The following is a 278,331-nucleotide window of genomic DNA, read 5'->3' on the forward strand; positions in this document are numbered from 1 at the left end:
TCAGAACATGCTCGGAGGCATTTCAGATCCACACGTCACCAACTAATTATATATGAAAATAAGCTGTATCGGGCCTGGTCATGTCTATATGGAGACCAACTGCGCCTCACAAACAGACGGAGGTGGCAGCTCATGAGCCAAATGGAGAACATGTTTGTCAGATTGTGCGCACATTTTGCGCACCATGCATGCATGATCATGAAAAGATGAAGTTTTTGCAGAAACGCACATGTGATGCACAATGATGGCATGTCCTAAATCATATCATGGTACCAATATATATATATATTCTGTATATATATATATATATATATATATATATATATATATATATATATATATCTGATTAATTATGCACTTTTATGTTCATCACCGTGCACGTCACAGATGCAGACAAAATTAAAAGGCCCTTAAAAATGACATAAGATGCACGAGGTACCACTGTGAGCGTTGTCAGGATGGTGATCTTGGAATAGGGGAATTAATGGTCATATCTCTCTCCCTCTCTCCTCTCTCTCTCCCTCTCTCTCTCTCTCTCTCTCTCTCGCTCTCCCTCTCTGGTCCCAAACTCCACGAAGAAAAAAATGAGTAAAACTGAAACGAATCTCATGTGAGTTTTCCACTGACATGAGCGCCGCTGCCTGAGATCCGCGGAGCGCGTTTCAAACCCAAAGCGCGCTGCCGAGAGGAGAAGAGGAGCGGGGACGTTATGGGCCGCGCGGACACAAACACACGCGCTGTTCTGCACAACAATGAGCCCTTGTGTCCTCGCCATGCGACACACTGGCACCCGATCCAGAAATCGCCACTTTGTTTTCCATTATCAGTTCATGTTGCCGGCGATAAGGGACCGTGAGTGCGCCTCCTTGTCCGGTTCCTCCTCTGCCCTCCTGTCCACGCGCCCTTTGTTTTATCTCAGGTAAATTGTATAATCATGTGATCAAAACCAGCACACCCTTGCCCCTTAAATGAAAAAAAAGAAGAAGTGGGGAACAAAAAGAAGTTTTGTGCATGTGAAAAAAAAGAAAAGAAGAGAAGGGAATAGTTTGTGTCTTCCCTTCTTCCGCCACTCTTTGTCCGCGTCTCAGCAAACTGACATATAGTGAGAGAGAAATCGCGCGCACATCAGCCCCCGGGCGAGCTGTTGGGACCGTCCGGCTCCTGGAGCTCGAGACCGGGGATCTTCAGACAAACACTCCGGGGATATTTCTCCCACTGGGCAGCGGAGGACTTGCGGCCCGGCCTCGGTCTGACGTGAGTGCTTGTTTTGGCGCGCGCGCGTGTGTGCGTGTACGTGTTTGTGTGTGCGTGTGTGTGTGTGTGTGTGTGTGTGTGTGTGTGTGTGTGTGTGTGTGTGTGTGTGTGTGTGTGTATGTGTATGTGTGTGCACAAATGATGAAGATGTAAAGAAGTAAGCAGGCCCGACATACGTTGCGGTTGGTACTACACATGTAAACGATGCTCTGTCCTCATGCTACGCGTGGCCACAGGGTGCTGTGGATGCGTCATGGCCCGGGTCGATTGGAAACGCTTCAGAAATAGCTGAAGTTCTCTAACGAACCTCTTGTTATTTGACAGATTTATCAGTGAGAAACCTCAATCAGTTACAGGCCTGAGAAAAGAGAAGAAGCATTTATTTTTTTAATGATAATTAAATAACCTCGTTCCGAGAAATGATGGATGACTTGGCAGTCTGCTGATCCATTTAATGAAACAAATACAGATTGATGAAACGTTTAGAAAAAAAGTGTAATGTGTTTTATGATGGTGAAAATGCAAAAGTGATACAAATATGTGTTTTACTTCTTCTTCTTTTTTAATTCCGCCTTAGAAGCCTTGGGAAATTCTCTTGAGCCAAACCATTATTAACGCGTCTCTTATTTAAGGTTTATTATTCTGCCATTAGGGGAACAATGTCTTCAGTATAAAAGCCTTGTTTAAATCCATATTTAAAAAGTGCATTTCATGTATAATTATAATACAATTTTAATGATTTTTTTAATCATAGAAAACTAACTTTCAAAATATTAAAATACAAAATGTTAAATGACACAAAACCTAAAAGAAGTTTGTCTCATCAAATGAAACAAGGCCACCTGAAGGATTAAAAGGCAGTTATTTTTTTAACAATAGTTCCATCTTTTAGATTATTGACATGAATAAACGTATTAGGTTGATGAAGTGATAAAAAAATATAAAAAATCATGAAATACACAGAACATTAAAGCTCTGATTCTTCTGCATTTGGTTTCACTTCCACCTCATGAGACTCGCTCTCCACATTTAAAAAGAGTTTTTTTGTTTTTCAAAGTAAATGTTCGGCTGCATCAAAGAAACGAGAAGGTAATTATTATCGACTGAATAATTTTGCAACAACATCATCAAAGAAGAGAAGAAAGTGCATGTCAGGCAGTGCTAATGATACGGACTCAAGCTGTCATGTGACAGAGGTGATGGAGTTTGTTGTGAGGCACACACACATATACACACACAGACATGGAGGGTGACAGTTAAAGGTCAGCAGGCTGTGGGTCGGCACCGTCAAAGCAGGGGCCTGACACAGGCCACGCAGCCCTTTGACCTATGACCTGGGGGCCAGAATCACCTCAGATACACACACTCTCTCACACACACACACACACACACACACACACACACACACACACACACACACACACACACACACAACCTGACTTTACATAGTCCGACTTTAAAACAATTTTAATATATTGGAGCTCTAAATTGTAATCCAAACCCGTGTGAGTCATATTGGCTGATCTCTTGGTGCCGTGACGTCACTCTCTATTACAGTAAACACAAATATGCAATTAATTTAGACATTTTCCAGAATTTAACAAACTGGCACATACTGGAATTGGAGCATAAATTCCTAAGTTTCAGCCAAATAAAAATACAAAAAGGTTATACATTTTTTATTTATTTGTGAGTTTTAATAATATGAAGCCGCCACATCAAAAGGATGAAATCGAATGTGTTTCAACACCTTTTCTTACGTATGTTACTTGTTTCCTTTGAACTATGTTCCTGGAAGAGTTTTATTTATGTATGTATTTCTTTATTTATTTATTTGTTTTATATTTATTTATTTTTTAAGGCTGAACTGATACGATGAACGTGGTTTTGTGTTTCCCTGCATATGGAGCAATAAACAAACTTTAAAAACCTTTGAACTATAGAACGTTGTTTTTTTATATTGTACCTATAGTTATGATGCTGGTATGATGTTTTAAGTTAAGAAGAAAGTAAATATTGTTCTCACTGCACGGAATCTGGAATCCAAACCCAGAATGTGTGTGTAGAGTTGGGGTTGTAAAAAGTCTGAATATCTTTTTACCTGCATGCTTCCCTCTCTTGCTCGCAAACATAGTGCACCTCCATTCCTCTGAGACTCTCTCTCTCTCTCTCTCTCCCTCGCCCCCTGCATGCACCTGTGCAGGGCAGAGCAGGTGTGTCTGAAATGTGCTCATTGAAGTGAGTCAGTCAAGCGTGCCGAGGGATCCGGTGGGCTGCAAGTTATTAAGTTATTACAAACCAGTGTCAACTCTGTCTTATAGGTTGAAATAAAAGCAGCATTCAAGCTCCAGTTCCTCCAGAATAATGGCAGTAATAACGAGACACTGACAGATTACCATTTATTTTCCTGCCAGGGAGGACGGAGGTCAGGGTCGATCAGAGAACGACACAGCTGGAGCTGGTCGGGATTCAGAGTCTTCTTCGGACCATCTCTCCATTTCAGAGGCCTTCCAAAAATGAAAGGCGTCGACTGAAAGTAACTGAGCTTCGATCATTTATAGATTATTCTCTAATAGTCATAAATATTAGTTACATCCCCAACTAAAATGTCACAGATCCTTCAAACGGGTGCTAAAAAAAAAGATCCTCCCCTTCACAAGACCTTCCTGAGCTCGTGGCTCTGTCCATCTGTCTTAATAAATTCATGCAGCTGTGTTACTTTTAAATAGGTCCCCCTTTCGAACGTCTGTGAATCCGGCCTTTGTGCTCATGCCACCAAAGTTCCTATTATATTGTGTCCGCCTGGTCTTTTACTGAGGAAGGAGGAGGGGTAGAAACTGTGTGTGTGTGTGTGTGTGTGTGTGTGTCTGTGTCTGTGTGAGTGTGTGTGTGAGTGTGTGTGTGTGTGAGTGTGAGGGATTGGCATGAACTTGGAAGAGCATTCACTGCAGCTGGGGAGTGAGGTGGATGTTGTGTGTGTGTGTGTGTGCGTGTGTGTGTGTTTGTGTTCTTTATGTGTATGTGAATGTATTTGCATGCATGGGCTTTTGTGAGATTGTGTATGTGTGTGTGTGTGTGTGTGCTCTATATATGTGTGTATGTGAATGTATTTGCATGGGCTTTTGTGATATTGTGTATGTGTGTGTGAGTGTGTGTGTGTGTGTGTGTGCTATATGTGTGTATATGTGAATGTATTTGCATGAGCTTTTGTGAGATTGTGTGTGTGTGTGTGTGTGGGAGGGGTGTCTGTGTGTGAGTGCTATATGTGTGTATGTGAATGTATTTGCATGAGCTTTTGTGAGTTTGTGTGTGTGTGTGCGTGTGTGTGTTGTTGTATATCTCCCTGTATGCATGCATGTATGTTACAGAGGGACATGGTTGGTAAATATGTGTGATGCACGCTGCTGGTGCTGGTCGGGTGGGGATGAATGGGGGACATGTGTGTGTGTGTGTGTGTGTGTGTGTGTGTTGCTACCTTAATGAATAGCCCATTGTGCGTTCTGCTCCATATCTCCACTGGCCAGCCAAAGGAAATACTCTAGTTACTTCAATTGTGCGAGGGGGAACATCTAAAGGAAATTGATATATGGGGGTTGAGGTGGGGTGTGTGGGGAAGGGTGGTGGTGGGTGGAGGGGCAGGGGTATTGGGGTAAGGGTCCCAGGTGAGACGTAGAGGGAGAGTTGAGTTACCTGTTGCTGATCTCTGCCGGTATTCTCTAATCATCCCTCTACTTCCCAGCAGGCAGTTGTTGTTGTGCTCGTGTTCTTCACACTGTGTGAAGAGTTGCATGTTTTATTACTTCAGGAGATTTGCAGAAAGGTACATTTGAACCGAATATACCATAATGTATAGACGTGTGTTGTACTGCTTTCTGGGAGTAATGCAGTATTCAATTATTATTATTTATTTATTATTGCAGTCATTCAATATATTGCTGCATGGTGGTTCTCCACCACTCTGGTCCAGACTAAAATATCTCTTTTGTCAGATGTAATGCCCTTAGAACTATCGTGGTCCCCAGAGTATTACTCTTAATCCCCTTGGTGTACCTTTCGCCCCACCATGGTTGACATTGGATTATTTTAATAAAATATATCAACAATTATTGGAGGGATTGCCATGCATTTTGGTACAAATATCCATGGTGCTCAGAGGATGCAATTTGCCCAATTATTATGACTAAACACCTGTAAAACTTGACGTTCCCGTCAGCCTCAGCTGGACCACGCTAACACGCTATAACAGCGGTTCTCAAACTTGTTCTGTCACGCCTCATTTCGGAGGAAGAACGATTTTCGTGCCACACCACCACAACAAAACTTTAATTAATGTCTGTGTACTTTGTAATATCTGAAGAACTCAATAAAGGTCTTGAAATTAATTAATCTGCATTTCCCCTTACACCCCACCTGTAATGCCTTGGCGCCCCACTAGAGGGACGCGCCCCACAGTTTGAAAACCACTTTCTGTGCTCATTCTGACTCACTTGTTGATGCTGGTGTTTGGTTTGAAACACTTTGTTGCATTTTGGTTTTATTTGTAAGTGGCTCTCAAACGATTGCACAGTGTGTCCCCCATTATGATCTTAATCGCAGTAAGTTGAAGTTCAAGCATCGCAAAATGGCCGTGATAGAACAGCCGCGCTGCTGCTGAGACTCGCATTAGAGGGTTTAAATCACTGTCGGTCGGCGTTGCATAACAACCGACACATTGGTCACTTAAGTTTGGTAAAAAGGACGACGTGAATGACACGTTTTGACTTTTTAATCATTGCCCGCGCAGCTGCTGACGCTCCGTGGAGACACGTGGCCTTTTGACCTTCACAGCCATCAATCCAGGTTTACATTGCCAACTCTTTAAGACACACACACACACACTTAGACACAGATGCACTGAGCAGCCATTAACACACTGATAAGCATCACACCCCTAAAGCTGTGCGGTCGCGGCGCCCTGCTGCAGCTGTGACGGCAACAAGAGGGTAAAGAGAAAAAAGGGTCCGATTCAGGAAGAGAACCCTCACTGTGGCCCCTGTGCGCCTCACAACTGCCTCCTGTCTCCAACCAGTCACGTGATATATAAGAGAGGTAGTCCACCTCTCTTCCTGTGTCGGCGACTTAGTGTCTGTAAAAGGCCATCACACATCCCGACACATGTAAGCAGATTTCACGGCCCCATAAAAAAACGACCATTCTCTGTAGGACAAAGGGGACATGCTTGAAAAATGATAATTGGGCGGACTGAGAGGCGAGGGACGTGGAGATTGAGTCGTTTGCAGGAAAATGCAGAAAATGATGTTGAAGAATTCAGCCGGGAACAAGGCGTCCTTTGTTGGGATGTCTCTGCTGCACGTCAGTCGGAGCGGTTGCTGTTTGGGAGAGCATCGCACAGCGCTGATGTGCCTCGCTAAAAATGTCCGATTTGAATCAATCTCTCCCCCCCGGGACACAAAACAGAATTCTCATTAAATATCTAATTTAGCTTGACGTCCTGCGAGCTGAGAACCAGAATATGCATTTCAGATCAAGTACATTCACTGCAGTGCTGTAGGTTTCGTGCTTCACTCTTGCTTCTTTAAATTTCTGCGTATTAATTACGATTAGGAGGGAATTGTTGCGCTTTGAACTCGCTTCGCTTGGAACGATCATAAAAACATAAAGTGCTCTTGTTATTAATGTTATTTATTTATTGCATGGGTTTTTCTTTTCCTTTGTTTTTCACTGAGTATGTCAGCGCACACAGACACCGCCTAAATTGACTCTCTGAATGTTGTTCAATTATCTATTGCAGCCATAGCCCCAAAACATATTTGTAAAAAAAAACAAAAACTGTTTTGATTGAACTTTTTTAATAATAAATTTTTTGACCTCCCTGGACAGAAAATAAATGGGAATCCACCAGTGACTCGTTATAACTGCCATTATTCTGGAGGAACTGGAGCTTAAAGGCTGCTGTTAACATTGTTTGTGTGTGTTGAGTTAACTGTTCTTTGTGTATAGGTCAGGTTTTTGAGGTGGTAGACGCAGATGACCACCCCTTGGCATCAGATGGCGAGCTACCCACAAGTTTGATCAACATGGATGACGGCCCACTTTAATCAAGTTTATTTTTCTTTATAAATATATGTGCGTGTTACTTGATTTATGTTGAAATATCAGTAAAAACCTTTCAAACTGAACTATTTGATTTGGTGACAAGTCCATAGACTTTGGTTAAAATGATTAAAATAGAGCCACAGGTTACAAATGCATGCACGAGTGATACTAATAACGCTATATGATGTACCACTCACAGGAGCATCTTTAGTCCCAATACCTTAGTGAACACTTCTTGAAGTTGTAATGGCACACATCTGTGGTGTGGTATTATTTTTAGTTCTTTTCACCAACAAGTTCAACCAGAGGTCAAATATCTAACTGTTGCAGATGGAGATCAGCTCAGTTCTACTCAAATAAGATAAATTGTTTTAACATTGTTGTCAGTCCACCTTCATTTCAATCAGTAGAGTGGACAAATGAAGAATTATTAGCCTACACAATGACCTTAAAGTCAAATAATGACCTCTATTAAACTGCTTCAACAAGTAAAACAAGTAGTGCAGGACTGTTGCGTGCATCTACATTCATTTAAGCTAGCTGTACCTAATAAAGTGGCGTGGAGTGAAAATATTTAAATAACTTTAAAAAATGGCTCCCGTTAGACTATCTGACTGTATTGATTATTGGTAGTTTTGCATCAGACAGATTGTGCAATGAAGTTGCTCCAGTATGTGCTGAGTGGTGTAAGACAGTAGTGTTGTGTATTTACCATATAGGCCTATATGACGACGTGTGTTTTGTCTGTTTATTGTCGTTATAATCTTTGTTGTTTTAAAGCTCTGATGATGCAAGTGGAGAAACACACAGGCGGCTTCACTCTTCAGTTAACGTAGCACTGAAGGAGCTACAGGAGGTCAGTGATGTCATTGTGCAGATGAAGAGCTGCTCTGAGTCTTCTCCGTCCCTCAATGGATAAACTGTTGATCCTGAGCACCACGAAACGTAACGTAGCGTCACCTTCATGCCAGTAATGTAACGCTCTAACATCTTAATTGCACCAATCATCGAATGCTTCACTGTGTCGTTCATCTCTGAGAGCGGATTGACCTGGGCTTCCCTTCCTTTGTGTTTACAGGACAGAAGCTGTTTTGATGTGTGTGTGTGTGGGGGGGGGGGGGGGGGGGGTGATGCGCCTTCTTCGGAGGAGATATGGAAAAAGGAGGAGGGGTAACAGAGTCACTTTACAATCATGAGTTTTTCTCGGCACATTGAATTAAGCAGCGTGAACGGGTGGGGGCCTCGAGGGTCCGGGGGCGGCTGGCCGCAAAGACGCCCGAATGAAAGAGTTCGTTGTTCGGCGCTGGGAGAGGGAGATGAAAGGGAAGAGGGAGATGGCGAGTTTGTCGGACATCAGTCCCCTCTTCCCTTTGCCTTCTCACCCTGCGGCCTTCCCTCGCTCTGCCCATGTGAGCTAGAGTTCAAACACAGGGCCCACACACACACACACACACACACACACACACAGACACACACTGACACATCACTACAATATACAGGCAGACGTGCAAACTACTTGCAGAAATGCATCTGTGTACAGGCAAATACGCACGCACACACACACACAAGAAGACAGTCACATGTGCATGGGGTGCCTTTCGGTGCACAGTGGACAAACAAAAGTCGTCCACACACAGATAGATCTAGTATAATGTGGGCAACAAATCAAAAGACGACGCTAGACAATTAAATAAGTGTATTGCCCATTAAAGCTGACAATTATGAGCATAGATTAGTACACAATGTGAGGATTGTTGACCTGGTTAAAATAGAGTACTTGGAATAACCATGACAAATCCCCTAATTTACACGGATACATTCAAAATGTTCCACTGCAGCACAATGTGAACTAATGCTGTTTTACGTTCATGATACACAGCAAATACATACATAAACACATATGTTAATGAACTTCCCTGCTTGAGCAAAGGACTCTTTCTTCTATCCTCAGCACCTGCAACCCAGTTACTCACATTAAGTCTAAACGAGCATCTCCATCAGAAACAACATCAGTGTGAGGGTTCAAGCCGGCAGACAAAGACGCCCTTGTTGTGGTCAGTGAGAGACGCTCGTAGCTGATCAGTGTTGTGTCTGTTCAAGTGGATTTCATTCTGATCGGCTACAATAATTCTATTTTAACGACATCAAGTGACATCAGAGCCCGTTGATTGGTTCGGTTGACACATTAACCCACATGGACGCCGACGGTGTGAGGGGGATGTGGCTCTCCGGTCTTAGCTCCGTGGTCTCTAACGGTGTTCGAGCACGTTGGGTGTGTTTGTTGTTCATATTAAAATGCAAGAGACAGATTAAAATACAAGTCAGTGATGGATTCAGGTTGAGTCGACGTCTGGATGACGACAGACGCAGAGTGATGTGCTCTGTGGAATGTTGTTGGAACAAAAGTAGTTATTTGTGAATCCAAATTTGAGATAATTAATGTATTCTGGCATGAATTCATCTTTGCATATTTTACTTGTATTGCAAGAATGCAGCATAAAGGCTGAACATGACCTTTATATTCTGTGTGTGTGCGTGTGTGTGCGTGTGTGTGTGCGTGTGTTTGTGTGTGTGTGTATGTTATTGGATAGCTTCTCATCTCCGCTTTAGTTCTTTGGCCAAAAAAGAGAGAAAAACACTTTATTTATAACACAATGTTGCAGAGAAATGTTGCATGAACGGTGCTATTTCCGATTACTTTTAGTTCATAAGAGAACATGTCAGTTGAGCCGCTTATTTTTTCTTTCAACTGCATAAGATCTCTAATCGACTGCATACGAGTCTGAAGCTGCTGAGTTAGCCTGCGGTTTGGATAAAGACAAGCAGAGGCTCCGAGCAGCTTCCAATGATGAGAATATTACTGAAGACACCGAAACGGTGGCTGCAGGAGTTCATACTTTACAAGCTGTTCTAATACATCTTATGTGTATCTGCCGGGTTGATGACTCCAAAAATGAAATAATCCTGGTTTTATCAAACATAAAGTTTAGTTCTACGCGATATCAGTCCCAGCTGTGGAGACATTGGTACAGCTGTTTATCTATAAGGCATTCATAGGTCTATGTATTTTACTTTAAAAAAAAAAAAATCATGTTTTGTATTATCTGGACCTTAAATATGTAAATATCTGTAAATGTCTCAGAAACAGGAGTCCAATAAAGACAAATTATGTTATCTTAATATCGAGACATAATAGATGCACAATGTATGCACAGTGCTACCCGGCTACCATTTAAGACCTGGACACAATAAGATAAACACCTGTGTAATATAATGCAGAAACACCCTCCACTATTTACTTTATATTCATTTTGAACTGTTTTCACGTCGTTGTGTCCAACGCTTGCAAAGCCTCCTTCCTTCTCTTCGAGGAAGGCTCTCTTTGGCCCAAAAATATTTTAGGAATCTGTAATCGTACACCCCTGAAGCAACGACGGGGAGATAGGTGAGAACGTAGCACAGATGGCCGAAAAAAAGGTTCGCAGGAGAAGTTATCATTTCTGAAAGAGGGGCATGTCTGAAATGGGGTTTTTCCACAGCTAGATGTGAGGATAGTGTCCCACGCTGACTGTGAGAGGGGCTTGTTTAAATGTCGGAGCGAGAGCAAAGCGGATTCAAGCGTAGCAGAATCAGAGGCAGCTGATTAATAAAAAAATCTAAAAAAATAATACATAAAACACTGGGAGCACACAGATTTAGAAATAGAAGACAGAAGAAAGTGGAAACAAAAGGACCATGCTTGAAAAGGGGCTGAAACAGAAACACAGAGATCAGTGGTGCACTCATGCCTCAGGGGGGGGGGGGAAGATAGGAAAGATACATGGGAAGAGGAACTGGAGGAGTTTAAATCCCAGGAGGGAGACGGAGGGATGGAAAGGTCGTGAAGATGATGGACACACACTCTCACACACGCACACACACACACACACACACACATCCCATAATTAGCATGCTAACAGGCAGTTAAATGCCCCGCACAAAGGCTCACTGTTGAGCCTCGGTTGCTCACTTCGGAGACAATGCACAATGGGAGTCAGTGGGAGCCCCCAAATCACCCTAATAGCCGACGTGGCCCAGCATGGCTTCTCCCATTTGACCATTCCACCGATCACAGTCCTTCACTCACTCACTTACCGGCTAATGAAAAGCCGATAGCCTCCAGGCCTGCGGTCACTGAGCAGCTTGCCCCTTCCTTCTCATTTCCCTCTTTTCATCTTCTCCTCCACCGACAGAAATGCCTCTCCAGTTCTCCCGAGGTTCAGAGGTCCGATGTGTGGGCATGAGAACGCCGACGAGCTGACACGACGGGGATGGAGGATGTGTAATTAAAGGGAGATCAAGACGGGACAACTTGGAAGGAGGGGAAGTCTCTTGTTAGGCCGACGCAGGGTGAATTTAACTTGATTTAAAATCTGGACAGAAATGATTTAATTCTGGGGGGAAATGGAGACACTTTATTCATCTCAGGAAAGTACCCCTGCGAAAGCAGCTGTAGATGCCTTTTGTGGAAACACAGTGCTGATGTCAGAGGTCAGGACCTGCAGTGAGCTGCTCCAAAGCACATTTCACATAAGCTGCATCGAGGTGAAGCCTCGCTGAACCCTCGAATTCCCTTGAATTCCTCAGGAGTCTTTATTTCAGGCAGCACCTGATATTTGCAGTGGAATTACTGCACACCAGCCAAATTCCCCTGATAGATACTTCTGATCCACCTGTCAACACGTCTGATGTTCGGAGGTTTGGCGTCCTCAGTGTCTCGCTCAAATTCTCCCCCTTGGTCTTTTGCTTTCTTCTGCTCAAAGTAACTAAAGCTCAAAAACGGAGCGAGACTCTGTCGGCAGCTGAAGCATGCAGATACAGCTACGATGTCCACGGCTCATGAAACAAGATGTACACCAACCATAACTCAGAAATATTCTCCTCAGACAATTCTCTCTGACTTAAAACACACAAAACATTTGTATTTCATGGCCAGATGCTGCATGTAGTTTGCTTGTGTGCTAGTAGATGTTCTGCTATTTTAAATAATTAAAGAATAATAGTTTTTGAATACTCCTATAAAACTATTAACTGATAATGTTTCCACATCTGGGCACAGCTGGAGATTCTTTGGTTTCTTCGTTGTATCCAGTTCGTCTTGAAACTCGGGCCTAAGGTCAACAGATCAAGATCAGATTTAAACTTCTGAGCGTATTACTGAAAGCGGCCAGCAGGGGGGTCAGAGTCCTTTTGCAGATCATGGTCATCGCAGTGCTGACCAGTTAGTCATAACGTTTTGAATCCTCGAAGACGAGAGTCTAGATGAGGCGTCTTGCATGTCCGACGCACGGATCGTTTACATTGTTTTTGTACCTCAGTACCTCGGAGGCCTTTACAGAGCAGCGTTATTAGTGACGGCGTCACTCTCAACCTGGACAGGCATGGACCGTTTTGTGCATGTGTGTAAGGAACTGTGTTGCAGAAAATCAGTAAACAAAATGCTCCATTAATCGAATTTGAGTAGAAATGTAGTTTGTGCACAAAATGGCTTCTTCCAGGGACGTGGAGCATAGAATTAATTTGTGTATGACCAGAGGAAAGGCAGCACAAGTGTTCTTCTCTATACACTGATTGGCTAATTGGCCCCCAGCGTGGCATTCTAATAAATTCGAAGCCACTTTTAGAAATATGAGTCACTGCCATCCGCAGTGTTTATTGAGAATTCATCAGGGCACCATTACGCGGTGTCTTGTGAGACGCCGCAGCCACTGCGATGCCCCCGAGTGCGAGCGGCCCTCCCTCCTCCTTCACAAGCTGCTTTCGCTTTTCATACTAACACACACACAACTGCAGGCGAAAACTAATTCAACTTGTATTCTATGGAATATTGGTTATCATCTTAATGTGTTTTAAAAATAAAAATCATTCTTGAGTTTAGACTTCATGCTGCAGGTTTGAAATCCTGTGCTACTTCCGAGGTCCGCCGCTAGGGGGCACACGTGGTTCAGTGAGTTCTGCTGAACTTCTCTACAATACAAATGGCTGCAGAGGCATCTAGTGGCTGTGGAGCTTCAGCACTAATACTGCATCAGAAAAGAGTATTTATTTGAAGCATTGCATGCATTGTATGTATCTTTTACCAGATTTACAAAAAAGAAAACAACCAGAAGTATATAGATATTTATTTACAACATCAAAAGGTATACAAGGAAGAATAAAGTGCTTTGTACTTGAGGGTTTTTCTCCTTCTCGTCTTATTTCAGTTAGGGCAATATCACTTAGTGTGTTTTTATCACTAGAGTTAAACAAAGCAGAAAGCAAAGATAACTAAAAATAAGTTTTGTTTCCCGAAATGGTAAATGGGAGTTTTCCTGCACGACAGATCGCATCCCTTCTGTAGCCGAGGTCAAATATGAAGGACTAATACAACCCAAAACAACATTACAGTCAACATTATTTATTCATTCAGAAAATATTTGAAGGTAATTTCATTATGAATAACCTCAAATTAGAAAATAAAAGTATAAGAGAGACAGTTAGCTGTAGTGCACCCTTTTATAGGGGGGGGGGGTACAGTCAATTAAACATAGTGCTCTGTGTATTTGTTGCTTTTAATTCTGAAGCTGTCGACGTACGTTTCCACAGCTGGGTCTATTAAAGGCCTAATTAGGATGTGAGCCATCGGTCCCAGGCCCAGCAGAAATTGCACAGGTGGAACTAATGACCTTAACGATGGCTCTAAAACGTGGAGCAGTGAGCCGGTACCGACGCACGGAGCACGCAGATGTCTAATGCTTAAGATTAAAAACCACGCTTCTGGGAGCTTGAACAAATAAACCTGAAAACAAGTTTGGAGCACACAGTAAAACGAATGTGATTGTAGAGTTAAACATTTATAAACTTACTAAATACTTAGAAATACATGTTTATTCATACAGTATGCTGTCTGACACTAGTGCCTCCTTAGAGTTATCTATATTACTTTAAAATACTAGCAGTTATTTATATCACATTTATAAATACATTGCATTTAAATGTGATATGCTCATTTCCTTTTGCCTGGCATTGTATGTTATACTCAGTGTGTTCCTATATATTTAGCAAATATCACAATGAAAACTTCTTCCTCCAGTCTCTCACGGACATGTATTGATTACTTTCCCCACTAATCTCCCCCAATTCATTGTCACTGTTGTTTGTATATTGTACATACATGTTGCTATTCTGTTGTCTTTAACATCTTTTTTATATTTATCCTGTGATTTGTAAATTTATAAATTACATGTAAGTGTAACCAGCGTCAGATTTCATGTATGTGCACACATACATGGCCAATAAAGCCGATTCAGATTCACTTAAAGCAATAAAACTAGAAAACAACAACAATAAAAGTCAAGAATAAGAGTTTTTAGTGCGATCCGGTGCAGCAGGTCGACTATTCTGACCGCGGCACGACTCCATCTAAAGGCGAGAGTACTTTATAACTTACGGTCTCACGGGAGTTAAATGTTTGTTGGTTTCAGTTCAGTTTGAACTCTACAAGATGGGAGAAAGTGTGAACTTTGATGATACCGTCAGTAAAATTATGTTAAATTATACCGTCTGCTTCTCCTTGGATGCTGACATGGTTTGTTGCTCCCGCAAAAACGGAGGGCAACTATTTTTAAATGTCTACTGTTTGCTTCACTGCAATTTACCTGACGTATACTTGACTTCATCCCACCGCACTACTCAGCCTTCGTCTCTTTGTTTCCTGTTGCGCTTCACAGAGGCTTCACACCTTTCTGCCATCGCATGCACCTTTTCCATGTGATGAACTACTTTGCTCCTCCTACCAAAAAGTGAACAAAGGGTCTAAAGTTAGTTCCTTTAGCCAGTCTGCTTTTTCAGTGGAAGCAGGACATCTCTGGACGGCCTCTTCATATACACACGAGCAGAACATATCACTCCTTTAAACACGGCTTTTTAGCCATCAGATGTGTGAGCATGAATCGTGACTCCCTCCTGAATGATTGGGTGTATATTTATTGCTTTTTATGATGTTTTATTTATTTATTTTAATGATTTTATTATGAGGCCTATATTTGATCGTAACCAGTATGTTTATTGATTTTTATGATGTTCTTGTGATAACCATTTTCTCCATTAGTGATGGCTTGTAATATCTGGCCGCAGGGACTACGGTTGAAATTTAGCCTTAGATTGACACATTTACCGCTGGGTTGATTGATGTGTACGGTCCCTGTTCAAATAAATAAATACATTTAAATAAATAAATTTAAATAATATGAGTTATACTCTTCTTAAGATCGTTGAACTATAAAGGGAGGATTTTTTTTAATGAATTACCAAAAATGATTTAACCAGCAGGCAGTCTCACAAATGTGCAAAAAGCAGACTTTGTAGTGAACTAACTATTGCAAGCATGAATAATCTGGAGATTATCAAGCATACATTTAAACAGTGCATCTTAGAAATTCACCATTTTAGTCTTTAGCTCAGTCCTCTTCGAAAAAAACTGACTGCTATTTGCTTTAATAAAATACATCCAATATATCAACAAAAAAAAGTAGTAATAAAGTAGTTTCTTTAAATATACAAATATACAAACAGACCAAAACACGACTAAAGTTTCTCATACTGCCATTGTGCTTTCCTTTGTTTATGAAATCTTATAAAAGCCTGAGATCCTTTGTCCTCCTGCAGATGGCTCTTCAACATGGGACAAAAGTTATGTCGGGATTGTGTGCTCCGTTTCTTGATTTCTAATCTCATTGAGAGGAAAAACCAAACAAATATAAATGTAAAACAATACAGACAAGGCAAAGGGGGGTTTTCATTTCTGGACCAATCATACCCTACTCAGGTCCAACGGACTGTCGAAGAAGTCGAAAGGATTTGCGTGTGGAATCAAAACCATCTCTAAATGTCTTGCTCACTCTTGTAAGACACTGGATCAAGAGGGATGGCAGTCTGGAGGATGTCAAACTCCATCTGGTTGTTGTCCATGTCCAGCACACACATGACGCTGTGACTGCCTGATGTCGTGGTCGCTGTGTCCTGGAACATGTTTTGGAAGTCTACAGCCGCTGAAGTCCTCCTCTCTTCTGCCCTCTCCTTCCCCACGACCTGGGCGTCGAAGATGTCATCCTCGTCCTCCCCGCAGCTCAGCGCCACCTCGTTCTCGTAACAGAAGGCGCTCAGCGATCTGGGAATCAAGTCTCGGGTGGATCTGTAGGCCGGGACGGCGGAAGCGGCGGAGGAGGCCCGGCTGGCGACCTCTTCGAGCTCTCTAGCGCTGACGTGGGGCGTTGAGGGCACCTCGTAGGTCTTGTGGAAGCGAGCGTAGTCTATCTTGTAGCGGTCCTGGTCCTCATAGGTCACCGGCTCAAACCTGTGGCCCCAGAAGACCTCTCTGGCAATGTAGGAGCTACGGCACTGGGTGGTCATGGCCGTGGCCTCCACCATCCCCTCCAAGATCACGACAATCTCAAAGTCATCCGCCTCCAGATCGGCTCGGCTTAAAGTGTACAAGGGGCTGTCTTTGTCTATCTCGTGGATTATGACCAGCGGGGATACGAGAAACAATCTGTCCGTGCCCTCGTCGTAGCCCACGTTGAGGTCCATCTGCTCCAAGGGGATGAACTCTCCCTCCGCCGTGACGTATGAGCGTATGAGCTGGGCGCGGACGTGAGCCTCCACGATGTGGCTCTTCCGCAAGTTGCCGACCCTCCACATGAGGCACAGCTTGCCGTCGCGCAGGGCGATGACGGCGTTCTTGGAGAACACGAGTGTCTGGTTCCTCTTCTTTGGCCGCGCCATCTTGGCCATGATGGTGCCAATCATGAAAGAGTCGATGATGCAGCCCGCAATGGACTGGACCGCCACCGTCATCACCGTGACGGGACACTCCTCGGTAACGCAGCGCCAGCCGTAACCAATGGTGGTCTGGGTCTCCATGGAGAAGAGGAGCGCCCCGACGAAGCCGTGGACGTGGAGTATGCAGGGCATCCTTTGCGTGGGCCCTCCAGACGAGTGGCCGGAGTCGAGCCCGTGCAGCCCCGCCGCCGCCCCGCCGCCCTTCACCGTCGGTTGCTCCTCAAAGTCCCCGTGCACCAGGGAGACGCCGAAGAAGATGACGCCGAAGAAAAGCCACGAGACCAGAAAGCTGCCGCAGAATATAAGCAGCAGGTATCTCCAGCGGATGTCCACGCAGGTGGTGAAGATGTCGGCGAGGTAGCGCCGCCTCTTCTCGTCCATGTCGGTGAGCAGAACGTTGCATTGCCCGTTCTTCTTTACGAACCGGCTCCGCGCTTGGCTGGAGCCCCTCGTCAGGATCTTCCCGTTGTAGTTATTCATCCCTCCTTGGCCTCTTGCGCTCGGCGCGGCAGCAGAGGCTCCCGAGCTCTGACGACTGTCTTCCGTCTCGGCGTGGAGTGGCGAGCGCGGTCGGTAGTTGAGGGAACTGTGGCCGTTACGGAGTCCTGAGCTGGCGATCTTCTGGCGTGCCTCCTCCGATAAAATGTCTGACAATGCCGTACCTGTCGGGACGACAGAGATTGGAAGATTCAAAAAGTTGGTATCTGTATCATTCGAATTTATAGAGCCAGTAAGCTCATTGATCCCTGTGTTCTTACTCGTGTACCATTTAAAGCACACAAAGACACAATGCACCTTCTCATCGGCAGCGACCAGAAGATAATCGCTGACTCATCAGAGATACGAGGGTTGGCAGCAGTATCAAATAGGAAACCACCTCACGTAAAACACAGTAATAGAATATATATATTTTAATTCCAATCCCAATCAAATTGACCAAACTCCCGGTCACCTGAGTGTATCGATCGACCTGACCCGTCGGAGGATTACCGAGTACAGTTTATCTACGTGAGAAGGGATCATCACAGATTACAGGATTATATCTGAGTCAGCGTCACTCTGACAACCAACATGTTATAACTGTTATATAGAGATGAATGTCAACGTCCTCATTTAATCATGTGTTAGCTCACTACACGAGATCAGATGTTTGAAGATGTTTGAGAGCCTCTGTCATACATTTTCTACATGAAGCCAGTTTTTATTGTTCCATGAAGGGAACATTTTACGTGGGCTTTAAACCACCACACAAAGAAAGAAGACAAGAAGACAGTTGGAACAGCTTCCCTAAACTATCAAACAAAAAGAAACCCAAACTATGAGACATCCAAACCCTGACAACGGAGATGGTATAAAATGAATATATGATGTTAATGTGGCAGGCTAATAACATGCATACGATTCAATCTTCAGCGTATTGATGAGCATTAGTACGACAACCTTCAGCCTCCTTGTTCTCTTATCGGGCGATCTGTTGCAGCTGCCTGATCAGGACAGTGAAGGACGGCCTCGGCCTTCCTAGGATGTGCTTGCTGTACGTATCCCTGACTCACCCCGACTAGATCACCAAACTAGCCCATTGTTACAGCAAAAGGAACAAATAGTTTCTGTTGTGACGCCCTTTGACACTGTGCCTCCCGCACAAATTAAATTAGATTAATACATTCAATTAAATCAATATATTAAATGTAATTAATATATTACATTAAATTAATGTATTACATTACATTAATATATTACATTAAATTAATATATTACATGTAATTAAAATATTAAATGTAATTAATATATTAAATAAATATATTATATATTATTAATATATGTGATAAAATAAAGGCGTCATGTCCAATCGGAGCCACCGTTTAAAACATCAGCAGTTTCCAGGATCATTCTCATCGATTGAGCAGTAACACTAAACATAAGATCCACGCTCTGCTGTGAATTGGCACTTTTCCGCCCACTTTTCTCCTTTCTTTGACCTCAGGGGTCGAGGTGGCAAAGGAATAGTAACGCACACATGGAACGCTGACAATCAAGAGCAGATTCACAACTAAATTAAGTATTAATAGCACGGTGGTCAGCTGAGGAGTAAAAGGTTCACCTGTCGAACCGACTCGTTCCCGTGGTCTCTGGTGCGGGGCCTTGGTGGGAGGCCGGACTCGGTCCCAGACGTCAGGTCACCACCATGGAGGAGGTGCTGGTGCCACTGAGGAGAGAGACAGAGAGGAACAGAGCCAGTCCGTACCGGGTCATGTTTTTGTTGTGTATTTTATTCAGTTAATCATTGTAATACAATACAATATTATTATATATAATATACGACTGAGAAGGTATAGGTAGAAGCAAAAAATGCTTATATATTCCTGTCCTAAATTATTATTATCTAATAAATCAGATAATTAATATAACATAAAGAAAAAGAATAAAGAAAAGAAGAAACAAAATATATATATATATATATATATATTTACTAGTGCTGTGAAAAATAACGCGTTAACTCAGTTAATTAAATTACAGGTTTAACTTCGTTATTTTTTTTAACGTTTTTAACGCATGCGCAGAATGAGCTTCCAATCCGTCTGTTGTTGGTCGTCTCTAACCAGCAGCATGTCATTCTGTCTCTACGTGTCACGTTAACACGACTCCGATCCTCGTCTCGCCGGATGCCGGCGTGTGTGCGCACATCGGGACGAAAAAAAGTCACTTGCACCAATGTTTTAATGCAGGGGTGCTCAATATGTCGATCGCGGTTGCCGCAGAGTTCAGATGCCGGTCTTCGCGCATGAAAAGTCACTAGCACCCCCCTAACTGTTACTCATAAAATGTAGTCAAACAAAAACGGAGCAAATCACCGTGTTCATGGCCCGGGCAAAGACAGCGCGGTCTCCTGGCTTCAACACGTTACTGTCAGGGAAGACACAGCGCACCAAAATTTTTTGTACAACTTTTTACCTTTTCTGATTCCGCTAGCTCTTTGCTAACTTCCGCTAGTACTTCCGCTAATACCTCCGCTAATACATCTACTTAGAAAGTGTATTCTGTACGTTTTCTCCGTCGAAATGTTGCAAGACCCGACTTGCTGCATTGATCGCGACTTTAGACATTGTGTGTTAGGGCTCCTCTTGTGAAAAATTATTACGAAATAAAAGAAAATGTATATGTTCTTTGCAAAGATGAGGATATGTTGAATGCTGGGATACCAAACATGCCCATGTTTATTGACGTGGTCTGCGTGAGCAAGCCGTTTAAAGGGAAGGGGAGGGTCTTAAGGACGCCGGCGTCCTCAGTGGAGTGGAAGAGGTTAACCCTCCTGTTACCTTTACATTTACTAACATATTTTACCCTCGGGGTCAATTTGACCCCAGCAATTAAAACCTACAGAAAATTATTAGAATTAATATTGCTTCCCAAGTTTAAGTGTGAGGTACTTTATGTTTGTTTGTTGACTACCTAAATAGCCCTTTAAATATATAAAAAAGTTGATATTTCTTATAAGTTTGACACAGTGAAAAACAGCCTGGGGTCAAATTGACCCCAAAGAACACCGACATTAAACATTGAATGGGGTCAAATTGACCCGAAAGGTAACAGGAGGGTTAAACATTCTGTTTAGGATGAAGATGTATTAATGTTCCATATGGAAGAAAACTGCTAAATAACTGCTGAGTTGCAGCACCATTGTATAGAAGAATGTATAAATGTATATATCCGTCTTTTGTCATAAATCTCTATGTTCTCACAAAATATACCGAGAATATCGGTAATATGTGATTAATCATGATTAATCCACAGAAACCTGTGATTAACCCGATTAAAAATTTTAATCGTTTCACAGCCCTAATATTTACATACATCTTCCTTATACATACTACTTTAGACACGATGTGTTTGTGCTTCTAGTCTGCTGAAGATGATTATCTTCGAACGGAGCTGTAACGTGTCTGTGGGTGTAAGTGGCTGTTTTACATTTCATCTTCACGGTGGACACGTAATTATAGATTCACCAAAGTGTTTTGCTTTGGTTTCACCGGAAGGAAAAACCCCTCAACAGTCTGTTATGCTTCAACCTCAAGATTCAGCATAATGAACGCTCACTCACTCTCACACACGAAGAAACCAATAAACGATACACTCCACGGTGAAATAATGTGTTGAAATGCTCTCTCTCTCTCTTTTCTCTCTCTCTCTCTCTCTTTCCACCTATAAACAATCTAGTTTAACCCTCCTGTTAACTTTACATTTACTAACATATTTTACCCTCGGGGTCAATTTGACCCCAGCAATTAAAACCTCCAGAAAAATATTAGAATTAATATTGTTTCCCAAGTTTAAGTGTGAGGTACTTTATGTTTGTTTGTTGACTACCTAAATAGCCCTTTAAATATATAAAAAAGTTGATATTTTTTATGTTTGACACAGTGAAAAACAGCCTGGGTCAAATTGACCCCAAGGAACACCGACATTAAACATTGAATGGGGTCAAATTGACCCGAAAGGTAACAGGAGGGTTAAAGAGTCAGAATAAGCATCACATTCAAACTCTTTCAGACGCTGTTCACATGTGATTTTATTATAAATCTGGTACATTATATGAAACGATTGAAATACTCTCAATTCGGAAGCCTGTGCATTCTGGAAATCAAATTGACTTGGAATAATATTGTTTTGTGTGAACAGCACGTTATTGATCACTGACCGTCTGAGTTTGAGTACCATGCTTATCACCTGTCACCTATCAATACATGTGATCATTTATTCACGTGAGCTTCTATATGGAAAGACAACTTTTGATGACATCCATGAGTTCACTTGTGATTCTGAGACAACAAATATTCTAAGATTTGAGCAAAAGTTTTGTTTGTCAAGAAGATTCACCGGCATTTAAAGCCACAGATGGATTTGTGTTTTTTTTAAATGAACTGATGGAGAATATTGTCTTATGTTTACATTTATGGAAAACATTACAACCGTATGTCAATCGGGTTCTTTGTGATTCCGTAGGCCCAAAAATAAACATGTTCAGATGTCATTTCATTTATGAACAGCAAATAAAATGCTTTTCTGTGACTACCGTCTCCAGGAAATACTTACATCTGAAACATCATGAGCAGCTTTAGTGTTTTTTTCGGACTACAAAAGCCGTCAGTCTAGAATTACAAAGAAAATCCTGTCACATAATCGTTCCTTAAATAAAAGCTGTTACGTAAAGCAGATAGTAAATCCAAGCAGAGTCCCGCAGTGGTACGCATTAAATGCAATTTAAGGTTATGAATAAGCTGAATGTATATTTACCGAATAAGATGAATATATATTTGCTGAATGTATATTTACTGAACGCCATGAAGAGAGGAGAATCTGTATCTTTTTTTCTTTGCAATGACAAATCCATATCTGTATTTTTGAGGATTATATTTAATTTTTTGATTTGTGTACTGTCTCTATTAAAAGAAATTGCAACCAGCTCACCATCCATTGTCTTCCTCTCGGTGCAAAGACGATATAACCTGTAATGAGGCCTGGAGAGGCAGAGCGCAGGGATACAACACATACCATACACACTGTCACGTCACGGCTGTCCCTAGTGCCATCTAGGGTGGGGCAGTGCAAGGGAGAAATAAAAACTGGCAAAAGTGCAATGTTTAAAATGAACAGGAAGGTTTATTCATTCCAACAAAAATAAGAAAAAGTCCATAGTCCAACAAAAAACATCCCGGGGGAGAAAAAGGTTCTTTAAACAAAAACTTATCTTCAAACAAAGTCCACTTAACAAAACCCTCCTCTGGGTTGTTCTCTTGGGCTTGGGTTCGTACTGGAGGCCCTTCCACTCCTGGCTTGTCCAGCTCCTTCCCTCCTTGTTCTCTGCCCTCTGTCTCCTCTTAAGCTTCCCAGCCCTGCCTCAATTAGATGTCCTAAGCACCTGCAGCTGGGTGAGTGGTGAGGCAGGCTGGGAGCTGTAGTTTCCAACTGAGCGGCCATTTTGTCAGGTGGCCGCTGTAATCGAGTGGGAACATAGCGTCCCTCCAGTACCTGTCCCCTTGTGATGCCACAACACACAATACAAACCAGTTAACAGTCACCAAGCAGGTGAAACTGTGAACTCTCAGTGAAGCCGTTTCCAGAGGAACACGTCTCTTTTGGCATTTGGGGGACGGAGAGCAGTGAAACAGTGAAGCGCCGTGTTAAGTGCTCTGATGACATGAGTCAGGGAGGAGAGACGGTGCATCAAGATGTAGATGCTGCATCAACGCAACATCTACATCCAGGAGATGCTGCATGAGGGCAGGAGGGGCCTCTTAGTGGAGACTTTCTTGACCCATACTGAGGATAAAAGACTTGGGTCAGAAACACATTCTCTCAAAGCTTTTATGTTTTCCTCTTTCACATTATTATCTTCCTCATGATTTTCACCAAGGACACAGTGGGCACGAGGAGTTCATCAATTACAGAACTGAATGCTTCTTTTACCCTGTGTACATCTCTGTAATCACTACTTTAGGTTATCAATCTAGTTCAGATTGAGATTATGTTTACGATATTATTTCTGTTTCGGGGTTTGGGAATAAAGAGAGTGGTGGAAATGAATAGAAGGATACAGTACGTTGAGATGGAGCAGATGTAGAAGAGTGTGTTCTGATATGATTAGTGGATTGATATATCGATAAGAAAATATCGATTCTGAGAGTTTAATGGCTTTCTTCCCAAAGTCAAATTTGTTGCTCAAACCAAAAAGTTTAAAAAAACATTCTCACACTTTCTGTTATTTTATAAACTAAACAATGTTTCTCATGTTCGCCACCACACTGTGCATCCATCAGTGTCTACACGTGTACACGTGTGTCCTGACGCCACTAACTCCCCCCTAGTCTCAGAAATTCACAGATTAATAGTCATAATCTGTCGCACTGGGATAAGAACGGTGGAGTCACTTCCAGGAGATTTCACGACTGTTAATCCCAAAAGAGATGGAAGACAAAGGAAAGAAGGTTGGGTGGGGAAGCAGCATCCACTTCCTCTAAAGCCTCTGGTAATCCCAGGAGACGCAATGTTACATCATAGATATGGTGTGCCTATGCAAAGTGGACTGAGTCATTGTGCGTGACGTGCTGGACGTGAGCCGTCATGGAAAAGAGAAGAAGAAACAACCTGTCTCTGAAAGGTTTGGATCTACCTGATGCATTCAAAGGGGAATTATGTAACCGTAACTTTTTTTTTTTTTCCCCATCTAAATCAGATTTTCAAGATGTTTGTTGACAACTACTGGCAGAATAATCTTGTTGTATAAATTCAATGGAAGCACAAACATTCGCGGTACAATTGACCGAGGTGGAGGACCTGCTGAGTCCGTCTCTGAGGGTACTCAGGCCTTTGTGTTGGGACGCTGGGGCCTTATTCCCTCTTGGAGAACTAGTTTTTGTGACCGCTGAGCGATACATAATCCTGGTTTCACCTCTGCCTGTCACGAGCCAACAGCCCGTGTTTTTAATCTTTGAGAAACATATTGTATTTCCCGTAGTTCATGTGATCAGGTACAATATGTACAGTGGTAAAGGATCCATGTGAAAAGGAAAATATATGACATTCAAGCAAAGTTAATGAGCATTAACATGTATTTGCATTTAATTGGAGGGTGAAAGTCTTTCGTTCCCAGGTGTGTCAGCCCCTGAATGACCCTGAATGACCCTGAATGAGTGTTTCTGGACACACAGATGGAGAAAGGCCACAACAATTACAGCGAATCATCAGCAGCATTCACAGCTGGCCAGCCACCTGCTATTTATTCATTTTAACAGTCCCGCTCGATGCCGTTTCCATGAGGTCATCTAAATATAAGACACGTTAAGGTCAGAGCCGTGTGATTAATGCAAGATAGGTTGTGCTACTTCTCAACCATCTTTATTCAAACTAGAAATAACACTTTATTCCCTGTGGTAGACGTGTGTACGAGATGTTTTGCTTTTGTCTGTGAATTAAAGGTATTATTACGGTTTTCATTGGGAAGTTGATATTTTTATGTTTGACACAGTGAAAAACAGCCTGGGTCAAATTGACCCCAAGGAACACCGACATTAAACATTGAATGGGGTCAAATTGACCCGAAAGGTAACAGGAGGGTTAAAGAGTCAGAATAAGCATCACATTCAAACTCTTTCAGACGCTGTTCACATGTGATTTTATTATAAATCTGGTACATTATATGAAACGATTGAAATACTCTCAATTCGGAAGCCTGTGCATTCTGGAAATCAAATTGACTTGGAATAATATTGTTTTGTGTGAACAGCACGTTATTGATCACTGACCGTCTGAGTTTGAGTACCATGCTTATCACCTGTCACCTATCAATACATGTGATCATTTATTCACGTGAGCTTCTATATGGAAAGACAACTTTTGATGACATCCATGAGTTCACTTGTGATTCTGAGAAAACAAATATTCTAAGATTTGAGCAAAAGTTTTGTTTGTCAAGAAGATTCACCGGCATTTAAAGCCACAGATGGATTTGTGTTTTTTTTTAATGAACTGATGGAGAATATTGTCTTATGTTTACATTTATGGAAAACATTACAACCGTATGTCAATCGGGTTCTTTGTGATTCCGTAGGCCCAAAAATAAACATGTTCAGATGTCATTTCATTTCCTTTATGAACAGCAAATAAAATGCTTTTCTGTGACTACCGTCTCCAGGAAATACTTACATCTGAAACATCATGAGCAGCTTTAGTGTTTTTTTCGGACTACAAAAGCCGTCAGTCTAGAATTACAAAGAAAATCCTGTCACATAATCGTTCCTTAAATAAAAGCTGTTACGTAAAGCAGATAGTAAATCCAAGCAGAGTCCCGCAGTGGTACGCATTAAATGCAATTTAAGGTTATGAATAAGCTGAATGTATATTTACCGAATAAGATGAATATATATTTATTGAATAAGCTGAATATATATTTGCTGAATGTATATTTACTGAACGCCATGAAGAGAGGAGAATCTGTATCTTTTTTTCTTTGCAATGACAAATCCATATCTGTATTTTTGAGGATTATATTTAATTTTTTGATTTGTGTACTGTCTCTATTAAAAGAAATTGCAACCAGCTCACCATCCATTGTCTTCCTCTCGGTGCAAAGACGATATAACCTGTAATGAGGCCTGGAGAGGCAGAGCGCAGGGATACAACACATACCATACACACTGTCACGTCACGGCTGTCCCTAGTGCCATCTAGGGTGGGGCAGTGCAAGGGAGAAATAAAAACTGGCAAAAGTGCAATGTTTAAAATGAACAGGAAGGTTTATTCATTCCAACAAAAATAAGAAAAAGTCCATAGTCCAACAAAAAACATCCCTGGGGAGAAAAAGGTTCTTTAAACAAAAACGTATCTTCAAACAAAGTCCACTTAACAAAATCCTCCTCTGGGTTGTTCTCTTGGGCTTGGGTTCGTACTGGAGGCCCTTCCACTCCTGGCTTGTCCAGCTCCTTCCCTCCTTGTTCTCTGCCCTCTGTCTCCTCTTAAGCTTCCCAGCCCTGCCTCAATTAGATGTCCTAAGCACCTGCAGCTGGGTGAGTGGTGAGGCAGGCTGGGAGCTGTAGTTTCCAACTGAGCGGCCATTTTGTCAGGTGGCCGCTGTAATCGAGTGGGAACATAGCGTCCCTCCAGTACCTGTCCCCTTGTGATGCCACAACACACAATACAAACCAGTTAACAGTCACCAAGCAGGTGAAAGTGTGAACTCTCAGTGAAGCCGTTTCCATAGGAACACGTCTCTTTTGGCATTTGGGGGACGGAGAGCAGTGAAACAGTGAAGCGCCGTGTTAAGTGCTCTGATGACATGAGTCAGGGAGGAGAGACGGTGCATCAAGATGTAGATGCTGCATCAACGCAACATCTACATCCAGGAGATGCTGCATGAGGGCAGGAGGGGCCTCTTAGTGGAGACTTTCTTGACCCATACTGAGGATAAAAGACTTGGGTCAGAAACACATTCTCTCAAAGCTTTTATGTTTTCCTCTTTCACATTATTATCTTCCTAATGATTTTCACCAAGGACACAGTGGGCACGAGGAGTTCATCAATTACAGAACTGAATGCTTCTTTTACCCTGTGTACATCTCTGTAATCACTACTTTAGGTTATCAATCTAGTTCAGATTGAGATTATGTTTACGATATTATTTCTGTTTCGGGGTTTGGGAATAAAGAGAGTGGTGGAAATGAATAGAAGGATACAGTACGTTGAGATGGAGCAGATGTAGAAGAGTGTGTTCTGATATGATTAGTGGATTGATATATCGATAAGAAAATATCGATTCTGAGAGTTTAATGGCTTTCTTCCCAAAGTCAAATTTGTTGCTCAAACCAAAAAGTTTAAAAAAACATTCTCACACTTTCTGTTATTTTATAAACTAAACAATGTTTCTCATGTTCGCCACCACACTGTGCATCCATCAGTGTCTACACGTGTACACGTGTGTCCTGACGTCACTAACTCCCCCCTAGTCTCAGAAATTCACAGATTAATAGTCATAATCTGTCGCACTGGGATAAGAACGGTGGAGTCACTTCCAGGAGATTTCACGACTGTTAATCCCAAAAGAGATGGAAGACAAAGGAAAGAAGGTTGGGTGGGGAAGCAGCATCCACTTCCTCTAAAGCCTCTGGTAATCCCCCCCCCCCCCCCCCCCCAGGAGACGCAATGTTACATCATAGATATGGTGTGCCTATGCAAAGTGGACTGAGTCATTGTGCGTGACGTGCTGGACGTGAGCCGTCATGGAAAAGAGAAGAAGAAACAACCTGTCTCTGAAAGGTTTGGATCTACCTGATGCATTCAAAGGGGAATTATGTAACCGTAACTTTTTTTTTTTTTCCCCATCTAAATCAGATTTTCAAGATGTTTGTTGACAACTACTGGCAGAATAATCTTGTTGTATAAATTCAATGGAAGCACAAACATTCGCGGTACAATTGACCGAGGTGGAGGACCTGCTGAGTCCGTCTCTGAGGGTACTCAGGCCTTTGTGTTGGGACGCTGAGCCTTATTCCTCTTGGAGAACTAGTTTTTGTGACCGCTGAGCGATACATAATCCTGGTTTCACCTCTGCCTGTCACGAGCCAACAGCCCGTGTTTTTAATCTTTGAGAAACATATTGTATTTCCGTAGTTCATGTGATCAGGTACAATATGTACAGTGGTAAAGGATCCATGTGAAAAGGAAAATATATGACATTCAAGCAAAGTTAATGAGCATTAACATGTATTTGCATTTAATTGGAGGGTGAAAGTCTTTCGTTCCCAGGTGTGTCAGCCCCTGAATGACCCTGAATGACCCTGAATGAGTGTTTCTGGACACACAGATGGAGAAAGGCCACAACAATTACAGCGAATCATCAGCAGCATTCACAGCTGGCCAGCCACCTGCTATTTATTCATTTTAACAGTCCCGCTCGATGCCGTTTCCATGAGGTCATCTAAATATAAGACACGTTAAGGTCAGAGCCGTGTGATTAATGCAAGATAGGTTATTACTTACTTCTCAACCATCTTTATTCAAACTAGAAATAACACTTTATTCCCCTGTGGTAGACGTGTGTACGAGATGTTTTGCTTTTTGTCTGTGAATTAAAGGTATTGTTACGGTTTTTCATTGGGATTTCCTTTTTTGTTTTTTAATTGATCCAAGCCCCAAGCTGACCATGTACACTACCTGTGTTCCCTCTCTCCCTTTCCTCATGTGTGAGGCCTTTGCTTTCCTTTCTTAAGCATCTATATTTATTTTCAATTTGACTTTAAGATGCACGAAAAGAAGAGAGAAAAAACCACACAAAAAACAACATATGAAGTTGATCAACAGGTGCACACCATTTCCTCGAGGTATGGAGATATGAGGATGGAGAAGAGTGACCTTTCACTTGACCCCCCCCCCCCACACACACACACACACAGACACTGTCAACGGTTTGAAGGTCAAACTAGAACTGCTTTCTGTCATCTGTAGTGCAAAGTTGTGACGAATAAAACAAACTTAACCTAGCAAGTTGTTGTTGTTGTTGTTGTTGTTACGATTGGAACATGATTGACACTCACCCTGCGAGTTAGTCGTTGTCTTCTGTCACTCGGCTGCACTTTACTTCCCAAGAATCCCACGTTCACTGTCCGGGGCACAAAGGTCCCACATCCTTAGATTCACGGTCGGTGAGATCCTCTCTCCTTTCTTCACTCTTTCTCTCTTTTAGTTCCCTCTTCATCGCTCGTTCGCCCCTCTCATCCCTGTTGTTTCCCTCCTTGAATCCATTATTGTCCTCTGCTGCCTGTAATCCTGCCTCCTCTCTGTGTGCTCACCCCGGGCTGAAAACGCTGTGTCAATCTCCTTTGGAGGGGAGGGAGGGAGGGATGAAGGAGGAGAGGAAAAAAGAGGAGCAATAGAGAGGAGACCACAGGGGGGCTGCCACTTTGTCTGGCAAGCGGAGGTGTCGAATAATGCCTGCTGTGCCCAGACGAGAGCTCGTTTGAGTCATGATTCCCAGGCTGACTCTCCTCCAGGAAACAACGGAGATGGTCCAGTAAAGGTGAGAGACCAAAGACATGGGGGGGGGGGGGGGGGGGGCTCAGTAAATAAAGCAGTGAATCACCAAAGCAAATGATGACAACGGCCTGTTGTGGGTTCCCTCTCACATGCTGTGGGTGTTCCACGATGGATGAAACGTGGGCCGGTCAGACCTCGTTTACCCTGTGACCTGCACGGTGTCCATGTGACCCGGGACTGGGCAGACCTTCTGGACGGGGAACCAGGTTTGAGCGCCGGTTTGAGCGTCTTTGAGTCCACCTCGTGGCTTCAGCTCCTGATGGAGACGGAGTCTGGAGGCTATAACTGCATGTGATGCTGCAGGCGGAGTGGTTGTTGAATATGTTATGCCTTTAAAAATGACAGGAAACGAGGGAGAGTCAGGGAGAGCGTCTGCTAAATGACATGTAATGTAATGAGTCAGAAAGATGGGAGTGACATGAAACTGCGGTACCGGGCCGTGTGCAAAGCGTAGAGGTTAAGGGACACCTGGACAACCCATCAACTGTAAATCCATAACTCAATACTGTACTTAAAAGACAGTATGTGTCAGGGAGAGATAGGACACAAATGCCAACAACATTTCCACAGAAGATTTCATCCTTTACAGAAAACAGGTCACACACAGACATGAACTAAACCATACAAATCCACACTGCATGGAGAATGAGACAAACAGGGTTTAAATACACAGGGAGCTGCAGGTGATTGGACACCGGGGAACGAGACACAGGTGGACACAATGAGGGCGGGGCTAGCAATCACACAGGAGGAAACAATCAGGACCAGGGCAGACGATCACAGGGACAGAAAATGCAGGGAAACAGAAGACATGAGAGACAAGAAATAAGACACAAAACAAGACACAAAAACTCCAGATCATGACAGTATGGGAGTAAATTGAGGTGTTTTGCCTCTGAAACTAACACATATGACTTATTGTTCTTTCTTTTACCATCAGAGGTTTTTTTTTGAAACCCCCTCAACAATCTCAGAGTGACTTCTGGTACTCTCGCGCCCGATCTGGAGATTGGCACAGTCTCCCTGTTTTCAATAGAGAGACCCCGAGAGGCCTTTCCTAGTTTGCTCTAGGATTCCTTCATCCTTCATCCACATGACTATTATGAAATATGAATCGAGCAAAACAGTTTCTATGGAAACCGTCTCCCATCCCCTCCGGCCCTCACCCACAGCTCCCCTGATGCCCCTCGATGCTCCCTCCCTCATGCACTCCTCCCGTCCCTGTGTAAATGATAGAGCAGAGGGGGTACCTCTTTTTAAAATCTCTCTCTTTAAAAAGGGATGTGGGTGTGCATCTGCCCGTGTGACTATTTCACAGAGGAGGAAACCACTCTGGGTAGGTCTGTTGACGAGAAACATGACAGGAAATGACATGACTGGAGGCTGTTTCAGGAGAGTTTCACCTCTCACACACATAATGGGAGCGAGTGAAGCAATATGACTGTGACCTCACTTCAGGTCAGACATTACAGAAATGGCGTGTACAGCAGGTTAGTACGCAGCAGCCAATAGGAACAGAACACGTTATTGAGCACTTCTCCATATTGTGTAAAGTTGTGGAAAAAAGAGAAAATGTTACATTATCATTTTTGTATTATCCTGCTACCTGTTGAATAAAGATAATTTGTCACTTTGAAAAAAAAATATTTGGAATGTAAAGTCAAACCATGTAAGAGTCTAAAAGAGATCTTTTAAAGCCTTAAATATGATTTAGATTGAAGAGAAAATGCTTAGAAAATTGGGTTAATGCTCCAGCTTTACAAGAAGACTCCAGGTAATTAAGTTAAATGACGATAAAAATAGTTATACCATGATAATAATTAACCTCATTTTAATGATAATCGCTGCAGGCAGTGTCAGCGCTCACAGCTGAGGGGAGCCTTCGCTAAAGACACTAAATGACTGTAACATAACAATATTAAAAAGTTGGGCTGTGCATGATGGGAGGAGAGGAGCAGGTCGAGGGTTGATCAGACTGATCAGACACTCACATCAGCATCTGAGGAGGAGATGACAGGCACACTGGACTGGGTGGATGTATAAATAGCGACTAATCAGCCCTGGGTGTCAGATTAGTTCCCGTAACCTTTTGCTCAGCGTATGTTTGGGTCAGCTCGGTCCAGAGGATTTCCTCTTCGGGACATTTGTCTGGATTAAATCAATCATAGGGGACTAATAAAGCATCTCTTTATTGCGTATTTTGTATCAAATGGTCTGTTTCTTCTTCTTGCGCCCAGCTTCACTGCTCATTTAATCAGATTTCACATAACAGGAACAGAGAGCGGGACCAGGATGCTTCAGGGGTGCGTATATCTCAGTTACCCTCACGTCTGTGCACCACCACGGATGCAGTCTATGTCGGCTGAGAGTATTTCCTCTGGTGTCCGGTGCTGGTTTCACTGCATCAAACATAAGAGTGAGGATGTAGGGGAGCAGGATGTGTGCGATGCAGGAATCCAGCTGCAATTTGGGGATTAAGAGGGAGGATGGAGGAGGCGGTGGAGACGGTGGCATTTGATCTGGAGGCAGACAGATGGTGGTTTGAGGTTTTGACTGTGACTCAGATTATTAGAATTATAGGAGGAAAGGGAGGCCGGGGGAGACAGAGAGCGAGAGGAGTATTTTAAAACAGTGAAAATAATTAGTACAATGCTACAAGTCCTCACTGGGTAAACGAAAGATCTTGAGAGACGGTATTCTATTGCATAAAACAGAAACTTTATCTAAAGACTCAATTTAAATAAGAATAACACGAATAGAAACAGCTCGTCACACAGCAGGAGAAGACTCAAAACACTCTTCCCTATGTGGGATGGAATATTTTGGAATTACAATCTGCCACAAATAATGATTCCGTTCAATGACCAGTTCAATATGATCTGATAAAGACATTTTCAAGTTATTAGACTCAACTGAACGTGGTAACATCTCAATCTGAAGTGAGTAAATATTGGTGTATGATCCATGTTGATTCAGGAAGAAGGTGGAAAAGTTCAATTAAAAGTGTTCCACATTATATTTGTTTTTATTAAACCCCCCATTAAAAAACATTAATACACAAATAAAAAGGATAGCAACAATTGAAACATGAAAGATAAAAAGTGGAAAATGGACAATAATGGATGTTCAGACAGAGAGATCTACAGGTAGACCACTCCTTAGCTCCTGGGGTGAAATGCCGACCATGAACTCCTCGTCCATCCACTAGTGTGATCTGATAAAGACATAGATCCCCCCAAAATCACAATAATAGATGTGAGTAGTTTTAGACCAAGATTGGTTTCCGTATTGCCTGCACTCTACAAAGCCCAACTTCACATTTGTTGTCCGAACACATTTTTTAAAGTTGAGTCAACAAATGCCTTTGAAAAAATTTATTTATTTAATTTAACAGACTATGAAGATTGAAATACTATAATACTAATGTGTAGGAGGTGACTCTTGTATGAAAGTGGTATATTTTAGTTTTTAAAATCTGCATAAAAATGTCTTTTGACTTTTAAATTGTATTGTTACAGAATGGGAAGAAAAAAAATGAAAATTTAAAAGCGGCGGTGAATATTTATTATAGTCTCTGTATGCTTGTTTTTGTGTAGAATACAGACCCGGAGGAATCTTACGTGAAAGGAGTTGAACTGGGAATACTGCAGAGTGGGTGGAGCGGGGGTGTGGTTCAGGGAACGGTGTCTGATTGTCATCAGCTGGACGGCGCCTCGGTGTCTTGGTGCGCGATTCTTGCACCTTCCGCCAAAGAAAGTTCCTCGTTTGTTTGTGAAAACATTCTTGGCAATAAACCTGTTTCTGATTCTGATTCTGATTCTGACAGACAGGAGAGGAGCGTGGAGAGCAGAGACACAGTCTGCTGTCGGAATAAACCTTATTACCGAATATCCCTCTGGCTACTTGTTGCTTATTGGTGCTTTAGGGGGGGGGACCTACTCGTGACGGCTACACACGTGTCACAACCATGTTCCAAAGCTTGTTTCAAGGCCTTGATTTTGGATTCACAAAACATAATTTTTTCTTTTTTTTTCTTTATGCAGCCATTTTGATTTTTAAGGATGTTGACCCTCTGCTGTCTATGTTCAAGTGTTGACACCTGGAATTCATATAGTTATGCAAACAAATGTTTAGTTATTGTTAATAAACATTTTGTGCTTGAAGAAGTTTGTTTTCTTTAACTGTTGACTTTTCCAAAGAAAACGGTGTACATTTTTAATTAATTTAAATGAAGGCAACGTTGCAAAGAATGTTGAGTGTACTCAAATAATGTGCAGTGAAATTTAGTAACAAAACATTTTAAGTTAAAAGTAAGTTCTCAACAAAACATTTTTAGTTAAAAGTAAGTTCTCTCAACAAAACATTTCTCAACAAAAAATGTTAAGTGCTGTTGATGTATGTTTTTAATCTACAAGAACACACAATTTAAAGTTTCTCCAATTTAATATTTTAAGTGTTCTGAACTTAAGTACATGAGTAGATGTAACTATCAAATGCAATATTTTAAGTAGTGTTAACTTAAATACATAAGTACGTCTGAATAGTAATGTTACGTTTGACAAACTTAAGATATCACTTTGAGTGAACTTCTTATCATAAGTTGACACAACACATTAGCCCTTAGTTGAGTGAACTCAAAAAGGCTTTGCAGCTGGTTGCCTCACTTATTTAAGTTGACTCAACTTTTTTTTTTTTTAGTGTGCAGCCTGCCACCATCTGCTGCTGAATCCGCCTCTACTTCCTGAGCATGGCTCGTACGCCAGTCAAACTATATGGGGTCAAACTATATGGCCCTTTCTCAATATGCATTGTTGTCTGCACTTCTCATAAGTTAGTTAGTATTTCAAGCATCACATCTGTAGTCTGTTTGGGACTTTTGGGGACTTTTTGAAAGCATCCGATGTCTCCGTAGCGGTTAAACAGGAGATATAATTCGGTTTGGAGGATCTAACGAGCAGTTTTTGGTCTCAGAGTTTATTATTTGTTCACAGGTAACGTTAAATCAGTTTGACTGATGGTGAAGATTCATAACTTAATATTAAAATATATCCTAGATGTTGAACTACAGCAGGGTCTTTTTACCTTTGGTTGCAAATGGTTTGCAAGTATGTCTATCTATCTATATACAGCTCTCTCTCTCTCTTTATATATATATACATATATATATATATATATTAAAAGCATATATATATATATATATATATTGTTCACAAAATGTAAGTTGCTATAGTATATTTCTCAGTAATCTTACAATTAATTTCAGTACCAATGGAAGTTATTTTTACAGTAATAATCCCAGGACTGTCAGAAAATACTGTAGTTGTCATAACAGTAAGAGGGTACTGTATTTTTGTAAAAAAAAAATTATTTCAGCCTGGGTGCAAGTTTCCTGCAACACAAAATAAACAGAAAACACTATTAGAAATCTAATAGCACCATATTTGTGCAGAGAAACTTAAGTGTTCCCAGTCAAAAGAAGGTGTATTTAGCGGGAAGTGAGAAGGCCTGGTTTAGAACCAAACATTCCTACGTGGAAGAATTGACCACAATTATTTAAAAAAAGATTCACAACAAATGCTGATGATACGGTAACATTGATTTATTTATTATCTGTAACTTTTCATACTAATTCCGAATCACGAATTCAGTTTATTTGAGCTCTTTAGATAAATAAAATATTTATCAACCAACTTTTTTTTTTTTAAGGTTGTTTTTATACACCACACCAAATTACCATGCAACGTCTCCAAAGACTAGTATTTTACAGATCCTAGTAATTGGGTTGTGGGAGGAAACTGTGCGACACAAGGAAACACGGTTAGCGCTGCATGTGTGGCCACAGAAAGCAGCCTGATTTATTTACAAATATATATGTATGTATATATATATACACATTTTTATATATAAACTATATATTTATAAACAGAATATATTTATATATATATAGTTATATTACACATGTAATTGCAAACAATTTGGTCAAAAGTAAAAAAGACACAATATATATATAATTATATGTGTATGATATATATTTTTGTTTTATATATATATATATATATATATATACAGGACTGTCTCAGAAAATTAGAATATTGTGATAAAGTTCTTTATTTTCTGTAATGCAATTAAAAAAACAAAAATGTCATGCATTCTGGATTCATTACAAATCAACTGAAATATTGCAAGCCTTTTATTCTTTTAATATTGCTGATTATGGCTTACAGCTTAAGAAAACTCTAAAATCCTATCTCATAAAATTTGAATATTTCCTCAGACCAAGTAAAAAAAAATTTATAACAGCTGAGTGTTTGTCAAGGCTCAGGAAACCCTTGCAGGTGTTTCGAGTTAATTAGACAATTCAAGTGATTTGTTTAATACCCTACTAGTATACTTTTTCATGATATTCTAATATTTAGAGATAGGATATTTGAGTTTTCTTAAGCTGTAAGCCATAATCAGCAATAAATCAGAATAAAAGGCTTGCAATATTTCAGTTGATTTGTAATGAATCCAGAATGCATGACATTTTTGTTTTTTTAATTGCATTACAGAAAATAAAGAACTTCATCACAATATTCTAATTTTCTGAGACAGTCCTGTATATACACATCCACAGACACAATTCGAAATAAATAATTATATTTAAACTATAGTGAACAAAGCAGGGTTGTCATATTTTGTTTGACTGTGAAAAACGATTTACAGTGAATAATTTGAGTAAAATCATGAGCAAGAACAGCTGATGAGGTGTGTATATATCCCAGAATGCATTTCGCACCAGGGAACAACGGCAGAGGAGAGAAACCGGAAATTGACTTTGACTAAATACTACTGTTGTTGAGACACGGAATGTATTTTGAGGAGAGCAGACTGATCTTGGCTCTGATGTCTCCGTATGGTATTGATAAACGGGCTATTTGTATCACGTCCCCATCAAGCAATACCGGACAATATGGGCTTGTTTTCCCGGTAACACCTTTGTATTTTAAAGCGTTTACGAATGTCGGCTTTACTTTGAAAACATCCGAACCGGAAGAGGATACATGTGTTTGTTCGCCGGCTAGCTTAACGTGGGATCCTGCAGCCTGAACTGTCAGCCACGTCACCGCCTCTGAAACAACTTTTCTCCGAGGCGACAACTCATACCTCCGACTTCATGACGGGTCTATCTGTCCGTCTGCGTGCGTTCAGATAACAAGCCCACGAGCCGCTGCGAGCCGCTGCGAGCTTCTCCTTTTCTTTCTACTGTTCGCTCGTCACTTTGTGCACTTTCGCGGCGGAACATCTCCCCGGAGGACGTAAGGCCCGCGAGGAGCAGTGCTGACTGCTGAGCCTTACTTGTTTTAACAGAAACAACAATGAATATCTTCCGTCTGGCGGGAGACGTGTCACATCTGTTGGCCATCATCATCCTGCTGCTGAAGATATGGAAGTCCAAGTCCTGTTCTGGTAAGTAGGCGAACACCGCGGTAGAACACAGCGAACACTGCGGACATATATCACTGCGCGTGAGCTCGTGCAGCCTAACTAACTATAACGGTTACCCATCAGTAGCTCTCAAATACACCGTGGGTTGTTGTTGTTGTTGTTGTTGTTGTTGTTTATGTGCTCCGTTCACCGTGGAGGGGCTTGTGCGTAATGCTCGGTGGGAGCGACGTGGCATGGTGACAGCCTGCTCCACCTCTTCTCGAGCGGCCTGTGTCTTTAGGAACAAAGCAAGCGTCAGCATAGCGGTCTTAAATCATTATTATGATATATTATCATAATTATTGATGCACGCTATTTCTATTCCACGTTGGACCGCGTTTCAACTTCTTCCTGTGTCTCTCGCTGTCCCTGAAGGCATCTCCGGGAAGTCTCAGGTGCTGTTCGCGCTGGTCTTCACCACCAGGTACCTCGACCTGTTCACGGTGTTCATCTCTCCGTACAACACGGTCATGAAGGTGAGGCGCACGGCGGACCCCGTGAAAACACCTCGTATTGTTGTTGTTGTTGTTGTTGTTGTCAAAGGTCAAGTTGGGTTAATTCATTCTCTCCTCAGTTACTGGGAACATTCATGTCTAAAGTTTCCAAATGTTACCTAGGACACACACACATACACAATGCCGCTATAATAATAGGGTTTCACAGTGTTTACATGGACTTTCATGGCTGATTATTTATATATATTACATTTTTATATTATATTTATTTATTTAAATATATATACATTTATTTATATAGATATATTTCTATATATATATAATACAACACTATAATTAATATATATATATATACAATTATATATATATATATATTACATTTGTATATATATATACTACATTTATATAATTAATGTTTATATAAATAATATAATAATTATATAATGTATATATATACATAAATATATATACATTTATTTATTCATTATTCTCCTCTGCTCTCAGGTGGTGTTCCTGGGTCTGGCCTACGCCACCGTGTACCTGATCTACATGCGCTTCAGGACCACGTACAACTCTGAGAACGACACGTTCCGCGTGGAGTTCCTGTTGGTGCCGGTTGTCGGGCTGTCCTTCCTGGAGAACTACGCCTTCACCCCTCTGGAGGTACGGCAGCGCTCTGTCCGTGTTCCATACATTTGGGTTCAGCTGTAGAAATGTTTAGATCACTCCATGCCGCTTGAGGGATTTACGCTCAGTCTTTTATTATTAATGTCCCAGGATCGCCCAGATGATACACTCCTAGTACTTTTAACACCTCCGGTTTAAGAGTCAACCTGTCGTCTCCCTCCCTCTGATCATGTCCAGATCCTGTGGACCTTCTCCATCTTCTTGGAGGCGGTGGCCATAATGCCGCAGCTCTTCATGATCACAAAGACCGGCGAGGCCGAGTCCATCACCACTCACTACCTGTTCTTCCTCGGCCTCTACCGAGCCCTCTACATAGCCAACTGGGTGTGGCGCTACCACACCGAGGGCTTCTTCGACCAGATCGCCGTGGTGTCCGGCGTCGTGCAGACCATTTTCTACTGCGACTTCTTCTACCTTTACGTCACGCGGGGTGAGTGGAGACGACGATTTAGTACACTGACACGATTTCAGCTCTAATCGCTTTAGAGTTTGACTTTTCTCAACAACAGAATTTTTTTTCCACTCACATAAACGGAGGGAATCTAAATTGTAGCTCTGTGAAGAACACATGTTTGGTATGTTTCCTTGATAAATGACATAGAAAGAGTACTCACTATTCCCACTATTAAATGTGTGTGCACCCATTATAGAGCGTAAATATTGTATAAACATTATATATGTAATCTTATGTTTTTATGTTTGTTTTATGACATCTGCCTCTCGGGACTACAGATGAAAAATAGCCTCTTGACTAATATCTCTGGCACATTTACAGAAATGTTTTTATTAATGTGCGTTATCAAATAAACCAAAGAACAACAAAGTTAATTGGCAATTAAATCTAAAGTAAATGTAGTCCGACAACTAGAATTTAATTATATTCTGTCACTTACATTCTGTTCTGTTAATGATATTGTCTGCTGCTGTGTTGGTTGTTATTCTTGCTGTTCCAGTTGAGGAGGATCAGTCTCCTCCTGCTTGTGTGTTTCTGTTGTTGGCTCACCTGGTGAACAGCGGCGGTGGGAGGAGTTTCACTTTGAGGTTTCCAAAAAGCCAAAAGTCCCTCCTCAAGCCTGCTCTGTTCTTCCTCTTCCCATCTGCAGTGCTCCGAGGCCGAGGGAAGATGGGCCTGCCGATGCCCATTTAAAGCCAACCCCCCCCCCCCCTCATCATTATGGAGGCCAACGTGTGTGTGCACTCGATCTCTGTGCTGTGATTGGTGCTCGCTGCGTGAGTCTGTATGCATACATGCGCTGTTGTGGTCAGAGACCTATATTTGTTTTTTTCCATAAGATACAAATGTCCCTGATGTGCACGTGGAACTTTAAAGTGAGGCGAGTGATTAACACGATATATAAACTGTGTATCTGTCTTTACTTTGGGACCGTTGCGATGTTGATCCAGGTAATTGTACTTCAGGTAGATCGTATGTTTGCAGAGTTAAAGCTGGAAAAGGTCCCAGAGTTTCATCCAATCACAGACATGTTCCTCTGATTTACAATGGAGACAAATATTATAGTTTTTTTCTATTTTTTTTCTCCTTCTTTTAAATATGTACTCTCCAAGTCAAGTTAATTTTATTTATGTATCACAAATCACACATTTTGCTCTCGGGGCTTCACAATCTGTACATCCTAAAAGTGTCTTCCTCTGGGCTTGTGTACCGGTAGACGCTCCCTGAATAGTTAACGGCATTATATGCAGACGATGTCTTTCCCCATTGACAAATATGATATTTTTTGTATTTCCCTCTTAATCGTCTTATTTGCATTTCAATGTATTTCTTCGTGGGAGGAAAAAGGGCTAAACACTGTCGTGTCTTAAATGAAGCCAAATAAGGAACTGATAACTCAGCTTCAGTCACGCTGTTGTCTTTCCCGGATTGTTCCTTTGTGTCAGGGGTATATAAAAATGGGAAAAGAAATGTGGGCGGGGGGGTAAAGCAGTAGTGTGTTGAACTTGTGTCAAAGATAAATCTCTTTTTTTACACTTGCAAATGTTTTAGTGCAGTAAATTGAATGGCTCACCATTTATATGACATGACCTTTATTACAACATGTGAATTCAAAGGTGTGGCTTTGTTCTTTGTTACCGGTCTCCGCATCACACCAGGATGTGTACCTTTCTGCTGGGCGCGCACACACACACACACACACACACATTCAACAGTCTGGCGCGTTGTGCTGCTCTAAAACAGAGATACCATTCGATGTAAAAAAAAAAAGACTTTCAAGCATCGCGTCCCTACACTGATCAAAGTGCAACGAGGGATACTTGACTTTGTTCAGCGAGGTGTTCTCAGGAACGTTTTCCTGTGCTTGTATATCACCTTGCTCCCTTCCCTCACAGCTCCTCCCACCGCTTTGGCGGCTGAAGTGATGGAGAGCGGCGACGCTGCCAGAGCCACCGCCCTCTCCACCACCTTCACCTTCTTCACGGCCTTCCCGTCGTCGTCTTTCCCCATGATCCCGGCCCCCTCCGCAGCGCCTTTCCCCACCGCAGTCACCAACTCGCACCAGAAGAGCCTCTCCGCCCGTTTCCTTGCCTCCTCTTCCTCCCTCCTCCTCCTCCTCTCGTCTTCCTCCCTCCTCCTCCCCAACTCGGGTATCTGCTCCTCTTTGTTTCGAGCCACCTTCTTCGGGGACTCCGCCTCGGGTCCTCTCTCTCCCAGAATCCTCTTTCGCGCCTCCCCGACGGCCCTCTCGGCCTCCTCGAACATCTCATTGCTATAGCAACCGCCTCCGTTGCTCGCCACGGTCCCGTCTAGCTTCTCCAGGAGGCGTCCGACCTGTTGGCGGCACTCCGTTGTCATTCCTCGCTCGCTGTTATCAAGACGTGAAACCCTCCGGCAGCCGCCGACAAACTCCGAGCTCGCCGCTCTCCCGCAGGAAGTCCTCGATGCGTTTCCCCGCAGCTGGTCTCCCCAGGTGAACAGCACCGTGGTGAACCGGGTGGCTCCGGGTCCGAGCGTAGCCTTGATCCACTCTGGCGTCCCTCTCCTCCTGGGTGAACCTGCCGGGCTGCAGGGTCACCAAGAAGGCGTGGGGTCCCGGAGAGGACAGGGCGACACTCTGTCCCACCCCTGCCATGACGTCCTCAGGGGACAGGCGCGTGTGAGAGAAACCCGGAGTGTCAATCACAGAGATGCTCCGCCTGGACCAACCCGGTCTGCCTCTTGCACTCTGCGGTGACGGAACCAGGCGAGACGCTGACCCAGAAGGCGGATCTGCCCAGGATGGTGTTACCTGAGGAGCTCCTGCCCGATCCCGTCCTCCCCAGCAGAACAATCCTCAGGGGTTCAGCCTCTGATGCAGCAGTGACGCCTCACAGACTGTGGCAAAACGACACATCATAGTCCATGTATGTTGTTATTTATAATAGTCATTCTATTTAAAAGCAGATATTTAAAGAAAACATTGTACTAAGAGGACGTCAGACCATATTTGTGCCTTTTATTATGAATTAGTTTATTTGATTGATATAAACACTTCATGATTATTATTATTAATAGCCTTTAGTGCATATATAAACAGTGCTGCTCTGACCAGTGACGTGTGTAAGAATAACTCATCGACATACCTTCATGTGACGCAGCAATTTCAGATGACATCTTGGCTTGGCGGCTTTTTGTTTGTTTTGGTGACGGAAAATACAGAAAACGGATTCCGTTTGTTACCGAGACGTTTTCTTGCTTTTAACTCGTGATTTAAGTCATTCAATGAGCCGCAGAGAGCATCAGCGCAGCTGCAGTCCGGAGGAGCAGAGAGGCGCTGCAGCCCAGGTGTGATGACGTCACCACACAGGACTAGTTAGAGCTGTGATTAAACCCGCTCTTTACTATTACAGCGACCAACAGTGCTGACATCACTGCTGTCATTGCGGTAATCACTCAACCATGAGTTGCACTGATTGACAACGATGTAGTTTGTTTTATGACATCTGCCTCTGGGACTACAGATGAAAAATAGCCTCTTGACTAATATCTCTGGCACATTTACAGAAATGTTTTATTAATGTGTATCAAATAAACCAAAGAAAACAAAGTTAATTGGCAATTAAATCTAAAGTAAATGTAGTCCAACAACTAGAATTTAATTATATTCTGTCACTTACATTCTGTTCTGTTAATGATATTGTCTGCTGCTGTGTTGGTTGTTATTCTTGTGTTCCAGTTGAGGAGGATCAGTCTCCTCCTGCTTGTGTGTTTCTGTTGTTGGCTCACCTGGTGAACAGGGGGGTGGGAGGAGTTTCACTTTGAGGTTTCCAAAACCCAAAAAGTCCCTCCTCAAGCCTGTTTTTCTTCCTCTTCCCATCTGCAGTGCTCCGAGGCCGAAGGAAGATCGGCCTGCCGATGCCCATTTAAAACCAAACCCCCCTCATCATTATGGAGGCCAACGTGGGGCACTCGATCTCTGTGCTGTGATTGGTGCTCGGGGGAGTCTGTATGCATACATGCGCTGTTGTGGTCAGAGACCTATATTTGTTTTTTTCCATAAGATACAAATGTCCCTGATGTGCACGTGGAACTTTAAAGTGAGCCGAGTGATTAACACGATATATAAACTGTGTATCTGTCTTTACTTTGGGACCGTTGCGATGTTGATCCAGGTAATTGTACTTCAGGTAGATCGTATGTTTGCAGAGTTAAAGCTGGAAAAGGTCCCAGAGTTTCATCCAATCACAGACATGTTCCTCTGATTTACAATGGAGACAAATATTATAGTTTTTTTTCTATTTTTTTTCTCCTTTTAAATATGTACTCTTCAAGTCAAGTTAATTTTATTTATGTATCACAAATCACACGTTTTGCTCTCGGGGCTTCACAATCTGTACATCCTAAAAGTGTCTTCCTCTGGGCTTGTGTACCGGTAGACGCTCCCTGAATAGTTAACGGCATTATATGCAGACGATGTCTTTCCCCATTGACAAATATGATATTTTTGTATTTCCTCTTAATCGCCTTATTTGCATTTCAATGTTTTTCCCGTGGGAAGGAAAAAGGGCTAAACACTGTCGTGTCTTAAATGAAGCCAAATAAGGAACTGATAACTCAGCTTCAGTCACGCTGTTGTCTTTCCCGGATTGTTCCTTTGTGTCAGGGGTGTATAAAAATGGGAAAAGAAATGTGGGCGGGGGGGTAAAGCAGTAGTGTGTTGAACTTGTGTCAAAGATAAATCTCTTTTTTTACACTTGCAAATGTTTTAGTGCAGTAAATTGAATGGCTCACCATTTATATGACATGACCTTTATTACAACATGTGAATTCAAAGGTGTGGCTTTGTTCTTTGTTACCGGTCTCCGCATCACACCAGGATGTGTACCTTTCTGCTGGGCGCGCACACACACACACACACACACATTCAACAGTCTGGCGTTGTTGCTCTAAAACAGAGATACCATTCGATGTAAAAAAAAGACTTTCAAGCATCGCGCCCCTACACTGATCAAAGTGCAACGAGGATACTTGACTTTGTTCAGCGAGGTGTTCTCAGGAACGTTTTCCTTTTTTATATCCCCTTTGCTCCCTTCCCTCACAGCTCCTCCCACCGCTTTGGCGGCTGAAGTGATGGAGAGCGGCGCGCTGCCAGAGCCACCGCCCTCCACCACCTTCACCTTCTTCCGGCCTTTCCCCCTGATCCCCGGGCCCCCCCGCAGCGCCTTTCCCCACCGCAGTCACCAACTCGCACCAGAAGAGCCTCCCCCGTTCCTTGCCTCCTCTTCCTCCCTCCTCCTCCTCCTCTCGTCTTCCTCCCTCCTCCTCCCCAACTCGGGTATCTGCTCCTCTTTGTTTCGAGCCACCTTCTTCGGGGACTCCGCCTCGGGTCCTCTCTCCCAGAATCCTCTTCCCCCCCCGACGGCCCTCTCGGCCTCCTCGAACATCTCATTGCTATAGCAACCGCCTCCGTTGCTCGCCACGGTCCCGTCTAGCTTCTCCAGGAGGCGTCCGACCTGTTGGCGGCACTGTTTTCATTCCTCGCTCGCTGTTATCAAGACGTGAAAACCCCCCGCGGCCGCCGACAAACTCCGAGCTCGCCCCTCTCCCCCAGGAAGTCCTCGATCGTTTCCGCAGCTGGTCTCCCCGGTGAACAGCACCCTGGTGAACCGGGTGGCTCCCGGGGCCAACGTAGCCTTGATCCACTCTGCCCCCCTTTCCCCCTGGGTGAACCTGCCGGGCTGCAGGGTCACCAAGAAGGCGTGGGGTCCCGGAGAGGACAGGGCGACACTCTGTCCCACCCTGCCATGACGTCCTCAGGGGACAGGCGCGTGAGAGAAACCCGGAGTGTCAAACACAGAGATGCTCCGCCCCTGGACCAACCCGGTCTGCCTCTTGCACTCTGCGGTGACGGAACCAGGCGAGGCGCTGACCCAGAAGGCGGATCTGCCCAGGATGGTGTTACCTGAGGAGCTCCTGCCCGATCCCGTCCTCCCCAGCAGAACAATCCTCAGGGGTTCAGCCTCTGATGCAGCGAGTGACGCCTCACAGACTGTGGCAAAACGACACATCATAGTCCATGTATGTTGTTATTTATAATAGTCATTCTATTTAAAAGCAGATATTTAAAGAAAACATTATACTAAGAGGACGTCAGACCATATTTGTGCCTTTTATTATGAATTAGTTTATTTGATTGATATAAACACTTCATGATTATTATTATTAATAGCCTTTAGTGCATATATAAACAGTGCTGCTCTGACCAGTGACGTGTGTAAGAATAACTCATCGACATACCTTCATGTGACGCAGCAATTTCAGATGACATCTTGGCTTGGCGGCTTTTTTTTTGTTTTGGTGACGGAAAATACAGAAAACGGATTCCGTTTGTTACCGAGACGTTTTCTTGCTTTTTAACTCGTGATTTTAAAGCGTTTATGAATGTCGGCTTTACTTTGAAAACATCCGAACCGGAAGAGGATACATGTGTTTGTTCGCCGGCTAGCTTAACGTGGGATCCTGCAGCCTGAACTGTCAGCCACGTCACCGCCTCTGAAACAACTTTTCTCCGAGGCGACAACTCATACCTCCGACTTCATGACGGGTCTATCTGTCCGTCTGCGTGCGTTCAGATAACGAGCCCACGAGCCGCTGCGAGCCGCTGCGAGCTTCTCCTTTTCTTTCTACTGTTCGCTCGTCACTTTGTGCACTTTCGCGGCGGAACATCTCCCCGGAGGACGTAAGGCCCGCGAGGAGTAGTGCTGACTGCTGAGCCTTATTTGTTTTAACAGAAACAACAATGAATATCTTCCGTCTGGCGGGAGACGTGTCACATCTGTTGGCCATCATCATCCTGCTGCTGAAGATATGGAAGTCCAAGTCCTGTTCTGGTAAGTAGGCGAACACCGCGGTAGAACACAGCGAACACCGCGGACATATATCACTGCGCGTGAGCTCGTGCAGCCTAACTAACTATAACGGTTACCCATCAGTAGCTCTCAAATACACCGTGGGTTGTTGTTGTTGTTGTTGTTGTTGTTGTTTATGTGCTCCGTTCACCGTGGAGGGCTTGTGCGTAATGCTCGGTGGGAGCGACGTGGCATGGTGACAGCCTGCTCCACCTCTTCTCGAGCGGCCTGTGTCTTTAGGAACAAAGCAAGCGTCAGCATAGCGGTCTTAAATCATTATTATGATATATTATCATAATTATTGATGCACGCTATTTCTATTCCACGTTGGACCGCGTTTCAACTTCTTCCTGTGTCTCTCGCTGTCCCTGAAGGCATCTCCGGGAAGTCTCAGGTGCTGTTCGCGCTGGTCTTCACCACCAGGTACCTCGACCTGTTCACGGTGTTCATCTCTCCGTACAACACGGTCATGAAGGTGAGGCGCACGGCGGACCCCGTGAAAACACCTCGTATTGTTGTTGTTGTTGTTGTTGTTGTCAAAGGTCAAGTTGGGTTAATTCATTCTCTCCTCAGTTACTGGGAACATTCATGTCTAAAGTTTCCAAATGTTACCTAGGACACACACACATACACAATGCCGCTATAATAATAGGGTTTCACAGTGTTTACATGGACTTTCATGGCTGATTATTTATATATATTACATTTTTATATTATATTTATTTATTTAAATATATATACATTTATTTATATAGATATATTTCTATATATATATAATACAACACTATAATTAATATATATATATATACAATTATATATATATATTTATATATATATTACATTTGTATATATATATACTACATTTATATAATTAATGTTTATATAAATAATATAATAATTATATAATGTATATATATACATAAATATATATACATTTATTTATTCATTATTCTCCTCTGCTCTCAGGTGGTGTTCCTGGGTCTGGCCTACGCCACCGTGTACCTGATCTACATGCGCTTCAGGACCACGTACAACTCTGAGAACGACACGTTCCGCGTGGAGTTCCTGTTGGTGCCGGTTGTCGGGCTGTCCTTCCTGGAGAACTACGCCTTCACCCCTCTGGAGGTACGGCAGCGCTCTGTCCGTGTTCCATACATTTGGGTTCAGCTGTAGAAATGTTTAGATCACTCCATGCCGCTTGAGGGATTTACGCTCAGTCTTTTATTATTAATGTCCCAGGATCGCCCAGATGATACACTCCTAGTACTTTTAACACCTCCGGTTTAAGAGTCAACCTGTGCGTCTCCCTCCCTCTGATCATGTCCAGATCCTGTGGACCTTCTCCATCTTCTTGGAGGCGGTGGCCATAATGCCGCAGCTCTTCATGATCACAAAGACCGGCGAGGCCGAGTCCATCACCACTCACTACCTGTTCTTCCTCGGCCTCTACCGAGCCCTCTACATAGCCAACTGGGTGTGGCGCTACCACACCGAGGGCTTCTTCGACCAGATCGCCGTGGTGTCCGGCGTCGTGCAGACCATTTTCTACTGCGACTTCTTCTACCTTTACGTCACGCGGGGTGAGTGGAGACGACGATTTAGTACACGGACACGATTTCAGCTCTAATCGCTTTAGAGTTTGGCTTTTCTCAACAACAGAATTTTTTATCCACTCACATAAACGGAGGGAATCTAAATTGTAGCTCTGTGAAGAACACATGTTTGGTATGTTTCCTTGATAAATGACATAGAAAGAGTACTCACTATTCCCACTATTAAATGTGTGTGCACCCATTATAGAGCGTAAATATTGTATAAACATTATATATGTAATCTTATGTTTTTATGTTTGTTTTATGACATCTGCCTCTCGGGACTACAGATGAAAAATAGCCTCTTGACTAATATCTCTGGCACATTTACAGAAATGTTTTTATTAATGTGCGTTATCAAATAAACCAAAGAATAACAAAGTTAATTGGCAATTAAATCTAAAGTAAATGTAGTCCAACAACTAGAATTTAATTATATTCTGTCACTTACATTCTGTTCTGTTAATGATATTGTCTGCTGCTGTGTTGGTTGTTATTCTTGCTGTTCCAGTTGAGGAGGATCAGTCTCCTCCTGCTTGTGTGTTTCTGTTGTTGGCTCACCTGGTGAACAGCGGCGGTGGGAGGAGTTTCACTTTGAGGTTTCCAAAAAGCCAAAAGTCCCTCCTCAAGCCTGCTCTGTTCTTCCTCTTCCCATCTGCAGTGCTCCGAGGCCGAGGGAAGATGGGCCTGCCGATGCCCATTTAAAGCCAACCCCCCCCCCCCCCTCATCATTATGGAGGCCAACGTGTGTGTGCACTCGATCTCTGTGCTGTGATTGGTGCTCGCTGCGTGAGTCTGTATGCATACATGCGCTGTTGTGGTCAGAGACCTATATTTGTTTTTTTCCATAAGATACAAATGTCCCTGATGTGCACGTGGAACTTTAAAGTGAGGCGAGTGATTAACACGATATATAAACTGTGTATCTGTCTTTACTTTGGGACCGTTGCGATGTTGATCCAGGTAATTGTACTTCAGGTAGATCGTATGTTTGCAGAGTTAAAGCTGGAAAAGGTCCCAGAGTTTCATCCAATCACAGACATGTTCCTCTGATTTACAATGGAGACAAATATTATAGTTTTTTTCTATTTTTTTTCTCCTTCTTTTAAATATGTACTCTCCAAGTCAAGTTAATTTTATTTATGTATCACAAATCACACATTTTGCTCTCGGGGCTTCACAATCTGTACATCCTAAAAGTGTCTTCCTCTGGGCTTGTGTACCGGTAGACGCTCCCTGAATAGTTAACGGCATTATATGCAGACGATGTCTTTCCCCATTGACAAATATGATATTTTTTGTATTTCCCTCTTAATCGTCTTATTTGCATTTCAATGTATTTCTTCGTGGGAGGAAAAAGGGCTAAACACTGTCGTGTCTTAAATGAAGCCAAATAAGGAACTGATAACTCAGCTTCAGTCACGCTGTTGTCTTTCCCGGATTGTTCCTTTGTGTCAGGGGTATATAAAAATGGGAAAAGAAATGTGGGCGGGGGGGTAAAGCAGTAGAGTGTGTTGAACTTGTGTCAAAGATAAATCTCTTTTTTTACACTTGCAAATGTTTTAGTGCAGTAAATTGAATGGCTCACCATTTATATGACATGACCTTTATTACAACATGTGAATTCAAAGGTGTGGCTTTGTTCTTTGTTACCGGTCTCCGCATCACACCAGGATGTGTACCTTTCTGCTGGGCGCGCACACACACACACACACACACACATTCAACAGTCTGGCGCGTTGTGCTGCTCTAAAACAGAGATACCATTCGATGTAAAAAAAATAAGACTTTCAAGCATCGCGTCCCTACACTGATCAAAGTGCAACGAGGGATACTTGACTTTGTTCAGCGAGGTGTTCTCAGGAACGTTTTCCTGTGCTTGTATATCACCTTGCTCCCTTCCCTCACAGCTCCTCCCACCGCTTTGGCGGCTGAAGTGATGGAGAGCGGCGACGCTGCCAGAGCCACCGCCCTCTCCACCACCTTCACCTTCTTCACGGCCTTCCCGTCGTCGTCTTTCCCCATGATCCCGGCCCCCTCCGCAGCGCCTTTCCCCACCGCAGTCACCAACTCGCACCAGAAGAGCCTCTCCGCCCGTTTCCTTGCCTCCTCTTCCTCCCTCCTCCTCCTCCTCTCGTCTTCCTCCCTCCTCCTCCCCAACTCGGGTATCTGCTCCTCTTTGTTTCGAGCCACCTTCTTCGGGGACTCCGCCTCGGGTCCTCTCTCTCCCAGAATCCTCTTTCGCGCCTCCCCGACGGCCCTCTCGGCCTCCTCGAACATCTCATTGCTATAGCAACCGCCTCCGTTGCTCGCCACGGTCCCGTCTAGCTTCTCCAGGAGGCGTCCGACCTGTTGGCGGCACTCCGTTGTCATTCCTCGTTCGCTGTTATCGAAGACGTGAAACCCTCCGCGGCAGCCGCCGACAAACTCCGAGAGCTCGTCGCTCTCCCGCAGGAAGTCCTCGATGCGTTTCCCCCGCAGCTGGTCTCCCCAGGTGAACAGCACCGTGGTGAACCGGGTGGCTCCGGGTCCGAACGTAGCCTTGATCCACTCTAAGGCGTCCCTCTCCTCCTGGGTGAACCTGCCGGGCTGCAGGGTCACCAAGAAGGCGTGGGGTCCCGGAGAGGACAGGGCGACACTCTGTCCCACCCCTGCCATGACGTCCTCAGGGGACAGGCGCGTGTGAGAGAAACCCGGAGTGTCAATCACAGAGATGCTCCGCCCCTGGACCAACCCGGTCTGCCTCTTGCACTCTGCGGTGACGGAACCAGGCGAGACGCTGACCCAGAAGGCGGATCTGCCCAGGATGGTGTTACCTGAGGAGCTCCTGCCCGATCCCGTCCTCCCCAGCAGAACAATCCTCAGGGGTTCAGCCTCTGATGCAGCGAGTGACGCCTCACAGACTGTGGCAAAACGACACATCATAGTCCATGTATGTTGTTATTTATAATAGTCATTCTATTTAAAAGCAGATATTTAAAGAAAACATTATACTAAGAGGACGTCAGACCATATTTGTGCCTTTTATTATGAATTAGTTTATTTGATTGATATAAACACTTCATGATTATTATTATTAATAGCCTTTAGTGCATATATAAACAGTGCTGCTCTGACCAGTGACGTGTGTAAGAATAACTCATCGACATACCTTCATGTGACGCAGCAATTTCAGATGACATCTTGGCTTGGCGGCTTTTTGTTTGTTTTGGTGACGGAAAATACAGAAAACGGATTCCGTTTGTTACCGAGACGTTTTCTTGCTTTTTAACTCGTGATTTAAGTCATTCAATGAGCCGCAGAGAGCATCGGCGCAGCTGCAGTCCGGAGGAGCAGAGAGGCGCTGCAGCCCAGGTGTGATGACGTCACCACACAGGACTAGTTAGAGCTGTGATTAAACCCGCTCTTTACTATTACAGCGACCAACAGTGCTGACATCACTGCTGTCATTGCGGTAATCACTCAACCATGAGTTGCACTGATTGACAACGATGTAGTGTTGCAGTTCCACACCGTGACCACTGGAGGGCGGTAAACACTCGCCGCTGACTCCACGGAGCGTCGACTAATATATTCGGTGAAAACTATTAAAAGAGACAGCTGTGTTTCTAATATCGACCTGCATTGAATCACACCAGGCACGAGAAGAAACCCCTTGACACTAGTAATAACGATGAGTGATAATAAAAAAACGATTTTAGATGGAGAAAAAATTTATCTACCGCTTCGAGCTTCTAATCGATTACTCTCTGATGTTGGGAAGTTAATTAGAAAATGTAAAATATCACATAAACGCTAATACAAAGTATATCTACTTGGGTTATAACAATAATTACGAGCACAACAGGGAGAAGACCCTCCACAGATTGTTTAGCTAGATACAACAATGATAATAATAATTCTCTAAAATAGATGAACAAATATACTATATTAAAAAATATACTATTTGTTGTTGTTTTATGTTGTAAGGTCTGTCAGGGGACTACAGATGCAAATTGGGCTGAAGCTACAATCTAGTACAGTGCATTGAATGATGACATTTATGTGTTAACTGTACATGGTCCCTTTTAAATAAAGATAATAATAATAAAAATGTCCCCATGATTTCGCTTCACCGCGAGGACGAGATGTGAAAGACGTGACAATTACTGCACACGCTATGGTGGATTTATATGTGGTCGTCAAAGTACCCTGAAGAGTGAGATGTCTGGCCAAGAGTGCAACTGGAGAGTGATCAAACACATGGACACGCCCACAGGAAGAAGAGCGCTAATTAGGCAGCACAAGTGAAAGCACCTGTTGAAGTGCAGCAGGCCCTTAACACGTGACACTGAGAAGGTTTTACACCGGACTTGGAAGAGGTTTAGCAAATGAAACATGGGACGCTGAAGCAGTTCATGGTCACAGGACATGTTTAATAGGGTTTATAACAACAGTTGTATACCTATATGACCATTCATCATGTATTTATCTTATTCCTGCCAATAATACATTTAAAAAAAGACACTGAGCTGCAAGTAAAAGGTCTTCCCAATCTTTCCCAAACGTTCAGTCTCCTTGGCCGTAGCTCAATCTCTGGTTGACTGGATGCAAGACGGGGTAAAGATCCAGTAAATAAAGATGCAAACATCGTCAGGCAAAATATCCGTGGCAAAAGAAGAACTGACATGAATGTGTGAATTTGAATGTTGTGCACTTTCCCTGACCAACTGAGAGCCAGGAAACAATACGTATGCTACATAGAAGGCAAATAACGGGAATGACGGATGTGAATAGGCTTTTGTAGTCGAGGACCATTTGTGTGAAAGACGGAAGAAGAGATCTCTTCCATGTCTGAATTGCACGTTTTCTCTCTAGATATCAATCTAGACATCAGAACTGGCAAACTAACAGTTCACGTCAAATATACAGAATTATAAATCAGGCTACAGTTTTGTGATGCCAGAAGCTCACACAAGTAAACCAAAAGGAAACAATTTAACGACATATTCAGTACAACACAGCTATTTATAGACGGCACTTCCATTGTACTGAAGTGTGTGCTATAATTAGTTTATGAGCTCCATCAAGCTGCGATGTTGCTTCATGCTGTAGTGAGGGATGGAGTTTACTACCATACTTTCGTTTCTCCACACAAAAAGACAAACTTCAGGAACTGGAAATGTGCAAATATCATAAAACGTGTGAAAGATTCAGTCGTATCTAGATGTCACTTGAATTGTCCTCATTAAAGTCAAACTAGGATTCTCTGTCCGTAAATGAACTGTGCTGCGACCCACTGATTTGGTTTTTAATTGATACTGGCTCGAAGAAATGCTGGTGCTTGATTTGATATCAGTCAGCTGGTCTGTCCCACTCCACCTGGTTTCTTAACGGAAAGCTCGCTCCCTTGCGGGGAACCTGCAGAGTTTCTGTATCCCCTGGATTGAAATCCAAGCTCAAAACCGGCACGTCACCACCCGTGGCATCCGCTGTGTCATATGAGGCAGGCGTGTCGGTACCCTCGCAGTGAGTCTCTGACGCTCCACCGGCTGAGTTCTCAAAGTCAAAGAAGGTTTCTTTTTCGCCGACCCCCAGTCCAAAGCTCTCCAGCATATCCAGTACCGACGGTGTGGACGGGCCACTGGGGGTCTCCTCCTCAATGAGACTCAGCGTAGGCAAGATGTCCACCAACTCCGCCATCTCCATTGGCCGGATTACCTCAGTGATGCTCGAAGGGAAGTCCTGCTCTTCGCTGTAGGACTCCTGTGTTTCCAGAACGGCGTACCCCACTTCGAGCTGCACGACAGCACCGGGGTCTAGTCCAGATTCGATTAAGGCGCTGGCACATCCTAATTCTGACGGGTCGAGGCCTGTAAAGTCCACAGTTGATTGGGCGGTGATGTCTACAGGGTATCCTCCCTTTGCAACGCCCTCCATTAACAGCGTGGCCTCTTCGGGGACAACCATGATTCCTGAGTGAGCGGAGACCTCGGCAGATACGACGTTTGATGGAGTCCCGGCAACTAAAGACTCTGGAAGGGAAATGGGGAGAGTAAAATAAACAAATCTAGATCTTTAAATTACAGAAGCGTTTAATCTGAAGCAAACTACAGAAATTCATAATGCAGCTCACATGCTAAACATTAAATAAGACACATTAAACATTACATTGTCACGCCCTGTTCTGTGTGTCCCCTGTGTGTCTTGATTGTTCATTCCCTTCACCTGCCATCAGCCTCCCTGATTACTAATGCCCTACACCTGTGTTTTCCCCCCTATCTATCCTCTCAGTCCTTCCCTTGTCCCCTGTTGATTTGTTGTCTCTACTACTGTCTCTCTTTCCATGATAAATTCCCAGTCTTTGTTCGTGTTGTTGTTTCCTCGTGTTTTTTTTGTTACTCGTGTAAAGTTTCTTTTTCGAGGCAGAGTTTTAATGTTGAACCTTTTCCTTAAGTAAAGGGTCTTTGTTTCACTTAAACCTGGAGTATTACCTGCTTCCTCCGCACCTCTTCTCTAACCCTGCGACACAAGCTAAACATCAACATTAACTTTACTATAAATGTAGTTATATCTCACTTGTATATAGTATCTCTCATACATTATTTTGTTTTTAGTGTCCAGTCTCTCCCTGTGATGCGCCATGACATATTTAATATCTGTGGAAATGTTGAAGGAGTGTGTATTTACACTATATAAACCCGCACTGGTGTCGTTGAATATGTTTAAATGTGGTAACCGCACCTACTCTATGTGTTATATACACTACCGGTCAAAAGTTTTAGAACACCCACATTTTTCCACTTTCTATTGAAATGTAAGCAGTTCAAGTCCAGTGAATAACATGAAACTGCCAGAGGGTCTTTTTCAGGGAACAAATAATGGGTTAACAACTCGCAGCTGTTGCACAATTTCTGGAAGTAAATGAAGCCTTGAAAGTTGATGCCAACAATTCCTCCAGGTGTCTCAACTTGTGTTGATTACTCTGTCTGTATAGAAGCAGCGTGGGAACAGACGGTGTTACTACTCTTAAGCATTATTATGACAGTATTGTACTGCAGGAAGTCGTATATTGCTCTAATAATGAAGACCCTTAAAAGTGTAGTGTAACTATAATAATAACCTTGTTCGTTATTTCCTTGTCTCAATCCTGAAAGTGGAACTAGAATATCCTTTAATGCTCGCTTGACACATGTCATCACCAGTGTACCTTTGATGGCTCTCTGTGCCTGTATGCGATGGGGCCACGTCAGTCTGGCCGTCAAGCTCTCCTCCTCGTCCTCGCCATCAGGACATGGCGGCGGGTCTCCTCCCATCACCAGGCCGAGAGGCACCGCGCCGACCCACTGCTTGGACCGAACACACTGCAGACAGTCCATAATCCAGCGGGCGTCCCTCCACACCACATCCAGACGCTGAATGCATGGGTAAACAATGTGCAATAAAGAAACCGGAACAGTGGGATTAGCTACAGTATAACCAACATTACAATTAGTCATCCTTTGTGTAGTCAACTGACACATTTCCTCCTGGTGATTCAGTAACATTATTAAAATATAGTATATTTGGGCTCCTAATTAATAAAAAGCATTGATGTTTGTTTGAGTAAGAACCTTAATTAATAAACCAGACGATACATACACTCCTGTTCAAAAGTTTGGGGTCACTTAGAAATGTCCTTATTTTTCAAAGTAAAGAACAGGTTTTTTTCAATGAAGATACGATTAAATTGATCAGAAATACAATTTATACATTGTTAATGTGGTAAATGACTCTTCTAGATGGAAACGTCTGGTTTTTAATGAAATCTCTACAGAGGTGTATCGAGGCCCATCTCCAGTGTTCTGATGGTACATTGTATTATCGCCTTAGAAGACTAATAGAGGGTTAGAAAACGCTTTTTATGTTAGCACAGCTGAAAACAGTTATGCTGGTGAGAGAAGCTGTAAAACTGGCATTCCTTTGAGGTAGAAGTTTGAAGAAAAAAAAATATATTATTATATTACACTACCGTTCAAATGTTTGGGATCACCCAGACAATTTCGTGTTTTCCATGAAAACTCACACTTTTATTTATCAAATGAGTTGCAAAATGTATAGAAAATATAGTCAAGACATTGACAAGGTTAGAAATAATGATTTGTATTTGAAGTATTAATTTTTTTCTTCAAACTTTGCTTTCGTCAAAGAATGCTCCTTTTGCAGCAATTACAGCATTGCAGACCTTTGGCATTCTAGCTGTTAATTTGTTGAGGTAATCTGTTGAAATGTCACCCCACGCTTCCTGAAGCACCTGCCACAAATTGGATTGGCTTGATGGGCACTTCTTGCGGACCATACGGTCAAGCTGCTCCCACAACAGCTCAATGGGGTTGAGATCTGGTGACTGTGCTGGCCACTCCATTACAGACAGCATACCAGCTGCCTGCTTCTTCCCTAAATAGTTCTTGCACAATGTGGAGGTGTGCTTTGGGTCATTGTCCTGTTGGAGGAGGAAATTGGCTCCAATCAAGCGCTGCCCACAGGGTATGGCATGGCGTTGCAAAATGGAGTGATAGCCTTCCTTATTTAAAATCCCTTTTACCTGGTACAAATCTCCCACTTTACCAGCACCAAAGCAGCCCCAGACCATCACATGACCTCCACCATGCTTGACAGATGGTGTCAGGCACTCTTCCAGCATCTTTTCACCTGTTCTGCGTCTCACAAATGTTCTTCTGTGTGATCCAAACACCTCAAACTTGGATTCATTTGTCCATAACACCTTTTTCCAATCTTCCTCTGTCCAATGCCTGTGTTCTTTTGCCCATACCAATCTTTTCTTTTTATTGGCCAGTCTCAGATATAGCTTTTTCTTTGCCACTCTGCCTAGAAGGCCAGCATCCCGGAGTCGCCTCTTCACTGTCGACGTTGACACTGGCGTTTTGCGGGTACCATTTAAAGAAGCTGCCAGTTGAGGACCTGTGAGGCGTCTATTTCTCAAACTAGAGACTCTAATGTACTTGTCTTCTTGCTGAGTTGTGCACGGGGCCTCCCACTTCTCTTTCTGCTCTGGTTAGAGCCCGTTTGTGCTGTTCTCTGAAGGGAGTAGTACACACCGCTGTAGGAAATTTTCAGTTTCTTTGCAATTTCTCGCATGGAATAGCCTTCATTACTAAGAACAAGAATAGACTGGCGAATTTCACATGAAAGTTCTTTTTCTGGCCATTTTGAGAGTCTTATCGAACCCACAAATGTGATGCTCCAGATAATCAACTAGCTCAAAGGAAGGCCAGTTTTATAGCTTCTCTCATCAGCAAAACAGTTTTCAGCTGTGCTAACATAATTGCACAAGGGTTTTCAAGGGTTTTCTAATCATCCATTAGTCTTCTAAGGCGATTAGCAAACACAATGTACCATTAGAACACTGGAGTGATAGTTGATGGAAATGGGCCTCTATACACCTATGGAGATATTTCATTAGAAACCAGACGTTTCCACCTAGAATAGTCATTTACCACATTAACAATGTATAGAGTGTATTTCTGATTGATTTAATGTTATCTTCATTGAAAAAAACAATGATTTTCTTTGAAAAATAAGGACATTTCTAAGTGATCCCAAACTTTTGAACGGTAGTGTATATATATATCATATCATAATTTCTAACCATGCCAATGTCTTCTTGACTATATTTTCTATTCATTTGATAAATAAAAGTGTGAGTTTTCATGGAAAAAAACCAAATTGTCTGGGTGACCCCAAACTTTTGAGCGGGAATGTATTTGTTGAGCTCTGTTGGTGGATCAGCGCGTTTCACGTGGACGACCTTACGTGGGAAAGCTCCGTGATGTGGTTCAGGCGCTCTCGGGCCACCTGCACCTCATTGTTGTCCAGCGCCTCCCGCAGAGCCTGCTGGGCCAGATGAGAGTCCAGCTCCAGCTTCACCCAGGCCTGGCAGTACTGGGAAAGGAAGTCGCGTTCGTAGGTCCAGAAGTGAACTGGTGATGAGTTGAGAGGAGAAAAAAACAACAACAAATGACATCAGAGAGAGAAAAAAAGCTTCAGAACTAATTAGTGCTCTTTATCAAACCTTTAGCGTGGGAATTTTCAAAAAGGGTCGACAGGAAATTACAGACGAAATAAACTCAAGTATGGATCAAAAGACTAACTAGATGAGGAGAAAACAAAGAAGCGACTCATCTTCAAAAGACAAACAGGCATATTGTACTTTCTATTCAAACTGGCAATGGTTGAAGTGCATTTCATGAGTTATTTTGGGAGTTTATCTCAAATTATTTACTTTAGTTCCATATATCTCTGCTACTATTGAGAGAGAGAGAGAAATCCCGTATACATGGACGGCCATGTTGCTCCACCCACCCAGCTCAAAGATCTGCAGGGGCATGGTGAGCCCCGGCTCCTTGGTTCCCACCAGAGGCCAGTAGTTGGAGCTGAAGTCCTCACTGGGGGGCAGCAGCAGCAGCATGGACAGCTTGTCTCCAAACTGCAGCAGTTCCCGGGTGTAGACTCCGTACTGATACGCCTGTTTCACTCACACACACACACACACACATGACCGAATGTTCATGTTGAACTGAACTTCATTACGCCTGCATTTACCTAGAAGGCAATCTGGTGGAGAACAAAGTACTGTATATACACACCAAAGGAGTCCAGAATCACCTTCCCCTTTCTAAATAATGAATCCCATCATGTTTTCAATAACATTCGCAAGCTTTTGTCTTTACCCTGTAGAGGGGGATGTTGAGCTTTGCCAGGAGGTGTGCGATGGCCGCTCTCAGGGACACGATGAACTCCGCCAGCCCGGTGCTCTCCATCGCGCTCTCCTCCTCGCCGCTCAACAGGTTGGGCACGCTGCCATTGGCTGTGGTGTAAACATGACTCTGGAGCCACGCCCACTCCTCTCTGTCACACGGCGAGGATGCAGTTAGAAGGTGTGGTAAGGAGGCAGGATTGTTGTGGGCCATTAACTACTAATTGCATTTGCTTTCTGTTCAGGCACAGCATTTCCCAAGGCATCAGCTCACATTTCTGGATGGATATATATATATGATATTGTGATGCTGTCAGGGACTTACAGGGAAAGGAATTACCACAATGAGAATTGTGTATTTCTTTTTTTAAAGCAGCATCTGTGGCCAGTCGGTGTGCTTTGGAAAATGCCCAACAAAGACAACGTGTGGTTTGTTGTGAGAGGTCACAGTCGGTCACATGTTCAGACGGCATTACCTGGAGACGTGGGCGTTGTGCCGGACCCGTGTGTGGCAGAGCACGTTGGGCAGCCTCTGGGGCACCAGGACCCGGATCTGTTCCACCGAGCTGCAGAGTTTCAGGATGCCAACGTACAGACCCGGCTTGGCGCACTGAATGCTGTGCCGGTGGAGGGACAGTTTCTCCTGGACAACAGAGGTGTTAACAGGATGGAGAGTTCAGATGTGGTTTAGTTGGCCTATCTTATTTTGTTTTTAGTTTCGGGCTTGCTAAGTTCATTCCGTTGCATTTTGTGACACAAGAGAGAAAACCTTGACTCGGTGATCCAATCAATGCACTCAGTGCTCGCTCCACTCTGTTACGCATAGCCACTGCTCCATGAGGTGAGACCTTTTCTCCCCGCGTGCCTCTCTTTCACACCAGCTCACCTTCAGCTGCTCGTAGAGCATGTCCATGGCGGTGGGCTCCGGCAGCCGAGGGGTTCTGCTGCGGTTCTTCTCCAGACGGGCCAGGGGCATCCAGTGGAGCCGAGGGTCTGGAGGGCTTTGAGAGGTGGACACGACAACGGGTTCAAATGAAATGCCACCACGTGGAAACACCAAGGGAAGAAAAGAGGATGGACAGCAGAGTGATTGAAAAAGCTTTGTTTCATCGGGTTAAGACACCGACTCACCCGGGAGGGTTGGGGAACTCCTTCAGAGTCACCAGGAGGACGTTGCCCTGCCGGTCTTTCAGAGGTTCGTAGTACAGCTGGCCCAGGTGCATTGTCCCCAGGGAAGACTGGGAGAGAGAGAGAGAGAGAGCGATAGATATTTAATTCATCTACAGGGGGAAGTTTCTTTGTAGCAGCAGCAAACAAGGTTACAATTTATACAATACACTCAAATAAAATACAATATGTACAATGCACTAAAAGCAGGATGTATTACATTTAAGATGGTTAAATTATAATAAAGAAAAATTAAAAAAACAGGAACATGCAGATGAATTCAATTCAGTTTATTTTGTATAGTCCAAAATCACAAATTACAAATAAATACACAAATAAATGTAACCCAGATCTCAGCTACAGCCTGAGGTAGGGACGAGGAGCAATATTAAGAGGCTATTTAAATATCAATGAACCCATTCTGGTGCCTCTCATCGGGGCTTAACTTCCTACCTGCAGCTGGGAAACGGCTCTTAGAATGTTGTGCCTGTTCTGAAGGAGGGATGAGGAAGACGAGTGAGCTGAGGTAAGGGCCTGCTGGAGCCAGGGCACTTGTTGCCACGCACAGGACAACTGCAAGAAGAAGAACACATGTCATCTCTTGTCTGAGAATTCACACGGAGAATTCCGCGGGCCTCCGGTCTCAATAATTACATCTGTAGAATCGATAAATGAGACGATGAATGAGACGTGTATTAAACATGTATGTGACGGTGTACCTTGGCAAACCAAAGGAAGTCTTGGGTGATGGAGGTGGAGCAGCACTGGATCTCCACCAGTGGGATCTGATCTTCGGCTGTCACCAGGATGTTTTCCTTGTGGTAGAACACAGTCGCCAGGTACACGCCCCTAAAACAACCAATGCGAGACGGGCCAAATGAAGGGAGGAAACAAGTTCTTTCTAAATGCATCCCTGTGAACTGTGACGCTTCACCTCCTGGCAGATGTTTGTGTCTTTCCTTCAAACATTTCCCTCTCGCCCTGTTCATCCACTGGTTCCTAACGTAGTGAATGCAGTCGGCTCTGATCCAACACCGCTTCATTCATCTTGTGACTACTGTTCTTCTTCATGACCGTAAGTGAACCAAAGGACAACATTAATACAGGGCCCACTGCCTTTCCTCCATTATTTATTTACACTTAGTTTTTCCTTCTCCATCCATGTCTTGTTGACATGTCCGTGACTCCACACAGGAAACGGAGGCGTCAGGCAGTCAATGTATCTTCTATTTTTTTTACGTCAGTCGTGCTGCTGGCTTTGCCGTCATATCTGCACACATCGTGACATTGTGATGTAACCCGTTACTCCCCCTGCCCTCACAGGTGAGACGCTGTACCTCTGGAGCAGACGGACAAACTTGGTGGCGGACTGGAACAGTTGTTTGATGCCTTGAGACACAGAGAGCCGCTTGCTGGGACTCTGGGGCTTGGAGCTCTCTGCGGAGCGGAGCAGAGGGGATGAGTCACGATGAGAAGCACTCTGTGTCACGACATGTGTGGACGGGCAGTGAGACGATACCCTCTGGAATGACAAGAGTTCTCTCTCACACACATTTGTACAGCGGAAAACAAGGTCAAACTACCACGGAAGAAGTTCTCATTGCTCTCAGGCTGGGAACGTTCATCATGGGAGGAGAGAGGTTGTTGTTGTTGTACATGATAACATGACCTCCAAATAGATAGATAGATAGATAGATAGATAGATGGATGGATGGATGGATGGATGGATGGATAGATAGATAGATAGACAGATAGATAGATAGATAGATAGATGGATGGATGGATGGATGGATAGATAGATAGATAGACAGATAGATTGGTTCCCTCTTGCATTGTCTTTCCCAAAGAGGCTGCTCCAGCTGCTCCTGAACGCATCATCTCACTCTTCCGGTAAGCTTTGGTTGCCAGCTCAACAGCGAGCATGACTTCTTCTTCTCTCCCTCCCGCTCCCTCTTGCTCAGTGTGTCTCATGTATAGTTATCCCCCTGCCTCCCTTAATGATAACGATACATGCAACAAGTGTAGTTTATTTGCTAGGTTGGAGGCAGGTCTAAGTGGGTTAGATGCGGCTCCGGCTATCGAGCTCAGACAGCTATGCCCTCTCCCGTGCTGTTCCCGGTGGTCCCCGAGCAGCCGGGATCGTTTCCTGCTCAGCGACACAGCTCTATAGTCAGGGGAGTCTTGTTTGAAGCTGCTGGCTAAGGATAAGCGGAGATACAGTCAGATTGTAATACACCGGTGGTGTCACTAAAATTAATGTGGAATCGGTGTGTGCTTATGCCAAGGCGTTGTCGGACACCGTAATGTTCTCTCGCCCTCTCCCAAATTTGCAGACAGACGCTTTCAACCGCTGGCTGTCGGTGGTGCCCAGCGAATAATGTGGGCTCGTAGACAACTGGAAGACTTTCTGGGAAAACCTGATCTGATGAGGAGGCGGCATTCATCCCACGTTGTCATTTCTGCGAATATGACCAAGTTGATCACGGACTTAATCTATGACAACCCAGGGTTCAGATCAGGAACCGGGAGCAGAGTTGTAGTTTAACACCCTTCTCTGCTCTTCCATTCGAGCAGTTACCCACCCTTGACTTTAGAGTAGAGACTGTGTCTGTCCACGGCCACTTCAATTAAATAAATCAAAAGTAAGCAGAAGAGGTCGTACACAATAACCTTATACAAGTTAACACAATTATTTCAGCAGTGCAACAAAATAGGTCTATTAAATGTGGTCTCCTAAATATTCGATCTCTGTCATCTAAAGCTGTGTTACTGAATGATTTAATATCAGATAATCACATTGATTTATGTTGCCTAACTGAAACCTGGCTGAGCCATGAAGAATATGTCTGCCTGAATGAATCGACTCCTCCAAGTCATATTAATACTCACATTCCTCGAGGCACCGGTCGAGGAGGTGGAGTAGCAACCATCTTTGAATCAAGCCTATTAATTAATCCTCAACCAAAATTACACTACACCTCATTTGAAAGCCTTGTTCTTAGTCTTTCACATCCAACCTGGAAAACACTACAGCCAATTCGATTTGTGATTCTGTACGGGCCACCAGGTCCATATTCAGAGTTTATATCTGAATTCTCAAATTTATATCAAGTTTGGTTCTTAAAACCGATAAAGTTATTATTGTTGGAGATTTTAATATCCATGTGGATGTTGATAATGATTGCCTTAGTGCTGCATTCATCTCCTTGTTGGACTCGATTGGCTTCTGTCAGAGTACAGAAACCCACTCACAGCTTTGGCCGATCTTGTTCTTACTTATGGCGTTGACATTGAGCATTTGAGCGTCTTCCCACAGAATCCTCTTCTGTCAGACCACAACCTCATAACTTTTGAATTTATACTACGGGTGTACTCCGTTAGTCAAAAGTTTCTACACTAGATGTCTAACTGATAGTGCTGTAGCTAAATTTAAAGCGATTCCTTCTGTATTTGATTCGATACCACGTCTCAATATAACAGAGGACTCCTGGTCTAACTTTAGTCCGTCCCAGATTGATCATCTTGTTGACAGTGCCATAGGCTCTCTGAGAATGACACTGGACTCGATAGCCCTCTGAAGAAGAAGACAGTGAGGAAGGAGGTTTGCTCCTGGTATAACCCTCAGACCCGGAAGCAAGCGTCGCTTGAGCATATGGCGTTCAACTAATCTCGAAGAATCCCGCTTAGTTTGGCGAGATAGTCTTAAAACATATAAGAAGGCCCTCCGTAATGCCAGAGCAGCCTATTACTCATCAATAATAGAAAAAATCAGGTTTCTCTTCAGCACTGTAGCCAGGCTGACAGTCACAGCTCTGTGGAGCCGAGCATTCCTATAAACCTTAGTGGTAATGACTTTATGAACTTCTTTAATGAAAAGATTTTAACTATTAGGGACAAGATTAATAATCTCTTGCCCATAACCAGTGCCAATCTGTCCTCAAGTGGAATGGCCTTGGAAACCGCTGTATGCCCTGGTGTATATTTGGAGGATTTTCTCCTATCAACCGTGACCAATTATTTTCAACGGTTTCTACTTGAACACGTCTACCTGTCTCTTGGACCCCATCCCGCGAGGCTGCTTAAAGACGTTTTGCCTTTAATTGGTGGCTCTCTATTAGATATTATCAATGTGTCTCTGCTAACAGGCCACGTACCACACTCCTTCAAGGTGGCTGTTATTAAACCTCTCCTGAAGAAGCCCACTCTGGATCCAGAGGTATTGGCTAACTACAGACCGATCTCTAACCTCGCTTCCTCTCCAAGATCCTTGAGAAAGTGGTCGCAAATCAGTTGTGCGACTTTCTACATCATAATAGTTTATTTGAGAAATTTCAATCAGGATTTAGAAAACACCACAGCACCGAGACGGCACTGGTGAAAATTACAAATGACCTCTTAATGGCAGCAGATAAAGGCCTCCTCTCTGTCCTGGTCTTGTTAGACCTTAGTGCTGCATTCGACACCATTGACCATGACATCCTGTTACAGAGACTGGAGCAGTCGATTGGCATTTCAGGCACGGCACTAATTTGGTTTAAATCCTATTTATCAGATCGATCTCAGTTTGTATTTGTGCCTCGATAACCACCAACGTTAATCACGGAGTTCCACAAGGTTCTGTGCTTGGACCAATTTTATTTACCTTATACATGCTTCCTTTGGGCAATATTATCAGGAAACACTCCATAAACTTTCATTGTTATGCAGATGACACTCAACTATATTTATCGATAAAACCAGAGAGCAACCAACTCTGTAAAATTCAAGCATGTCTTAAAGACATAAAAACATGGATGACCTGCAACTTCTTGATGTTAAACTCAGACAAAACCATCAATTATCTGGTGATGTGGATTCTGCATTGCCCTGGCATCCAACACCACTGTAAAGAATCTTGGCGTTATCTTTGATCGGGACTTGTCCTTTAACTAGCAAATCTCAAGGACTGCATTCTTTCATCAAAATCAGGCACATCTTGTCTCAAAAGATGCAGAAAAATTGGTTCAGTTACTTGAGACTGGATTACTGCAACTCCTTATTATCAGGCTGCTCTAATAAATCTCTTAGGTCCCTCCAGTTGATCCAGAATGCTGCAGCTCGTGTTCTCACTAAAACTAAGGAAGAGATCACATCACTCCTGCACTAGCTGCTCTGCACTGGCTCCCAGTAAAATCAAGAATCACTTTTAAAATTCTTCTCTTAACCTACAAAGCCTTGATTGGTGATGCTCCATCATATCTTAAGGCATATTGCCCCACTAGAGCTACGCTCACTAAATGCGGGACTACTTGTAGTTCCTAGAGTCTTAAAAAGTAGAATGGGAGCCAGAGCCTTTAGTTATCAAGCTCCTCTTTTATGGAACCAGCTTCCAATTTCAGTCCGGGAGGCAGACACAGTCACCTCGTTTAGAGTAGACTTAAGACCTTCCTCTTTGACAGAGCTTATAGTTAGGGCTGAATCAGGTTCACCTGGTCCAGCCCTTGATATCTGCTATAGGCTTATAGCTGCGGGGGACGTTTTAGGGTGCACTGAGTACCTATCTCCTCTTTTTGACTCTCCTTAAGGATGAATTTTCATCTCGCAATCACACGTTACTAACTCTGCTTTCTCCCGGAAGTCCTTTTGACTTTCGTCTCATGGGGTCATCGGACCTCTATCTGCCTGATGGATCGTCTGGGTCGTGAATTCCTGCTCATGACTACGCCACTGTCCTGTTGAGACTCCGCTCCTCCTCCCCACCGCCATCTGCCTGATGGATCGTGGAAGTCTCCATCGTGGAATATGCCTACTATGAACTATTCATACACTCTGTCATATTCATTGAATGTATTTTAACTCTAAATCTGTCCTTCTGGTCACATGACATCTATTGCATCTGTCCATCCTAGGAGAGGGATCCTCCTCTGTTGCTCTCCTCCAGGTTTCTTCCCTTTTTTCCCCTGAAGGGTTATTTGGGAGTTTTTCCTGGTCCGATGTGAGGTTTTGGGGCAGGGATGTCTATGTGTACAGATTGTAAAGCACTCCGAGACAAATTTGTAATTTGTGAAATTGGGCTATACAAATAAACTGAATTGAATTGAATTGAATAGATATATAGATAGATAGACAGATAGATAGATAGATGGATAGACAGATAGATAGATAGACAGATGGATAGATAGATGGATAGACAGATAGATAGATAGATAGATAGATAGATGGATGGATGGATGGATGGATGGATGGATAGATAGATAGATAGATGGATGGATGGATGGATGATAGATAGATAGACAGATAGATAGATAGATAGATGGATAGACAGATAGATAGATAGACAGATGGATGGATAGATAGATATATAGATAGATAAATAGATAGATAGACAGGCAGATAGATAGATAGACAGACAGATAGACAGACAGATAGATAGATAGACAGGCAGACAGACACACAGATAGACAGACAGACAGATAGATACTTTATTCATCCCCAAGGGGGAACTTTGTTTGCAGCAAAGTTACAGGAGTTAAAAGTGAAATGTACTAAATGTGTATAAATTAGGACATGAACATTGGCCAACAAGGTGTTTATGTTTTTTCTTCTTCTTTTCATTGTGACAGAAATACATTTAATACGTCTAGTTTCCCGTACGGACTCGTATACGCTTCACAGCAGCTGCATGTGTTGCATCCCCAGAGGCCCGGGGGTTACCTTTGCAGAACCCTCTGTAATGTGGTTCTCTGGCGTCCTGCAGCAGTTTCCTCACAAGGCCCTCGTGATTCCTGAACTCTGACACGGCGACGCACTCTCTCCAACCTGCACGGGAGGAAACAGACGATTAGGGGGAGAAATCATTCAAGACATCAAGAACTCATCTGCAGGAGAACCCTGAGTGCTGCTTTGTGTCTCCTCAAAGTGAGACTACTACTACTACTTTGGTCGTACTCTGACTTATATTTGGATTTGCGTCAGTATTTTCCTCTTTATTCACCATTTCAAAAACATTTCAGAGAGAGAGAGAAATTACAAGGACTCACAGTAGAAGTACAAGGCCCATACTGACATCTTTACTTCCACGATTAAATATGTCATTAATCTTCGAGGCATGAGTGGAATACACGTGTTCACATCAAGATTGATGTCAGCCAACTAATTCCATTACTCAAGGACGGAGAGAAAAGAGAACGGAGCCCTTTCGAGGCGTTAAATCCTCTTTTCTTTTTTTTCATCACAGTTCTCAGTTCAGGGTACTCACTGGAGGGGGCAGCGCTGACCGGACTGGAGCACTGAGGCGGGCCCCATCCCTTCACGTTGTAGCAGCTCACTCTCACAAAGTAATGCGTTCCCTGCATTTGAAAAGAAGCACCAGAGCAGCCAGATTATCACCATGCATTAAACCTTATGAAATCATTCATTCCCGGACAAAGGAATCGCACGCTGCCGCCATTATTAATTCATCTGGTTTGCGGGATAAGTGCTCTCTTATGGGAAGTGGTTCAGGGCAGTCCATGGGGATCGGGGGGGGGGGGGTGCAGGTCCAGAGCGAATGTGTGTGGCTGGTCTCGCATGTGTGTGTGCAGAGTGCGCCGTGTGCCTTACTGTTGTGAGTCCCTTGATGCTGTAGGATGGGTTCTTGGTCTCTGAGACCTGGGCTGTGCCGAGGATGCGCTTGAAGCTGTCTGAGGTGCTCCACTCCACTGTGAACACACAACAATCTCACTGGTGATGATTCTCTGGCTTTACGCAAAGCCCACATAGCGGAGAACTAAGGATTTGAGTGTTTACCGTTTGGGGAATTTAGGCCTACTCATAGCTGAGCTTAATCTGCCCTAGGCTGCAAAGTTAGAAAAACCAAGTAGCAGAAATAGAGAAGGCAAGTGAGGTCCATGACTATGAGGCCTAAATGATGTGTGAGACCTTGATTATATTTATAAAACCATCTCTTCATCTTTTTTCTATAAATATCTTGTTCCACGTACCTCTGTGGCGGGTGATGAGCCCGATGGCAGGACCTTCTGGCTCTTTGATTGACACAAACAGAGAGGACGTGCTGGTCACCAGTATGGACACGTGACTGGGAGGCCCCGGGAGCTCTGGTGCGACACAATGAGACAGACCACGGTTCAAAACGAGCACTCTCGGGCTAAATCATACAGAACAACCACAGAGAATACACATCGTAAGTATTACATATAGGCTGTGCTATTCGAATATTTGTTTTTCAATAATCTATCTTTTTCATTTCTTGATAATAAAAGTAATAAATGTTGTTTTATGAACATAGTTCGGGAACGAAGGCCACGCCCTTTACTCAGCCAATCATCCGAGCCCTCGGTACTTCAACGCGTCAAACCTGTTCACTCCCTCTTCGTCTCAGCTCCGACATCCCTCCATCCCTCCCGACCCCGTTCTCGTCTTCCCATTTTCTCTCCTACAGGACGACAGGAACAACGGGGGACCACCGCCAGAGACGGCCCCCACCCACGGGTCTTCACCCCCGCCGGTCCCTCTAACCACCAGATGCCAGCAGTCTCCAATCAGACCCCTCCAACCCGCTCTTCACCACCCTTCTACCCTTCTCGTTCCGGAAGATAATCATCCCTTCATTCATTTATTCCCAATAAACTGTAAACTCATGTCACTGTCGGCGTGGTCTTTGTTAGTGAATAACACATTTGGCTCCTGCCGTGTGTCGTCTGTGTTAACAGTGAGCAGCTCAACAGCTAACTGGACAACCACAGATTATAATATATCTCTGAGTCCGTCCTCAACCTAACGACCAGCTCATGCAGCGTGCAGCTTCTGCTCTGGCAGCTGTGCGTGGCCCCGAGGCGCTGCGTGTCCACCGGCTCTGTGGGAGCTGAGCCTGCACTCTGACCCGCTCGCCTATGAATAGAGCCACTGGGAGTTTTTCCATACAGGAATCAGCAAACTTTCACAATGTCACAATAACAAGCGTAACCACGGCACCAGCCCAGTTACACATGAGACTCCTGCAGCGTGATCACATGTGACTGGAACACATTTATACTTTTAAAGCATGGAGCTGACACTCTCATCCAGAGAGTGTTATGAATGTCGGCGCACCGAAGGATACAAGTCGACGTACAATCGCACTGTGATCATAAAACAGCCTGAGAGGAGAACTAAACGTGTTTGAAGGATAAACGAAATGAGAGCTGAGGAGAGACATTTATAGAAAGTCATTTAAGTCGGTGCAGAGGTGATATTATCACATTTAGTTCTAAAAAAAAACCACGAGAGTTTGAAGCGACGGCGAGCCAGGAAGAAGACGACTTGAACCTCTTGGCGAAGGGAAGGAAAGACGAGGAAAAGAAGGTGTGGATTTCTACGCACGTATCCACCAGCATCAAGGTTTTAATTTTTGATACGAGCAGCCGGTGGACAGAGTGTAGGGAGAAAAGAAAAGGTTGATGACAGGGCAGTCTGTTGAATTTTGGATTATTTGAGAGGGGCTGGAGTGACTTTCAAGAGGCCAGCTACAGGAGTCACTAGGGTGCAGACGGGAAGTCAGTCCTGAATACCTGATCACTGTGGTGTTGTCAGCTAGAAGGGATGAGAGGCGTATATAGAGGAGAGTGGGAAATAAATCAGTTCTACATGGTTGAGATTGCGTTTGAAGAGGGCAGGGGGGGGGGGGGGAGAATAGCAGTATTTCTAGAGGAGACTGAAATAAGTCCTGTGACCTAGTTTGTGTCCAAAGCAGTACTCCATGAAATGTCACAAGCTGACCCAAGACCACTGACCCGTGTTTTGGAAGTTCTGCCTCATGCGGCAGTACAGTTGCAGCCTGAGGCTCCAGAGGCGGATGTGTCTGTGGGCGTCGGCCTGTGCCTGAGGCCCCGCCCCGCCCTTCTTCGACAGCTCGTTCTTCCTCTCCTCCACCTGTTTGCCCGCCAGAGTCACCAGAGCATCCAGCTTAAGGGTCCACTCTACTGGTCTGCACACTGAGAGAGATAGAGGGAGGGAGAGAGAGAGAGAGAGAGAATGAGAATAGGATTTGCATTGAGTTAAACCTGTCCACTTCCAACTGAATGTTCATGTTGTGTAAAAAAACGCAAGACTTACAAACGGGGTTATGTCTGGACCCCGCCTTTGTCAACACATGGAGCAGAGGTGAATTGTGGGTAAGGGCAGCTACGTCCAGCGGGACCAGGCCCTGTTCGCTCACCCTGTTCACCCCTTTCTCCTTCTCCCTATCACAGTCCTTCTCTTTCTTCTCCCCTCGTTCCCTTGTGCAGCTTCCCCCTCCTCCTCCTCCTCCTCCTCTTCCTCCTCCTCCTCTTCCTCCTCCTCTTCCTACTCCACAGTTGGTGTGGTCTCTGGACAGCAGGCTTTGCACAGCCAAAGTGTCCTCATTTTCCACGGCCTCCCACAAGGTCTGGTACTGATGAAGACAGCGGTGAGAGGGAGAGAGACAGAAGAAGAGAATTCATATCGAACGTGAGATTTATTAAACCGAGAGAGAGGGAAGGGAGTTGCTGAGCAAAGAAAGAGGCAAAGGGACCATGCGGTAACAGAGGGCGAACAAATCAAATCATAAATCAGAGCAGCAGTCTCTCCTGGGGTAAAGTATTCATAGTTACACAGTCAGCATGTAATGTCAAAAATAAGACCTCAGAATTCTTAAATAAAGATAATGTGGCATTTCAGTCAAAGCGACCAGAACCTCCTCTTTAAAAAAATAAATAATGCCATAAATATCATATCTTACAGCATCTGCAGACTTGCGCTGGTGTTTGTACACGTCCATCGCCGTGGCAACAGATGACTCTCTGCCCCTGAGTCTGACGGACAGGTTCCTGTAGATGCGCTTCGGCGAGACGGGGCCGAGAGAGCGCCGGCGCTGGAGTGGGTTGCTCACGGACACCGACATGACAGGAGAGAGGAGAGGGACGACGGGCGGACCGGAGACAGCTGGGGAGAAGGATGAGGAGGTGAGATTAGGACCCCGTCCACCAGCCCCACCGAAGAGCCATGGGATGAGGAAAAAGTGGCATTTGAAACAAGAAAAATATAAATAAATTACAACATGGGGGGGAAAGAGGAGACTGAGAGAAAAGGCGATAGTCATCATAAACCTGGAGGGGATGGCATGGCGGGAATGAATGAGGACAAAATAATAGAATCAGGCTCACACACATTCCTACAGCTGTAGTGGTGGTAGTGATGCTGTCACGGAGGTGGACGAATGGATATCAGCTACAATGCCTGTACAGTCGATGAAAAAAGAAATGCCTTGCAGCATTTATTTTTGTGCCTCTGACTCTTCCCCATATATATTTCTGTTCTTCAGTTACTCACTATTATGCGACGCGGGTTGCATTGGCTCTGAATGGAGTCTCTCAGGCCACAGAGCGACTAACCCATAATGCAATTCACTGAAGAAAAGCAATCTCGTGCGGAGGAGCCAAAATCCTCTTCCCTCGTAATAAATGGATGAATCTCCTCGTATCGTCGTCTTGAAGATACAAATCCATCATCAGCACCACCGAAGTAGTAATGATGGCCCATTATCAATTCCATCGCGCTTTCATCATTACAATCAATCATGTTTGAGCCTCCCCTCCAACACGTGGAGCAAATGCAGTCTGCCCCCCCCCCTCTTCAATCCTCACGTCGTACATTTGTTACCGTCTTTTCTTCTCATCTGCTCCCTCTCATCTCTCTTTTTACAGTTTGGCGGGCCTCGAGCGCCGGTTCAGTTCACGTCAGATCTGAGGAGCATCTTCATTCAAACTTCATCCTTTCTCCTTTCTGTCGTCGCTCATCACCACTTTCCCATCCAAGAGAAAGCATCACATTTCAGATTTGTTTTTTGTTTTTACTTTTTTTGTTTAACCTCTGTCAAGTCAAGCCCTGGTGTACTGAGCAGTCCACTGTCCTGGTGTGAAAGCCAATACTCCCCTGGTTGGTGCCATCGCAGGACAGAATATGAGGGCTCGGGCCACAATGACCATTGGAGCTGCGGTACCTCCCTGTGTGGCTCGCTGCATGCTGTGTACAGTACCTGCACTGCCTGTGTGTGGACGCTGGCGTATTGTATTTGGCTAATAGCCATTGTTATTGGTCCCGTCTCCCTCTGTTTGTTTGTTATGTCTTAGTCAGTTGTGGAAAGTGCTGATGCAGTTGAGAGAGGAGATTAGGTTTGGTGTTTGCCTTTGTTTTGTTTTTTCGAGGCGGCACAAAGATAAGACAAAGCACCTGAGGGGAAGACAAATGCGTATAACTTAAAGCGAACATATAATGAGCTGTGAACAAACACACATACACAGACACAGACACACACAATAGATGCATTGTGGCTTTGTTAGTATCTCAAGGTTGTGGTGATGTTGGTTTAAAAGAAACAGTTGTATATCTCACATGCTGAGGGTGAAGTATGCTGTGTGTTTGCAAATAGGCTTTCAGCTTCTTTCAAGTTGTGCATGGAAACATCTGATGACAAATATTTATAATCCCACAGGAAGTAATGCAGCACATTCATTTGTGCAAATAAACCCGCAGATGTCCCACAGAGGACATCAACCTTCAAGACCAGACAGTATCTATAACTTTGTTTTGTGTAAATTATTAAATGATGTGTTTTATAGATTATTCAGGGGCATACATTGTGATAGGCAAAATGAAGTCAACATAAGAAGCCAGTTCTAGATTATGGTAGGAATAATGAAAATAACAGCACAGCAGTATGCAATGAATGTTTCATCATACCAGATCAATAGACTGGCTAAACAATCATAAAAAGTCACTATAAAACACCAAGCAGCGTTTATAAACGTGATCTTTTTAACATATTATAATAATTGTAATTCTGCATGCTAGAGGAGGAACATCATACAGATGCAGTATTATCGGTACTTCTTGTCATAAAAAGCCACGTGGAAAAACACCATAAATTAATAAATTTAAACAGATTCCAGTCGAGTTTTCATTTCTTACCGTAAGTCGTTCCTCTCTCTCTTATTGGCCTGTTCTCCGGTGCTGCACGGTGCCTCTACATGTTTTAATTTCTTAATAATAAAATAACTCTCAGAAATAATCCATCGCACCGACTTTAGGAGTTGTTCACCTCTGAGGGCGAAGCGCACCTGAAAGTTGCACCCGAGTGAGTGTCTGCCGCTTCTCTTCCACACACACACACACACGCGCGCGCGCCCGCCCGCCCGCGTCTGGTTGGTCCCGCCCTCTTCCTTCTTTCTCTCATTCACTTCTCAGAAGTCAGAGTCAAACTTACTTTTAACTATCTTAAACAGTGCTCCCTGTGGTATGTACTGACTATTTGGGTTCATTAAATCAACAAGTGTTTTTAGTGGTATATGGTTTACATATATGGTATCAAAATACTGTAATGGTAAAATAAGTGAATCAAGACTATATATATATATATATATATATATATATATATATATATATATATATATATACACTACCGTTCAAAAGTTTGGGGTCACTTAGAAATGTCTTTATTTTTCAAAGAAAAGCACTGTTTTTTCAATAAAGATAACATTAATCAAAAATACACACTATACATTGTTAATGTGGTAAATGACTATTCTAGGTGGAAACGTCTGGTTTCGAATGAAATATCTCCATAAGTGTATAGAGGCCCATTTCCATCAACTATCACTCCAGTGTTCTAATGGTACATTGTGTTATCGCCTTAGAAGACTAATATCTGATTCGAAAACCCTTGTGCAATTATGTTAGCACAGCTGAAAACAGTTATGCTGGTGATATAAGCTATACAACTGGCCTTCCTTTGAGCTTGAAGTTTGAAGAACAAAATTAATACTTCAAATATTAATCATTATTTCTAACCTTGTCAATGTCTTGACTATATTTTCTATTCAATTTTCAATTCATTTGATAAATAAAAGTGAGTTTTCATGGAAGACACAAACAGACTTGGACAGAAGCTTAATCAATTTGTGCTTTATAGGCCACCCAAAGAATTATTCACGAGAAAAAGTTGAATAAAGTTGACGGATATATTGGCTCTCACCTGGATAGTAAGAGGAGCTCTTTGTCTCTTTCTTTGTTGTTGTTTTTATTCTCCCTCAGGGGCCAATAAGACTCTGAAACTGATGGATTTAGCTCCTGTCCAGGCACATATGGGGAGTTTGGAAACAAATATTTTCCACCTGCAGCTTGTCAGAGGTCTGCTGCTCTTTTCAGTCAGCCAAACAAGGCTTTGATCACTTCCTGCACATATATATTGCAGACTGAGACACTTTGAGAGATTGCTTTGAGACACTTTGAGAGAGTGTGTGAGTGTGTGTGCAGAAACACACACTCTCGCTCATGAGTCAGAGCTGAGCTGGCTTCCCTTTATGGCATGCATTACTTTGATGAGCAGGGAACTCTGCTTAAGGAGAAGTAGAGAGAGATTATAAATTGACATGTGTGGATGATACTCGCCCCACACTCCCATCATCAGATAGTTGCCGAGAGGCTTTTGAGGCCTTCACTGCTAAATGATACTGCAAAACCGTCTCATCCCACTATGTGTATACAGCATATTATTCAGCAATGACATTTCTTTGAGGATAAATTTATGCTGATGCATCATTTTGAAGCCAGCGTTTGCCTTTTGTTCAAGATATGAGACTTCTGATACATTTTTGATAGAGCTACTGTATAAACAGTGATGGACCATGGAGAAAAAATGTGGGACATAAGTTCATGCAATTCAGGTTAAAAAAATACAAAATGTGATAAAATAGCAAATTAATGGCCTAATTACTAAGATTACTCCTCTCTGAATCAATCTAGTGTGATTAATGGAGAGCCAATACATTTAACCGATAGAAATATTCATGAAATGTCATAGATTACATTTAAATACATGCAGTGTGCCTCATGTTATTCTAACTTGTATACTGTAAGTCCTTATTGCCTGGAAATAATGGCATAATAGCTTGGAATAATGATCCACAATTGCTCACCACTATTTCACTATTTCAGTATCATTCTATAAGAATCAGGAAAGTTGTGTTGTTGATTCATATTTGGGTCTAACCTTTCTTGCCCTTACAAACAACAAAAAGCAAACGCAGTAGGAAAAAAAGTTTCTTTGAAACTAATTTGGGGAAATCCGAATTTCTTGTACATCTATATAGGCTAATTATTTGCAATTGTTATACTACAATTCATTTGGTTGAATACTTTCATAACATTAGGCGTTTTCTTTTTATCAGTTACATTACTAGTGTATTCGTTGCCATTGTATTTAGTTTAATAACGCGTTGTAAAACCTAAATTGCATTTACGTCGATCTCAAAATCAGATTTATTAATAACTGTGTTATTAGCTGGTTATGGTAAACAATATTTGAAATTCTGTTATTAGCTCGTTATGGTAAACAATATTTGAAATTATGAAATCTTCAGACGTTTAAGTGGGAAAAATCCGACGTCCGAGGTGACATTGAACGCACCATACGCACGCGACCTGCCCGCGAACTGATTAAACAACGCCGCCGTGAATTCCCGTCGGATCCGCAACATCAGATTTGAGTTTAGTTAGCGGTTAGTTTACCGAATTACACAAATACAACTGTCGTAGCAGCGTTGTCAATACTTAAGCTAATTTTTCTTTTTTTTAAGTCTCTTTTAAAAATACCGACGGTTGGTTTTTAATGAACGTGATGGAAGTTTCTAAATCGCAACCGTTAGCTTGACGTCACAGTTCACTATAATTAGTCACGCTGTGTTTAGCGAGGGCGACGAGCCATTTATTCACCTGCAACACGATTTGAGACGCCATAGTTTGCGTTTTTTTCTGTTTCAACAGGTGGGATGAGTGCAATGACAACAGAGGATATTGTTTGTGACAAGTTCCACTTCCGGCATGACCCCAAATGGAGCGGCCGCCTGGGGCCTGCCGATGGTAGCGGGCCGCTGCTCTGTGTGGCCTGTGTCGTTGAAATGATTGACAGTGACGACATAGCGGTGAGGAGTATTCACTTGATTTATCTTCTTTAAAAATGCGTCATTTCATTATTTGGCTGGATTGGGTGAGGACATAAAACTAATAACGGTACCATAATCTGTGTGTGTGTGTTATCCTCCAGCCTTTATGGTCTTCTTAGGTGTTTTTTTAGGATTGATCACACCATATTTACGGAAACTATATATTATCCTGCTGGTTTCCCTTGTAATGACCCTCCCATATCTCTCTTACTGCCCTCTGTTTCTGCTGCAGTCAGTGAGGAAGTGTTTTGCCCTGTCCGGCATCAGTGGGGTGCTGAGGGGTTCTCCGGGGGCCTTGAGAGAGCTGCTCCGACAGGACGACAGGGTCCATCTGCAATTTATAGCTTCTCTACTGGGTGAGAAATAGTGGATCATACACAGTAAGATGTGAAGGAAAGACTACAAAGAATGACCGTGAAGATCTAGGGCCTAGGCTTTCATCTCTCACCTGTTCTGCTGTTGGAAATATTACGCTGAAAAGTCATAATTTGGGTTTGTGTTTGGGAAGGACGTTTAACGAGAAGCATCAACAGTGAGTTTGACTGGGCATCGCACAGATCCTCCATTTGATATTACCCATCACAAACCAGCACTTAACTAATCTCCACAGGGTCAGTCCACAGTTGTTGCTACTGTTGCAGTCACAACACTGCGTGTCTGCTTGGTTAGACCAAACAAACAAGACAATAAGCTTATCACAATACCTATGCTATCTGAGTAATCTACAATATTATGAAATTACATTTCAAAATAGATTCAATAGAGTTGACCAACTGCTTTTCATCCATGTTGTATACATAATCAAAGTGCACACTCGCCACCTGTGGATCAAACCCATACATACATCACATTTACTGATGATGAACCGAGCAGATCTTTGGCCCTTCATGAAATACCCGCGATATACCTTCTGTTCCTCTTTCATGACAGCTAGATTAAATCAAATATGAAGTTGTCTGGTACAATTACAAAGTTTAATTTAAACTTCTTGTTTCTGACCATCTAAATAATGTCTAAATATTCTCTGCATGACCAATTTTAATGTAAAGTATAAAACTGCTTTCCGATGCAATGATTACTTTGTTGTATTAGATGTTTATAAAATCATCAATATTATGACAACCACCGAGTGAAGACAGTTACCCTCCGGGGTCCTGCTTGCCTACAGGGAGAGTAGCTTTTCTATCCCTGGATTGTGGTCAATTCTGTTCTGCCAGGACAAGTTTATTATCCCCACCACTATTAACAACTAAGGCTTCTAGAGGACATGCTATAAGGGTGTCAGGTTAAAAGCACAATTTATAATATTCTAACCGCCACAGTGGTTTTTATATTATCTCCTCATTTGATGAATTTCACCAAGTTATTACATCGTAAAGTATTATCCCACTTGAGCTTTAATCAAATTATGGCAATAATGGGGCAAAATGGGAAGTCTGTAAAAGCTACGGTCTATATGACAGTAAAAGCCATTACGGTGCTTGTGTGGCTAAACTGAGATCCCACCATTGGTCATCGAGAGCATGATCCAATTTAAAATATGCTTCCAGGGTAGTATTCACAGATGCAGTTCTAGTATTTCTCACACACTTGCTTCATGACATTGTTTTTTAGTTTTTTTTGCTGTCTAGTGTTTTGGAAATCCTGCAAAGCTAACGCCGGGTGCAGTAGATTAGACACACACAGTTCCATTTGGCTACACACTTTACAGTTTGATCAATTTGACCTCAAGCCTCAATAACATGAATCTCCTTCTACTTTGTGTCTTCTATTTGGTCACGCTCCCATTTCTTAACCTCGTTAATTAATTTCTCGTGTATCCATTACACCTTTAGTAGACCTCTTAAAACCGCTATGGGTTTTGAAGTGTGCTCTTTAAGTCCACCGTGTCCTTTCTGTTCTGTCCCCAGGGATGCTTCACACAGTGGAGGACCAAGCCACCCTGGAGAAGGTTGACCAAGGTGAAGTAACGTCTCTTTTTGGTTCAGATAATCTGTATGTGTGCGTTAGTATGCTTCCATACACCCTGCTCACAAACATAGACAAATACTTTTTTTTGATGTAGTTGTTACAATGCAGACAGTCTGAGAGTGCACACACACACACACACACACACACACACAGGCTGTACGTCTCTCTTTATCTCAAAGACACTTTGTGTGGCTGTGATAGTGATCTCTACCGGTTACTACGGTAATCTTACATTGACTTCACTCAGCAGTTTCTGAATGTAATGCTTTGACCTCATTTTATTGATATTCTTTCACTGCTACACTTTGCACTCCCTTGTCTCTTTGTATTGAAAGATCAGTTTAGGCTGCTATATGCAGATTATGTTGTAATGTTGGACTCACAGTGAACTAGCTGTCTTTAGCGCACAGATTTGTCTCACTGCAGCAAAGTCGTCCACAATGCAAAAGATCTTATGGTGTTGGGAGATATTATGGTAGCTTTCTCAAAATGCCTCCGGGGGACCACTTTGCTGTCACAGTTAAATAGACTGCTTAACATCTGACACTGGTTTTGCTCTTTGCACAGAACATTTGTGAAACTCATTTGAGCCTTATATATAATTTAGTCATAGTGTTTGTTTGAGAGGAAAGAAAGCCAGGAATCTTCCAGAACCTTTCAAACATAAGCGAACATGTGAAGCAGCCATTGTAATATGAGCTTTGGTTTGAGCTGAGAATGATACCTGCATGTTGCCTTTGTGGAACTAAGAGTCTCCAGCAGGTATCTGGAGAGTCAGTCAAAGAGCAACAACGTTATCATTGATCCCAAAAGAAATGAGCAAAACATGTCAAGGCACAACATCTAAAGTTAAACATTTGCCGGCTGACGATTGGGAATTTAACCCCCATATCAATTGAGATTGAGAATGTACACCGCAAGGGAACATTTAAAGATCAGGATAATCATTTCAGGTCAATCGTGATGAAGCGGCTCCGATTCAAAGATAAAGCGGGAATTCTAAAAAAATGTTCAGACAATGTGAGACGGAAAGGAATGTAGCTGAGGGCTGAAGTGAAGGAAGCATGTGACAAGGAACATTTTGTACACGCTATGATCAACCTATTGTTCATCAAACAAGCTCTTCATCTGTGATTTGATAACACGTCCATATGTTATCTTGGTAACGGTGTCAGTATCGATTCTGTATTATTATTACAAATCAAGAACAACATTTCAAACAAGATATATTCCCAAAAGATCTCCTCTGCATGCAGTCAGATTTCAGTATATTAATCAGTTTTTTGCAAAAGTGGTTACCACTCGAAATCAACACATCACTTTCCAAATGCAGTCGAGTGGGTTACTTGGTCCTGACCCTTCATTTTTATTGGTCTTGATAATACTAATAACATTTATGTAATACATGTCAAAACACTTGGTCAAAGATTATACTCCTACGCTCTAGACATTCACAACATAAGTTCTAGTTATAATGAAAATTAACCTGATATGTCTCTCTGTGTTTGTGTGTGTGTGTGTGTGTGTGTGTGTGTGCCAGTGCTGGTTCAGCTGCTCCTGGAGCTCCAGAGCGAGCTGTCATACCGCTTTGTTTTGGATGAGATACACAAACAGGTGAGACCAGCACACTTCCAACACACCTGCTCCTCCACACGTGCAGGCACAGAACATGCATCAGCGTCATAAACTATTTAACCGTGCTTGTGAAACGCAGAACACATCCTCCCAGGGTCGTTTAGTAAACACAGCGGGCTCGTCTCCCTCTTGCCGCTGTGGTTGTCGCCTCACGGGGAGGCAGCCGTGAAAAAGACTCAATTGAGCAGCCGCTGCTGCAGCTGGGTGATAGTAAAGCTGCGTGTCCTGATGATGACAGAGCGGTGCAGCACCAGGCAGAGCTGCAGACAGGTCTCATGAATCAGTTCAGGTTACAACTAAGAGTTCAGAAAAAAACAAAAATTACAGGGATTTGTTTGAGATTAATATGGATCACATGGATAAGGATCGGGAGCATCAATTGTGGGGTTGTATGTGATGTAAAATGAAAATCATAGATATGATTATGGAAGTATATTTTTTTCATGCCGGCTGTTCTGCTTAAATAATACCTATAAAAGTAAAATGCTAAAAAGATTTCCATCCTATAAATGTGCCTGTGCCATGTTCCTTCGTCGTGTATCTATCGCTATTGATTTTTTATTTTGTGCATTCCCCGTCCAGCTGAGTGACCAGATCAGTGTGAAGGGTTTCCTGCCCACCTTCAACTTCTTGGGGAACCTTGTGGAAGCAGCTCCCAATGTTGCCTCTAATCTGGTGACTAAGTATGGTGAGACACACCCAGTGACAGCTCAGTTATATATACTGGCACTGTGACCAACAGCTGTGTGTTTACATGGGCATTGTCATGTTTGATGTTTCTGACTGGCAGTAACAGTTTTACTGTTTTGAAGCATAACATTACTTCGAAAGAGGGCAGGTGATACTTGGAAATGTTGTCAGCAGTTCGTAGCGTTCTGCCCACATTTCTTGATGCTGGACAAAAGGGGGATGAATTTACTTAATTTGTTAATGAGAGATTGACATTCACACAGTTGCACAATCATTTGGGGAAGAACAGATAATCCGATAAAAACTGTTTTGGGTCCGTTTCAAAACTGCAAATGAGTTTGCATCAGATTTGAGATGGCTCTTCATGCCCGTCTATCTTTGTGCCGTCTGAAATAATTGGATTCATAAAAATAATGCGACACTGGGGCAGTTCACCTTGAAAGCTGAGATCGAGAAATATATTCAACTTGAATGGAAGAAAATAAAATGTTCAGCATCCCCTGTTTTCTCGGCAGCGTGATATCCACAATTCAATCACGGCAGTCTATTTTGACCTTTTCAATTACATCCCTAATGCATAGAAATAGTTGTACTGTGTCCACTTTTGAAATGGTCTTGGGGAAAAAGTAATAAAACTGTATTTTTCATATTGTTTCCCCGACTTTTTCACAATCTCTAACCGCTATGACCTTTGCAATTACGCTGCAGCTGCTTGGTCAGTGCCAGGCCAGCTCTTTCCCCTGAGAATCACATATATACGGATATATATATATATATATATATATATACAGGACTGTCTCAGAAAATTAGAATATTGTGATAAAGTTCTTTATTTTCTGTAATGCAATTAAAAAAAGAAAAATGTCATGCATTCTGGATTCATTACAAATCAACTGAAATATTGCAAGCCTTTTATTCTTTTAATATTGCTGATTATGGCTTACAGCTTAAGAAAACTCAAATATCCTATCTCTAAATATTAGAATATCATGAAAAAGTATACTAGTAGGGTATTAAACAAATCACTTGAATCGTCTAATTAACTCGAAACACCTGGAAACACATTTTCAAATGTTTGATTTTGTTTTGCTGTTATAAATCTTTTTTTTACTTGGTCTGAGGAAATATTCAAATTTTATGAGATAGGATTTTAGAGTTTTCTTAAGCTGTAAGCCATAATCAGCAATATTAAAAGAATAAAAGGCTTGCAATATTTCAGTTGATTTGTAATGAATCCAGAATGCATGACATTTTTGTTTTTTAATTGCATTACAGAAAATAAAGAACTTTATCACAATATTCTAATTTTCTGAGACAGTCCTGTATATATATATATATATATATATCATGTGTTTGTATGTGTGTGTGTGTGTATAAAATCCTCCATTGTAGTGAGGCAGAATCCATTTAACTCTCTGCCACAATCATCTGTATGATGGCCGTCTACTTCCTGAACCATTACCTCACTCTGTTTAATGAGCATTGGTAATCAACCGCAAGCCTGTGTGTGTGTGTGTGTGTGTGTTGTTGCTGTATGTTTGTGTCATGCTTGAACACATGTTTTTACAGGCAAGAGTGACTGTGAGCTTTGTGCCAAGTAAAGCAGGCAGCGTGGTTCTCTCACTGTGCAACATGTGTGTCCACCTTCATGTGTTTTAATGAGCTTCCCCAGCTCCCCTGAACAGCCTCAGGTAGCGGCGGCTTGTTGTGATGTGGATGCGACATGCGGGCTGCCACTATTGACTGTGTGCGCCTGTCTGTGGCCTGTCACTTAACGGGTCTCTGTGGGGCTGTTTGGACTAATGACAACGGCACAGCAATGTCAACACGGGCCCAGAGCCCTGACACCTCTCCCTCTCCCTCTCTGACTCCATGTCCGCCTGCTCGTCTAACTGATTAACCCCTGTGTTTTTCTCCGCCTGAACCTGTTATGTATTTATCTCTCTCTCTCTCTCATTTCTACATTGCCGGTGTCTTCCTCCCATAGGTCCTCACTGAGGAGTGGATAGAGACAAATGAGTGAGCAGGGAGGGAAGATGAAGCGTTAATGAGATGAGGAAAGGGGAAGGCAGACGAAGATAACGAGGAAGATGAGGGAGGGAAGGGACAACGGCTAACAGGTTGAGATGATCACAGCTCCTTCATGACATAATATCTCCATTAAGATGTCAAATGAATGCACCTACCTACAGCTGTGCTTTGACTCAGACATTTGAAAGAAATACATAGAGAACAATATTTCTGGCTTTGGGGGGTGTCCTGTATATATTTGAATGGACCAAACGAACCCATGTTGTTTTGAGAAAACAGTGGAAGCTGAAAGTAAAACACCACAGAAAGGCAAAGCCAAGCCAGCTGATGCAACCAGTGCAAAAACAACAGAGCAACGCTGCAGAAAGCAGATCACAGAGAGCGGTAGTTCAGGGCGTCTCAGTGGGACAGAGCAACGGTAAAGAAGACAAAACGGAAATGTTTAATCTTTTTCTGATTCAGCTCTTTGTGCGTCTCTCTCTTGCGTGTAGACGTCATACAACAACGTGGTGTTCAACAACAATGAGGCTTTTGGTGTTACTACTCTTACATCGTGTTCTTGCATTTAGCAGGTCTCTCTCTCTCTCTCTCTCTCTCTCTCTCTCTCTCCCCGCCTCTACCCTCTTTGCTCTCTCTGAGCCCGGCTCTCATCTTGGCCGCCTCATATGTTTTGGTTTAATCAGCCGTGCCTGGAGGCCTGTCCGGCCTCACATGGGGCTTCATCTGCTCCACAGACCAGCTGGGTTTGGGCTCTGTGGCTCTGTCGTCTCTCTTCTCACTTATTCTTTGTTCTTCTCCTTCTACCTCCAGATGATCAAACATCATTCATCCTCTGTTCTCAAAGACTCTCTTTCTTCTCGAAAGCCATTTTCGGTCTGACCTTTAAAAATGTTCTCTGATTATTTGATTATATCCACAACAACAGGTATTACAGCTGCCACGTAAACGATCAAGGTGACCTCGCTGGCATTAAGAAACCTGATTGACGGAGCTCGTACCAGGCAATTAATTCCGTTATGTGATTACAGTGTGTTGCCGTCAGTCATTTGACCTGATCTGTATTTCGGGGATGTGGTCATTTGCTCTCTGAGCTATAAGAGAGGGATGGTTTTAGAGAATCAGCCTTTCAGTTCACACACACACAAACATACGCACACACACACACACACACACACACACACAGTTGTGCTCCCGTCTTCGTTCAATATGTAGTTTATGATACCAGGGCAGTGTCCCGTCCGGTGGCCCGGCGGCTTGTAGCGCGCCGCGGGGACGGCTGCTTGCATCGAGAACCACACACCGGAGGTGAAGAAGAGTTTGGTTGTATCGTTGTTGTAATATCCATCATTAAGTCTGCAGAGCCCTGAATCTATTGCCACACCACATTGTTGACTATTGCACAGTGATTTGAATGATTTTCATGTTTGATGTCATTTATTTATGTTAACAGAACAATGCATTAAGGCCCTCTTTATTTCCAAAATAACTTTCTTTTTTTATTATTACTCTTAAGACTCAATTTAAACTGTCTGAGTTATTTTTCTGATGTTTGTTGCCTAAATACGTTTTTAGCTAATGTCACTTCTTTGAGTTGTATCTTGAAGATGTTAAAGATAATTATGTTATGCAAAAACATTAAAAAATATTTATATATATATATATAGAATATGTATCTATAATTTTTTCGTGCTTAAGTCCCTCAGTCTCTCTCTATTTATCTCTTTTTTCTGACTCTTGTAGATGTCTCTCCCTCCACACGTCTGTCTTATACTCGCTCACCCTCTGGCTTTCTCTCTTTCTTATGCTCAGCCTTTTCTACCTCCACCCGCTCTTCTTATCTTTCTCTTTTGCACCGTCACCGCCTCTTCGAAAGTGTCTCTCTACCCTCTGTCTTTCTCTGATTTTCCATTCTTCAGATTCTGAATTATTCTCTGTCTTTGTCAGTGAGCCAACCTGTGAGTCGAAGAGAGGAGACACTTTTAATCTCTCAGTTTCACCCTCCTCCTCCTGCCGTGTTACTGTGCTCTCCTCAATAGCCTGACGTCAATCCTTTCAGCTTCACGGCAACTTTCCCCTCCGTTTGGGCTCTGGCATTGTCTGTCACCGCTTACCAAGTCGTTCAGGTGAAACTCACCAACAGACTTTGTTCCCAGTGTTTGCTTCATTTCCACGCCTCATTGTGCTGGTAATCTGTGCTCCTCTTGCACTATATTATCTGTTACTCTCCTCTGGGTTTCTTTGTCTTCTGGACCCTATTTCTCTCACTACTGGGGACGCCACTTTTTTAATGCCAACCCAGTATTGAGGGAGAACTCGGCAGCCTCTAAACGGATTATAATGTAATCGATCGAGGCAATTACTCGCCGTCGGTGTACCAGTAAATGTGCTTGTTTAGGCTGCTGACCGTGTCCGATAACATTTTGGAAAAGACTGCAGGGAAATAAAACTAATACATTTGGATTTTGTGCCTCGTTATGAAATCTCGTGGCCTCATCCACATAATCAGCAAAATATTAAATCTCATATATGACACTGAGATAACACTCCACTATGTTTTCTGTACGCTTTCTGTACTTTACTTGATTTGTTGTATTTATATACAAAGTATGTTTTTGTTGTAGTTGCACCGACCCGGTTTCCCCACATGATTGTGTATCCTCTTCTTCTGTCCTCCAGTGCCTCTGCTGGAGCGCCTGTGCTCGGCCTTGTTTTACCCGGATGAGGCGCTGAAGGCTTCGGTCCTGCATGTGTGGCTCAAACTGTTCGGCACAGCCGGGGGCTTGGCGGCTCAGTCTTTGCCCACCGCCATCAGGGACAGAGTGTGTATCCTGTTGCTGCAGACCTTGGCCAATGCCAACTCCCCCCAACTCATCAAAAACTGTGTTGGTGAGAGAAAAACACCTCTTATTTCATTCAGCCGTCTTGGGCAAAGCCAGGATATATTCTATTTCATAATATTCTTTTTTAAGTGAACATTTTCATGACGTGTGTTAGAAACCTCCTTTTTTTTCAAAATAAGTGTGTTCAAGCATCTTTGAGAGCATCATTAGCTGCCTGGATGAAAAATAATTGGCCTCATTTCTTTTTCTGAGGCACTATTTAGTCTAAGTGAGATTGAATCGCTTTCTTCTTCAGGTTTAAAGTTGTCGAGATCTTAGGCAAGCATGAAGAATACCATTATCGAGCCAAGATGATGGGAGGATGTTATCACAAATAGATGGAAATTGTAACGGCACAACAGCAGGTAGTGTGTTGACAGAGTCGGGGAATGGCTTTTATGAATCTGTCATGTAGGACAACACAATCTCACTCCCAGCTGCTCGGGATAGAATTAGGATTGGGACTAACGGGATGTGGATTTAACACCGGAGTAAACGTTATTATCGCACTGGTGGCAATTATGTGCATTTTAAAGAAATGTATCAGAACTGCCGTGAACTCACGAGCTGCTCCCTCATCATAGATCCCCACTAGTTTGGAGGGATTATTAATAATAGAGATGTTTTTTCTTTTTTTAGAAAATCTAAAAGGCAATAATGGTGCGACTGTGGATCAGTGGTTAGGAGGTCCATCTTTCAATCAGGGGGTTGGCGGTTCAATCCCCGCCTTAGTCGATGTGTCCTTGAGCAAGACACTTATCCCTGAATTGCTCCGTCTAGCCGTGTCTACGGTGTATGAATGTAACATGATTGTAAGTCGCTTTGGATAAAAGCGTCAGCTGAATGACATGTAATCTAATAAAATAACACGTTCATCATCATATTTCTCAGTGAATCTACTTCAGAGTGAGGCTAGATGGAGATGAAAGAGTGTTGCTATCTCGTAGGAGTTTTCATTAAATTACATTTTATTAAGGATAATAAGCTCTCCAGCGTGTGCAGTGGGTGATAACCAGGATATAGTTATTTAAAAGGAAAGTCAATGTATTAACTTTGGAGAGGTGGGATGCACTGTGGGCCTGGAGTAGAGGTACACGGCTGGTTTGTTTCAGCTTTTAGAGGACTGTGGAGTTCGGATTTAGCTGTTTGTGTAATTTTAAATAGATTGAATAGGTTTACCTTCCCAGCTCTGGTGAGAACAGCAACATAGAGGAATTAAACAGGATTGTTGTTTTTACATTTTTTATTTAGCGCTGTATTATCTACACAGTGTTCAAGAGTTTTCCATAAAAAGGAAATAATATGCTTCTTATGATCTCTTGCGTTTTTGTACTTGTGGCTGGAAAGGAACACATTTAATTGCTCATAACTGTTTATTGCATTGTGTGTTTGAGTTCTGCTTTGTGCACAGTATGAATTCATTATAATATCCTTTTGTGGATCCTTTCCCCAGGCTTGACTTTTATCATTGCAAGAGTTATGCCTGTCATCATGAATGTATCTTGTCCAACATCTTGCTATTGATGTGTTTTGAGTAATGGCTGGGTTCAGAGCGCTGTGCTTTGTCATCAGTATCTGCATTGTGTCTTTCATCTGTCAGGCTTGCTGTTGTTGCTGTTGCAGCTGAGAGGGGCGGTGACAGTTCTGATGAGCAGCAATACCGATCAGATCATGTGCCATGAGAACCAGAACATCCAGGCCGACCAGTGCCAGGTCCTCAGCCAAGACCAAGAGCAACACTGCTCTCTGCCTCTCATGCTGAAAAAGGTCTCTGTCCAAACATCCTGCTCCCCCCCAAGACCCCCATATTGACACTGACGATGATCATAACAAGAAGTTCTAATCCCGGATTAATGTCCCTTTGAAAAGGGGTTCAGGGAAGGGAGGGTTTACCCTCGACAAATATGTGCGCTTCATGTCTGGGAAATCAATGTGTAGATGACATCTAGCTAGATGTTCTCACTTATGACTCTCATTACGCCACAACTTGAGCATTTTCTTTTTGTAAACAATCATTGTGTGTTGAGTTGATATAAATATTCAAACCCTAATCATGTGTTGGCACCAAACGGGAAGCAAATTTCCACTTTGCGTTACTCACGTGAGTTTACTTTACTATTTGTGGTTATTTGCGGCGGAGAGAAGGAGTGGCTCATCTCATTGAAACAGGTGTCATTTACGTCTTCCACCACAGAAGAAGTAACCACTACTTCTACTGTGGACCCACAAACGCCCTCGTGTTTGGGTTCATAATATTATCCGTAGCCGCATGCAGGTCTGTGAATTTCACCGGCTTCTTCAGTCAGCGATGACAGGCGGAGCATCTCAAAGCTGATTGGCTTTCGGGAAACAGCTTCACGCAAATTATTGAAACATTTCGCGATTTTGCACCCATTTGTGACGCCTGCTACAAATTTGCGTTACTTTTGTCTATTTGCGTCTTTGCACTGACTTTGTATGTCATCTACTTGCGCGGTTATTTTTTTTGCCATTACACAACCCTGAAAACTCCAGAGAACTTGGGAGGTAAACATAAACATATAAAATGTATTACAGTTGCAAAGACAAACAACCGTAACAGGGCTTCACAAAAACATAACAAGAAAATGAATCATGCACACTTGCTCACTTACTTGGTCGCTACAAATAAGATCATTTACTTTTCTTAGATTTTTCATTTAATTGTGTAGTTGCTGTTAGTGGTACATTATGTCATATACAGCACACCGAGTCTGCCTCATGTTTGATGGAAAGTGTTTATAAGTAACAAAGTTATCCTTGTTTACCTCAGGGGTCACTTTCATTACCTTCGCATTCTGAGAATGCTGAAGGTTATGTTTTGATCGCTGTGTATTTATTTATTTGTATGTGTGTGTGTTATTCGCATAACTCAAAAAGTATTAAACCGAATCGCATGGAATTTGGTGGGATGATTGGTTATTATCCGGGGACCATTTGATTATATTTTGGGATCGATCGGGTCAAAGGTCAAGGTCAAGGTCATGAAAAGGTACCAAAAAAGTGCCTGCGGCGAAGGTATATGCTCTACCGAGTGCCCGTTCTAGTTTGTATTGTTATATTATGAATTTGAAGTACAATATTGCTATTATTGCATCACCCAATGCTGAACTGATATTTTTAAAAGGTTTATGCTTTAGAAATCATGGAAATCTGACAAATGTACAAAAACGAATATTTTCACGCCTGTGCAAGCTGCCATGTTTCGTCATGGTACTGATATCTGACAGCCTTTGACAAATTCATAAACTAAGAAGATCTGAGAGTATCGACACTGTACTGTAGACTCAGACATGTCGCGTATGTCTCCACACTGGAAGCTCTGAACACTGTTTTCAATGATAGCTGGATTCTAATAAAGCCCCCAAAATGTTTTTTTCTCCCAGTTGCTGATGAGCGGTGATGAGATGTTGCAGGTGACCAGTGCGAGGTGTATTGCAGCTGTGCTGGTTCACTCCCAGTGCAGTGCTCCCTTCATCCAGGCTGACGTACCTGGTGAGACGCACACACACACACGGATATGCTAGTTATGCAAGCTGTTGCCCTCGCTGCTTTGTCTTCTACAAATAATTTACTCTGCTTGCCTCGACGTTCCATTTCGACTCGCTTTCTTAGTCTTTTTTTATTATTCCTCTGGCTGTGCCTCAGTGTATCTCACTTTCTTCTTGTTTGCCACTGTTGCTTTCTGCTCTGCGTTTGCACGTCTCCCCTCAGCACTGTACAGGAGTTTATTTGTAACATTTGTAAATAGGATGAGGCTTTAAAATTTTTTTTGTATAAACGTCCTGTTTCTGTTTATCATTTGGACGAAAAACATGACCCCCTGTTTTGGGCGTGGTGTGGTGATACTGCACAACAGTATTGTAGTGAACACTGTACCCATCATCGCTCTTTTCCCTCTTAGAGTTTCTGTTCGACCGTCTGGCCGGGAGTCAGAGTGAGACGCTGCTGTGGTCGGTCTACAGCTGTCTGATCTTACTGACTGAGGACCCGCTCTTCTTCTCCCAGTGTCACTCGGTCTACGGTGAGAGAACTGAGACGGCTCGCCGTTCTGTATGAGCCGGCGTCACGACCGCAGTGAGGAATCTCTATGTGAAAGCTTCGTGGTATATCGGTTAACATCTGAAAATGTAGGTCATGTGACAGTTTACACACAAAAGTCTGAACTATGAATAATTCCCAATCCCTGGTGTGTGTGTGTGTGTGTGTGTTTAATATATCTATTAGTGATTGCCATTACAGTAGGTGATGAAAAATAGTTTGAAAAGCACTTGCAATACAAACTTCATTTACCAGCACACAGGATATCTGGTGTAAGCATTCCTTGTGCTATTACGTTTCCAGTTTGGCTTAATATCAACATGAGATCTTTACAGCAGATTATGTGTCGCCATAAATTAGAAAGATGTACGTGCCACTGTTTGATTGACATGCAGGATGTTGTGTTTGTCTTTTGTGTGATGATGGTTTTGCACCTGTGTTCCATTCATGAGCATGCCACTCTCATTTGAATGCAGGACATCATTGTCTGAAGATGAGACGGATGTGTTGTTGTCGGCCAGGTCGAGTGTTTCTCAGTCACAATGGGTTTGTGTGTTAGGTATTGACTCCATTGTGCGCAGCCTGAAGGAGGCTCTGCAGCTGACCAACCTCGAAGTGCCGAAACAAGGTCTTCTGCTCCTCACTGAGATACTGGAAAGGTGTGTGACATGAGTGAACTTTGTTCACGGCTGTTCCTCAATAACAGAAATATATTAAAACTGCAGGTAGGAAATGTAAGCAGCAACAACAGCGGGGGGACTTTTATTGTGAAGAATTTAAAATAAATTAAATGCATCCACTGTTTTACAGCCACTCGCTCCTTAAACAACAAAATATCGTCCATCGCTAGTGAAAAGACTCGCGTGACCACGAGTGTCACGTCGCAGGTAGACACAGCTGCAACTCATCGCACTTTCTTCGTGCTGACATTTTCATCTCAAGATTCCTTTTCGGTATTTTGCAATGGAAAGAATTGTTAAGCCTATTTTTGTGAAAGGTCAGTTCAGCTGAACACAACAAAAAACAGTTGAGATTCTTACTTAGTTAGATTTTGAGATATCTGCTGCCGAGACTCCTGCCGCACTGAGAAGGATTGAAAAATGTCAGAAACCGTGTCCTGGTCGATCAGGATGATCCACAGACAGCAAACAGCTTTCATTGGGAATTATTTTAAACTGGAGAGATTTGTAGTTTATTCACGTTATGCCATAGTCCACTGAACTCTGAAGAAAGATGTGATATTGAGTTGACATAATTATCATGCAATGAGATGGCGTTTGATGACTTAAGCATCGGCTGGGATCTATTTCACTTTGTAAAACTTGTCAGTTGATCATATTTTGTGATATAATTACATTATGGTTATGATTGATGTCATTGTCTTTCTTTGTTTTTTTAACTTTCTAACCAAAGTTATAATGAATGTAGTTGTGATGCTTTTGTGTGTTAATATCACCAGAAGACCCCTATGCTAATGACATTTGTACATAAACTGAACCTGTCATGCGGTGTCACGGATGTCGCAGCGAGAGAGGACCCAAATGCCAACATAACTGCAAACAAAATTATTTAATTTCAAACTACTAACAGGACAACAAAAACGCAGACCAAACGGAACGAAGCCACACTGTGAATGAGACGAACAGGGTTTACATACACAGGCAAGGTGAAGGTGATTGGACAACGGGGAACGAGACACAGGTGGACACAATGAGGGCGGGGCCAGCAATCACACAGAAGGAAACAATCAGGGCCAGGGCAGACAATCACAGGGAGACACAAACTCACAGGGAGACACAAACTCCAGATCATGACAGAACCACTTCAGCGACATCAAAAACGTGTTAAATACGGTGCACCGGAAAGGTTTAATTATATTTGAATTAAGTGTCTACTGGCTCGCAGATGAAAATACATCACGAGTCAGTAAAACGTTGTCATATTTCTGCAAGGTTGACACAATTTTAATGAAATGTTCTTCCCTTCCCATGGCAATGATACAGAGGATAAGAGATTTGAAATGGCAAGGGAAATGTGTCATTTACGCTGAGTGGAACAGTAAAACAAGCCAGAGCAGAGCTCTTAAAAGCTGAACAAGCTGAAGTGTGTGTGTGTGTGTGTGTGTGTGTGTGTGTGTGTGTGTGTGTGTGTGTGTGTGTGTGTGTGTGTGTGTGTGTGTGTGTGTGTGTGTGTGTGTGTGTGTGTGTGTGTGTGTGACAGCCATTGTGTATAAGTGAGTGCTTCTTCGTTTGTGGCTGTTTTTGTTTGTGTTTTTATCTATAGATAAGCACCAGTTTGTGTGCACCTTTGTGTGTATTGATGTGTTATTTAGGTTCTGTGTGACTACTGTTGTGGCAACAGGGAGCCAGTCCACAGCTGTTGTGGCGCTCCGTCATAGACCAGAGACGTACTTTGGTGATCTTTGTAACGGCGATAGTTCAGCACTATTTGTTTATTATGTGCCCTGAAGGAGAGAGAACCAGTGTCTTTGTGGGCGTTAGTGAGGGACGGCGAGTTCTTTGTGACAGTCACTGCTGTTATTGGCACAGCAAGCCAAAGAATGACAGACAGATCAGGAAAAAGAACAGACGGTCGGGGCCAAAATGTCAAAAAACATTTCGGCAAAACATTCTAAAAGGACCTTTGGCATCGGTTCACCGGCTAATTTAGGATCCACACAGTTCCATCCCATTTGGTAGTTTACAACAGTGATTCCTGTATAATTTATCGTAGATGCTACAGCGCTGCATCTTATTAAAAAAAGCTGACATGGTACATTTTCTTTTTCTGATATTTATATTGAGATAAGGAGGCATTTTCACCCTAAATTGTGCATGTGAAAAGCAGTGGTCTGATGCACTGAGAGCAACATTTAAGAGGCTGGATCTCCAACATCGCAATGTCAATGAAGAAATAACATATCGTGCAGCCCAGAGGTCAGCTTGTCCATGGCCCATTTCCCTGCATAGTGCAGCAACTGTTCCTCTCGCTTCAAGGCGGCATTTAACAACGCCACTTATTTATCTGTGGACAGGCAGCCCCCGAGCAAGCGCCTGTTCCCCAGCGGTTCGGGTTTCGAGGCAGTTTCAGAGGCTCTGTTAGGTGGAGTCTCCTGCTCCTGCCTGCTGGTCGCCACACAGGCTGCCAACGCTGCAGCAGCCCTGTTCAGGTACACACACACACACACACATCCTGTGGACACATGAAGGAGTCGCACACTGTCAAGCACACTTTGTCTTGAGGGTGACAAAGTTATGATTGTTAGTTGATACATTTTGTTTGTCTAAGAAATTGTCCTTCCTAACATTTTTGATGTTGGACTTACAAACAGGTGCGAGTTGGACACACACAAACACACACACACACACACACACACACACACCTCACTCACAGGTTAACAGTAAACACACACACATTCAGAGACGGAAAGGCTTCCTCGTAGGTATATTGCTGGAGCTGTTTTTATTCACACACTTGTAATATTTGCCCATACCGACGCACACAGACACACTTACCCAGAAAGGCCTTCCTCCCCCCTCCCCTCCTACTTAACCCTCCTTTGTATAAACTGCTGTCACTCTGAATCCTCTAGACTGAACCACCAGTCCAGACCAGTCCAGTATGGGAAGATAGAGGGATTGATTGAGGCTATCACCAGCAGGTACTCAGAGCTGCCCCTTCCCTCTGCTGCCCGTCATCGAAGCTCCGTGAGTTAGTTGTTCTTTATGGCTGATCCACGAATATAAAATAACACACAATTCAAGAACTGGAAGACAAGGGAAGAGTCTGTTCCGTCTGTCTAAGATTGTGTCTATATGTTTATCACAACAGCTGTTGATGCTGTCTAGCAACGTGTCAACCAGTACATCTGTGATGACAGGTTCGATGAAGAGGAATTTAATTCTTCTCTGAAGGACTGAATGTCTTTTACTGTTTGTTTTTTTGTTTTTTTCCTGCTGTTACTCGATGCCGCAGACTGTGGAGCATTATTTACAGGTGTAACAGACAGTGATGCAACTGTTAGTAAGATATGTCTGGATGGCATGTGTTCATGTCCCAACTTAAAGCTTACATTTATTAATGAATGTATATAATTAAGGATGCCTATCAGTCTTTTTTATTATTATTGTATCGGCTATATTGAGCACGAACGACCCTTTACTTTACACCAGCTGTCACACAGGTGACGCAAATGTAAAATTGGAAAAGAAAAATAGTCCAAGAGCCACTTGTAATGTCTGCAATGCAAGCGTGGTAACACAGTAATGGAGCTGCATTCAATATATAAAGAAAAATAACCACCTAAAGGAATACAGTGAGTTACTCAGGCAAAGGCTGCGCCCAAGCAGCTAACACGAGAGGACACCTCTAAAGGGCTACAGAGAGGGTAATGGTGCGTCCCTTTCGATGACCAGCCCATCGCTCATGGAGCTTTAGAGCCACGTGAGCCGTCCCAAAGCTTAACAACAAGGTTTCTGAACACATATGTGTTATTTTTCTTTTTTTTATCAGACTATTATTGGCTTTACCACAGACATTTGGAGTTCTGACGCTTGCCCCGTGTCATTGCTTAGCCCCACTGCACACTGGATTCACTCCAATGTTGATTTAAAGCAGGAGGTACAGCAGAGCACAACAACAGAGCATACAAATGTGTATTTTTATAAGGCAGTGGATCATATGGGGTTACCAAGCAATGGCTGCATGGTGCACATGCTTCAGCTGGTTGTACTCATCACAGACACAATGACTCAAAGATGTGGGATACTTAACCCTTGTGTTGCCTTCGGGTCAATATGACCCGATTCAATGTTTCACCCTCCTGTTACCTTTATATTTACTAACATATTTTACCCTTGAGGTCAATATGACCCCAGCTATTAAAATCTCCAGAAAATTATTAGAATTAATATTGTTTTCCAAGTTTAAGTGTGAGGTACTTTATGTTTGTTTGTTGACTCCCGAAAGAACACCGACATTAAACATTGAATCGGGTCAAATTGACCCGAAGGCGACAGGAGGGTTAAAGCATTCATCACAGGCACATCTGGAAGATATCCAGATTGGTATGCTGAGGATACTCTCATTCAAGAGCTAAAGTAGAAGGAGGTAAGGAGGGCTTCCAGTGAAAGGCAAAGCCCCACACACAGCAAGCAGCAGCCGCGGCAGTGTCTCTAATGACATCTTAGAAGAGATTGAGGATGGGGTCTGTGAGCACCTCATCAGTAGTTGTTCAGGAGAAAACCTTCCCAAGGTCAGACAACCCACTCCAGCAGTAGAGGGCAAGTGCTACACACTCCTGCCTCACTGGTCCCTCTGTGCCCCCTGTGGAAGGCAAGAGACTCTTTCGTGCAGTCTCACATGTGGCTGATGAGAAGAGGAACTGGCTGAACGCTAACAGATGCTGATTTTCCTGAAGAGGAATCTTTGGCGAGAGAATAACTGAATGAGAGAGAGAGAAAAAGCTCACGCAGCAGCTCAAATAAAAGATCTTTAAGAACTTCCTTGATTTCAAACGAGTGCCTGGAGATGTTGTTATTTTGCTGTTTAGGTTTTACTGCAATGCTGCTACTTTTCTTTTCACTGTTTTCATGTTAAGCTACAACACGACTTTGAAGTGTCCTTAAGATTTCTATTGTTTATTTTTAGCATACTGGTTTTACTATAATCCTGCATTAAGCATTTTGTTTTGTCAGGAGGCATTTAAATCATATTGTAGCTTACTTTGTTTCTTTAAGAAAACACTAAGGAACAGCCTGGGTGCAGACATGTTTTAACCCATTGTCAAGCACATTGGATTGAATTCAATAATTTAAATATACTTGAATTGTGCATTGTACAACTGTATTATCTATTAATATATAAGTATCAGACTGTTAGATTAAATTACTCGGATCAGGACATCCGAAAGAAGGACTTCAAGTTTTATTTATTTTAAACACCAACTGTCGTGATTCTCTTGAGGAAATCTGTTTGGATGATGAATCTTCTTTGTGATCTGGCAGGATTTGATCAAATTGACTTGCTCTCTCCTCTCATCATGTTTCTTGTTTCCCCCCCCCCCCCCCCCCCATCTTTCTCTGGTGTCCTCCAGAGGAGTCTGAAGAAGCCAGACCCCAACAGCCCGGCTTCCAGGTCCGAAGGGTTCCTGCTCCAGTCCCTGGTCTGTTTCCAGGCAGCCTGCAGGTCAGCACGGAGGGTTACATGTCGTCACTGAAGGGGGACAGTGAATAAACCTGTTGAAAGATTAGTCGTTATTGTTACTTAAGGACTTGATTTGAGCATAGTATTGAATAAAGTGCTACTTTATCACATTCCGGATGTGAATACTGTTAAATATATGGGTGACTCAGCTAAATTAAAGTTTCAGCTAAAACTGCAACATGTTTAAATGTAGATGATGGAATTTAGTGAAATCCTTAGTATGCATCTTTACCAGTATGTATTATGTTGTTGTGTTATTTTGTTATGTATGTGAGTGGCAGTGTTTGCATTAAAATGTGTGTGTGTGTGTGTGTGTGTGTCTGTCCAAGGTTGGCCGAGGAGTGTGCATCAGAGCCGGTTCTGAAGGAGAACACGTTCACAGCTCCATCGAAACACAGCCACGCTCAGGACTCACTGAAGTCTCTCTGTCGGTGTCTGCTGCACTGCTGCGACTCCGTCTGGATACCCACCGTCATTGTGAGATCTGAAAGCACACACACACACACACACACACACAGGTGCACACGTTTGATTCACTTTTCTTCCATCTTAACCTTTTATATATCTCTCTCACAAACTTGATCTTGCAATTTGCCACGTCTTTTTTCTGAGAAATAGGTGACAATGATTACCTTTTTTTTCTATCTGTTTCTCGAAATAACTCTATTACATAATAAGAGCAGCCACACTCTGTCTGCATTACATTAGTGCAAACAAACCGTTGTGCTAGTAATTGTTCTATTATGTTGTGTTTTTCTAAAGTTGGTTCTATTCCGGCTACAAATCATCGAGCAGACGAGAAGAAATTGTTCATTGTTTGTATTGAGGTCATTTGCGAGTGATTTCCTCTGTGTGCGTGTGCGTGTGTGTGTGTGTGTGTAGGGGATGTGCGAGCATGCACCCAACGCTCAGATACTGCAGTACTTCTACTCCATCCTCTCCTCCCAGTTCACCCTGCTTCCATCTTTAAGGCCTCTCTTTGCAAATAAGCTCGGTGAGTCGCTGAACACTTTATAATCTTAAATCAACGTCACACGAGCGTCCCAGGATTGGATTTGATTCGTATCGCACATTCTGTCTTCTCAGGGCTGCAAACTTGCTGGGTGTCAACCCGTATGTCGGTTTCTACCATCTTATGATTATTCTGGATAAAAGGAATACAAATCTCCTAGTCGTAAAATCAGATTCTTGTAATATTATATAGGATTGTGTGTGAGAAAAAAGATTATGAACTCATTCCTACAACAGAACTAATTTCATGTTGGATAAAGATAAATGCAATACTGACAGCAGAGAAATACTCATTTGTTTTGGACATTATGGGAAAACCGCACAGGACTTTAAATTATAAAGTCAACTGTTTCATGAGTTGCTTTTCTTTTCATTCAGTCCGATAGAATAATATAACAAATCTTCCATTGCCTTCATTCAAAATATATCCGTCATAATCAATGTCACACTGAATCTGGTAAATACTTAATAAGAAGAGGACTTTATGGACCGTACTGTAAGATGATGGACAGCGTCTCTCTTTCAATGTCTTTATCTGGTGGTTGTCGGTAGTGGACTGAAAATGTAAAGCTTCATTAGTGCTAAACTACCAGAAGAAGATTTATGATCTCAGGACCTGAGACGGCTGCTGCAGGGTGAGCCCACAGCTCATGTTTTTAAATTAGCCCCATCTTTTATTGATGTCTTGTTTCTGCTGGCGACATGTAGCACCGCCCCATACCGAGAGCGGGGTCGTCCTTCAATCAGAGGATCGGGGGTCCGATCCCCGCACCGCTAGCCCATGTCGATGTGTCCGTGGGCAAGGCACTTAACCCAGAAAATGTGAATGTTAGTTAGTCCTGATGGGCAGGCGGCTCCTCGTCAGTGTATGATGTCACAAAGTTTAGCTTTGAGTGGTCAGAAGGACATTTACCACTTAAAACATATTTTTAAACATGCCTGCTGCTTTAATGCAGATTTGCAAATTAAATACCTTACAAAGAGTTACAAACCATACATTTATTTATGTATTATTTCATTTAACACATCAAATATTCAGCTTCGATTCATTTTTATTTCTGCTTTGCAGTGAAAACAGCATTTTCAAAAAACCATTTGCACATAAAGGGAGGCCACGCCTGTCTTAAGGGGGCGGTCTCGCAGCACCAACAGTGACATTAATATAACCATGTCACAAAAACTATATTTATTTTTTCACCGTATCAGTTTAAAACCTCGATAGCAGCTCTTCCTATAAAAGCCTCGCTAACAGTTGATTCTGCTCTCATCAGAGGTGGGACTAATGGCCTTACTGTTCGCCGGATGGCATTTCATATCACTGTAGGGCAAAACAAAGCAATCTGTCCAAAGCTGGCAGTGCCCACGATGAGCCTCAACTATTGACAGGAAGCGCGTCGCCTCGGGCATCGTTTTGAGCCAGTGTGAAGCATGAAACAGAAATGTAAGCTTTATATTCACGTTCAGAGCAGCTAACAAAGCAAAGCGGACATTTTCTGCTGATATGGCTCAGCAGCACCTTGGCGCAGGTCCAGGAGAAAGTGAGTTAGGAGCTTTGTGAAATAAAATGCTCTCTGATAAGTGAGGAGTCGTCTCGCTCCCTCACTGCAGCACGGACACAGCCAAGGCATTAAGCACAGCTTTATGGTTTAGCTTCTTTTCTCCAATCACAATTAAAACAGGCCTGCTGTCTCATTACCTCCAACGTGGCCAAATGATGAGCTCTACCCCCTGACCGTCTGAGTTTTTAAAATAATATAGTGGGGGTTTAGCTTTAAAACCAACGTTAAATTAAAATGTCACCGTTTGGGAACAATATTGACAGTTGTCTGTCCTGTTAGCGATGACTTTTGTTTTGAAAAAGTGTTGTATAAATAGTGTTTTTATTACCATGCGTCTCCCTTTCCTCATTTCTTACCGTCTCATCCTTTATTCTGCTCGACACCTCCTCCTCCCTCCAGCGTCCTCTGGTTTCTACCGGCTGCCTCTGGAGCACAAAGGGCTGCTGTGTGCGGGAAACAGGTAGAGTGTAACAGGATAACCTGAGGACACACACACACAAACTCACATACCCACACACCAATTACAACGTGTGTGTGTGTGTGTTAAACCACGGCGGCTCATAAAGCTGAGTTGTTATTATCATTCCCTGTTGGTGCTCATTGAACTGTGAGACAGATCATTTGACTGAGGCATCCGTCACTCTGTCTCCTTTTCCCCAACAAGCCGGTCCTCAGCAGTGCAGACACAGGTCTGCGGCTTCACAGCCTGCTGTGTGTGTGTGTGTGTGTGTGTGTGTGTGTGTGTTTGGATTGCGTATGTAAGCATATGGGCTTTTGTGTGTGTCAGGGTGGTCATAAACGTGGCTGACTCGAGGCCCCCCCGCTCTGAGCTGTAATGAAACTGAAAAGACGAAGTCGAGGCACATCCCGTGTCTCACAGTTCCCTCTCCACGGTTTTGACGTTTGTTAGATTAGTTGCTCGGTTTATCCCGGGTGCCCTCACTCTCCCCTTATTGCCGCCGTGTTTTCCTGTTCTCTCTTTTTTTCCTCTCTATCTTTGTGTATTTTCTCTCATTCTGTGTTTCTCCCTCTTTCCAATTCGTTCAGGCACCCGTACCTGAACACGTCTTGCTGTGGTTTTCTACAGAAACTCAGCATAACTTTGCTTCATCAGTCCGACCCTGCTTCTGCCTCCAGTCTGCATGGTATGCAAATACACACACACACACACACACACACACACTAACAGAGCGACATGAATTGCCAGTTTAACCCTTCTTCCTGTTTCCAAGGAATGTTGTCTGTGTCCGGTTTTCTACGACTGTTGAACACTAAGATTCGTTTGTTGTGTAAAGGAGGTGAAGTGTGGTCGGTTGGCAAAAACATTCATTTTCTTTCACTAAAATATGACGTTTTGTCTTAATTTTGATTGTCAAATAAAAAAGTGCCAATCCCAGTGGACTCCTATCGAAACCTGCGGAAATACATTTAAAATGGATGACATCATTTAGAGATCCTACAGGGACGTTTTCACTGGTCTGAAACAGACTGAACTCAACACTGACTTACCAACATAAGCGTGTGACGGTAGATATTCTGAATGCCTCATCGGCTCAAGATTTACGGCATGCAGGTTCTGCTCCACGGGGCAGACCGTCGGACCTCGCTACCAACAAATTGAAGTTTTTTTTGAAAGGATTCTGGCGGCTGCAGATCGTGACAATATTCTTTATAATTGCCACTCGTTGCTCGTAATAGTTTCGGTGTGACGGCCTGAACTCCCCGACCAGACCGTGGGAGGTGAAGTCAGGAAGGTGTTTACCACAGCAAGCGAGCGCGCCGATGAATGCACTGCCACTCTGGGGATTTGTGTGTTGACGTACGGTCTCACTTAACTTTAAATGTGTCACCCGGCACTATTAAATGCACAAGAGGTGTTAAACAAACGAAATCAAGCGGACTATGCAGCGTTTATTTAATAAAGAAAACAAAATTAAGAGCTTAACGAGAACATTTGTTTTCATCTGTCTAGAATCACTGGCGTGTACTTAGAAAATGATGTGACACTAAAATGCAAATGGAATTACATTCTAGTTTAAGCATGCTCGCTCTCCCTCTCTCTCTGCCGCTCTCACTCTCTGTATATATATATATTTATATATATAAATATATATATTATAACATCAATCAAATCAAACAATATTCTCCTCCCTAATAAAGATGCCTTTTCTCTTCACTCTCTCTCTCTTTCTCTTGCCTGCTCATGCTCACTCCCTCTCGTTTTCTCTTTCTCTCTCCCTCTCTCTCTGTCGCTCTCCCTCTCTCTCTATATTTATATTGATATATATATATATATATTATATGTGTTTTGACTTTAAACATCAATCAAATCAAACAATATTCTCCTCCCTAATAAAGATGCCTTTTCTCTTCACTCTCTCTCTCTTGCCTGCTCATGCTCACTCCCTCTCTTTTTCTCTTTCTCTCTCCCTCTCTCTCTCTATATTTGTATATATATATATATATATATTATACGTGTGTTGACTTTAAACATCAATCAAATCAAACAATATTCTCCTCCCTAATAAAGATGCCTTTTCTCTTCACTCTCTCTCTCTTTCTCTTGCCTGCTCATGCTCACTCCCTCTCTTTTTCTCTTTCTCTCTCCCTCTCTCTCTGTCGCTCTCCCTCTCTCTCTATATTTATATTGATATATTATACGTGTTTTGACTTTAAACATCAATCAAATCAAACAATATTCTCCTCCCTAATAAAGATGCCTTTTCTCTTCACTCTCTCTCTCTCTTGCCTGCTCATGCTCACTCCCTCTCTTTTTCTCTTTCTCTCTCCCTCTCTCTCTATATTTGTATATATACAGGACTGTCTCAGAAAATTAGAATATTGTGATGAAGTTCTTTATTTTCTGTAATGCAATTAAAAAAACAAAAATGTCATGCATTCTGGATTCATTACAAATCAACTGAAATATTGCAAGCCTTTTATTCTGATTTATTGCTGATTATGGTTTACAGCTTAAGAAAACTCAAATATCCTATCTCTAAATATTAGAATATCATGAAAAAGTATACTAGTAGGGTATTAAACAAATCACTTGAATTGTCTAATTAACTCGAAACACCTGCAAGGGTTTCCTGAGCCTTGACAAACACTCAGCTGTTATAAATCTTTTTTTTTACTTGGTCTGAGGAAATATTAAAATTTTATGAGATAGGATTTTAGAGTTTTCTTAAGCTGTAAGCCATAATCAGCAATATTAAAAGAATAAAAGGCTTGCAATATTTCAGTTGATTTGTAATGAATCCAGAATGCATGACATTTTTGTTTTTTTAATTGCATTACAGAAAATAAAGAACTTTATCACAATATTCTAATTTTCTGAGACAGTCCTGTATATATATATTATACGTGTGTTGACTTTAAACATCAATCAAATCAAACAATATTCTCCTCCCTAATAAAGATGCCTTTTCTCTTTAAGTTTGTAATAATTACTCATTTAATTACACAATGAAGGCCATTTTAGAAACATGTTGTCGTAGACACTACAGATGAGCTCCAGGAAGCCGTGTTGACTGTAAACATGTAGAATGTGTGAAACGGCCTTGGCCTGAACACTGGACCCCGTCTGCTTGCCGGTTCTGAGTTGCTGTGCGAGACAGCGGATGACTCGTCTCTTAATCACCTCCATGGGCCCCTGACTGTGTTCGACTGAAGTAAATGACATTAGTGGAAGGTAACTTGAGGTGAAGTGACGCGCTAAGTGAGGAAAAACAAAAGCTAAACTCTGTGCTGCTCGCCTTCTAATCCCTTTCACCGTAGCATCCCCGAAAATGAAATATAAGACACGTTTTATTGGGAACTGCCGTTGTTCCCCGGAGACGTGATGTGACATTGAAACCTGAGTTGAGTCAAATATGTCTTTGAGGTAATGAGATGTAAGAGTTGTTTGAGCGAGTGTGAAGCTGTGTGTGTTTGTTTGTGCTTGTGGCTTTGGATAATGGCTTCTGCAGAGCTAGACTCCTGTTTGTTCCCTTTTTCTATCCGTCTTCCTCCCTCTCGTCTCCCTTATCGGTTTGTTCTATTTCCAGCCTCTCATATTTCTTAATAAACAGATTGGACCATATTTTTGCCGTCTCTCCTCTCCATCTTGTTCTGCACTGTAATATCTGTCAGCGTTCAGATTGGTTGTTTTTTTGATTGAATAACTGTGATGTAATTGTGATTTGTACGTGTCTGACACTTGTATAATTGCTCAAATGCTTCATCTCTTCTCCGTCCTCCTATGTTCTCGCTGCAGTCTGCTTTATTGGACCGTTTGTTGTCTTCCATCTGTTGTTTCCCTCCTCATCCTCTTCATCCGTCTGTCATTTGCTGTGTTCCCCCGTCTCCCCCAGTCCTCCCTTGGAGACATCGGCCTCTTCTTCTCTCCCCAGTCCCCTGGAGCTGATGGCTTCATTAGTGCCCGGTGCCCCTTTTTCCTCATATGTTTCATTCTTTTTAAACAATGCCGATTTATTGAGTGCTCCTCCCTCACAGCGGTCCCTCCCGACCACACTGCTCTCTGTCTGGGTTTGCAGCCTTGGCCGCCTACCCCTTCGGTTCCTCTTCATATTGAGCTCTCCTTCTCTTCCTGTATTTCATCAACCCTTGTTCCCTCCTTCACTTTGTCTTCCTCTCTGGCTGATTGGTAGTCTCTCTCTCCCCGCAGACCTCGGCGTGGCTTTATAGCCTCTGTGTGGTGATGCATCATTGACCTCTAGGTCATGCATCACTGACCCCTATCCCTGTCTGACATCTCCCCTTTTGTCATTCTTTTCTTTGCTCTTGCTCTCTTGCAATTCCCTCATGTACTGAATTTGGTGTTTTTGCCTCCCTCACTCCTCGATTAAAGGTTAAAATGACCTTGTTTTGCCCTTCTCTCCAGACCCTTAAGAAGATGAAATGCACAGAAGTATTTTTTCTGTGCCATATTTCAATTGTCCTGTTTTCCGTTTCCACTTTTCCTTCTGCATTGTTCTCTTTCTCCTCTTTGTATGCTGCATCTAATTTTCCTATTTTTCTATCCCGATCCTTCTTTCCCTCGCCCCTCTCTCTCTCTCTCCAGCTCCCTAAAGACCACCCCGTGATGGAGGCGATGTCTCGCTGCAGATAGTCCTACTCTTATAGCTGTTTCATAAAAAGATGTGAATTCCCTGCTGGGCTTTACCTTCCCTTTGGTCTCTTTTCTCTCTCATACCATTTAATGCAGTATTATTTATTTTTAAGTATCATTTTCTTGTGTCCCGGTGTTTTAATGAAGAGGTGGGAAGCCCTCCTCAGCATCATCTCACCTGCAGCTGTACTGTTCTTCTTGGTACCACCCCCCACCCCCGTCTTCCTGTCCTTTAGGGACCGCATTTATGGATATTAACATTCTTTTACTTTGCTGTATTACATGATGTGGCCCTTCAGAGAATGTTGTAATAACATATTTTTTAGCATGCATGACATCCATAGCTTGTTTTTTTAACAATAGAGAATTGGAAATGTGTGAAATCATAGTGACTTCACTCATTTTCACTCCCAGATAATTTATTCAGAAACAGCGTTGGCTTTGTTGTAGTCGTAAACACAACATGTTTGAGTAACGATCCTTCATAAATGAGGCCTCAGGGTCTCTCCTGATGTGTTTTACTTTGTACCATCCATCTCTTTCCCTCACCCGTATCCTTTCCTCTTTCCTCTTCTCTAGTCTCTCTTTCTCTAATGTTCTCCTGTTCTTGTTTCAAGCATCGACTGTTAATCCCTGATCCTGTGTGTTTCTCTTCTTTTGCCCCCAGATGTTGAGGAGGTGGAGAATCTTCTGCTGTACAACCTTCCCTCTCTGTGTTGCCGTCTGTCTAACTGGCCCACTCTGCTGTGTGAATCTCCGGGCCTCCAGCTGTGTGAATACAAAGGACCCAGGGCCACCCAGTACTGTCTGGTGATAATGTTACACCTGGCCCTGCAGCAGGGAGACAGGTAATGCAGTACACGGTGTGCTCTGCCCACAGGGACACACAGGACATCACGAGCAAGAGAAAACATAAACTCAAATCACTCTGGGGATTCATAATTTAACACGATTTGAAAAAGAAGAGTAACATTTGGTTTTGCAAGCACTCTGCCTATTATAAAGTCATTCTTTGTTCAATTTAAAACTTGAGGACCAAAAAGAAAATAATGAATTTGGAGTTGAAATGGAAAGAACCAATTAATAATCCAGCATCAGTAAAAAAAAAAAAAGAAGCACTTTGGTATTACAACTTGTAAGTGCAGCTGTAGAGTGGTTGTGTTGCTTCAGTGTGCCTTAAGAATCTATATAAAGAGTAAGATGTCACCAGACCTTCTTCTGCTCCCTTTTCTGTGTGTAAACCTTTGTGGCCTGACGATATGCGGCGCATATCTGTCGGTGCGTTCAGAGATATTTGATGCATAAAGTAATCTTGAAAAGGATATCGATTTTGTAAATATTTATTTTATTTCATTTATTGAAGTCCAAGTTTATTAACTGCGGAGAAATTCTGAAAAGCAGGCATCGTGAGCAGAAAAGACCACATACGAGCTCCGTCTCAGTTTTGGAATCGTTGAAATACAAGGCTATAAGATATCTCTTATATCAGGATATTACTCAGCCTCATCTGGAAAACAGTAGGTTTGGCATGTAGCTCTCTCCCCGTCCCACGAGGGTGTTCTGAAGTACATGTTTTATGACCTCAGCGATGTGTCTTCCTCTTCGGGAAGTTTAATCTGTCCCTCTGTGGAGCCTCGGCTGTGCATTAGCCCCCCAGGGAAAAGGGGATGAAAGCCTCTCCCCACCGCTGTGTGGTCCCATCTAGATTAATGGGAGCTGTGGCCAGAGATTTACATAGCGTGGGAGGGCTGAGTGTGTGTACTCGGGGGGAGGATCTGTGTGAATGCGGGTGCGTGCGGTTGCACGTGCGCTGGTATACATTCTAACTGTCAGTGTTTGTCTATGTGCGTATTTCTGTGAGAATGAGAGATGCCAAGTTTGGGACATCAACAGCACGTAGTCTGCTTTGCACACAGCTCGTGTGTTTGTCCTCTCAATGACCCTCACACTGACCGTGTCTGCTGAGGTGTGTTTGACATTCACGCACGTGTGTGTCTGTGTGTTTGTATACATCCAAATGCAAATGTTTATCCACATATACTTGTTACCGTCCTCATTATTGTGCGTGCGCAATGCAGACTCCTCCCAGACCAGACGGTGTTCTCCAGTGTGATGTGGCTGTTGCACTCCGTGCAGTCGCAGGGCAGCGGCGCCCTCCCTCGCTCAGCGCTGCGCTCTGCCCTCTACCTGCTGGCAAGGACGCAGGACAAGAGCCCTGACCTCGACGGGGTAGCTATGATCGGCGTACAGAAACACACTCTGTCACTCACAGAAGTAGAACAGTAGACAAACAGTGTCGAGGTATCGTTAAAGTAAAGTTTAGACTGTATTTGAGACTTTTTCAGTACATTCCTGGGAGAACTGTTCAGTATTTATTTTTTAGAAGAATATTTTAAATGTTGGCGGAAAGTAGTCTGCCTCAATTTTCTATTATTCAATTTAATGTTCCGTCCAGTGAGTCATCCTCACAACACAAAGTGAAATCCTGGAGACGGATTGGGCTCCATTAAGGTGTTCAAAGTGTTGTTTTTCCTGTGCACAGGTAACCAGAACAGCGCGTACTGGAGCGCGAGTTCTGCTCGGTTTAATATGGACACCGTGAATGTGAAGGACACGCTTTACTCGGAATCACAGCCTGACAGCTCATATTCATCTTTTGATCCGTGATTCAGCAGCAACTAATATTAATTTTAGCTTTCAAATGCTACAAGACAAGACCTTTTTTTAAAAATAACTTATATTTAGTTCAAAGTACATTACATAATTCTTAATAGCAGTGTGTGAAATACTGGATTGAAAGACTCAGCAAAAGTTTTGTGGGGGGTCTCTCAAATATAAAATAAATAATAAGAATGATGTATTACTTGCAATTGTCACTAAAATGTCTATTAAAAGCTAAGTCTATGACATCCAGCTGCATTCATTATTCAAATTTAAAACAAATATTTGTGGATCTAAACTGACCCCATTTGGACAAATTTGAACCAATGTTGTTGTTAACTTAGATTAAAGCAGGATATTGAAGAGGCAGAGCTACTGTGTGTGTGTGTGTGTGTGTGTGTGTGTGTGTGTGTGTGTGTGTGTGTGTGTGTGTGTGTGTGTGTGTGTGTGTGTGTGTGTGTGTGTGTGTGTGTGTGTGTGTGTGTGTGTGTGTGTGTGTGTGTGTGTGTGTGTGTGTGTGTGTGTGTGTGTGTGTGTGTGACTTCAGCATAACCCTTTGGGGACCTGCCTATTGCCAACGGGTATTTCTCACACTGCAGAAGAGTATATATTAAATGAAAATAACATATATAAGCACCAGATTACAGGCGACTTCCTGCTGTGACTGAGGGCTCCGCCTCAGTGGGGTTTTAAAAGCATTCACATTTAGATTTTTGAAATGTTGAATTTAAAGTGCAAGTGTTACTACGCTCATCACAAAGAAAGTGCTGTAGCTTAACCATATCTTTCTTATCTTCCAACCCACTCAAGGCTTCTTTAAACTGCATCAGCAAGGCCCTCAGCCCCCGCCAAAGCTTCCCCTCCCTCTACATCCACCATCCTGCACTTCTCCACTTCATCTGGCGATATCCAGATCTAGCAGAGAAATATGGGACTCTTGTCCTGGAACTTTGGTTGCAAGCTCAGCACAGAGATGCAGAGCAGAACGTGGTACGTTGACACAGTTGTTTCTCTTCTATCTCGGACTCCCACGTATTCTCATCCGACCCACCACATGGTTACACATCTGAGAAGTCAGCATTGGAAACTGTTTTGAAAAGGGAAACATCAGTCAATCCAACTCATACCGCAGTGAGACAAGGGAAGAGCAAAAACATCTGTTCCTTTTTTTAGAAAAACCTTTCTTTAAATCAAGAAATACTCTCCACTTCAACTGATGCTACGGCTCGTGAGAAAAAGGCTCTCGAAAGTTATTCTGGTGACTGTGGGGCGAAAGAATCGGTTATAATCTGTGTCCACGTTCACTTCTCTCATTGGAGTTAATAGACTCAGGACCTGCCGCCAGTCTCCTAAAGGGGCGGGGCAGTGGTGAAACCCATGTGGCACAGAAACAGGAAACTGACTCAGCGTGCTGTGTTTTATGTAATGTATTTTAGAATGAGTTCTTGTTGTATTTGTAGAAATTCTGTTAAAAATCACAACAACAATTAATAAATCCAATGCTCTGCCTCATTGCACGTCCCCAGACTCCATCACAAGCTGCTGGCTTGACAGCTGTTATAGCAAAAAAATAGTGTTATGTTCATCGAGATAATTTTGGGGGATCTGCTTTGGAGGGAGGCCTTGAAGGGCTCGGCTGCCAGCCTACAGCACTAGGCAAGGTTGTTTTAGTTCGCTAATTTAAAACAAAATTGCTTAATCTCGCTTGTTTCTACCAATTTCATCCATCCTAGCTTTATTTTCACTGTAACAGAGTAACTGTTGGAGTTGCTTTATAGTATGTGTTATTCACAAATGAGCATTAATGAGAAGTGATTGGATTTCATCACTCGGTCCATGCGGCCATACAGGAGAAGGGAGAAAGCAACGCAGACGAGAGACAAGAGCAGGAGCCAGACAAGGAAACGATGGAGCTGCTGACTCTGACTGAGAAGTACCCAGCGGTCATATTGAGCCTCCTGGTGAGAGTCTTTAAGTTAGCCACTATAAAGTCAAGACACTTTTCTAATGCTGCCTCCTGTGTAGCAATATGAAGCAGTCATAAGCTCTGGGTCTCGTAGTTTGTGGAGAACACACAGTTGTCTTTAACCAGTATTAGGACAACACTCACTCTGGTACTGTCTGTCTGACTACAGGACATGGTGTGCACCAGGGAGGCCACACTGGCAGGGCGAGCCCTGGCCGTGCTGGAAGTTTTTATCCGTGGTCAAAGAGACTATGAGGCTGACCTGTGTGCCGATCTTATGCCAGCCCTGCTGCAGGCAATACAGAGGCTCAGCGTGGGGAACATGGGCCTCGGGCTTGGAAAGGAACCCACTGCACAGGGTAAGAGACATAAACACAGAATATATATATATCTCTTTAGAAGTATTGGAGAAAAACCTGTTGCATCCCTAGAGAAAACATATTTTGAAGTAAAAGCCGAGTTCAATGCAACTATCCCGTAGCTCAAGTTTATTGGAATGAATGAAATCAGATTTACCGTAATGGAAGATACTAGAAATGATGGAACACTGGAGTGAATAGATTTTTAGAGTTTGGACCTCTTGCTTGGCCGTAAGTACGAGACACATTGCTGGCAAGAGACTGGAAGAATCTTTTGGATGTCTCCACTTCGCCGTAGAAATGCTGGTGATAAACATAATATAAGTGACAGAAGGGTTGTAAAGTGCCACTAAAACAGTATTGGAATTTAACTATCGCTTTTTGGCTGGTGAGTGAAGAAAATCTAACAGCCACTGGCATATTTTTCATATACTTCTATTTCCAAAGGCAGATCAAAAACATGTAAATTGCATTAAGCAGATTTGTAAAAATTAGTAATTAATGTACTGAAATGTGAATGTGTTGGTCTGTTTCACGCTTTAAATTTCTCATTTTATACTTAGAAATCAAGATTATCGGAGATAATTTGAGATTTTATCCTCCAATTACCATATTAAAATGTATTAATGCTCAACTTCACAAACTTAATCTGAGTAAACCAACAAATGATAGACGGAAATTAAATAATTATATGAAAATAGCAATTACCAGACACAGCAGTAAAACATCTATAAAGTCATGGATTGATATGTCCATTGCATCGTAATGGAAAGCTCTTAGTGTAATTATTCCCACGGTGTATCATTTAAAGAATAACCGTGTTGATGTTTTTTGGGTCATTCTCCATGCCAACATGTTCTCTCTTTCAACTGTTCAACTTACAATTAATTAATAAAGACATAATTAAAAGGTGGGCTCATGATGTACACACAAACATATCTGTTCACCCTCCTACCCAAAGACAATGTTCAGAGTTGTTGTTGGACTGAATTTGTAGTTGTACAGTTCATCGATCACCAAGTAGGAATGTTTTCCACGTCCCGTATTACGACTACATGCCATGCACCGGCGTTTATCGGGAGCAAAGGTGGCGCATGCTGGTGTTATTTCTTTGAGCCGTTTAGCCAGGCAAACTGGCTTTAACCTAAGTGTAATCACAAAGTGTCCCGTAGATCTTGGTTGTTTTTAAATTGGATTTAAATGGAAAAACAGGTCCCAGAACACCTGTCGCTTCTGATTAATGTTGGGAGGGAGGAACCATTAATCCTCCGTTGAGACGAATCCTCCCAGCATCCTTTGTCAGTACAGATGGTGGGAAATGAGAGACTTGTTTATCTAGCCGACTCCCCGGCATTAAAGTGCATTTTATTGATTTAGTTTGAACAGATGGAAGTATCTGTTTGAATACAAAACCATACACTGGTTTTGTATTCAAATGTATATTTGAGAAGGAAACCGTGTCCAGCTTGGTTTCAATAGCGTTAATCTTATATTTCAGTATTCAGATAGTTTGAAGTGAGCAGGCGAACGGCACATTTTGAAAGACATTGGTTATTAGATGATATCAACATATTGTGTTTTAGTAATAGCTAGCAATGTGCAGTATTTGTTAGATCATGTCATAAAATAGACAGTGTACATGTTAACAATCTGTTTACAATCTGTTTACAATCTGTTTACATGTTTACAATCTGTGTACATGTTTACAATCTGTTTACAATCTGTGTACATGTTTACAATCTGTTTACATGTTTACAATCTGTGTACATGTTTACAATCTGTTTACATGTTTACAATCTGTTTACATGTTTACAATGTGTTTACATGTTTACAATCTGTTTACAATCTGTTTACATATTACAATCTGTTTACATGTTTACGATCTGTTTACATGTTTACGATCTGTTTACATGTTTACGATCTGTTTACATATTTACGATCTGTTTACATATTTACAATCTGTTTACATATTTACAATCTGTTTACATGCTTACAATCTGTTTACATGTTTACAATCTGTTTACATATTTACAATCTGTTTACATGTTTGTCAAGCATCAGAAAAATGGTATTACAGCGATGATCATGACATCACAACACAAGCTACCCTGAAACTAATAAGGAGATTTAAAAAATATACTTTCTTAAAAAGTTGAAAAAACAAAGTGACGCTGCTCTAAATACTGAAATATCATGTACCGTATTTTCCGCACTATAGGGCGCACTGGATTATAAGGCGCACCGTCAATGAATGGTCTATTTTCCATCTTTTTTCATGTATATAGCGCACCGGACTATAAGGCGCATTAAGTGAAACAAAACAGTCAGCCAGTCAAATTTTATGAAACGGTTCACAATAACTCTCAACATTGTTCAGTTATAACACGTAAAATACAACACAATACACTCACAACCGCAAGCGAGAACTACAGTGAAGGGTGACATCGTTCTGGTCCCTGTTTCCTCCACGGTGCGGTTCACGGGGGTATCAGAGATGAGGGGAACTGTGTCCATGTTGGTGACGTGCTCTGACCGGATCTTCTTTTCAGTGATCTGGTTTTTGCAGTATTACTCCGCGACGCTCCTAACTGCGGTAGCCGTGATGCTGCAAGCGGTGCGGCTTTGGAGTTTACCGAAGTCGTACTAAAACATGTTGACAGCGCGCCGTGAACCACACAAAATCGCTTCGAGGTCAGTAAGCACAAACAGAATTAATCCATATACAAGGCGCTCCGGATTATAAGGCGAACTGTCGTTTTTTAAGAAAATTAAAGGCTTTTTAGTGCGGAAAATACGGTATTTGACCATTGTTGGTGTTCAGTGTTTAATTCTTATTTAAAAGGACGTCTTGTCCAAATAGTCAGGTTTGAACGCTCCCGTTGGAGTTCTATTCCCATTGGTGCGTTTCCGTTGCTTCTGGCCGAGGTGTGAGCAGCTGGTGTTATGATGTCTGTTGACCTCGGCCATGTTAGTGAGCGCAGCTGAAGGGCACAGCACCGGGCGGCCAGCTGGGGATTCACAAACTGTTGCTGTGGTTAGCCTGCGCCGGCTTTCCGCTCATCGCAGGCGCCGCAGGGGATTACAGGCCGCTATCCGTGCATGCGCTCCAGTTCAGCCCGCTGTCATTTGCATTAATATATACTTTAAGCGAGGCTCTAATGCAGCGACATTCCAAGGGGAGACATTTTAATGTGCCGCTCTACGGCGGTGAAAGAAATGCCTCATCTGCCTACTTGTCATTAGTCCTCCTGCTCTCTGTCTCCTGTCTTCACCATCCAGCTCTCCTTTTGCTCCGTTTATACTCCCTCAACCCGTTCTGGATTCAGTCCCAGAATATTGTTATTGCTATTTAAAATGTGCACGCTATTTTGTTATATTTCTGGGAAAGATGTGCTTACTTCCTCTTGACTCTTCTTGATGCGACACCTTGTTCATAGCGCTCTCATCCTCGTCTCTCTCTCACACACACACACTGTTGACTCTTCATTCCCCTCACCGTTCCTGTTAAGTCGCCTGCTCTCTCGCTCGCAGCACTACCACAAACCTTTTACTTTCATGTCCATGTGATCTGTCTCTGCCTCTCTCTGATCTCCGTCCCGTTTGTGCCGACTGTCGTCCTCTGTTACTTTCTCTCTGTGTTTTGCAGTGAACTCACTCCCTCTGGTGCTGAAGCTGCTTTGTGTGCTGCAGGCCAGTGACCCGCCTTCATCTTCCACTGACAGTAAGATGGATGGAGTGCACTTCAAGCTGCTCTATCACGGTGAGATCAAAAGGTGCTGCTGGCCGGTCACACCGAGGGAAACTCCCCGCAGACCTCATGTGTTCGCAAACACAAACACACGTGTTTACATGTAAGGCACGCACCCGACGTTCAGGGCGGAAGATGTCTGCTGCATCACAGCCGGACACACACAAAGACGTTGTCACGCAAAGACACTCGCTAACAACACACGCAATGCATTTAGCTCCCTGCTGTCGTGAGACTTCTTAAACACTTCAGTATGTCTCCCACTCGCACTTAGCTGCTACGCTACAGACACACAATCATCTGGTAACCGCACTAAGACAGGGTTTCGCTGCCGAGTTCATCTCACCTATATTCCTTTCTGAGCGGAGGCATCACTCATTCTTTATTTAATATCCCCATCAGCGGGGGAGTGCTCGCTGCTGATCTGAAAATGAAAATGCTATTCAGAATTTATGAGACATTTCGTCTGGCAATTTTTTAACTCTATTATGATTAGAATCACATTTGCGTTTATTTTTGCCCCGGTGTCAACACAGCTTCGTTCCTCTGTGACTTGTGTTTTTACTGCATCAGTGGAACTCATTTTGTATGCGTAGTTACATTTTCCAGCTTCCCATTTGCACTGGCAGATCAGATTAATTCAGTATTTACCGTCCGTCAGGACACGTGATGTGACATGTTTGTCTCTTTTGTGTCCGTCCCATCGTGTCTCGGTGTCTCTTGTCTTTTTGAGAGCATTGCAGATAAAATACCAAGTGAGGCGTCAGACTTTTTTAATTCAATTCAGTTTATTTTATATAGCCCAATATCACAAATTACGAATTTGCCTTTAGAGGGCTTTACAATCTGTACACATAGACATCCCTGACCTTTGACCTCACATCGGATCAGGAGAAACTCCCAAGAAATAGAAAAAACTCTTTCAGGGGGAAAAAAGGGAAAGAAACCTTCAGGAGAGCAAGAGAGGAGCATCCCTCTCCAGGATGGACAGAAGAACAGATGTCATGTGACCAGAAGGAATCATTACAGAGTTACATAGACACTTGAATTGAGTGTGTGTGCGTGTGTGTGTGTGTGTGCGTGTGTGTTCCAGTGAGTAATCTAGCCGGGACGTTGAAGCCTACAGACACAGGGAGCCTGCTACCTGCCCTCAGCTACCTGTACTGCTGCCTGAGTCTGTCCCCGCCACACTGCACCGACAGAGGTTAGATACACTATTCTTCTCGTCTCTGTATGTCCTCATTTGTTTTTTAACCCCCCCTCCCTTTTTCTTTCCCTCCCTCTTTGTTCCAACGTATCCCTTCTTTTGCCCTGTTTTATCAGAAGCAAGAGGATGACCTTGACAAGTATGCAGCATTTAAACACAGAGGAGGGGATAAGCAAACAGCTGCTCTCTATCTTTGTGTGGTGGCACACACTCCTGCACATTGTCTTGTACGCTTACACCATCAAGTCAGAGAGCGTTTCACACATCATCACAAGATCCCGACAAGAGCTTGGTGTTGTGTGAATACGTGAATCGCATAGACCACACATTATACAACAACAACAAATCACTCCCGCTGAATCGTACAAACCGGATGCAAAATTAGACCCAACCAGCCAAAATACGGAAGAAATAACTCCGCAGTGTGAGGTAATAACGATGATGGAACAATTTACAGTGAGCTGCAATCAACAGGAGGAATCAAGACGTGTTAAACCTCCTCTCAAAGACATCAACTATTCGATGCCATTGATTTTATTAAAAGCTAAATACTGAAGAAAATGCAGGCTGAGGTCAGCAGCAATGAGCTGGTTTGAAGTTAATAAGGCGAGGCCAATGGCCTGAGAGCGAGCACGCCTTTGGGAAGCAAAGCTAATTATGCCCAAAGCTTTGCCTTACCGCTTCTGCTGTTTACCTGCACTCACAATCTGCTTCTTCATCACCGCTGCTGAGTTTACAGATGCACGTTACTTCAGCCTCAGGCTAGAGGTTCTTTCAACTGCTGGTTGCATATTAAGTTAAACCAAAAGACGTGCGAGTGAGTGGGTTAATGTGCTTGAGAAGTCGAACAGGGGCCCGTGTGATTGTGCCCGAGTGCGGTTTAAATGTAACAAGTTTATTATTTGTAACGTTTCACAAAAGAAGTGTCTGTGTGTGAGCGAGCGAGCGGTTGCCTGCATCTCTCTCTCTCTCTCTCTCTCTGATGACATAGTGCTTTGTCCTCCTCAGCTGTCTCCGTGCTGCTCTCCAACACTGGACTGATGGACCAGCTGCAGACAGTCTGCTCCTCCTCCTCCTCCGCTCCATCCCTCTCTCCATCCGCCTGTCCTCCTTCAGCCCTGCTGTGCTGCTGCCATCTACTCCTGTCCTCCCTCATTACCTTGCAGCGCGTTCACTCTGCTCAGGTACACACTGCGGCTCGGCGCTTAGCACAACTTCACGAAGGAAACTTATTACGGTCAAGGCCAGATATAGACAACATGCAGCAAATGGAGGATAGACTCAGACGTGAACTCAGAATACAAAACTCTATTTGGATCCGGTTAGTACACATCACAGTTGGGATGCACGTTCTTCTCTCCTGGCACTGCAGAGTTAACACATTCTAATGGGCATTGATGGGTTTTAATTTTTTATTCTTTTGATCCTCCCCTCTCTCTCTCTTGTTCTTTCTCCATTATTTAAGGTCCAAAAGAGCGTCAGCTGGAGTCTGGACACGGCTGTGCACCGACTCCTTTTTCAGAAAAGAAACACAGACAATCTCTTGCTGGGTAACAAACTCTGAATTCTATTTGATGATTGTTTTTAAAGACTGACATGCTGTAAGGATCACAGGTACTTGAACCAAAAAGCACAACTCGGAAACAGAAATACAAGTGAAGTTCTTTCCTCGTGATCCGTCAAAGAGGCAAAGCGATCCAAACGGGGGCGGGCAGGAACAACGTTAGGATACGCTGGAGAGCGTGGCAATAAGGCACAAGACAATCTGACAGGAAACGAGTGCAAGTGAGGGACTGATGAGGGATGAGAACAGGTGAGAAGGACGTGAGGACCAGGTGAAGGGAAGGAGAGATGATCTGTGAATTACATTACATCACACGACAGTTAGCAGACATTTCTATCCAAAGTGACTTACAATAAGTGAATCAACCACGAATATCAACGAGAACAACAAGAATCAAGAAAGTAGCATTTCTTCAAGACAGCCAAACTACAATAATACCATAAGTAATACCAGAAGAAATATCATAAGTAACACCATAAGTAATACTATAAGCAATATCAGAAGTAATATCAGAAGTAATATGAGAAGTAATATCAGAAGTAATATCAGAAGTAATACCATAAGTAATACTATAAGTAATACTATAAGCAATATCAGAAGTAATATCAGAAGTAAGTGCCACTGAAGTGCTAATCTGTTTTTATTCAGTATATAGTCGTAACAGATGTGTTTTTTAGCAATGTCAGTAAATTAAACATGCAGGATGAAAAAAACTAAGAAGAATTTGTGACACATTCGGCAAGGCAAGTGCGATGCGTAAAGCAAGTGTGTGTGACCTGAGCACTGATGGAATGATGTGCTCAGTTCCTGTCTCCCCCCCCCCCCCCCCCATTTAGTTTTCTGCATTCTCCTCATCTCTTCTCAGCTTCATCCCTTCTGTATTGTTGTTCTTCTCCATTTTACACTGTCCAGCACAACTGCAGACCTCAGAGTGTTTGTGAAACCAAGACGCCTCAATACACGTCAATAGAGTTTGGATTTGGAGCTTGTTGGACATCCCACGATAATTCCAGCTCCTGTCCATATGCTGTGTTCAGCTTCAGGGTTGACTAATGAGCTTCACATCCACATAGCCCTCCAGCACAGGTAGAGGGTCTATTTGTTCATGCTTCATCCTCCGTGGAGTTAACCAAACGCTGACCATGAATTTCACACACTTTAATTATATTAAGTGGGCCACATCTCGCTGCGCCACTCGGAGACAGATCATCTCTGCTGCTCCTGTGTCTGTGCCTGTCAGCCGGATAAGTGGCCTGTCAGGGTTTGCTGTGATGTATTGGCTCCCTCTCTCTTTCCCCCTCCCTCTCCTCGCTCACTCAGCCTCCAACCGTCCCTCTCTCCGTCCCCCTCTCTCTCTCTTTCTCTAGCTCAGTGCTGTGTGTCTCCTCCCTCTCTTCTTCTGCCACTAATTGAGTCCTCGCTCCCTCGGAGAGCTCTAATCTCAGTGTACATGGCATTAGTGCAACTCAGATGGCTGGCAGCCCTCAGTCTGGATAACTCTGGCCGCATCTCTCTTATCTGGTGCGTCAGTCTTTCTAACCTTCCTCAACTTCTCCCTCTCTCTCTGTCACATCAGTTCAAAATTGTCCCTCAACTGTAAACTCTGCTTCTCGTATATATTCCCTCTGCTACTTGCTTTGAACATCTTTTTTTCATTTCAAACTTTCACTTCCCGACTCTGTGCGCTCGCTCCCTCCTTTCGGTTCTACAATGCACCCGTTTCTCTTGTGGCCTTGCTCTTCTCGCTTCTCATCTTCCTCTTGCTCTCTCCCGTGTGTTTTAGGCATTTCATCTCCTCCCCCCCCTTAGTTTTCGAGACATTTACCAGTCTTCCTTTCTTCCCAATCTCTCTTTCCAGTCAGCTACCTGAGGTTGCTGCAATCTCTCCTTGATGCTGACCTGGCATCAGCAGTGGTGCGCCTGAGTACCGGTCCTGGCCTGGTCGGGTCCAGACCTCTGGGGGTTGAAGATGGTGCTTTGTACCCGCTGGGCTCCAGAGGAGCTCAGTGCCTCTCGACTGCTCTCAGTGGACTTCTGTTGCAGGTTGTACTACTTCAGACCTTAATGTACTCGGTTGGGGTATTGATCTTTGTGTTGGCGCATGTGTGTGTCTGAGGCTACGTGTGGGGCATACTTATGTGTGGAAAGGAAACTGAGGAGGAGATTTAGGGCAAAATAGATTATTGGAGACAGGAGAGATGGCACATTAAAGGGGATATATATACTTTAGGTTGATTTTGTTCTCATTTATAGACTGGCACGTTAAATATAGTCAAAGTTACAACACTTGAGGTAACGCATGAATAAAGGCTCCCTGCAAGACAAAAGCCAGTGTGCACTACATCTGTCCTCAAACATAAATTCCTAACACTGTGCTCACACAGCAGTCTGAAACGCTGACATGACGATGCCTCCCGTCTCTCGCCTTAATTCCTCTCCACCTTTCATTCTGCAGCAGAGATAACATGGAGGCGGGCTTTGAGAGCTCAACCCGCCTTTCACGAACACGGTTCTGCAGAAGATGAGGTTCCCGTTTGTTTCGTAGTTAGCGAAATGGAATTGTGTGTTACATAAGAGGCTGAATGGTGTCTCAACAGCAGTCGTTTAACAATTAACGGGTAAAGCACTTCTCCTGGGCTTCAGAGCAAGAGACAGAATGGATCCAAATGTCAGCCACCCAGTGCACGCCATAAGGCACTAGGTAAACCCTTTGAAAGAAGTGTGTCCATTAACTACATATGTTAATGCTTACACAGCTTTGATATCACAGTCACCCAACCCAGTGATCCTTTATGATCAAAGCACTGCTGCCGCATCACAAGACAAGGAGGCACTCCTGTACATAGAGATGAAGCACTTAGGTGCTCCATCACTCAGTCAAAGTGTATTGACTGCTACCTTTACTGGCGTCACTTAACGGCCAGGTCTCAACAGTCGCACAGTAAATGGGGATTGTTTCTGTATTACTGAATCTAATAGACGGGGAGCCGATGAATCACAGGGCCCGGCAGGACTTATGAGCAGCTCCAGTACGAGTGAGGTGATGCGCTTTTACCGTGTCCATAAGATGTCAGGAAGGGTACTTCTGTAATACGGCTCACTTCTCACACTCATTGTGCATTAAATGGAAATGGGCTCAACTTATCTTCAAGACCCGTACAGACAGTAGCAGGTCATGAGAAGATTGGGTTACAAGTTGGACTGGGCGGTACAGAGACAATCAAATATCGAGGACGGTTGGACCAAATGCCTCGATGTCAACTTTTAAACGGTATCGTAGGTTTAAACCACCGAACCCTTATCATCATTAATGTGTGAGTGGGTAAATGCAAATTATAGAACATCTAGAACAGTCTGGTAAGTTCATAAAGTGACATCACTGTAATGCAGAACTTATAACCAGGGACAGACCACACTTAGTCTCACATTACGATATCAATCATCCATATCTTGCCCATCCTTATATATAACACAAGCTCCCTTGGCTACATATACTGCTCCTCACAATGACTTAGTCTTTAGTCGTGTGGGGTCTTGTTCAAGATGAAGTATTCCTACACGTACTAAAACTGCCCAAAGTGTTTCTTTAGTGCCGTGTCCCTTTGACGGACGAGGATGAGCCACTTGAAAGGGGTTGGGAGTGGAGGCTGAACATTCTCACCAGCATTCACGCATTCAGAGTTCAGATCGAAAAGGAATTCTGGACTCGACAGACCCTCATCGAGAGAGACGTGATTTATAGCCGAATGATTTGTTTTGCAGCGGCAGCTCATTAACATTTTACAGCTGTCACAAAATGTGTTAAAACCATCAGCGCGCTGCCGCCGGTGAGAGGTCGTCAAAAAGATCTCTGAACCGGAGAGACGGTGTCAGAGTTGTCGAGGCAGCGTGGAAGCCTGCGCTGTATTTGAAAGGGTAATCAAATAAGTTGGGTTCAGGCTCCCGCTAATGAAGTGCAATACCCCCGGGCTCATGTTGATGCTCATTTGCATGCGAAAGGCAACGGTGTTGTGAAACCCAGCTCCTCCAGCACACTGGCGCACGCGGCACCATGTGGTTATAATAATTACACCGCAGATTGAAAGCAATGCAGATACCAGCGCTAGAGGCTCCAATTGGGACAAAGACATCAGCAAAGAGGTTATTCATAATATGTATGTGTTTGAGTGTGGCAATCCTCAGTGTGGATGAAATATGGGACCTGTGGGGTCATCAGCTGGTCTGCCTGTTTCTCTCCAGAGCCTCTGTTGCAGCATGGCTGCCTCTGGTTCCACTTCAGTGGCGTTTCTCCGTGTAAAAGACTTCCGCTCTGTGGTTCAGTGCTCTGGAGTCTGAGCTGCTGAGAGGAGCAACAGTTGTTTTGCTCTCTGTGGCCTCTTGATGCTCTGGAGGAACCACTGCAGCTCCTCCCCTCGACTTTCTGGACTGCTTTTCTTTTCTCCTCCCTTTCTGACCTTCCTTTCTCTCCTTAATTCCTTTTCTTTCATCTTTGTCTCCTCACTCTGCCCTCTTACCTTTTACCATTTGCCCTCCTTTCCTCTCCTCTCTCCTCCTCTGGATCAGGGTGCAACTCTCCACTGTGGCCTACCTCATTATCAAAGTGCTCACTGCAAGTGGAGAGACATGCGTTATCACATCCCTCACTCAGTCGCTCTCTCCGGTGTTCCCGTGTTCTACCTTTTTATTTCTTGGTGAAACTCTGCTGACCACCTGTGTGTGTCCATCGTGGCTACATCACCTTCCCGTGTGCTCCTAAGACTCGCGATGATCTTTTTGAGCCGGAGGATGTTCTTTCCTTCTTTTCTTGTTATCGTACACTTGGCTCTCATCTCGTGTCTCAACCTTCCGGCTCTCTTTCTCCTCAGAAGCACGAGCTGCTGCTGAGAGCCTCCGTCAACTGTCTGAGCTCCCTGCTGCGCTTCCTGCAGAGGAAGAGTCCCGCGACAGGTACCACACCGGGAGACAGTTTGGGGAGTGTGGGTTTATCTGAGCATGTGAGAGATGAAATAAGATGTGTGTGTGTGTGCAAGAATCCTCAGGTATTATTCTATCTACTATCAGCTCTGTCTTCAGCGATGTAACGTGCACTTTCGTATCCCTTTGTCTTTGTACATGCCTGCTGTAACCATGCACCATTTCCAATAATCGCACCAACAGAATTGATCTGAGTGAGGCGTCGTATAACTTGTCCTGTTTTCTCGCCCTGGTTGTGTTTTCTGTGCATGCGTCGGCGTGTTAGAAACCTACGTGGCATGTAAGCCGTGGAGTAGATTCCTCGTCTACTGCCTGCTCAGCTCAGGGGAGAGCACCCGTCTGCACCCAGCCACGCTCAGGCTCATCACAATTGTGAGAGGTTTCTCACACACACACACACACACACACAACTCAAATCAAGTATAATTTATTAGGCATGGTTCATAAAAGGTTAATGAAAAGATAATAGTGGTAGTGTATTTGGATCGCATGAGTAATGAGAGTGAATATAATACAGTTCTATGCAGGCGGACATACAAAACAAAATATTACCATATGTTCTGTTATGAAATGTCATTTATTCAATCAAATCAGGGGAGGAACTACTGATGAGCCGTAACCCAGTGACCCATCACAGCCCAATGAGCAGAAACACATATTTGTACACACACACACACACACACACACACACCCACCCACTCTGTCAAGCTGTCAGCGACCATGGAACAAACACTGTCACTACTGCACTCCCTGAATAGATGTGATCTAATTTGTGGGGAAATGGAAAAGCTCTTTCAGAGTGAAGCCGACGGAAAGCTCCACAAAATGTGTTTGAAGAATCCAGAATGTCAAACTGGCTCGCAGAGAAAAACGTTAAAACGATTAAGATGGACGCTTTGGCCGACAGAGCGTAAAGGTGAACCACCACATCGCCTGGCGATCGGGACCAAAGACGATGAAATTAAGGAACAATGCTGTCCCTGTAAAGTCCGTTTGTTACAATCATTATAAAGCGGTGTGTGTATACGTTCAGTTTACCTGACACTCGCTAATGATGTACACCGTTTTTTAACGTAGAGACATTCAGAAACGTGTATATATTCTTCCAACCTCTCCGGGTAGCGAGTTATCACTATAGAACATTTAACCAAAATCCACAAAACCAAATCTGACTGCATGCAGTTTATAGAGCAGAGCCGGTTAGTCGTATGATCCTGGTCAGCGCTGCACTGTGATTGGTCAGTCTGCATTCAAGGGCGGGACTTAGCAAAGGGTCAATCTGTAACGGTAAGACGGGTTGCTTCGGGTGCCAGTTAGGTCTGCGCCTCGTCCTCCACATATCACACCACTTCAAAAGGAAAACATGGTTCTTGTCAGCGTGATTCTTATACGCTTACCTCTGTCTTCCTTCTTCTCCCCCTCTTCCTCTTCTCCTCTTTTCCCGCGTCCTCGGCAGCTCCTGAAGCACGGCAGCACTTCAGTGCTGTGGGAGCCTGACCTGCTTCAGCTGATGGAGACGGTGGAGACGAGGGGGCGGGAGGGGCTCGGTGAGGAAGCAGCACTGGCCCTGAGGCTGCTCCTCTCACAGGTAACACACTCGGACCACCCTGGTACCCATAGATACCACATTGAATAAATAGATTGTGAAATAGTCTCAATCAGGTTCACGCAGGGTTTGAAACACCTTGTGTCTTTCTCATTAGTCTCATTAGTCATGTGGGCTCTAAGGACGCTACATAACTAGAGCCTGGATTTTAAATCTTCATTTACTGGACCAACCACTGCACCCTAATACTGCTGTGCTCCTGGGAAACCATGAGCGGGTGGAGAAATACTTAAAAACATTAGCTTTAAACTTGGTATATTTGACTCAGGGGGGCATGTGATTATTGATTAAGAATTTACACAAGGTATACAAAATAGAATAAATCACCACTCCTAGTGGCGAGCTAAATGTTTAAGAAAAACAAAACAAGCTCTCCTGAATAATCTGTCATTGTATTATTTGTTTTATTTCGATGCTGACACGGCCTCAGCTTGTCTCTTAGTGTTCGTTCTTACTCTCTTTTCTTCCTTTCATTTTATTGGTATTATTTTAAACCGGGTAGTTTGAGGAATAGATCCTGAGTGTGACCAGGACTTTGGGCCCCAGCAGCCGGTTAGCGTTGATGTATTCAAGGAATAAATACATAACTGCAATCTCACCCGGGAGACATCTTTCTCGCCGCGGGCCATTTGTTTGAAGATGATTTCACTCGATCTCAGCCGCTCACCGCCGACGCTGGAGGTGAACTCTGCTACCCACAGATGTTAAAAAGGTTGTCAGTCTCCACCGGTTGGTGAATTATTCATTTAAACAGTTTTTTAGAGGTAGAACAAATTAATCAAACTTAATGTAGGACATCATACAAAAAAAGGGCAATTTAATAAATGTCCCTCTATCAAATTTTGGCTCAGTCATTAGTTTCACTCGTTAAATCCCACAGATCATTGCCAGGAGAAACACAGGATTGTATGAACCGGCTTTAAATAAGCAAGTATTCCCAGTATTTGGTTGCAGCATGAGTTGAACATGAGCTGTGTCCTTGTCGCTGCCCTCGTTAGCTTTGAGGCGGATGCATGACGTCCATCTGGGTTTGTTCGAGACGTTATGAAACACGGAGGAAACGGCCACGTCAGGTTATCGCTCACATTGGGTCCAGAAGCACATTTAGTATTCTGAGCGGAGCTCAGAATCAGAGGAGTGACATACTGATGGCACAACCTGCAGCTCCGGGGCAGCGAGCGCCAGGGAATCACAAAACTGTGTGTGTGTGTCTGTTCACACTTGTAAGTGTGTGTGTGTCTGTTCACGCATACTATGTGTGTGTCTGTGTGTGTGTCGATGCGGTTTAGATGGGGCAGACTCCTCTTCACAGTCGCTAGACAGCTAGAGTTTACTTCCCCAACATGCCCTCTGCTCCAGTCTGACACACACACACACACACACACAGTGAACTTTGTCCGTGAGCTCCTCTGATCTGCCTGTGGACTTCAATCTCAGGTCAGGAGGAAGCTCTGGTGTCATATCACTATCTCGCTTTCCTCCCGATGAGTTGGAACATGACTGTCAACCGTGTGTGTGTGTGTGTGGCTGTGTGCGTGTGTGTGGCTGTGTGGCTGTGTGTGTGTTGAGTTACACAGGAGCTGGTCTTCGGTCCCTTTTTCATCATCTGTAATACTTCTCATAACTTCCCCCAGACCAGAGGGACTCTTTGTTACCCACAACTCTTTCTCTCTTTCATTCTCACGTACACAGCCTGACCTTTCACTTGCTCGCCCATTCGGTTTCTCCACCTATTGCTTTGCCTCCTCTCTCTTCTTTTGCTCTCGAAATTGTTCTCACCTTTTCTATTCACCTCAATTTCCCCCTTTTGCCCTTTCCTGCACCACCTGTTCCACAAAATATCCTCTCGAGTCACTTGATGGGAACTGCTGATCCATCAGGTCTCTCTCTCTCTCTATATATATATAGATATATATATATATATGATATGGACTTTAAAACATCGATACAATGAAACAAGATCCTCCTGTCTTTTTTCCTCCATCTCCAGTGATGCAGAGAATGATGAAATACGAAGATGAGGATGATGATGATGAGGATGATAGTTCGGTGACATCAGGGATGTTGGTGCTTTAATAACAACACTCCGCTGCTTTAGCTCCACAACATTCTGTTAGTTGTGTTTCTGCTGTATCGCCCGTGACAACAGGAATAGTTTTGTTTCCGTGGTAGAAGCTTTCTGTCGCGCTTATTCATTTAGCACTCTGCAAATCCCAGGTGTGTGTGTGTGTGTGTCTCCCTCTGAAGATGTGCCTTTTGTCAGCCTTGCCTTTGTGTTCATTTATTTCTAAGTTGGAGCTTTAATATAGTGGTGAGCAGCTGTTTGCTGTCTCCCTGAGCTGAGAATGAAGTCACCTCTTCTCGCTTCCGGCGTGGCCGCAGAGCCGTCGGTCGCCACGCTCTCATACGACGGTCACAGCTGATAACGGCGTCCCGACCCACTGGTCATTGCAGGGAGCGTAGTACCCACGCTCAGGTAAACACGCCATCGGCACTGTTGCTGTCGTTTACAGTTGAGAGAGCTGAACATCAGCCACGCGGGGTCAAAGGGTGTTGTTCCTCTCATGTAGATGTTCAACTTGCTCCTCCTGCTTCAGCGTTGAGCTCATATCTTCTCATCTCACTGCAGGTTGACCTTTTAGTCCCAATATCATCATTATGTCTTGTGCTCTTTTCTTTTTAATTTCTCTCTTCTCCTTTATGTTCCTTCCTTACAGTGTCTCTCTCTCGCGCAATCAAATGATCTCTCTCTCTCTCTCTCTCTCTCTCTCATCTTTTTGCTCATCCAGATCCTGAACGGTGCTCTGCATGCGCAACTCACCAGGGAGCACGAGCGGAGAGTGAGGCGTCTGATCGAGACCCTCGGCCCACCGGCGCCCAGCCCCAGTCCGCCCAGCAGCGTCTTGTATCCCACCTGAAGTGAAACAAGCACGCAGACACATGTGCACACGCACACACTGACACCGTCACAACAATGCCACCGCCTGAAACACGCACCTGTGTGTTTCTGATCAGCTGCATGAGAGACACCATGCTGGGCTTTACACGGCAGCAGAGTCGCTACGGTGTTTCAGTCTGAGTCGGTACTTAAAGGCTCGGTACATCTGTCACACACACACACACACACACGCCTCCTCTCACACACCCACACACTCAATCTCGGTCTGCTTTATTGGCGACCGTCTTACTAAAACAAAGGTGTCACATCTCACTAAATGTACAAACATAAATGAAGCAGTGGCTTGATACAAAGAACACTCAGTATTATTTTAGGCTCTTATAGTAAACACAAAGCACATATTTTATCTCTCCCAAGCTCCTTAACGATTGTCCTCAGGCGTGTTGGAGATCTGTCCATCTGTCTGTCGGACTTCACAGCGTAAGCAGGCGGACGTTCCGGCTAACTGAGATTATAACGGCTCATATCGTTGGTTTCATTGTTACACACAGAGCGCTCGTGTGTTCTTCTGTTCCGCTCTTAAAGCAGCACGCCGTACATTCACCACTCGTCTCAGGGAATTATTTTTACTGCGTGTATTGTGTTTACAAGCCGTGATATTTATTCATTAAAGATTTAATATATATATATATATTTCTTTATTATAGGCCTACATCTGTGAGTGTGCTACTTTTTAATATGATATGGTGCCATGGCGCTAATACACTTAGCCGCCGGCAGAACAGACACAGAGACACAGAGAGACAGAGAGAGAGAGAGAGAGAGAGAGAGCATTTTTGTAGTGTCTCCGTTTATTATTTGTATGTATTCTTTTTTACTGCAACACAAAGGTGAGAGGAGGACACATTTGACTTAAATGACTCACCTGATCCACAGTAACCTGATCGTAACACCCACTGCCTTCATCCCTCACCTCAAGCCACTCCTCTACTGGGCCTTGTCCCAGTTGTAATCTAGAATGGGCACTCGGTAGAGCGCATACCTTCGCATATCACAAGATTGGGGATTGAATTATGAACATTTTGGCATTAGTTGCATGCCAATTGGATACAAATTGACCGTACTATGGTAAAAAGAAGATCTTGACCTTTGACCCGATCGATCCCATAATCTAATCAAATGGTCCCCGGATAATAACCAATCATCCCAACAAATTTCATGCGATTCGGTTTTAAACTTTTTTTGTTATGCAAATAACACGCATACAAATAAATAAATAAATACACGGCGATCAAAACATTACCTTCGCATTTTCAATGCGAAGGTAATGAGCCAGGACTGTCACCCATCAGCACCTTCACACAGCGTGGCACCCTCAGGCCACTGGGTGGGTTCGGTGGTGATGTGTGGAGAAAATCGTTGATGTAATTTTCTGTAGACGATCTTTAACTATCACGTCCACTGTGATCTCTGGATTGTGTTTCTGGCATTCCAGGGATACAAGAAATGTGGTTGTTGGTACTAAAAGTAAAAAATCCTAATTATTTGGTAGTGGTGGTTCAGTCAGACAGGACACGTGTTTATTAAATTCAAAGACAAATCGAATAAGAAGTTCCTTCTATAACATGTATACTGACCAAAGAAATGCATTGTTTTTTCTTTTTTTTCCCATTTCAATGGAAATATGATCAAAACTCTCGCAAAAAAATATCAGCACGTCACACGAGCCAAGCGGAACGCCGGTTGGCGTCCCTCTCTAAATCCTCCGGGCGGAAACGACAACTCCCCCCCCTCCTCCTCCTCGTCCTCGGTGAGCGCCCGCTAGCTGTCATTCGTCCTAGCCGAGCCAGCCGCTGCGTGTCGCTGGCGGAGTGGAGCAGCGAGAGCCGCGTGTACATGACCGCCTCCGCCGGCACGGTGACGGCGCTTTCGTCTGCGAGCTGACCGTTAACACCTCGAGTGGAGATAAGAGATAAAACAAAATAAAAAGGTTTAGCAGCACTACTTTGGAGCCAGCGCCATTCTCCGCCGCCGCCGCCGCCGCCGCAGCAGCAGTAGCAGTTCGCCACTACACGGTGAGTTTGAGCAGCCGAGTAATTTTTTGTGAAGGAGCGACTTCTAATACTTGTTCGATTCCCCCAAAAAGCAGCGCCCCCCCCCCCCTCGAGGGGAACCTTGTCTGAGTGTCGATGGAGACCCCTCATAGACGAGCGCCTTATTGTTGCTTAGAATGAAGTCATTATTGTTCGCAATCAGCCACCATCTGTAATTGATGCTCCACGTGACAACTTGTATCCAGGCTCTGCCATCATCATCAGTATTACGCATGTGTGTGACAGTGCATGGGTGATAACAGGGAGCCTCGCGGACGCAGAGGGGGAGATGGTGTGTCAGTCCTTGAACCTCCAGCCTCCCTCTGCAGGCAGCCGGAGGGTCTGCTCCCTCCGGCTGCGCATCCAGCTGCTGACGAGCATCTGTCCCCTCAGAAGTCTCTCCGCCTGAGGGCTGTACAGTTGTGGCTCTTGAAGTTCACGTCAGAGTTGTCTGCTGAACAGTTCTGAGTGCTTTTTATTGGAAGATTATTCTCAGATGATTTCCTTCGCAGGCATTGCGCTGCATATTGATGCATGTGTTCACACGGCGGGTGTTCAGAGTGGAGCTGTGTGTGTGTGTGTGGTGATTATCTGATGATGCTGGAGCCCTGGGTCTCCCACACAGGAAATCAAACGTCAGCATCTCTGCCACAGTGGGTTGTTATTGTTGGCAGAGTAGGGGGGGGGATATCTCTTCAAGCCAAGAGATACGTGGGTTTACAGATCTGCCTCCAGATCTACCTGCAAGCAGATCTGGAGGCAGAGGCTCCTCCCACCTTGGATGCCGGTCAGCTGGAGGGGTAATCAATCCTGAGCCCAATAGAGGTGTGATTGGTGTTCTGACCTCAGCCAGAACTAATGTTGTGTCTGTGTCAAGCTGCTCAGTATAAGATTTAAGGAGCTCTTCGTGTCTCCATCACTGTGTCGCAGCCAGGTGTAACCAGAGTGCTTTACCTGAGAGGTTTTCCTATAACTTGGATTCCCCCCCCCCCTAAACGGTCCCGTTACATACAATCAGAGATGCCTGCTTGAAGTCAGTGGCGGCATTCGGACCCTCGTTTCCTGTGCCACCATTAGAGATGATTGATCGAGCCGCCCTTTCCCCGGCTGTTATCTTGAAAGATGGAGGCGCTCCGCCCGCGCTAAAGGATATTTAGTGTCGCATTTCTCCGAAGGCTGCAGCTAGACCCACAAGATGTTCTCCAAACGCACACATTGGCCTTAATCTCACATCGCGCTCACTCAGCCGCCTGCGGGAACACTTGAACACAGAGCTGTTTTTGTTTTGTGTGTGGGTGGGGTGGTTGGTTGTGTGGAAATTAACAACTTCACCCGAGACGTTTGTTCACTTCCATCTGGTCCTCAGGCTCTGAGATCTCAGTTCCCTGCTAATGTTTCCTTAACAATATGGCATCATCACATTTTAATTTGCAGTATTTATCTTCTCGCTCACCTCCCTCTCAAATGTATAAAAAGCCTCTTGAGAGAAAAGTTGCATATGGTTGGATACGACCACGGCTTTAAAAAGAGGGAGAGAGAGAGAGAGAGGGAGATGCAAGTCATCAGATGTGTTTCTTTTTAAGAGGAGCATAAGGAGCTCCTCTTTCAGCTCCCCTCTTGTTCCTCAGTGACCGCTTGTCCCCAGCCTGTCTCTCTCTCCCCCCCCCCCCCTCTCCCCCTCCCCTATTCCACATCACAGAGTAACCAGGGAGACGAGGACATCCTAGCAGCTTCGAAAGAAGAAGAAGAAACAGCCACATGGATGAGAGAACTGTTCTCAAACCAATGTGAAATCTCAAAAGAAGTCTGCTTTTTATTGCTCTGGAGACTTGAACGGATTTCAAATCATGATCTCTAGTGTGTGTGTGTGTGTTACATCTTATGGCTCGTCATCTTTTTCTTCTCTTCCAGGAGAGCGCCTGGACATCCTCCCTGCTGACCATGTGGCGTGCGTGTGCACTGGTCCTGGCGCTCGCCGCCGCCCTCGCCTCGGCGGACTCTGACACGCACAGACACGACTCCAACCTGGACCTCTGTATCCTTCTCCGTGTTTGTGACCGAGTGTGTGTGTGTGCATGAGTGTTGATGTGAGTTGCGCCCGTGTGTAGAGCGTGCGTCTCCTGAACGCCTCACTAGACAAGCGTCTGTTCGAGACCAAGAGGAAAGACCAGCTGAACGCGCTGAAGAACCTGGTGGAGCTGAACGACATCAACCAGCAGTACAAGATCATCGACATCATGCTCAAAGGACTCTTCAAGGTGTGTGTGTGTGTGTGTGTTTTTTTTGTGGAAAATGCATTATTCACGCACACAAATTTAGAGAACAGATGTATCCAGCAGATTAAGAGCTGCTTTTTTATTGTTACTCCAGAGCCTGTGTTCATTGTAATGGGGGAACACGTCCTTCACTGCAACAGCGTGGCGCTTTGATGGTTCCAGAAACGACTGAATGAATATAACTGTAATCTCACATTTAAAAGAGTTAAACAACCCTAATAATTCATACATGACAGTTGTACTGCGGTAAAAGTGCCATGTAACATATCACGATGGGAATACATCTTTCCTCTAAGCTCTTACTGACTCACGACAGCTCATAGTGTGAAGTCAATAATCCTTTTGTTTTTTAATTCCTAAGGTGTTGGAGGACTCTAAACTCATCCTGGTTGCGGCCAACATGCAGCCCGACGACCCGTTCCCCATGGACGATAAGATCAAAGAAGGTCCGACTGACTTTTACACCTCATTTCATTTTTTTGTCCCGATGTCTTTCGCTCTACTTCTATAAGACACGTCAGTCAGCGGCCTCTCTCGCGTGTCTTTCACACCTCCGACTGGTTCCTGACCCGTTTCCAAAAGTTCCACTCTTGTGTCGTGTCTCTTTTCTTTTCATCCTTATCGCCCTTTGGAGTCAATCATATTCAATTCAATTCAGTTTATTTCTATAGCCCAATTTCACAAATTACAAATTTGTCTCGGAGTGCTTTACAATCTGTTCACATAGACATCCCTGCCCCAAAACCTTCACATCGGATCAGGAAAAACTCCCAAATAACCCTTCAGGGGGAAAAAAGGGAAGAAACCTTCAGGAGAGCAACAGAGGAGGATCCCTCTCCAGGATGGACAGAAGAATAGATGTAATGTGTACAGAAGGACAGATTTAGAGTTTAAATACATTCAATGTAGAGATGCACCGATCAGGTTTTTTGTGCCGATCACTGAAATCAGTATCTGCCGATCTGATATCACCGATCACGGTGTCGATTGAAGCATTCTATTTATTGTGTAGCATTATTGCCTAGGACTATGAGGAAATACATATATAAAGCACCTCAAACATTATAGAAATTACAGATTTCTTTAAACATTTAGGACTTTTACTTTGAAAAATGTCCTAATTGATACATTAAAATTGTTTGATTGCTATTGTAGGGGATTTCAGATATGTATGGAACACATCTGCATCATTCATTTCCTGGAACTCTTGGGAAATCTATATACAGGACTTTTTAACATACAAAGTCTGACTTATTTTATAAACTTTCCTTGGTACAGTAAAAATGTTTAATGTTAGCAGAATTTAAGCTAAATCTCAGATCTATAAAAATAAAAAAAAAAAATGTGTGTTTTTTTTACTTATATATGCTATGATATGTTGACACTTTATTTGAAAAACGGATGTTGTTTTTGTTGTTCTTTCTTGCTTCTTTTGAAACCGTCAAACGATGTGTTCACTTTTTCCCTTCTTTTTACAAAACCTCTCGCTCAGATGATGATGTTTGTTTTCGTGAGCAGCATCAGTCTGGGGGCAGTGTCGGGTGTCGTCGGAGTCGACCGGGATTCAACTCGGGGGGGGGGGGGCCGGTGGTGTGTGGTCTCCTGGACCCACCTCTGACCTCTGTCGGCCCGCCGCCCGGCTATTGTCTCCGTTGCGATGCGCCTTGCTTAAAACGTCTCTGTTTTCTGTCCTTGGTTTGACAGTAAAAATGTTTTAATGTTAGCAGAATTCCGATCGGTGCATCCCTAATTCAATGAATATGACAGAGTGTATGAATAGTTCGTAGTAGGCATATTCCACGCTGGAGACCTCCACGCTCCATCAGGCAGATGGAGGTAAAGAGGAGGAGTGGGCGGAGTCTCAACAGGGCCATGGTGTAGTTGGTAGTAGACATATTCCACGACCCAGACCTCGATGATCCATCAGGCAGATAGGATCTATGCCGTCTCATAGGGTTTGATGACCCCATGAGACGTGAAGTCAAAAGGACTCCGGGGAGAAAGCAGAGTTAGTAACGTGTGATGGAGAGATGAAAATTCATCCCTAAGGAGGGAAAAAAGAGGAGAGAGGTGCTCAGTGCATCTTAAAATTTCCCCCAGCAGCTATAAGCCTATAGCAGCATATCAAGGGGCTGGACCAGGTGAACCTGATTCAGCCCTAACTATAAGCTCTGTCAAAGAGGAAGGTCTTAAGTCGACTCTTAAACGAGGTGACTGTGTCTGCCTCCCGGACTGAAGGTGGAAGCTGGTTTCATAAAAGAGGAGCTTGATAACTAAAGGCTCTGGCTCCCATCATACTTTTTAAGACTCTAGAAACTACAAGTAGTCCTGCATTTAGTGAGCGCAGCTCTCTAGTGGGGCAATATGGTACTACAAGCTCCTTAAGATATGATGGAGCATCACCAATCAAGGCTTTGTACGTTAAGAGAAGAATTATAAAAGTGATTCTTGATTTTACGGGGAGCCAGTCCAGAGCAGCTAGTGGCTCTAAACATCCCTCTGAATGCCACCAGATCATCTCCCCTGTTTTTCAGGTTTGATAACGACTCCACCTGTGTGACCCGGATCAGCCGCGGCTGCAGCTCCACCTGTGGGTTTTGTATCGCGTCAAAAATGTCGTTGACCTCGCGGTTTGCCTCCTCCTCCGCGTCTCCGCAGCGTATTCCCACGTGGTGGAGAACACGGCGTTCTTCGGCGACGTGGCGCTGCGCTTCCCCCGCATCGTCCACCACTACTTCGACCGCAACGCCGACTGGGACGGCCTGCTGCGCTGGGGCCTGAACTTCTGCAACCAGACGGGCGTCTTCACAGGAGGAGCCCACCAGCATGTCCTCACCCTGGTAAGGCTGCACCACTCAGACGTGTTCACACTGTCTTCTGCAGCGAGGAAGTGATAGAACGTATCTGTAGAGCTAAACAGAAAGAACCCAGACCACGTTGAAGGCCTCGGACATATGACAATAAGTCCCGCGGTGTAACTGACCTGACGCGTCCTCGGTGCTAACGCCGCTAACTGTCACTCGTCCCGATGGATTGTGGCGTTTGATTGAGGCGGTGTTCTCCGTGTGGGTTAATGAGCTAAACTCTGGCGGGATTAATCTGTGCAATGTGCCAAAAGGATTATATTGTGGATTAATGCTGAGGCTGGAAACAGCAGGGAAAGCGTGCCTCTCTAAGCCGACTCTCTGGTTTAGTTGCCTCTGATCCCCGACAACAGGGATACTCACCTGGCCAGTTAATGAAGATTTATTTTTTAGGATTTTCTGGATGCATTCTGGCTCCTGATGTACATTAACATTAAAAAACAATTCCCAATGTGTATCAATTCATTTTTATTGTAAATTAGAAAATGGTCGCAGGTCAAAGTTCAGTTGCCCTAGACCAGACATGGGCAAACTACGGCCCGCGGGCCACATCCGGCCCATTAGGCTTTTTAATCCGGCCCGCCGAACTTGTCCAAATCGCAGGTTTGTTTACTTCCGGTGTGCGTTGGCGCAGAAAGAACTCGTCACACGAAACCCTTCACCGTGATTTGTCAATCCGTTTGTCTGTCAACAGTTTGCGAAAACAACAACCAATGAGCACTCAGTAAATCACAAGGGACCCGCCCACCACACAGGTAAAGCTCATTTAGAAACAGCCGCAGTGATTTTGGCGAGCAGCACGGAGCTGTAGAGCCACGAGGAGGAACACGCAGCCAGAAGAGAGCCACTTGGACCGGGTAAGAGTCTTTACTACACGTTACGTGTCACGGTGTCCGTCCCGGTGTCCGTAACTTGTGCGCGGTGCTGACTAGTCTTGTATTTTACAGAGAGGATTCACCAGCGCCTGCAGCTCAACCTGCAGCTCAACCTGCAGCTCCACCTGCAGCTCCACCTGCCCAGCCAGCAGAGAGGTCTCGTGCCCCGGAGGACCACCAGCATGACACGATGACATGATGTTATTATAGTGAAGCCATATTGTAAATAGTCTGTGCCAATAGTTGTGTTCTGTTTTCTATTTCTCAACATGTATATAATGTAGTTTTATTTATTTATTTATGTACAATACATATTTATTTGAAGAAAAGAAAATGTAATGGTCATTTTTTATTTGCACACACACCATGAAGATTTATCTGCAATATGAAGTCATTTCTCAGTCCCATCTTTATCATTTTGGTGAATGTGTGACTGACCACATAATTTTTACTCAAAACGATAACAAATTTAGTTTTCCACATTTATTTACATGTATCTAGCATTGTAATCAGATATTTCACTGCTTTTGTGAACCTATGACCTTTGGTAAACCAATTTCAAACACCAAAACAGTTCGTCCACATGATTAAAGGTGTGTTTTCAGAAGAGATATGAAGAATTTTTAAAAATCGAACTTCAATTTTCAGCTTTAGGGCCATATTTTCTCTTTCCACTTCTACCTGAGGAAAATTGCGCCTCATTATATAGAGAGCTGAGACAATCCGTCCATTATTTTGTGGGATTTAAAACAATTAGAAATTATTGAGCTTGATTATTTTGTTGGGTAAAAATATGTTTTGAATGTTGAAAGTGCTTCCATTGATCTTTTTCCAGTAAATGTCAATTTCTTTAACTTTGCACCTTCAATTGAAATGTATAAAAATCAGATGCAATCTCCAGGTTTAATAAATTACATTGCGTGTCCAAATGCTCCTGGCCCGACCCCTCTGTCAAATTTTAGAACCGATTGTGGCCCGCAAGTCAAAAAGTTTGCCCACCCCTGGTCTAGACTCTAGTTCCTGTAGCTCATAGGGTCTAAAGCTGAATTGATACAAATACAAGGTGAGCTGTACTCCGAAGAAACATCCCGGGACGGGACCGTCTCCTTATCTCCTCTGGATAAATACTAACGTGCCTTTTCCTCCTCTGCTCATCTCTCAGATGTCACAGGAGCTGGGAATAATGGAGAAGTCCTCTGACTTCATAAACCCGTACCGCACGGAGAGAGACGACGTGAGTATGACGCTCACACGTGTCGGTTCCCCGCCCTGCCTCTCTTCACGGAGAGTCACCGAACTAACGACCCGTCTGCTTTCAGGTGCTTCACACCGCCGAGGCTTTCCAGAAGATCCTGAGGGAGGAGGAGAAGAGGCGGAGGAAAGAAGAGAAGAGGAAAGAAATCCGGAAAGGCCCTCGCATCTCCCGCTCTCGCACCGAGCTATAGCGCGGCACCGGCGGCGCTGGTGGAGAGCCGAGAAGAGGAGGAGGAAGAGGAGGAGGAGGAGGGAGTGTACGTCCACAAGGGGGGACGCGGCGGGGCGACAGTGGAGGAAATAAAAAGCTGTCGTCACTCGTCACAAGCCCGATGCCGCTCTGGTGAGAAGGAGAGAGGAACCCTCGAGGCCGAAGTAAAGTGATGTGGGCGTGTCCGTGGCAACGGTCTGACCCGCTGGACATCTGCAGTGATACATAATTGGAAAATGTAATAGAGTATAAGAGGTAAAGACGTCTCTGGAGTTGATAAGGGGAGCTCATTTTTTATAATTTATGGAGTATAATAAATTACAGTAAAATCAAAAAACCTGCAAACCCCCCCCCCCACACTGTATTATATCTGGTTAGATGTAAAGTGTCTACATGTGCTTTGAAATACGTGTTTGTTATAACTACATTTGGTTGGGCTTGAATTGATGATGGAATACAGTTTATTTGTTGATCCTTGTTCCTCCAACTGAGATGTGTGAGATATTACTAGAGGGTTGTTTATAAGTTGGAAGATTTCTGTCTTATTATTGCTGCTCAAAGGTTTTAAGGACGTATTTTATTTTTCGTTTGCCCGATGGACAGTATTCTTTCATTTGTTTTGTTGATTTGATCTTCAAATCACAAGTGAATTAGAGTTTTCATATTTTGCTTTTTGGGGGGTTTTCTTACACACATTCCGTAGTTCTTCAGTTTAGCGATCTTTAGTTAATAATAATGTTATCCTGTTGGAAATATCTGTCGGACAGAATTACAGTATGAACCTGTTTGGTGCTTTCTCTTTTGTTTTGTTTTCTGTTTATCATGGCTGAAAAATAACATTTTAATGGTTTAGATTTATGGAATTAAGATTTGTCATTTTGAACTTGTATGAAGACTGTTGGATAAAAACTATATGTATATTCACAGAAAGAATATCACTGCTGCAGAACGAACAAGCCATTTTGTTATCGCATTGAATTAAATAAAGTGACTGATGTGCCGGCAGAGGGCAGGCCTTCACCAAGCCGACTGCTCCTGAATCCAGTGTTTGGGTTTTAACAGCAAAACGTGCAGCTAACTGGAGCTAACTGAAGCTAACTGCCGCTGCGCGAGAGAAAACGAGTCGAAACTTGAATGGAGAGAAGAAACGGACTTCTGTTGATGAAACCGAGAAGCGACGAGTACCGTGGACTCCGGTAAGATGACGCTCGTAACGTGGACTTTGGTGTGATGACGTTTAACTCGCGACAGTCGCTGTTTTCTTCCTGAATTAGCAACGTGCTAATGCTAGCTTGTTAATGAAGTTTTGTTTGTCGGTGTTTTTTTAAGCTGGCGAGCGTCGGCTGGATAATGACCAAGAAGGAGTTGCAGCGGTACCTTTCGATCTTTGCATTCGACGTGTGACTTTAGTTTCAAGGTGTGTTATTACGTGTTAATTAAGTTATAAATAGTATAGCTGCTGTTAGCTAGCGAGCTGTAATATAGGTTAGTAACAGTAGTAGCCATTAGCCGACCTATTGAGGAGAAACGTCCTGACAAACACCGACTCTTCTGGAAGGCTGCATTGTCTGCTTCCGCTCATGTTGCAGTGAACCCATCACAATGAAATGCATGTTTAACACACACGTGTATGTTGTGCAGGGTACCAGGAAGAGAAGAGGCAACCAGTTGACATGGACGCTGAGAAGGAAGCAGAGGACTCTGACACCAGAGGTGGGGAAGAACTCAGACTGGTCCTCATCGGGAAGACCGGATCTGGCAAAAGCGCGTCTGGGAACACCATTCTGGGCCGGAGGCAGTTCCTGTCGCAGATCAGCGCGAGCTCCGTCACCAGGACGTGCCAACTCGGGAGCACCGAGCTTGCCGAGGAAGAGGATGCTGAGGAGGGTGCTGTTGCACAGAGGAGGACGGGGAGAGTCACAGTGGTGGACATGCCAGGGTTCGGGGACACTCACCTGAGCGAGGAGCAGATCCACGCGGAGGTAGCCAAATGTGTGTGTCTCTCTGCCCCCGGGCCACACGCTTTCCTCCTGGTGGTGCCGATAGGACGATACACAGATGACGAGAACCAGGCTGCCTGTGAGTTGACCAAGATATTTGGGGAGGATGCAGTACGGCACCACACGGTGGTTCTTTTCACCAGAGGTGATGATCTAGAGGGCGTAAGGATTGAGGATTTTCTGCGAGAGACTGCACCTGCTGGGCTTGAGGCTTTGATTGACAGGTGTGGCGGCAGGTACCATGTGCTTAACAACAAAGACCCCAGCAACTCATCGCAGGTTAAAGAACTCCTACTGAAGGTGGACAAGATGGCGAAGCAGACTCGAGAAGGGTTTTACACCAATGCCATGTTTTTAGAAGCAGAGGCCGCAATCCGGGAGGAGCAGAAAGGGATGTTGAGGGAGCGAGGGCCAGCAGACGGGGGAGAGGCGAAGGGAGACGACGACGGCATGGAGGAGCAAGCTCAACTTGCAAAAAGAAGAAAGTGCGACTTGGCGTTTGCCGGAGCAGATAGAGGGTCAGAAAGGGTCAGGAGGAGGGAGCTGGAGAGAGGAAAGGAAGAGGATTTTAGGGTGGAGAGGTGGACAGAGGAGAGCAGAGGCAACGCCTTCAGCTTCCTGAGAGACCAGTTCAGAGGCCGGCGCCCGTCTGTCCGTTCATCCTCGAGTCGCACGAGGAGGGAGGCTGCTCTGTCTGCGGAGGTGCTGGAGAGAGTTAAGATCCTGGTGGCGGCCGGAGCCACGGGCTTGGTGGTGGGGGCCATGTTTGGGGCAGCTACCCCTTTGGCGGCCGCGGCCGCGGCGTCCTTCATGGGGAACTCGGTTGGTTTCGCGGCGAGTCAGTTCGCCGGGATGTCCGTCGCGGGAGGCACAGGTGTGGGGAAAGCTGTCGGGGCCATAGTGGCGGCAGCCTCGGGGAAAACCGCCTTGGCTCTGGGGGCGGCCACGGGGGGAGCCTTGGGTGGTTCTGTCGGAGCCATTGTTGGCACGGAAGCCGCCAGTCCTCGGGAGGGGGCTCTGGATGCCCTGGAGCAGGTTAGTGTCCTAGGGGCCTCTGCAGTGGGAGTGGCAGCAGGTGTGGGAGGCGCCATGGGAGTCGGGGCCGCTTTAAGCGCGGCCCTAGAGGGAGTGGCTGTGACCACGGCGGCCGTCGGGGCAGCAGGAGCGGCCAACGCCTCTGCAGCTCAGGCCAGTTTGGCCTCGGCAGCAGGGCAGCACGCAGTGGCCGCTGGAGGAAGTGCAGCTGCAGGTACTGGGACTGCTCAGTGTGCCTTAGCTCAGGAGATGGTTGTGAACGTCCCGCTGGCTGCTGGGTCCCCCGGGGTGGTGTTGGGCCTCGCGGGGCCCGGCGCGGTATCGCCGGCCAGCGGGGTCGCATCGGATCCCTGGGGCGCCGTGGCGGTATCGACACGCATCCTGACTGCAGTGGCTGAGATCGGCAAGGCCGCAGCAGGCGTGGCCTTGGCTGGTGGTCTGGTCGTGAAGGTGGTAAAGGAAAAAATAAGATCTGGCACAGGGACAACAGAAGCCAGTTTCTCGGAGAAGAAGTCGTACGAGGTGTACTGGAACAAATAAATACAAGTTCAAGACTGGAGATGCTATTCATGTGTGTTAGCTGGCCTTCTGGGAAAGTGCTCGACACGCCACACACAGGAGCAGTGAGAGATACTCGCCACAGAATGTCAAACCACCTTAAAGATTCAATCACAAATTACAATTGATAAAAGAGCAGAATTTGTAATTCACGAAGAATATCGGTTGGAACTTTTTGAGGCTGGTGAATGAGTTCAGTGGCATTTGCAATGTTGCGTGGGCGTGACTAATAAAGACAATCACATTTCTATCAATCAATTTTCATGGTTGTTATTCATGTCACAGCTGGTTGCCTATTAACCTAATGTCACATCATAGAAATAAAGAGACGATTACTGATGAAATTCTCCCAGATTTAATGTGAGCTCAGTTGACTTTTCCCCTTTAAAAATAAATATCTCTGAAAATAAGATTTTTGCCAAGTGAAAAAAAATGTGTTAATGTAATTAATCTTAAACATGACAGTAATGTGTTGTAAATTAACTAAAGATCTAAGTATTGTATTTATATCCTGAAGTGTGTTCTGGCAGATGACAATGGATGGTTGTGTTGCAGTGTTTCACATCTTGTAACATGTAACCAGACATGAGACTTATTATGTTAAGTATTAACACTAGTTTTAAACAACCTGATTTCAAGATGTACTATAAAGTATAAACAGCTCAGTGTTCACTTTGTTGCAGTGAAATAAACACAAAGGTCTGTATACTTTCAGTGAATACATTGTCCTCCTGTTGTCTTTTCTGCTGTTCCCTAACTGTCATTTGAGTCATTTTGCGCCTGAGTATATTTTGTGAGACTTTTTAAAGCCACTATATCTTAGAGCTGTTGGTTGAATTGCGTGCACACATTAATAATTTAACAATATTTGCATTTATTTTTGATGCTACATAATCGTTAAAAAAAGCTAATGTTAATTTATTTTCACAATACTTAAAACACCTGACGAAGTATCCTTCTTGTCTTCAAGAAAGTAGTAAACAAATCATTAAAGCGGTTGAAACTGTCAATCTGCAAGTGATAAAACATTGTTGGGTATTATATAATAGGAGGACCGTGTTTATCAGTTGAGTCAACATGTCTCCAGTGTTTATTTTATGTGATACGTTCATGTTTTTTAACATCGCTTCCACGGCGCTGTGTCTCACCAGCTTCTTGTCACAAAGATAAGGGGCGCGGTTTATTCAAATGACACCGAGGCTTCTGATGTTTGACGTACTATCAGACCACGGCGAATGCGACCTTGTGATTGGTCGGCGATGACTGGTCTCATGACAACAACAGCCCGGCGTCGACCAATCGGCGCCCGCTATGAGCCACCAAGTCTGTTTGTGAATGACGTAATGAGCGTAAAACAAGATGGCGACGACTTAAACCGTATATCGGCGTGAACTAGTTTATCGACGTCGTCGTCCGCCTCTCGTGAGGCTCCGGTGTTGTTTCGCGGTTCTTCGGAACCAGACCAATCCTCCCAGGTGGATACAGGTGCTGTGGGCGGTACCGGACAGTCTGCGGCTCTTGTTTCTTTCTCCCCCCCCCTCCCGACCGCCCGCGACCCTCCGGTGACAGCGAGGTGCGAACGGACGCTATGGACACCGGAGAGTTCATCTCCACCATGGAGAACATGGACCCGACTTTGGCCGAGTTGGGGGACGAGTTCACCCTGGGAGACATCGACGGTGAGTCGGCGCGCAACCGCGGCTCAAGTTCGCGGCGGCCCGTTTCCGCCGCGTGCGAGATGCTCGTCCCGCGAGGAGCTCTGAGTATGACGTAACGAGCTACATGAGCCTGTACGAGGCGGTTAGTGTTATAAGTACTCAACGGGAAGTACAGCATTCTTTAGCCTCACAGTTCATATACTTTAGTAAACATATAGAATGGTTGCACTTGTGTAGTTCAGTAAAGTTAGAAAGATATTCACAGATTCGGACTTCCCGGCTCAATAGCTCTCTCACGAAACGGAGTTAAAACACAAAAAACACCTCTCTGTGACCGTAGTGATGTCGACAACAAGCTACAACCTTAATTTTAACAAAAAAAGCCAGTCTTCGAGATCGATAAATAACGTTGGTCTCAATGTGCGATCAGCTGTGAAACCTAAGCCCAGGGACCGTCTGCAAAAAGCAATCCAGGAAAAACATATTCCAAAAATATTCAATAGCTCCACTGAAAGATTGTGTAGGCTGACAGAACTGATACCGTACGTCAAATGGCCACCCTGTGTTGTACTACAGCTGTTATTTTGGAGAGAAAAAATCATCTTAAATAATTATTATGAATTATATTTCATAATTTATGGAAACAATCTTCAATAGCGTCACTGTTATCAAGTGTAGAGTGAAATCATTCAATATCTACGTCAATGGGCTCCACATGAGTGGACTACACCTCTTACTTTGAAGAAAAAAAGATTTGGAATAATTTTTATGAATATTTTGTCATTTATGGAAACTATCTTCAATAGCATCACTGTTATCAAGTCTAGAGTGAAATCATTCAACATCTACATCAATGGGCTCCACATGAGTGGACTACACCTCATTTTGAAGAAAAATGTTTTTGAATAAATATTATGAATATTTTGTCAGAATTTATGGAAACAATCTTCAATAGCGTCACTGATATCAAGTGTAGGATGAAACTATTAATTTCCTACATCAATGGGCTCCACATGAGTGTGCTACACCTGGCTGGCTATACCTCATGAATCATTATACCATGGGTTTAATCTTGTACGGCATGAGAGAGCAAATGGCCAGGCAAGGGTTAAAAAAGGTGAGTAATTATATTATTATTATAAATCTTAACATCAAGTTGTTTTGAAACAATCCATTTGAAAAAGCAGCTTTAGATTTTTGGTTGTTCCGTTGGAGGAAAAATACATAATGCATACTGGGTACATTCTATTTGAGTTTTGCAGCAAAATACAATTATTTTTCCATTTTTACGCATGTTGTCAGGTCACATTTGATGACTATGATGGAGCCATTGGATTTGTCAACATAAATGTGCACTGGAAGTTTGTGGTGAGTATGCAGCTGGTCATGTGGTACAATGTGCCTTTACAGCATTCATGTATGGCTCATTGTTGTGAGTGTATTTTAAGGTTATCTTAAAATTGCTTTAAATATTTATAACAACCTACAATCAAGTCAATATAACTAAATTTAATTTCAATGTTAAATACAAGTTTTATTACAAGTTAATGTAATATTTCATAAATTGTCATTAATAAATGAAGAGACAATGAGATTGTATATTTGTATCTAATGTAGCTGCATTGTGTACATGCACATCTGTAGCATGTGGATTGATTTTAAGACTGTTCTTTTAGTTTTAAATGTCTTCATGGTCGTCATCCCTATCTTAATAAAAAATATATCTATGATTATTGTCCAATCAAAGCACTTGAATCATCCAACAGGATCCCGTTGGTAGTCCCCACTGCTACTCTAACAATTTGAGTTTTCTTTGATTGAGTATGACCCCATATTGTGGAACTTATTTTCAGACTAATATTCAGTACTTTCAAGTAAAATGTTAAAATATGCCTATTTAATGTGGTTTGTTTCTTTATTTACTCACAGTTGTGATTATCTTGTGTACAATAAATATACTTCCAATGTTGCTCATTCATTTAGGTTTTACATAAATAAAATGTATTATGTTATTATTGTTGCTGTTGTTGGTACGTTTAAAATATGGCATGCTTTAACACTATATTACTTTTTAAAACGGTATCTCCATGCCCTTTCAAACCGCATATTTGTGGTTGATCCTCTGCAAGGGTCAAATGAAGTTGACGACTCCAGAAAGGCTGGCCAAAAATGTGGGTAATATTAATTAGATTATGGGAAATATATAATGTTATACACATCTTTAGTAAGGCTATAGAATAAGTGCAAATGTAAACCAAAATTATTTTCCTTTCATCCTGCAGACAGTATTTCAAAATGCGCCGGAACAGACTTGGAAAGGAGGACTGGGTGAACATCAAGTGGCAGCCGGGCCAGATGAGCCACAGCTGCCAGAAAGATGGCAGCAGTTGTGGGATCTTTGTCATGCAGGTTATTTAATGCAACCTTTTGTCTTTCTGATAGATTAAACAATATGCTGTTTTACTATGTAAATTCAGACAAGGTGTGTTGTTTTGCCATTTGACAGATGGCCAAGATGACGGTGATGGAACTTCCAAAGATTCCGCAGCATTTTCGCATCAACTCATCTAAACAATCTATTGAAAAGCTAAGAAGAAACATGGCTGAAGACATTCTGAAACAATCCGGTTTTGTTCAAAATATGTAATCAATATTTGTTTGACTTAATACATAATTGACACTAATATACATGTCTTTATTTCTAGTTTCAAAGGATGAGCTCTGTTCCTTCTGTGGAATTGAGGACCTGCCCAAAACTGATGTTGATGCTGTTTGGGTGAGACTTGTTTTTAGACAATCTGAGTTGTGGATAATCTGTAGATAACCTGGAGTGAGTTTCAAGGAATAACATTAGTAATCAAGTATTGTTAACTTGTATGCATAACATGTTTCCTAAAGTTTCCATTTTTTAAATATGTTTAATTTATTTATCCCCATGTAGATTCAGTGTGGAACTTGCTCAAGATGGTTTCACACGCAGTGCCTTGGGATGACAGCAGCACAAATACCAAACAACATTGGTATTGTGTGTTGTGTAACTGAACACTTAGGAATGTGTATGTCTGACTTTGTCGGATAAACTTGTTGATGGCACTTATTGTGGTGCTTTTGTGGTTCGACTGAGTTGAGGAAGTGTTGCTTCCTGTGTTCTTGTTGTTCTTGATTTATACTCTAGGTTGAAATGCACTTATTGGAAGTCGCTTTGGATAAAAGCGTCTGCTAAATGACATGTAATGTTGACTTCAAGTTTATCCAGTTAAATGTTGTTCAAGCCGAACCAGTCATGTACAGTGCATCCGGAAAGTATTCACAGCGCTTCACTTTTTCCACATGTTGTTATGTTACAGCCTTATTCCAAAATGGATTAAATTCATAATTTTCCTCAACATTCTACACACAACAACATATAAAGACAAAGTGAAAACTGTTTTTTGCAAATTTTTTCACATTTATTAAAAATAAAGAACGAAAAAATAACATGTACATAAGTATTCACAGCCTTTGCCATGACACTCAAAATTTAGCTCGGGTGCATCCTGTTTTCACTGATCATCCTTGAGATTTTTGATTGGAGTCCACCTGTGCTAAATTCAGTTGATTGGACATGATTGAGAAAGGCACACACACCTGTCTATATAAGGTATCACAGTTGACAGTGCATATCAGAGCATAAACCAAGCCATTAACTTCAAGGAATTATCTATAGACCTCGGAGACAGAATTGTATCGAGGCACAGATCTGGCGAAGGGTACAGAAAGATTTCTGCGGCATTGAAAGTCCCAATGAGCACAGTGGCCTCCATCATCCGGACATGGAAGAAGTTTGTAACCACCAGGACTCTTCCTAGAGTCGCCCAGCCAGACTGAGCGATCGGGGGAGAAGGGCCTTAGTCAGGGAGGTGACCAGGAACCCGATGGTCACTCTGACAGAGCTCCAGCGTTGTTCTATGAAGAGAGGAGAACCTTCCAGAAGGACAACCATCTCTGCAGCACTCCACAAATCAGGCCCGTTTGGTAGAGTGGCCAGACGGAAGCCACTCCTTAGTTAATGTGTAGAATGTTGAGGAAAATAATGAATTTAATCCCTTTTGGTATACGGCTGTAACATAACAAAATGTGGAAAAAATCAAGCGCTGTGAATACTTTCCGGATGCACTGTATATATTGGTATCTGATCATTCATAAAGAATAAATGTGGGAACTACTTGACTACTATGATGGCTCTTATTATAATGTGTGTGGTACTATTTTTTAATTCAAGACGTATAAAGTACGAAGAATAGGTTTACAATTGCACTAATTTGACCAAATCACTGATATTACCAGACTTTAAGTAATGACCACTGGGTTACATGTTTTCTCAGAAGAAGCAATTAGTTAATATAAGATATATTGTTTGTTTGAGTATAATAAATCATGAAAGTGCTCCTTAACCAATATGCTGGTTTCTGGAAAGCAAATGGGACACCGTTTTACATTGTATCAATGCTAAACACATTTCGGTTCAAAATAATCCAAATTGAACAAACAATCTTAAATACACATTGGTTTTTCATAATCAATAGATATCCTGGTGACTGACGAGAAAATGGTGCCACTACACTTTGTCCTAAAAATGAAACTGAGATGATTAAAAGAGATCTTCTGAAGAAAGTATTGTAGTTTTACCAACACAGGATTGGTGGTTAAACATCATTTTATTTAAAATTATGCAAAAGCACATCATCAATATAGCTGATCTAGTACAACAAAGGATTGACGTAGGAAATGTTGTCAGCCAACACTTTACTACATTGGGTATATTGAATATTGTCTCCATAAAATATTTAAAATTATTCATAATCATATTTCTTCCAAAATAACAGGTGTAGTCCACTCATGTGGAGCCCATTGATGTAGATGTTGAATGATTTCACTCTACACTTGATAACAGTGATGCTATTGAAGATTGTTTCCATAAATTATGACAAAATATTCATAAAATGTATTCCAAATCTGTTTTCTTCAAAGTAAGAGGTGTAGTCCACTCATGTGGAGCCCATTGATGTAGATATTGAATGATTTAACTCTAGACTTGATAACAGTGATGCTATTGAAGATTGTTTCCATAAATATGACAAAATATTCATAATTATTCAAAAACACATTTCTCCAAAGTAAGAGGTGTAGTCCACTAATGTGGAGCCCATTGATGTAGATGTTGAATGATTTCACTCTACACTTGATAATAGTGAAGCTATTGAAGATTGTTTCCATAAATTATGACAAAATATTCATAATAACTATTCTAAATCTTTTTTCTTCAAAATCATAGGTGTAGTCCACTCATGTGGAGCCCATTGACGTAGATGTTGAATGATTTCACTCTACACTTTATAACAGTGATGCTATTGAAGATTGTTTCCATAAATATGACAAAATATTCATAATAATTATTCAAAAACACATTTCTCCAAAGTAAGAGGTGTAGTCCACTCATGTGGAGCCCATTGATGTAGATACCGAATGATTTCACTCTACACTTGATAACAGTGATGCTATTGAAGATTGTTTCCATAAATATGACAAAATATTCATAATAATTATTCAAAAACACATTTCTCCAAAGTAAGAGGTGTAGTCCACTCATGTGGAGCCCATTGATGTAGATACAGAATGATTTCACTCTACACTTGATAACAGTGATGCTATTGAAGATTGTTTCCATAAATATGACAAAATATTCATAATTATTATTCAAAAACACATTTCTCCAAAGTAAGAGGTGTAGTCCACTCATGTGGAGCCCATTGATGTAGATATTGAATTATTTCACTCTGGACTTGATAACAGTGACGCTATTGAAGATTGTTTCCATAAATTATGACAAAATATTCATAATAATTATTCCAAATCTTTTTTCTTCAAAGTAAGAGGTGTAGTCCACTCATGTGGAGCCCATTGACGTAGATATTGAATGATTTCACTCTACACTTGATAATAGTGATGCTATTGAAGATTGATTCCATAAATTATGACAAAATATTCATAATAATTATTCAAAATCTTTTTTCTTTAAAGTAAGAGGTGTAGTCCACTCATGTGGAGCTCATTGATGTAGATGTTGAATGATTTCACTCTACACTTGATAACAGTGACGCTATTGAAGATTGTTTCCATAAATGATATCAAAATATTCATAAAAATTATTCAAAATCTTTTTTCTTCAAAATGAGAGGTGTAGTCCACTCATGTGGAGCCCATTGACGTAGATATTGAATGATTTCACTCTACACTTGATAACAGTGACGCTATTGAAGATTGTTTCCATAAATTATGAAATATAATTCATAATAATTAATTAAGATGAGTTTTTTTCCAAAATAACAGCTGTAGTACAACACAGGGTGGCCATTTGACGTACGGTATCAGTTCTGTCAGCCTACACAATCTTTCAGTGGAGCTATTGAATATTTTTGGAATATGTTTTTCCTGGATTGCTTTTTGCAGACGGTCCCTGGGCTTAGGTCTCACAGCTGATCGCACATTGAGACCAACATTATTTATCGATCTCGGAGACCGGCTTTTTTTGGTAAAATGAAGGTTGTAGCTTGTTGTCGACATCACTACGATCACAGAGAGGTGTTTTTTGTGCTTTAACTCCGTTTCGTCAGAGAGCTATTGAGCCGGGAAGTCCGAATCTGTGAATATCTTTCTAACTTTACTGAACTCACTTGTGTCTCACATTGCAAATATAAACATCATCTTTTGCAAATCAATGGAAGAGTATAAATAAGTGAGGTTGTGTTCAGTGTTTCTTTCCATGAGGCAGAAGGTGAGAGGTGGCATTCATCAGGAAGCTGTGTGTGTGGGCAGCTATTGGAGGCTCAAGAATAACTTGCTCGTCAAGCTTTATTATTTTTTTCTTCCTAGAATGAATTAAAGACTTTTCTTCAGAACATTTTTCAGGCATATTCTGCAGAATTATTGCGCTGAGTTTGTGTGCGCGTGTGTGCGTGTGTGTGTGTGTGCGCGCGTGTCCACGTGGCTGGAAGAACAGCTCAGGCAAGTGTTGTTTTTTGTCTGAAACGATGTCCGACACTCGACCAGTGCTGTTTGAAAAGGAGGATTATGCTTAATTTCATATCGGTGATGTTCAGAAGTACTTTCACTGTTCATGACCCTCTGGCATCGTCTCACAGTCACTCGTAACATCAGAGTGACCACAGCCCTCGTGCAGTTAGTGCTTTCATGACCATCAAATCATTATTTGATGGTCATGAAATCGTATAACAACTAAAAAAAAAGATGGATATGTATGCAGCTAAGAACACCTTTTACACTGTAATGCAACACGGGATGTCAGACAGTCAGGTGACACACAGATGAGTCTTTTATTTGCTAACAGTGTCAACCTTTCCATCTACTCTGGTGTCCTCGCCCTTGAGTGTTTGTAGTCTAATCGATCTCAGACTATTAGGACTGGCCCCGTCGGTGACTTCGTGTCCCTCTGAAACGATCCGTAAACATGTTTTGCTGAACAGTGAGACTTAAAGTTCAAGGCTGAGAACTCTGCTCGTTGACTCCACCGGCGGATCCCCGGAGCGCTATCGGTGATCCAGATCAGTCACGGCAGCTTCCACCATATGGAACCTGGAAACGTGTCCAACATCTGGAAGTACCAAAGTCCAGAGGGACTGTGAACAGCTGTTGTGTCCACAGTAATGGACAGGCTGGTGCTTTTTGGCATTGAAGAGACATTTACACCAAATTAAATAAATGATCATAGTGCACAGTTTTATACTGTGATGGAGATACATTTCATTATTTGTTTTATGGTTTGGGGAATTCCCATATACTCTTCAATTTTATTAAAATAAACAGAGAAAAATGCTTAGTGTTTCATCATAATTAGTGAAAAAGAATCCACCTTGTTTACATCAACGGAGGTAGACTACATATTAACGGTTGCTTTTTGTTTTCTTCGAGACGAAGTACAATTCACAGCCGCTTGAGGGCTGAAAAACATATTTAATGCATTTCCTTCTTCATGCAACATGTGCAAAAACTTAACATTAACGAGGAAATGATGTGTTGCTGCTTTGCAATGTGAGCCCAACCGAGTGTATATTATTATATTATCATATTGCAGATGTTTAACATCCAACATGTGCATTGCTCTTGCCATCAAAGCAAATGAAATATAAGTGACATTTATCAAAAGTACTTTGATAAAGAATACAAAGATTTTAAAAAGTACTTTTCTTGGTCTACTGGCTGCCTTGGTCTTTTGGGGAGATTACTCAACACACCTTTTGAACGTTCTCCGTGTGAAGGCCTTTCCTCTGGTTTATGGCCACAACAGTCACTTCTCTCAGTGCGGTCAAGGCCGGTCCAGTAAAGTCTCCGGGCTCTCCCGTCTTATCTGCTCACACATCTGTGCCAGGTCTGCAGCGGGCCAGCCTTACCACCTTGTGTTCAATCGGTTCTTTTCAAGGTCACAAGGTGATTCTGTAGATTATTATCTTCTTGGTACTGTAGTATTGTGTGTAGCTAAGACCTAAAGTTAAAGGTAGTAAAGTAATTGTCAGTCATGGGATTTTAGCTAATCTTACAATACGCTGACATTAAATTAATCAATTATTCAGTGTTATTTAAACATTTTAAACCACATCATTGTTAAGATGTCGACTATATACCCTGTATTGTTTTATATCATTGAACAAAAGTAATTCTTCCTTTTCTAAATCCAACCCGGGTAGTTTTGTAACGTCCATTGTGTTCCTCCGTCTCCTCAGAGATGCTGCAGTTTGTCAGTAACCAGGTGGGCGACTTCCCCGACCTGTTTGAGGATCAGATGGCCTCAGCGGGCTCGGTGCCGAGCGCCGCCGCCGCTCCGCGCCCGGCCGTTCAGACCCCTCCGGCCCCCAAGACGCCAGCCCCCGCCGTGTACCAGAGCGCCGCCGTCAGCCTCGTCGTCCCGCAGACGCTGTCTCCCCGGTCGATGCCCCTCACCCCTCCCCTCACGCCCACACAGACCTACTCCCCAGCGGCCGTAACCACGGTGCAGCAGCAGGTTGCTCCTCCTCCTCCTCCACCTCCTCCTCCGCAGCACCGCAGCCCGCCGCTCCTCCAGCCACGGCCTCAGGTGGTGCAGCCCATCCAGCCTCAGCCACAACACACGGCCCAGCCCGCCATCCAGGTGCCAGCTGTCCCCACTCTCACACCTTGTGATGAGTAATGCCTCCCACTGGACTCGTTGTTACTACTAACACTGTTCATGGCGTAGAAGTGCTGCTGTAGTTTTGAGTCGTCTGCCTCACCTGTTCACATTTATTGACTGTTTTAGAGTCTGTGGATTCATTTTCTGTTATTGTGTCATCCATAGGGAGAAAAAATAGTAAATTCTACTGACGGGAGAAAAAAAGTTCATTGTACATAGATTATTTTAAAAAATTTAACTTAAATATTTTATTTGCTTAGACATATTAACATAAAAGATATACAAAAATGTCAGACACATATATATATATATCAATACAGAAGAAGAAAAACAATATATTTAGATATATACTGTACATACACATGCACACACAAAACAGGACACAATGATATATATATATATAATACACATACATACATACCCCATAAAAACAAAAACAAAACAGAAAAAGAAAAGCAACCCTGGCACCTCCTTAATTATCTTTTACTTGTAAATGTGTACACACCACCCTGCAGCTATATTTGCAGAGATTATATTTGATTATATTTTACAATATATTATCCAGCTCAGCATCCCTATAAGTAGCAAGGCACTTGTTTCTGGTACATCTAAGGAAGAATATGAACTGTCTTCTGTCTCTTTGAGCTTTAGTAAAACGAATGGATCCAGTTTTCATCTCAACATTCACTCTTTCCTCAGATGCACACCCAGGGCATCGCCATGCAGACCCAAAGCTTCCGGTCCACACGCTGGTTCAGACCCACAGCCAGACGGGCATACCCATCCAGACCCAAGCGGGCCAAACTGTGATGATCGCCTCCAACGGCGGACAGTCCCATTTCATCCAGAGCCCCGTCATCTGCCACCAGAGCCCCGGCTCCGGTTTCCAAGGTGACTAAAAGAGAGGGATAGGAGGATGACCTGTTGAGCGATTGAGATAAAGTTTTCATGAAGTACTCGATATTGTGGGTGAATACAGATTTAAATCATCGTACAGTGTCTCCTAATGGGGACATGTTGTTGTTGTTGTTGTACTAATGTGGTTTTTTTTCCAGTGTTTTGAATTTGTCAGTCAAACCAACCCTCCTCTTGTCTTCCGTTCCCAGTCCTCCAGCCTCAGATGCAGAGCATCATGACGTCACAGCAGCTCCAGCCGATGACCATCCAGCACCAGCGTGTTCTGACCCCGACCTGCCAGACCATCCAGACCCTCTCGGCGCCCACCACAGTCCACGCTATGCAGCAAGTTCCTGTGAGTACGCCGGCAGTGCTTTCGTGTCACAGTGTGTGGTGTCCAAGCGGAGCGAGTGGCGGGGTAGAGGCCCTGCAGATCTGTCCTGATCTTTTAAACAAACAAACGCTTTGCATTGACCCTTTTTAGGCATCTTTCCATCAGGTCCTTGTCCAGCAGCCTCAGATCCTGAAGACCGATTCGCTGGTTCTCGCAACGCTGAAACCCGACGGCACGCAGGTGCTGTCCACCATGCAGAGCCCCAACGGGATCACCACCCTGACGACGCCCATCCAGAACACAGCCCTGCAAGTTCCGGTATTCAGCGAGCCTAGAAGATTCCGTGTAACCACTTGGTTGTTAATAATGATCATGTCTTTTTGTCCCCACACTGACAGCTACCGTACTGCGACCGATTTCCATCCCCAGACGCTGATGAGCAGCAACATCCTGACCACCCTGCCCATGATGCTGGGCGGAGGAGACAAACTGCCCATCAAGCAGCTGCAGCCAGGCTCTCACTGCACGAACGTGGCCAGGTCGAGCATGGATCAGTGCCAGATGATGGGGGGGATAATAGGCCCGGGAGGAGTGGTGAAGGAGGGCGAGAGGAAGACGACGCACAACATCATCGAGAAGCGGTATCGCTCCTCCATCAACGACAAGATCGTGCAGCTCAGAGACCTGGTCATGGGCAACGACGCCAAGGTCAGTCGTTTAAATGAGGAAATAAAACCCCCCGAGTTCACTCGTGCATTCTTGGTAGTTGGATGCTCAACTTTCCTCCGTCACGTCTTCACAGATACACAAGTCGGGGGTGCTGAAGAAGGCCATTGACTACATCAAATACCTGCAGCAAGTCAACAATAAACTGCGGCAGGAGAACATGGCCCTGAAGATGGGCAACCAGAAGAACAGTGAGTGTTCAGCATGATTTAATGCTGAATCTGAAACTCTGGATTCATTGAGTCCCCCCCCCCCTCTCTGTTTCAGAGCCGGTGATCCTGTCTGAAGACGTGGAGCTGAAAGAGGAAGTAGTGATGATGTCTCCTCCGGCCTCGGACTCTGGGTCTAGTTCCCCTGCCCAGTTCTCTCCGTACTGCGTGGACTCGGAGCCGGGCAGCCCCTTGCTGGACCACGAGCAGGTACCACGCCGTGGTCTTTTAGAACAGTCGTAGCTCACCCTATGGATTGGCTCTCACACTTCATCGCTAAAGCTTTCCACCGGTGTTTTTTATTGCATAATAATTTAGAAGACGTTATGTTGACATTCATTTCATCGCTACAGGCAGAGACCGTTTGTTTCTGATCATATGAATTTGAAGGAGCGTTTAAAAAGATTGTTTTCTCACAAACCTTCTGATATCTCTCTAATTAAGATTACAATTCTAAATTACTTGGAGAGTGAGTCCATAATTATATCCCCGTCATTAAAATACAGCGTTGCCGAAGCCTTCTTCATCTCCACGGTTAATTAGCCACCATGATTGTACATTCTTCCACAGACATGCACAGGTATTGATTTGTGTCACCCTGTTCTCTCCCGTCGTCCGACAGATGAAGATCGAGCCGGATTCTCCGTCCTCGGTCGGCGTGATGGATCGCTCCCGGCTGCTCCTCTGCGCCCTGACCTTCTTCTGCCTGTCCTTGAACCCGCTGCCGTCGTTGTTGGGCTCCGAGTCGCCGGGGAGCCCGAGCCTGGCCGCGGGCCACGGCCCGTCGAGGACGCTCGCCTGGTTCCCAATTCACACGCAGGACTTTGGTGAGCGGGGCGGAGTCGTGGTCGGTCCAGTCACACGGGGGGGACACTTGTTGTTGTTGTTGTTGTTGTTGTTGATGAAGTCTTCTAAAATGTTCCCCATGTGTCGTCTCTCCTCGGGCTCTGCAGCTTCCTGGCTGCGATGCCTGTTGCCGTGGGTGATGGTGTGGGTGCTGAGCGGGGTGGGGGCGGTGTGGGGCTGCGTCAGGGTGCTCTACCTGTGGGAGCCCGTCACGGCGCTTCACTCACCAAAGTCTGTGTCGTTCTGGAGGCATCGGAAACAAGCCGACCTGCAGCTCAACAGGGTGAGTGCAGACGAGCCCCGGGTCTTAAAGGAGCCGAGTAAAACCAATCAGGAAGGCAATTACGATTTATTTTTCCTCATACAAGGTTTTTCCTCTCAAAAGAGTTGAGGAAGCATTTCCAAAGACTGGGAGACACGATCACACGACTCACACTTCACGTGTGAGAAGTGGATCTGGTGTTGGATCTGCTGATGAATTATACGGGATGAATTAGTTCACTGAAGATAACCTCGCCCAGTGTGATTGGCTTTGATTGGCTCGCTGAATTCGCTCAGTTTCGCCTGCCTGTACACACACACACACACACACACACACACTTCACTGAACACTGACTAGCTAACCATTTCCCCTGTCTCCTCTCTCCTGCAGGGTGATTACACGGCGGCGATGGCCAGTCTAGAGACCTGCCTGTCCGTCTTGACGCGACTGCTTCCCTCCACCACTCTGGACCTCGTCTGCTCGCTGTCCTGGAATCTCATTCGCTACATCCTTCACCGGCCAACTCCTCTGGGTTGGCTGGTTCATCAGGTCCGGGGACAGCACGAGGGGGAGGAGGCCCGGACGAGCGCCAAGGACGCGGCGCTGGTTTACCACCGGCTGAGCCAGCTGCAGCTCACAGGTGAGGACAAAGAGGGCCGACGCTGTGCAACACATCCCTCCGCACTATATCGGTTTACATGCAGCAGATCGATATCGGAGCTTACTTTCACTCCGGTGTGAAGATTCAAACGCGATGATCCGGTTTCTGTTCCCTCTCTGTAGGAAAGCTGCCTCAGCGTAGCAGCCTGTGGGCTTTATCCGTGTCTCTGAGCGCCGTCAACCTCAGCCAGAGCGCCCAAGGCAAGATGGCCCCCGCCCAGTTTACGCAGATCTACGTCACTGCGGCGATGGCCCTGCGCACCGTGCTGGGCCACCACCTCTCCTGTCTGCCCGTGAGTCTTTTTACATGCTCCGTCTTCTGTCTGTTACTATTTCACTGGCGTTTACTTTTGTTTTGAGTTTTTTTTTATTTCCATCATCAGCATCTTTTCTTCCTCCGCGTGCGTCTCCCAGGGTTACCTGTTGAGCTGCGCAGAGAGTGTGGCCAACCAATCGGAGACCAAGCCCATCCCCGACTGCCTGCGCTGGCTCTTCACCCCGCTGGGCAGGCAGTTCTTCCTGAGCTGTGATTGGTCGGTGAAGTCGGAGAGCAGCGACGGGGTGTACACGTCACAGAGAGACCCGAGTATGACATCGATATTTACTCTAAATGACCCTTTGTGTATTTGTGACATTCTTCCGTTCTTTCACTTTGTCAGTTTTTATTTTAACCCGGTTATTTCTTTTATAACACCGAATAAACTCAAGTTGTCATTATTTTTATGGTAATTATATTCAATTATATGGCCAGAGGAACTTTATGTAAAAGGAAATCTCATATTTTTAAATGGAAAGGCTTAATTGCATCTTCAATTGTGAGTATTAGTCCGGATATTTACTCCCAGCTATGATACAATAATCTGAGCCGAGCCCCTAGTAACATGAGAAAAAGATGGATGGATGTTGTCTGGGTTGGCTTACAGGTGTTTGTTGTATTGTGGTGAGCTTCCTGTACCTTGAGTGAATATTGTGTTTCTAAAATGCAGGATGCTCTGATTTCACTGTTCACCCCCCCCCCCCCCCCCCCAGCTGACCCCATTGCCCAGCTGCACCGCTGTTTCTGCAGGAAGCTTCTCGAGCGAGCCGTCCACACCCTCATCCAGCCTCAGAGCGGCTCCGAAGCGGGCAAACGCCACGGCGACTCCGGGTAAGCCGATCCGCTCCAGCGACGCTGTTCCCCCAATTTGCCGTGAATCAAAGGTTCCTCCCGGATCTGACCCCGTCGCTCCGCTCTGTCTCTCCTTCAGGGAGTACTCCAGCGCCCTGGAGTTCCTCCAGTTGTTAAACAGCTGCACAGAGGAGTCTCCATCCCCTCCTCCTCCCTTCTCGACTCCTCCAAATCACACCACCACTCCAGGTACGAATAGCATGAGGAGAACCGCCCTGTCCAATCGCGGTGAAGCGTGAATCACATCGGATGTTGTTTGCGTGGGGGAGGGGAGGGGAGAGATTTCAGTTTTCATTCCTGCGCATTACCCAGATAGCCATCAGAGTTATGACTGTCGGCATGAATGGATTTCCTGTAACACACACTGACGAGCATTTTGGCCTTGGAGATTAGCTTCTTATCGGATTATCACAGATAATACTTGCAGTCATTGATTTATGGTAATTAATGACTTGGAATGGGTATCAACACATTGACAATCTGTTGAGCGGATGTGAATTAGCAGTAACATTAATCGTTTTTTTTCACACTGAGACTGTCTCTCCCCACAAAGCATGTTGTATCACCTCACAAACAGCTTTTGATCCCACTAGAGACGCCGAGCGAAGCCTCAAAGAAGCGGGTCTTAGCCACCATGTCGTCTCACAGCAGCTTGAAAAGAAAAAAGCTTTTTATAGCCACATGAAAAGTGCTTTGATGCTCTTGGACTCGAGCCAGTTTCTCCCTCTTGTTTTTAATTGGACATCTTGTGCCTCTCTTCTTCCTGCCAGTGGGAGACCCGGTGAGTCGCTGGTGGGCTTTGGTGCTGAAGGCCACCGTGCATTGGCTGCAGGGCGACGACGTCGCCGTGAGGTCGCTGTTGGCGGAGGCGGAGCGCATGCCGAGGGCGCTCCACATGCTCGAGTGAGTGAAGTAGAAACTGGTTTCAGTCGGTCTTGACGTGACGACACACGAGCTGCAACTCCACAGTACAGAAATACAAGATAGGATGAGATGGATTCACAGACATGGAAGTCAGAACCAGATCCTCTTTGAACCTTCTCGAACAATCCAGGGCTGTAATGAAGTCAACTAAACATTCTCCTCTTTTGGACACACCAACTGTCCTCTTGCTTCCCCGTTTCAGCCACCCTCTGCCCAAGGCCGTGCTGCTGCTCTGCAAGGCGGTCCAGATGAGCCTGCCCCCTCTGAAGGGGGAGGGGGAGATGGCCTACCTGTCCCACTGCGACCGAGCCAGCGGCTACCTGCGCTCCAGCATCTCGGTGCCCGTCGCCCAGACTGGGAACTGGCTGAACAAGGTAACGCACTGTTCCAGTTATGTCATCGCGTCTGCCGCCTTGCACGCAAACATGTGCAGACACGGAAAAACCTGTCTGACTGATGCATGCACACACACACACACACTCACTCGTCGTGGGGCTGTGTGTGAGTGTGTATGGGTGGCAGGAGGTGGCTGTGGTGCATTGTAGTTGCATTGCATGATCCTTAAAGCCGTGTGCAATGTGCCTACAGTGCGGTACAGAGGCCTCCCCAATCTGCTCGCACCCGCCACACACACACACACACACACACACCACCACCACTTCACATTAGACGGCACTGAATATCACGGTGTGACATTTAATTTTAAGCAATTGCACACCGAGGAGAAGATTATGATGGTGATTACATGCAGAGAGGAGGCACTTTTGACTTTTTATTTTCTTCCCTTTTTCAAGGGGGTGGAGCTCCTGATCTGTGACCTTCTGCTGACCTTGAGGACCAGTTTGTGGCAGCGGGGAGGCAGCAGCAACGGAGAGCCCGGCCCGGCCCCTGGGCCCCAGTTAGCTGGTTTCCAGAGGGACCTCAGCGCGCTCCGAAAGCTCACGCAGTGCTACAGACAGGCGCAACACAAGGTACACGGAATAGATCACGCCCTCTATGTTCAGGGCTCAGCAAGAGATAACAGTCATGGAAAAATATGGACAAATGCCAAAAACAAGATATTAGATTAGTTATTAAATTAGATTTCACAGTCTATCTTTCATCCAGAGAAAACAATGATGTCTATATAATTGTTATCGCACTGACAAGCAGGCAACTCTCCTCGGTAATAAGACCCTCAATGTGTCGCTGGTAGTCGAGACAACAACAACGCTGCACTGATTGTAAGCCCAGAAATCAGCAGAGCTGATCATCTTGTTTGGGATAACATCTCATTTACCGCTTCAGTCTTGAATACCGAGTTCTCTCCAGCGCTCGCCAGCTGCAGAAATCTCATCTATGTGTATATATATATATATAATGACAATGTATCATCAATCACACTTGTACGGCTTACTGTAGCCAGAGGGTCTTTAGTAACGCTCTCACAGCGGCCGCTGCTCATTTGTTTTCCGTCTTGACTTGTGCGAGACGCTCGGGACCGACTTCCTCCTCACGAGGTTCTGTTGTGAGGAAGACGAGAACGGCAGAGTGCTTCCTCTTGATAGCCCGAGTAGTTTGCTGCTCCAACATCACTCAAACACCTGTAAATACTGGATGAAGACCATTGCAGCTCTGATGTGTGTTTCTTCTTCTGCAGGTGTTCCTCCATGAGACCACAGTGAGGCTGATGGCTGGAGCCAGCCCCACGAGGACACACCAGCTGTTGGAGCACAACCTCCGACGCAGGACGCACAACTCCTTCACGGCTGGTAAGGGAGACGCCAGAGTATTTTTGTCTCTTGGTTTTTAAAGTACAGACTTCGTCGTCATGGTTACAGCGAAGGTTCACCTTGACCGCCGGCTCAGGATCATTTCCCCTGTGGTCGGTCTAGATTTTAACTATTAATGGCAAAATGACTCAAACCATCCTAGAGGGCAACACAACCCTGTGTTTACACACACACACACACACACACACATACATACACCTAACCTCTACTTTTCTTCCTCCTCTTCGTTTCCTCCCGCCTGCTGCGGTCAGAAGGCGAGTGTGTCCTGGGTGAGAGGGAGAGGGCTCACGCCATCCTGCTGGCCTGCCGCCACCTGCCCATGCCCCTGCTAACCCCGCCCGGGCATCGCGCCCGCCTGCTGGCCGAGGCCAAGCGCACCCTGGAGCGGGTGGGAGACCGTCGTTCCCTACAAGACTATCAGCAGATCCTGCTGCGCATCAGCGGGGGCACAACCATCGCTGCCTCCTGAACACACACACACACACACATTAGGGCTACTCACAATTCAACAAACTCCGTAATTTGCTATCGTACACACAAAGATATAAACCGGGCTTCTCATCCAACAACATGTCAGACTTTTCTCACCCAGACTTCAAGCTGTCTCTGTATCCACACTGCAGGCTCAACCTTAGCTCCTCTTTGATGCTTAGTCTCATTGTCGCAGCACAATCACGCCACCTTGTGGTCATCGCGGGTACCATGCTGGCTGGCTTCCTGCCTCCTTTTTAACACACAAGGAAAAATCAGGTTTAATAGGCCCCAAAGGAAAAAAGGGACCGTTATGTAGCAGCTGTTCAAAGTAATGCGACGCAGCAGCGCTTAGATCAGCTGTAGGAAACCGAGCTGTACAATCATTACTGCACACGGCGATGTGAGTGCTGCAATAACTGTAACGTCTCATTGAGCTCCCGCGCATCAACCGATGGGCGACGGAGAGTCTGAGAGGAGGCCGCCGAGGTCTGTTGAGCGCTGTAGGATGCAGACGGAGAGACAAGCTCGCTGGTCAACACGCAGCGCTCAGTCTCTTCTCATCTACCTCACACACGGTGCGATGCCAGCATTCAACGGTGGAGCGAAATTCGGCTGCTTGTCCTGCTTCGTACTGTCAAACGAGAAAGAGGTCGGATTAGCAGACACACACACAGATGCTTCTACTTATTATTCCATATTAAATGAATTGCATTCAAGCTCACAATATGATTGTATATAGGCTGTACATAGGCAGACAGAAGTAGATTAAACAAGAAGTCCTGATTTATGCTTGAGAGGACACACACATATACATACATTGAAGAAACAGCCGTATCGTGTCACAGTCGTAACGGTTTCCTTTCGGAAGCTTTCACCAGGAGAGCAACATCAGCAGCATCGCACTCTCTAAGTGATACTCCAACCAAATAGAAAAGCATCCGAACATCCATAAACATCGTACCAGCCGCCCTCGGAGCCCAGAGGCAGCGGGTGTCGACCTCCAGATGTCGGCTGGCGTATCACTCGGGGAAACATCGGCGTGGAAAAGGGGGGCTGAACACGGAAGATTGGTATTTCTTAGAAGTGACGTCCACCTGTGATGTAACGCTCTAAAGCAAAATGGCCTTGAGGTGATGTAAAGAATTATTTTATTATTTTTCTTCACATGCGGTTAGATGGAGGAGGAGTTGTGTCTTTGTGAGTTCTTTGTCCAGGTCGCTTTTTTTATTTGTAATTGCACTTCTGTCATTCCTGTTGTCTGTGCTCTGGTTTTCTTATTTAAAGGTTATGCAATATTAATACAAACGCTTTAGCGACAGCTCCGTCATTGTTTTATATTGATAAAAACATCCTGGGATCAGAAACGGAATCTCTAAAAGGAAGATTTATTTTGTTGTTGACTGCATTTAAACAATTAGCCTGAGATTTTGGACTCCCTCTTTCTTTGCTGTTTTTTTTAGAATACAGGCAAACGCACACGACTGCTCTTAGAAGTCTGTCTTCCAGGTCAACCCGAGGTGTAAATTAGCAGCCTAGTCCTGAATAAACTGTTTTCAGTGTAGATTATTTTTCCTGACTGGCGAAAGTGTGCAAATAGGAAAGCAGTGCTTGCACAGGAGTTTTTGCTATCGTTATAATTGTTACAATCGTTTACATTAGTTTTTTGGTCTTTCCCCTTTGATGTGTTTTTATTGTCTGTGTTTAATTGTGATGTTTGTTTTGTAATAAAACAACACGTGACAGTGTGTGTGATCTTTCGGTGTCCCATGCTGGTCTTGGATGTGAAGCATAAATACGAGCAGAGCAGTGAAACGGGAACAGAAACGAGAGAGCATGTTTCATCTGAACACAGGTGTTGGCCGAGTGTGAACGCCAGTGTCGATCTGAGAACGATGGTTCATCGGTGTCCTCTTTCACATATTCCCTTGTGCGATGGGCACTGGAGACCTCGGTGTAAATGAAACACTTCAAGCGAGCGAGACCCTGCCACTTGGAGGGATTGGGGACGAGTACCGAATATAGGAATAGCAAATGCCTGGGTGAAGGTTTGAAGACGTTTAATCACATCATGATGAACAGAAATGCAGACTGTTACCTGATTTGAAATGGCATCATATTAATTTTCATTCACATCTCAAGACAAGGTGACCTGATACCGACTACATTAATGATATCAACAGATCATGCAGTTTAAATAAAAACCGCAGCATAAACTCTATAAACTATGGTATTTATTTGAAGCGACATCTGATGACACCAAGTGTCTGAACCACCCAAATCATTTGTCCTCTGTTTACTGCGGGCGGAACCTTTCAAGCGAGTTTCTAGTCGGACATATTTGAACGACGAGCTCCTCGACACCAGAAGCCGGAAGTAGAGCAGGGTAAACTCACGTGCACGACATGAAAAATACAAAGAAAACAAAGAAAACAAAGAATGAGTCTAAAAACGGTAAATTTAAGCCCGGCTCCAAGAGAAGAGAAAAAAAATACATCGTGACGTTTGACGACAAAGGCCGAGAGTAAGTGTTTCTACCGATAACCGTGATGTATTATGCAGCTAGCAACTTAGCATTAGCCCCAACGTCGGTAACCACTAGTTAGCTTTCTACAAAGTATACAAACCAAGCAAGTGCAGATGTTTTAACAATAATAGCTTAAGTACATGATGGCTCACAATACGTCTAGGTTATTGAGAGCTCAGTACCGTGAAGTTAGTCACATTATTTAACTCCAGCCCTAACAGCATTGTGATGTTTTGAGCCATCATATTATTGTCCACGTTTAATTTAGTAACTGTAACATAAACGTTATTGTTACGATGTTATTTGTGAATTGTAATTACACAATGCAATTCCAAGAAAATGCACCAAGCCAAGTTGTATTCTCTTATTATCGTTGGTTATACTTATATGTCTTTTATGCTCCACAAACCGGTAGAGAACGTCTGATTCTGAAGTGTCTTCCTCTTCTGCCCTGCCAGGGAGTATTTAACGGGGTTCCACAAAAGAAAGGTTGAAAGGAGGAAGGTGGCGGTGTCAGAAATTCGAAAGAAAATCAAGGAAGAGCAGATCAGAGTCCGAGAAGAAGTAAGTGTGAAGTAAATTAGCCTCTTGGTGGGAGCGGGTGAGGAAACAATCCACTGATGACGTTTCTGTCTGCCTGCTTTCAGAGGCATACGGAATACATTCGGGTGCTGAAGGAGCGGACAGATGCTCTCGGTGAGTTTAAAGCTAAACTCTTATTAATGTTTGTTTTACTTCCCTGTAACACTTGAGAATATGTGCCTGTTGTTGTGGTTTTTCCTCACTTTATTTCATTTCTTAGAGGAGGCTGAAGATGAACTGGAAGATGTGATAACCGGTCAAACGGAGTCTGTGCAGTTCGATCACCCCAACCACACCGTCACCGTGACAACCATTACTGAACTTGACCTGACGGGGGCTCACCTGCTTGGACCGGTGGCAAATCAGGTGAGCAGTAAACCCTCGACACATCTTGACGGCAGTCACGTGTGTTTGATCGGGACGAAGGAGGCTGATGCCGATTAAATGTCATTAACAAAGAGGATCTTTGCTTTCAAGGTTGATGAAGACGGCAATGATGAAGAAACGGGGAAAGAAAGAGGGGAGGTAACAAGAGCGATGCCGAGAAAAGCTGGAAATCCAATCATGAACAAAAAGTAAGTCGGTTATCATGCAGGATTCTTCATATGAGCATCAATTAAGTGTCGCCAGTTCTTTCCTGTGACTTGAATACTTTGGTCAGACATCAACGAATCGGTTGATCAACTGATCACTTCATGATTGCACAGGTCGTCCGACTGTTATATTCTGGGCTATACCCCACAACAATACAGTGGTGACATAACGGCGGTCTTCAGTTGTCTGGCTGTCTTCCTCCAGCCACGCTCAATCCAGCTGCATTTCTCTCCCCCCCCCCCCCCCCTCCTGCTGCTACAGGATCCGCTCCCTGAACTCGTCGCTCAGCTCTTTCACCACCAAGGGGAGAGCGAAGGGGAAGGGGAAGGGGAAAGGGAAGCAGGAAGGCCGAGGTGGACGAGGCCAGCAGACAGACAAGAAACAGAACGCCGCCGAGACTAAAAAGAAATCCGGGAGGACCAGCAAGGGACAGAGACGCCGACTGACCGGGAAAAAGGTGCATCATCGGGTGTGAAAGAGTGTGTGGGGGGGCTCTGAAGTAGGGTTGGAACTGTGCAACAGAATGGACTTTTGCGTATGTACCCTCCTGTGTTGGAAGTGCTGAGAACGGTGTCAAATGAGCACCAGCTGGTGTGGATGCTCTGTTGGAACGTGTATTGTGATATTTCAGGATATTTCCAGTGTACCTGCCTCATTAAAATATTGTGCTCAAACTGTTTATCGCTTAATCGTGTACAAACTGAAGTGTATTTGGTTAAAATGTAATTCAATAAAAGATCCATCTTGACCGTGTGGTGCAGCCACATCTCACAAACTGTCGGTGTGCTCTGTGTGGAATTATTTGGTCTTGCTATTGTTTAATCGGAAAGCTGACGCTGTCAACATCCTCTCTGGAGCATCAGGAAATCACTCTGTGTCTCGGCCTAGCTCAGGAACCCTTGTGTGGGTTTTGAAGGAGAACCAACCACTGTGTCTCTTACTGTGTACCTATTCCAGAACCCTAGACCACACAGCCAGTGGTTTGAACCTATGTTAAACCTACACCCCGCCGGTGTTTATTTATTTACGTTAACCTGAGCCAGCGTGTGCCAGCTGTCACGAGCATGAGTTTCATTTCGCTTTCTAAAGCCCATGATATTTAATACAACCGCTCGATGGAGACACCGGCCGGCCGCTGGCTCCGTGGTGGCTCCAGGGTCCGCCTGTGCTTCGGGGCCTCCGCTGTGTTAACCGAGAGCCAGCATGGATGTCACGGTTGCTTCAGTTTCACTCATTGTCACAGCAGCCAATCGGATGGATTGGAGGGTTTGGCCGCTCTGGAGGAGAGAGAGCATGGGGGAAGAGGAGGCATGTGGCTGATGGGGGTCTGCAGGGCAGCTAATCCTCAGCCTCTCGATGACGTACTCCAAGTGGAGCTGACAGCGGGAGCCTCACGTCAGGTAATGCTCATCGATTCTTATGATTCCTACGTCAAAAGTTACTAGTTTTATTTATCGACTTTATATGGTCTTAATTGGTTGATTTAATAATAATAATGTCCACTTTATTGATCTCAGTGGGAAATTATTCTCTGCATTTGACCCATACTTAGTTATTCAGGAGCAGGGGGCTGCAGTGAAGCAACGGGGGGTTCAGTGTCTTCGTAGAGAAGCTGTGCAGCTTGTAAATTTAAGGTAGATTACAGTGCATGTGCTTCGTGGCAGTGAGGCTAATCTTAGGGGACAGTGTCTGTTTGGATTGTGTTTCATTATCTTAAGTGTGATGAGTCATCAGAGCTGCTGCTCTGTGTTTACACGTGTCTCGAATGTAGCGTCACCAGGCTCAGCGGCACACAGACTTGTTTATTCCCAGAAATGTCAGTCTTTTTTCTTCTTTCTGATTTCATGTCAAATTATTGGTGTGGAGGATGATCTGAAAATATATAATTCTTATAATCCTATGTATTTTTTAAGCCGTACATAACACTGCTTTACTTTTCAAGGTGATTTAATAGGTGCAACACATTTCTAACGTTTAGAAGTCTTAAATATAAACTCCTAGTGGCTGTTTGTTTTATATCTAGGGGCTATCAAACGAAATGTCGTCGTATAACAACAATGACAATACAAATCTCTTTGTCTTTATCTTATCTTTATCATTGGGATATTGCCCCTAGACCCTTTTCCCTGTTTTCTCCGAGGGATGCGATGACCGGGCAGGTTCCCCCTCTGGCCTCCTCACCATGCCCCTCTCCTGCGATGAGTCCATCTGCCCCAAGTTCCAGCCCAACATCTTCGACCCCTCCCGATGCCACGACTGCCTGCGTCAGAGGCGCCTGCACGCCGGCGCTGGGGACGGCGCAGAGGCAGCGCCACAGCAGAAGTCCACAGCACAGACTGGAATTGGGGCTAAAACTGGGAGTGATGCTGGGATTGTATTGGGAAAAGGAGTGGTGTTAACACCGATCCCATCGCAGGCAGAGGAAAGAGACACCAGCAGCAAGGTACAAAAGAAGAGAGGTCGAGGGAGGGAGGTGAACACAGTAACTAGGTAACGGGTAGAGGTGGGAACAAGAGTAGAATATGTGCTCAGTGATGGGATTAGCTGGACCTGAAGGGAGATGAGAGCATTAGAAGTCTCAAGTGAAGCAGCGAGACGCTGACGTATACAAAGTCGAGGAGAGAGACTCAAGTAGTCGACTACTGTGTGGCTTCACTCAGATTTTCAGGTCAGAAATTATGCATTATGTTTCATGATATCATTTAAATGAAAAATAATCTTCTCACTTAATTCAAAAGTCAGCGTTTCTCCGGGTTTTTCAAAGAAATCAGGTGCCCCCCGAATTTAACACGGCCGACATGGCAACACCGTTTTTTAAAATCATGTGTGAGTCTTTGTTGCTTTTGAGTAAATCAAGAAACGGTCAGTGACGGAGGAGAGGCACTGACGAGGAGCGCGGTGGAAGCAGTGGCTCCTATTATAAATTAATGAAGCTGGATCACTTACTGCCCTCTTGGGAATCACTAGTAGTATAAGACACAGGGGCCACACACAGAACGAAGGGCGTGTTTCTATACAGTATTACAACTCTGACAACTTTGTTTCTGTTTTTTACTGCTCCCATGTCACAGCTGCTGTTATCTGGTTACAGTGATGTTTTAGAGCCCATAGTGGCGTCATGAGTTGAACCCGTTCAGCTCCAATGGAACTGCCCACCCGCAGCTTCCTGGAAATTACAAAAGATGGATGCCAGTTTTTGACATTTACAGACAGTGAAGTCCCTGTTTTGGATCTTAAGATGTCTTAACTAGGGTTAACTAGGGTTAAGACATCTTAAGTCTTTGAGGTTTTATGGCAAGAAAGAAAAAAGGGTGAAATATTAATGAGGAAAGCCATGAGCCAGGTCGAGTTACAGAGGTGTAACCCTAATCGAACGGCAGACTGAACATGCGAGTGTGTGTCACGCAGAGGGGACGGACACTATTCAGCTCACGCTCTGCTCACGGAGATGGAGACGGACAGACAGATGTAGGAGAGCGACATCAGTGCCTCTTCGTCTGTCACTCAAAGAGAGATGGGGTTTGCTGAGGCGTTGTGATTGGTCCGTGTCTTCCCCTGTCATCCTATCAGGAGGACTCTGACGGTCTGTCGGTGGTGAGCAGCGACTGTGATGTCAACGGAGGCCGTCTCGGTCATGGGGAGAGCTCTTTGTGCATCCTGAGCCCCGACTGTGTGCTTTATATCGGCGACGACAACGATGACAGCAGCGGCAGGTAGGACAGCACAGGGCGGTGATACGTAACTCAGGAGATCCACGAAAGTGGAATTGTAGACTTTAATCTATGATGTTCCATGTTTTCTGACCTTTAACATTCATGTTGCAATGATGCAATCTATGAAATTCCTGTCATACTGATTGAATAGTTCTCTCTCTTCCTTCTTTTGCCTCGTACTTTTCGCCCCTCCTCTCAACCTCTCATCTTTCACCCTCTGATCCCGTCAGCCCATCTCGTCTTCCGCGAAGCTGTCGTGACCACAGTGACTACGACGAGTTCAGTGGCTCCGTCAGTGCAGAGGACGAATACCTGCCGATCCGTCGACGTTCGACGAAGCTCGCCATGACCAGGCTCGACCCTCCGCCCCATCGGCCCAGCCCCCGGGCCTGGATGGACGACACTCGGAGCAGAGACAATTTCAGAGGTCAATCAGGTACATGAAAGCTGATCTGGTATATTGTGACGCTTGTCAACTGCTTCATTGATTCCTTGGCAGAAGGGATACATTGATTATAGTAGATAAGATGCATAGATGACACAATCGAAGCATTGGAAGAAGAAATTTACCATAGTATCTCTTATTTGAACACATGCAGTCCTGTGCACCAATAGGGAGAGCCTTCAGTAAACCTTTGACTTCCAGCACTAGACCAATCCATATCCTGTTACACCCAGAGGTGTTCTTTACTTGGCAATATTGTTTCATGTCGCCAGCTGTGTCCCAGAGCAATTAAGAGGAATACAATATCGCTCAGTTGGTTTCAGGAAACCTCTGGTAGTAGCTCAGTAGTTGATCTTTGATGATCTCTTATTTCTCTCACCCCTCCTTCGTTCTATTGCAGTCACAACTGTGCAACTTCTCTTTCCTTGCAGGGTTGAAAGAAGACGCACAGAAGCGCGAAAGTGGGTACTTCTCCCTGGGGAGGGCAGCGGGTGTCCTCTCATTCAATGATAACAAGCCGCCTGCTCCATTCCGCCATTTTGAGAGAGGACATCCTATCTTCGGCAGCAGAGACGTAGAGCCCAAAGACACCATCCCCTTCAGAAACCCTAATCTCGGCAAGGCCTCTGAAAGGCAAAATGATGACTATCTATTGGAAACCCAGCCTCCTGACCACTATGAAATAGTCGGCCCCCGCTCTCCGAGTCCTACTCCTTTTAAGATAGCCGAGTCTCTGGCCTCAACGGGGCGAAAAGGTTTCAGCGGTTCCTATGGTCGGGGAAACCCTTCCTCAGACGTCTCTTCCTATCATCAGTCAGGGCGCTTTGAGGCCTCAAGGCAAGGCTCAGCTCTGCCATCTCGTTCCTCTTCTCCCGCGCGGGGAAACGTACCGCTTAGACGCAGTGAGCCCAACGCTTCCCCCGGCCGGCATACCTCTAATGGTGGAGGGTGGTCTCAAGGGACGGAGCCAGGATCCAGAAACTCCTTGCAAAGCCCTCACGGGCGACATGGCGAGTCAGGAACTCTGCCAAGAAACTTTAAATCATTTGCTGGTTCGGTGAAATCCCAGACCAACACGGTTTCTGATTTTAGGAGTGCCTTGAAGAGAACTGAAGTAAGCCAGTCTTCGATTGGTCGAGGTCGTGACAGCAGATCCTCATCTCCCTCAAGGAGGGACTCCAACCCTTTAGGCAAAACGTCTCTCCGCAAAACGGAAATCACCAGCAGTTCATCTCACGGACGCCGGAGCGACGCTCGTACTTCACCTCCGTCGTCTCCGTCTAGGAGATCTTCCGACCGTGAGAGTCACAGATACTCACCGCCGGGGAGAAATTACAGCTCGTCTCGCCAATCCCCCCTTCATAAATCTGAGTCAATTGCGTCTCTAAGCGGACGTAGTCACCACGGACGCTGTGGCTCCCCCATAAGAGAAGGCTATGATATTGAAAGCCAAGCTCTGCTACGCAGCCCAACCGCTAGGAATGGACTAAATGACCAAGAACATGAAAGCCACACCGAGACCAGACGAGGTTATGACACAAGTCCGTCGGTACTCCGCAAGACCGAATCTAGCGCTGTCGGTGACAATCGAGGTCGGGGCAGCCGGTGTTCTTCTCCTGCAAGGAGAGGCAATGAAACTCCTACTCAGCATCAACTTAGGAAAACAGACACCAGTGGTTCTTCACACAGCCGTAGGCGTGAGAGTCGCACCTCCTCCCCTTCGAGCAGAAGCTGTGAAGCTCCTTCTCAGTCCCTGTTGCGCAAGTCTGAAGCAAACAGTTCTGCCAGAAGTCGTGAGAGCCAAAGTCTGTTGCCCTCAAGGAAAAGCTATGATGCTCCTGAGCAGCGCTCACTGCGGGAAGCAGAAACTAGCTCCTCCCTTAACGCCAAGAATCACAACAGCCGCAGCTCCTCTCCTGCCGGAAAAGGTAGCGGTGACCAGCCAGGCTACTCGATCCTCAGACAGGTCACTAACGGAGATTCCAGCCATTCCTCTCAGAGAAAAAACACTTATCACGACTCAAAATCGGACTCAAAATCGGACTCAAAATCGGACTCCAAATCGGACTCCAATCGTTCGCCGCGCTCCTGCCGGGAGTCGACTCATTCCCGCCACAGCTCCTCGTTGTCTCGCGCTGCTTCGCCCTCCAGACAGACCGCGAATGGCCGAAAAGCAAAGTTTGTCACCTTGGAAACACCCAGGAGCCCCGGCAGCAGCAGGTCCGGGGTTGCTAGACACGGCCAGGTCGATCGTTGCCCCTCCCCTAATGACAAGAGGCCCACCCGCCACGCACGGAGCCCTTCTCCTTCGCCTCAGATTCAACTGAGGAATCACACCTCCTCCCAGAGCTCCGTGGAGTCTTCGGAGTCGGGTCAACTGTCGGCGGGGTCAACAGGTCGGAACAGGGAGGAGTACGCCATGTTGGCCGACGTGCCAAAGGTCAAGATGATCCCTCAGAGAGAAGCGGCGAGCCACATGGGTCGGCCTCAGAACCAGCAGCCTTCTCGGAGACAAGAGCTCTTTAAACCAGCCAGGTCAGACTTAGATGACACCACAGAGAACGTAAGAGTGGTGTTGGCGTCATATAAGCGATATGCATGTACGTTAGCCTTACATTGGGCCACGCGCAGCAACCTTTCAATAACTCTTAAATATCTCTTTCTACTTCCTGTTCAGAGAAAAACATAATTAAAGTTAACCATTCCCTAACTGTGCTGAAGGAGGAATCGCCCTTGATTATAAATTGGAGGCGTGTGGCCAATTTTTTTTATTATTAGCATAGGTAACTGTGACTGTGCAAATGTTCTGGCACATGCTCAAGAAGGGGGGAAAGTTGGGTTTTCTGCATAATTCCCATTGTGTTACGTGTATTTTTGAGGTATTTAATGATGTCGATCGCAAACTCCTGATGTATAGCTAAGGGAATCCATCAGATTGAATACATTTGATCAAATCAGACACACTGAAGACCTGTTTGTGCTGTTTCAGCCACTCCCTGAGCAAGCATCCCTCCAGAGAGTGGGACGATACGGGGGACACTGAGAGAGACTGGCACTACGGTGGCAGTGGGCATCTATCTCAAGCTCACTCCTCCACCTCATTGCAGGTAGGCTGGTCGGGTCGGACGAGAGTTTTAATAAAGGAAGAATATTAGCTGTCTTAAACCATGTTTTATTAGAGTAACCTTGATCAAACTAAACATTACTCTGGGAATATTACATTTAGCAAAATTGGCAATACACTAATACATTGAGTCGTATTATTGTTGTTTTTAAACTTCATAGGCAGAGAGAGAGCTGCAACAGAAGAGTGCTCAATATAATCCATTGCAGTGGAATTGCAGCTCTGTGGTTTTCACCTCTTATATTATGTTAATGCATAACCACATCTTTTACATACCACACACCACATATGAAACATATCTGTGGATGTGAAGCACCAGAGGTTCCCGTGTTTGCTCAGTCGGACATTTGATTACCTTCATAACTCCGAGCTGTTCCTCTCCAGAGGTCTGTCAGTCCTACGGCCGATGAGGGCAACCACCACAGATCAGAACAAATGCAGGTATGTAAACAGCCAGTATATTTACAGTAAATCTATGGGCTCTTTCTACACGTACGTGTAAACAACCTCTCCCCCACTGTGCCGCAGGCTGAAGCTACGGCTGATTTTCCTATCATTAATATTTGTAATGAACATAATAAAACCTGGAGCACACATGGGTCAATGCAAGTTTATTGCCCTTGCAGTCTTATTTCAATATATGGTATCTCTCTGTTACGTATTTACTAGACATAGCAGCTTGTCCAGTGTTCACACAGATCCTGGTCATAACTGTCAAGATGTTATGTACTTGGCACCTTAACCTGCTGGCATATCTGCAGTAGATCTACCCTTTAACTCATGACCGCCGGCTGCTGTGTGTCCATAGACTTCACCGACACCCTGCAGGCATTTCATAAGACTGACTGAGCTTTGTCAATTGTGGTCTGCTGGGGCATGTGTTGAAATTCCTGAACTGAAACCAATAGCTACCAAGAGAGGATTTATTTTGGAGGAGGGGGGGCGCCATTTTTGTTTGAAAGACAGTTTTCAGTTTGGAAAACACTGCAAGTAAATTCGATCAGTGTGTTGAGAGAGTTTTTGGATTAAGGAAGGGAGGGAGTGTCGCCTCGTGTTTACCAGCGTTACACGTTTTCTTCTTACGGTAGAACCTGTCGTGGGTGCAAACAAGGCGGAGCTGTATTGCTCCTTTGGGGTCCCCTTAAGCCGCTGGAGGTCCCCGGACTCCGGGTTCAGAACCTATAGCGCCCCATGGTGAGGTGGGCTCGGCTTGTTTTCGCAAAACGATCTTCGCGGATCCGCCCAGGAAGTGGCTGACATAGCGAAAGAGAGAGAGAAAAAAAGAGAGCGAGAGAGAGAGAAAAAAAGAAAGAGAGAGCAGAGACAAGAAGGCAGAAGTCTAACGTTCGCTCCTCGCGACTTGTCGTAAAGTTGGGTCTTCGGTACTTCTCGGCACAAACGGGGTCTCCGCGATCCGCTCAACGGGCTTTCAGACCGGAGAGACTAACCGTCGGCGGCTCCTTTGATGCGGTTATCATGGCGGCGGGGTTTCATCTCATGTCGCGTAACGTCAGGGTCCTCGGGAGAAAGTAAAGTTTGTTGTCTCTCTCCTCCCCGGCGAGGTTTAGCTTAAGCTGAGGGGCGAGCTTGAGGAGTGTGAGGTAACGGTGATTTTTCTCTGTCTTTATTTTACCCTCTGGATCCGGTCATCATGACGGTGAGTTGCACCTTGAGAGCGGTTTGGTTTCCCCCTGTCACTTCTTCCTGAATGTGTGCGTTACATTAGCATAAAACACATCGTTTTATGAAATGAGCTGCGGCCCAGGAGGTAACTCCTTCAGTCTGCGTCTATGTCTGGTTAAAAAAAAAAGAGTAATGTAAGTGAGATAACTTGGCTAGTTTGTGAACTTTTACGGTTCGCATTTGTTTGACTCGAAGCACGTTTAAGCTAACGACAAGTCTCCAAACCAGCTAGCTTAAAACTGAGATGTGGTGTTGCGTGTGCAGGAGTGAGTTCATGTATAACGTGTTATTGTACATTTTTGTTCCTGTCCATGTTTGGTGTAGTTTGATCTGTTTACCCTGTGTTGTTGTTTACAGTAGCAGGAAGAGTCATTATCCAGTAGCTTGGACTGTATGCGTCAGTTTTTACAGCCAGCTTTGGCACATGTTTACACACACACACACTGCACCAAAAATAATTATATAACTTGTATATACAAAAATAAAGTTACCCAGAGCTAACTGCTGTCATCACAATGAGTGCACACCTGTATAATTGGGCTCTACGCCTCTTCCCATTGGTCAGAGAGCTCCAAGTAACTAAACAGAAACAAGTGGAGAGGAGAAGCATAAAGAAACAAGTGGAGAGGAGAAGCATAGAGAACAAGTGGAGAGGAGAAGCATAGAGAACAAGTGGGGAGGAGAAGCATAGAGAACAAGTGGAGAGAAGCATAGAGAACAAGTGGAGAGGAGAAGCATAGAGAACAAGTGGAGAGGAGAAGCATACAGAACAAGTGGAGAGGAGAAGCATAGAGAACAAGTGGAGAGGAGAAGCATAGAGAACAAGTGGAGAGGAGAAGCATAGAGAACAAGTGGAGAGGAGAAGCATAGAGAACAAGTGGAGAGGAGAAGCATACAGTCTGTAAAGGACGAGGCTCACCAGACTATACTCGTCCATAGTGATGGGAGACAGGAGCAGGAAGAATGGACATTGTCTCACCAGTGGTTGACCCTCTTGACCTTTTGATGCGAGCTCTCTGAGCCGAGAGCTCGTGACGAGGAGGAGCACTGTGGCATCAGGGTTATTCACATCACATGCTGCCCTTTCATTTTGGATCCTCCTGCGGCCACAGCTCGCCCTCGCACATGGGCAACGAGATGACCTGATGTCATGATGAAGTCTGACTCATTACAGCCTTCTCCGGCAACCTTGTAGTTTGAGAAGGGATCTCATGAGATGCAACAATAAAACAAGCGTCCAGTTGTAGTTATATCCGGCACCTGATGATCCAGCTGTTATTGTTGATTATGATTTGTGCATATACAGTACGTGTGTGCTAAAATACTCAACAATACTGAAGGCCGTTAACCCTCCTGTTACCTTTATATTTACTGACATATTTTACCCTCGGGGTCAATTTGACCCCAGCAATTAAAACCTTCAGAAAATTATTAGAATTAATATTGTTTCCCAAGTTTAAGTGTGAGGTACTTTATGTTTGTTTGTTGACTACCTAAATAGCCCTTTAAATATATAAAAAAGTTGATATTTCTTATATGTTTGACACAGTGAAAAACAGCCAAAGAACACCGACATTAAACATTGAATAGGGTCAAATTGACCCCAAAGGTAACAGGAGGGTTAAACTATTGTCACGTCATTCATGAATGAAAGGATATTGAAGATGCTATCGTCTTCACATGATGTTGCTAGTTTACAGTCTATTGGAGGTCACCAGACCTTAAAGTGTGGTAGATTAAAAAAGATCAGAAGCCTAGATGAAGTGGTTTTGGAAAAAGTAGCTGGTACTGTGGCCTACAAGAGCATGACTGACGCCAGGAAAGGAATATAAATGCAGAAGAGGGGTGGTTGGAGATGACAAGAACAAACAGACGTATTAATTGAGCGGTCGAACCGTGAGGGAGCCGAGCAAAGCGAAACACAACGGGAATAAAAGGAACGAGAAGCTGCAGTGGAGAGAGAAACATAGATGGGAATGAGATGCCAGGAGACGAGAGACGAGATGACGAATGCAGAAAGAGATTTAAATGTGTGGAATGTAAACGCTAGCGAAGGAGAGAGAGATAAGCAGTGTGGAATGTACGGTGGAAAGAAAGTGTGTAATCTAGATCCGGGATCGCCACATCTTTAGTTACAGAACGCATGTTCCCGTCTTTACGTCAAACGCCAAAGACGGGCCTGTTCCTGGAAATATTGCAGAGCGGCGACGCTTGTTTTATTACATCCAGCACATCTCCCGCCCGGCTGGAGCAGGAGACGTGCTGGATGTGTCGAGTTTGAAACGGCAACGTTCCTGTAGCCGTGTTCCCAGATTCTGCAGATGCCGTGAGTTTCCCAGATCTGTCCTGTCATCACGAACGCCGCGCTGCTCCGGTTCCTCATCGCTGTCTGTCTTCAGGCGTTTGTGTTGCATCCTGGACACACACTTGGTTGTTCTGGTCATCTATCGCCTCACGTGTGTCTTTTTAATTTGTCGTGTCTCTCGTGTGCTGCAGGGCAACAGAGCAGCACTGCTGAGTGATTGCAGTGTGTTTCATATTATCAAGAAGTAGGTCAGATAGGGATCCGAATTTATTCATGCGGTCGGGAAGAAATAGTCTAAAATGAGATTATAAAGAAGCGTTTAGCCAGGAGCACCAGTTTCAACATACATTTTAATAAAAGTACAATATAAACTGGTTTATTTGTCTTGGTGGCAAAGTGGTGTGGCAGCATTGTATTGGTTATAATGATAAACCCCGGGATGGTGTGGTAGCTGCTAATCGCTTGTGTATAGATATATAATTATAGTGAGAATGCCCCGCCCTTCGATATAGCTGAAATTGGTGCATGTCCTGTTTTTGTTTCTGTTCTCTTTCTCTGTTTCCTTCCTTCAGGTTTTGTGTTTGTAAAATGTCTGCCACGCATTCGGATGAAGGTCAGTGACTGTTTGCTCTTTGCCCCCGCAGCCCGACCTCCTGAACTTCAAGAAGGGATGGATGTCCAAACTGCACGACAGTGGCGAGGTAAGGCGCGGACGTCGTACTCCGGACGCCACGTCTCGGCGGCCGATCGTTCCCGTTGTCGCGGCACGGGATCGATGGCGAATGATATCCCAGAGCGAATGAGCTTCTCTCTTCACACGCGCCGCGGGCCGGCTGCTTAACACGACGCCTCCCTGTTCTCGTTGCTTATTCAGACCACGCCGACTCTGAACATCAAGCGCTGTAGTTGGTTTGACCGTCTCCGATATTGTCGTCGTTTGGTTTTGATGGTTGTCACATTTGAAGCTGAGAGTTGCTGATCTGAGGTCAGTCTTGGATTAATTGAGCTCTGCTGTGTTTCTTTAGTGGAAGAAGCATTGGTTTGTTTTGACTGACGCTGGACTGAAGTACTACAGAGACTCGTGTGCAGAGGAGGTATGTGTTCATTCTATTAGACATGTTTGCAGGGTTCGTACGGTCATGGAAAACCTGGAAAAGTCATGGAATTTTAAAATGGTCATTTCCAGCCCTGGAAAAGTCATGGAAAAAAACTCATCATAAAAGTTTTGGGAAAGTCATGGAAATGTTGTTATATTCACATGTTCATTTACGCCGAGTTTGAAAAAATGGATATGTTTTTTTTTAAAGAAAGACGCTCAAAAACGCACAACATTTTCTAAATTGTTCATGTTTATACCGAGATTTTGGTTTGGTCGTGGAAATTTGGTTTAAAGTCATAGAAAAGTCATGGAAATCCATTGGTCAAAATGTGTAAGAACCCTGTGTTTGTTTTCTATGTGACATTTTTAATTAATCCTAAAAAACTTGAGCGCTTTACATGTAAACAAGCGTCTTATGTTATTTGTCTCTGTGTTTTCCGTGTAGAAAGATGACTTTGATGGAGAGATTGACCTCAAGTCCTGTGTGAAGGTGTGCGAGTTTGATGTGGAGAAGAACTATGGGTTTCAGGTACAGGTGCGTATCTCTGTTACGGGCGTCTCTCTCAGAGAGAGAGTGTTTGTGTGTGAATGCATTCTTCATGTTCTTCACTTCTTGTCCTCTTTATATCAGCCATAACCACGCCTGTCACTCTGTTTTCTCCTCCGACCTTTCTCTCCCCGTCTCGCTGTCTTTCCATGTCATTCCAGCTCTGTGACATCTTTGTGTCTCCATAACCGGTTTCTCTCTTTTGTTCTGCAGACGCGAGAGGCTGCACACACGCTGTCGGCCATGACAGCCGGGATCAGGCGCAACTGGATCGAGGTTTTGAAGAAGTGCATCCGGCCCAGCAGCTCTCCAGATCTCACACAGTAATTGCTGTTGAATTGTTAAATATAAATATTAGCAACTTTAGGAGATAATCAAACTGAAAATAAGTAATTTCCTAAAATTTAAAGTTGCATCAGCTCAGTTTGCTAAGGCTAAAATAAATGTAAAAATACATAATTTCAGACCTGGCAAATGTAAGTTACAAAGCGGTCAGTTGTGACCGCATTGAATTTATTGCCATTTAAATATTAGTTATTATATATAATGTATTATTTTATCACTTATATGTAACCTTATCTTCGACCTTAATGAAGTCGAGGAGTTTCATCTTATTTTCAATCTTCGTCCTGTTTTTTTTTTTTTCAAGCTGACTGAGCAATCGTGTCAGATCTACTAATCGCATGTTTAAATATTAATTACCCAAAGATACTTGTTTAAATGTAGAGCTACGTTTTATGCTTCAGTTCTCCAAGTTGTTTGCCTCAAATTCTCCTATTTTAAGATCGTTGCCTCAGCATTCCTGCGCTGCTCATTTGAGGTCTTGCTGCAGCTCGGCCTCGACTAAATACTCTGATATGATGCTGCTTCTCACTTTGCACCTGCAACTTCAGGTTTTACTCACAGAAGAATAATCAAAGTTTCTTAAGTTACTGGGTGCACCAATGTGTTTTGTTGTCCTAGTGACTCGCCCCCAGCTATGAGTGTTCATGTTCCCTCTTTGTATGATTCTGATTGACTTTCGTTATCCTGACTGAACTCTTTATTTGACTAAAATGTGATTTAAGAGGTTATCCGATAGGAGAATAAGTACTAAATGCCTTGGTTTATAATGTGTGTCTTTGTCTGTCACCCTCTCTAGGTTACCTGACGGCAGCAGTGACAAGGAAAACTCCCATTCTCGCTTTCTGCTGTCTTCCTGTCGGCCGTCATCACGTCATGCCGATGTTGTTCAGTCGGAGGTGTCGACCTCCGCTACGCCGGCTCATCGCAGGTTCGACTACGTGGAGCTGTCCCCTGTCCCCGCCTCGCCTGGCCCGGCCAGTCAGAGAGAAGCGGCAGAGGGCCAGGGGAGGGAGCACAGCCAGTGGCAGGAGGAGAGGAACACGAGCAGCCAGTGGGAGGCCGTGCTGTCCAGGAGGGGCACCGGCGGGGGCTCGAACCAGAGGCCGCGCACCGAGGATGAGATGGAGAGGAAGTGGGCGGAGTTTGAGCGCATGCCGTTAAAGGAGATGAGCTCCTTGCCGCTGATGTCATCGCGGCCTTCCAGCCAGCCAGCCAACGAGGCGCTGCAGAGGGAGGTAGTGCGTGGAGATGATTTTCCAATTTGCAAATTTACTAAACTGCAAATGAACTCATCTGTCCGGATGAAGTTAACCTTTCCTCTTCCTGCATGTTGATGCTGTTTTTCCTGACCGGCTCTTCAGCAACGTTTTCTCCATCTAAGCCATGCTGTGGAACATCAATAGTAAAGATGTCTGACGCGGATACTTTGATGAGGAAACGCTGCTGAAACTCCTGTCTCTTCTCTCTGTGTGTTGTGATGTGCGTCTTTGGTTTGATTTTGTTTGCGGTCTCTCTTCACGTGATACGCAGGCAGCTGCACCACAAGGCTGGACCAGACTATTCATTTAATAAACAGGAGCTGTTACATTCATGCTAACGAGCAACATAGATGCATTAATTCTTTAATTACACGATTATATTATCATAGTGAACGCTGAATGCCTCCTTTTGTGTTCAAGCTTCGTCTGTAGCTTGATTCTAATCCGGATTTGACACGTCGGCAGTGATTCGGGTCAAAATTCTGAGCACAAACGACTCTAAAATCCAAGAAGCGCTCGATGCCCATGGTGGCAGTGGAGCGAGAGAGATGGCGCCATGAGTCCTCAGGAAGGGGATGCATCGTGGTTCTGCCCGTGGTCATGTGGCGAGTGTGTGTTTGCAGTGGGGGGTGTTTACAAGTCGGTGAGGGTGAATGCATTATTGCTACTGTTGCTTAAAAACAGTTGTGCCTCATGTTTGGCCAAAAGCCCCCCCCCACCCAACCCACCACCACACACACACGCTATTCACTTGATGGTAATCTGATCAGCTTCTGTCGCTCAGTGGGCTTTACCTTCCTTCGTTTTCTTTCCTCAGGTGGCGTCACTGAGGCAGCAGCTGGAGCAACTGCAGGGAGGAGGAGGAGGGCGGTGGGGTGGAGGCGTGAGGGGCGGCTGTGGCCCCGAGGCCCCCTGCGGCCGCAGCCTGGGGGCCATGGAGCGCGCTCACCGGCAGGCCATGGAGGAGCTGCAGCGGCAGCACGAGCGCCAGCTCAAGGAGCTGGAGACCGACAAGGACAAGCTGCTGCTGGAGGAGACCCGCGACACGGCACGAGGTCAGCAGACGGGCCAGAGGAGAAAGTCCATCTGTAGCCACAGATATGCATAAAAACAATTCATCTCCAGAGCTTTGGAGTGCAGATAAAGACTGTGAACATGTTTAGCATTGGCTGGCCGCGGTCTCTCTCTCTTTCTCTCCCTCTGGGGTCCTTTAGCAAAAATCCTCCACGTGCCATTTTATCAGCCCCCGGGACATCACATAGAAGTTGTGTTCAGCTTGTCTTGTTTGCGTTTCAGTAATGGAGGCTTTGAAGAAGAAGCACAAAGACGAGCTGGAGCGAGAGGTGGAGAGAGTCAAGAAGCTGAGCAGCGGAGCGCTCGACTCGCAGTCTTCGCGAGCCCAGCAACAGTAAGAGACTTCAAATGTGTTTCATGGCGGCGTGGTGGAGATGTACACCCGGACACTTGGTGCCGCGGCAAAATAAAACATGATGTTGTCCATGCATATAAACCCCTGCCGTGCGGACACTTTACTTCATGTTGCCCTGAAGACGCATTCCTGGTTGCAGCCTGGCTCTGGGTCTCGGTCAGCGCAGGCCGAGGCTGGTCACTTATGTGAATAGCTCTCTTGTGCTTTTAAGTGGGAGTTAGCCGGCCACAAATGGGGGTTCTCTGCGAGATTAAAGGTGGAATTGACAGACTCCACAACCATCCAGGGTTCCCCGTTTAAGCGAGGCCATTACCGCAGCGGACACTGGGTCCTGTTGGGCGCTTGAGGAATGTGGAAGCATTTGGTCATGGATTGTTTTTCCCTTTGAGAGCTTCACGAGGCCTTTTGACGCGGCGCCGTCTCAGCGGCTGCTACTGGAACCGGCATTTTAGGGCTCGTCTGTGCTGTTTACTCTGCATTTTTTCTTCTTCTTCTGAATGCTCTTCCTCATTTATGTGGTTCTTGGTCATGACCGGTAAATATGTTTTTAAACCGCAGAAGGAAATCCTTTGGGCATGAAAATGTAAGAAGAAAAAGCAGCCGCGTACATGTTGCTCTCATTAAATGTAATACATCCAATATAATAACATGATACTTTACTCTAGAGGTATTCAGTCACAGAATAAAGGAGCCACCACTTTATATTAGATTAGCGTGGGTTGTCAGTGCATGATGTTTAAGAAAAGGATTCCTATAACTGTTTCTTGTTTCTTTGTAATTTCTGCTGCTCTCACAGTAAACAGAAAGCAGGTAATGTGGATACATTCTGCAGCACGGCGGCTGTTCTTGTCATTATTTCTGCCGTTTACTCATCTGAGTATTTCTGCAGGGCAGAAACTCAGGCCTTCCAGAGAGAGCTGGCCGGACTGTCCGAGCGCTACTCTCAGAAGTGCCTGGAGCTGAACCGAGCCGAGCAGAACGGCGCCGAGCGAGAGCGAGAGATCAGCCGCAAGGAGAGGGACATGGAGCAGCTGAGGAAAGAGAGCCAGGTGGGTGACCGGCCAGGTGGGTGACCGGCCAGGTGGGTGACCGGCCAGGTACGCGCTGCACGTTGAGGTCTGAGACAATCTCACGCGACGGAAGGTTCTCCGTGGCGTCGCGGTAGCAGCTGGAACTCTGGAATGTAGTGCGACATGTTTGTGGATTGTGTGATTTCATAAACGTTCGACTGAGTGTCGTCATTCATGAACACAAACTGTTCCCTCCCCCCCCCCCCGCAGGACTTAAAAGCCCGTTTGGCGGTGGAGATCAGTCGCACGCGATCCTCCAGCTCATACACGAGCTCGGAGAACTGCAAAGACCGGACGCCCTCTGAACTGGAGGTAAGGGCTCTACACACTGAAAATAGACCGTGGGGGGGGGGGGGGGGGGGGGGGGCGACTCGTAACTCGTAACTTCGTAACTTCCTGAACTGACGGATGTGTGAAATATCACCCGCTGCATTAGAAATCATGTAGATGTGCGACGCATGAACCGCAGTGTTTGTGTCACAGTAAGCTTCCGCTAACGTTGAGCAATACACTGCACGATACAAGTTGCACATTTGCCTAGAGGACACTTCATCGGAGGACACTTCATCGGAGGACACTTCATCGGAGGACACTTCATCGGAGGACACTTCATCGGAGGACACTTCATCGGAGGAGGAGGAGGAGGAGGAGGAGGAGGAGGAGGAGGAGGAAAAAAAGAAGAAAAAAAACATTTAGCAGTTCATTTCTGCTTTTTGCAGTTTTTTTTAAAACACAAACGGAATGTCACAATAAATAGTAAATGTCCGAAAGCCTAAACTCTGCTATATAAATGTCAGAGAATGCCTCTGTGTCTATCATAAATCTGCCAGAATCGGCTTTTCTCTTCTATGACTAAAGTGATATTTATGATTTACGGTAAATGTATGTTTTGTTTGTCTTTTCTTTTTTTTAGCAGCAAATAACAGATGTTTTGTTGTTGTCCTGCCAGGTTCTTCTCAGAGTGAAAGAAAACGAGATTGAGTACCTGAACAAGGAGATCAGCTGTCTGAGAAACGAGCTGCAGTTTCTAAACACGGTACTCTCGTTTACACTTGTTTGTGTCAGCTGTACAAATACGGGATATCTTTAATTTTCCTGTAAACCCATGATATGGAATGCTCATCCTCAAATCTTTCAACGATGTGTACGTGTCCTTATAGCCTGGAGCCTTATGGAAAATGCAGCGCAGCAACTTTTGTCTTATTTTGCGAGAATAAAGCACTGGGAAGAATCTGTGTAACTGGCTTCGTTGGCCAAAGAAAAGCACCGTGGCGTGTTCCTCCTGGGATGGAATGGGAAAGCCTCGCCCCCAAAGAGGAGCTCCTGACAGTCGGTCTCCTCCTCTCCGCCCCGCAGGAGAAACGTCTGGCCGGTGAGCGCTACGCGGAGGTCCACGAGCAGCTGAGCGGGATGAAGGGCCGGAGCGAGCGAGAGATCCAGAGTCTGAAGGAGCACTTGAGGCTGGCCATGGCCGCTCTGCAGGAGGGGCAGCAGCTGGGCAACAGCCTGGACCACTGAGACCAGTGAGACCAGTGCTCTGGCAGACTTGGAGACAGGTACGTGTCTCTGGTGACTTTTAGAGGCGCATATTTAAAGTATATCTATTTGATTTTTTCATTTCTTCATGCATTTCTTTCTGTGTGTTTCTTGCAGGTGTGTCTGCACTACTGAATCAAAGAAGTACTCTGCAGCAAAGAGGAAGCGGAGGACTTGTACAGTTCCGGCCTCGTGTGGACCGCGATGGTGCCTTAGTAGTTTTCATCCCTTCTGCCGACGAGCAGCCTAGAATAGCTATTAGCTGGTTTTGTTACACTGGGCCACACACATTATATAAAACTGCACTTTTAATGTTTTATTTTAGATTTTGCTTGCTTTGAGTGCAAGAATGTATGAGTGCGCATTTGGTCTGAAAACTGGAATATTCGTTGAGTGACATTTTTTATTATCAGGTATTGTAGATAGAGTTCATACTGGATGGGCTTTTAAAAAAAAAAATTATACATAAGAGCTACTGTGGTCTCAGTGTTCTTTGTTGTACAGCTTTTGAGTCATTTTATCTTTGGAAATGGCTTGTGTGTTGTTTTTTTAGAAATGGGAGCTTATCATTTGCTGTAATTACAGTTGTATTTTATTTTTTACCTGGAAAGAAGTGAGCTTACGTAGTGTCGTTTGTGAACATGAAGTCCTGAAACGTACATTGGGATTAATGCATGACAAGATGGCAAACGTTTCTAATTCCTGGCAGGCTGAATTGGAAGTCGGTCTCTGATTGTAAAGCTGTTGAATGAATGTTGTCCCACATCACAGATGTCTTTATTTTTTAAACCATGCCTGAGAAGCAGGAAGTCTCCAGCTTCCAGTCCCCCCTGATCCTTGTTGATATTTGTGCCACCACTAAACAAATGACAGGTGTTTATTCAATGAGCCAATTATTTTTTATTGACAGTATGAATTGTGATAAAAATGACTTATCTACCTGCCTTTTTGAAAATATTTTTTTCATATTTAATGTACTGTAAAGCCTGTATCATCTTTATAAATTATACACAATTTTTGCAATCAATAAAATGACTTCAACAGAAACACTTCTGCATTCTACGTTTCATTTCAATGATGCTGCTGTACACCCACCTGGGCCGACGACACGCAGACGTGTTTAGACCGGTTCTTCTAACCGGAGAATATCGCCACAGACACAGTAAACATGCTTTGTAGTTCCAGAAATATAGAAAAAGCTGCATGATGTAATGCAATAGCCCTGTAAAACATACCGTCTAGGATATTAGACCATAGTGTGTATGTTGGATATGTGTGTGTGTATATGTGTATATATATATATATATGTATATACACTACCGTTCAAAAGTTTGGGGTCACTTAGAAATGTCTTTAATTTTCAAAGAAAAGCACTTTTTTTCAATAAAGATAACATTAATCAAAAATACACATTATCCATTGTTAATGTGGTAAATGACTATTCTAGGTGGAAATGTCTGGTTTCTAATGAAATATCTCCATAGGTGTATAGAGGCCCATTTCCATCAACTATCACTCCAGTGTTCTAATGGTACATTGTGTTTGATAATCGCCTTAGAAGACTAATATCTGATTAGAAAACCCTTGTGCAATTATGTTAGCACAGCTGAAAACAGTTATGCTGGTGATATAAGCGATACAACTGGCCTTCCTTTGAGCTTGAAGTTTGAAGAACAAAATTAATACTTCAAATATTAATCATTATTTCTAACCTTGTCAATGTCTTGACTATATTTTCTATTCAATTTTCAATTCATTTGATAAATAAAAGTGAGTTTTTATGGAAGACACGAAATTGCCTGGATGACCCCAAACTTTTGAACGGTAGTGTATATATATATATATATATATATATATATATGTATATGTATATATATGTGTGTATATATATATATATGTATGTGTATATATATGTGTGTGTGTGTGTATGTATATATATGTATATATATGTGTGTGTATATATATACAGGACTCTCAGAAAATTAGAATATTGTGATAAAGTTCTTTATTTTCTGTAATGCAATTCAAAAAACAAAAATGTCATGCATTCTGGATTCATTACAAATCAACTGAAATATTGCAAGCCTTTTATTCTTTTAATATTGCTGATTATGCAGCTTAAGAAAACTCTAAAATCCTATCTCATAAAATTTTAATATTTCCTCAGACCAAGTAAAAAAAAAGATTTATAACAGCTGAGTGTTTGTCAAGGCTCAGGAAACCCTTGCAGGTGTTTCGAGTTAATTAGACAATTCAAGTGATTTGTTTAATACCCTACTAGTATACTTTTTCATGATATTCTAATATTTAGAGATAGGATATTTGAGTTTTCTTAAGCTGTAAGCCATAATCAGCAATATTAAAAGAATAAAAGGCTTGCAATATTTCAGTTGATTTGTAATGAATCCAGAATGCATGACATTTTTGTTTTTTGAATTGCATGACAGAAAATAAAGAACTTCATCACAATATTCTAATTTTCTGAGACAGTCCTGTATATGTGTATATTAATATATATATATATATATATGAATATATATATATATACACACACATATATATGAATATGCGTACTTGGTGGGTTTTCCCGTGTTTCTTTGTGTAAAACAGTTTCCTCCCACAACCTAATTAGTAATTGGAGGTGTTGCATCGTAATTTGGTTCACCGTCTAATAATATTATGCGTTTAATATTTATATAATATATAATATTTTTTAATCAGATAGATATTTTCTTTAGATATATAATATGAAGAGCTCAAACAAACTGAATTCGTGATTAATTTGAGCTGTAGAAGTTACAGGTGATCAATAAATGGATGATAAACAGCCACCGTCTCCTGTCGTCAACCCTCCGCTAGGTGGCGCCACCGGGTTTCTTAATGCGTCACCGTCGAAGAAGAAAACCCGGAAACGCTGGAACGACACAGCAATCATGGCGTCTTCAGCGGCGACCCGATCCGCGGCTGGTGCCGCTAGAGTTGTGAAACCTCTTTTTAGCCGGGACCTGGACGAAGCTAAGCGTAGGGTCCGGGAGCTGTACCGAGCCTGGTACCGAGAGGCGCCCCACACTGGTACGTCGGTCCTTTGAGCCGGCTGTACGGTGCAGTTAGTTAAAAAGCGGCGGCAGCGTCAAGGTCGCTGCTTCGGTTGTGCAGACGCGAACTCACTAAACTAACGTCATGCTTCACAACAATGAAGCTCAAAGAAACATCGAGAACACTTGAAGCGATATCTAACTGCGTGTGGACCATCATTATGGCGCAAAGACAACGTTTACCGAGTCAACACCTGTTTAACGGTTGTTATGAAAAGCCTCTTCGCCTTGTAGAACCTGTGTTTGCATTTAGCTCATGGCAGGAGATTTGTGTAATAAAAATATTATCTATGTACAGTTAAAACAAATGTCACCATTTGATGCACTGTACTAGATTGTAGCTTCAGCTAACTGGCATATGTAGTCCCTTGAAAACAATAACAAACGGTACAGGATAAATACACACAATGCAAAGCTACAGCACATTACAATTAAAAAATACATACTATTAAAAGTAAGTAATACACACTTAAAACTAAGTATTAAAAACCATTAAAGGTAAGTAATACACACTTGTAAGTATAAAAAACATTCAAACTAAGTTTGTATTAGTATTGTCAAGTTCTCAAACGAGTCTTTAATTAAACATCATAAACATCATCCACATCCCTCTCGCTGTCGGAGATATAACCAATAACAGTTATTCAGGTTCCTGGGTGCAGTTGGCGTGGCTGACACGGAGCTTCTGTTTGCATCGTTCTCCTCCTACAGTGGTGATGTACCAGCTGGACATCAGGACGTGCCAGGGAAGAGAGAAAGTGAGGGAGATGTTCGACAAAAACAAGCACATCACGGACCCCCGTGTGATCGACATGTTGGTCATCAAGGTAAAAACATCTGAACTGCATCAGCAGCTCATAGTTTCGTCTTTGGAGGAAATAAACGAGCTGACCTTTACCGTGTTGAAACATTTTCCTCGTGTATGTTTAATCCGCAGGGGAAAATGGAGCTCCAGGAAACGATCCAGTTCTGGAAGCAGAAGACCCACGTGATGCGCTACTTTAACGAGACCGAGGAGCCGCGCGCCACCGACTTCCTGTCCAAATTCTACGGGGGTAACGGCCCATGAACTGCGTGGCCGACTGCTGACCTCTGACCCCTCTTTGCTTGTCCTGTGTGACAGTTGTTCCCCTTTACTGTAAATACACACTTATCTCTCACAACAGTTGTCTTTTATTCAGATATTTTATTGGGATTATCCTAAAGTGACGGCTCGAACAGTTCGTTGTGATGAACAGTTCGTTGTTATAAGACAGTTGCTGAGTACAAAACGGCTCGTAATGAAGATATTCACAATGTCTTTTGGTTGTTGGGAGTAGCGTTTTGAATCTATTTCGAAGAGATGTTGCTGTTTAAATCTCCAAACTAAAACTATGTGGACGGAAACACCGCATACTTAAGAACAAGAACCGTAAGATTTACTGACTTTTGGATGAAAGATTCCTTTTAGGATGGAAATAAATGTGGTATTTTGTGAACCAGGCAATCCTGCACTGAGCACAGGCCGCCTTCAAACTACAACTATATGGAAACTGCATATGTGTATATTTATGTGTACCTGTGTTGTGATTTTATCCATTTCTTGTTAATATTTTTCTTTGATTGGTGGATCATTCAAAGAAGTCTTTAACACCGCCTTCATACATTTAGACTTACGGATGTCTGCTGCTTTACAATAGCTGGATCAGAGTTCTGCTGGACTGTCAACAACAACAACAACCCTGAATTCAGCGTTGGGTGAGATGGCAATGCCGTCGTCATTTCTAATAATTCTTTATTTGCCGTCTGTCTAAACAGAAACAACTTGAGACGGTGAAATAAAGGACACACACACTACAGGATGCAGTAAGAATTGCTTTTCATACTTTCATTGGCGATGTGTGAAGTGGCAGCTTTACAGTTAGGTAATGATAATAATCTTGAGCAGCATTTCACAACAAATTAAGTGAGAAGGTTCAAAACATTGCAACAATTCAATAAATACTGTACAGCATTACATATTTACAAACCCACTGTATATATATATATATGTATTAGTAACCAAATGAAGCCACACACTCACACTCGGGCCATGGAACAGTTACGAGTGCTGCGTCCGGTAAACACATCGTACCGAAGCATCAAGTTCCTCTTTGCATCAAGTCCAAACGATCGTCAGCATCCGATGAAATATTAAAGACCCCAAAATGCAAGTTAAATAAACATTCTACAAACATTGTAAAGCAATAAAAACCCAACCGGCCTACAAACAGTCTTTTACGGAGCAGAAGTCAAAATCCAACCTGAACCCGACCAGATGTGTCTATACAGCTGCGGAGGACTTCCCACTGGGCCCTCCGTCCCCTCCTGGCGGCTCCTCACTGAACAACAGAACACAGATGAGACGCATCGGTCAGACTGACCCGCGGCACTCAGACAATGTCACGTACGTGTGTGTGTGTGTGTGTCTCACCTGGTTCTTAAAGGTCAACCCCCTGAAGAACTTGTTGACCTCGAACACGCCGGGCTTGGCGGCTGCCCCGGGCTTGTTGTCCAGTCGGACTATTCGGCCCTCGCCGATGGCCGCTCTGACGCTCATGCTCTTGACGACCCGGGCGCGGGGCTCAGAGTCGGGCGTGGGCCGCGAGGACACGGTGATGTAGGAGGCGTCCTTCTGGCGCTCCTCGTAACTCACTGTCGGACACAAAGCAGGAGGCCGGAGTCTTTTCTCTACTCGAATAGTTTTCGACGCAGCTTTAGTGATCAGACTTTGGGGCAGTGACCCCCCCCCCCCCCCCCCCCTACAGGGGTCTGTAAACTCTCACCTGCGGAGGTGACGGCCGTGTCCGTGGTGCTGGAGAGCTCCAGCAGGACGGTGGGGTACGCAGGGTGCAACAGGAAGAGCTTCCTGATGAGCGGCTCCGCCGCAGCGACGCCCGGAGACACCTACACGAGGCGGCGTGGACGGGTGAGGATTTCATTAAGGTCCCAGGGGGGTCAGGGTCAAAGATCCTGTTTCACTGGTGTACAATATGTCCTCCGCGGTGGACTTACGGTTGCCTCGGTAACATTCTTCCGCGCTTTGATTGGATCTCTGGCCCAGAAGAGGAACGCTGACTGGCCGGTGGAGGTGGAGATTGCGGAGGTTTCCAAAACCAGATGGGGACACAGGAACTCCGCCGACCAGAGAAGACGTCCATCTGCTCCGTCAACAACCAGCGCCTAAGGGACCAGGAGAGACTACTTTAATCTTCCCAGATTAAAATCTAATAGTTCAACTGACGCACGCGAGGACAGTTTTACCTTCATGACGCCGTTCGCTGAATGCTGAACGAAGAGATCCAGAATGCCGTCATCGTTGAAGTGTCCTGGGACCGGTTGGCTGCGACAGGACAATAGTTTAGGGGAGATGTGCCGTGAACTTCCACACCTGCGGCTCTGTATTCATATTTCATCATCATCGTCTTCCTGGTGGGCTTCACCTGTGATTGGACGCCATGTTGAAGGTCCAGTCTTTCCGCAGGTCTCTCTGCCGGAGCACCGACAGCTTGCCGGGGCCGTACACCAGCACCCAGTCACTCCTGGTGGAGTTGAGGTCAAAAGCCGTGTCCAGGCTGTTGTGGTTGTCGCCCAAGCCGGCCACCAGAGGGAGCAGGTACTCCACCTGCTCAGACCCCCTGGAACGGTGTGATTGAATTATGGGGACATTACATCACAACAAAATCCAATCCACCCTCGTGATGAAGGTTAAAATTCACCCATGTGTGCATGTGTGTGTGTGTGTGTGTGAGTTTCTCGCGCCTTCCATTTACGCTCCCTGCTCTTCATTCACAGAAAAGACATCTACGCCCTTCAGTGGACATAATGTACCTAAATTCCCACAAACATGCTAAAAGCACAATTGCATTTTATTATGTATATATTATGTATATATTATGTATATGTTCTGTATATGTTCTGTCATACCGCTCCATGTTGTCATTTAGTTTAGTATAAAAAAGTAACCCGTGAATCCGTTTACGGGAGCCGCCCATTGTTCAGGCTCGGGTAGGGAGTGTGTGCCTGTATACCTGTAAACGTGTATGAAGGAGGTGGAGTTGGATTTCTTGAGTCCCTCCCACCCCGGATCCTTCCTTCTGAGGGCCTGAGTTATGGGCATCGTGCCAATGGCTCGAATGTAGATATCATGCAGGGAGATGGCCTCGACATTACCTGAGTGGGGGAGGAGGAGGAGAAAAACGACATAAAGTCTCATCAACCTGCAGCTCAAATTGTTTCCAGGTCGATGAACTCAACATCAGGGCGGAGGCGGCGAGACGCTGAACGCCAGCTGTCGGCAGAAGACTCCAACGCCAACTACAAGCCCCGCCCCCACACCCCACCCACTCCAACAATGACCTCAAGCTCAACAAGTTTGACTGTCGCTTTAAAAGACGATGGCGCCGTCCTGACCCCCGTGACCTCATCGTTATTGCTATGCACCTTTCACGGAGTCACGTTCCCCGTATGTGTAACGTGGCGATAAGCAGTTGAGATTCAGATGTTTCCGTTTGTTCCCTCACAGCTGAACCAACAGCTGAGCCCACATGCCGACTGGAGATCTGTACGTGAGGCGCGTGTGATCCCGTTACCCAGTCCGAACAGGATGTAGTACGCCCCCTGCTGCGTCTCGTGCAGCAGAGGACCGATCAGCTTCCCTTGCCCGGTGAGGTTGAAAGGCACGGCGCGTCCGAGCTTCGCCCCCGTCCGCCCGGAGAACAACGTCAGGCAGAGGTCCAGCGCCTGGGAAACAAGGAGGGGGGGCGTGGTCACCGAGGTGACCTTCATCTCATGATCACGTAAAGAGGGAGGCGGCTTCACAGCCATACCTCCTCGTCCGCCGGCAGGGTGGCTATCAGCAGATCGGGCACCGAGTCGCCCTGGAGGTCCGGAAGTAACACCGCCTGGGATTCGACGTTCCTCAGCGGGACCGACCACAACGTCTTCCCTGGGGAAGGAAAGGAATCAACGAGGCGGCTCGGCGAGGAAAGAATAAACACTACACGGCTTATAGAGGCGCAGGTTACTGTGCAGGGGTGTTTATAGGATTTAAAGAAGGGGGGGGGCTAAGCCCCATGGGGAGTGGCACGACTGGGTATGTTATTAAATGTCCCATTATATTATAACAGATGCAAATAATAATTACGTCTTCCATCGAGACCGGTTTTTAATTTACATTTCATCACACCAGTCCAGTTTCACCGATTGTATACACAGCGACTACAAACGGCTGTTGGCTATTTATTTTATTTTATATATATATATATATATATATATAAATATATATATATATATGCATTGGTGTGTCAGTTACTCATATGTCCTTACATTATTTTGTCGTAGTTCAACAGTGTGGTATTGTGTGATGTTTGTACTTTATTATTAACGTCATATTATATTATAACAGAGGCAAATAACAGTTTATCCTCTATTTAGACCGGTTTTGTTGGTTCTTCACACCAGTTTCACCTCTTGTGTACATAGTGGCATTCCTATTTCACCACTAAGGACTCTTTGTCGCTATTGTATATATATTTTTTTAACAGAGGAAGGATCGGGGAAGGTCCTGGCTCCACGAGGCATCTCGCGAAGTAAGCGAGTCACCTCAGCAGACAGACCTATGCCCTTTCAAAAATTCTTCTCGTTATGTTACGAGGACACGGGCGTCACCCCGCGTCGTTATTTTCCTTACTCATCAGTTTAAGGCATAACAAGTCAATTGTCGAAGAAGGGTATTGTCACCGTGTGCAGGTGTTCTTACTCAGGGTGCAAACCGGTGGTGGCTGGCCCATAGAGGGCCACGGGGCCCCACCCACTTTGAGCCAAAATAAAATAATTAAAATATAAATGCGTGTTTGATACTTTTTTTTGCATCGATTCATACCGGGGTGTTTATATTGGAAGGCCCTACCAAAAAAAAAACCTCAACAGTAAAAGAGGTCTCTAGAGGCGGTCTCCGATCGCCACTTCCTGTCGTCTCCACGCTAGACGGACAGACGCCGTGTCACTCGGCTCGCCTCCTGACCTGAGGAGCCGTTGACCGCCACGAGGATGGACTTCCCGACGAGGAGGACTACGGGGGCCGGCTGGGTGACGTCCTGCAGGCCGCACTGGATGTACATCACGGACTCCCGCATGACTTTCATCCACAGCACCCGGCCGCCGACCGCAGACAGGGCCACCGCGCTGTAGACTGGTCGGGGGTTAGAGAGAGAGAGAGAGACGACTGGTCAACGAACCGGGAGAGCATTCACAAAAAGAAGGAAGAAGACATGATGAAGGAGGAGATGTCAACGTGGAGGGCCACGAGGGGCCACGGGGGGTTACTCCTCACATACTCTTGCTGGGCCGCGTGTCGTTGGTCCATTCGGTGACGGCCAGCAACACGTCCTCCACCGAGTCGCCATCCACGTCCCACAGCGCCAGCGCGGGCGGTGTGACACCTGGACGTAGAAACCGTAAAAACAGGAGGGATTACGTTTAATGGCCGAGTTTGTATTTAAATATATATATTTTAAAAAGCCTCGTGTGATGATTAAAGGTTGCGCTCTCCGCGGCACGGTTACACCCTCTTTACCTCCGGCGTCTCCCAGCGCTCTCTCCCACTGCCGCCTCTTTCCCAGCGCTCCCTTCTGGCACGGGATCAGGAACGCACACAGCAGCACGAGCAGCGCGGCGCACACCAGCGGCACCACGAAGGCCGCACTGCGGACGGCGGTCTTCATCCTCAGCCTCTTTTTCTCCGCATCGGCGCCGTGGTCCCCCGGACCGGATCCCCCCAGGGGGCCCGCGGGGCCGCCTCTGTCCTCTCCGGCCCGGTCCCTCGCCCCCGGGTCCCGGGGGCTCCAGTACTGCGTGCCCTTGGCGTCGTCTCGCTCCAGTCGGGATTTGCTGGGCAGACGTTCTCTCCATTCGTCCTCTTCCTCCTCCTCGTCCTCCGGCGCCTCGTCGCCGGACCCCACGAGACTTCCCGATCGGCCGCCCCGCGGATTCAAGGAGCCGAGGCCGTTTCGGGGGTAGTTGAGCACGAGGTCATCCTCTTCGCTCTCGTCCTCGCTGTCGGCCTGAGTGAGAGGGTCGTACTCGCCGAGCTCCGAGTCCTTCTTCCCTGCGGGGACACACCGTTCACGCATAATAACTCAGATATTATTTTACAATACTGATGCATTGTGGATGCATCCTTCCTTCACTCCTTTAGATGTCGCTACGGGTTTTAATCTCTACTACTCTATTTCATTTAATTAACACAATTAAACATGGTTTAATTACCACATTAAACAATGGTCAGGGTGGCATTAACACATATAACTATACACATTGATATACTTTGTTTATTTTAGAGGTAATAAGAATAAAGTTATCTCATCTGCAGTGTGTCAATACTCCTAATAACACTACAACTACTGCTTGTTATACCACATCGTAAAATGATTGCATGGAGGTCACGTGATGGTCAAAACACGATGAGTCCATCATAAGGCATTCTGCTCGATTTACAGACCTATAAAAAAGAAAAGATATGGCAAAATAAAATACAAGAAAAACTAAATACAAGTATGTTCGTGCACTGCCGCTGGTTGTGCCATGAGCACCGGACGAGCCGCTCGGTGTGTCGGTGTTAGCTCCAGCTAGCTGCCGGTGTTACGGTTTAACAGGCGACCGTGTTAACTGGCGACTTTTCATCCGAACGCGTCCGTTGTTGTCGTAGTTACGACAGCCGTTCGAAAAATAGGATAGAGAAAACGTATAGCTGTCCTCGTGAATGCCTCTTGGTTTAATTGTGTAATACAGTGTCAAACACTATACATGATAATATATACCATACAAATTAAACAATACGGCATTCGCGAGGGCAGCTACGTGTTCTCTTCCTATTTTCAACAGCTGTCTGTAACTACGACAACGACGGACGCGTTCGGTTCAAAGTCTGCGGTTAACACGGTCGCTTCTTACACCGTAACACCGGTCAGGCAGATGTCAGCGCACTGCTCCGGTACACCGACATCTTTCATTACATCCATTGGAAAGCACGTCCATTAATCTGGGCTGGTAGGAAGACCATGCACACTGCGCGTGTGCGTGTACGTGTGCGTGTGCGTGTGCATCAAATGAATCAACCGCTCCGACCGTTGGAGAGCCGAGGAGCACGAGAGGATCGGCACAAACTCACGCTACGTAGTCCTGACTGATACACTGTGAAGTAAATGATCTGCCGTCTGTTGGTCTGTCGGTCTGTCGGTGGGTCGGTGCGTAGGTCTGTCGGTCTCGCGCATCCTACCGGGTAATTTGAGGGCACGGGACAGAGCTGCAGCCATTTCTCCTTCAGCGGGTCCGAGAGACGAGCGACGTGAGGCAGCGGTGATGAATAGCTTGAGGATCACAGAACCGGCAGGTTGGATCTGCGTGTGCCCAACTGCATGCTGGGACTTTGAGTTCTCTGTGCAGTACTGCGCGACCGGTCTTTGATTCACAATACCATAACGTTCGTAAAAAATATATAATTAAACGAAAGCAAAAAAAGCACAAACTAAGGCCCAATATATTATATTTAGGATTATTCGTTTAAACTACACGCACACACATATATATATATATATACAGGGATGGATGAACAAACGGGCCTACCGGGCCCAGGCCCAGGGGCCCATGAGCTCAGGGGGCCCCTAAACCAGAGCCTCCGTGCGTGACGTCGCTGTTATTAACATTGTATTGATATGAATATGATGATTATGACACGATGCGCCGTAGCCGGTATATGCTGGGCTTAAATCATTCATGTCAGTAAGGGCCCCAATAGTCCTATACTGAGGGATGGATTATCGAACGAGCCTACCGGCACCAGGGGCCCATGAGCTCAGGGGGCCCCTAAACCAGAGCCTTAGTTCCTGCTATCATATAATTCGCGTTCTGTTGTCTGCTCAGCTCCGGTATCGTTCCATACGGACTGTTTTGTTAGCGATGTTTTTTGTACGGGGGGGGGGGGGGTTCTTAATCCGTCCATGTATATATATATATTCTCCAGGACAGTTTTGGTGTGTCAGTTACTCATATGTCCTTACATTATTTTGTCGTAGTTCAACTCTGTGGTATTGTGTGATGTTTGTACTTTATTATTAACGTCATATTATATTATAACAGAGGCCAATAACAGTTTATCCTCTATTTAGACCGGTTGTGTTGGTTCATCACACCAGTTTCACCTCTTGTGTACATAGTGGCATTCCTATTTCACCACTAAGGACTCTTTGTCGCTATTGTTTATTTATTTTTTTAACAGAGGAAGGATCGGGGAAGGTCCTGGCTCCACGAGGCATCTCGCGAAGTAAGCGAGTCACCTCAGCAGACAGACCTATGCCCTTTCAAAAATTCTTCTCGTTATGTTACGAGGACACGGGCGTCACCCCGCGTCGTTATTTTCCTTACTCATCAGTTTAAGGCATAACAAGTCAACTGTCGAAGAAGGGTATTGTCATCGTGTGCAGGTGTTCTTACTCAGGGTGCAAACTATGCCTCATCGACCGAAATTTAATTTTGTTTAAATCAACAGTTACCAGTATTTAGGGCAATAAGTTGTACACATAAAGTGTAAAACGGTGTTTTAAATATCTTAAACTGTGTTTATTGCACAAAACCGGGATATGTATTTGCCTACATTTCGCGCAAAGGCTCATGGGCCACCGCGTGTGTCTCCTACATATTTTTGACAAAAGTAATCGATTGCAGATACTTTCATATTAACTGAGCAGTTGTTACGTGTGTAAGAAGGATTCCAGTATATTATCACAATACATATACATACTTTATAACCTTAAAGCCCGTGGTTAACACACATTGATTCAAAAACAATTCAATAATGCTTCCGACGGACAGTTTGCCTTCTGACCCAAATCGTCTTCCGTAGCCTTTGCTAAAAAGTTCTCGTTTGCGCACGCGCAGTGATTCAGTGAGAGCAAAATGGCAGACGTCTCTTTGGATGAAGTGATACGACAGCGCGGTATTAATCTCAAGGCACCAGTTAAACGGTATTAAAACTACTAATGCACGGACGGGCTTTGCTTTCAACCGCTCGTCGTGACTTTTCTAAACGCATAACGTGAATTGAGAACTGGTTGTAGCTGGTGGTTCGTTACCGTAAGCTAATGTTAGCACATTACAGCCAATAACGCTAGGCTACGCTGTGTGTATTAGCTGTAGTTCGCTGGTAGGCCTTTATGAGTGAAGCCATTCGTCGTTGAATTTTAAAAACTGTGGATAATTACTCAGTCAGATTCTGTTTCTAACCAAACGCATATGTAATAGTTGTGACCACGCTTACGTACGGAGAGCTGTAACCAGTCTGCTATTGTTTGTAACTTCACTCGCAGGCTCCGTTAGCCAGCAAGCTAATATTTATGTTGGCAGCAAAGCAGGTTTAAACTAAATGAATAACTGTGATTGCTGGATGCGACGGGCGAAACTAGTCAAAACCAAAGTTGAAAACGTCTTAATATTAATCCTCAGAAAGCGTAAAAGAAATGATTATGTTCTCGTATTGTCTGTTCAAATAGCAGGGCCCCAGTCTTGCAATGGCCCAGCCATTATATGCGTTCCCCCTTTAAGTTAAGGTGTGGGCAAATAATCATTATATTATTTTACTTACTTAGTATTTAACACTTGTGTTTTTAATCATTTAAAATGTGGAAAGTACCACTCTGTTCAGGGCAGGATAGGACATTTACATATTTTTTAGGTGGACATGTTTGCCCCCACTTACTGAAATCCAGTGGCATTTAAATTGGGGGCATTTTTTTATTCCAGATCGGGCCGTGATGTTGTGAACAAGTTCATAATTATTAGAGGAAATTATGGGGGCATTTTTTTGCCCCTCTCCTAGCGATATCTGGGGCAACATTATATTTCTTGGGGGCAGTTTTGCCCTTTGTCCTCGTGTATTTTCTGACGCTGGTTCAGAGTCCTGAAAGCTGTTGCCATACAATTGATGAACTTAAGGAAACTTATTTTTCTTTCAGACCAATGTTCGGACGAGGTGCCGGCGTGCTTAAAGAAACTCCCACTTCTTTCAGACCCATGTTCGGACGGGGAGCAGGAGTCAGCAAGAGTTTTGACGCTCGGCAAAAGATCGGGACCAATGACGTCAGACAGCGGCTTGGAGCAGGTAAACACATTACCCACTGCCAACTGGACAGGACGTTTTGTGTTTTAATATTACATGTATACCTAAATCTTCTGCCTTGTCTTCCCTCAGGTTTTCAAGTTAAAGATGCTAGAGAGAAGATTGGTCAAATGGATGCTCGCTTTAAAATTCGGGGCAGGGGTGGAGCCGGTGGCGTGCAGGATGCCCGCCAGATGATCAACTCGCGCAAGCAGGTGCAGAATCAGTTCAGCCTCCCTGCGCAGACCACGCTAACGATGGCAGCGCCACACCATCTGCAGGGCCAGACACTTGTGCCACAGATACAGATCCAAGCTGGCAACAATCTTGCCAGCGTGAACTCAAGGCAGTTTAACCCTAATGTACAAGGACTGAGTGCGAGGGGCGGCGCAGTGCCACAGCTAAGCAATAATAAGAGAATGATGGATGCTCGTGATAGGCTGAGCCTCAAGAGGAGCATCGGAGGGACACAGATGCAGTCGGCTGTTTCACCACCTCTAAAAATAACCAAGACCATCCAGGTGAGGGAAATAGAAGTTGCTTTGTTCTTCAGTGACACTGCCTGCATGTGCTATCCAAGCACATTAACCTGCCTACTGTAATGTTTGATATTGTTTTTTACAGCAACGTCCAGGAACACTCGGGATGTCAACTGGAATACGTGGAACCCCAATGGTAGAGCTGATTTGTGTTGATGAAAATATTCCAAGCTGTCCCTTGTATACAAGCCAAGATTTGTAAAACATGTTATTAAAATGGGTTCCTTTTTTCTCCCACAGCTTCTCTCAAATGAGCATGACGGCACCCTCAATAAACACATAAAGATCACTACTGCTAATAACATGCTACAGTCACGGGTAAGCGCCGCTTCATGACACCTCGCGTACCTTCGGTCTGGATCGAGACGGAAACACGTCATTATTTTATTGTTCATTCAGTTTCAGTTTCCCTGCATTCAATGAATCTCTTCCTTTCCATTCCAGCCCGGTTCAATAGGCTCCACATTCTCTATGTCCGGCCCAATCACCAAGGTGGTTAAAAATGATGCCTACACAGCCCCCCGTCCTCCTGCCCCCGCGGCCCCCACCCGGCCTAACAGCAGCATGGCTGCTAACCGGGCCTCCGCTGCAGCCTTGCAACCGGTCTCCAGGACTCTCCAGCAACACACAGCGGCTCCCAGCACAGCGGCTCTTCCCCTGCAGGTAAAAGCTTCCTTCTTGTGTTTGTACTGTAGCCTCCTCTGCCTTTGTAGCCCGTCTACACCTAATATTATTAATATTACATTTTTGTTTGCGTTTACACTGGATGTACTAAGTCAGTAACTTGTCATATTTAGCCTACTCATGAAAACCAACCGAGTAAAGTTTTTTTTTTTTATAAACGCCAGTTATTTAGAAAGAAATGGGAGCTGTTCATTGATTTGGGATAGTTCAACTAGTTATTGCAAACATCACAATACATATGAGACGTGCAGGTTTTTAAAAATATTTATTTATTTGACCTAATCTTTATGTTTTTCCACGCTGGGAGCTCAATTCTTTCCACTTCTTAGCTTTTACTTCCATTATGCTTCCCTTCTCCTGAACTCTTAAAGTCTCGTCAGTATTTGTTGTTTACTCCATTTAGGATTTAATATAAGTAGACATCTGTGTCCCTGGTTTCTTAACACAACGTCGCTTTTCTACGATGGCGTTTGAAGTGAAACCCTCGTTTAGTTTTAGTGCAATAGCTGTAACTTTGATGATTTGAAAACATAGATGAACAAAATGTTCTTTTAATGTTGTTTTCATTTCATATAGCTGATCATGTGGTGTTGTTCTTTCCAGCCTACTTTCAGTCCCTTGGAGGGGACCAAAATAACGGTGAACAACCTGCACCCCCGAGTCACTGAGGAGGACATAGTTGTGAGTAAATCACACTGATTGAAAATAACATTTGGCAAAGTTTTATATTCACCGCGTGCTATGATGACTCATTTGCTGTGTGTGTGCACTTGTGCGCCCCGCCCATTTGTCCACAGGAACTGTTCTGTGTGTGCGGGGCCTTGAAGCGAGCACGGCTGGTGAAGGTGGGCGTGGCTGAAGTGGTGTTTGTGCGTAAAGAGGACGCCGTGAGCGCGTACACGAAGTACAACAACCGCTGCCTGGACGGTGAGTGCCGGTAGCAAGGACGCACACGTCAAGACCTCTCTGGTTTCTGTTTAGCATGCAGGTTAATGACCAGCAGGGAGTTTGCTGGTTAGAGCCATCACTGTGCACATTTGTGGAACTGAAGGATAGCCCAGTTGGGTGTATTAAGTACCGCATATTGGTAGAGTTTTGCTGTTTTCTGTGTTTTTCTTATCTTTTTGTCCTCCCACAGGGCAACCCATGAAGTGTAACCTTCATATTCAGGGAAATGTCATCACTTCGGATCAGCCCATTTTACTGTAAGTGCTAATGACTGTTGTTGAATGTGTTTACTTTATTTCACTCCAGCTGTTATGTCACCCTACTGACTGAAATTCATGTCGACTATTTACTTATTTTTAGGTATAAATAATAATGACAATGTCTCTATTCGATTTGACAATACTTTTATCATTGTCCAACTTAAATGAGCATGTGTGTGTTTTACAACTATTCAGTGTGACATCGAGCTGCCTTAGATGAAGCCGTTGCTCAAAGATGACATTTTGTGATTGGATTATTCAGTCGAAGTAATGAATCTAGTGTTTCCAAACGATCGCGCCCATTGCATACTGATGAGAAGGGAAGTAATTAACTTAATTTGAAGTAATTCAGTTTAGCTTCCCATTGACGTTGAATATACAAAATGATAGGATATGCAGACGTCCTGAAAGAGACGTGGGACCCTGCATATTGTTTTATTCCTTTGTCATCTTGAGAGATATTTTCCCTGTGACTCAACAGGAGGCTCAGTGACACTCCCGGCGCAAGCGGCGGCACAAAGAAAGACGGTCTGCCCCCCTCCTTGTCCCGGCCCCTCGGCCAGCGAGCCTCCTCTCAGCCCACTCCAGAAGTGGACCCTCAGACCATCCTCAAAGCTTTGTTCAAGTCCACCACACAGTCCACCTCCACCACTGAGCCCCCCAGCTCACAGGCCACCGCCTTTAGCATCAAGATATAGGTTGTGTCTCGTGTGAATACACCGTCTGTCGTTTGTTTATAAACATATTGCTACATTCTCCGTGTTCACATGCAAACTGCGCCGTTTCATCTTGACAGCGGGCAGCCCTACGTTCTCTCATAAGAAACCGATTTTTACACATTTGATATACACGACTTCTCTGAAGTGTTCTCGGTTTTACGTCATCCAATTGATAACCTGTGTGTTCCTGATATGGACTAGTGGAAGGAAATGTGATGTGATTTGTTGTTTTAATCTAATGTGGCGGACGCCAAATCAAACTGGATGTGTAGGGTTTTTTTTTTTTTTTTTTTATCGGTCAGTTCAGTTCAATTTTGTTTTTAATACTCCAGGTTATTTCCACCCATCCTTGCGTCCCACCTCAAAAAAATGGGAATGGAAAAGAATCTAAGAAAAGGAATACAGACAGATACTGAGAAGCGTTATCATTGAGAGAAACGTTCTGTTTACGGCTCTGTATTGCCACCCAGATGTGTGCTGTTATATTGCATGTGCCTCTTTTTTTCGCATTTTTTATGTGGCAATAGAACTAAATTGGAATATAGACCAAACTCAAAGTAGAAACTATCGGATAAGGCAGGACTATGAAAATATTCTACGTAACTTCAACCTGAAAAGAGGTATTTCTCTCTAAAATGGCCGAAAACACTTGGGTGAGTAAACCGGGGACTGACCGCAAATAATACCACAATTTCAATGTCATATTACGTTGATATTTAGTTTAACCATCCTTTGGCAACCAGAATCTTGTGTACTCTATATGCGACTGGTTTTACATGGTGGTTTGACTTTGAAGCAGTACATGTGTAATTCTTCCCTCGTATACATTGCACCTGATTTATGTTCAAAGACTGTAAATTACTTTGTTTTCTGAATCAGTCGAGAGACCAGAGGTCAGATCTGTCTGTCAAATGTTGCCATTAAATATTTAGCTTTGTAGATGTTGTCTGACTCGTCTTTCCTGCCCGCCATGTGATCATGATCCATAATGAAATTGCACATCTTTGTGAACTCTTTTCACTGTTATTCCAACTTTCACTGTTTTTCTTGACCGTAGCCATGAAATAGAAGTTGCTACTTGCCTTGTAGACGAGTCCAATTTATAACTAAAATCCAACAACCAAAAGTCATACAATTATTTTTATAGCTGTAAACCTCACAAATCAATTAAAACAAATGTGGATTTAACTTTTATTTTTTGTTGTGTTGATAAAATATTGTTGGGAATCTATGTAGCACAAACTAAAAGGAATAACAATTCTTGAAATCTCACTGGTAAAATAAATATATTGGTAATATATATATAATTTTGAAATTATATACATTCATGCATTTATTTGTATTTAAACGAAAACACAAATCCATATACTTTTATATAAATATTTATTTGTATATATATTATATAATGTATAATATATATTCTATATATATATATCGCGTCCTTGTTTTGTGATGTACTTCCGGTGTGAAAGGTCACATCAAAATGGCGCCGTCCGAGAAGAAACATGCCAGCAGCCAGCCTTGTATTATTCCAGGAGGCTACACAGGTAAATAACTTGACAACATTACGAATATTCTTTCCATCTTGTGGCTCACATGCCGAATTATCGTCGGACACATTTAGTTCTTTGTGGTTTCACACGAGGTCACTGACCGGCAGCCCCTCGCGCTCGTGGGTTGCTGACTGATGTAAACCACCGTACCGAGCGTCGTGTCGGCTGTAGGCTGATAGTTTCTCCCCTGTGTCTCATCGCAGAGCTGACTTTACAGTTTAGATCCGACAGCGCCGCTCAGCACAAGCTGTACCTGAAGGAGCACAAAGTGCGAGCGGAGAAGAGCTCCCACAGACCGCTGGACCGGACCTTGTTTGTGCTCAACGTGCCCCCGTACTGCTCGGAGGTACAGTAGCTACGGCCAGCTCGTCTGGTGCGGAGGATAGCCCAGTGATGACGTCACCCGTGTTAATCATCCGTCATGTTTTGGGGTGGGTCTCAGGGTGTCGTCAAGGAGCTGTTCTCTCAGTTTGGCTGCGTTCAGTCCGTGGAGCTGAGGGACCACCCGGGCTTCTCCCAGGAGTCTGGACCCGCGCTGTCCCGGCTCTTCAAGCCCGTGAAGAAACAGGTGAGCCCAACTGTCCCTTGCACTCGTTATTATGTGCCGTCTTATTCCAGTGAAGTCATTAATCTCCCCTCTCGTGCCCCCCCTCCTCCCCTTGCAGGGCTTCAAAGTGGGCTACGTGGTGTTCCAGACCGCCTCCAGTGTATCTGCAGCCAAATCCCACCCGCGTGACGAGCCTCTGGTGGTCTGCACAGAGGAGCGTCAAGTGAAGACCGGCTCGCAGAGTGAGTGATGCATTCAGCATGTGAGCCAGATCCTTGTGGGTCACGTCAGGCTTTTGACACGCTTAATTTTCTTTACGCCAGAATGGATTGAGCAGTACACCAAGTCCTTTAGTCCGCCGGACAAACTGCAGGAGATCGTGGACTCCTTCATGGCAGGCTACGACAAGCGGATAGAGGAGGTGAGACCCTCGCCTCGCGCCGGCATCAGGCGCCCGTCTAGTCCGTCGTGACCTCCAACGTGTTTTTGTCTCTCTTCGTTACAGGAAGCGGACAAGCAGCGGGAGGAGGCCAAGCAGCAGCAGGACGACGAAGAGGGCTGGGTGAAAGTCACAAGGGGACCCAAGGGTGCCAAGGGCCGCCCCCACAGCGAGGCGGCCAACAAGAGGACTCTGCAGAAAGAGATACGGAAGAGGAAGAGGAAGGAGCTCATGAACTTCTACACCTGGCAGCACAGGAACACACAGAAAGAACGTGAGTGGTCCCGATCTCCAGGCTGGAGTTTGTCTTTGGAGGAAGTGGAAGCGCCGAGCTCTGTGAAACGCCTTTTTCCATGGCTCGCATCACATGTTTATTTTCTCTTTCCCTCAGATATTGCTGACCTAAGGAAAAAGTTTGAGGAGGATAAACAGAAAATAGCGCTGCTGAGGGCCCAGAGAAAGTTCAGACCTTACTGAGGCAACTACTCTGACTTTACATTCCTCATTTCAATGCTCGTGTGTGCTACATTATAAAATCCTGAGCTGTCAATAAACTATTATTCTGACACTTATTCTCATCATTGATTTGCCAGCAGCTCATGAGATATTTTTATAATTAATGTTGGTAGAATAAATTATTTGGTGAATAAGGGACACAGGCCAAGTGTCCTACAATAACAGTTTGAGTATAAAACCACTTCAACCATTTGTTTTGGCCTCGATTGAAGACAACATGAACGACAACAGCTTGGACTGCAGAATTAAAAAACATTTGTTTGCACATCGGACCATGAAAAGTTTTATTTATTTAGATGGTTTGTCAACTTGTGCCTCCGTGGCGTGCGGCGCTTCTCGCTTCTGGCGCCTCCCGATGCTCGACCACAGAGCCAACATCAGGATCAGGAACAGGGCCGCCACGACGGCATAGAGAGCGTACACAGTCACCTGAAACACTGAGGAACGGGAACACGATAAATTCAACGTTTGCCATCGTCGTATTCCATGCAGACTGTGGACTTACTCGTCTGCCGATTTACACACTGGTCATCCTCCAGCTCAGTGGCGTTCTGTCCCAGCAGCAGCGGCCCCAGAGAGACCAGCTGGACCCAGTCGGATGTAGATGTGGCCTCTCTCTTCAACCGCTCACCCTCGGATGCTGTGGGGACGAGAGGTGGGAGTCGACCACATAGACGCAGCTCATACTCGTACGAGGGGAAAATATATCCTGTAATATACTCACGGATGATGGCGCATGGCTGAGCACACTCTACGCCGTTGGTGCAGAGTTCCACCCAACAGTAGAAGTACATCTAAAACAGATTACACACATTCAGAGCTGCACTTGTTTTATTGGATTGAAAATGGGTGGATGCCGTAACCTTACTTCCTCCTCACTCGGGTGGCCTGTATGAGGGTCCAAGAAGGCAAAGGTCTTGACATCAAACCTCCTGACTTGGGAGAGGGCGGTGGTCTCGCCCTGGTCGCTCCCATGGATGGAGCTCCTGTTGTTATCCAAAGGGTTGGGGCATCTATCCAGGAGGAGAAAAACACTCGTATGCACAGGAGTGCGACGTGGTCTCAGGCCGCTGCTCTAAGTCCAGCTCACCCGTCCTGGAGGAGCCGCCACACGGAGTGTCGAGACACAGGGTAGGCGAAGCAGTCCCGCATGCGCAGGGACAGCGTGGGGTCCGGGGACGGCTGGGCGATGGACACCTCCACGTACACAACCTTGCGCAGCGGAAGGGCTATCGGGAGCTGGTCCTCGGGGAAGAAGGAAGTGAAGGTCGCATCTAGGAGGAGGAAGTGATCACAAAGGCTTAGTTAAGGACTTGACGCCACGCGACGAGGTCGCACACACCGCTCTCCGTTTCCGTTACCTGTGGCTATTCTCATCTGCACTCTCATGGTGCCCAGGGCGGTCACAGGCGGCGGGTTGGTCATCGGGAAGGAGGGCTGCTGGTCTGCTGTGTGATTTACATCCGACACTTCAAATTCACACTCGACATGGACCCTGAAGACCCCCAGACTCATTAACACATCGCCGCCGGTGGACCGTTCCAACCTGTGATGGCTCTCGTCTTGACAGTAGGAACAAACAAAAAACAACAACAACTCACTGAAATGGATAATGTTTGGTTCCGTTCTCCGTCTGCAGCTCCTCCACTTCCACCTCAAAGATCTTCACGTTTCCATCTACCTAAAAGACGAGGCGGAGAACGAGAGGATTCAGAAGTGAAATCAGGTTTTTGATGGCGTGCGGAACAACATCCCGAATCCAAACTCCTTGGCGAGGAGCATTGCCTTCATCTTTGCGCCGCAGTCCCTGAGTCCGATCTTGAAGACGGCCACGTCTGGGGTGGTGGCCGCCGGGGAGCACTGCGACAGACCGTTGACCACGAGGGCGCTGGGATCGAGCCGTCGGTCTGCGAGAGCGGAATCCACCGAGAACACAAGGTGTCCGTCCAGAGAGCAGGCTGCGGGGGTCAGAGCGCGAGTCACGCTTCATCGGAAAATCAAATCCCCTCCATGTGAACAGCGTTTTGCAGGATGATGATGATCCCACCATTGAGTTTGTAGGAGCAGGTTAGTTTGCGGGCGTCGTAGCAGCATCCCAGTTGGTGGCAGGCGTCCCTCGAGACGCCTCGGTGGCCGCAATCCAGCTGCAGAGGTCCTTCTGTGGCACAGCTTCCCGGCAACGCCGGTAAGCGTCCTAAACAGACGCAGTAAAGTGTGCAGAAACACTCTCTGTATTGCCAACGACGGGCCACGTCACCCATCGCTATCACACATTTAACTATTAAGAACTTTAAAGTGTTGATAGATGGAAACGGGAATAAAAACAATGAGCACAGATATAGAAGACGCAATGTCTCCACTCACGTGTCGGGAAATGTCGAATCCTCTCGCGTTGTCTCTGGGTTAGAGGACAGCTGATCTTTACCCTCAGCCATCGATCCCCTCCGAGCAGCTGCACCTGCAGAGGGACGAACACGTTGCCACCCTGAGGAGCAAAAAAGGTCATCGTCAACACTGAAGCCGTGCACACTTTTTTGGGCATCTACACATGCGTGCAAAAACATCAAAAAGGGCATATGTGTGTATATTCCCCTTCTGTGGACAGAAGATGGGAGGCTTTCATAACGAGTCAGACTTTTGCGTAGACATATTCCCAAATCCAATGAATTTGTCATTGTTTTCTACAGATTTAATTATGTGTTATTGATGTTGTCGGGAAGGTGCTGCAGTGTGTCTCTTCCTTAAGGGGAAGACGAGACAAACACAACGTCCAGCCTCCCTCCTCCTCCTCACTAAATGTCCCTTAGGTTACCTTCATCTGTGCATAGCAGCCGTCATATCTGCTGAAGAAGGAGAGGTTCTGGTTCAGGTCTCGGCCCAGTTTCAATCCACAGAACCCATTAGATTGAAGCACTGGTGTTATGCCCCCTGTCCGGTCTAAAAAAAAACAATAGTATATTATTACTGCCGATATAATATTGATGGATCCAGTGCAGCCTTTTTTTTTTTTTACGGATTAAACTATTTAAATGATTATTTCCAAACACGTGTGTCATCTCAAGTGGTTGTATATATAGAGAATGTTCCACACAGAAAGCACCTCACCTTGAACGTGTATATTACTGTTGACCCGCGGGCCGAACATGGCTCGCATCCTCCGGTCATAGCAGGTGACGTCGGGCATGACGAGCTGCTCAGGTGTTTTCTCCCGCGGGACCGGGGAGAGGCACCGGGAGCGTTGCGCCAAGACAGCGACACATAAAGTCATCAGAAAGCGGTTCGCACAGTGAGAAAACATTTCACAGGGTTTTTTTGCGATCAGAAATAGACCACGTGCTTCATTTGACGAGAGGAAGGGACCACGTGACTGCTGTTAATTAGAGTTAATCAGTTTGACGCCTGCGTCCTCCTCTTGCGCGAGAGCTTCACCACGTGTCGGTAAGAACTTGTTGTCGTTTATGTAATGATAATAAATAAATAATAACAAATAAAAGAGGCTAAAAATTATGCCACAGTTGTCCACCATGTGCGCCCTGAGGGCTAAAGCTGCGTTTAAAAGTAGGTCAGACTGGGAATTGATAAGGTCAGTGTTTAAATAATACATATCATGATAACGAGCATGTATCCCCAGGGAGCCATTAAATGAGCTCATTGTAACTCAAAGGTCTTGTCAGCCCCTCTCCCTCTTCTCGTGGCAGTGCTTTGTACCCATCTAATAATTAATGCATACACAATTTAGAAAATGTTAATCGCTGCTGCTCTCTGTACACATGATATCTATTGTTCTGTCCATCGTGGAGGGATCCTCCTCTGTGGCTCTCCTGAAGGGTTCTTTCCTTTTTCCACAGTAAACTGTTTTTTTCCTATTTATTGGGAGTTTTCCCTGATCCGATGTGAGGTCAAAGGTCAGGGATGTCTTATGTATATAGATTGTAAAGCCCTCTGAGGAAAATTCGAAATGTGTGTTATTGGGCTTTGTAAAATAAACTGAATTCCAGAATCAGAATCAGTTTTATTGGCCAAGTAAGTTTGCACCAACAAGGAATTTGACTTGGTAAAGTGGCTCTCAGTGTGCTTACACAAAATATACATTACAACATAATACAATACAAAACAAAACAGTGCAGTACAAAACAAACAGTGCATTGATATTGGATTTTAACTCCAATTGGCTGTTTATCAATCCGCGTTTACACCTTTCTTTTACTTATTAAAGCATAATTATTCTATCTTGATCATGACTCATCATATATATATATATATATATATATACTTTTGTTGTTGTTATAAATAACTCATGAATATATATCTTATATAACTCATATACATATATATATTCATGAGTTATTTATAACAACAAGAAGTGTGTGTATATATATATTTTGTTGTTGTTGTGATAAAGAACTCATGAATATACATATTATATAACTCATATAAATATATATATATATCATGATGAGTTATAACAGTGATGGAGGACATGGACAAATTGAAGTGGACCAAACTATTTACAAACTGGACCGATGGACACGTGTTTACCGCCGTGTGCTTGGCGGTGTTGATCGTCGGGCTGCGGGTGCATCACGAGTCGGTGGAACCGTGACGTAACGGCCGTGACGTTTTTCCGAGGCGTCCCCGTCGGGCTGACGACCAGACTTCCAGCACGGAGCGCAGGCGAGAGAACCAGACGGCTCCCCAACATGGCGCTGAACCGGAATCACTCGCAAAACGGCGGCGTCCTGATCAACAACGGAGAAAGGTACGCGTGTTATGGCGTCCGCGGTGTTTTACTGTGTGAACTCGGCGGCTGCCGCCTCTCTCCGGTTGTTTTGTTTACCTTCTTCTTCACGGTGCGTCGTCAACATAATGCTACCGGCTAGCCTCCCGCTAGCTGGCCTGTTAGCACAGTTAGCTCACACACGTCTGTTTCTACTGTGGACGTTTGTCTTCGCCTTATCGGTCGTATTTCTGGGGGCAATTATAACATCGCGTTCAGTGTATATGAGACTTAAGTTCTGTGATATCGGTCGTAGTCGACTTCATGGCCTCCCCGTATTGGTTCAGCTAGCTAGCTGTTGAGCAAGATGGCTAACTCGTACCGTTGGCCAATCACAACAGGAAGTAGCTTCCGACTGGACACGAGTTGTTTGAGTGCGCGTGCACGGGCGGTTAGCTGCAGTGGGTTCAAACGGTCGCGTGCACATAAATACTCCTGTCGGTATTTGGCCGCAACAGGTTACTTCATGTTTCGTTCCGCCTGCTGTCTCCCCCCCAGTGTGCTGCGGGACTGCAAGAACGTGGAGCTGTCGTTCAGCGATGTCACCGGCAAGACGGAGCTGCTCCAGGGGACCAAGAAGGGCACCGTGTACCTCACCCCGTACAGGGTACGGCCAGGACGACGCCAATGCTGCGTGTGTGATTGTAAACGTGTCAGTGTTCACGCTGTGGTAACTCACCCCCCCCCCCATCCGCTGCCTTAGTTGCTGTTCGTGTCCAGTAACACCAAGGATTGCTTGGGTTCGGCCATGTTCCCCTATTATCTGATGAAGGGCTGCAGCATCGAGCAGCCGGTCTTTGCAGCGAACTACATTAAAGGGACGGTGTCAGCCGAGGCCGATGGTGGGTGACGTGTTTTCTTTCTTCTTGTTACTTTTAACAAAGCCCAAGTGTAGATTCTGTGTTTGTTCTAAATCTTCATCATCTCGTCATCGTCAGGTGACTGGGACGGCCAGGCCCATTTCAAGATGTCCTTCCCCAGCGGAGGAGCCATCGATGTGGGACAGCATCTCTTCAAACTCGCTACAAATGGTTCGTTTGCTAGTTTTCTTAATCGCTGCGTCCCTCGTTTCATGATGATGGATATTTTTAAATCCTGCACCAAAGTAACAACATTGTAAAAATACAACTGTCGAAGTTAAAATCTTAACGGTACTGGAGTTCGGCCCGAAAAAGTGAACGCACCCTGTTTTTATTTTCTTGCCCTTTTCTCTTGCTGTACTTTAGCTTCTCGCGCCTCTCCCGCACAAAACGGCGCCGCCTCTCACGGCTATCCTTCCCCCGGAATGATGACCGGCTACGGCCCACCTCAAGCTGCTCCTCCCGCATATCCGTACCCAGCCCCTCCCCAGCAAGATGGATTCTACCAAGGCCCCACCCCCGATGCTGGAAACATGGGCTACCCCCATCCAACAGCTGCTGCAGGTACAGCACCCAGTATTTAGTATTGTGACATTTGTATGTGAATTTGAAGTGTAAATTAATTAAATGTTCTTAACTCGATATCCACTAGATAGCTTTCACTTGCTTTTACTCTTTCGTTCCTTCACTTTTTTCCTCTAGAAAAAGCATCCTCTTTAGGATGTGTACATACTGTCGTAGTTTGTAGCTTTTAGCCTGCATATGCAGTGCACACACACTTTTATATTTCTATTCACGTTTTTCATCAAATGTCCTCAAAGCACATAAGTAAAAAACCTTGAGGCCAAAAGCTGCCGTTTCTCTCCTGGCTGTCATGTGATTTGTGTCTGTTGTGTAACTAATTACTCAAAGAGACTGTAACCTCCTTTAAAACATTGTCTATTTCCCCCTGTTGTCCTCTGTGTTCCAGGAATGTACCCATCTGGCTTTGACTACATGGCCCCACCTCCACCGTACCCAGGGCCACCCCAAAATTGGACTGCACCCTCCCAGAACTGGGCGGAGGCGGCAGCACCACCAGCAGCACCTCCAGGTCTATTTCCCTTTATTTTCCCTCTTCTTTTCGTCTGTGTCACCGCACCCGTCAGATCTGATCCGTCTGCCCCAAAGTGAATCACTTCCACCTAAAATAAAAGTAAGCTTATGTCTCATCCGCTACACATCAAAACCCCAAAGGATAAACATCTCCCCTCTTCCTCCCTGTGCGATGTCTATAACACCTCGTGGATTGCAGTGAAAACGGTCTCACCCTGTGCTCGTGGTCCATTTGGTGTGTTGCTATTTCACGAAGCGCTTGAGGAGGACGATGGCCTCTGCAGCCGGAGCCCAACTAGATGTCTGAATGATGTCTCGATGGTTCCCGGAGCCGTCGGTTGTTGTGCCCCACATGACTAACGCTGTGCTGCTCGCATCGTGTCCCCTTGCAGTGTTTGGAGCTTCAGCGTCTGTTCCTAAATACGGGCGGCGTTCATCACCGTCTTGTCTTTTTGTCACGTCTCATTTACATGCACAGGTAACTCCAAGGTGGCGGAAGCGGCTGGCAATGCGTATTACAATCCCAGCAACCCACACAATGTCTACATGCCCATGGTGAGGCCCCTACCACACACACACACACACACACACACTCATTTAAAGTTTTGTGGAAGGGACATCTTTATTGTCTCTTGCACCACGTTTGTTTAATTTTCTTTTTTTTAATTCCCACGCAGGAGCGGCCTCCTCCATATGCACCGTACCCAAACGCTCCTGACAAGAAAAGCAACTGAAGCTCCGGCGCCATCACTTCAACGACACTCCCCCCTCTCTCTCTCTTTATCTCTCTCTTCCTCTGTATCCTCTGTAATAAATTCTAAAGCAAGGAGCGATGCGGATGAGGATACAGTACCTACTCCATTGTAGAATACAGAAAAGGAAATGCTAGTGTGGGCGGGGGGGGGGGGGGGGGGTTCAAGGATGTCAGTGATAATTTACCAATTAATTGATATTTTGGATACAGGAATAGCATACAAAGCAATTACATCTTTTAAATCCAGTTTTCGCTTCTTACGTTCATTTAAAAGGATTGACAACTTGTAACTCTAGCTAGACGCGCTCATCATTATTAACATTCCCAATGATTTATTTATGTCTAACTCTAGCGCGTAGGTGAGGGCACACAACCGGTCCCTGTGACGAGCTGAACGGAGGAGGCAGGATGGGGGGGGGGGGGGGATGTAGATGTATTTTTAAGACCGATTTATTACCAAAACATTTTCTGGCAATTTCTCGATTGCAGTTCCTGTAGTTCTTAACAATAGCTACTCTTATTATAACAGGTTAAGTATTTTTGCAGTGTCATTGAAGGTGCCGTGTGTGTTTCCTTTACAGTTTTGCGTTGTTGCCCAGAGACGAAACCAGAACTGGGTTGAGTCGTGTTTAGTGATGCGGTATCGGACATTCTATGAGTAGCAAGAGTAGCGAGTTCGGGTTTCCCTTTTCATAAAACCGTGAGTCCATTCATTGTATGACCCAAATCTCCCTGTCTCCATCACAATAGGATATTATATAGTACAGGTTTTGGTTATGAAAAGGAGCAGTGCATTGTTTGGGGAAGAAGAAAAGGGGGGGGGGTGGATCAGATCGAGTTCTGACATAACGCATCTACAGGATGCATGTGCAATAATTCAATCTCTGAAAACAAGGTTAAAGGTGACACGCTGGGGGTCACCTGCATGACCCCGTGCTCTACTGCAACAGTAGCTTCTATTGTATTTGTGTGTGCACGGCGAGCTGACACCAGATCTCTACTCTCTGTGTGGCTCCACTAGTGTGGGGTTACAGGGCCACGGCGTTGTATGTTCAGGGCCCGTCGGGGTTTTGCCCGCTGTTGAAACTTCTGAATGCCAACCCTTAATTTCTCATTTTTTAAAAAGTGGGCTGCGAAGCCACCCGGCGTTGGAGTCGCATCAATTAACAACTGTTTGAAGGACTATTTGCACACAGTTGAAGTGGATAGAGGATGTTTTTTGTGTTTTTGTTTCCTTTAATTAATCAAATGTCTACATTAATATCTCTTTTGCAGTTCTTATTCCTTTTTGCTGAATTTTGTCTGTCAATTAAAATCTAATAAATAAGTCAGTTGAATTTTTACGTTTGTCATTTGTCTGATCTTAAAACTGACTGTCTTGACTACGATCAGCTGCTTAATGATGTCTTTAGTTTGCACCTTTTAAAGTGACCACTTCCGATGTCCTGTTTATCTTGGACTACTGTCCCTGGCACCGTTTCACAATAAAAAAATAAGAGACATCTAAAATTGTCTGCACGCTCACTGAATAATATATTTATTATGTTAAGCACTAATAAACCTGAACATTATATTCACTCATTACAGAAAACCCCACAGTACAGATGTATCAAATAACACCGTCATAATAAATAAAGATGGCCTTGTCATCATGCACTAAAACACAAAATATTCACTTTTACACAAATGCTGCAACACATCAACGACACACACACACACAGCTAGCTATTATAGCTTCCACACATCTGTCCTCTCACTAATTCATAACGACTAGTTCTACTTAATGGCTCGACTCCTGTTTCTTTCCAGTTTCTTTCTCAGGGAACAGGAAGTGTGCTTATTACTACCATGTATCTAATCTCAATTATATACATTTGTCTGTAGCCGTCACTAAATAGTAAACTAGATTAAGATGTACAAAACCCTACTGTGTGTTCTACGGGGACTTCATCAAACATTTACGTCTAAAAGGAACGGAACAGTCAATCAAGTTGTATTTGAATACAGACTGCATTAAAGTATTCACTGAGTTACTTGACACCTGTTCTCTAAAGAGAGTTTCCTTGAGATCTATTTTCCATCGGCTGTCAGCCGGAAAGCAACAGATGAAAACGTATGACGTGGCGCTCCAAAGAAACACCCTCACCTCCTCAGAAGCCTTCAACACCTCTCTTTACTCCTGGTTTCTGAGCTCGAGTTTAAATTAGAAACAAACACAAAAGTGAAGAAGACGTGATAACGATGCATTGATGCTGAATAATAAATCGCCCTGTAGCTACTGCACTCGCGACAAGCCCGCAGATCTGATGGGTAAAGGCAACATGGGTGATGTCTGTCCACGTTGGGTTCAAAGGTCAATCACGCCCCCATATTGCTCTTACCAATCAATCGAGCGCTTGTCCTAAGCGGAGGGCTAAAAGAAGGCCGGGTGAAGGATTCAGCGTGAGATTGGGCTCCTACGGCTCCTCCTGCAGAAACCACACCTCGTTGCGGCGTCCGTAAGGCTTGAGCGGCGGGTCGTAGCTGCAGCAGAAGTACTGCTTGCGCTGGTAGGGGGCCGTCTCGCCCAGCGTGCGGGTCAAACGCAGGGCCTCCGCGCGGTACTCGCTCTCCCCCGGGAAGCCCCCAAACTGCCTGTGAAGAAACGATAAAGCCGTTTTCATTTTGTCATTTGGTGGATAGTTCAGGGGGGTGGGTTTAATTGGAAGGGGGGAGGTGAGGAGGGGAGGGTGGGGAGGACTTTCTACTGGATGTGCTGTCTCATTGGGATGCAACAGGGACCCCAAAGGGCACCGCGAGGAGAGAGGATATGTGGACTTAGGATCTCTGAAAAAGTGTCGACACATTTTGACGACTCATGGGAGGTTATCTCAGAGCCGGTGTCAGGAAACTCTTTAAATGACACCTACAGGGTGTAGACGGTCATGCCGTGCCGCTCCTCGATCCCGACGGCGCTGTCGGTGGGCGTCGGGGGGCTCGGTTGGTAGCCGGACGGGAGGCGGATGGCGACCACCAGGCGGCGAGACAGAACGCCGTCGTTCCGCGGGTACACCGTGACCATGATGGGCGCCGTCGTACCCATGGCAACACCTTGTGAGACAGGAAGTGGTGTTTATTAACGACAACAAAAAGGAGCAGAGGGGAAAGGAGAGAGAGGAGAAACTCCCTCGAGCAATCCACCAAGCAAAGGTCAGGATGTGTGTGATGTCATCGTGTGAAGAACAACACCTCTGGACAGATTCTGCAGATTTCTGTTTGTCTGCTGACCTACAGCGGGGACAAAGGCCCTCCAAGGATGAAAGTGTCTGAGTGTTATTCAGATTTATTCTCCAATGAAGCTGCTCTGTTTCAAGTGGGACGGACTAAGCTGCAGCAGTCGTGTCAGTGTGAGGATGGAGGTGGATCTCGATCTCATTTTTGAGGCTTCAGGCCTCCGTACAGACCGGCCACCATTTAAATGAATCGAAGTGTCTTCCTTCTTTCCATTACGCTGCATAAATTAGTACTCTCGCGTCAAACTGCATGTGGTAAAAATAAATAAATACATAAAATGAGACTATTGGCCGTACCTTGTTCGTTGCTCCCACCGATGTACATGAGCAGCTTCCTCACCAGCTCCCCCGTCACTTGGTCAAAGGACCGGCCCTCAGACGAGACGACGGCGTATTTGGCCCCGTCGTACCGCCGCACCTCGAAGCTAACTCCATCCTGGGGAGGAGAAGGTACAACATTTGGGTGGGGGGAGTAGGGGGGTGGGGGGGGGGGGTGAGGCATCAGCAGGCTAAATGCAGAAATGTCTTTTATGCACATGCACCCACACGGGCGTCGTCTTCCTGGGGCCGGGAGAGCTTCGGCGTGATTAATTCACCTCTGACACGCCGATGTTGACGATCTGCTCCGCATGACGAAGGCCTCCAATAACTCTGTGTGTGTGTGTGTGTGTGTGTGTGTCCACGTGGGCGGCCAAATAATAAGACGCAGACGAAAACGTATTTACGCTGATTTTATTTAGTTTCTTCTTCTGCTCCGCACGGTTCAGTCAGCCTGCAGAGAATAATGGCCGAGAGATGTCTTACATAACACACACACACACACACACACAGAGACACACAAACACATCTCCCCCGCCCCCAGACACACGGCTCCAGCAGATGCAACAGTTTTGCATTAAATATGACTGGAGTGGGCCGAATGTGGAGCACGGTCACTCATCTGTGCCGCTCGGCCGAGCGGTGACTTTAATATGTTTTGAAGTGCAGGTTTCACACACAGCTCCCCATCCCACTGACGTGATGACAGCGTGGAGAGCTCCGCGTGTGTCCTTAATGTCATTGTGATGCGTTCTCTCTCCGGTGGTCACCATCGATCTGTCAAACATACAGTTAAGTCATTTTTAAGACGACGTGGGCCGTGCCCGTTCGTGCGTGGGCTTCTCGGAATGTAATTCAGAGGATTGAAATGTTCAAAAAATGTCTGCTTGTGTGGGTTGTCTGTACACATCTTTTTCATCCCCCAGCACATACAAGATGGCACCGTGTTATCACGGAGCTGCAACTGGTGACAGGTACCCCGGCTCCTGCGTAGTTATTACAAGGAGTTGTCAGCGGGACCGGCATTAACATCGTGTACGGGCGACATCCCGAGGCAGAGGAGCCTGACTTCAGTGAAGCAGTGTAATTAATATGTCCCTACTGTGTGTGTGTGTGTGTGTCAGGTTGTGTGTGTTTAGATGCTGCCTTCTGCCATCTTCTACAGGGATAATTGCTCTGTGCCGGAGGAGAGTGCACAAAAGGCATTATCAACACGGTGACTGTTAAATTGCTATTTCATGTTCTGCTAAAATAAACCACATTCATTAGCAAGCTCCTCACCGAGACTCCGCCTCTGTGTTGCTGTTATCCCGTTGTGTGTGCGTGTGTGTGTGTGTGTGTGTGTGTGTGTGTGTGTGTGTGTGTGCTTAGGTACTCCTCTGTATTCTGGGAGAGGTTTAATTAAGAGCGTAGGGTGTCGGAGTCAGGCGGCTGCTGCACGGATCAGGTGTCAAGCTCTGATTCAGTCAGTCAGGTCCAGAGGTTTGATAAGCCCCGAGCTCAAAGGGCTTTAATGAACACTTGGAGGAGGAGGAGGAGGAGGAGGAGGGGGGGGGGGACCACTTGGACCAGTGGTGTAAATGAGAGATCATTTACCCATCTTCAAATGTGTATTATGAAACACAGTTAACCAAAAAATACCAGCTGTAGACCATAGCTGTCAGTCGTCAGTGTCAGGACAGATCAAACTTCCAGTGTGTGTGTGTGTGTGTGTGTGTTTAAATGTGTCAGTTTGGGTCATTTGATTTCCTGCTTGTCTAGAAGTCCTCTTTGTCTGTGTGTCTTCGTGTCCCCTGGTGAAAAGTGAGCTGCTATTCAGAGATAAAAACACACACGAAGCCGATTTTAAACCCCACGCCAACTGTGACGTCACACAGCTACGTGCACATTTAAAATAGTCCGTTAATGACCGTGCACATGTCGATGAAATGCAAGCACAATATACACAGTGGGCTACACCCACGTAACGAGGGGTGGGGGTGGGGGGGGGGGGGGTACTGGGACATGAGAGGGCACGCCCTTCCTGCTCGATGACGTCACCTGTCGCGTATGCACACGGGGCCTGAGCTCACCGGTAAACCACAATCACGTCCGATCGGCGCCCTCGTCCAGGGGGTCAGTCAGCGTGGCCCCTGTGGGTTCACGCGCTCGCACATGCGCGCGCAGGACTTCTTCGTCAAACACATTGATAAAACATCTTTAATGTCATGATGGGGAGATGACAGTGACCCACAGCGCAGTACAAAAAAACACCTTTCTGACTTTAACGTGCGCGTGTCTGTCTGTTTTTTTTGGTCCGACGGTGACACGAAACTCGAAAGCATCACCATCTGTATTCACCGCTGCAGGCCGCTGATTGGCAGAGGACCTCCGGCGGCTCTGCCCCCCGCTGCGGCTCAGCGGGCATCGTTATAGGTCACGAGCAGTTAACTGCCCGGCTGTCAGTCAAGGTCACGGGTCGGTCAAAGTCTACGGCTGCTGTCAAAATATCGATAACTCAAACACCATCCAGTCAGCGTTAAGAGATCAAATATGGACGCACACAGAAGTGCGCCTGCACGTCAAGGAGCGCGCGCGGCATTAGCAGACATTGCTTCAGAGACGTCGGAGGGAACGAAGTTTGAGTGTGTGACAGGTGTCCGCGCGCCGCTTACCTGCATCTCGCTGCTCAGCAATTTATATTCCGTCACCTCGGTGTTTCCGAAGAGCGAGTTCTTGAGCATCCCAAACATGTCACCTCTCCTCACGCCGCTCCTTTTTCGCTCTGTTGTGCGTCCTCCCTCCTCGTCTCTGTGCACGTTTTCTGCACGGCAACTTTCTCCCTGGCAGATACCCCCCCACCAATATACCCCCACCCCCGTGTCCTTGGGTGTATGTGTGTATGTGTTGAAGAAAAACAAAAAAGAAAGGAGAAAAAAAAATCGATAAATTAAAAGAAAGTAACAATTGATCCAAAAAATGCTCTAAAAGCGCAAATGCTCGTCCGGAGAAGAGCGCGCGCCTTGGTCCTCTCAACACGCGCCGTCACCCCCCTTTGGAGGCAGAAGTTGGTGATGCGGAGTCCTCGCCTCTTCGCCGCGAACAAATCAGCCTCCGCTGTGACACGGGAGGAGTGTCTCCGCCCTCCTCCGCCGTTCCTCTCGCAACCAGCTCCCTCACAGCACCACCTTTCCGCTCGGTAACGCGTAAACCCACCGAGTGCCCCCGGAGGAGTATTACATACACGTGGACGCGCTCCTGCAGCCCCTGCTGAGGGATGCTGGATCAGAGCCTATAGTATAGTCACCTCTTCCAAAAAAAACCCCACATACCCCAAAATTAGACTAACGTGCAGTGCCACTCAACTCTCATTAGGTTCCTCTCTCGTTCTGCTCAGGACGCAGAAAGCAGGAAGGAGTCGAGAAGCACGTGCACGTCGCGCTTTTTGTGCCGTACACATTTTGACACAAGCTGTTAGTTTGTCAGGACGCATTGGACTTTGTTTCTAGTGCTTCGTGTCTGTGTGTGTGTGTGTGTGTGTGTGTGTGTGTGTGTGTGTGTGTGTGTGTGTGTGTCCTCTTACTCCCTGTGTCACTGTGCGTTGCTTGGCTTTAGGGTTAGGCTATTTAAATTCACACTGAAGGCAATGTTAGTCACCACAGGAGAGTAAGAGGAAAACGGGAAGGGCAGATTTAATGAAAATAAAAACAAGTGGGAGGGGTAACGCCGGGTCAGGAAGCTGAGGCTCTGCATGAGGGAGCTGTGGTCAGAGGGGCGAGGTAACAGAGGACATAGCTGTGGTCAGAGGGGCAACAGAGGACAGAGCTGTGGGGATTTGATACTTTTCCACCAACCGAGGACACTCTCTAAATTAAAACAGTGTCATAAAATACTTACAGAAAGACTCAGCAAGGGTTCCAATGTGAGCTTCATCAAACTGAAGAGCGATGTTAAGATCATATTTTAAAAATACTGTTGACTTTGGATTAATATGTTCATGTTTGTAGTCCGTCCCAAAAGCAAAAAAAGAAACTGCCAGATGCGTTTTATGTCACATTGCGCCACAATGAGCACACGCCCTCACCCACCTGGACAAAGGGAATACATATGTGAGGATGCTGTTCATTGACTACAGTTCAACATTCAATACCATCATCCCCTCCAGACTCGTCTCGAAGCTCGTGGACCTGGGACTCAGCACCTCCCGATGCGAATGGGTCTTCGACTTCCTGACGGGGAGGCCACAGGTGGTGAGAATCGGTGACCGCACCTCATCTACAGTCATCACCAACACAGGCACCCCCCAGGGCTGTGTGCTCAGCCCCCTCCTGTTCTCCTTGTTCACACATGACTGTGTAGCTACGCACAGCTCCAACCTCATTGTCAAGTTTGCTGATGACACAACCATTGTGGGCCTCATCACTGGCAATGATGAGTCAGCCTACAGAGAGGAGGTTGCTACCCTGACTACATGGTGTCAGGATAATAGCCTCTCTCTCAACATCAGCAAGACAAAGGAGATGATTGTGGACTTCAGGAGACGGAAGGTGGAGGAGCACGCACCCCTGCATATCAACGGCTCTGCAGTGGAGATGGTCAGCTGCTTCAGGTTCCTCGGGGTCAACATCAGTAACGACCTCACCTGGTCTGCTCACAGACAAGGTGGTCAAAGCGGCCCGGAAGCGCCTCTTCTTCCTGAGGAGACTGAAGAAGTTTGGCATGGATTCAGTCATCCTCACCAATTTCTACAGATGCACAATAGAAAGCATCCTGACTGGGTGCATCACAGTGTGGTCTGGGAGCTGCACAGCCAAGGACCGCAAGGCCCTACGCAGTGGTCAGGACTGCGGAGTTCATCATCGGTAGGGAGCTCCCAGCCCTGCAGGACACATACCACACGATGCCTCAGGAAGACTGGCAGGATCCTAAAGGACGGCCATCATCCAGCCTTCAGCCTGTTCACCCCGCTGCCTTCTGGAAGGCGGTACCGTCGCATCCGGTCTCGCACACAGACTGGAGAACAGTTTCTTCCCGAGAGCCATCAGTCTGCTAAATGGACACTGACACACGAACTACACTTTTGCACTCGTCACTTTACATACACTGTCACTTTCAGATCACTGCTTGTACTTACACGACAAATACATATTTATCAGAATTATTGCACTACCTGCTACTCCCATTTGTCTGTAGTTTAGTTTATTATATGTTTCCATATGTGTAGTATATATTATATGTATATATGTTAGTATTATATGTATAGGTTGGTATATGTTTTAGCATATTGTATTGTATATGTATCTTGGCTATTTAGTAAGGTCATTATGTTATGACATGTAAATTATGTTCAGAGTACTTGTACAGAGTGTATGTCATGTTATGTTATATTATATTATGTTATGCTATGGTAGTTGTTGTGTGGTGCCTTGTCCTAAGAATTTCAGTGCCCAGTCTGACCCTCTGTCATTCTGTGCATCTGACAATAAAAGACTTGTAACTTGTAACCAATGTGACTGTTTACATGAATATTCTCCAGGTGCTTTGTTCATTCACATCCAACTAGTAAGTCTGATGCATGAAAATTGCAACAAAATATGGATTTAACATCCAGTTTATTTGATACCTGAGCAGGTTACTTGTTCATGTGTTATGACGTGTGATCAGGTTCTTAAAAACTCAAGAGGAAGTGTAACAAACAGTGACTCGTAACTCGATGAAACCCAATGATAAATGTACATTTGAATGGCTGCTTTGGACTTTTTACTGAAAAATTACCAAAACACAAACGATGTGGACGAGCTGTAGTATATTTTCAGCTAGACAAACAGATTTATTTGAATCATAGCATACATTTTCACAGTTTCTTCAAATGCTCTCTGATCAGATTTTCCTCATAGACGAGTTCCCCCGAAGCTCTCCGTGATCTCCAGTCCAACACTTATCCCTTGACTGTTTACTTTTCCACGAGGGGGCACGTATGAGACCAGAGGAATCCAGCACAGAGGTCATTTTTTTGGGAGAATGTCAATGTTTTCTTCCAGTGGACCCCCTACCCCGCCCCGTGTCCTCAATTCTCCCAGCCTTTACCTCCTGGCTGAGTGGGCAACCGGAGCCCCACCATGCTAGCCGCCTGTGCTGTGCTGCACTCTCCCTTGACGTGGTATAAGTTGTGCAGGGCCTGGTGGGTCCTGGAAGACGCCAGCAGACACAGGTAGGTGTGCGAGTCGTGGTTCGCCTCGTCCTGGGCCCGGCAGTACCTTTCTGCTGTCACCTGCTTGCGGGGGAAAAGGAAGGAAAAAAAGCCGAGGGTCAAACAATGGAGGGGGCTCACGTCACTGAACAACGTGCACATGTTATTGATTCGTTAAGTAAATCCGTTACCATAGAGACGGATGAAATCGAGTTAACATGTATGAAGAAAAAGCCTGAAGATTTATCGAGCTGGTGGACAAGGAGCAATGACTCCATTAATAACCACATGGACAGTGAGTATTGGTGCGGCCCCTATATATATATGTATATATATATACATATATATATATTATTTGTTTCCACATATGCATTACAGTGCCTCAGGGTCTTTCCAGAGCTGAGACAAATACACCCTGACAAGCACGAGTTGCTCAGAGCTATTTTTCTTCAGTGCCCGCTCATGCATTGCCCAGCCTGGTGAACCATCTCTGCCAAGCATTCATAACTGTGCACTTTAAGCCGAAAGCAGCTCTAATGTGTTCAGGGAGAGGAGTTGGAAACATACACAAGGTACCTTTAGGGATTCTCTTTGACAGAAGAAAGGATGAACGTGACTATGCACAATGACATCTGAGGCTTCAGATTTAAAATAACAAAGTGTGTCACTGTATTCCCGCGTATGAGTACACATTCCTCGATGACCAAAACATCTGTTGAACCTGCCTCGGTGATTCACGTGACCTTATATTGACGCGCATGGTGCTCTTCATGTCCTCGGTTTGGGTTCACGTTAACGCCCGAGGCCAACACACGACGATAACTGACACACAGTGAATGAGTCCACTCAGCGCAGAGTGAGTGAACTAACGACCGGTGTTACGGTTTAAGAAGCGACCGTGTTAACTGGCGACTTTGAACCGAGCGCGTCCGTTGTTGTCGTGGTTACAGACAGATGTTGAAAATAGAAAGAGAACACGTAGCTGCCCTCGTGAATGACGTATTGTTTAATTGGTATACTATATATTATTATGTATAGGGTTTGACACTATTACAAAATTAATCCTTGTGGCATTCACGAGGATATAGAGATATTCAGATATAGTGTTCTCTATCCTATTTTTCAAACGGCCGTCGTAACCACGACAACAACGGTCGCGTTCGGCTGAAAAGTCTCCAGGTAGCACGGTCGCTTTTTAAACCGGGACAGAGGACTTCACGCAGCTCTGAGCTCGTTAGCTGCTCATGTTAGCATGTCCTTCGACTTCACCTTGCGCAGAACTTTAAGCATTTACACGTTGCAAAGTAGGCAACGACCCACTCTGGTGTCGTGTTGTGTCGCCCCACGCTCATTCCACGCCCGTGAATGTTATTTCCATGTAACTCTTGAAACGGTGACGTTATACCGTGTAAGAGTTTTTCGGTTAGCTGGCTAGCGCGAACCACGCACTTTGTTGTGACAGTCGGCGAACGGAAGTCAGCTGAAACGAAGCTGGCGGGGGAGATTCACCTTGTTCTTACGAAACTGGTCCATTACGTAGTTGTAAGCCAGCGACCGGTTGTACGTGGGTCCATGGATGGCACGCAATTCTTTTAGTATTCCTCTGCAGACTCGCAGCGGCGATGACAGCGCCGCCATCTCTGAACAGTGTTGTGATGGTGCCGAGGCGCGCTCAATCAAACACCGAGCAGTCGATCAGAGTACTGTAAAGCGACCGCGAGGTGGCGATGTGGCACACTAATACATTTACGACACACGGTATTTCCCCCGCAACACATTTCCCACCTGCAACGGGGTTAACGTATCCTGCAGTGAATGACTTCTTCTTCTTCTTTTAAACACATATTCAACGCGTATATGAGTGTGTTTGTTAGACATGAAGCGCAATGGGAAGTTCAGCCATTGTGAGTGTATTTGTCATCCAGTGTGTCACCAATAATTCCACCTTCCTTATCGTCTTCTCCGCCAGCTCTGTGGTGATCCCGCTGTCGGAGCCCACTCAGCCCCGGGTAAGAGCACGTTAACAGCCACCGGGTCACGTCTGATGAAGCCACGTGCTGCTACTGAGAGCTCCCATGTGCAGAAGTACGGCGGCTGACGAGGTAAAGGACATGTAATCTCCCCATTAAACACACCGTAAAAACAATGTCAACAGTGACACGTATTGCCACTTTCCCCCCCCCCAATAAGTGTTTTAAAAGTTCAGGTTCACAGATGTCTGAAACTTGGGGAACGGTCAAGCAGAGTCTGTTGAGTGCTTCAAGGAACCACAGGGCTAACTGGTTTTTTTTGGGGGGGGGGGGGGGGCACATGGACTCCACCTTCAACTTCATTGTCAGGTCATTTTCTTAAAGCATGATTATGTCTTCACACGCCTTGCACACACCACGATGTCACTGTAAGTACAACTGGGCTTGAGTTGGTGAGATAGTTAACTAGTGTCTGATAAACGAGGTCAGCAGAGGAGACGGAGGGGCTGCGGAGACTTGTTATCATATTGTTTTGTCAGCATCACTTCGTCTCCCTTAGGCCTCTTTCATATAAATAACAATAAAACAACTTATTCCCTACTTTACCTCGCTCTCTTTTTTGAGTACAAGCCATCTATGAGGCCGAGAGTCTTTGTGGGCTTGTGAAGTGAAATGTAACTTCTATATTTCACTAAATGGACACTTTGCATTCCTGGTTGCAGAAACAAGACACAAATATATATTTTGCCGGAGACACGACTAATGTGGAGGTGCACAGCGGTCTCTACCTTCTGAAGGGTGCTTTTTCTTTTGACCGACCTGTCTTCTGTGTGAGAGCTGTAGCAGCTTTGATTTGGACACTTGAGAGCAGTCATCTGTCACCATGGCAACACTGAGTTTAGCTGAGGAAAGGACCGGTCTGCTTTCACAACTCAGCGGGCTCGAACCAGGATCCCTTTCTAATGCTTTGTCCAATTGTTACACATAGCGTGTTTATATATATATATATTAGGGCTGTGAAACGATTAAAATTTTTAATCGGGTTAATCACAGGTTTTTGTGGATTAATCATGATTAATCACATATTACCGATATTCTCGGTATATTTTGTGAGAACATAGAGATTTATGACAAAAGACGGATATATACATTTATACATTCTTCTATACAATGGTGCTGCAACTCAGCAGTTATTTAGCAGTTTTCTTCCATATGGAACATTAATACATCTTCATCCTAAACAGAATGTTTAACCCTCCTGTTACCTTTCGGGTCAATTTGACCCCATTCAATGTTTAATGTCGGTGTTCTTTGGGGTCAATTTGACCCCAGGCTGTTTTTCACTGTGTCAAACATATCAGTAATATCAACTTTTTTATTTATTTAAAGGGCTATTTAGGTAGTCAACAAACAAACATAAAGTACCTCACACTTAAACTTGGGAAACAATATTAATTCTAATAATTTTCTGGAGGTTTTAATTGCTGGGGTCAAATTGACCCCGAGGGTAAAATATGTTAGTAAATGTAAAGGTAACAGGAGGGTTAAACAGAGCATTTTTCTCTTGTTTGTCAACCATTAACTCCACCATGATACAATCTAAAGGTGGACAGATTGACAAGTGACTTTTTTTTGCTCGGTCCCGATGCGCGCCGGAGCTCTGTGGCGCGCCAGACGGAGATCGATAAGTGTTAACGCAACGCGTAGAGACAGAAATGACATGCTGCTGTGGAGATACGATCAACAACAGACATTTAGTTTAATAAAAGAACAAAGACGTGCTATAGAGAACATGTCAGGGGGCGGGCCAATCTCTTTAATGTCATGCGATCTACCAACACTACGCCGCGATCGACTGGCAGGTCGCGATCGACGTGTTGAGACCCTGATCTACAGGAAGTAAAAGTCGTAACAAGGTTTCCGTAGGTGAACCTGCGGAAGGATCATTACCGATGAACATTATATAAATTAGAATATCATGAAAAAGTATACTAGTAGGGTATTAAACAAATCACTTGAATTGTCTAATTAACTCGAAACACCTGCAAGGGTTTCCTGAGCCTTGACAAACACTCAGCTGTTATAAATCTTTTTTTTACTTGGTCTGAGGAAATATTAAAATTTTATGAGATAGGATTTTAGAGTTTTCTTAAGCTGTAAGCCATAATCAGCAATATTAAAAGAATAAAAGGCTTGCAATATTTCAGTTGATTTGTAATGAATCCAGAATGCATGACATTTTTGTTTTTTTAATTGCATTACAGAAAATAAAGAACTTTATCACAATATTCTAATTTTCTGAGACAGTCCTGTATATATATATATAAAAATAAATATATATTTATATAAATAAATACATATATATTTATATATATTTATATTTATATATATATATAAGATAATAATTAAAAAATAATAATATATATATATAGGTGTGTATCGTAAAAAAAGGAAACAGGGCTTTATTACATGACGTGATGAACACCGCCGTCAGAGATGATGTGCAGCTGGAGTGACACTGCAGCAGGGAAGTTGCCCGAAGAGGTTAGCTAGTGAGGCGTTTCACTGAACGCAGGTCAGAGGTCATCCAACTGGTTCGTCCACCACTACTCGCTGTACACATTCCCAGTGTTTCCAGTTATTTGAGCTTGTGTATCGACGGTTGACTCTAGGGGGAGCCACTCTCTTATCAGTTGAACACACTGGTTCGGTTCCTCGACATTTGTTGGAAGAGGCACCCCTCTCCCCTCCTCCTCCTCCTCCTCCTCCTCTTCTCTCTCTCTCTCACTCTCACTCTCACACTCTTTCAATGAATACTAATGCAGCGAGTGGGCCCACCTTCCTTCCTCCCCATATTTTTTTTCGCAGGGATGGGCGGGAGACGGGAGACATAGCAATTCCAGCTCAGTATCCTTCCTCATGAGGCAGGCAGCGCTTGACTAGCAGCAGCCGCCAAATGCCCTTTTTTTTCCTTCCTCCCTTCCTCCCACTGAGCAATATTGGTGATACGGTGTGTGTTGCTGCTGCAACAATGTCTAACCTGTGTGAGTGGCACGTGATATCAGACCAGAGTTGAGAGAGAGGAGAAGGACATCTGTGCCTGCCTTTTTTTTGTCATCTGGATGGGAAGTCTTTTTTGGGAGGAGAGACAGAAGAAAGCAGAAGGCAGCCGGGGAAGGGGAACAACTGGCACTAGCCAATCCCCCCTTCCACAGATAGACTGGAGACAACGGAGGCCACTGGAGTATTTGCTTTTATCTTTCGTTTTTTGTTCTTTTTTTTCCTCATCGCGCTGCTGGGAGGTGCTTTACCTTTTCATTTGCTCGCTCTCTCGGTCCTCTGTCTTCTCATCTATTTCGCCATTTACCTGGTCAACAATTTCTGCTATTTATGAGCCAGACACGGAGAGAGCGAGAGGCAGAGAGACAGAGAAAAAGAGAAAGAGGAGGGGTATTTTTTTTGTGGTGCCCCCCCTATATTCTCTCTTTTTTTTATTCCCTTCATTCAATCTCCCGTCCCCTCTCCATCGCTATCACCGCCAGCCGTTTCTATCCCTGTGCAGCCCACGCTCCCTCCTCCTCTTCCTCCTCTTCCCCACCACTCCGCTCACTGTCCACCAGTAACTTTGGCTACTTTTTTCTTTTTTTTTAATCCACCAGCGTTTTAATTTCCTTGCTTTTAAAAAAACCTCTTCATAGAGACATTATAATTGGCTTGCTTGTATTTTCTATTTATGCCCTTTTCACTTTTGTACCTTTTTCTATTTCCTATTCCCTCCTTCTCTTTTTTCCTCCAACCACCCTATGCATCTTTTTTGGGCGATTCTTAATTCTAACCATAGGTAGGTCTACTTAGTGTTGAGTGTCTGTCTCAAAGTCTTTGTTCCTTGTCTGTGTATGCAAGGTGTTCTGTGTGCGCATATATTAAGCACACCGTGACACACACACACACACACACACACGCACACACTGGCCTACGATCTAGCTGTGGTATAACCACGGCTGCCCTCCCGTCCGCCTCTCAGCTGATTCTCGCCTCACGCCGTGTCATCCTCACGTCACTCTGCCCCTTCATCCTGTAATGTCAGTGTCTTTTGACTCGGTCTTCCTTTCTTCTTTTTTTACGTCCACCTCCAAAAAAACCCGAGACCACGGCGACTCGGTCACCGTCTGCGGCCGCCATCGCGGGGGAAGCCACATGTCGGTCGCCTCATCTCTATGTTGCACAAAGCGTCCGTCCTTCCATTAAAGCGTCTGCAATGGCCCCCGCTGTCACACACCGTCCTCCTCACGCCTCGTCCTTCCTGTTCGCTGCCACGCACACTGGGGGACGCTCAGAATCCCACATCGGGGTCCAGTGTGTGTGTGTGTGTGTGTAGGTGGGTGCACATTGTGGTCAAACCGAGGTGCGTTTTTTAAAGTTTCCTCGCTGTATGTCTGTCAGGTGAAGGTTAAACGGAGGGAAAAGGCCTGATTCATGAGCGCCATTGTGAGCCAGAGCTCGTCGGCTCGGTCGGGGTGTCATCTGTGTTTATACACTCCTCTGCCTCCCTTTTTCTCTGCCCTCCTTCCCCCCCCCCCCCCCCCCCTCTCTCTCTCTCTCTCCCCTCCCTCCCTCCCTCCTTTTCTGAACTGACTTCTTCTCGCTGACAGATACACACAAGCACTCAAAGAGAATGGACTAAAAACTGGCGTTTATCATCCAGAGGATTTTTTCCCCCTCCATTATAATTTGCATTTTTTTTCTCTTTCCTCCACTCACTTTCAAGCTTTCATCTCTTTTAATCACCTTTTTTTCTTCTTTCTCATTTCCCTCCGCATCTTTCTTTCCTCTCACCACCTCTCTGAATCGAACCCCACCCCTCCCCCCATTGGTTTATTTGTCGTCCCATTTCCGTCACTTCATTTGCCGCCTCACGTCCGACCACTCGCACGTCATCGAGCTGTCGCCGTTTATTTTGCATTTTGGTGACGTAATTTCTCGATACCTCACCTCCAATATACTTCTTCCGTGTGTTGAAATGCGAGGGGCCGATTATTCACAAAGAATCTTTTTTGGGCATTTAAGAAAACCAGACGACAAGATGGATCGAAAGAATGAGCTGATTGCAAAGTAACTGAATAATTTGGTGTGTGTGTGTGTGTGTGAGAGAGCTACAGAGAGGCACAGCAGCAGACCGATGCAGAGCAAAGTGAAGCAAACCACACAACTCATCTCCTTGTCCATCCTCTCTTTCTTTTCTTTAAAAAAAAAGATGTTTCCACCTTTTCTTTTCCCCCTGAAGGAGGTGTAACGCCTCTCCTCTTCATTACATGAAGATAAAGGGAAGTGGGACTTCTGAGCAGCGGTCAACGTGATAAAAAAGCACTCTGGACTTTAGCTGCTTTCCTGTGGAATTACCCTTTAAATCCTGGATTTGATTCCAAATGAGAAAAAAAAATTTAATAATAATTAAAACTGTCCCAAATCCGGGACTCTCTTTTTGACTTCTTTTTCGTAATGGACTGAAGCTGATTGCAGTATTTCTTTTTCGACTTGAATCTTAATGGGATTTCACTAACGCGGATTAAAGACTCAAGCCACATCTTTGTCTAGTAGTCGATGTAACGGCCACCATTCTTACCATTTTTCTAGCCTACAAAATCCATTTAGATGTAATGTTTCTTAATGTTAAGGGTTAAATAGGTGAGTACGCCGCTTTGAACCCACTCATGCTATCGATGTTGCATGTTTTTAGATGACAATTAATAGATGTAGATATTCATCTTCATAGTTTTTTGTCATTAAGTCAATATGTTGCATGTGTGTGTGAGGCGGTGTGCATTCAACGTATGTGTGTGTGTGTGTGTGTGTACTGTATGTGTGTTAAATGGATATTGTGGGATTATCAGAGATCAGCAATTTCCCTTGCACTTCACCATTTATCCTTTGTGGTGTTTTTTCTTTCTTCTTCACCAGAAGCCTTTAGTCTATTTGACACATTTCATCCATGTGAAATTAATTCTCATGCGTACACTCGGATCTGATAACGTACCGACTGTACCTCCATACACCATCACGCTCGCTTCTGTTCTTATTAACCGCCCTCCACCTGATGGAGGAGCCACTTCAGCCTATCAGATCATCTGTTCAGCTCTGCTCCACACAAGCGTGTGTGTGTGTGTGTGTGAGTAGAATGTGCAGGCAGATCAATAAAGTGATTTACATGAGGAGAAGGACTGCATTGGCCTTTTTCTCAATGCAATTATTTTGATCTGCCGGTATTTCAAAGAAACTCAAAGTGCTTCACAGCGGGAGGACGACATTAGATCTCCTGGTGGATGTGTGTACGTCTGCAGCAAAATGCAATTCACACACACACACACACACACACACACACACACACACACGCACACACAAAAATAAACATGCAGCCACTTTGTGCATCCATCCATCACAAGTGCATCGAAGATTGACCACTTGTCTCAAATTAACTTTCCCATCATTTGGCTGACATCTGTTTGGATTCATTCGTGTGTGTGTGTGTGTGTGTGACAACGCTGCAAAGTCAAGGTTAGCGCCGCGTACCTGTCAAACCCACCTGGGGCCTGCCCCCGTAACCTGGGACCATTACTCGCTGTGCTCGGGGGTCTCGGCTCACACGTGACCCCGGCAGCCGATCTTCAGTCGGCCACTTAAGCCGCGGCCGCGTGTCACGGCTGCCACAGCTGCCACGCTGCAAAATGGACGTCTCGGGGTGCAAGCGCTCGCCGCTGTCTCTCCACTGTAACCATGACAGAAATAGTGCAGCGCTTTCAGGAGCGCGCGGGAATCGCCTTGTCGCTGTAACTGTAACTGATACGGCCGATTTGACTGCGCAAAAGATGCTGATTGATTTTTTTTAAAGGGACAGTACACCCCAAAAAAATCGTATTACCTGTAGAGCTATTCATCGGTCTAGATCGTTTTGGTGCGGGTTGCCTGTAGTTTGGGAAAATAACTGCACTAATATGGCACTCAGCTTGTGGCACTCACAGCAGAGAGAGGGGGAGGAGCTATGTATTGATTCTGGGGTGAACTGTCCCTTTAAACCATCCGTTGGCGCGTAGCTAGGGGAGCAATCGCTGTCCAATTAAACCGCTTGGAAGATGGATATATCTTTATTACTCCCATGCAAAGGAAGAAGTGAGTTGTTGGCAACCACAGCGCGACAGATATATATATATATATAGTTATATATATATTTAGATTTATATATTAGCATATGGGCAATTTAATGTCCTGGCCAAAAAGTGACATCGTAGTTATAGTTCGCTCGTGTAATTCTAGGAGTTCTGAGTGAACCCTCTTTCTAAATGAATAATGTCTGAGTAAATGTGGCCATCAAATGTTATTGATCAATAAATCAGCTGTATATTTGGTGACCGGGACACCACCACATACACTTCAAGCCTCCTCCTGCCTACAATCTTTTTGTTTTGTGTTTGGAAAACTTCTCAATGCCAGAAGCTTCCGAGCAGAAAGAAGTCTCCAAACAGAGCTTAAGAGATTTCCACCGGCGCCGTGTTTGCAGTCGTCATTGATAAACAGGCCGGGAGAGGAGACAGCAGGGGCTGAGGAGAGTCCTAATCCCATCCCCTCTTCCTCTCGGCTCCCTCTCCGTCTCTCCTCCTCCTAACGAGACGACCACGCGGCTCCTGGGTCTGCCCTCATGAGAGCAGCAGTAACCCTCTGTAGCACGTCTTATCTCACAGAGACTTCCACCTAAAACCTAAAACATGTAAAGGCCACATTGTTAAAGTCAAGCACCTCGGATCCACGTGTGTGTGTGTGTGTGTGTGTGTGTGTGACCTCGTCTATCTTGTTAAACGAGCCAGTCGGAGGCGCGGCGCTCCGTCCCGAAGCTCGTAACTTTCTGCAACCGTCGGCGAGCGAGTCGGCGAGTCGGCGAGCCGACGGGGGCCGATTAAAAAAAGTACATCTCCATTTCTTTTTTTTAGTTGCATGTTTTTTTTCTTTTATTGGCAGCGTATTCACTTCAAGCGAGCGGAATATGGGTCATGATCCGATTTAAAAAGGCTCTTCAATAATTCATCGGAGCTGATTAAGAGGACTTGTATGGACGCAGACACTGTCCATGAGAGGGGATGGGAGCACACACACACACACACACATGCAAAACACACACACACACACGTAAAACAGCAACATTTAGGGTCTCTTCGTGGGATTAGGAGAAAATGAGAGCGGCGTCGGCCTTCTTCGATGTTTTAATCTACTGTATGTTCACCCTCTTCTGTTTCATGCGACACGTGACCGGCCCTTACGTGTTCGCCGCATGCCAGTGTGTGTGTGTGTTTGTGTACGCTTTTGCCGTGGGTTGGTGTGAGGGCCCATCAATCTATTAAATATGAAACGTACAATCTGTTACCCCGCAGAGACTGATTTATTATTCATTGACATATTTCAATTAATCATTAATTTCCCTAAAGTGTGGCCCACACCCTCGCCTTCAGAGACTCTCACACGGGCTCCTCGTGGGCAGTGTGGCCGCGGTACACCAGTTATAATCTGGATTAATAGGAGCTGTTTACTATTCTTCTGATCTGCGTACATGTCGTTGGGCGATTGTTGGCGATGAAGGCAGAGACAATTTAGTTGTACTGCACATTTGGAAGGAAATGTTTATTTTATCATCCAGGGCTGGATTCTCCTCAAACACACACACACACACACACAGACGGTGCACTAAAAATATGAAGGGGAGAAAATAGCCCTCGCATTTGGCTTCGGAGTCCAAACAGTGATGCAGAAGTCTGCACTCCGGTTGAGTTTTAACGTATAAACTCAGAGGCGAGCGGGTCAGAGGTCGCACGCTGTGGTTTTATTGGAGTCTGACCGACGGCGCCCTGCTCCTAACCCTCCTGTCCTCCCTGTTCCCTCTGCAATAACAGACTGGCGGACGGCAGAAAAACAAGCGGCGCCAAACATCTCTTCGGAGGAGCGAGCGGGGAGAACAGAAGCCGAGCTGCTCCCGTGGAGCACAACTACCTCCGCAACTGCTGCTTTACCCTCTTGACCCGTCGAGGATTTTACCTAAACCTGCTGTGAGTTCACAGCTCCTTGTTCTGCAATCAACACTGAAAGGATGGGGGGGGGGGGGGGGCGTTCAATGAACCCTGGAGACTTGAACCCAGTATGATCAATTATACATTTCAGGACGCGTTTATTGGTGTGTTCAGGGCCTTGAAAAGATCGTTCAAATAAGATGACTTGTTGTACTCTTACCGGTCAGAAATGGAAGTCTCGATCACTCGGTGGGAGACGCACACAGAAACAGAGAGCTGGACATAACACGGCCGCTCACAGTCACAACCGACTCTCATGTCGCCTCCTCTCTCCTGCTTTGTGGTTGCAGTTGGGCCTCCCTCAGTCTGAGGCTATGAGAGGGAGAGAGGAGTCCCAGGCCGCCCCATCATGCTGCTTCTGAGACGCTGGGATGAGACTGGCGTGAGGCGTGGTGGCGTGAGACGTGAGGCGTGTGGCGTGAGGCGTGTGGCGTGAGGCGTGTGGCGTGAGACGTGAGGCGTGTGGCGTGAGACGTGAGGCGTGAGGCGTGGCGTGTGGCGTGAGGCGTGTGGCGTGAGGCGTGGCGTGACGTGGCGTGACGTGGCGTGTACGTGGCGTGGCGTGGCGTGGCGTGAGGCGTGAGGCGTGAGGCGTGAGGCGTGAGGCGTGTGGCGTGAGACGTGAGGCGTGTGGCGTGAGGCGTGTGGCGTGAGGCGTGTGGCGTGAGGCGTGTGGCGTGAGGCGTGAGGCGTGTGGCGTGTGGCGTGAGACGTGAGGCGTGTCCCGAACAGGAGCTGCCACGGCGCCGGTCTTATCTGGCCCGTGTGTGTTGTTCCCCGTGCGCTCGCCTTTCTTCCAGCCCGGTGATGGATGGTCTTAAAACTTCTAACGGCTTTTCTCCGTGTTGTTGTGGCTCCGTATCACAGGGCAGCTTTGCTCGAGGGGCAGGATAACGGTTCAAGGTGGAGCCTCCAGATGAACGCCTTAATCCCGGCTTTTTAGCCCAGTGTGCACTTTGATCAGCGGCGTGCGTCAGCGGGCGCGGACGCTTCGACCCGGCCTCGCCCCGGCCCCGCCCCCATCGACTATCGGCCTCATTTGCATGGCTCTACGGCATCGATCGGGCAATTAAGGGATTTGTTGGAGGAGATTTCCTCGTGTGACCGTCCAGACATGTTGGCAGTCATGCTCCCTTCTGCAGGGAAGGAGGAAAGGAGCGAAGGAGGGAAGGAGGTTCTCTACCGTATTATCCAGAGTTCATCTCCTCGCTCGCCCTCTCTTTCAATTTGTGTCATTGCTCTCAAGTTCTTCCACATTATCCTCCCCCCTCTCCCCCTCCTCCCATCGCCACCGCCATACACTATTAATCAGCCTTCAGAGACTGAGACTCGGCGAAAATTGAGAAGCAACATTTCTTCTTTTGTTTTTTAGTTGTTGTTTTATTTTCTTGAGGCACTGGTTGTTGTGGTGTGTGTGTGTGTGGGGGGGGTGGGGGAGGGGGTAGCGCACTACAAATGCTGCCGTCACACCGCCGCTCTCCCCTTCAGCCAGCAGCAGAGCGACAGTGCAGCTCCGTAATGAAGCGCAGCTCAAAGTCACAGCCGCCGGATGCTGACGCGGCACTTTTGCCGACGATCGCCTGGCGTCACGAAGAAAACATCACCGCGTGGATTAATTAACGGTGGCGGTGAATCTCGTTAACCGAGCCACCCCTATACCTTTTTTAAATAAAAAATAAAATCATATGCAGAGTTCCAGATTAGTGGCCTGTTTGGCCTAATAATAATAATAATAATAATAATAATAATAATAATAATAATAATAAAAATAATAATAATAATAACGTTTCGAGAAAAAGAATAATGATTAAAATGAAGACGTATGAGAATAATAACGTCTCATGAGTGTTTTAAAAGCTTTATATCTGGCCCTTATGTACCTTAACTAAATTGGATTCCGGCCCCTCGTTATCGTCACCGCTCAGTGCCATGAATGAAGTGATGCGCGGCTCATTTTTCAGTCAAATCCAATTAACAGGCGACTTGTGCTTCGTCTCCAGGAGCGTCATCACTCAGATTCCACATCTGCAGTCTTTGATCACCTTTTGTCCGCCTGCCTGTGCTCTGAATGCAATTTACAGCGGATTTCAGTATCGGAAGCGAAAGCGTGCGATAAACGAGCGCCTCACATCTGTCTTCCTCCTGTCGCCGTTTCCTTTTTCTTCTTCTTTTAAAGTCTGGTGTAGCATCCTCCCGCTGAAGGGGTCAGTATGTGCTTCTGTGTTTATTTTGGGGAGAGTATTCACAACTGGCATCGTTGTTTTTTTGGTTTTTAATTTTATAGACAGGGTGTGGAAAGAGGTTTTAGATTTGTTTTCTTTTTCTGGCGACTTTGTTTTTAAGAGCCGGTGAGTAAAAAAAGGACAAGAGAAAGGAAACAAGGAGAGGAAGTGAAGAGGTATTTTTTTTCTTTTTCTGGGGAGGTGGAGGAGAGGACAGCGCAGCTGAAGACGACGTCTGGTGCGCCGCTGTGCTGCCGTCTATTGTTTTTTTCACCATATGCACAATAATTACACTGCAGTGTGTGTGTGTGTGTGTCTGTACATCTCATTAATTCAATAACCCGCTATTCTCTTATTCAGAGAAACTTTTCAGGCACGGCCAAACTCGCACATCTGTCTTCGTTATGAATTCCGATCACATCGCTCCACCTATCGGCTTCGCTGATGTGCAATTATCTCGCGGATGAACACACTCGTAAGACGCGAGTCTCCGCCGGCTCATTGATCATTTATTATTAATTGAATTTGAGGTCGCGGGGATCACATGTTTTTTCGGCTTGACCTGAAAACACAGCTAGGATCTGTGCGGTGTTATTGATCGCGGCATCGATCGGCTTCCCTCTTCCTCGTCACCGCGGCCCACAGACCCCGTCGCTAGGCGCGGCGTCGGTTTCCTCGTGGCTCTCAGATGCCGCCGCGCTGGAGGCTACAGGTGCCGTCAGCGGTCGGCTAAAGATGCTGAAGTGGTTTGTAACAACATTTTGGAGTTGTTTTAGTCCCTGATGGAAATACATTGGACTTTTAGTGGTGCCAACCCTCTCAATCTTTTTTATCTTCTGATTTTCATCATTGTAAAGTTTGTTTAGACTGTTTAGTTGTTTAAAACAAGCGATCTGAAGACATCAACTTGACTTATAGGGATAACGAGGAAGGATGAACAGACGTAGGCTGAAAGTTGCCCTTTTAGTGCCTGTATTTGTTTACATGGGCAGCTGGAAGAGGATGCTGACGTAGCTATTAGCACTTCCTGTTTGCGATGCACCTTCTGGATGTATAGACATCTACCACTGAGTCACTTTGACCCTGAAGACAGACACACGCGTGATCGTTCTCAGGCTGGAGTAGTTCTGGAGTCCTAAGGAGATTCTTTCACCGAAGCGAAAAAAATAGACAGTTTTTATTTTTTTAGAAATTTGCAAACATTTCTACATTTCAGTTTTTTTCTGTTTGATGGGGTGCTGAGTTACATTAAAGAGAAATACAATTAACTTTTTTGATTTTAGCAAATGGCTGCAATGAAACAAAGAGTGAAACATTTAAAGGGGTCTGAATACTTTCTGTACCCACTGTACATATATATATATATCTATATTATATATAGATATATACTGTATATATATATATATATATATATATAAATATTTCTTTATTTAGTAGCCAAAAAAAGAACAACAAATTTGTTTCGTTAAAAATGTAACAAAACAAAACCAAAGAACAAAGAAACTCCTCGCGCTGCATCTCCTGCGCTGGTAAATAGGCCGACCCAGGTGCATGCTGGTCCTGTACCTGCCCACTCCTACATATAACCACAGGTGCCCACAGCGTTACCCAATTAACAAACACATGAACAATCAAAAGCCAATAACAACAACAACAACAACAACAACAACAAAGAATTAAACTAAACTAAAAACTATCAAAAGAAAAAACTATTCTAATATATAAAAACATCTAACCTAAATAAGCAAACAACCTAAAAAAAACCCAACTAAATACTAATATAAATGATTAGCACCGGGCTGTGAACAGCTGTCTCGGCTTCAGCTGACTTGTTGTTTTCTGGCTTCACCTGGAGGTTGTGTTGTTGAAGTGGGTGAATGATTTGCTTCGGTGCGTGTGTGTGTGTGTGTGTGTGTGTGTGTGTGTGTGTGTACGCCACAGGTCAGCATCTTTACGCAGCCGCGATCGACAGGAAGCACTTGGAGGACCAACCGAGTGTCGGAGGGTTCTGCTTCTCGCTGAGAGGAAGGAGGATTGCGGTTGTTTGATGAACCAAACCGATTCCTCATTTGTACGCCGTGGCCGTGCAGACGGCGGGGCGGCGAGAGGAATCCATAACGCTGGGTATCGGAACGCAACGGAACAACTTTGACTCTCAAAACTTGTCTGGAGTTATGTAAAACCTGCACGCCGTCTGTGCCACGAGCGAATAACACGCAGCTCGCCGACGCTGTCACTGATTTTTTTTCGAGCGAATAACACGCAGCTCACCGACGCTGTCACTGATTTTAGGGCAAATCCTCTGATCCGGCTTTAAACTGCGATAATAAGAGCTGCGTGGCGCGTGATCAATGCCGTGCTCACAGGACGTGATCAATGTCTTGTTGTGCAGAAGGTTCAGCTGATTAATGCTGGTTGAACTTATTTATCTTCATCTCTGCTCCATAAACTCAGTTTTTCTTTCCCATTATGAAAACTGTGCCAAAATCTGCTACCACAGTCGCCACAACAGCGCTTTCTCTGGCTCTCTGCCTCTCTGCCTCCCACCCTCTCTGCCTCTCTGTCTCTCTGCCTCTCTGCCTCTCTGCCTCTGTCTCTCTGTCTCTCTGTCTCTCTGCCTCTCTGCCTCTGTCTCTCTGCTCTGTCTCTCTGCCTCCCACCCTCTCTGCCTCTCTGTCTCTCTGTCTCTCTGTCTCTCTGCCTCTCTGTCTCTGCCTCTCTGTCTCTCTGTCTCTCTGCCTCTCTGCCTCTGTCTCTCTGTCTCTCTGCCTCTCTGCCTCTCTGCCTCTCTGTCTCTCTGCCTCTGCCTCTCTGCCTCTCTGCCTCTCCGTCTCTCTGCCTCTCTGCCTCTCTGTCTCTCTGTCTCTCTGCCTCTCCGTCTCTCTGCCTCTCCGTCTCTCTGTCTCTCTGCCTCTCTGCCTCTCCGTCTCTCTGCCTCTCCGTCTCTCTGCCTCTCTGCCTCTCTGTCTCTCTGCCTCTCTGCCTCTCTGCCTCTCTGCCTCTGTCTCTCTGTCTCTCTGCCTCTGCCTCTCTGTCTCTGCCTCTGCCTCTGTCTCTCTGTCTCTCTGCCTCTGCGTCTCTCTGTCTCTGCCTCTCTGCCTCTCCGTCTCTCCGCCTCTCTGCCTCTCTGCCTCTCTGCCTCTCCGTCTCTCTGCCTCTCTGCCTCTCCGTCTCTCTGCCTCTCTGCCTCTCTGCCTCTGTCTCTCTGTCTCTCTGCCTCTCCGTCTCTCTGCCTCTCTGTCTCTCTGTCTCTCTGCCTCTCTGCCTCTCTGCCTCTCTGTCTCTCTGTCTCTCTGCCTCTCTGCCTCTCTGCCTCCCACCCTCTCTGCCTCTCTGTCTCTCTGTCTCTCTGTCTCTCTGCCTCTCTGCCTCTCTGTCTCTCTGTCTCTCTGCCTCTCTGCCTCTCTGTCTCTCTGTCTCTCTGCCTCTCTGCCTCTCTGTCTCTCTGTCTCTCTGCCTCTGCCTCCCACCCTCTCTGTCTCTCTGCCTCTCTGTCTCTCTGCCTCTCTGCCTCCCACCCTCTCTGTCTCTCTGCCTCTCTGCCTCTCTGCCTCTCTGTCTCTCTGCCTCTCTGCCTCTCTGTCTCTGCCTCTCTGCCTCTCTGTCTCTCTGCCTCTCTGCCTCTCTGTCTCTCTGCCTCTCTGCCTCTCTGCCTCTCTGCCTCCCACCCTCTCTGTCTCTCCGTCTCTCTGTCTCTCTGCATCTCTACTTCTCTGTCCCTCTGTCTCTCTGCCTCTCTGCCTCTCATCCTCTTATCCTCCCATCCTCTCTGCCTCTCAGCCTCTCGGTTCCCCCTCAAAGCCGCCTGCAGCCTTCTTTTTGCCTCTCTGTTCGCCAGTAGATAATATACAAAGTTATTGATTGCGTTGTGTTAAGGAGAAAACTGCCCGCCAGGAGTTTAGCAGAAGAACTCCCAATGGGGAGCTAATGCCTCTCTGAGGGACCTCATCCACACGCTGTCAGAAACTGTGATACGTGGCAGCCGGGCGGCGGAGAGAGAGAGGGAAGCGGAGGAAGAGGGGGATGGAGAAGGGAACGAGTAGGTTGAGTGTGGCCATCCGTCTCACGGGGAGATGCTGTAACACTTCCAACGAGGCAGACACACAAGAGGAGGCGAGAGGAGATGGTGAGGGGGCACCGACATAATAGGTTTGTCAGAGTCTGGATGATATAACTCGGAGCACCTGACGACGCTCAGCCTCTCCTGTGTGCTCAGGCGATCGTTCCCGTTTGCGTCTCGTCATCGATTCCTGCGAGCCAAAACCAGAACCAGGGGTTGAGCATTATTGAAAAGTGCTCCGACTGTTCAATTGTGAAAGAAAAACTCCCGACAAACGTTGACGAGAGACTTCGTACTAACGGATATGCTGCGGATCAATTCCCACACACAGTTTCCATAAAGATAAAGCTCAAACTATCGATTAGTATCGCCGTGCGTCACCGCATGGGTTGTTTTCCTTAATATCTCAGGCGTCACCAGGTAGGATTTGGATAAAACTTGGTGAAAAAACCCCACAATGCACCTGAAAAACAGCTCGTTGCATTACGCCACCACATTTTCAAGAGCACTCAAAAAGAAACCCTGATTGGACCCTGAGTGGTGCGAATATAGCAGGTCGCTATATACATTATACATATACAGGCACGTGCACACACATTTTGGGGGGCAGGTGCTCAAACCCAAAAAAAGGGCACCCATTGCCAAAAAAAAATTCTGACAGAGTTGAAGCATAAGCAGCATTACACTGACGATGCTGTCCTCGACCTGCGTTTCCTCTGGCAGCATCAGACCGCTCGCTTACATTTTCTTTATGGATAAAGATGAATTATTATATAGCAACAACAGTACAAGCGTTCTGATTGGCTGATGGGTCGTCATGCCAGCCACTATCGCCCTCCTCGCCGGTCTGATACGGATCCGTATTGCCCTCTGACGTCATTTTCAAAATGAGCGATATTGATCACCATCAACAGCCAAGAGCAGTGGTCCTCAAACTAAGGCCCGCGGGCCGGCTCCACATTTGGCCCGGCCCTCTGAACAATACCAGAGAGGCCGTATGATTTATTTTTTCAGTCTGGCCACGCAAATCCTAGACTAGCGTCGCGGAGCATGTCGGGGAGAAATTCTCACAAGAACTCAAATAAATGCCCCGTCGGATATTACAACACATTTGGGGGGACTTGATGACAGAGAGAGTAACTTTTATTCTTAAATACTGATAAATGAAGAAAGTGCGCTCCAGCAAAAAGGGCACTTTTCTCATCCAGGGCAAACAGGCTGGTGCTTGAGCACCACTAGGGCTCTATCTGTGCACGTGCCTGTACATATATCATATGTTCCAAATATAAATATGGGGCTATATAGTCTCTATAGCAACAACATCCATATTGTTGCCTCGTTTGGATGATTCTTCAGTATTTATTTCAGATGTTCACCTTTTTAAAGGTGCTAAACGCTTGTTTCTGCAATGCTGTCTTTTCCACACACACACACACACACACACACACACACACACACACACACACACACACACACACACACACACACACACACACACACACACACACACACTCACACACACACGGGGAAAACAAGACTGTAGATCAGAGTGCACGCTTGTTTCTAACACAGTTGCAACGTCATGACAACAGATTGCCTTTTAATGTACTACGAGAATTAAGTCTCAGTCCATGAATGTGCCACCTCGAAAGATAAGACTCAGCCAGACCCTGAAGCCCCCCTCATTAAGCATGTGTGTGTGTGTGTGTGTCTGTGTGTGAGGACTTCAACATTCTCTGATACAGATGATCGATGACTTACGAGGCTCGCTTACGGGCTTTTAAAAACTGAATCCACGCACACAAAAAAACAAAAAACCCAAACATCTTTTATGTCCTCGTTGCACAGAGATAACAAACATAGCAGAAATGTTGCAAATGCGTGACGTGCAGCTCGGCCCGCCGGGTCACCGAGGCGCTCTATTAAACATATTTAATAATATAATAACAGCCACCGGAGGGTAAAGAGGCAATCGGCTCTAAAATGTCCCAGACTTGTAGGTCTACAGGACGTCTCCGGCCCGTATTAATTTCCCCCCCGAACCCTCGACAGAAGACTCCCGCTGCTGCAGGACATAAAGCTCTCGCGCGGTGTAATTGCGACTATAAATCCGTCAACGGGTTTATCTTAGCCGTACAGCCAGTGGCTCGGGTTTGATCGCGGCGTGGATAGCGGCGGCAGATACGGAGGATGATGATTGACAGGTCTCATCATCCCGCAACTACCACGGAGGCAGGCGGATATAATGAATATACGCGGGTGTAATTAATAGCTGCAGGAAAATAAACATGCAGCTTCCACACCTCCACATCTTCACAGTAAAACAACTATATTAGATATGTTTTAAAAAGCTATAAAATCTCATATTGGAGCTAATGTTCAAATGGGGGTTAGGGGCACTAAAGGGCGAGCTCTGCTTGACACCATGCCGGATAAGATATTTAATTTGAAGTCCACTGGAATTATATTATCTGTCATGACAAAATTGCCCCCTGACATGATCTATAACTGCTCCATGTGTCTGATATCTATGAAGAAGAGGAGGAACCCTCAGGGAGACAAAAGATACTGTCTCCTCGTGTGTGTGGGTGTGTGTGTGTGTAATGGGAACATGGAGTGAGAAAAGGGAAAATGTGCATATGTGTGCAGAGAGAAGGGCACACTTTAAGGTGCCTTTGTCACATGTGTGTGTGTGTGTAATACACATTACCTACACACTGCTGACGCGGTGGTGTAGATAAATAACGACCGTATGATAACCTTTTTGTATTTCGTAGTAGGCTGACGGTGAAAGGATTCACTTTAAACCAAATAATGCTAAATGAATAATGTTATTTTTAAAAATAAATGATATTCTAGGAAACGACTGTCACGCTCTTTCCTGGCCGGTTTTTTCTCCCCGTGTCTTTCTCCAGGCGTGTGTGTGTTTGTGATAACTCAGTTGTGTAATTGACGAGGCGGTATAATATATATATATATATATATAATATATATTTATAATATATATATAGGTATAGATGTGCTCCCACATGTGGAGACGGCGTCTGCATGTTCATTACTGTGTGCCCGCTACATAAATGGATTATATCATAGTGTGCGTACGCATCATTCAAATTGATGCAGCCCGTCTCCCGCGTGTGCTTGTTGCGCACGACAGTACGAGGTGATGGGTCAGCGCGCATGTGTGTGTGTGAGAGGGTGTACGGTCACTGTGTTTCGTACGTGATTGCGAGTGTGCCAGGCCTTAAACAAATCAATCATCGAGAGTGACGAAGAATGAGAGAGCACAGAAGGAAGCACGCACACACACACAAAAACACACACACACGCACACGCACACACACACACCGACCAAAGTCCTAGAACACTGCAGTGAGAAAATGGAGACACACTGTGCTTCTCTCTGTTTTCTTCAATGCAGAATGAACTCTTACACTTATCTCACTCCTGTAATCTCTCTCTCTCTGTCTCTCTCTCTCTGTCTCTCTCTCTCTATGTCTCTTCTCTCTCTTCTTTCTCTCTTCCCTTGTTTGCTGTCATGCTTTCTCTGCATTTGTCTCCCCTCTTTTACAAACTGTGTTTTAATTAAAACCTCTCCGTGTATCCAGTGATTGTGTGATGGCGTGGATTTAAACGGAGGGGATGACATAAACTTAACATCACTGTCGGACCAAAGCCAATTCCATCTGCCACGGTTAGATTTGCTGCGCTGGCCATTTTCCAGAAGGCTTTAAAAAAAATAAAAATAAAAAAAATTCCCCAGCCAATATCTATTCCACCAGCCATCTATCTTCTTTTCTTCGCTGATATTCCCCGATGCTATCTCTTTTATATATTTATGTCCAGTACATCAGTTCACAGGCATCCGTCATGAAGTGCTGCTGCCCATGAACATGGACCGATACTGGACCTTTGAGGCTGATATCGACGGGTGTCAGCAGGGGGTCTACCGCGGGACCATCGGCACTCAGGGACCAGCACTCATGTTCATCTGAATATTGTAATTTCACACCGTTAACCATTACAATTGACTAAATAAATAGTTTGAGGGCCTCTCAAACCAGCTGAGCCAGTATCCGACCACTATCCACTATCCGTATCGGCCACGTCGATATAGTGTCAACCCCCTGGTTGTGAGAAAAGAGACCCCCCCCCCCCCTCCTCTGGGGTGGACTCACTTTCCCTGGTGGATGGAAGCTTGTGGTCATGTCTCCATAAATCAAGACGTTACCACCGGCGCTATAAGGCTACTTTTTAATTAAAACTGTGAGTCAGTCGGCTCTGATTATGAATTATACTCTGCTGCCACTGAATAAAATATACGGGGCGCGCTTCTTTTTGTCTCTCCGTCGTCCTCCCCTCTCCTCCGTCTCTCCGTCATCCTCCCCTCTCCTCCATCTCTCCGTCATCCTCCCCTCTCCTCCATCTCTCCGTCATCCTCCCCTCTCCTCCGTCTCTCCGTCGTCCTCCCCTCCTCCGTCTCTCCGTCGTCCTCCCCTCCTCCGTCTCTCCGTCGTCCTCCCCTCTCCTCCATCTCTCCGTCATCCTCCCCTCCTCCATCTCTCCGTCGTCCTCCCCTCCTCCGTCTCTCCGTCGTCCTCCCCTCTCCTCCGTCTCTCCGTCGTCCTCCCCTCCTCCGTCTCTCCGTCGTCCTCCCCTCTCCTCCATCTCTCCGTCATCCTCCCCTCTCCTCCGTCTCTCCGTCGTCCTCCCCTCCTCCGTCTCTCCGTCGTCCTCCCCTCCTCCGTCTCCGTCGTCCTCCCCTCCTCCGTCTCTCCGTCGTCCTCCCCTCTCCTCCGTCTCTCCGTCGTCCTCCCCTCCTCCGTCTCTCCGTCTGAAGGCTGACGTCATTGGGAGTTGAGGAGCTGAGCGGGTTGCATGAATGTAATAACTCGATATGGAGGGCCGAGCGCCACCGGGGGGGTCAACGCCACCCAAACAGCCAGGAGGGCCCTAAACACACACACCACACACTACACCTCTTTTGATTACTTCAAGTGGAATGTGCTGCCGATCCCGTCGAAGCAGAGAAGAGTATTATGACGGGACCAAGCGAACGCTTTTGGATCCTATGAGACGGACAATGGAGACGGCTCGCCGTGACTCACGAAGCCAGAAGCTGAGAGACACGGAGCAGCTCGCCTCGTCGCTGTCAGAGGGCGCCGCCATGTAAATAACAAAACCTGTGAATATATTTAAATGCAAAACGAATGAGTCTTAAGGACTACCGGGTTGAAAGCGAGCCGCACGTCTCCTTCAAAGGGGCCCCGTTGCTAATCGATGACCTCTGAGCGAGCACGGCCGACACCACCCGACCGAGGGAGGCGTGCGGGGGGAAGGAGCCACGTCAGCGGTGCGCGAGCGGGGGACGGAAAAAAAAATTCAATCTTCCGGCGTTTGCACAAACCAACTCGCGAGGGCTAATCACCGCTAATTGAAGGTGCCGGAGCGGCTCCCTCCCCGCGCCGACTGTGCCGCTGCAAATGGAGTCCTCCGGGTCGTCATGGCGACAGGCGCAGCAGCAGCAGCGGCAGCAGCGAGGCTCTGGAGGTCTCCTGACCTGGAGTCAGATCATCTTTGAAACACACGCTCCCCGGAGTCAGAGGCACCGCTGGGTTCTAAACGCAGCGATGAATATTCATGGCGGAGCTGTGTGCAGGTCATCGCTGTAACTTAGTGAAGTTAGTTTGAGTGCAGGGGTTTATTTACACGCTCATCTGTGACCCACGTGAGTGCTTCTTTAGCTGTTGATTGTGTGCAAGGCGACGGGTCGATATAAAAAAGATTAAACGATTCATTATTTTACGACAAGGCGCCGTCCTGGTTGTGGACGGGAGAGAAGTCCTTTTGCCGGATGCTTTGAAGCGCTGCTGTTCGGGGTTTTGTTGTGGCCAAAATGAAGAGTAGAGAGACAATGATTTGATGTAGCAATCCAGCGGGACTGTTTTAATGAGCTCAAGGCAACATCCAACAAGTGAACAAGTCCGTCTTTCTAGAATACTTAGCACATATTCGTAGTGTAAATTCAGCCCTCCCATCAGACCTTTTAACCAATCAGATCAATGATTTGAAAAGCCGGGCACATGATTTACTCCGGTTGGATCAAGGTGACGGTGACCCAACCGCACTAGATAACAAGGGATCGTAGTCCGCGTTCAGGAAACATCTGTTAGATAACCGAGTATCATAGCAAGGTACATAATTATTTATTCAATTCAATTCAATTCAGTTTATTTGTAAAGCCCAATTTCACAAATTACAAATTTGTCTCGGAGTGTTTTACAATCTGTACACATAGACATCCCTGCCCCAAAACCTCACATCGGATCAGGAAAAACTCCCAAATAACCCTTCAGGGGAAAAAAAAGGGAAGAAACCTTCAGGAGAGCAACAGAGGAGGATCCCTCTCCAGGATGGACACGTGCAATAGATGTCATGTGTACAGAAGGACAGATTTAGAGTTAAAATACATTCAATGAATGTGACAGAGTGTATGAATAGTTCGTAGTAGGCATATTCCACGATGGAGACCTCCACGATCCATCAGGCAGATGGCGGTGGGGAGGAGGAGTGGGCGGAGTCTCAACAGTGGGCGGAGTCTCAACAGGACAGTGGCGTCGTCGGTAGCAGGAATTCCACGACCCAGACCTCGATGATCCATCAGGCAGATAGGATCTATGCCGTCTCATAGGGTCCGATGACCCCATGAGACGTGAAGTCAAAAGGACTCCGGGGAGAAAGCAGAGTTAGTAACGTGTGATTGAGAGATGAAAATTCATCCATAAGGAGAGAAAAAAGAGGAGATAGGTGCTCAGTGCATCCTAAAACGTCCCCCGGCAGCTATAAGCCTATAGCAGCATATCAAGGGGCTGGACCAGGTGAACCTGATTCAGCCCTAACTATAAGCTCTGTCAAAGAGGAAGGTCTTAAGTCGACTCTTAAACGAGGTGACTGTGTCTGCCTCCCGGACTGAAGGTGGAAGCTGGTTCCATAAAAGAGGAGCTTGATAACTAAAGGCTCTGGCTCCCATTCTACTTTTTAAGACTCTAGGAACTACAAGTAGTCCCGCATTTAGTGAGCGTAGCTCTCTAGTGGGGCAATATGGTACTACAAGCTCCTTAAGATATGATGGTGCATCACCAAGCAAGGCTTTGTAGGTTAAGAGAAGAATTTAAAAAGTGATTCTTGATTTTACTGGGAGCCAGTGCAGAGCAGCTAGTGCAGGAGTGATGTGATCTCTTTTCTTAGTTTTAGTGAGAACACGAGCTGCAGCATTCTGGATCAACTGGAGGGACCTAAGAGACTTATTAGAGCAGCCTGATAATAAGGAGTTGCAGTAATCCAGTCTCGAAGTAACGAACGCGTGAACCAATTTTTCTGCATCTTTTTGAGACAAGATGTGCCTGATTTTTGAAATATTACGTAGATGAAAGAATGCAGTCCTTGAGATTTGCTTTACGTGGGAGTTAAAGGACAAGATAACGCCAAGATTCTTTACAGTGTTGATTTATGCTGGCTAACTCTAAGGAGTTCAACCGAGGTTATATGATCTCCCCCAACAGTTTCATAGGGAACACGGCGCGTTCCTTCAGGAGTGCGTCAACGCCGTTCTCAGATGAGAGGAGTCGCCTCGGCTTCTCGCGGATCGGTTTTTACTCGGCCGCTAACCCGGCGCTTAGGTGTTCACACATCGGCCGCCTGCTGCCGGTGAGCTGGCCGTGAAGGTGACGAGGCTCCCCACGGGGATAACGACATCGACGATGGAAGGCCCCCGGATTTAAACCCCGACGTTTAGCCTGGAGAGGGAGAGAGGAGAGAGAGAGAGAGAAAGAGAGAGAGAGAGAGAGAGAAGAGAGAGAGAGAGAGAGAGAGAGAGAGAGAGAGAGAGAGAGAGAGAGAGAGAGAGAGAGAGAGAGAGAGAGAGGTGACAGCCGAGCGTCTGCGAGAACATTTTTGATGATCGTGACGAAATCCAACACCCCAAAAAACAACACCCCATCCTCTGTTCCCCCCGTGTGCATTATGGGCTCTCGTGAAAATGTCAGTGCTGCGATATCGGTCCTCCGGGCTGCTTCTAATCATAGCCCCCCCCCCCTGCAAGAATACCTAGAATTAATTGAAATGTGTAAAATTAGCAACAGAATTGATAGTCGAAAAAGGAAAGTCATCAGTCAATATTCAGCCTCGGGGCGGAGGGAGGAGATGGCTTTTCCTGCAGCTTGTTTGCAGAGGTGGTCCGTGAGAGATTATGGGTGGGCGAGTTACATAACGGGTCATTATCACTTTTGGATCCTCTAGAAACGAGAAGACAGACGACACTTTTATCTCGAAGTGGACCGAGCGTCCAGAAAATGACGCTTCTGTGCGGACGATCCCGAGACTACATGTTGTTCCCGGACACACACACACACACGTCGTGCTCGTCCTCTTCTCGGCGGTGTGTGCATTGTGCCGGCAGACAAAGAGCAGCAGCGGATTTGTCCGTGTTTCTGCTCAAGCGCATTTCAGGCCTTTCGGGTTTTGATGGATCCACACGTACCCGTGAAATGTCGATTCCCCCCTCGGAAAAAAAGCTTGATTTTAAGACACGCTGTATTTCAGTATCATCAGTGGAGCAGATGCGACCTGGTTTGTTTCTCACTAGTACACACACACACACACACACACACACACACACACACAAACAGTAGGAGTCTCCCAAAAAACAACAACAACCGCAAAACACTTCCACACCTACTAATCCAAAAAGGCAGAATCACGGTGCCAAAAATAACAGCTTGGAATGAGATGGATAGAGGAGGACAGATTATCGCGGCTCTAATCTGTGAAAAGCTGACAATTAAACACATTTAAAGTGATTACAGGGCTGTTATTGGCGTGCGGGTCACTCGACGTACTCCTATAGCCCGAGCGTTACCTCATGAGCGGACCACGGCCTGGAAACACAGAGGCCTCTCCCGATGACACAGGGGTCAGGCACATGAGGAGCCCAAAAACGAGGGGGATGAGAAGCAGAGGGAGAGAGTGGGGGGGTGGGGAGGGATTTCGGGGAGCTGAAGCCATAAATCGTGTGTATGCGATTAAAGCGTCTGCGAGGCGGAGCAGGTGTAAAGAGGAACGCGTCTCCTTGGGAGAGATCCTGGAGACCGAGCGCTTATCTCCCTGAATGTTGTCAAAACACATTTGTCAGTCTGCGGTGTGTGTGTGTCTTAGTCTAGAAAGACACAAATAAACAGCTGATGGTGGATGGACACGCACACACACACACACACACACACACAAAACAGTTTTCCCCTCCGCTCTGACCTCTGGCTCGATGGAAGTGTGCATCTCTCCCCACGTGTCTGACCAGCAGCTGCAGGACCAGCTCAACAGCTGCCGCCCCTCATGAAGCGTCTCGTGACTGCGTCCGCCCGGCACATGGGCCAAGCGGGGGGGGGGGGGGCTGGCGATGCCTTACTCTTCCCGGTGCACTGTGATGTGTCTCGTGGTAGCTCGCTGGGCAGCTCCGCGGTCCGGCCTGCATCGTGGAGGGTTCCAGTTATTTGGATTCAGACGTGGGACCCCCGGTGTTGCCTCACCACTTCCCACATCTGTCTTTGTCAATTTGGGATTTTTGGTTTCGAGCTGGTGTGTGTGTGTGTGTGTGTGTGACCCCCTCCCTCCGTCCCCCGCGGCTGGAGGCCGACTGGAATTTTATGGTCCTCGTAATCGTATTAATTCATTACGGGCGGACACGTTGCGCTGTGTGCTAATTGGGCGAAGGCTTACCTTGCGGAGCATCCAGACTGTTAAACACTTGGGCTTCGTGCCAAAGAGTGTGGACCACATTCAAACCCGTCAGATTAAGGCCATTGCGAACCAATTAATTGTAAATTTGAGAGATTATGATGCATATAGTTATTGGCTTTTTAATGCACCGGCTGCATGCACCTGCCCTATGTTCTCTTGGCATCTTCCTGCACGTAATGAAGAGCATTCACTTTTATTAATCTTTGCTTGCTGTTATAAAAACATGAAACTAGCTAATTTTGTGCGAATGCATCGCTTTATTAAATACAAGTATTGATTCGACCACAAAGTGTTGTCGTCGAATCAATACCTCAGTACAACTTTGACACCATATTGGAAGACGGCTGTCAAAATCACACACACACTCACACACCACATACTATATACCACATACTATATATATATATATATATATATATATATATATATATATATATATATCACACATAGTATGTGGTGTTTGTGATTTTGACAGCCGTCTTCCAATATGGTGTCAAAGTTGTACTGAGGTATTGATTCGACGACAAAATATATATATCGATATATACAGGACTGTCTCAGAAAATTAGAATATTGTGATGAAGTTCTTTATTTTCTGTAATGCAATTAAAAAAACAAAAATGTCATGCATTCTGGATTCATTACAAATCAACTGAAATATTGCAAGCCTTTTATTCTTTTAATATTGCTGATTATGGATTACAGTTTAAGAAAACTAAAATATCCTATCTCTAAATATTAGAATATCATGAAAAAGTATACTAGTAGGGTATTAAACAAATCATTTGAATTGTCTAATTAACTCGAAACACCTGCAAGGGTTTCCTGAGCCTTGACAAACACTCAGCTGTTATAAATCTTTTTTTTAACTTGGTCTGAGGAAATATTAAAATTTTATGAGATAGGATTTTAGAGTTTTCTTAAGCTGTAAACCATAATCAGCAATATTAAAAGAATAAAAGGCTTGCAATATTTCAGTTGATTTGTAATGAATCCAGAATGCATGACATTTTTGTTTTTTTAATTGCATTACAGAAAATAAAGAACTTTATCACAATATTCTAATTTTCTGAGACAGTCCTGTATATATCGATATATATATATATCGATATATATATATATACAAGTTCATTTTGAAATCAGTTTGAATTAAATATTTTCGATTTGATATAATATTATAAAATATAATATTTATATATATATATATATAAATATACTGTATATATATATATTATATTTGATAATATTATATAAAATATAACATATTACATTCAAACTTATATAAAAATTAACATGTGTACATATGTGCATGAATAAAAAGAGTAAAAGTAATTAGAGATCAACAGTTAGTTGCTGTAGCGCATGTTGTTCTTGACCTTTGGGTGCTAAGACGAGTGTTTGAGCACCGCTCTCTCACCGGAGGCAGACAAGAGTTTTACTTTGAGTGTCACGCCCGTCTTGTTGAGGGCAAAACGTCTTTAACGTGAGGCGGCGCAACGCAGCTCGACTCCTTCCTGCTCCCCACGGACGCCGCAGGCCAGAGCCGAGGCATAGAGAGAGGGGGGGGGGGGGGGGGGGGGGTACGGAGCTGGACTTATAAATAAAGTGGGGAAAGTGTGCAGAGGCGTAATCATAGACTGTATGCCCAGGAAGTGACTGGACCCCTGCTGCTCGCCGCCCGCCATCAGGATTCCATAACAACGATCCGTACGTCTGATGAATGGACCACATATACATTCCCTGAATTACAGGAATTACATTAATTATCTTGTATTAAAAATCTATCTAAGGACAGCTGCCAATTTTCACATCAAATCCAAACAAACAAAGTAATAAACCTACAAGTTCTGAAGAGCCTCCGCCCACATCATCACGGTGCCACAGGTTGTGTGTGTGTGTGAGATAAGCCGCCTCCCCCCCGTCAGCACCTGTTCTGGGTCAGGCCACGGTGCCGCCGCAGGCTTTAGCCTCGAAAAACACACCAAGAAACGCGCAGCGCGGCGCCAAAGGGCTCCACGGCCTCCGATTGCACAGCTGTCACAACGATTCACCGTCGCTCGTCTTCCTCCCCGCAGACCGCGCACGCCAGCTTTGTCCCTCCTCATCCGTCCACTTCTCGTCGTGGAATGACAAGCGTATGTTAGACTTGTTTGCAGCCTCGAGACATTTTTTTTCTCTCAGACTCAAGTCTTTCCCCGGCTTCCGATACGCGACGCTCTCGTTTCAATTAAAGGGAGAAATGAAGCCGCCGCCGCACGCCCGACGTAGCGGGTGAGATAGTGTAACTCCATTCGGAGTCGTCCCAGAGAGACAAAGAGCGCTTGTCGCCACGTGGCGTCTTTCCTCCGTCCTCTTAAATATCAAACCGCCGGTAGCTTTTGTCCTCCGGTCTTCATGCAAATAACGCCGTCGACAAAACCTGACACTTACCACGTAATGAGGAGAGGCCGACGAGAGAGTGCGAGCGCAAGGGAGCGATAAGTGCGAGAATCGAGAGGAGGCATTGTTCGGAGAGAGCGAATGATAAAACAGAGGCAGAAAGAGATAAATAGCATTAAAATGAAAGGGAGTAGGGAATCTGGGGGGAGAGCGATGGGCCCCGTTTCTGGAAATAGACACCATTGTGCCAGTGGATTGGCCTCCGGAGCCTCGGAGAGCGTGTGACCGCTAAAGCCCGGCTGGTCTGCGGTGGTGAGCGGCTGCTTCAGAACATCGTGTACAGACACCGGGCCAAACTCACACTCACACTCACGCCTTCCACCTCCACAGCAGGCGGGCGGCATGAATATGTAATGAGTTCACACGTCCCACCGGCTTTCCCTTTTAGACGCTCGCGAAGTTGAGACCATGTAGTGACCACGATGTGACCTCGTTTGTGACCACGCTGTGACCACGATGTGACCGCTTTGTGAGGACAACATCACCGCGAGGACGATGTGACCACGATGTGACCGCATTATGACCATGTTGTGACCACGATATGACCTAGATGTGACCACGACGTCAACACAATGTGACCACGCTGTGACCACGCTGTGACCCGATGTGACCGCGGCTGTTTGATATTTTCAGGCTCCGTTGGACTCAATTTCAAATCAAAAACATCTCTCGCCAAAGATTAGTCCCAAGGTTACTGTCTTCTGCTTTCATCAACAAAAAAACAAAAACATGAATGTTACTTCTAAAAATGCATTAGGGAGAGAAAGCCTCTGATAGCGCTCTTCACAACCTTTCAAACCGAATTCATCAAACACACACACAGACACACACAGACACACTTATGCTGCCCACAAGCGCCTTGTGTCCTGGGTGGACTTATTACCGCGAGGGCAGAGTATGTTGCGATTGGAAGGGAGTAAAGTTCAGTCGCGGACATCTAGTATCAAATCTGGACCATGTTTGTATGTTAGAGATATTTTGATTGACTGGGAAGCCAATTTTCCTGATAGTGTGTGTGTGTGTGTGTGTGTGTGGTCCATACAGGCCCACTTCATGACCTCTTAATAGCTGGTCTGCATATGACACATGCAGAGAGCCGCTGTGGACTCCCACGCTATAATAATTATATGATTTATAGCTGACAAAAAAAACTCAAAATCAAAAGCTTGCAGAGAGAGGGGAGCCAATTACGAAGCTGTGATATCCGGGCTCACTTAGAACCTGGTTCTGTTTGGTCGTGGTGGGCAACTCCCTACAACACTGAGTTCCTATTGGCAGACGCCTTGTTGCATCTGTACAGCAGCAGAGCAATCGTCACCAGTCGAGTGTAAACATGGCTTCGTACGTGTAAACGTGGCTTCGTACGTGTAAACGTGGCTTTATACGTGTAAACGTGGTTTCGTACGTGTAAACGTGGCTTCGTAAGTTCAAATGTGGTCTTCGTACATGTAAACGTGGCTTCGTACATTTAAACATGGCTTCATACGTGTAAACGTGGCTTCGTACATGTAAACGTGGCTTTGTACGTGTAAACATGGCTTCATACGTGTAAACATGGCTTCATACGTGTAAACGTGGCTTCGTACATGTAAACGTGGCTTCGTACTTTTAAACATGGCTTCGTACATGTAAACATGGCTTCGTACGTGTAAACATGGCTTCGTACATGTAAACGTGGCTTCGTAGGTTTAAACATGGCTTCGTACATGTAAACGTGGCTTCGTAGGTTTAAACATGGCTTCATACGTGTAAACGTGGCTTCGTACGTTTAAACATGGCTTCGTACATGTAAACGTGGCTTCGGAAGTGCAAATGTGGTCTTCGTACATGTAAACGTGGCTTCATACGTGCAAACATGGTTTTATACGTGCAAACGTGGCTTCATATGTGCAAGCGTGGTTCCGTACGTGTAAACGTGGCTTCGTACGTGTAAAAGTGGCTTTATACGTGTAAACGTGGTTTCGTACGTGTAAACGTGGCTTCGTAAGTGCAAATGTGGTCTTTGTGCATGTAAACGTGGCTTTGTACGTTTAAACATGGCTTCATACGTGTAAACGTGGCTTCGTAAGTGCAAATGTGGTCTTCGTACGTGTAAACGTGGTTTCATACGTGCAAACGTGGCTTCATACATGTAAACGTGGTTTCATACGTGCAAACGTGGTTTCATACATGTAAACGTGGCTTTGTATGTGTAAACGTGGCTTTGTATGTGTAAACGTGGCTTTGTATGTGCAAACGTGGCTTTGTACATGTAAACGTGGCTTTGTATGTGTAAACGTGGCTTTGCACGTGTAAACGTGGTTTCATACATGTAAACGTGGCTTTGTATGTGTAAACGTGGCTTTGTATGTGTAAACGTGGCTTTGTACATGTAAACGTGGCTTTGTATGTGTAAACGTGGCTTCATACATGTAAACGTGGCTTTGTACGTGTAAACGTGACTTCGTACTCGTAATCGTGGCTTCATACGCTCAAACGTGGCTTCAAAGGGCCTGAAAACATATCGTCTCAATTATTTTTTTACAAATAGAGACGTGAACACAGAACTGTATTTATTTATTTACCTCTGGAGCGTCTGGTACTGGTGTTCAGTCTGAGCTCTTCTCACCGCTTTAAGGCTCAGTTGCAGAAGGATGATGTGCCTCCATGCCTCAATGATTCAATATTTGAATCTGATGACACACGGTGGGTTGTTTTGCTCATGTTGCCACTGAGAGAGAGAGAGAGGGAGAGAGAGAGAGAGGACGAGAGAGAGAGAGAGAGAGAGAGAGAGAGAGAGAGAGGGAGAGAGGACGAGAGAGAGAGAGAGGACGAGAGAGAGAGAGAGAGAGAGGGAGAGAGGACGAGAGAGAGAGAGAGAGAGGGAGCGAGGACGAGAGAGAGAGAGAGATACTCTGTACGTTCATAGAAGTGTAAACAAGATGGACTCAAATAACATTTTAAAACCTGGATCCAGTAAATCCTTTTTTTTAAACATTTGACCCAAATTAAATTTAAAATCATTAATCATTAAATTTTTCGAATGATCAATTCATCTACACATGAGCCGTTAGTATCTTGAGAACATAAATCAGATTACCAGGAGTTGGTGAGGCAACGACAACAAACTATTTACAAAGGTCAACAAAAAGGTCACACGCACACACATATGCACACACACACACACACACAGACGCACACGCACACACACACACACACACACACACACAGAAACAAAGCTAAGTGGATGGAGTAAGCAGGAGTGTGTGTGGTGGTTTGGACCTCGGGATTCTCGGCTGGTCGAGGCGCTCTGCGGTCCACCCATGTGTGACTGATGTGGCTAATGGGGTAAGCGGTGGGTGAGGCACGTGGGCCGGCTGACGGGGTCACGGGGTCACGGGGTCACGGGGTCCTTTAGTGTCATCGCCTCGCTCCTGTAATCTACGGGACCATTCGGGCCTCTTTGTGTTTCTTTATGAGATGTGCCTCGACTCACTACGGGACTTTTTAATGGCCTCATCTCTCCGAACGATCATCAGAGTTACACAGCTAATATCATCTGTATCCCGGGTGTGTGTGTGTGTGTGTGTGTGTGCGTGTGCGCGGCTACAGGCGACTGTGTGTGTCATGGGGACCTGGCGAGTCGAGTGTGAGTTTGCATGGTACGGAGTGTATTTTGTGTGTGTGTCTGTGTGTGCGTGTGCGTTCACAAGTATAATGTGCCCGAGGTCTCTGAGCTCATGTGTGCTCAGAGGACTGCGCGTGTGAACGGAATCCTCCTGAAGGACGCACAGCATTTTACATGATCAATGCTTATTGCAAAAAGAAAAGTGAATTCATGCCGGTGTGGGTGCATGCGTGTGTGTGCATGCATGTGTGTGTGTGTGTTTGTGTGTGTATCTCTGTGTCCATCAACTGTGTCTGTACGTGTGCGCATGTAGGCCTATTTTAATTGTTGCCATGGAAACAGAGTGCTGCCAGAGAAGTCCAGATTCAAAGAGGGCATCTGTCTCTCTCTGTGACTCTCTCTCCTCATCTCTCTCTCTCTCCTCATCTCTCTCTCTCTCTCTCTCCGCCTTTTCTCATCTTCCTGGCGTCTCACCAAGGTCCTCTCTGGTTTACACTCTCCGTCTCTCTCTGGTTTCCTCCCACTCCCTCCTCTCCGCTGTGTCTCCTCATGCCTCTTATCATCCCTCCCACCTCTCGCCACTCTTCCTGCAGAGTGCTGTGCAATTGACTCCACACAGGGACCTGTAATTAGAGCTGACGAACCTCCAGCAATTAGTTTCCCCTGGTTGTTCTGTCATCTCCCTCTTTATCCCTCTCTCAATCTCCTTCTCTCGCGTTGTCTTCCTGTCCTGTTAGCTGTCAGCGTCGCGGGGCGGTTATTGTTCTTTGTGTTTTTGTGTGTGTTTCTTTGTGCCTTCCATCTTGTTAAAGACATGTAAACACAATAAATGCACCACTCAGAACCGCCTCATGAGCCACGACACCCCCGACGTCCACACGACCAGAGAGAACGTCTATTTCTCCCGACTATACATGAAACACTCGGCTGTAACCGTACAGAGAACACACACTCTCAGAAAGCGCTGTCGTCTTTTAACGTGACTTTTTTTTAACGTCTCCCTTTGTCTCCAGCTGGCGTTGTTGTTGCTGTGCCACCTTGCTGCCATCATCTGTGGATCTTGCTAATTTACCCTATGCCTCCTTTTCTTCCTCCCCACATGGCCCTTCCTCCTCCTCTTCCTCCTCCTCCTCCTCCTCCTCCTCCTCCTCCTCCTCCCCCCCTCTGCATCCCCATTAATGAAAAGCTCTATAAATAAGCCCAGCGAAGAGGGAGTCGGAGGGACATGGATATGGTCAAGTAGAACGTGGGCGGGAGGATGGAGGGATGGAGCGATGGAGGGATGGAGGGCGAAGAAAAACTAGGCCAGTAGGGGTGAGGAGGAGGGGGGGGGAGGAGGGGGGGAGGGGGTCTCCGGCGTCTCGGTGTCGGCATGTCACTCAACTCGCTGACGACAGTTTGTCAGTCAGCTGAGTTTTTCGTCCCATCTGACCTCTGACCTCTGACCCCCCCCCCCCCCCTGTCATGACACCAGCATCTCCTCTGGAGGAAGCGTTTATATCCTCCATAATACATACCATAATGCTGACTCGGAACATTCCTGCATGAATTATTGATCGGCGTGAGAGATTATACGTAAACTATACGCTGTGTGTGTGTGTGTGTGTGTGTGTGAGCGTGCACTATTCATGTGTGTAAAGTGTGACCTCATCCCTGTGAGCCCCCCCCCCCCCGCATTGATATGCACTGATTCACATGTTTACTTCATTCGATCAAGGTTGCATGGTGCAGTGTTAACCTCCTTCCCTCTCTTTTCTCCCCTCTTTTCTCCTCTCCTTTTCTGCCCTCCCTTGTGATGTTACTCCAACAACTCTCTGCCCCCCCGACCTTCCCCTCTATCTCCTCCTCTTCCTCCGTCTCTCCAGGTATTACTCTCCCACCGCTCCACCATGCCTGTCTGCAGATGCCGCAGCCCCTTTTCGCCTCGCGGTCAGACGGGGGCCTCCTCCTCCTCCTCCACCTCCGCCGCCTCCATCGCCGTCGCCGCCGCCGCCGCCCCCTCGGTTGCCCCGGCGCAGAAGAGGCGGGTCCGACCCCCGCATCCATCCCCGCCTCCGTCGCTCCACCGCCACGCCTCTCACCGCCCCTCCCTTCTCCTCCTGCTGCTCTGCCTCCTCCACCTGCCCCCGGCCTGCCACTCGCGGAGAGAGAAGGGCGGTGCGGGCGGGGGAGGCGGCGGCCACCATTACATCGCCATACCCCAGCCCCTGCCCCACCACATGGCGCTGCCCAACATCCTGCGCGGCCTCAGCATCGCCGTCGTGCTGGTGGGCAACTCCAGCGAGATGGCGCTGAGCGGCGCCCGCGAGAAGGAGGACTTCCTCCACCTGGCGCCCAACGTGGAGGTGCTGACCATGAATGAGACGGACCCGAAGAGCATCATCAAGAGCATCTGCGACCTCATGACGGAGCACTGGCTGCAGGGCGTGGTGTTTGGGGATGACACCGACCAGGAGGCCATCGCCCAGATCCTCGACTTCATCTCCGCCCAGACGCACATCCCCATCCTCGGGGTCCGCGGGGGCTCCTCCATGATCATGGCCGCCAAGGTAGGACCCCTCAGGGGACTTTGGACCAGCTTTTTAAACAGTTCTGCTTATGTAAAACAAAAAAAACATGGTCCCCTTTTACAGTAATCATGCGACTAAGTGTGTGTGTGTGTGTGTGGTTGTGAGTGTTAACACACACAGAGGGGCTCACATCGTAAACATGAAGATGAACGTCTGGCCGGCTCTGATAAATAATACATTTAAAACAACACGGTGCCGGAGCACACTCTCATTCAATTGTTCGGTCGTGTCATTGGAAGTTCAACAGACGTGTGGATGTGTGAGACGTTGTGTGTCTGTGAACTCGGATCTCTTCGTTCTGATTGGCTGTCAGTCTCGGCGTGTCACCGTGCAGGTTTTTTTCAACCCGTCAGAGAAAGTTATTTCTAAAGACTCAGCATAGATACGGATGTTTGGTTTTCTAAATGCGTTCGGGGTGTTTTGTCTACTTTTTATTTTATTGTATGAATGAGTGTTTTTATGGTCGTTAGATTCAACTCAACAAAACAAGTTGCAACTGTTACAGGTGGAGAGAAACTGACATGAGACCAGTGAGCTTTAGATGAGGCCATCGTCCTGATTATCAAGACCCGGAGGCTCCTCTCATCCCCTGCTGCACCAGTATAAACCCTGGAGGACAGACAGACAACAGACAGACAGACAGACAAACAGACAGACAACAAACAGACAGACAGACAAACAAACAGACAGACAACAGACAGACATATAGAAGACAGACAGAAAGAGAGACAAACAGACACATAAACAGACATACATACAGACAACAGACAGACAACAAACAGACAGACAACAGACAGACAACAAACAGACAGACAGACATACAGACAACAGACAGACATATAGCAGACAGACAGACAGAAAGAGAGACAAACAGACATACATACATACAACAGACAGACAACAAACAGACAGACAGACATACAGACAACAGACAGACAACAAACAAACAGACATACAGACATATAGACAGACAACAGACAGATATGCATACAGACAGAGAGATGACAGACAACAGACAGAGAGACAAACAAACAGACAGACATACATACAAAAGATAGACAGACAACAAACATACATACAACAGAGAGACAAACAGACAAACAGACAGACATATAGCAGACAGACAGACAACAGACAACAGACAGGGTGAGCTGTGTGGATGCCAGTGGATCATCTGGAGGTTTCTAGACCTCTGCCTGTTTACTCGTCTAATGGGATGAAGCTCTTGGTCTGAGCCCCGCGTGGCTCGGCTCCTCAATCAGCTCATTGGTTGTTGAGAGGCCCCTCCTGAGAGGCCCCTCCTGGCTGCACCGGGGCCCCGGGGACTCGAGGACGGCACTGCGCCAAGGCTCAGTCTCTCCAAGCGGATTTGTGTCTGCCTAATGGGCTGAGACAATGGAGTGGCGAAAATATGATAGAGGGGAGGGGGAGGGGGGGGGGGGAGAAAGAGAGGGACAAGGTGGAAAGTGGAGAAATTGAGATCGTGAGGATGAGATTGGGTGGAGGAATTCTACTGTGTGCCAAGGGATGGAGGGGGGGGGCTGCCTGAAGAGGTGATGGACAGATAAGCGTAGAGGACGAGGGATGAGTCAACAGCAGAAGAGGAGACCGAGTTTGACAGCGATCAGACTGGAAGGAGAAGGAGAAGGCGAGGGGGGGGGGTGGTGAAAGCGAGTGGGACAATTCAGACAGATAAAGAGAAATGAAGAGGGGTCATGGAGAGTAAGGAGAGGACGTTTCTCCCATATGGACAGCGGAGATGGAGGAAAAGGCGATAAAGAGTAATTGTGGGAGATGGAAGGGAAGAAGAATCGGGGTGTGTGTGTGTGTGTGTGGTTGTGTGTGGTTGTGTGTGTGTGTTTCTTTCTTTTGGGTCATTGTGACTGAGCATCTGAAGGAAATTGACTGAAAAAGATTGGGAAGTGGGATTGCAATATGAGGTGTTTATCTTACGTTCCATCACACACACACACACACACCCACACACACATGCACACACACACATGTGTGCACCCCGCAAAACGTCCAAATTGCCGCTGTTGCAGTCGGCAACACGGCTCCTCCTTTTTCATGACACATCCGAGGAAGATAAGGACGATAACAGGAGGCGACGCAGGAGGCGCAGAATTCAGCATTTGCCTTTTTTTAATTTTTTATAATTGGGGTAACAAGATAATGACATAAAACATACCCCGACTCCAACACACTGGACTTCACTGTTCAGTCAGAACCCACGATGAGTGCAGCTTGGTTGTTGAGGTCATAAAAAGTCAAAGCTAAGCGTGGCATCACGTGGCAGAGGGAGATAACAGGCGCCATGACCCAAGAAACTGTGGCGCCATCGGGGCCTCCGTCGGCTTCAGGACTCGAGGAGTCTTTAACATCTGGAACTAGAACACAACTGGATGTTTTAGAGCCATGTCCTCTCGGGGATGGAGCCGCGCTGCTGCAGCAGCAGCTCAGCGATAATCAAGTGGGAGTGCAGCTACCACTGTGTGTGTGTGTGTGTGAAGAGAAAAAGTGAATGTGTGCATGAGCTTGAAAGTAAGAATAGGTGAAAGGAAAGAAAAGAAAAGGGGAATTAACAAGGAAGGAAGAGGAAGAAGGCGGAGGAGGAAGGGGAAGTAGAGAGATGGATGGAGGCAGAGGGCACTCGCATCTATACCAATGAATAAGATCAGCGAGGGAGCGGTAAGTAAGAGACCGAGCACACGGAGAGACAAAGAAAAGATGGAGTAGGAGGGCGGGAAAGGCGGAGAAAGTGATACGGAGTGTGTGTGTGTGTGTGTGTGTGTGTGTGCAGCGAGTGTATCGCCATCCGACTAGCATGGCCAACGTTAGGGGAGGAAACAAGAGAGAGATGGCTGAGGGAAAGCATCCAGCCATGTAAGGCTGTGTGTGTGTGTGTGTGTGTGTGTGTGTGTGTGTCGTTACCAACATGGTCGCCAGCCCTCTGTCTGTCGTGGTTCCCGGCGCCGCCCGGCTGGCTGTCCGTTGGACCGCAGTAATCACGGGATCTAAAGCTCCGGCTAATGCTCACATTATCAGCCGTTTTCCTCGGCGTGTTCTCGAAGGTATCTCGGCTTTGAAGCGGGACAAATAGCCGCGGCGTGTCGCCGGTCGCCCCGGGGCCGCTCCGTAATACCAACAGAGAGCTAATTGAGGAGCGGAGGCCGGCGGCGCCGATGAGAGGAGCGATAGCGTCCGCCCGGTTTAAACCAGGGAGCGTCAGCAATTAATGGGGAAAAAAGAAAAGCGGCCAACGCGGAAGACCCGAGGGGGGAAATAGGATATGAGTATTACACAAATGCACATGCATGCAGGCAGACACACACGCACAGCACGCACACACACACACACACACACGCACACACACGTGTGTTTCTTTTTTGTGTTACATGTGCAATTAATGTGTGAATATGAAATACACAGCGGAAGAAAAGCTGGATCCACGATGGACCGCCGCTGCACCGTCATCGTCACGCACACGGCATGAAGAGATGCTCACACACACACACACACACACACACACCCACACACACACACACACACACACACACACACACACACACACACACACACACACACACACACACACACACACTGCCACCCTTGTGTGTGACTGGCAGCCGTCTCCAGGAACAAAACAGCAGGATGTGATCAATTAACTTTTTGACCAAATAATTGAGGCTTTTCATCGTTTCCAATGTGGTCGTTTTTTGTGCCCGTGGGAGTTCAAGCCTTTTGTAATGAAGAGATTGAGCGATTACTGTGTCCGAGCACAACCGTCCTCTCTCTCTCGCTCTCTCTCTCTCTCGCTTTCTCTCTCTTTCTGTTTGTGTATGTGTACATACACAAAAACTCTAAAATCCTATCTCATAAAATTTGAATATTTCCTCAGACCAAGTAAAAAAAAAGATTTATAACAGCAAAACAAAATCAAACATTTGAAAATGTGTTTCCAGGTGTTTCGAGTTAATTAGACGATTCAAGTGATTTGTTTAATACCCTACTAGTATACTTTTTCATGATATTCTAATATTTAAGGATATTTGAGTTTTCTTAAGCTGTAAGCCATAATCAGCAATATTAAAAGAATAAAAGGCTTGCAATATTTCAGTTGATTTGTAATGAATCCAGAATGCATGACATTTTTGTTTTTTTAATTGCATTACAGAAAATAAAGAACTTTATCACAATATTCTAATTTTCTGAGACAGTCCTGTAGTTACGCTGGGTTTTTTTCACGGGCTTTTATTGTGAAAGGTAGGAACGGAAATGCGAAGGATCTGGTCTGCGCTGCCGTCGTCGAGGTTAAAAGGAAGTATGAAGTTTGCTTTTTCGACCACGGAGCCTCTGTTGTTGTTGTTGTTGTTGTTGTTGTTGTGGTGCACTTCTGGTGTATGTGTCCGTTCAGGCACGACGTGATTGGTCGATGCCTTCATTCATTCGTGCTGCAAAAGTTGAATTACAAAAAAATTATATCGCTTTTCCGCCTTCTGTGTGTAAAGGCCTTAAAACGTCAACAACCCCCCCCCCCCACACACACACCTTCTGGTTCTGCCGTCTCCTCTTCCTTCCCTCCCTCTCTTCTCCTCCTGCTCCTCCTCGTTTCCTTCATTCTCACTTTGAGTCCTCCGGGGTACGAGACCAGCCACACCTTCCCCCACATCACAGTCCTCCTCTGATGTCTCCTCCCTCCCTCTGGACTGGTTCCTTACACCCACAGTCTCACCCTCCCTCCCTTTACCTCTCGACACAAGTAGTCTCGTCCTTCTCTCTCTCCCCCCCCCCCCCCACTCCTCCCTTCACCACCACCGCCGCCACGTAGACCGACAAGCAGCTCTTCCTCTCTTCCTCTGACAGTCATCTTCCCCTCTTATCCCGTCGTGAACCTGACACCAGCCCTTTGCCGGGACCCTTATTAGACTCTACTCCGCCTGCCCCCCCCCGCCCGATCCAAAGGTGGAGAGGGAATGGAGCTCCATCTATTCATAGGCTGCGGTGAGTCAGTGTGTTTTCCCCGTGAAGCATATTGTGTATACAGAGAGGAGATGTGGACGAAGACAGTATAATGAAGACTTGAAAGGCGTTTCAAGGACTCAGGACTTGCTGTTCACAAACTAGCCTACCGGGAACATCAGAAGGCCTACAGCAAATCCCTCAGTGACACACGGTCCCGGTTCTACTCCCACATCATTAACAATAGCCCTGGTAACTCCAAGCAACTTTTCTCAACCATTAATCATCTCCTTAAACCTCGGACCCCCCTACACTCAGACAACACGCAGGAGCGATGCAACAGCTTCATCTCTTTCTTCAAAACAAAAGTAGGCATCATCCGCTCCCTTCTTTCCAGCCTCCCCGCCCCCCCGCCCTCCCCTCTCTCCAGCCCCCCTGCCCCCCAGCCCCCTGCCCCCCCTGCCTCACCGCCCCTTCTCCCAAGCCCCCGCCTCCCTACCTCCCTGCCGCCCCATCTCTCCAGCCACCCGCTGTCCCTGCTCCTCTGCTCCCGGGGTGTGTGTGTGTGTGTGTGTTACCAACATGGTCGCCAGCCCTCTGTCTGTCGTGGTTCCCAGCGCCGCCCGGCTGGCTGTCCGTTGGACCGCAGTAATCACGGATCTAAAGCTCCGGCTAATGCTCACATTATCAGCCGTTTTCCTCGGCGTGTTCTCGGTATCTCGGCTTTGAAGCGGGACAAATGGCGTGTCGCGTCGCCACGCCTCCGTAATACCAACAGAGAGCTAATTGAGGAGGCGAGGCGGCGGCGCGATGAGGGCGATAGCGTCCGCCCGGTTTAAACCAGGGAGCGTCAGCAATTAATGGGGAAAAAAGAAAAGCGGCCAACGCGGAAGACCCGAGGGGGGAAATAGGATATGAGTATTACACACATGCACACGCATGCAGGCAGACACACACGCACACACACACGTGTGTTTCTTTTTTGTGTTACATGTGCAATTAATGTGTGAATATGAAATACACAGCGGAAGAAAAGCTGGATCCACGATGGACCGCCGCTGCACCGTCATCGTCACACGGCATGAAGAGATGCTCACACACACACACACACACACACACACACACACACACACACACACACACACACACACACACACACACACACACACACACCCACTGCCACCCTTGTGTGTGACTGGCAGCCGTCTCCAGGAACAAAACAGCAGGATGTGATCAATTAACTTTTTGACCAAATAATTGAGGCTTTTCATCGTTTCCAATGTGGTCGTTTTTTGTGCCCGTGGGAGTTCAAGCCTTTTGTAATGAAGAGATTGAGCGATTACTGTGTCCGAGCACAACCGTCCTCTCTCTCTCTCTCTCTCTCTCTCACTTTCTCTCTCTTTCTGTTTGTGTTTGTGTATGTGTGTGTGTAAGTGTGGTTAAATTCTCCAGAGGAAATGGGCTCATTGATAGTTTAGAATTGGTGTTGAACTGTGTCCACCGATAACTGTTGTGGAGGGTGTGTGTGTGCGTGTGTGTGTGTGTTTGTGTGTGTGTGTGTGTGTGTGTGTGAAGTGAGCCAGTTGAACCATTCGATCACAGCACACAGGATGAAATCGGTGGAGCAATTATTGCCCACGCATCATTTTCCTCCAAAGAAGCTTGTTCCCTTCATCCTCTGTGTATTTATTGATTTATTCATGTTCTTCGGGGCCAATAGTCCTGTTTTGTACATATTTAATTACAAAGAAATCGTCATTTCCTGTTCTCCACGCCCTCGCGAGTCTCTTTTTTCCTTCTCTCCAGCCGTGTGAGCGTTCACGCTGCCAATTAATGTCCTACAATAGCACCTATTGTTGGAGTAATCGCTGAGGTCCTGTACTCTATTAATGTAATGTCCTGTTCGGCTTGGCAGCGTCCTCGCTGAAACACAGACGTAATTAGGAGCGTTTGAAAACGATAAGAGAATTAAAAGCGAGTATTCCTGTGCCTGACGGCTCTCTCGTGCCTCTCTCCTTACTGTCTCTCTTTCTCTCTCTCTCTCTCTCTCTCTGTTCCCGTCTCGTTCCCCCTAATTGTTCCGCTGGTTTTCTGATCGGCCCTTTCATCTCGGACATGTTGTCTCTCCTTCGTCCGGTCCTGCTCCCCGCCTGGCTCCTTTTCATATCTGCCTCTTTATTAATTGAAGAAAAAAACCTGGAAATATCCTTAAAAGAGATGAAAATTTAAAACAAATTACAAAAGAATAAACACTAATACATCTTCTGATTTAGTTTGAATCTTCTGCACAGATACATGTGAGGGCTGGCATGTCTATTTCTTTCTTTTGCTCCTTATTTCTCTGCAGAATAAAAAAAAAAGTAAGCTTGTTGTATGTATGTGTGTATTTATTAACCACTGACCGTGGGTTTGTCTTTCAACCAGGGGGTCGGCGGTTCAATCCCCGCTCTAGTCGATGTGTCCTTGAGCAAGGCACTTAACCCTGAGCTGCTCCCTGTAGCTGTGAGCACGGTGTACGAATGTAACAGGACTGTAAGTCTCTTTGGATAAAAGCATCAGCTAAAGGACATACTAATAATAATAATAATAATAATAATAATAATAATAATAATAATAATGATAACAATAATAATAATAATAATAATAATATATAATAATAATAATAATGCAGTAGCTCTTGTGTGGTCATGACACCTCGATGGCAATAGTAAAAGTCCCCTAAAAAAACACTAAGTGTGGTTTTACAATTAGTTGTAACGGGTGTTTATTGGCTGCTATTCGATTGGCAGTGATGTCAACATGACACCCGGGTAGACACTTTAATTTAGAACAACGCTCGATCATCACCCCAAATTAGTTCACACCAAGTTTGAAAGACAAAATGGAAATATGAAAAAAATGGGGGGAAAATATAAGTAACCAGCATCACATTTTCACTGGGCTCAACGGGAAAGAAATCTATCAACAAAACCTGCATGTATGCATCATTAAGGTGGATATAAAACCGCCCTGCTGATAGAAAGTGATCGTGGTTTGGTTTGTGACGCTCGTTCACGAGGAAACGTCGAGCAGAAGCGGCGGGAAATATTCAGTTTGCATCCGAACATGCATAATATAGATTCATTCACCTTCAGGAATGAATGGACGACGTGGAGCGCAGACTGAATACTTTCATATTTAGTTTTTCACAAGCCGTAACTGGCCCATTATCAGGAATCAATGGGCCACCTGCAGCCAATCGGAATGGAGTATCCACACCCCCGATGGAAGGAGGGGATTATGAAATGGATGGTTGGGAAATATGAAAAAAGCTTAATTTCGTCGTTTTTAGAAAAACACATCCATGCGCTCCTGGTGCTCGAGCCTGATTCACTGTGACGGCGGTGTTCTTCCCTCATTGTCCTGGAAACGGTGACAACCCACTGTGTGTGTGTTCCCGTTCTCTGGGGATGGAGAGATCAGGAGGGAGGGTGAGATGGAGGTAGGGAAAAATATCGAGTTCTACATTTACGTGTCCTATTTTCCAACCCCGTTGGTCTCAATTTACTCCGGCCGTTTGGAACGTGGCCATTTTTAAACTCGCTCCGTAACGGGTTTTTTCTTCTATCGCTCACCCTCACTTTCACTCTCTCCATCTCTAAATCCCGCCTCTCCTCCTCCGCTCTATTGCTTTACCTCGGGGACAGATTGCCGCCGTGCATCGGACAGACACAGACGGTTAGACGTGTACTTAGAGAGGGAAATAGACGTGATTTAAAGACGTGACATGATGGACTGGAAGTGCCCTCACTCTCTTTCGTCCATCGCTCCATCCCGACCATGCACCCTTTCACTCTTCCATTCCCGTGTTTTTAAATGCTATCTCTAATTTGCTCTGTCTCTCCAAACTCCCTCCTCGGTCTGGCAGGACGTGTCTATACACTGGATGTGTGAACACACTCTCCTCCTTCCCTTTCCTTGTTACCCACTCACCCCTATCCCCCTCTGTGTGTCGCTCCAGACACCAGTTGCCAGCAGAAGCCAGTAGAATAGAACAGATTTTTTTTTCTGGGGTGCAAAGGCCTTTACACACTGGGGGGGCGAGACGAAATAATAACAATGAAATCATAAAAAATCATACCGGCAGCGACGCAATTGTGCGACAGTTGAAACAATGATTCGCGCTGGCAGAGGAGCGACTCCACCGACGTGCAGCCGGAGCTCCTGTAAACTATTTAATTGACTTTTCTTCGAGAAAGAAGAGTGCATTTTCCTCAGCTAAATACAGGACTGTCACAGAAAATTAGAATATTGTGATAAAGTTCTTTATTTTCTGTAATGCAATTAAAAAAACAAAAATGTCATGCATTCTGGATTCATTACAAATCAACTGAAATATTGCAAGCCTTTTATTCTTTTAATATTGCTGATTATGGCTTACAGCTTAAGAAAACTCTAAAATCCTATCTCATAAAATTTGAATATTTGCTCAGACCAAGTAAAAAAAAAGATTTATAACAGCAAAACAAAATCAAACATTTGAAAATGTGTTTCCAGGTGTTTCGAGTTAATTAGACGATTCAAGTGATTTGTTTAATACCCTACTAGTATACTTTTTCATGATATTCTAATATTTAAGGATATTTGAGTTTTCTTAAGCTGTAAGCCATAATCAGCAATATTAAAAGAATAAAAGGCTTGCAATATTTCAGTTGATTTGTAATGAATCCAGAATGCATGACATTTTTGTTTTTTTAATTGCATTACAGAAAATAAAGAACTTTATCACAATATTCTAATTTTCTGAGACAGTCCTGTAGTTACGCTGGGTTTTTTTCTACGGGGCTTTTATTGTGAAAGGTAGGAACGGAAATGCGAAGGATCTGGTCTGCGCTGCCGTCGTCGAGGTTAAAAGGAAGTATGAAGTTTGCTTTTTCGACCACGGAGCCTCTGTTGTTGTTGTTGTTGTTGTTGTTGTTGTTGTGGTGCACTTCTGGTGTATGTGTCCGTTCAGGCACGACGTGATTGGTCGATGCCTTCATTCATTCGTGCTGCAAAAGTTGAATTACAAAAAAATTATATCGCTTTTCCGCCGCCTTCTGTGTGTAAAGGCCTTAAAACGTCAACAACCCCCCCCCCCCACACACACACCTTCTGGTTCTGCCGTCTCCTCTTCCTTCCCTCCCTCTCTTCTCCTCCTGCTCCTCCTCGTTTCCTTCATTCTCACTTTGAGTCCTCCGGGGTACGAGACCAGCCACACCTTCCCCCACATCACAGTCCTCCTCTGATGTCTCCTCCCTCCCTCTGGACTGGTTCCTTACACCCACAGTCTCACCCTCCCTCCCTTTACCTCTCGACACAAGTAGTCTCGTCCTTCTCTCTCTCCCCCCCCCCCCCCACTCCTCCCTTCACCACCACCGCCGCCACGTAGACCGACAAGCAGCTCTTCCTCTCTTCCTCTGACAGTCATCTTCCCCTCTTATCCCATCGTGAACCTGACACCAGCCCTTTGCCGGGACCCTTATTAGACTCTACTCCGCCTGCCCCCCCCCGCCCGATCCAAAGGTGGAGAGGGAATGGAGCTCCATCTATTCATAGGCTGCGGTGAGTCAGTGTGTTTTCCCCGTGAAGCATATTGTGTATACAGAGAGGAGATGTGGACGAAGACAGTATAATGAAGACTCGGATGCCGAGGCGTATACACCCCGACCCCCTGAACACGACAAACGGTCCCAGAGAACGGAACCGAGTGAGACCTCCTCCATCTTCCCTGAGCGTCACACTGGGTCATCGTGTCATTCCCAGGTGGTACGGGCAACATTTTAACCTCCAGAAATCATTTAGTCTTCCGTGGCTTGGTTTTGATCCGGCCCAATTGTATGGTGTGAACCATAATCAGCCCCCCCCCCCCCTCCGCTCCACACGAGAAGATAGAAATCGTGTGTCTTAATCACGCCGCTCATTTCTTTAGTCATGCCGGCCTCTCTCGGTAAATCATTCGTGATGTATTGATTTCAAAATGCCGTCGCTCATTTGAATGTCAACAATGTGAATATCTGATTAGACGGCGCCACTCGTTCCTTTAGAGAATTACCATTGCCTCTACGGATAGGGCTCCGAGGGGGAGGGGCCTGTGCACTCACGGAGACGTGAGGTTCTGTTGGTTCTGTTGGTTCTGTTGGTTCTGCGTCTCTCGGCCCAGAGCTCAAAGAGGTCTGAGCTCGGCCCATCGCTGAACACATTGTCGCTAAAGTGATGCATGAGTATGAATAAAGAGAGGAGGGGGTCTGTGTGCACCGTCTGGCATTTTTCAGATATTTATTTGAATCAAATACATGAAAGTTCCCACGTTAAATGATCAAATGACTAAACTATTGGTCCCCGATTAGACCAAACTCCCATTTACTTTCGCACACACACATTTGATCCTCATCTCGAGGATGTTGCCCCTGTGTCCGCCGATGCTTCTCCTTCTCCCTCCCTCTGGAGTCCACTCCATCTCTCCTCCAGACCCTTCCCCCTCTTTGCCCTTCGACCACGCTCTGCCTCCGCCGTGGCCTCCCGTGTCTGGAGAGAGGGAGGAGGGAGGAGAAGAAAGATGATAAGAAGAGAGAGAGAGAGAGAGAGAGATGGACGTGGATGAAGGCGCGAGCGAAGACCACAAAGTGATCGCTCAATTACTCACTAGTGCTGTGCCAAGCTGGCGCTCGTCAGAGCCACATGCTGTGACACACACACACACACACACACACACAGAACCCTGTACACCAGACCAATATGTTCCGATGTGTTCCTACTGACCTACAATATAAAAATGATTAAATCTAGACACCTTGTGCAGAGTACAGACACACACACACACACACACACACACGATGACGTTGACACAAGCTCCACTGCTCCAAACTAAATATGGAGACACCAGCACACAGTCGTACGTCTGTCAGGTGTTTCCATCTGAAGGTTTCCATCTCGGTTCACAAGGTTTTCCCCCTGAGGCGGAAAAACAGGCGAGCAGTCCACCATCAACACCTGAATACCCTGTGTGTGTGTGTGTGTGTGTGTGTGTGAGCAGTACATGTAGCCACATCGTGAGAGTCAAAAGATGGACGCTAGTGTGGAAATGAGTTTCCCTCGCGATGCTCCTCGATGAAGACGCGTGGATCACTCTGTGCTCTTCACTTCTCTTCGTCCTGTCAGGGCGTCGCCGTGGAAATGGCGTCATGCGTTGACACTTTATTTCAGAAAACAAATAAAAGTGCGCCTTTTGTCTCCAACGTTTTCTTTGCGTGCTGCTTTCAGAGTCATCGCAGCTCGTAGAAACGCATTTGACAACTCCCAGCATCCAAACCAGCCCGGAGAAAAGAAACGCCGCTTCTCTTCCATTCAGGGACCGGTGATACGAGACGACAACAGCTCCGGCCCGGTCAACACCGGCGGTTACATCGGTTCACACGGAGCAACTGAAATATTTGGCAATTTATTATTTTCCGGGCTCTTCCGGACATTTAAAGGGATCCATATCGAAGTGTTGTTACACCCAGCGGTGCAGCTCTATCAGCTGTGACAGGTTATTACAACAAATTCTGTGTGAATGTGTCGCATCATTTTCTGGACAATCCGTCGACAAGTGAGACAATAATGACATCGTTCACATGCAAACATTGTGGCGCTGGGGTAAAGGTCAGCGGGGTCACCGAGCCACGAGGACCCGTCCTGTGCACGCCCTGAACCGCCTGGACCAAAATTAAAGTAAAATTAATGTAAAATTAATGTAAAAAAACCCTGAATATTTGGAGAGCGAGTTTCAGTCCGGACAGAAGCGTCTGCCCCGGCTGACCTCGGCTTCCCCGCGGCCGTGCCGTTGGCGTGGTAATAAAAAGAGAAGAAGAGAAGGTTCATTCATTTCAATTTAACGCACCGTTATTGTTGGAAGCTCAAAATACGAGAAGAGCTCATTAACCAGCTCCACAGTTTGGGGAGGTCATAAAGTTCATCATCACCGTTATTATCTCGCCTCTTCTGGACATTTTATTACTCGTCTTCCCATTATCTTTACCACCATTACCATGTCCTGTTCCACCATCATCATCATCATTACTATTCATATATTATCAATAAAACAGCTCCCACTGGGCATTTAGGGACTTGCATTAGTGCGTTTGGGCCCTCGCTCCGTGGACCGGAGCCTCGGCCGGCCGGTTCCCGCCAAACACTGATTTGCATTCGCGAGTCAAAACGGCTTAATGGACTTTTATTGCCGTGGGGGGGGGGGGGGGGGGCTTTTAGACGATGCGTTATGCTAATAAACAGAACGCTGTGTACTCGGACATCAACAAAACGTAATACACACTCAAGCAGTCCATCCATAAACGCCTGCATCAATAATCCCTGTTTCTGTTTCTGTTTCTTTTTACACATTAAAGATACACGACCAATCAAAAGTTTGGGGTCACCCAGACAATTTGGTGTTTTCCCTGAAAACTCACACTTTTATTTATCAAGCGAATAGAAAATATAGTCAATACATTGACAAGGATAGAAATAATGATTTTTATTTAAAATTAAAATTGAGTTCTTCAAACTTCTACCTCAAAGGAAGGCCAGTTTTAACTGTTTTCAGCTGTGCTAAAATAAAAAGGGATTCCTACCCCTCCGTTAGTCTTCTAAGGCGATAACACAATGTAGCATTAGAACTCTGGAGATGGGCTTCTACACACCTCTGTAGAGATTTCATTAAGAACCAGAGAATATTCATTTACCACATTAACTATGTATAGAGTGTATTTATGATTAATTTAATGTTATCTTCATTGAAAGAAACAGAGCTTTACTTTGAAAAATAAGAACATTTCTAAGTGACCCCAACCTTTAGAGCGGTAGTGTAGTTCTAGCGGTAGCAGGACGGCCTATACCTCCGTTCACCTTATCTCACAGTTCATTGTAATATTTGTGGTTCGCGGCTCAGACACACGGCCGGTGAGCCGCAGCCTTTGGACAGTTTAACTTCTGGCCATTTTGCTCCGTGAGATTAGGAGGTGGGAGTTATAGCCCCGCCCCCGCACCGCGTGCTCCCCTGGTTCTGGACACGGGCCAGGAGATAGTAGCGCCGACCTCTCGAGAGGCAGATTCTGCTGAACTCTCATCTTCGTAAGTGACGCCGGCAACGAAGATAAGTGTCTCCTAAAAACGAGAAAAGGAAGAGAGAACCGAATGTGTATCCGCTCGCACGATTAGGATCTCACAACCGAGTCCAGGTGATTCATGTGGAACAACACCGTGATGTCACATGGTCAGGAGGGGAGGAGTCACACTGCTGCAGGCCGACTCCTCCTTGAGTGTGTGTGTGGATGATATGAAGAAGAAGAAGAAGAAAAACTAAAAAAAGAAGACGAGGAAGAGGGAAAATAAAAAGAAGAAGAGGAAGAAGAAGATGAAGAAGAAGACGAGGAAGAAAAAGAAGTGGAAGGGGAAGAAAAACAAGTAGAAGAAAAAGAACAAGAAGAAGACAAGGAAGTGGAAAAAGAAAAATAAGAAGAGGAAGATGTGGAAGAGAAAGAAGAGGAAGAATGAAAAGCAGAAGAAGAAGTGTAGTTCTTTGCTGAATGAAGAAGGTGTAGAGTGTGTGATGTCATCCTCTGGTCGTGTCTCATGTGTTATCCTGCGGTGCTTTATTATTATTTTTATCATTATTTTTCTGACCAAAACGTTTCCGAGTATCACAAACTTAATTTATCACTTATTTTGCTGCAAAAATCTCCAAAACCTTTTTAGAATTTTTTTTTTTCGGGCAACCAGTGTGAGGCTGACTTCCTGGTTGACCAACACACATAATGCATCCTATAAAAACAATTAGCTTCAAGGGACAGACTTCAAAATCCCAAATGTGATATAAAAAAAAAGAAATCAGATTAAATAATAATATGTAGTATTGAATCTCATTTAGAAAAAACACACGATTGTACGTATGCAATATTATTATTTTTTTTAATGAAAAAAACAAAAACAAAAAACATGTCTGAATGCTGATTGGCCAGACGGGTGGAGGTCCGTCAACAAACCTCCATCTGACTGAGCGTCTTGTGGTCTGGTGAAGGTGTTCACTCGCTGCAGTCAACCAGGTGTTTTTAACAACTTATATATTTGTAACGTTATTAGAGAAATCATGTTTGAAACTCGTACAGCTAATGAGCGATCACATTCCACTGGTTGACCTTCGGCGTGACCCTGTGGTTCTCTCTCCCTGATGGAGGTCCTTCAAACGGGCTTTTTCTTTTTTAAATACGGTGTTTCTGCCCCGTGAGTTTTTCTTTAAATGCCTCGGCCGCATTCGAAAACATTTTTAGATGAAATGTCAGCGACGTGCAGCAGCGAGCTTTTCGTTTAGAGACCGGGCCGTGCCGTGGAAACGAGGTTATTGTCTCTGATGCCCGGAGCAGAGCGGAGACACGTGCTGCCGCCGGTAGTGACATCAACACGCCCGGACAGGGGCCTCGGAGAGGGGCGTCGGAGAGGAGGCGTTGTAGAGGGGCTTCGGAGAGGGGCCTCGGAGAGGAGGCGTTGGAGAGGAGGCGTTGTAGAGGGGCGTTGTAGAGGGGCCTCGGAGAGGAGGCGTTGTAGAGGGTCCTCGGAGAGGAGGCGTTGGAGAGGGGCATTGTAGAGGGGCGTTGTAGAGCATCAGGAGCCCGTTGAGTTTCCCTCGGTGGTCTGATAACAACCCGACTGCAGCTCTCCAGCGTTGTCCGTCCCTCGACCTTGGTGTTGCTGCTTGACCTTCACGTCCCTCAGTGTCGTCTGCTTTCTTTTTGTTGTGTGTGTGTTTCCTTTCGATAAGAGGACCGTCCCGAGTCCTTTAGTGTGTCATCGATGGAAAATAATGGACGGATCGCAGGTGTGAGACAGATTAGTGCACGTCTGAGTTGCTGTGTGGGCCGTGGGGATAGAGCGACGTGTGGGGGGGTGCATGCGTGGGTGCAGGTGTGAGTGGCTTATCTTGGGTGCTTTTGTGTGTTTGTTACTGTCGTCGGACGTATATGTGTGTGTTTGTGTGTGTGTTTTTGTGTGTGTGTGTGTGTGTTTCATACCAGCGGTGAGTGGCATCCTCTTTTTGTTCCCCACTAATGGCATCCTTAGCGGGGCTGTTACGATGGAAACCACGTTGCCACGGAAACGCAGCCTGTCTCCATGAATTAGAAGTATCTCACTCGCTCTCTTTGCCTCGCTCAAACTCTCTCTCTCTCTCTCTCTCTCACTCGCTCGCTCTCTTTCTCACTCGCTCTCTCTCACTCGCTCTCTCCCACTCGCTCTCTCACACTCGCTCTCTCCCCCTCGCCACCCTCTTCTGTCCTCTCCCCCCGTTTGTCTCTTCATCTCTGTTCCTCTTCTCCACCTGTCTTCCATTGACAGGGCAGCAGCTGACGCCTAGAGAGAGAGAGAGAGAGAGCGAGAGAGCGAAAGAGAGAGAGAGAGAGAGGTGCAGGAACATGAAACGAGCGAGGGACAGACTGACAAGGGAAAAAGGGGGAGAGTGGAAAGAGGAGTGGGAGGGACATTTGTGTTTGTTTTTTGTTTGAGGCGAAGGTGGGCGGAGGGACAGAGAGAGGGAAGTGACGGAAATGTTTTGGGATCAGAGAGAGAGAGAGAGAGAAATAGAGAGAGAGAGAAGAAAAAAAAAGTGGAGCAAATGTTGATGTGACGGAGCACGAAGCTGAAAACACACCAGAGGGCCACAAGTATGTAGACGTGTCACGGAGGTAAACACCTCTAACAACTTGTTCTTCTCCTCCTCCTCCTTCTTCTTCTTCATATCCTCCTCCTCCTCCTTCTTCATCTCCTCCTCCTCCTTCTTCTTTGTCTTCTTCTTCTTTTCCCCCTCCTCCTCTTCTTTCTCTTTTTCTTTTCTTTCTTCTTCTTCTTCCTCTTCTTCTTATCCTTCTCCTATTCCTTTTTCTACTTCTTCTTCTCCTTCTTCTTTGTCTTCTTCTTCTCCATCTTCTTCTCCTTTTCCTCCTTCTTCTTCTTCTTCTCCTTCTTCTTCTCCTCCATCTTCTTCTTCACCTCCTCCTCCTTCTTCTACTTCTTCTTCTTCTCCTCCTCCTCCTTCTTCTTCATCTCCTCCTCGTCCTTCTTCATCTTCATCATCTTCTTCTCCTTCTCCTCCTACTTCCTCTACTTCTTTTTCTTCTTCTTCTCGTCCTTCTTCTTCATCTTCTTGATCTTCTCCTCCTCCTCCTCCTTCGTCTACTTCTCCTCCTCCTCCTCCTCCTCCTCCTCCTCCTCCTCCTCATCTTCTTCTCGTGAAGGGGGCTCGGCCTACCCCTTGACAAAGCGAGCCGGGCGATGAGTTGATACGTTGGGAGAGAGGAATAAAATATTCAGACGGAAAAAAGCTTGATTAGAACAGAGAGCGGGAATTAAAGCGGACAGAGTTGGAGTCCTGTTCCACATATGGAGGGAATATAAAAAAGGGTGAGAAAAAGCGGGAAGAGAGAGGGAAAAAAGGAGGGGGAAGAGAGAGAGGGGGAGAGAGGGAGAGAGAGATTGATTATGTTCTCCTAAGTGCTTTGGGCATTATTGGAACCATACTGTCCTCCTAAGGCAGGCAATCTGAATTAACAGTGCAGGGGGAGTGATGGAGGGGGAGGGGTACGCAGGAAAGGGGAGAGATAGCAGGAGAGAGCGAGAGAAGGAGGGCGGGTTGGCAGTGAGAGTGCGGGTCTGGAGGGAGGACAGAGAGAGAGAGAGAGAATAACTGGGTTCAGAAGTAGGACAGAGAGAGATGGCAGGAGATAAAGGGAAGGGGCGTGCGAGAGTGAGAGAGCATTCGGGGTCGAGAAGAAACGCCAGATTGAAAAAATCAACACGCTAAACTCCTCGTTATATATTCCAGCTGCTCGGTAATCCATTCAGAGGATGATGACTTTGAGTAATGTCCCTAAATATTCAGTCTAAATGCTGAATCGTCAGAACCCAAAATAAATCCATTTGGGAATATAATAATAGTCCAATCAGGAACAAGAGGAGAAGATAACGAGAGACAGGGGGCAGAGCTTGAGAGAGGATTTAGAGATTAGGATGAAGTTCAAGATGGAAAACGGGACGGGCGGTGAGGAAGGACACGCGAGTAAAGACGATTGAGCGTGGGAAAAGAGGATGTGTGTGTGTGTGTGTGTGTGTGTGTGAGGAGAAGAAAGAGGCCGATGAGAGTGCAGGACAAGTGCAGATGGGAGGAAGGGAGACGGAGGTGAAGAGACAAACTGGAGGAACAAAATGTGAGACGAGCGAAGGGGGAGAAAATAAAAAGAGAAGAAGAAAAGTGATGTAACCTAAACGAGGTTTGGAGCATCTAGTCCGTCGTGTCTCCTCCTGCCTTCGCTTCTCGTACCCTTTGACCTTCCTTCCCTCCTTCCCTCCACCCTTCCTTGACCTGTTGACTGCCAGACCAATAAAGCCAACATTAAGCCACGTGTTTGTTGTTTTTTAAACGCATTACTCAGCGCGGCGGCCATGATGGAAATCAACCTCCGCTGATGGAGCACCTGTCTCTCTAGTCTCATGAGAAGGTAATAATTTAATATATCTGGGAAGAACGAGGCGGAGGAGGAGCCGGCCTGCTTTTCCGGTTTATTTTGGATTATAGGTTTTTCCCGTGGGCCCGAGAATCCCCTCCGTTTGCCTTTCTGCACCTTTGACTTTAGTTTTCCTCAAATTCCTCAAAGGATTTAAATGCGTAACAAACTTACAATAAACCGTCCGTCCGCTTTGAAGCTCGGCACGTCGTCTCGTGTTGCTTTTAAAACACGGATATCAAAGCGCGAGCGCCGCTAATGGGCGCCCAGCGTACCGTGACCCGACTCTGGAGCCGCGTTGTTGTTGTTGTTTTATTATTCTTTCTGTGCCCTTTGCGTCTGGCGGCTATTTTTCTTTTTGGGAAGTATTCAGTATTTTAAAATAAAAAAACTTGGAAGTTTTTCATGGAAATATATACATTTTTGAATGAGAGAGAAAACATAAATTGCTCATGGAATACTTTTCTAATTAAGGCATTAATTAACCTATTATTAGGCGATTTTTAATAAAACATTGTGTAAATAACCCCACGGAAGGTTGATTGCCTGCTTTGTTTTTGCCTTACAGGTTTTTGACGTATGCCTAGATGATATTGTATTGTATTGATTGGTCCCACCTGTGTCTTGTTACCATGTTTGATCCGTATGAATTTATAGATGCTTTAAGCGACTTCCTCTCTCATAGATGAATTAGACTTTTATTTTGAAAAGGTAAAAGGAATCGCAGAATTGTTTTACGTTTAAATGCAAACTTTACCTGCGCATTTATACATTTAAAAAAGTGTAATAGTTTAATGGACCTGTACGGGGCTAAGGCTCTTTACGGTGGTGATAGTTTACAAGTTTAATGGATGTATTTTGACCCAAAGGAAGAAAATAAAGAGTAATTTCACCAGCAGGAAGATGCCACTTCATATACGGGGATCCGTTAATCACTGAATATAATAACATAGCATAATGGTACTAACATAATGGTAACAGTGATGTGGAAGTCCTCTACAGACATGTGTGCATGCATGTTACTACTGTTACATCATCCTGCTTACTGGGCCGCAGCCCGGCTTACCTGCTCAGTAAAGGCTGGGCCTCACTCGCCCTCCGCCACTGATTGCGCAACACGTAGCGCCATGCTCTCAGAGTTCATCACGCATAGTGCGGCACTGCACCTCCATTACCTGCTCAGGGATTGGTCCGCTGACTGTGGCCTCGCTCGTGATGCACACACACACACACACACACACACACATGAGACCGGGCTGCATTTTAATTACACGCGTTATCTCGGCAGTCTTCAGGGGAGGAACGCCAGGCGCATCGCTCTGACCGTGAACACCCTGTTTTCTTACTGAGGTTGTAAAACAAACCCAGTGGCTAATGAGTGTGTGTGTGTGTGTGTGTGTGTGTGTGTGTGTTTATGCACTACAGTGATAGCATCAGGTTTCTGTCGGATATTTTTAGCATCTTTTCAAAATGAATATGTTTGATGTCAGTGTCTGTATCTCCAATACATACTTGTCTCCCACGCCCAAATGCTTTGCTATTCATCGGAACTGTGTGTGTGTGTGTGTGTGTGTAGGTGTGTGGAGAGCGAGAGAGAGATGGAGAGAGGAAGGGAGGGAGAGAGGGGGGGAGAGAGGAAGAGAGGGAGAAAGGGAAAGAGGGAGAGACTGACTGACTGCCAAAAGCTGGCTTCAGTGCCACAGCTGGTGTTTGCATGTGTCTGAATGTACACAGGTGCACACGCTTCCAAATGTGCATGTGTGAGAGCGCCGCAGCGCTGGAAACCAAGCACACGTGCACACGTGTACATGTGTACACACGCATACGATATACAGGACTGTCTCAGAAAATTAGAATATTGTGATAAAGTTCTTTATTTTCTGTAATGCAATTTAAAAAACAAAAATGTCATGCATTCTGGATTCATTACAAATCAACTGAAATATTGCAAGCCTTTTATTCTTTTAATATTGCTGATTATGGCTTACAGCTTAAGAAAACTCTAAAATCCTATCTCATAAAATTTGAATATTTCCTCAGACCAAGTAAAAAAAAAGATTTATAACAGCAAAACAAAATCAAACATTTGAAAATGTGTTTCCAGGTGTTTCGAGTTAATTAGACGATTCAAGTGATTTGTTTAATACCCTACTAGTATACTTTTTCATGATATTCTAATATTTAGAAATAGGATATTTGAGTTTTCTTAAGCTGTAAGCCATAATCAGCAATATTAAAAGAATAAAAGGCTTGCAATATTTCAGTTGATTTGTAATGAATCCAGAATGCATGACATTTTTGTTTTTTTAATTGCATTACAGAAAATAAAGAACTTTATCACAATATTCTAATTTTCTGAGACAGTCCTGTATATGTGAGGGCTCTACAGTGTGTATTCTGTGGCTGCTGTTGCAACCAACTGTCAGGCAGAGGAGGTGGGGGGGAGGGGGGGCAGGCTGACAGTAAGTATGAAATCATAAGCAACGCTTATGGATGTAGAAAAGCCTCCATCACATCCATCACAGGTGTTCATGCGTATGACAGCCGAGGGGGGATCGGACAGCACAGAGTTCACAGGGGTCATGAACCTGGCGGCCAATCAGAGCTCCGATTGGTTATTTAGAACCAGGAAGATCAGACCGTCCTCATCTCGTGTTTGCTCTTCCATCACCAGCTGTCTCTATTGCTGCTTTCCTTCATTTCCAACTCATTTCATAAAAATAATTCTTGGCTGCGAAGTCTGTGTAGTTTGATATTTACACCAAAGAGGGCTTTTTTTGGGGGAGGAGGAGGGTTGTGTTTGGCTCGAGGATGCCATTATATATAGAGAGCGAGCGATACATAGATATATACATATGTATATATGTATACATATATATATATCAGTGTTTCCCCTACCATTATAACAGGGGTGTACATGTGTTGGCTTTGAATTGAGCACAAAGAAAAAAACAGTAGCTAAACATCAAACGGCTGCCTTGGGTCCGCCTCTCTTCCCTCACGTACCGGTTCCGCTCTTCCCTCACGTACCGGTTCCTCTCTTCCCTCACGTACCGGTTCCTCTCTTCCCTCACGTACCGGTTCCTCTCTTCCCTCACGGACCGGTTCCTCTCTTCCCTCACGTACCGGTTCCTCTCTTCCCTCACGTACCGGTTCCTCTCTTCACTCACGTACCGGTTCCTCTCTTCCCTCACGTACCGGTTCCTCTCTTCCCTCACGTACCGGTTCCTCTCTTCCCTCACGTACCGGTTCCTCTCTTCCCTCACGTACCGGTTCCTCTCTTCCCTCACGTACCGGTTCCTCTCTTCCCTCACGTACCGGTTCCTCCAGCCTCTCGGCCGCTGGTGACCTACCACTGACCCTCTGCCCCCGCATCGCCTCGGCCCGCTCCTCCGCTTCATTTCATCTGGTTCTTTGTAAATGCCGTGTCCAGCCGCGGGAAATCTGGTAATCGATCGTGACACTGATTGATACTGAGAGAGAGAGAGAGAGAAAGAGAGAGAAAGAAAGAGAGAGAGGATTGGTGTGAGAAGTAGTGCACGTGAGTCAGAGTGTGCACGTGCAGGAGGGAAGGTTGAGTTGAAAGAGAGAGGGAACATGTATATGAGAGACAGGTGTGTGTGTGTGTGTGTGTGTGTGTGCGTGCACAGGCGTGATTGGCTGAATGAAATATTCCTAATTGCCAGGCTGAAGGTTGCCGGTTGCTGGTTAAATGGCGTGATGACTCTAATGGGCCATTGTGTGCCATTTAGATATTGTTGTGGTTAAAATGCTCCGGCAGCCACAGAGGACGCCTGTCAGGGCAGAGAGAGACCATGGGCCTTAGAGAGAGAGAGAGAGAGAGAGTGTGTTTGTGTGTGTGTGAGAGAGAGATGGAGGGAAGAGACAAAAGTGCTAAATGTGAAGAAGAAAGAAGAGTTATTTAATTGTTTTGACTTGTTTTGAAGCACATGGATGCACAGCGGTCCACAGCTGGAGGAGCGTCTGACATCACGCCGTCACAAGAGGTGGAGACAGAGCGACAACATGTCTAAAAAATAAATCCAAAGGACAAATATTTTAACACGCTAACAACATCAACAGCAAGATAACACATTAGATAATAAGAGGGTATTATGAGCTCTTTAACTTTAACAGGAGGTATTTAAAGAGTTTGTGTTAACAGGAGTTATTGTTTTACTCCACCACCATAAATACATTATCTCTGTAAGAAACACAAATGCAGACCATAAAAAGTCATTAAAAAATGGCTTGATTTTCCTTCACTGTTGAACGTGCACCAATAAAGCAATTATTTTTTGAATGAAATGGACAAAGCGATGGAAGAGGAAGAGGAAGCGAGTAAATCCTGAATGATACGCTGAGCACCCATGAAGTGTCGGGTCCGTCTGCCCGCAGCCAAACAACCTCTCACATCTCTGCTACATGCAGCTCGCTGCTGTCTCTCTTTTTATTCAAAGCTTCACTGACTCTACCTTCTTTTTAATGAGGACACACACACGCACACGCACACACACACACACACACACACACACACACACACACACACACACACACAGGTGTGTGCGCACAGACACAGGTAACCACAAGTGCAGACAGAGACAGGATCTGATGGGGAGGAAGTGTCTCTACTCGGTGACATCTTCAGAGGAAAGGAGGGATGGCGGTGTGCGGAGGAAAGGAGGAGAGGAGGAAAGGAGGAGAGGAGGAAAGGAGGAGAGGAGGGTTCTTTTAGTGCTCGCCGTGCGGCTTTACGTGTCAAAAACAGGGTGAGTTAGTCAGGGAGGGGAGGCTGGTGGAAGAGGAGCATACAGATCGGCTTGTTGTCTTCTAGCGTGTTCTGTTGAGGGGACCCCCCCCCTCGCCGCCGCTGCCATTCGTCACGCCAATAAAGCAGATTTAAATTTGAATTTGTCATCCCAGTGGATGAAAGGAGACGGGGTGGTCTGAGCGAATCAGAGATGAGAGAGGAACGCGGAGATGGTGAGAGGAGCGGCACGGGAAAAAAACATTCTCCGTTTAATTTCTACTAGACTAGAGAGGGTAGTCTTTGCTTTTGGGAGGGAATGATCGGGGGGGAAGAGGAGGGGGGAGAGCGGAGGTGGAGGGGGTGGCCTCGCCGCTGACAGTGACTGAGAGCGAGCCTTTATCGTGTTGCCAGGAAAAGAACACAGAGGCACATATCAACCGGGCTTACTCTATTCCCCTTTGCTCTCCTCCTCCTCCTCCTCCTCCTCCTCCTCACTCCTTGTCTTCCCTCTGAAGTTCGGGTGATTGCATGTTTCACTCGCTCCCATATGCTTAACCCTTGTGTTGCCTTAGGGTCATTTTGACCCGAATCAATATTACACCCTCCCCCCGCCTTTGGGTCATTTTGACCCGATTCAATGTTTCACCCTCCTGTTACCTTTATATTTACTAACATATTTTACCCTTTGGGTTCAATTTGACGCCAGCAATTAAAACCTCCAGAAAATTATTAGAATTAATATTGTTTCCCAAGTTTAAGTGTGAGGCACTTTATGTTTGTTTGTTGACTACCGAAAGAACACCGACATTAAACATTGAATGGGGTCAAATTAATCCTAAGGCGGGGGGAGGGTGTAATATTGATTCGGGTCAAAATGACCCTAAGGCAACACAAGGGTTAAGGGTTGACCTTTGACCTCACCTTTTTCACATAAACTGTGAAATTAAGGGTGAGGTGAGGTGAAGAATCCCCAATGAGAGAGAGAAGAGAGAGAGAGAGAAGAGTGGGAGAGAGAAGAGTGGGAGAGAGAGAGAGAGAGATGGAGAGAGAGAGAGAGATAATTCAGCTTTCATAGTGTGAAGTGGCGAGAAACAGCCCCAGCATGATGATGGCTCTGGGCCTACTACTGACCAGGTGCACCCTGGGACGCATGATAGATGGAGAGAGGGAGGGAGGGAGGGAGGAAGGAAGGAGAGCGCACCACAGAAGAAGAGGAGAGAGCAGAGAGAAACCTATAAATGGGGAGGCTGTGACGAGATGAGAGGGAAAAGGTACGGACGTTGTCAAAGGACGGAGAAGTGGGAGGAGGCGGGCAAGCGAGCGTAAGGGTGAACGAGAGTGGAGGAGGAAGGATAAAGGAAGGAAGGAGGAATAGTGAGGACAGAGCAGAGAGAAACCTATAGGAGGGGAGGCTGTGACGAGGTGAGAGGGAAAAGGTATACGGACGTTGTCAAATGACGGAGAGGCTGGAGGGGGGGAGGGCGTAAAGGGAGAAGGAGAGTGGAGGAGGGAGGGCGGGGGAGAGGGGGAGAGTCGGTTAGCCAGAGAGTTGAGGGCACGCTGGGGCAGGAGATTGAAATCAGTGGATATGACAGGAGGGGAAGAGATAGCAGAAGACAGCCGGAGAGAGTGCACGGGGAATAAATGGATTAATAACATCTCTCATCTGGACTTCACTGCCCCGACATTCAGACTTTATTTCATCATCACTTTTTAAGTAAAATGTAACACAAAGTGCGTCCCCCACCCCTCATCTCCCTGTAAAATAATAAGTGACTTGTACAATTAAATAATAACAAGAAGAAGAAGAAAACACACACACACACACAGGAAGCTTTCATAAATATCATTAATCAAACACTAGAGGCAGGATTTAAAATAAATGTTTTTTCTTTTACTTTTGTCCTTTAACTCAACATCAGTTTTTTTCCTTAAATAAAGCATCTGACATGTATTTATTTATTGGACTTGGCAGCGTGTCGGTGTCATCTCTGTTGTCATCTCTCGTGATGCACAAGCTGGGTTTTGACTAGTAGTAGTAGTTGTTGTTGTTGTTGTTGTTGTTTACGAGACGTGTTGCCTCACGATGTCCTGATGGAAAGCTCGGTTACTTCGGTAAGAAGTAGAGTGCACTTCATCCAAAAATTATCTTTCAAAAAAAGAAGAAGAAAAATATTTGCAGCTCAAGTTAATAATCACATTTTAATCCATTACTTACACCTTCCTCAAAATGTCCTCAGAATGCTGTCGCTCTAGTTCCACCTCATTATTTATCACTCACACATTTCAACAGGTGTAAAAGCCAGACCCGGTCTGATCACCCCCTGATCACCCCCCTGATCACCCCCCTGATCACCCCCCTGCACACCATCCTGCTCACCCCCCGCCCCCGTCCCCTCCAGCCTCCTCATGCAGTCCTCTTGGCTCCACCAGACTCCCAGACACACGGCAGTACGAGGACCGGGGGACCGGAGCAGCAGCCTGCAGGGGCCCCTCAGTGGGTCAACTGCTAAACTTAGAGCAGAAATGGGCCAGAGAGAAACGATCTGTGTGAGTGTGTGTGTGTGTGTGTGTGTGTGTGTGAGGTAGTATTACAGTTTTTCTCAGTTGTTTGCACACAAAAAGTGAAAGATTCGGCACATTGTGCACACCCTTCACTTCACGTACTTGGCCCCATGTGTCACTGCTTCCCTTTTCTGCATCAGACTCTCGCTCTGACGTCACGTCACCTCGTTGTCAAAACACTCCGGCCTCTGCCCTCCACCTTATTCTCATGTCTCAGTTCGGAGGTGGAGGGAACGTGAACCCGACAGGGCCGGGTCCCGCGCTCCGGCCCATGCGTGACGATCTCTGTGTGAATGAAAGAAGGAGGCCTACACTGAGACACTTTACAGAAGGAGAAATGGCTCATTGTCATTCATATTCACCATATGAATCACAACGTCATGGCATTTCTATAATTGTGCTTCAGTGTGCAGCGACTGCTTGTGTGTGTGTGTGTGTCATTTGAACATATGGCCGTGTGGACCAGATGAGAAAGTTCCACTTTGTGAACTGTTATCTGTCATCTTACCCAGGGAGGGGCGGGGTCACAGGTTTTTTGTGTGAGTTTTTTTTAGTTTTGTGCGTGCATTTTTTAAAATGCCATTGTTGTTTTAAGAAACTTGTTAACAGCTGTGAAACTTTCATTCAGACACAAAACCCCCTCCTCCCGTTTGAATGTGAACTTTCCCATTTATTTGGGGAGTTTCTTTCCCTCCGTCCTCTAACGCCCTTGAAGGCTGAGACGCTGCATCACAACGGAGAGGCAACCAAAAGAGAAAATTGCCAAATAATCGAATGAAGACCTGTGCTTTTTTTTCTTCTTTTAAATGAAGGCTCAAAAAGTACTTAAAATAAGGTCACTGTTAATTAGATGATGGTCTGACAAATGTGCGAGCTAATTAAGAGTGTGTGTGTTTGATTAAAGATAAGTAGGCTTCCATGATAAAGAATGTGATGATGAGGCACGAGAAGGGCGAAGAAGCGGTGGAGAGAGGGGAGGCTTAATTGAGGCAGAGATGATAAGTGTGTAATGTGTGTGCGTGTATCGAAAGAGAGAGAGTGAGAGAGAGAGAAAAAGAGAGAGAGAGAGAGAGAGAGGAATGGCTTTATCTCAGGTCGAATATGAAATGAACGTGCTTGAGC

General features: G+C 45.2%; 19 protein-coding genes, 2 non-coding genes and 1 pseudogene across 27 annotated transcripts; 13 read left to right on the forward strand and 9 right to left on the reverse strand.

The window, feature by feature from the left end:
- Window positions 1-15,848: 15,848 nt before the first annotated feature.
- On the reverse strand, window positions 15,849-22,681 carry kcnj4 (potassium inwardly rectifying channel subfamily J member 4). The gene is made up of 2 exons (XM_056406994.1): window positions 22,675-22,681; window positions 15,849-17,870 (listed from the first exon to the last, which is right to left on the reverse strand). Exons 1-2 carry the CDS (start codon window positions 22,679-22,681, stop codon window positions 16,252-16,254), a joined length of 1,626 nt encoding a protein of 541 aa, XP_056262969.1. The 3' UTR covers window positions 15,849-16,251.
- A 14,197-nt stretch (window positions 22,682-36,878) lies between these two features.
- On the forward strand, window positions 36,879-40,468 carry LOC130188256 (ER lumen protein-retaining receptor 3). Its single transcript, XM_056406500.1, has 5 exons — window positions 36,879-37,239; window positions 37,633-37,733; window positions 38,217-38,375; window positions 38,577-38,829; window positions 39,503-40,468. Exons 1-5 carry the CDS (start codon window positions 37,149-37,151, stop codon window positions 39,544-39,546), a joined length of 648 nt encoding a protein of 215 aa, XP_056262475.1. The 5' UTR covers window positions 36,879-37,148; the 3' UTR covers window positions 39,547-40,468.
- An 83-nt stretch (window positions 40,469-40,551) lies between these two features.
- LOC130188598 (uncharacterized) lies at window positions 40,552-50,890 on the reverse strand (annotated as a pseudogene).
- LOC130188255 (ER lumen protein-retaining receptor 3) lies at window positions 45,353-48,965 on the forward strand. Its single transcript, XM_056406499.1, has 5 exons — window positions 45,353-45,725; window positions 46,118-46,218; window positions 46,710-46,868; window positions 47,071-47,323; window positions 47,997-48,965. Exons 1-5 carry the CDS (start codon window positions 45,635-45,637, stop codon window positions 48,038-48,040), a joined length of 648 nt encoding a protein of 215 aa, XP_056262474.1. The 5' UTR covers window positions 45,353-45,634; the 3' UTR covers window positions 48,041-48,965.
- Window positions 50,891-51,729: 839 nt separating the features above from the next.
- Window positions 51,730-72,347, reverse strand: LOC130188254 (ankyrin repeat and fibronectin type-III domain-containing protein 1-like). 2 transcript variants are annotated; one of them, XM_056406498.1, is made up of 20 exons: window positions 72,183-72,347; window positions 70,383-70,451; window positions 69,955-70,157; window positions 69,309-69,627; window positions 68,987-69,187; window positions 67,199-67,312; window positions 66,819-66,916; window positions 66,475-66,565; window positions 65,931-66,035; window positions 60,575-60,674; window positions 59,957-60,086; window positions 59,691-59,810; window positions 59,202-59,308; window positions 58,957-59,071; window positions 58,547-58,713; window positions 58,045-58,222; window positions 57,677-57,839; window positions 57,128-57,294; window positions 54,525-54,729; window positions 51,730-53,349 (listed from the first exon to the last, which is right to left on the reverse strand). In XM_056406498.1, the coding sequence occupies exons 3-20, from the start codon at window positions 70,114-70,116 to the stop codon at window positions 52,670-52,672; spliced, it is 3,222 nt and encodes a 1,073-aa protein (XP_056262473.1). In that variant the 5' UTR covers window positions 70,117-70,157; window positions 70,383-70,451; window positions 72,183-72,347; the 3' UTR covers window positions 51,730-52,669. The 2 variants fall into 2 exon arrangements, with proteins under 2 accessions (XP_056262473.1, XP_056262472.1); XM_056406497.1 differs by lacking the exon at window positions 70,383-70,451.
- Window positions 72,348-75,049: 2,702 nt separating this feature from the next.
- Window positions 75,050-124,043, forward strand: LOC130188914 (meiosis inhibitor protein 1-like). The gene is made up of 33 exons (XM_056407479.1): window positions 75,050-75,193; window positions 75,447-75,570; window positions 77,125-77,175; window positions 78,726-78,799; window positions 79,403-79,508; window positions 84,218-84,427; window positions 86,021-86,187; window positions 87,825-87,933; window positions 88,343-88,462; window positions 89,039-89,138; window positions 91,514-91,648; window positions 92,072-92,186; window positions 94,574-94,665; window positions 95,013-95,160; window positions 95,566-95,677; window positions 97,653-97,713; window positions 98,301-98,398; window positions 103,034-103,214; window positions 104,445-104,595; window positions 105,838-106,016; window positions 106,865-106,988; window positions 107,163-107,352; window positions 110,288-110,290; window positions 110,999-111,112; window positions 112,194-112,304; window positions 113,316-113,491; window positions 113,773-113,857; window positions 115,730-115,914; window positions 118,737-118,818; window positions 119,111-119,217; window positions 120,302-120,433; window positions 123,241-123,356; window positions 123,789-124,043. Exons 1-33 carry the CDS (start codon window positions 75,050-75,052, stop codon window positions 123,832-123,834), a joined length of 3,948 nt encoding a protein of 1,315 aa, XP_056263454.1. The 3' UTR covers window positions 123,835-124,043.
- A 978-nt stretch (window positions 124,044-125,021) lies between these two features.
- LOC130188296 (coiled-coil domain-containing protein 134-like) lies at window positions 125,022-133,947 on the forward strand. 3 transcript variants are annotated; one of them, XR_008830597.1, is made up of 8 exons: window positions 125,022-125,425; window positions 127,355-127,478; window positions 127,580-127,701; window positions 128,081-128,165; window positions 130,378-130,559; window positions 131,278-131,440; window positions 131,531-132,692; window positions 132,778-132,804. XR_008830597.1 is itself a non-coding variant. In XM_056406578.1 (7 exons), the coding sequence occupies exons 2-7, from the start codon at window positions 127,385-127,387 to the stop codon at window positions 132,901-132,903; spliced, it is 681 nt and encodes a 226-aa protein (XP_056262553.1). In that variant the 5' UTR covers window positions 125,036-125,425; window positions 127,355-127,384; the 3' UTR covers window positions 132,904-133,947. The 3 variants fall into 3 exon arrangements, 1 of the variants encoding a protein (XP_056262553.1); XR_008830596.1 differs by having other exon boundaries at window positions 131,278-132,692; XM_056406578.1 differs by lacking the exon at window positions 131,278-131,440 and having other exon boundaries at window positions 125,036-125,425; window positions 132,621-132,692; window positions 132,778-133,947.
- Window positions 133,948-133,976: 29 nt separating this feature from the next.
- LOC130188289 (uncharacterized) lies at window positions 133,977-137,235 on the forward strand. 2 transcript variants are annotated; one of them, XM_056406570.1, is made up of 3 exons: window positions 133,977-134,119; window positions 134,253-134,340; window positions 134,565-137,235. In XM_056406570.1, exon 3 carries the CDS (start codon window positions 134,597-134,599, stop codon window positions 136,496-136,498), a length of 1,902 nt encoding a protein of 633 aa, XP_056262545.1. In that variant the 5' UTR covers window positions 133,977-134,119; window positions 134,253-134,340; window positions 134,565-134,596; the 3' UTR covers window positions 136,499-137,235. The 2 variants fall into 2 exon arrangements, with proteins under 2 accessions (XP_056262545.1, XP_056262546.1); XM_056406571.1 differs by lacking the exon at window positions 134,253-134,340.
- A 638-nt stretch (window positions 137,236-137,873) lies between these two features.
- Window positions 137,874-157,405, forward strand: srebf2 (sterol regulatory element binding transcription factor 2). Its single transcript, XM_056406567.1, is given in 21 exon segments — window positions 137,874-138,195; window positions 146,952-147,355; window positions 148,076-148,109; window positions 148,112-148,267; window positions 148,483-148,628; window positions 148,773-148,915; window positions 149,006-149,315; window positions 149,410-149,524; window positions 149,601-149,752; window positions 150,165-150,369; window positions 150,496-150,671; window positions 151,041-151,290; window positions 151,434-151,603; window positions 151,725-151,896; window positions 152,340-152,457; window positions 152,558-152,667; window positions 153,249-153,381; window positions 153,605-153,776; window positions 154,197-154,373; window positions 155,042-155,153; window positions 155,426-157,405. Coding segments are annotated over 21 exon segments (3,564 nt in total). The 5' UTR covers window positions 137,874-138,104; the 3' UTR covers window positions 155,644-157,405.
- Window positions 157,406-158,017: 612 nt separating this feature from the next.
- On the forward strand, window positions 158,018-160,128 carry nol12 (nucleolar protein 12). The gene is made up of 6 exons (XM_056406577.1): window positions 158,018-158,169; window positions 158,631-158,736; window positions 158,820-158,868; window positions 158,975-159,120; window positions 159,232-159,329; window positions 159,610-160,128. The coding sequence occupies exons 1-6, from the start codon at window positions 158,051-158,053 to the stop codon at window positions 159,821-159,823; spliced, it is 732 nt and encodes a 243-aa protein (XP_056262552.1). The 5' UTR covers window positions 158,018-158,050; the 3' UTR covers window positions 159,824-160,128.
- A 1,402-nt stretch (window positions 160,129-161,530) lies between these two features.
- On the forward strand, window positions 161,531-167,163 carry LOC130188599 (serine/arginine repetitive matrix protein 5). The gene is made up of 7 exons (XM_056406999.1): window positions 161,531-161,791; window positions 162,919-163,061; window positions 163,292-163,497; window positions 163,938-166,041; window positions 166,496-166,613; window positions 167,015-167,075; window positions 167,159-167,163. Exons 1-7 carry the CDS (start codon window positions 161,531-161,533, stop codon window positions 167,161-167,163), a joined length of 2,898 nt encoding a protein of 965 aa, XP_056262974.1.
- Window positions 167,164-167,629: 466 nt separating this feature from the next.
- triobpb (TRIO and F-actin binding protein b) lies at window positions 167,630-178,952 on the forward strand. Its single transcript, XM_056406573.1, has 13 exons — window positions 167,630-168,287; window positions 171,263-171,319; window positions 171,644-171,712; window positions 172,163-172,252; window positions 172,478-172,587; window positions 173,406-173,844; window positions 174,686-174,923; window positions 175,165-175,276; window positions 176,187-176,346; window positions 176,578-176,679; window positions 177,317-177,403; window positions 177,724-177,923; window positions 178,021-178,952. Exons 1-12 carry the CDS (start codon window positions 168,282-168,284, stop codon window positions 177,883-177,885), a joined length of 1,632 nt encoding a protein of 543 aa, XP_056262548.1. The 5' UTR covers window positions 167,630-168,281; the 3' UTR covers window positions 177,886-177,923; window positions 178,021-178,952.
- A 1,863-nt stretch (window positions 178,953-180,815) lies between these two features.
- ndufa6 (NADH:ubiquinone oxidoreductase subunit A6) lies at window positions 180,816-182,836 on the forward strand. Its single transcript, XM_056406580.1, has 3 exons — window positions 180,816-180,975; window positions 181,710-181,825; window positions 181,936-182,836. Exons 1-3 carry the CDS (start codon window positions 180,837-180,839, stop codon window positions 182,065-182,067), a joined length of 387 nt encoding a protein of 128 aa, XP_056262555.1. The 5' UTR covers window positions 180,816-180,836; the 3' UTR covers window positions 182,068-182,836.
- A 3-nt stretch (window positions 182,837-182,839) lies between these two features.
- On the reverse strand, window positions 182,840-189,408 carry fam234b (family with sequence similarity 234 member B). 2 transcript variants are annotated; one of them, XM_056406568.1, is made up of 13 exons: window positions 189,295-189,408; window positions 187,594-188,124; window positions 187,355-187,459; window positions 187,042-187,209; window positions 185,846-185,964; window positions 185,609-185,759; window positions 185,048-185,189; window positions 184,460-184,654; window positions 184,281-184,359; window positions 184,032-184,199; window positions 183,803-183,923; window positions 183,451-183,671; window positions 182,840-183,358 (listed from the first exon to the last, which is right to left on the reverse strand). In XM_056406568.1, the coding sequence occupies exons 1-13, from the start codon at window positions 189,329-189,331 to the stop codon at window positions 183,356-183,358; spliced, it is 2,040 nt and encodes a 679-aa protein (XP_056262543.1). In that variant the 5' UTR covers window positions 189,332-189,408; the 3' UTR covers window positions 182,840-183,355. The 2 variants fall into 2 exon arrangements, with proteins under 2 accessions (XP_056262543.1, XP_056262544.1); XM_056406569.1 differs by having other exon boundaries at window positions 187,594-188,517; window positions 189,295-189,383.
- On the reverse strand, window positions 186,573-186,725 carry LOC130189394 (U12 minor spliceosomal RNA). The gene has a single exon (XR_008830775.1). It is a non-coding gene; the product is annotated as a U12 minor spliceosomal RNA (small nuclear RNA).
- An 895-nt stretch (window positions 189,409-190,303) lies between the features above and the next one.
- LOC130189395 (U12 minor spliceosomal RNA) lies at window positions 190,304-190,456 on the reverse strand. Its single transcript, XR_008830776.1, has one exon. It is a non-coding gene; the product is annotated as a U12 minor spliceosomal RNA (small nuclear RNA).
- Window positions 190,457-190,965: 509 nt separating this feature from the next.
- Window positions 190,966-196,257, forward strand: poldip3 (polymerase (DNA-directed), delta interacting protein 3). Its single transcript, XM_056406574.1, has 10 exons — window positions 190,966-191,038; window positions 192,026-192,171; window positions 192,262-192,689; window positions 192,793-192,843; window positions 192,948-193,025; window positions 193,152-193,370; window positions 193,995-194,072; window positions 194,189-194,318; window positions 194,530-194,596; window positions 195,081-196,257. The coding sequence occupies exons 1-10, from the start codon at window positions 190,971-190,973 to the stop codon at window positions 195,295-195,297; spliced, it is 1,482 nt and encodes a 493-aa protein (XP_056262549.1). The 5' UTR covers window positions 190,966-190,970; the 3' UTR covers window positions 195,298-196,257.
- A 508-nt stretch (window positions 196,258-196,765) lies between these two features.
- rrp7a (ribosomal RNA processing 7 homolog A) lies at window positions 196,766-198,425 on the forward strand. The gene is made up of 7 exons (XM_056406576.1): window positions 196,766-196,865; window positions 197,075-197,217; window positions 197,314-197,439; window positions 197,537-197,660; window positions 197,742-197,839; window positions 197,924-198,131; window positions 198,249-198,425. The coding sequence occupies exons 1-7, from the start codon at window positions 196,802-196,804 to the stop codon at window positions 198,332-198,334; spliced, it is 849 nt and encodes a 282-aa protein (XP_056262551.1). The 5' UTR covers window positions 196,766-196,801; the 3' UTR covers window positions 198,335-198,425.
- A 218-nt stretch (window positions 198,426-198,643) lies between these two features.
- LOC130188290 (zona pellucida sperm-binding protein 1-like) lies at window positions 198,644-202,583 on the reverse strand. Its single transcript, XM_056406572.1, has 12 exons — window positions 201,479-202,583; window positions 201,186-201,310; window positions 200,738-200,858; window positions 200,421-200,567; window positions 200,159-200,331; window positions 199,975-200,054; window positions 199,735-199,868; window positions 199,464-199,647; window positions 199,242-199,386; window positions 199,098-199,167; window positions 198,879-199,013; window positions 198,644-198,810 (listed from the first exon to the last, which is right to left on the reverse strand). The coding sequence occupies exons 1-12, from the start codon at window positions 201,669-201,671 to the stop codon at window positions 198,662-198,664; spliced, it is 1,656 nt and encodes a 551-aa protein (XP_056262547.1). The 5' UTR covers window positions 201,672-202,583; the 3' UTR covers window positions 198,644-198,661.
- A 418-nt stretch (window positions 202,584-203,001) lies between these two features.
- Window positions 203,002-207,200, forward strand: wbp2nl (WBP2 N-terminal like). The gene is made up of 8 exons (XM_056406575.1): window positions 203,002-203,132; window positions 203,649-203,757; window positions 203,854-203,992; window positions 204,089-204,181; window positions 204,377-204,574; window positions 204,981-205,103; window positions 205,584-205,660; window positions 205,783-207,200. The coding sequence occupies exons 1-8, from the start codon at window positions 203,074-203,076 to the stop codon at window positions 205,837-205,839; spliced, it is 855 nt and encodes a 284-aa protein (XP_056262550.1). The 5' UTR covers window positions 203,002-203,073; the 3' UTR covers window positions 205,840-207,200.
- A 179-nt stretch (window positions 207,201-207,379) lies between these two features.
- On the reverse strand, window positions 207,380-212,560 carry LOC130188297 (heme-binding protein 1-like). The gene is made up of 4 exons (XM_056406579.1): window positions 212,104-212,560; window positions 209,429-209,567; window positions 208,769-208,949; window positions 207,380-208,493 (listed from the first exon to the last, which is right to left on the reverse strand). The coding sequence occupies exons 1-4, from the start codon at window positions 212,179-212,181 to the stop codon at window positions 208,316-208,318; spliced, it is 576 nt and encodes a 191-aa protein (XP_056262554.1). The 5' UTR covers window positions 212,182-212,560; the 3' UTR covers window positions 207,380-208,315.
- Window positions 212,561-215,233: 2,673 nt separating this feature from the next.
- fmc1 (formation of mitochondrial complex V assembly factor 1 homolog) lies at window positions 215,234-217,278 on the reverse strand. 2 transcript variants are annotated; one of them, XM_056406582.1, is made up of 2 exons: window positions 217,128-217,278; window positions 215,234-215,699 (listed from the first exon to the last, which is right to left on the reverse strand). In XM_056406582.1, the coding sequence occupies exons 1-2, from the start codon at window positions 217,254-217,256 to the stop codon at window positions 215,496-215,498; spliced, it is 333 nt and encodes a 110-aa protein (XP_056262557.1). In that variant the 5' UTR covers window positions 217,257-217,278; the 3' UTR covers window positions 215,234-215,495. The 2 variants fall into 2 exon arrangements, with proteins under 2 accessions (XP_056262557.1, XP_056262556.1); XM_056406581.1 differs by having other exon boundaries at window positions 215,234-215,702.
- Between the last annotated feature and the right edge of the window lie 61,053 nt (window positions 217,279-278,331).

This window comes from Pseudoliparis swirei, chromosome 23 (genome assembly GCF_029220125.1).
Source record: "Pseudoliparis swirei isolate HS2019 ecotype Mariana Trench chromosome 23, NWPU_hadal_v1, whole genome shotgun sequence".
Taxonomy (NCBI): Eukaryota; Metazoa; Chordata; class Actinopteri; order Perciformes; family Liparidae; genus Pseudoliparis; species Pseudoliparis swirei.

Excerpts from the sequence above, each read along its gene's own strand:
- LOC130188256 (XM_056406500.1), top strand. The coding sequence starts at position 37,149 with ATGAATATCTTCCGTCTGGCGGGAGACGTGTCACATCTGTTGGCCATC. Across the intron at positions 38,376-38,576 it reads ACGCCTTCACCCCTCTGGAG|ATCCTGTGGACCTTCTCCAT; the intron begins GTACGGCAGCGC and ends GATCATGTCCAG. Across the intron at positions 38,830-39,502 it reads CTACCTTTACGTCACGCGGG|TGCTCCGAGGCCGAGGGAAG; the intron begins GTGAGTGGAGAC and ends TCCCATCTGCAG.
- LOC130188255 (XM_056406499.1), top strand. The coding sequence starts at position 45,635 with ATGAATATCTTCCGTCTGGCGGGAGACGTGTCACATCTGTTGGCCATC. Across the intron at positions 45,726-46,117 it reads GAAGTCCAAGTCCTGTTCTG|GCATCTCCGGGAAGTCTCAG; the intron begins GTAAGTAGGCGA and ends CTGTCCCTGAAG. Across the intron at positions 47,324-47,996 it reads CTACCTTTACGTCACGCGGG|TGCTCCGAGGCCGAGGGAAG; the intron begins GTGAGTGGAGAC and ends TCCCATCTGCAG.
- LOC130188254 (XM_056406497.1), bottom strand. The coding sequence starts at position 70,116 with ATGTCGGTGTCCGTGAGCAACCCACTCCAGCGCCGGCGCTCTCTCGGC. Across the intron at positions 69,188-69,308 it reads GTCCAGACATAACCCCGTTT|TGTGCAGACCAGTAGAGTGG; the intron begins GTAAGTCTTGCG and ends TATCTCTCTCAG. Across the intron at positions 58,223-58,546 it reads CACAACGCCCACGTCTCCAG|AGAGGAGTGGGCGTGGCTCC; the intron begins GTAATGCCGTCT and ends GCCGTGTGACAG.
- LOC130188914 (XM_056407479.1), top strand. The coding sequence starts at position 75,050 with ATGACAACAGAGGATATTGTTTGTGACAAGTTCCACTTCCGGCATGAC. Across the intron at positions 111,113-112,193 it reads CTTCAAGCTGCTCTATCACG|TGAGTAATCTAGCCGGGACG; the intron begins GTGAGATCAAAA and ends TGTGTGTTCCAG. Across the intron at positions 113,858-115,729 it reads CACAGACAATCTCTTGCTGG|TCAGCTACCTGAGGTTGCTG; the intron begins GTAACAAACTCT and ends CTCTCTTTCCAG.
- LOC130188296 (XM_056406578.1), top strand. The coding sequence starts at position 127,385 with ATGTGGCGTGCGTGTGCACTGGTCCTGGCGCTCGCCGCCGCCCTCGCC. Across the intron at positions 127,702-128,080 it reads TGCTCAAAGGACTCTTCAAG|GTGTTGGAGGACTCTAAACT; the intron begins GTGTGTGTGTGT and ends TTAATTCCTAAG. Across the intron at positions 132,693-132,777 it reads ACCGCACGGAGAGAGACGAC|GTGCTTCACACCGCCGAGGC; the intron begins GTGAGTATGACG and ends GTCTGCTTTCAG.
- LOC130188289 (XM_056406570.1), top strand. The coding sequence starts at position 134,597 with ATGGACGCTGAGAAGGAAGCAGAGGACTCTGACACCAGAGGTGGGGAA.
- nol12 (XM_056406577.1), top strand. The coding sequence starts at position 158,051 with ATGAAAAATACAAAGAAAACAAAGAAAACAAAGAATGAGTCTAAAAAC. Across the intron at positions 158,170-158,630 it reads TTTGACGACAAAGGCCGAGA|GGAGTATTTAACGGGGTTCC; the intron begins GTAAGTGTTTCT and ends CTGCCCTGCCAG. Across the intron at positions 159,121-159,231 it reads TTGGACCGGTGGCAAATCAG|GTTGATGAAGACGGCAATGA; the intron begins GTGAGCAGTAAA and ends TTTGCTTTCAAG.
- LOC130188599 (XM_056406999.1), top strand. The coding sequence starts at position 161,531 with ATGCCCCTCTCCTGCGATGAGTCCATCTGCCCCAAGTTCCAGCCCAAC. Across the intron at positions 161,792-162,918 it reads AAAGAGACACCAGCAGCAAG|GAGGACTCTGACGGTCTGTC; the intron begins GTACAAAAGAAG and ends TCATCCTATCAG. Across the intron at positions 163,498-163,937 it reads CAATTTCAGAGGTCAATCAG|GGTTGAAAGAAGACGCACAG; the intron begins GTACATGAAAGC and ends CTTTCCTTGCAG.
- triobpb (XM_056406573.1), top strand. Across the intron at positions 171,320-171,643 it reads AACTGCACGACAGTGGCGAG|TGGAAGAAGCATTGGTTTGT; the intron begins GTAAGGCGCGGA and ends GTGTTTCTTTAG. Across the intron at positions 171,713-172,162 it reads GAGACTCGTGTGCAGAGGAG|AAAGATGACTTTGATGGAGA; the intron begins GTATGTGTTCAT and ends TTTTCCGTGTAG.
- ndufa6 (XM_056406580.1), top strand. The coding sequence starts at position 180,837 with ATGGCGTCTTCAGCGGCGACCCGATCCGCGGCTGGTGCCGCTAGAGTT. Across the intron at positions 180,976-181,709 it reads CCGAGAGGCGCCCCACACTG|TGGTGATGTACCAGCTGGAC; the intron begins GTACGTCGGTCC and ends CTCCTCCTACAG. Across the intron at positions 181,826-181,935 it reads TCGACATGTTGGTCATCAAG|GGGAAAATGGAGCTCCAGGA; the intron begins GTAAAAACATCT and ends TTTAATCCGCAG.
- fam234b (XM_056406568.1), bottom strand. The coding sequence starts at position 189,331 with ATGGCTGCAGCTCTGTCCCGTGCCCTCAAATTACCCG. Across the intron at positions 188,125-189,294 it reads CCGTGCCCTCAAATTACCCG|GGAAGAAGGACTCGGAGCTC; the intron begins GTAGGATGCGCG and ends GTGTCCCCGCAG. Across the intron at positions 187,210-187,354 it reads CGACACGCGGCCCAGCAAGA|TCTACAGCGCGGTGGCCCTG; the intron begins GTATGTGAGGAG and ends ACCCCCGACCAG.
- poldip3 (XM_056406574.1), top strand. The coding sequence starts at position 190,971 with ATGGCAGACGTCTCTTTGGATGAAGTGATACGACAGCGCGGTATTAAT. Across the intron at positions 192,844-192,947 it reads GAATACGTGGAACCCCAATG|CTTCTCTCAAATGAGCATGA; the intron begins GTAGAGCTGATT and ends TTTCTCCCACAG. Across the intron at positions 194,597-195,080 it reads TCGGATCAGCCCATTTTACT|GAGGCTCAGTGACACTCCCG; the intron begins GTAAGTGCTAAT and ends GTGACTCAACAG.
- rrp7a (XM_056406576.1), top strand. The coding sequence starts at position 196,802 with ATGGCGCCGTCCGAGAAGAAACATGCCAGCAGCCAGCCTTGTATTATT. Across the intron at positions 197,661-197,741 it reads AGTGAAGACCGGCTCGCAGA|AATGGATTGAGCAGTACACC; the intron begins GTGAGTGATGCA and ends TCTTTACGCCAG. Across the intron at positions 198,132-198,248 it reads CAGGAACACACAGAAAGAAC|ATATTGCTGACCTAAGGAAA; the intron begins GTGAGTGGTCCC and ends TCTTTCCCTCAG.
- LOC130188290 (XM_056406572.1), bottom strand. The coding sequence starts at position 201,671 with ATGTTTTCTCACTGTGCGAACCGCTTTCTGATGACTTTATGTGTCGCT. Across the intron at positions 201,311-201,478 it reads CAGTAATATACACGTTCAAG|ACCGGACAGGGGGCATAACA; the intron begins GTGAGGTGCTTT and ends GTTTTTTTTTAG. Across the intron at positions 198,811-198,878 it reads GTGTGTAAATCGGCAGACGA|TGTTTCAGGTGACTGTGTAC; the intron begins GTAAGTCCACAG and ends CCCGTTCCTCAG.
- wbp2nl (XM_056406575.1), top strand. The coding sequence starts at position 203,074 with ATGGCGCTGAACCGGAATCACTCGCAAAACGGCGGCGTCCTGATCAAC. Across the intron at positions 204,182-204,376 it reads CTTCAAACTCGCTACAAATG|CTTCTCGCGCCTCTCCCGCA; the intron begins GTTCGTTTGCTA and ends GCTGTACTTTAG. Across the intron at positions 205,661-205,782 it reads ACAATGTCTACATGCCCATG|GAGCGGCCTCCTCCATATGC; the intron begins GTGAGGCCCCTA and ends ATTCCCACGCAG.
- LOC130188297 (XM_056406579.1), bottom strand. The coding sequence starts at position 212,181 with ATGTTTGGGATGCTCAAGAACTCGCTCTTCGGAAACACCGAGGTGACG. Across the intron at positions 209,568-212,103 it reads TGCTGAGCAGCGAGATGCAG|GATGGAGTTAGCTTCGAGGT; the intron begins GTAAGCGGCGCG and ends TCTCCTCCCCAG. Across the intron at positions 208,494-208,768 it reads GGCATGACCGTCTACACCCT|GCAGTTTGGGGGCTTCCCGG; the intron begins GTAGGTGTCATT and ends GTTTCTTCACAG.
- fmc1 (XM_056406581.1), bottom strand. The coding sequence starts at position 217,256 with ATGGCGGCGCTGTCATCGCCGCTGCGAGTCTGCAGAGGAATACTAAAA. Across the intron at positions 215,703-217,127 it reads ACCAGTTTCGTAAGAACAAG|CAGGTGACAGCAGAAAGGTA; the intron begins GTGAATCTCCCC and ends TTCCCCCGCAAG.